Raw genomic sequence first — 288,358 nt, 5'->3', positions numbered from 1 at the left:
AGAAAATATTTCCCATGTAAAAAACTGTCAAGGGATTAATAACAACCAGCGCTGTTCCATGCAGTTTGTACAGTGATACCCAGTCCAATGCAGTAGCCAATATCCACATGGAGCTAATGTGACTGAAGAACTGCATATTTAAATTTGATTTAATTTAAACTGATTTGAATTTAAAGAGTTGCATGTAACATATTGGATATTGGACAGTGCAGACATGGAAGTTTCTCAGGCTTCAATATACATTTGAATCACTTTGGGTGCTTATTTTAAAAATGCAGATCTGATTCAATCTGTTTGGATTAGGGCCTGAGTGAAACTCTGCATTTCTAACCATACTTTGAGTAGCAAGGATCTGTCCTAGACTACACAAAGACCTTTTGGTGGGGAAAAAAACGACAGCAACCTGAAAAGGAATAGACAGAAGATATGAGCGGACTGTTTGCAAAAAGAGAAACCCAAAAGGCTAGTAAGCATATAAAGATGTTCAAACTCTTTAGTGATCAGATGAAGGCAAAATTAAACAATGATCTACCTTTTGACATACTCTAAGATTGACAACAATTAGAAGGCTGGATATCACCAAGTGTAATGGGAATGGAGGAATATAGGGACCCCATGCCCTACTGGTGAGTGGTAGGGTGGCATAGCCATTCTGGAAAGCATTCTGGCACTATTGATTTAAATTTAGTAGCTGCAGACCCATTACTTCCCTGGGTATATATCCCAAAGAAGTTCTCACACAAGTCATGTAAAAAGGATGCGGTGGGAAAGTGGAGCCAATCCGTCACTGGGAGAGTGGCTAAGCAACATGCATGGATGCATGGCATGGAGTATTGTGCAAGAATTGAAAGCAAGTTTTTTGATGTGTGGGTAGCAAGATGGATGGATCTTCAAGATAAAGCACTGTGTGAAAAAAAGTTCCAATTAGTATGAAACATGATACAATACCATGTTCAGAAACTAAAAGGCGTGCCACAAAACAATTCATATTTTACAAAAACACGTACAAATAAAAAAACTACAAAATAAACACTTTCGACGGATTGCTTATATAAGGAGTGAGGTGGCGGAATGGGAGTAGGGAACGGTGACAGTAGAGAAGAAATAACACAAGACAGGGTCTCACATGGACTGTGATGATATAATATGTGGCAAAGGAAAATAAATTTAAAATGCCAGCTTGGAATGTCCCCAAGGTCCTGAACCCCACTACATCCACCTGAACCCCGCTGCGGGCCACCTGAAACTACTGCACCCACTCAATCTCTGCTGCATCCACCTGAACCCGCTGCATCCACCTTAATCCTGCTACATCTACCTGGGATGACTGCATCCACCTGAACCTGCTGCATCTACCCAAACCCTGCTGCATCCACCTGAACCTGTTGCATCCGCTTGAATCCTACTACATCCACCTGGGCCGACTGCATCCACCTGAAACTCTTGCATCCATCCAAACCCTGCTGCATCCACCTGAACCTGCTGCATCCACCTGAACCCACTGCATCCACTTGAATACTGCTGCATCCACCTGACCCTGCTGCATCCACTCAAGCCCTGCTGCATCCGCTCAAGCCCTGCTACATCCACCTGAATCCTGCTGCATCCACCTTGACCCACTGAATCCACCTGGACCCCCCGCATTATTCACCTGAGCCCTGAGCTGCCTCCTTTGGGAAACCTTGCCTGATGATCAAGACCAAAATGATCACATCTTTTCTCTGACATCCTGCAGAGATTCCCAGTAACTACTCCCTGTAACTGTCCTTTGGCACCAATTACACATTGCCTGAGTGATCGACTGAAATTTTGTGAAGAAATAAAGCAAAACAGAAGAACAAGCTGAGTGTGTGCACCAACATAAACCAACCCCCCCCCCCCCCCCCCCCCCAGTGTATCAGCTTCTTCAGCACAAGCTCAGTGTCTCAGTCTTCTCTGACGACCTTAAGATCTATCGCAGTGATTTGCAAATACCTACTTTAAAAGAGGCACCTGATTGCTTCTCGGCCTTTTGGCTAAGATCAAGTGTAGTATCTGTTCTCATCAGTTTAATATCTGATACGTCCTCTATCCGAGGACAATACATTAAATGGGTTTTTGGAGCAGGGAGATAGAATAGGAGCTTGCACCGTCCACTCCACGCATCGACCTGGTATTGCAGTACTTCCAGGAATGGCGCACCCCTCCCTCAATTGCGATGTGAACCGACAGACTTGACTTTTCTTTGCTATCCGGGCTTGCTCCTTTTCTTTACCACACCAGGATGTCCAGAGCTCCCTTCATGTCTTTCCCCCTGAGCTGCTTGTGCTGTTTTTTCTCCTTCTTCTCCTTCTTTCTTTGCTTTCTGCTGTCACATCCTTTATTCGTGGGGATGGCCAACCTAGGTTTTGCGCAAGTAGTAAATGCTAGGCAGTAAGTCATGTGTGAGCACTTCGCTTGTGCTGCACGCAGTCCCTTTGCTCGCTTCCTTCTCCAACCTGCGAGAGACCTTCTCCTTCTCGCCATCATGTGCGTCAGCTGCACCTGGCTCTCTCTCTCTGTTCTATCCTAGGTCTTATGCTTCTCAGTGGTTGTAGCCCCCTTTAAAAAAAAAAAAAAGAGGCACCTGATTTGGCTAACGCTCATCTTAAAAGCTATTTGCTGACACAAAGAAAATGCGGTATTAACTACTCAAGTGAATGATACTCTATTTGAAAGAAGAATTCAGAGTTTAGGAGGTCAGGAGCATATGGGAAATAGCTTGCAGACCAATGTCACTTATAAATAGTTTTATATCTAGTAAACTAAAACAATAAAGATAACATGCTCAATAAAGATAATATCAACCGTATTTTATATATCCTAAAATAATGAACACTGTTCAGTTACTTACAATTTGCCACTGCTTTATTGCCGAAAATCTCTTCGGGATATATCCTTTCAGCAGTTTTAATACAATACTTTCAAATTTGGTATTCTTTGTTTATAAATATTGAGCATGATAACTACCATTTGTTGACTATTCTCTTTCTAGCTGTACACACGTTAGCTCACTTTTTCTCCTCGCGACAGCCTTGTAGGCTATACTATGAAATCTCCATTTTATTGATGAGGAAATAGTGGGTCAAAAGCAATAAAGTGGGGCGGGCCTTGGTGGCTCAGTGGCAGAATTCTCGCCTGCCCTGTCGGAGACCTGGGTTCGATTCCCAGTTCCTGACCATGCACAAAAAAAACAGAATAAAATGTCTTCCCCAACGTCATATATCTGGGAAGAAACAAAGCCATGTGTCAATCCAGGCTCACCTAACTTTTCCAAACTCAAGTCCTTTCCACTCTCCACTTCTGCCAGAGTTTGCTGGTGCAACAGATTCTCAAGTAAATGTGTATTTGATGTTATGACTCTGGATACTTAAATCATAAATATAAGCAAACTGCAACTGGAATAAATCAATGGTCTTTGAATGTGTCTGCACCTTGATAACCATTGGCAACTATAATTTAACTGGTATTGGTGGGATCTGGGCATCATAAAGTTTTAACAGCTCTCCAGGTGTGCCAGTTTGAAACTGTTGTGTACTCTAGAAAAGTCATATTTTAATCCTGATACAATCTTGTGGGGTCAGCTATGTTTCTTTTAATCCTGATTCAGTATTGTGGGGTGGAAACCTTTGATTAGATTGTTTTCATGGAGATTGACTCACTCAATTATGGGGTATGGTCTTTTGATTAGATAGAGATGTGACTCTGCCCATTGAAGGTGGGTCTTTATTAGTTTACTGGAGTCCTTTAAAAGAAAAAAACATTTTGGAGAAAGCTAAGATGCAGTTGCAGACACAGAAGTCTGGAGATGCCGAGCTGAGTAGATGTCGCCATGTACCTTCTCATAAGATACTGAGCAAGACAGAACTCAGAGTTATGTCCAGAGGAGTTAAGTGAATGCACAAATGCTTAGAGAGGAAACCACTGGCATCAGAAGCTGGAAGCAATGGAACCAGAACCAAGGACCAGCAGACACCAGCCATGTGTCTTCTTCCCATGTGACAGATATTGGCCTTTCTGGAGTCAAGGTATCTGTCTCTGAGTGCCTTAGTTTGGACATTTTTCTGGCCTTAGAGTTATAAACTTGTAACTTAATAAATTCCATTTTTAAAAGTTGTTCCATTTCTGGTATATTACATTCTGACAGCCACTAACAAACCAAAATACCAGGTGATTCTAATATGAAGCCTGGTTGAGAAGCAGTGGCAGAGGCTCAGCAATGGAACCCAAATGTGATACGCATTTATCATACGGAAAGGGATAGTATAATAAAGTTGCTTCACCCCCTACTTTTCTAAATTAGTCTCTGTAGGGACAAGTTTTCTATTTTTTCCCCCAATATGTTGACTAATTTTTTCTCAACACTCTCCATCTTCTTCTCTCTGTTTTTGGAGAACAAACACCAAAATTGGAAATAAAGAGTCTGTTAAGGGTCTGACTAGTATAGAGCATCACAGCAGAAATATTTTCAAGGCTACACTGGTTTAGGTAGACTAACTGCTGTAGTCAGTTGCCCCAAGTCTCAGTGGTTTAACACAATTCATGTTTGTGTTTCTCTCGTAGCAGTTCAGCAGACAACCTTCCATGCAGTGACTCAAGGATTCAGGTCCTTCTTCTTTTGACTTTGCCTCCCTCTAAAGCTTCTGGCTTCTCTGCTGGATCCTTTACATCTGGCTGGCAGCAGAGGAAGAGTGATTTGGTGGAGAATCCTGCCTATCATGGGAAGATTTTACAGGTCAAGACTGGAGAGGTGCTTGTCCTGTTTGCCTGCATTGTATCGGCCAGAATTTGGTGCTAAGGCCACACTTCCCTGTGGAGCAACATAGTCTTGTTGCATGTCCGGGCGAGATAGGAAGGAGGCTTTGGCAGTCTCCGCCACAAGGGCCTTTTTATTTTTTAAAGAAAAACTTATTCATTTTTAGTTGTGGTTAAAAAGGAATACATAGCATAAAAATCACTTCAACCATTTTTAGTAGACAATTCTGTGATCTTGAGTACACTGACAACATTGTATAACTTTCACCACTTTCTATTTACATCATCCCAAACCAAAACTCATCCATTTGGCAATAACTCCCCAAACCCCTCTTTCTTGACTCCTGGTAACCACTGTTCTGCTCTCTCTGTCTCTATGAATTTGCTTACTCTAAGTGTTTCGTATAAGAGTAGGCAGAAAAAGTACCTTGAAGGATGGGAGAAAAATTATGGAACTATTTAGCTTTACTTTAACCTTTCCTGTATAGGGAAGCCCCTGATACCGTCTCAAACATTAGGGACTTCCAAGTCAATAGGCCAAGCCCTTGAGGCTTGCTCTTGTGAAGCTCATTTACGTAACTGAGAAGCTTAGCCTACTTATAGTTATTGCTAAAAGTTACTTCCAGAGAATGTCTTTTGTTGCTCAGATGTGGCCTCTTTCTCCAAGCCCAACTCTGCAAGGAAAATCATTACTGTCCCTGCTCTGTGGGACATGACATCCAGGGATGTAAGCCTCCCTGGCAACGTGGGACATGGTTTCAGGGATGAGCTTGGCTCTGGCACTGTGGGATCGATAACACCTTCCTGACCAAAAGGAGGAAAAGAAATGTAACAAAAAAAAAGATATCAGTGGCTGAGAGGGTTTAAAAAGAGTTGAGAGGCTATTCTGGAGGCTTGTCTTATGCAAGTTTCAGCTAGATATTGCTAATTACCATGGTTTGCCAAACACCAATCCAAACCATTCCTGTTAACCCTAAAGAATACCTAGGGCTTTCTTTACCTGAGATTCTACAGAAGTTTCATGCTCTAAGATTACTTTCCAGAAACCTACAGCATCCAGATGGACCCTAGGCCGGATAAATCCTGAAACCCAGAGTAGACAGCTTCTCTAAGAATTTCAACTAGTTCCATCCCCTGTCCCATATTATCAACAGCCCTTTCCAACTTTAAAATTTAGAATGGGCGTAATTCAAATACCCCTAAAAATTGGGAAAAGAATCAAACCAGAAGGAGACATTATAACAGAGGAGAGATTTAACAAATGAGTATGATTGCTGAATCATTATATTGATATTTCTTTAATCTCTAGTGTCTTGGAGGCCCTAGAAGGAAAAACCTGAAATTGTGGAACTGTAACCTATACTAAACTCTGAAATTTGTAACTACTTGTTACAAAGTACTTTGAAATGGATTGCTTTTCTGTATATATGCTATATTTTATAATAAAAAAATGTTTTTAAAAATTCAGACATTGAATCCAGTTTACAGGTCACCCCAGGTTTGCTTTTGAACCTCCTACTGAAAGAACAGAAGGAGTAGAGAGAAAAGATAAGAAGCCAGGTATGGCCTTTTTTTTTTTTAAATGTGAAAATTGCCTGAAGTTAAAATTTCTGTGCCTATAAACAAAACTTTATTAGGACACAGTCACACTTATTCATTTACATATTGTCTGTGCGGTTTCTGCACTGCAAGGATAGAGTTGAGTAGCTGTGACAAGTTTCATTTGGTATCATCTTCCTTCTGAATGCAGAACTTCCTTTAACATTTCTTGTAGAGCAGGTCTGCTGTGTGTATCTGAGCACGTCTGAGTGTGTCTGAGATTGTCTGCTGTATGTTTCTGTATTACAGATATACACATCTGTGTGTGTGTGTGATTGAATCATGTCCCCCAGAAATGACATGTTCATGTCCTAACCCCAGGTCCTGTGGGCTGTGACCCCATTTGTAAATAGAACCTTTGAAGATGTTATCAGTCAGCTGCGACCGAATATCTACATATACTCTAACTTTAATTTTATAACAAAGTCTAAAGTTAATAAATATCTCTATCCTACTCCTGAGCAAGACAATGGCTATTGAATGCTTTAATTTCCCTCTTAATTTTGCTTATCCTCTGGATGTTGTTATGTATTCTTCTATCCCATCTTTGTTCAATATTTCAAGATAAGTGGCTATTTTTATTTCTGAGTTACGTATTTACATAGTCTTTTTTTCAAGCATGTCTTATTTTGTTATTCATCTACCTATACATTGGATAAAGGGAGTGTCAATCAGACAGTTTTTATAGTCAGTCACGTGATAAAAGCTATAAGATTAAGGCTACTGGATTACTGTTCAAAATTTTCAAGTATTTCCTTCTGGCTATTCTAATACATTAGAAACTAAAAAGAAATATTTATATAATGAGCCAGTAGTCACAATCATTTGTTGAATCCTAATTTCTCAGTTACACCTCCTCCATCTCATTAGATCATTTTCTCAATCTTCAGGCTTATCTGAGCAATGAGCATTCTAACTTCTTCCTGCTGAAAAGAGGTGCTGATCTTATGGGGTAGTGGAATGAAACTGGTTGATGTTCTTAAAGAGACTGGTACCTCTGGGTGTCAGGGCTCATCTAGCATAAGAACAATCTGGAGACCTTAATTTTCTAGAAAAGAGAAAACTTCCAAAGCCAAACTTTTATAGAGTCTCAGAGCCCAGTGTATTCTTTAGGGTTTTCAGGAATACTGTTGGTTGAGGTTTGGCATACTAAGGCAATATGAAACATCTGGCTGAAGCTTGCATACTAGTAACCTCCAGAATGACCTCTCAACTCTAGGCATTGTCTTTTGGCTTTCCATTCAACAAATTTAGTCCAATGCTTACTTGCGCCAGGCACAGAGCTAAATGCTAGGAGGCATGCAGTAATGAAAAAGGCCTCAAAGCTTGCCTTTGATAGCTTCACAATGTATTGTTGGGGAGAGAAATAAGCTCATCATGCTTTCCATGATATTCTCTCAAGTGTAGAGGTATGCCAAGAGTTCTGGAGACATAGGAAAGGAGAAACTAATTCTGCTAGAGAGGAAAGAAATGAAGCGGCATGTGGTGTGGCATTTCCAGGCAAAGAGAACATTGTAATCAAAGGCTCAGAAGCATCTTGCCTCAAATGGTGAGTAACAAGGTGAGTCTCAGACGTGACACTCAGGAAGGAGAGTATTAGACAGATTTGCCAATGAAAGGTTTGGGTTTTGTAATGTAGACACTGGGAAGTCATTAGAGCTTGCCACTGCAGCTATTATTTTCTTATTGCTATTGTTGATGTTTAAAGATTAGGTAGAGAGAAAGCATCTGGAGCTTAGCATACCCATGAGTAAATGGCTATTAACAGTCCTGAAAAAGAAATGATGGAGGACTCAACCAGATCTGTGGAGTCAGGAAGGAATAACAAGACATAGAGGATATTTTAGAAATAGAACTGAGACTCGGTGTCTCTGAGGGATGACAGAAAGGGGGAAACAATGGGCAGTTCCCAAGTCCCAGGGGGCTGGGACTAGAAGTGTGTTGGTACTGTTAACCATCAGAGACAACTCAGGCGGAATTCAGGGTAGCAAGAGGAATGAAATCAGTGAAGACAGGATTGGAAGTGCTGCAAAAGAGAGTGCCAGAAATGACTAGCCTGATTTGGTGTGCAATCCATGCACTAGTACTCAATTGCAACAGGTATTTGAATTCTGATTGTTCCACCTTATGAGATTGCAGAGATGAGACAGGCAGTAGCACATGGTTCTAAGATTAAGATTCTGATATTGGCCCTAGTTCTGATCTGCCATTAACTGTGCAGCTGAAAGTGACTCGTCTCTGAACTTCTGTGTTTCAGGTTGTCCATCTCTAAAAGGAACCCATTGTGATAACTTCCAGGGCATGGTTCTAAAGTCCTGTTCTAAAGACCAGTGCAAGTTCATAATAAAAGTTTCACAGTCCCATAAAAAACTGAGAAAAATTTCTATAGAGTCATACAGATAAATATTTAGGTAGGCATATAATAACTAGATTACCAGCGAGATGGATGGTAGATGGATGATGAAGAGAGACATCCGTAAATTTGCTATCTCAATTTCCATTTTCTGGAAAGGGCTGTTCTCTATTCCAAGAATATATCCTTACTTTGCCTTTTGTTTGTTTGTTTTGTTTTTTTGGGTGCATGGTCCGGAAATCGAACCTGGGTCTCCCACATGACCTTGCTTTGTTTTTAATGTTAAAATAGTCTTTCTTTTGTAAAATGACGGTGAGAGTAGATAACAATTGTAGTGAAATGTAGAAATTAGGGGGTTTGCTTCTGAGAACCTACAAAGAGAGCCCAAATTTCTTTTTCTGTCTTTTCTTTTATTCTGAGAATTCTCTCACAGATACACAAAAGAAAAGAAAAGAAAGAAGGAAAGTGTGTGGAGGAGAGTAAGCAGTGGGAGGAGAGAAAATTTGTTCTCCAGATGATATTTCTGTTCATTCTGAGATCTTTTAAGTCCACGACATTCCAGACAACCCTCCTTTGCCCTCCCCCTGGAGCTAAACTGGGGTCTTCCATTATGCAGCCATGGAACCATTGGCTGTGATGATTTCTTTCTTCTCAGCAGAAAGGTAAAGGGATTGGTTATGCTAAAGCTTCAGTACATGATCAGATTACACAGATTAAGCTGACGTGTGACAGGGCCTCAACCTATGGGGCAATTAAGGCCTACTTCAACCAAAACTTCTAAAGAAATAGCCATCATCCTCTCACCCCAGGAAAACTAGAGGTACTGTCATAGGGTTATGCATTTGTCCTAACCCTACACCTATTAGACATAACAGACATAATAGTTAACAATAGCTATTATTTTTTCAGGCATTTGCTCTGGACCGAATACCCTTACTATAACTTTAAAAATGAGAATCATTCCTCTCTCAATTTACAGATGCAAATACTGAGACTCAGGGAAATTAGTCACCTGCCTCAGATTATACAATTAACAAATAATGGAGTTGGGATCTGAATCCAGATTTGTCTGATGACAAACCCCAGTGACTGTGCAAGTACTGAGGAAGCAAAATTCATAAACCAGTCCTAACACCTGGAACCATTACCAGAGCATGAAAAAAACAAAGGCTGTGCTGACATGTTGTTACTTGCAGTCTGGAGGAGGAGCCAAGCTTGTAAACAATTACATTACAGGGCAAATTCAGAGGAGGGCCATGATGCTGTGAGCAAATTAACCTTTTCTCAACTGAGAGTAATCGTTCAGTTGGTGTGGGCTCAGGAGAGACTCAGTGTTCCTCAGAACAATAACACCAGTGGTATTATTTCACAAGAAAGATGGTGCAAGTTATATTAGAAGGCAGGGTTCATGCTTTCCTCTTATGATAGGAGGTCATTAGTGTTTGGGGGGAAATTAAGTCATTTTTTCCCAGGTGAACTTACTCCTGGAATAGCTAATGAAGAAACCGCCTATAGCTCTCAATGTTGGTGACTGAACTAAAATTGGGGCAATGCCATTAACCCCAAGAATCAAATTGGGGGCCACCTTGCACCTTCAGGATTGCAAAACATGGTCATTAGTGGAATTACCTTTGAAAGAAGGAAAAGGAAACTGAAAAGGGTCAGGGTGAGAATTGGTAGTGAAAGGGGTGGTTGACTGAGGGGCCATGGTTTCTGACTAGGGTAAGCAGTAGGATGTAGCTGCCACACTTAAAACCTGGAGAAAGAATCTAGCATGATATGAAAATTTGGCTATGAAGGTGAAGGAAGATTTCCAGGTGGAGGTAAATGAGATTAAAGGAGCATTTCTTTATTTTCAAATCAGAGATTTGTATAGGTTCTATATAAATTGGCAGTAGAGAGGAAGATGTTGAAGGTGTAGGAGAGAAAAGAGAACCTGGTGATATAATTGTTCTTAAGAAGGTGGAAGGTAATGGGTGGAGAGGACAAGTGAATGGACTGTAGCAGAAGGAGAGACAGGGACATTATAAGCACAAATGCAGGTGAGTTTTTCAACTTACTGTGGAAAAACTGACTATGCTTGGCTAGTGTTTTTTATTTTTCTTTGAAGAAAAAGTTGAGGGTCTCTCTTAGGAAGTAAGATTTGAAGGTTGTACAGAAAGTTTGAAATAACTACTACATATGAGGCAGGTTAGTTAGAGAAGGAAGGAGGGGGAAGTGGCCCTAAGGCCCATACAAACTTCCTCATCTAGGTCAACACACAAAAAGAACCAATAAAAAGTCCAACCCATCAATCCCTTATTAACATAACCAGAGGGGGAAGGGCCCTTCTAAGTCCTTCTGTACATACTAACTTGTCCTTGGTTTCCTGGGCTGTACACACTGACTAGTCCTCAAATTCTTTCCTGCACCTGAGTCAAGAACCTTCACAGCACCAGCCACCGGTTGAGGTCTTGACCTCTCTGAGAACTCCCAGGCTTCCTGACATTACAGAAAGTGGGAGAGCACTGTGACCCAAGTAGTGCTGAGGCCCTGTTTTGGTTTGTTAATGCTGCTGGATTGCAATATACCAGAAATGGATTGGCTTTTATAAAGGCAGTTTTTTAAGCTGCAATTTACAGTTCTACTGCTGAAAAGATGTCCAAACTAAAGCATCCAGAGAAAGATACACTGACTCGAGAAAGGCCAATGGGTCCCGAACCCCTTTGTCAACTGAGAACTCATGTGGCTGGCATCTGCTGGTCCTTTGGCTTCTGGTTTCAAACAGCCTCCCTGGTGGCATTTTCTTTCTGCATCTCCAAATGCCTGGTTCTCCTATTGGCTCTGAACTCTTTCCAAAATGTTTCCTCCTTTAAAGGACTCCAGTAAGTGACCCACCTTGAATGGGTGCAATCACGTCTCTATGGAAACCACATAATGAAAAGTTCCCAACCCCAACGAGGTGGGTCAAATTTCCATGGAAACAACTTAATCAAAAAGATCCCACCCACAATTGGATGGGTCACTTCTTCATGGAAACAACCTAATCATAAGGTCCCACCCTAAACAATATTGAATCTGGGTTAAGTGACATGGCTTTTCTGGGGTACACAACAGTTTTAAACCAGCATTATTGTGGAGACAGTATGTCCTGCAGCTTGATCTCCTCCAGCAGGTGTCCACTTCCAGGACCAGGGGTCTGGAAACAGAGGGTGGGGTGCAACAGAGTTGGAGCCTCACTAAATCAACCTGAGAGATTAGGAAATTTAGGTCTGTCCTCATTTGCCAGTGCCACTATGACAAATACCACAGAATGGGTTGGCTTAAACTATAGGAATGTATTGTCTTATGGTTATGGAGGCCAGAATTTGAACACTGAAATATTGACAGGGCTTGTATCCTCCCAGAGTAAAAGCATTCCACCAATCCTCCATCATATTGTCCTCTCTCTCCTTGTGCCTGCCCCTCTGGTTTCAGTTGACTTCTGGCTTCTACTTCATTGTACTTCAGTCCTTTGGATTAAGGATCACCCTGATTCAGTCTGTCTTCATCTAAATAGCATCTCTGAAGATCCTATTCACAAATGGGTCCACACCTTAACTAATAATATCATCTTCAAAGGTCCTATTTACAAATGGACTCACATCAACAGGACCAGGATTTGAGATTTGAAACTATCTTTATGGGGAGATGTGATTCAATCCCAAGATGGGTTGAGCAAGAATGCAGCTAAAATAATGGGCTTTTGTATCTGAGCAGTGTAGGGAGGGAAATGAAGTCACTGGCATCCCAAGTTACAAGAATAGAGCCTTGCAACCTCTAGACTTTTGCAAACTTCTGATATTCTACTAGAACACTGTGCTCAGTCATTGGGACCTAGTGCCTTCATATACCTTCAGGGACACTAATTGACACAGAAAATAAAGACTTCCTTATATACCTGCAAAGAAGCCAAGCCTACTGATAATTATGCCTGAGTCACCCCAGAGAAACTCTTTCGTTACTCAAATATAGCCTCTCTCTCTGTAAGCCACATCTGAGCAACAACTCAGCAGGTGAATTCACTGCCCTGCCCCCCTGTGTGGGACGTGACTCCTAGGGGTGTAAATCTCCCTCACAGCGTGAGACATGACTCCTGGGGATGAACCAGGACATGGCATCATAGGAATGAGAAAGCCTTCTTGATCAAAAGGGGCAAGAAAAATGAGACAAAATAAAGTTTCAGTGTCTGAGAGATTTCAGAGTCAAGAATCCTGTAGTTCATTATTATGCATTATATAGACATCCCTTTTTGAATTTATGGTACATTGGAGGGACTAGAGGGAAGTACCTGAAACTGTTGAACTGTGGTCCAGTAGCCTTGATTCTTATAGACGATTGTACAACTATACAGCTTTTACAATGTGACTGTGTGTGCTGGTTTGAAAGGATGTATGTACCCTAGAAAAGGCATGTGTTAATCCTAATCCCATTTTGTAAAGGCAGCCATTTTCTTATGTGATTTAATCAAGAGTGGTTATTAAACTGGATTAGATGGAGGTGTGTCTCCACCCATTTGAGTGGGTCTTGACTGGTTTACTGGATCCTATAAAAGAGGAAACATTTTGGAGAAGTAAAGAGATTCAGAGAGAGCAGAGAGTGCTGCAGCACCACAAAGCAGAGAATTCATGAGCCAGTGATCTTTGGGAGCTTCATGAAACCAGAAGCCAGGAGAGAAAGCTAGCAGATGATGTCATGTTCACCATATGCCCTTCCAGCTGAGAGAGGAACCCTGACTATGTTTACCATGTGCCTTCTCATTTGAGAGAGAAATCCTGAACTTCATTGGCCTTCTTGAACCAAGGTATCTTTTCCTGGATGCCTGTGATTGGACATTTCTATAGACTTGTTTTAATTGGGACATTTTCTTGGCCTTAGAACTATAAACTAGCAACTTATTAAATTCCCCTTTTAAAAAACTATTCCATTTCTGGTATACTGCATTCCAGCAGCTAGCAAACTAGAACACTGTGTGACTGTGAAAACCATGTGGCGGATGCTCCCTTTATCCAGGTTAGGGACAGATGAGTAAAAAAGTAAGAACAAATAAATAAATAATGGGGGCTGGGATAAGGAGTTAAGATAATTGGGTGGATTACAATACTAGTGGTGAATGAGAGAGAGGGGTAAGGAGTATGGGATATATGAGTTTTTATTTTTTCTTTTAATTTCTTTTTTCTAGAATGATGCAAACGTTCTAAAAATGATCATGGTGATGAATACACAATTATGTGATGATATTGTGAGCTATTGATTGTATATTTTGGTGCATGAAGATATCTCAACAAAAATTTTTTTAAATTTTTGTTTTAGTGAAGGTACTCTTTATACATATCCCTCACCCAATTCTATTCTCTTACCATTAGGGAACTACATGTAAGAACTTGGTATATAACCATATAGACGTTATTCTATGCATTCATAACTTTTTATTTGTATATATACTTCTATATTCAAATTTTTCATAAATTTTATGACAATACATATTTTTTCTATGATTCACTTTTTCCCCTTAACAATATATCTTATAGAACATTCCACATCTCGGAATATAAATTTATTTTTTTTCACAAATTGTATTATGAAATATTGCAAATATGTAAAAGTAATGAAACATAACAACCTAGATTTTTATAAATACTGATATTTTCTATACATTCAGGTTTTTTAAAGAAATTAAACTTTGTAGATAGAGTTGGACTGCTGTTTTTAGCCTACCCCAGTCCTCTTACTTCCCTAGTTTCCTGAAAGAAGTCATAATCCAGAATATTGTTAGGTATACTTTTTAATAAATGTTTTTGTTCTTTAACCACATATGTGTATTTCCAGTAGCTATGGATATCATTTAGGGAGTTTTAAAAACATAGAAAGGTCTCACAGTTATATGTCTTTCTGTGACTTCCTTTTCTTGCCCAACATGTTGATACATGGGAGTCAATTGTCTTAATTGCTGCTTTTCATTGTCTGAATATATGGAAACTGCTTTATCCATCTTTCTATCAGTGAATATTTATGTTGTTTACAATGATGTTGTAACAAACTATGCTGCAATGAACACTGCACGTCCACTTGTATAGACATGAGAGTTTCTCTAAGTCATTTACTTTGAACACATGCCTGTCATTTGCAGGACTTTTCAGAATTTGTACTAATATTGAATATCAGTTAGTTGTTAATTTCATTTAAAAAGTTGCATGTAGATATATGCATTTGAAGAGTACAAGATATCTCTAACTTAAATTTGCAGATTTAATACTTTGCAAGTGTTGAGATGAGCCCCTGATTGCCGAAAGAAAGGAAGATGAGAATATAAAATCATCCTTTGAGATTAAAACTGTCATCTCACACATAATGGATCACAGCAAAGATATTCACAGTCACTTGAAAGAACAGCCTCCAAAGCGGAAAGATATAACTGTAAACTAAATGAAACATTAATGCTCTGAAGAACGTGTCAATCAAAAGTCTTCTGGGAAAACAGAAAATAGGGAGTCCTTGGGCAAAAATTCAGCAATACCATTCTAAGAATTGTACAAAGAAAGGGGATCCTGAACCACAGATTTTTTAAAAATGCTGTATAAGATGATTGGGTAAGTCAAGTAATTCCATATATATTCTTGAGATTCCATTTTCTTTCTTGATAGTCCAGTGGAAGAGTGCACTGGCTATTAGGCTTTGAGTGCTTGCAGTTATATGAGTTATATACCATATTTTCCTAACGTAAAGTAATAAGCAGGAATTCTGCTGTTATAAATCCATCTTGTGAATGTCGTTCTTTTAAGTCCATCAGTGCAAGCTGGGACACTTCTAAGTATGTAGGGAAAATCATGTTTGGAGCCTGAGACCATGAGTTCCACACCTGGCCCGTTGTGAAACCCAACCCATAAGGGTGGTGAGTCTCACCCAGGAAGGACCTTGACCACAGAACTCTGGCTCTCTTTTCCTGGAATCACAACACAAGTAACTTACGTTGTGGCCATGTGTACATGGCTGTGACAATTTGCATGTTCTGGGTTCTGGAAACCCTGAAGTATATTGACATCACGTACACTTATTTTTCTACAAACAGAATTCATGATGAAATCAAATCCCAATAACCCTAAAGAGGCAACATGTCAGCCGCATCAGTAAACCTAAGCCCACATGCCTCACCTAAAAGAAGACAATGCACTCGGGAAATCTTAGTGACCTAACCTTTTCACTGAAGGAGAGGGTGTGGTAGGTTGGGAAAACTCTAAAACCTGTGTTATATTTTTCATGACACCTTTATTCAGCTTTTTCATTCAACACACATTGTACCATCTTAATGATGGAAAAAAAAGATGATGAGAAATAACATAACCTTGATATTTTGGGTTTTTCTGTGCATGGTTTAATTGGTGTTCCAAACATTAAGAAGGAGAATGCTTCACTGAATTTAAGGAAATGCCACATTGTTGTATATAATGCTTACAATATTAAATGGCCTGTCTTGCAGAATACTGAAGTGGGATGGTGATTAGAGCGAAGAAAGAGGAATTGTGGTTATTTTCTACCCTCTGACCACTTTCCCAACAAATAATAATACTTGTGATAATTACTGGTTTGCTCAAGTTAGAATTTGTATCTTTAAATATACAAAAATCACCAGCAAACCCTTTCTGTTATTTCTGATGTTTTGGCATCACATTAAAAAGTTCCAGATTTTTAATGAAGGTTAGATTCTTTCAAAACAGGAAAACATCTGTCATAAACGCTGTTCAAATATTTATAGGGCTAAGCTGGCAGTATGCAGCCTCCCCACTCCCCTCCTTAATCAGAACTGAATGTACAAGGGCAAAATACAACAGGAAAACAGCAAACAAAACAGGTCACAGAATGCTGATAGGAGGAGTTTTCACACATCATCAACTCAGAAATTTTCCAACTCAGGCAAAGAAAACATATTACGGGAAGTTCCCAGTTATTTGAGGTTCTTTGCAAACTCTTTGGTGTGTGATATTTAATGACACTCTTTTCCTTTCTTCTCTTCACTGCAGATTTCCTTCATTTCTCCATTTGGAATACCCAAGAACCAAATGCATTATTTTCCCTGTATAAACTCCCCCCCCCCCCCACCTCTATTCTGTCTGATTTGTCAACATAGTATTTTCATTTTAACTCATGTTGAAATAATATATATATATGGCCAGGAATATCTAGATGCACAATGTCAAAACAAAAAAAAAAACCACAGAGGGACTGGAAAGATTCAATCAATTTCTTGGTAGAAAAACTAGCAATACAAGAGGATATTTGTATTGATAGAACCTTAGTTAAAAGAAACATAACCTGTCTTCCGACTTCTGCCCCTCTGCCCCACACTAAAAGTTATTTCCAGATATGTAGGTAACTACATGTGTAGAGTTTTTTACTAATCAGTGGATAGGAGTTGGGATTTTGCTTTCAATATTATATTCAATCATACTGACTTATAAAATGTCTAAATAAATTGTGATTTCCATCTGCCTTGACTTTAAGCTTTGTGAATCCATTAAAAAGTGGACTCTAGGTCTCATCTATCTTTACTCAAGAATCAGTACCAAAGTTCACTCTAGGAGAAATTATGAGGCAAGATCACATGCTTTACATGCTCTCCCAGTCTTCTGATTTGGTTCCTCTTGTCCCTATCATGGGAAGGGGTAGAAAATGTATGACTTTTGGAGACAGGCAGTCATGTGTTCCAATCCTAAATGTGGAACTCAATTGAAACATGAATCTGTTAATAAATATCTTTTGGCATTAATTTTCCACATTGAAAAAAGAGAGTTATTGAGGGAGCTCAGTCAGTGTTATAAAAGTACTTAGCACTGTGCTTTTAAGCCAGTAGGGACCCAATAAAGGGTATTTCCTTTCTGCAATTTCCTCCTTTTCCCTTCCACTTGTATCCAAATGTTAATCCAAACTTGTATATAATTCATGGATTAAAAAAGAAATGACAAGGAAAATTAGAAAATATTTTGAACTGAATGAAAATGAAAACACAGCAAATCAAAATTTGTAGGACACAGAGAAAACAGTGTTTAGAGAGAAAGGTATAGCACTTGTGGTAGTCAGATTCAGTTGTCAACTTGGCCGAGTGAAGGCACCTAGTTCTGTTGCTGTGGACTTGAGCCAATGGTACGTGAACCTCATCTGTTCCCGATTACATCTGCAGTCGGCTAGGAGGCGTGCCTGCTGCAATGAATAATGTTTGACTTAATTGGCTGGTTCTTAAATGAGAGAGCACAACGTAGCACAGCCTAAGCAGCTCGGCATTCCTCATCTCAGCACTTGCAGCTCAGCCCAGGCCTTTGGAGATGCAGAAAGAAGTCACCCTGGAGAAAGTTGTTGGAACCCAGAGGCCTGGAGAGCAGGCCAGCAGAGATTACCCATGCCTTCCCATGTAAGAAAGAACCTCAGTTGAAAGTTAGCTGCCTTTCCTCTGAAGAACTAACAAAATAAATCCCCTTTTATTAAAAGCCAATCTGTCTCTGGTGTGTTGCATTCCGGCAGCTAGCAAACCACAACAGCACTAAAATGCCTATATTAGAAAAGAATATAGGTCTTAAATTAATGACCTCAGTTTCCACCTTAAGTTTCTAGAAAAACAAAAAGAGCAAATTAAACCGAAAGTAAGCATAAAAAAGAAATAAAGACAAAGTGAAAATCAGTGAAATAGAAAACAGAAAAATAATCGAGAATATGAATGAAACCAAAAACTGGTTCTTTGAGATCAACTGATAAACCTCTAGCCAGTCTGATCAGGAAAAAAAAAAAAGAGAGAGAAAGAAGAGACACAAATTACCAATATCAGGACTCAAAGGAGGCAACATCAGTATAAATTCTATAGATGTTAAATGATAATAATGAAACATAATGGATAGCTTTATGCTAATAAATTCAAGAAGTGAGATGAAATTTAATTCCTTGAAAGGCACAAATTATGAAAGTTCAATCAAAAAGAAAATGACAACCTGAAGACCTGATACATATTAAAGAAATTGAGTTTTTAGTTAAAAGCTTTTCAAAAAGAAAAATCCAGGCCTGAAGACTTCATTAACAAATTCTCTCAAACATTTAAGAAGGATGTAATACCAATTCAACACAAACTTTTCAGAAAAGTGGGAAAGAGTAAACATGTCACAATTCATTCTATCAGGTCACCATTACAGTGATAGCAAAACCAACAAAAGCATTGCAAGAGAAGAAAACTACATTACAGTGTTACTAATTCACACAACAACTCAACGGAGCTTGGGGAGGTGAAGGACCTTGCCTAAGGTCACACAGCTGGTAAGCAGCAGTGTGGGGCTCTGAAGCCAGCTGCCTGAACACAGCATCTGCTCCTGCCCAGGATGCAGCAGCATCTCTGGGATGCTGGGTGAGATGCTCTGAAAACACCCCTACTCTCTGTACCGGTTTGAAATTGTCATGTATCCCAGAAAAGTCATGCTCTCTGAATTCTCATTCAGTATTGCTGGGTGGGATCTTTTTGATAGTTTCCAAGGAGATGGGACCCACCCAGTCGAGGGTGGTAACTGTTGATTAGATGGTTTCCATGGAGATGTTTTTCCACCCATTCAAAGTAGGGATGCTTACTGGAGCCTTTTAAGAAGGAGCCATTTTGGAAAAAGCTTTAGTGCCGATAGAGCCCACACAGCCAGAGACCTTTGGAGATGTCGAAGGTAAACATCCCCAGGGAAGCCTTATGAAATGAGGAGAGAAAAATAGCAGACATCACCATGTGCCCTCCCAGCTGAGAGAGAAACCCAAAAATTCATTGGCCTTTTCTTTGGAATTAAGGTATCCTTCTCTGGATTTTCACAGCCTTAGAACTGTAAACTTGCAACTTAACAAATCCCCTTTTTAAAAGCCATTCCATTTCTGGTATATTGCATTCTGGCATCCTGACAAATTAAGGCAGTCTCGAATTCACTTGGCTTTTCTATCAGGTACTTAACACTGTAAAATGCTTTAGGAAACACCAAGGCATGATTAAGAAGCTATCCCTACCTTCAGAAGAACTCTAGGGGGACAAACTTTATGAATTATGGATGAAGCTATCTTGAGAAGTTGCCCTTGTCTTCAGAAGAATACTAGAGGGTCAAGCTGTATGAATTATGGGTGAGCTCAGGAAGGAAAGCTTTAGCTTTTGGAGTGCTGAAACTTATGTTAGAGACAGCGTGAGGCACCTTATCTGAACATCTGCAATGAAATCTTCCTCAAGGGAGCCATTTTTTTTCAGGGCTCACAAGTTAAGGTTTAAGCATCATCAAATTTCATAACCTGGTAAATTGAATTTGCCATCCATTTTTGGCATTTGGCTTTGCAAACTTTCAGAAACAGGTTTTGCACTGTCACAGGATCCATGAGGTATCCCTGAACTCTTAAATTCTCATGGTTTGGTCTGAAGCTAGACACAGAATTTAGCAATTCTGAAATAACCATTGGACACCAAATTCTATTCTCAACCTCTCCTGGGGCAAGGGGAGAATGATGCAATTTGCTGAGTTTCAAATCCATCCCACACAGCCAATCTGAAACTGGGTTCCAGTTCAGTCTTTTTCTTGTTTTAATTTGTTTACTTGTGATGGGACTTACTGCTTCTAGGAGGGTCCCATTAAAAAAAAAAATCTCAGAAGACATCAAAAAGTTCTGACAAAACAACATCTTGATGGCTTAAGTGCAAATATGTCAGGGACATATGGTTTCTATTATTCCTGAAATAACACATGGGTTTAAAAATCAAGGGGAAAAGTGTTTGGTAAAACACATTGAGGACTTGGCTAAGTGTTTTTAAAGACCAGTTCTGAAGCCTGAAGGGGAAAACACACTAAGGGGAGCACATCCGGGCACACTCAGCCTTCCCTTGTTTGTTTCTTCTCTTGCTCATGGATGGCCCATGTCTTGCCACCAGTGCCCCATTTGATCTGCCACCACAAAGAAATGCAGCCGCAAGTTGCATTTTGATAGACAAGTCTAGGTCTTGATCTTCTCCCTGCCTAGTTTTAGGCAAGTTAATGCATCTGAAAATGGAAAAATAATGCATTTCCTATTTTTGTGATGATTCAAAGAAACAGCATTTTCTAGTGCAAGATAATGCTAAGTTACCCTATGAAATACTTTATAAAAATATAGAACTGGGTGGTGCAGTGGTGGCTCAGTGGTAGAATTCTCGTCTGCCATGCCAGAGACCCAGGTCCAATTCCTGATGCCTGCCCATGCTAAAAAAAATCCATAAAAAAATATAGAATTATTAAAGTTGAAAGCTGGCATCATCGAGCAGTGTCACAGCCTTTCTATGCAATGATTTCATAGATACTTCTTGGTTTACAGTCAATCAAGTATCTGCTTAGTGGACAAGGTGATGTCTTCCTTCTCCAATATGTGGGAAGATATCTATATCTATGTATTTTGAAAATCTATGGTTTCTTAAGAATTTTAGAGCTGGAATGTATTCCAATGCCCCATTTTATAGATGAAGATAAAACTGAGGCCATGGAGGTTGAAGGACTTGTCTGAGGTCACAGTGGTATCTGGGATGAAAGGCTCAGGTCTCTCATCCCAGGCAATGTTCTTGTCACCGTTCCAGTTTCCAGTATGTGGTACCTTTTTATGTGCTCGTCTCTTATTTCGTCTTTTGAACCATATTACTCTTCTTAAAACATAATGCAGAATCAATTTTCTGTATTAACAAAATAATACTGTTGTGTTATTTGACAACTGTATCTGCCCCTCTTGGTCCTGGGTCTTGGCCAAAGCATAACAGAATGCTTCATCTCCAAGGAGTCCTCAAATTTGGAGAGATGGTTGAATGTTACCAAACACACCATCGGGTTGACACATGGGGAGGCCTGCTCATGATTACTAGAAAACCCTGGGGAACTGATGGGTTTGGGAAACATTTTTGTAGGGTTTTGCTGAAGGAATAAAGAAGGGGAATCTGGTGTATGTTAATTGACAGATTATTCCAGAGCAGTGTTCAAAAATATAAAATATAAATTGGCCAAGACAAGAACATCTCAAACCTGGGAGTTTGCTGGGATGCTTACGTGCTTGAATTCTGTTCAAACTCTGTAGAGTTCCAAGGCATGATTTCCACCCCTACCCCATCCTGATCTGTTTTCCTAACATGGGTCTCCTAGACTGGGTTATGGAGGACAGGGAGGTCCAGATTAACTTGATTGCTGTTTCTCTGATTACATTTGCCTGAACTTGTGCCTTCACCAATTCCCTGAGCCTATGTGGACTGAGTCTCCAAGACATGCCTCTCTCTGTGTAGTGGAAGAAATTGGAGCAAAATAAGAACATCCTGATCTAGCCTGGAACCTGAATTCACAGATGTTTCCAAATGAAGGAAAGTTCATCAACATGCAGTGCGCAAGGGTAGAAGTGGCTTCTCTTTCAGTGGATGGAAAAAGACGAACAACTCCCTTGGAGGAAGACGGCTGCTTAGAGTAGGGGGAGGGATCACCGCGGTGCTGGGGGAGCTGAAGCTGAAGCCACAACAGCTGGAAGACAGCCAGTCCACCTCACCCAAGACGTGCCTCAGCCATGTCACAGCTTCCTGGACAGCTTAGCCTGGGAGGCAGCCCAGCTGTCCCCAGCTGTGAGAGCCAGGAATAGGGTGAGAAAATGCCAGAGGCATTTAAGGACATAAACCACCTACCCCTCAAATGTCAGCTGGGCCCTCGCCATGGAGAAAATCAAGTAAAAACCAGCAAAATGAGCAAACATCTTTAAACCTGGCACCTTTCCCCTTTTTTCTCTGTATCTTGGCTGCGAGTTACAGTTGTCTAGGTTTTAATATCTGTGGCTATTTAATTACTAACTTACAAGTTAGGTGGGGCAGACGGACTATTGGTGCTCCACCCATAACCCATTGACACGCACGGGTCAATGGCTTGGTTTATTGGTTTCTCACTGTGGCCACCTCTGACCTTGCCCGAGGGTTTTCTTCAGCCATATGAACATGCTCAGCTTATGTGTTGTAGAGTTAGCTGGCAACTCATATCCAGTGACAAATGGACAAATGAACCCATGGAGCAACTTTTGAGATGCATCTATACAATGTACCAGCAAGACTGATAACCCATCGTGGTAAACAGCTCTTTAGCACATAGTGCATCGGTCACTTTCCTTTCTTTCTTCTCCTTCCCTGCTCCCCTCCCAATGCTTCCTAGGATCACTGCCCAAATGGATGACAAGCTCTGGAATCTGTTTTAAGGTCTGGCTCTGTGAGAAGCTAACCTAAAACATCAGGTTTCTGTTATGGCCAGGCGCCATGCTAGATGTTAGGAATATAGAGGAGGGAAGAGTCCTATTAGAATAAGTAAGAGACATCACTCCATCTCGGTTCATGGGATTTTTGCAGGATAACAAATCATATGCACAAAAAACATATCGAGTTGTTCAATATGAAAAGTTTTATTAAAGAAAAAGGAAAAAACACTTAAGAAAGTCAGGGGATAAAATAATAACATGGCTGGGAGTTAGAAGGGAAGTCCTGAAGGTTTAAAGGTTGGACAGATTTAGAGCTCAGCCTGAAAGAATGGGAGTTGTTTAGACAAGTAGATATAGGTGAATAATTTGTCTTCTGTGGAGAGGTGACCATGTGAAGCCACAGCTGATAGTTCCTGGTGAGGCCATAATTCCAAGCTGGCCAGATGGTAACAGGGTGGGAGGGGTGGATGGCTGTTAGTAGAGCTCAGGTCAGTAAGGAAAACAGGTTTTTGTAGACAGTGCAGCTCCTTTGAGGAGAGTCTCTTGAATGTTAAGTTAAATAAAGGGAATTTGCAGATCTCAGAAGGGAAAGAATCAAGAAACTCACAGTTGGAGGGCAGTAAAAGGAAGACATGAAGTGGAGAAAGAAGGAAGGTACTAAAAAGATGGCTGTGGTGGGAACCAGAGAAACAGCAAGCAAGAAGGGCAGAGTCACAACAGTGAAGTGCGATAGATTTGGAGCAAAGGAGGTTGGCCGTGGGGGTGGCTCCAAGATCATCCAGCTTCTACGGCAGTATTGTATCCGGACAGATGCTCCAGCTTCTCAAAATGTTCCAAGTTCTCCAATGCCTGGTTGCATGATAGTTTGGAGCATTTTTCCCCCTAAGTTCCCCATGTCCCAACATGTAATCATTTCTGCAACTGGGTAGCTTATGTGTGTCTTTTTGCTCCTTTGAGAAAGAAAGAGCATACAGGTAGAGTTTGAGTGGAAGGAACACATGGAAAAGTTAAGGGAGAGTCATTAATCACAGAATTTTGGCATTGGAAGAAACGTTACAAATCTTCTAGCCTAGGGACACAAAAAGCACTGCGATTCAGGAACAGATTGACAAATTGGTCAACATTAAATTAAGAACATCTGTCCATCAAAAGATATGATTAAGACAGGTTAGAGGCATGCCACAGATTGGGAGGATATATGCTTGTAATACATAGCCCTATGTGATATAACTTGCATCCACAGTATATAAATAATTCCCATAAATCAGTAGGAAAAAGATAGATTATCCAATTAAAATTTGTGCAAATGAATTGAACAGCCACATTGCAAAAGAGAACATCAAAATGGTAAATAAGCATTCAAAAAGGTTCTGACAATACCAACAGTTAGTCAGGTTGTAGAAGAATTACACTGCTCTTGGGAATACAAATTAATTTAACTTTGGAAAAGTGTTTGTGTCCACAAAAGCTGAATATATGCATATATTATAACCCAATAGATCTTCTCCTAGTTGTATCTTCAAAGTCATTTAAGCAAATGTTTTCATATTTTCACCAAAACGTGTGTACTGAAATGTAAAAGCCCCAAACTCAAAACAACTCAAATGTTCACCAGCAGTAGAATAGATAAATCGCAGTAGGTTCCCATTGGGCAATATTGTACAACAAGAACAAAGGGCTGCCACTATACACTGTGTAGGAACAAATCTCACAAACAATGTGGAGCAGAAGAAGCCAATCCTAAGGAAGTCATATGTAAGAGTCTATTTATACAAAGTTAAAAAGTATTCATGAAGGCAGAACTGATCTAGTGACAGAAGTCAAGAGAATGGTTACTTTGGGAGAGGTCACACAGTGCCTGGGAAAAACAAGAAGATTTCTAGAAAGGGTGGTAATGTTTTATTTCCCTGTTTGAGTATAAGTTGCATTTCACGGCACATTTAAGATGTTTACTTTTTTGTAAGTATTTGATGTTTCAATATGACTAGCTACTAAAAAATAGTCATCCAGCCTGACATTTCATCAACATACATCTACATCTTTCCTAACAATTCGTCATGCACTCTCTTTCTGTCTAAACTCCTTTGTTTGTTTTTTTAATATAGTTTATTCACCCTTTTTTTTTCATGGGCAGACACAGGTGAAACGAACCTGGAGCTCCAGCATGGCAGGCGAGAACTCTGCCACTGCACCACCATTGCCCTGTCTAAACTCCTCTTAAGTAATGGACAGGAAAATAGAGAATCTTTCATAAAACATGAGACAATATAGAGTGAATTCTTCTAAGGATCATTTCATCAAATAACCGATTTGCAAGATTCATCCATACTCTTGTTAAGAAAAGTATGCATGAATATATATAATCAACAAATATAAATGTATGCTTCTTCTGAATGTGTTCATGAATGAATCAACCTTTCATTTCTTACCTTTGAGGAAATCCTTTCTCTTTCTAGTTTTTTCATATCATTTTGTATAACATCTTTGTTGTTCCCAGTCTTTTTTCTTTTTTTTTCCCATTCTTTCACCATGGCCGTTTCTTAAATTTGTTATCATAACAATAGCCAATTTTTGACATATTTAATCATTGTGTGACTTCAGATCGTTTTCCAGTGATTTATATTTAAGGCAAATGAAGTGTCAGTCTTCCATGGAAATCTTAAAATATCCTTTTACTGGGCAGTAGATATTCATAAAAAAGATAAATCACCCTTAGCAATTCCTTGAATTGCTACTTTGAATAGAATTAAAAATCAGACAAATGTAGCTTAGCAGAAATCACCAAAAGCCATTCAAATAATGCCATCCCAGTGTTGGAGATTCATAATGGATGGAGGTGGCCTAAGGGTACAATGACTGAGGAATGGAAGGGGGGACTATGGTGAATACATACAGTGGACTACTGACCAGCCACAAGAAGGAATGAAGTTGTGAAGCTTGCAACTAGGTGAACGAACCTTAAGAGCAGTATGTTGAATGAAATGTCAGGAAAAAAATACAAATATTATCATGCCTCAATCATATGCACAAACTATAATATAAAGCTCGGTGAACTAAAGTCAAAAGCTTGGGTATTCAGGTTGGGGCTTATTGTAAAGGTCCTAGATAAGCCCTTACAGTAGTCACATATATTCAGGAGTTGTAACTGTTATTTCTAAATTCTAAGATACTGATCAGTACCTGGTCGTTCCCAGAAACTTGGGGTATTTATATGACATCTGAGAGTTAGAGCTCTGAAGCTATGAAAGTCAGCAGTACCCCATACGGGAGCTGTTTAAAAACTTGGAAAAGGGATCAGACTTCAAGTAGAGATATGAATGAAACTGATCTAGGTAGGACTAAGGTAGAGCAGAACATGGGTTTAAGGCTAATAACGTCCATATCTTAAAACTTCAACTTCTGTGTGAGACCAAAGGGAGAGATGTTTATTTGATGCTAAATTTATATTTTGAGTAGTGCATTATCTAATTTAACTTGTATGGTCAATTTAGTTAACACCATAAATACATGGAATCTTAAATAGGGCAAGAGATTTTGTTGGTTTGTCCAGATTAGTGTGATGCCTTGATATATCCCAGAGTAATTTGGGCAGTGAATAAAGAAATGTTTGCAAAGTCCCCTTGGGGGACTGGGGGGAAAGGAAGAAATATTCTGCTAATCCACTTGGAGAATTTCTGATATTCTCACAAGCAGCAGGGACAATCTAATCAATTGGCTAAGCCCTCGATCTTGGGGTTCACCCCTATGAAACTTATTCTTGCAAAGGATAGACTAAACCTGCTTAAAATTAGGCCTAAGAGTCACCCGCCCCCCCAAATGTGGCCTTTCTCTCTCTAAGCCAACTCGGCACGTTAACTCAAAGCCCTCCCCACTACATGGGACATGACTCCTAGGGGTGTAAATCTCCCTGGAAAAGTGGGACAGGACTGGGATATAGCAGGACCCAGCATCATGGGATTGAGAAAGGCTCCTTGACCAAAAGGGGGAAGAGAGAAATGAGACAAAATAAAGTTTCAGTGGCTGAGAGATTTCAAACAGAGTCAAGAGGTTATCCTGGAGGTTATTCTTATGCATAATATAGCTGTTCCTTTTTAGTACATGGTGTATCAGAGTGGCTAAAGGCAACTATTGAGCTGTGTTCCAGTAACCTTGATTCTATTTTTTAAATTTTTATTAATAAAATCGATCAACATACAGCATGAACATTCTTAACATATGAACATTCCATACTTGGTATGCAATCAATGGCTCACAGTATCATCACATACCTATATATTCATCACCATGATCATTTCTCAGAACATTTACATCACTCCAGAAAAAGAAATAAAAATAAAAAAGAACAAACTCATACATACCATACCCCTTATCCCTCCCTCCCATTGACCACTAGTATTTCCCTCTACCCAATTTATTTTAACATTTGTTCACCCTGTTATTTATTTATTTTTAATCCATATTTTTTACTCATATGTCCATACCATAGAGAAAAGGAGCATCAGAACAAGGTATTCACAATCACACAGTCACTTGTGAAAGCCATATCATTATACAATCATCTTAAAGAAACATGGCTCCATTAACCTTGATTCTTGAAGACAATTGTATAAAGATATAACTTTTACACTGTGACCATGTGATTGTGAAAACCTTGTGACTGGTGCTCTTTTTATCCACAGTATGGATAGATGAGTTAAAAAAATGAATAGAAAATAAATAAATAATGGGGGTAAGGGGTAAAATAAATTCGGTCGCTGGAAATACTAGCGGTCAATGAGAGGGAGGGGTGAGGGGTTTGGTATGCATGAGTTTGTCCTTTTTTCTGTTTATTTCTTTTTCTACAGTGATGCAAATGTTCTAAAAAATGATCATGGTGATGAACACACAACTATGTCTTGATGATGATGTTGTGAGTCATTGACTATACAATGTGTAGAATATATGTATGTGAAGATTTGTCAGTAAAAATATTTAAAGCAATAAGAAAGTATGCCATCCAATATGAATTCCTACAAATTACGTCAGTAATTAAAATTTGCAACAAATAAACATAATATCCTCCTGGAGAAGTTAGTAAAGGAATTCTAGATATGGCAGATTTTGGTAAATCTGAAAATGGTTTTTAAAAAATTCAGAAAGTGTTCTTTCATGAATTGTAACAACCGTACCACACTGATACAAGGTGTTAATAATAAGGCAGTATATGGAAACTGTATTTTATGCATGACTTTTCTATAAATCTGCACCTTCTTCTATTAAGAAAAAAAGAATTGAGAACTTATCATCAACCGAAAAATTCACATATTAATAACTGAAATTTGAAAGAATGAAACAGCATTATAGAAAATATGAATATAAATGCTGAAAGCATGACAGGAACCTCCAAAGCCTCGGGAAGGAATTAATACACAAACTTTATAGATGTTTGGGGTTTTTTGCAGCCACCCAAGATGAGCTGATTATTCAGAAAAACGAAACCCAAGGGTGTGCCACCCAGCCGGACTGACTGCTTTAGAACAGCGGTAGTGGGGCAGAATCCATTGATAAAAAGATTCCTCAATTGGATGCTGATCTAGTGAAGTATAAGAATCAGATCAAGAAGATGAGAGAGGGTCCTGCAAAGAATATGGTCAAACAGAAAGCCTTGCGGGCTTTAAAGCAAAAGGAAATGTATGAATAGCAGTGGAACAGTCTTGCTCAACAATCCTTTAACATGGAACAAGTCATCATCATCCAGTCATTGAAAGACACAAAGATCATGGTTGATACTATGAAAGTGGGAGGAAAAGAAGTGAAGAAAGCATGCAAGCAATTGAAAATCGATCAAATCAAGGACATACAAGACCAACTGGAGGATATGATGGAAGATACAAATGAAATCCAAGAATCTCTGAGTCATCGTGATGGCGCCATACCCCAGACTTAGATGAAGATCTAGAAGCAGAATGGGATGTACTGGGTGATGCGTTTCTGGCTGTTGAAGCAGCATCTGCACCCGCAATTCCAGAAGACGTTCCTCCTGACACAAAGAATAAGGATGGAGTGCTTGTGGGTGAATTTGGATTGCCACAGATCCCTGCTTCATACACTTGCATCGTTCAAGTTCATCAAGTAAAATAAATACGTATTCTGAAAACTGGGAAATATTTAACTTTCCAAATTTACCATAACCGGTTTAGATTTCTTTCCTTTCTTCGAAGGAAATGATAATTATATGATTATTTTTTTTCTTCGCTTAAAGAGACTCAATGCTTGAAGGTGCTTCTTTGTACTAAATTTGTATTCTTTTTCTCTTATGAAAGACTAACTTAAAAATATCAATGACTATGTAAGAATTGTTTTCTTTCATTAATAATAATTTGAAATAAAACCAAGGAAATGGGAATCTTTAGATTCTATGACTGTGTAACTGTATAACTCTACAATTTCAAAATGACCTGATGTATTGATAAGACAAAGATGAAATCATTAGGACTGCTCATATTATGATTGGAAATCATTTTCTAATGTAGCATTATAGGTTGAGTAAAAGATGGTCTTTTTCATGGATTTTGTTGTGTCTTGTGAGCAAACTGTTACTGTGTACAGTATTAGAATGGATATCTCATTACTTTATTATAAGTGGATATCTTGATTCTCGGGTTCTTTCAGATTACCACCCGACTTATAATCAATAATGAGTATTTCTTGATATTTAATGTATAAGACATTTATTTATACTCAATAAATATTTTTCAAAAGGTAAAAAAAAAAAAGAAACTTTATAGAGCCCCCACCATCTTCCTTTCTAACTCATTGGAATCCCGTGCTAATGGGTCTTAACCAAGTTTCACATTCGCTTGAGGACAAAGGTAAAAATGGAATCTGCATTTGTGAAGAGATGGGGCAAAGAGAAAGGAGGGGGAGACAGAGAATGCAATGAAGGAACATTTGTTGAATACCTAGTCTATGCAATACAACATAAAAATGGACAAAGATAGTCAAGAAAACTTTCAAGGCATTAATAACAAACACGTATATGGTGCTTATGCACCCAGCACTGGCCTCAACATTGACATATATGAACTTATTTGAATTATCACCAGAACTTTACAGGCAGATGCTAGTATCATTATTGCCATTTGATGGATGTAGTAACTGAGGTATTGGGAGTTCGGGAGTTTACATAACCTGCCTGAGGTCATACAGCTAGTAAGCAGCAAAGCTGGGTTTGGACCTCCTTGGTTTATGCTGCAGAATCTTTGTGCATTAGCACAATGCTCAATCATTGCTCAGGGCAGAAAGTGATCAGCTTCATAAGATGGTATGGCTGCTTAGTAAGCACTCCATTGACCAACCAACTGAGAACTAAAAGGGGACAGAAAAAGCTATTTAGCTGCCTGGCAAGAAAAATTATGTAAAAGGAAAGCTTCACAATAGTGTTGAGCCCTCCCCTTTTTATTATCTTTTATTGGCAACCTCATTACCATATCAAATTAACAGATGACATAGGGTCTCCCAATCTGCCACTTTCTCAGTATGCCTGGAGCCCTGCTGTTGTGCAGCCAGGTTAAACTGTCTTCCTTAATTACCAATGAGAGCTCAGTCTTGCATAAGGAGCACTTGGATGATAAATTAACACAAGGGACCTTTGTTTGGTGTGTGCACTTGGGCATCGTAGTCACCTTAATTATGCAATGATGTCACCTGTGGCTGAGGGGGCAAGTTCGAAGGGCTTAATCACTGCCAGCCCTGGGAGGCCCGTGAGTAATGAGTCACGAGCATCATGGCATTGGTGCAATATGCATGGACACAGCCGGCTACAAATAGGACGGAGGGATAGGGAGTCAGAGGAAGAGATGCTTACCTTCCTCTGGGGAGGCAGTACAGAGTGTGGACCAGAGCGTGGACTCCCAAGTCAAATAGAGTTGTGCTTGAATCCTGGCTCTGGCATTAACTTGCTGCATGTCTTGGAGAAGTTCCCTCAGTTTGATTCAGACAATGGGTAATGAGAGCTAATTTGCAGTGTTGCGAGGAGCAAATGAGGTAGCGCATTGCAAGTGCCTGTTACAGATCCTGGACAAAATCAGCGTTTGGTGTTTGTGCTATAGGGGAGGCAAACCACCCCTTCACCTTAAGAATCTCTCCATTATTATTCAAGAAGAGCACATTTGGAGACATTTTGTTATTTCCCAGGCATGTCACCAAAGACGTGGGTGGATGCCCTTACTTTATAATCTTGGGTAAGTTCCTCCACCTTAGTAGCCTGTTTCCCTTGTTTCAAAATGAACCTACCATTTGTGAGGTTTGACTGAGATAAAGTTAGAGAACCCCACACAGTGCCTTTGTTTATTTCTAAGTTGGGATGGGAAACAAATGTTTGGGGAGCACAGCAAATGAGACTCATGGTTTCTTTCCAACTATATGAAAGTTTTATTATAACCAGCTTCCAGATGAAGATTTTCAAAAGTGCTCTGCTAAACTAGTTTTCTGTCACAGGGAAGTGGCGTTTTCCTATCTGTTTTGTTTCCTCTTGCCAGTGTATTGGTTGTCAGGGCTGAATAATTTCTTTGGCTTCTTGCCTTCTCTCTCTAGCAGCACACTTGCATGTCCCTTGTTGGCCCTGCATTGACTTACAACCAGGATATAATCAATGAACCATGTCCTTCCTTCTTCTTTTGCAACTTCTTCTATTGCTCCCAGCTCACCTCTGTCTTTATTGGGTACTTTGACACCAACCAGATAAATCCCCATCTCCCATATCTTTGTCTTTATTAATCCCCAACATACCAAGTCACCAAGTCTTCAATCTTTCCCAAGAGGGGCAAGAACCTTCCTCTCTTTGGAAGACAAGTGAGAATGCCCATAGCACTTCCGATGTAGCTTTTACCCAATGATGACAGCAAACCTCCAACAGGCTGGGAGTTTCTGCACACATACTCATACTCATACATACTCATACTCCCACCTTACACCGTTCAGAGAGGAGATGGGGTCTCACATGCATGGCACACCACAAATAAATGAAAGCCTCTAACCTGTCATGGAAGCTTCTGGAAATAATGCAGATGGCATTTGAATAGTGAGGGAAAGGGCTTGGCATCGGGGAAGGCAATGCTTCCTCTGGGCGGTTCTGATGGATCCGGAGTCAGCCCCCATGTCTGTGCTCCTGGGAAATATTTCTGCCATGAAGACAAGGCCACCCAGGCAAACTGTTGTCTTCTTACTGATCCATATCCTATTTATAGTGTCAGTCCTGTGAAACAAATGTTCTCAACCATACATCTGCAAGCATTTCTGGCATGCAAGCTCATCCTTTTTTGGTCTTGTTATGCAACAGCAGAAGTTCCCCCAGTTCGGTATTTCTAAGGGTGTCAAGGAGAAGGCACACTCAACAGCAGCAAATGTGCAGCTGAACAGGTGGCAGAATCCATGTGGTGGGAAGCTGAAGTCCACCTATGGTGTCTGCTACCTCCCAGTCCTCCAGAAGACCCTCTCCAGAAGAGCTGCTGGCTGGTGGAGACTTGTTTCTCACTGAGGATGGAGCAGATGGGATAAGACAGAACACGCCCTGGTTGGGCCAGTTGTTCCTTAAGAGCCACATGCTTTATCATGTCAAATGGTGAAAATATTTTGTTTTCTCCCTAGCTTGGGGGCTTCCCATTCTGGCAGGGATTACATGGATGCCAAAGCAAGCTGTCTGCCTTGGAATGTGAGCAAACTGGCTGAGAACGGAGACCTCAAGACTCAACAGGCTGTCAGATTTGGAATATGAGCAATAACTACTTCTTTTCTCTTTTTCTTTGGGCTTTCCAGGGCTGCAATTCCCCCCATGGGGCTATGATACCGAAGGTGGATTTTATCAGATTTCTATCTCTGACATGAATTTGCTCAGTCCTCTTAGAAATATCCTAAATTATCTGTGAATGAGTTTCTCAGGCCATAGATTTACCAGAAAATAGGATGCTTCGCCTTCTACCTCTTCCCCATCCCACAGCCTCCATGAAAAACCCTCACACTCTAGCTAGATTGAATCAAACACTGCAGCCTTAGGCCTCTGTGCCTTTGCTCATTCTATTCCCCCTGCACAGAGGGGTCTTCCCACCGTTTTTTATCCAGAGAAATGTCACATTTCTAGTGAACCCTCCCTCAACTGTCACAGAAAAAAATAAATTATCCCCCTGTATTAGTTTCCTGTGGCTTTTTTAACAAAGGACTACAAATGAGGTGGCTTAAAAGAACAGATCCTTACACTGTCATGGCTCTTTGGGTCAGAAGTCCAAAATCAAGGTGTCAGCCTGGTTGTGCTCCCTACAGAGGATTTAGGAGAGAACTCTTCCTTGGTTCTCCAGCCTCTGGTGGTTATCAGCTTCCTTGGCTTGCAGGCCCAACACTCCAATCTCTGCCTCCATCTTTCCATTGTAAATAGGAGTTTGTGATGAGTTACTTCAGTTAAGGTGTGGCCCGGGATGAGTCTTAATCCTATTACTGGGGTCCTTTATAAATGGAATGAAATTCAGACACAGAGAAAGTCATTGCTTGAGGAAAGCAAGGATCTGAGGCTCTACAGAACCCAGAAGAGAACAGAGAGGCCAGCAAAGGCTGTCATGTGCATTGCCATGTAACAGGAGCCCAGGATCAAGAATTGCTGGCAGCCAGCCCCAGAATGCCAGTCTTCAGGAAGAAAATATTACCTTAATGATGCCTGAGTTTGAACTTTCTCTTAGCCTCAAAACTGGGAGCTAATAAAATCCCATTGCATGGTATTTGCTCGAGAAGCCCAGGAAACTGAAACAGCGGTATCTAATAGGTAGAAGAAAAGATGCGGGCAGGCCATGGTGACTCACTGGCAGAGTTCCTGCCTGCCATGCCCGAGACCTGGGTTCAATTCCTGGTGCCTGCCCAAGTGAAAAAAAAAAAAAAAAAGATGCTCCTGAACATCCTTTAATGCACAGGCCATCTCTCCACAACTGAGAATTATCCAGCCCATGTTAAGAAGCCCTAGTCTAAAATGTAGCATTATGAAGTAGGGCAAGGAAGAAGTATGCCTATGCTTTCTATTTTTTTGCATGGGCAGACACCAGGAATTGAACCCAGGTCTCCGACATAGCAGGTGAGAACTCTGCCTGCTGAGTCACTGTGGCCGGCCCCTATGTTTTCTTTTATATGGATTAATAATTATGTCCATAGCAGTTATTTAGAAATCATCCTTTTCCCACTGATACAAAATGCCATTTAATCTCATATACAATTCATGTACTTCTATATGTTTTAGTTTGCTAAGGCTGTGGGAATGCAATACACCAGAAACAGGCTGACTTTTATAAAGGAGATTTATTTAGTAATAAATTTACTAATTTGGGAAGGCATACAGCAATGTCTGCTGGGCTTCTCTCCAGCTTCTGGGTTCAAATGGCTTTTGCCAGGACCATTCCTTCCTACATTTACAAATAGCTGGGTCTCAGCTGCTCTGAGCTCCTCTCTTCTGAATTCTCCTTTAAAGATGCACTCATTGCAGAAGGCGCTCCCCTTAGCCAACAGCAGATGTAATCAGCTATAGATGAAATTCACATGATGATGATTTAAGTCCATAGCAACAGAACTAGGCACCATCACCTGGCCAAGTTGACATCTGAACCTAACAATAACATCTATATTTCTAGACTCTTTCTCCGGCACCTCTGATCTTTCCACTAACCTGTTTTTCTAGCCTTGTGCCAATGCCATATATGTGTGTGTGTGTTTACTTAAGATATTTTTTATTACAATATACAAACATAGGCTAAGTACAAATTCCTTATTCTTATAGCTCTACATCTATAAATCTAAACCACTTTTACAAATTAAATATGGATGAAACTACAAAACTTGTAAACTTCAAATCAACCTAATGTATTGCTCTAGCAGTAGCCAGTCAGAAGGTAAACTTGTACTTGGTGCTATGGGCAGGTCCTTTTGAGATGGGTTTGTCTGGTATATTATTTGTCATGTGAAGACAATATTTGCATTTTGTTGGAACTGATGTCAACTTGGATGGTTGCTGTGCCACATGGTCATTTGCCATTCAACACAAACTACAAACACATCAGCTATATTTTCAGTCTACCTCTGTCCATATATTGCAGGAATATGAAATCAGTGCTACTTTGATACAAGGAAACCATCAGTGCCTACCGTTAATTATACGTGGAAAAATGCCACGGAAATTTCGTGGCAGTCCTTGGCTACCGATGGCCATCAGAAGAAGCAGAATGAGCTTAGGTATATTTGTTGGCATTATCATTTAAAATAAAACATGTTTAAAATTTGCAGAGAGAGTTGTCAGGTTCCCAAAACATCCGCAGACCCCAGTTTGAAAAACCTCCTCTAACGTCCTTCTTTGGTCACTGAAGTTTTCCTTGGAAGCTACCTCCTCCAAGGAGCACGTAGGCTGACTTTGTTTTTCCCTACCATAATTTCGGTGCCATGCTATTTTCATCCCCGAAATTTTATAAGATGTTTTCACATCTGGCTTGGCAAGTTCCCTCTGCCACTCCTCAGTGTTCTCCTTTTTGAACTTTTTATTAGAAATTCATGTGCATTTACACTTTCACATAAACATTCAAATAAAAAAGTATGATTCCTAAACCTCCAGAGTGAAAGAGAAGGGATGCATTTTACATGTGCAGTGCTCTGATGAAGCATGACACTTGAGATATTTAATCCATCTAGGACCATCACATGTTGCTCAGCTTCTACTTTGTTCTAAGTCCCTCAATAAGGTTTTATAGAATTGTTCATTCCTATTAAATTTATTCTTGGATATTTTAGAGTTTTTGTTTTTATTATAAACAGGATTTGTTTTCCCGTTTCTTTTTCTAACCATTTATTGCTGAATCAGAATAAAAGGCCATTGATGTTTTGTATTTATGTACATACGACTGCATCTACCTTGTCAAATTATCTTATGCATTCTCAAAGTTTTTTTATAACGTTTCAAATTTTCTAGAAACACATTACTGTTTTCTAACAATGTAAATTATTTTGAGGCCTTTAAATTTTAACATATATTCTACTTATTTAATTTTCTAGACTCTTCACACAATGTTAAACACTAGTGATGAGTGGACTTCCTTCTCATCCTTGCTTTGATGAAAATGGCTTTAGTATTTTATCACTAAATATATTTTCTCGTAGTCTTTAGGATATTTTGGCAATTTCTTTCTGTCAATGCTGAGGCCCAATTTTTAATGAAGAATGTCTTCCAAAGTTTATCAAGTGCTTTTTAGAATCTATTGATAAAATTATTTGGGTTTTATCTTTTAATTTAATGAAGAATTCTGTTTTAGTTTTCTTGATGGTGAACACTCTAAATTATAACTCTACTGGGTTGTACTGTAATAGTCTTTTAGTACATTGCCTGACTTTATTTGCTGATTTCCTATTTAAAGTTTCTCAATTTCTCATCTTATTCATGTTTATTGTTCTGTAATTTTCGTTTCAATGCTATTTTTCTCCAATTTTGATATTAAGGTTATGATGGATTTTAAAGGAATTGGGGAGATTTACATAATTTTATAAATACCAGAATAATCTTAATTTTACCAGAATTATCTATGCCTTGAATGTAAGATGGATCTCAGCTGTGAAAATCAATCAAGCTGGGTAGATTTCTGGTATGTTTATTTTTCTACCATTATTGGGCCAGTTTTGCTGTTTTACTATAAAATCATTTATTTCTAGTAGATTTCCAAATTTATTATGATTGAGTCACATGAAGTATCCACATACAGTTTTTTAATTTTAGTATCTCTAGTTAAATTTCATTTTTCATTCTTAGTGTTGTATATTTTTGTTTTCTCTTTTCCCTACCATTCTATGGTTTTATCTAATTCATCTTTAAAGGAACTAAATTTTGCTTTATTTTTCTGTTTTTCTTTTTAGTTCAATAATTTCCTGTTTTATTTTAGCTGACTACCTTCTCCTAATTTCTTTTGCTTCACTATGTGGTTGTTTATCCAGAACATTTTTGAAAATATAATAGAGCCTACATCTTACCAACTTTCCTCCCAGCATAGCTTTGGGTGTGTTACCTAAGGTTTGAATTTTTCTAGATAATTTGTAATTCTAATTTTTATTTACTCTTCCACGCGGGTGGTGTGAGCCCTGTGCAGCGGCACACGCAGAGCTCGGGGGCAAATCAGCACCAGCAGCCGGCTGGCATGCTCCCCTCCCACGGCCACCTGTCACCATGGGTGGGCTCTCAGGCCACCCTGGGATGTGGGGTCACTCCTCCTGGCCCCATGAAACTTCTAGCTCTCCCCCCACACACCACAGACAGCAAAAGACCCAACTGGGCTCCCTTTGACAGCCCCTGGCTACCGTTTTTCTTCTTTTCCAACTCACCCTCCCAGGGAGTGAGAAAGACCGGCAGGAGAGGAGAGCTTTGCCAAGCACTAGCATTAGCTTCCACGCTCTTGAAGGCCCAGGTTTTCTCTCACCTTTGTAGAAAAGAGCCAGGATTGGGTAGAAGGATTTGGGTAGAATGGTAGTAAAAGTTAATTCCTATTTTCTTGGCCCCAAAACACAGGGAATTTATTCCCCCAGAAACACTGGTGAGAGTGAGAGCCTATCAATTGGTATAGGCATTCTAGAAAACAATTTGGTAATACCATGCCAAAGTCCTAAAATACAAACTGGCTTTAATCAAGCAATTGTCTATTTAGATGTTTAACCTGAGGAAGTAATTAAGGATGTGTGTGTAAAGATTTAACTATAAGAATGGAGGTTAAGCACTGATGAAAATAAGAAAAATATATATCAGTGAATGAATGAATGAGTAAACAAATACATAAATAAATCAGCCTAAATATCCAATAATTGCAGGTTGGCTGTAATAAATGCACCACTAGACTGTGACATATGCACCGATGTAAAACTCTGCAGCCATTTAAAATGACATTGTAAAAGATTCTTATGATAGAACCTTAACTAAAAAAGCACCTGCAAACCAGCATGAGCAGAGTAGTTCCATTTTATGCTGTAGGTAGCTCTATGCATCTGTATCTATGTTTATATTTAGGGGTCCCCTGGCTGTCCCCTCTCCCTCCAATGTCAGTCCATGAGAGTGGGAGCCCCTGGGAATCTTCTTCTCTCTCTGTAGCCAGAGAGCTGTCATGGGGTCACACACACAGCTGGTGATCGAAAGATGTCCTGAAGGCATGGGTAAGAGGCTCAATGCACAGATAAAGCCAGAGGCTCCTCCTGGCCCTGTGTCCTTGAGCATGGGCCCTTTCGTCCACAGGAGTGTAGTAGAGGAGGAAGCAGAGGGAACACATTTGAATCTTTAGCAGAGAGTTCCGGGAACCCACGTGGCAATCTCCCCACTGCTGAGAGCTGGCCAGGAGGCTGGTTTCTCTTCAAATAAAGTGGCATTCTTAGGGGCATGAAAGGGACCTTGATTATTAAAAAATAAAATAAAATCTTCATGATTTGCTGTCTTTAGATGGGTGCTTCTCAAATTCTATTGTGCTCACTGATCACCCTGAGATCTTGTTAGGATGCAGATTCCGATGAGTCTGGGGTGGGGGGCTAAGATTTGGCATCTTTAACAAATGCAGCAGGTGGTGCTGCTAACAGCCGCTGAGCATGGCTCTCATTCTGAGTAGCAAAGCTTTAAGGACCAGGGATAATACGGATGCTTGTTCTTTCTGCAATTCGAGTGGCCTTTATCAGACCATGGTTAGATGTTCTGCCTACAGTGGCCTGGGGAAAGCAAGGGAAGATGCTAAGAATAATAAGATGGATAAATGAATCTGTTTACCAGCAGTCCCAAGATATACACTACCTCTTTCAAGTTCACCAGGCTTCAGCAAAGATACTCTTTATATTCTCCAACCCTAAGAAGTTCATTCTGGGCATTTAAGGGGTTAAAGAGGCCAGAAACAGTGAGAGAAAGCTCCCTTTTCATGCATTTCTAACAAGCTGAACCTGATCCAAACCTCGTTTAATGAGCACTTATTTTATACAAATAAGCTCACAGGCATGTACTCATCTCTAATTAAACCAGAAAGGAAAAAATTTGTTCTAATTGGATGGCATAGCTCAAGGATTAATTGTGAGATTGTTTAGAATTGCAATCTTGTGACCTGTTCACCAAATGGGGGTGGGGGGGTGGAAAACTTCTTTTTAGGAGTCTCACTCTATGTAATTTTTTCTGGATTTTTTTTTTCTTTTTAATTCCTGGAAACCTTAATGCAAGTTGAACCAATGATCTGCGAACAAAAGCAGAAACTCCAAAGGGCAGCTTACTGTGCAGTCTTACAAAAGCCTTGGCAAAGGTGACGGTGACAACTCAATTTAGCATAATATTCTAATGTGTGCCTGAGAAAGTGCCCTCATAATTAAGGATCTGCGCCATTTCTATGGGGGGAATTGTGCGTCACATTATTTATCAATATCAAAAGCGACCCTTTTGTGTTCTACAGTCTGGTGTGCCCAAAGACAACAGATATTCCCACCAAAGTCTAATCTCAAGTCACACTCAGCCAACGGCGCAGCGAGTTTTCACTGGCACATCTGGTGCCCTTGGGTGGCAGTGATTATACCATCAAGTTTCTAAAGGGTTGCTTGACAGGCTTGGCATGATCCCCCATGAACTTCTCTTCTCGGCCTCAGCTCTCTCTTTTGCATCGGGTTGTCACAGCCCGCTGGCAAATGCCAGGTTTTTTTTGTTTCATTTTGTTTTGGTTTTTGATTTTTTTTTTTTTTTTTTTGCCTGTTACCCGTTCAGCTCTTTTAGCTGCAGAGAGAACAACCTAGCATTTAGCCCTGCAAAAATTAAAAGAATAATAAAGGACAATAACTGCGTTATTCTGGTCTGCACAATCTGAACCTTTCAGAAACTGGATGATCCTCCCCCAGGACGGGGGGCAGATGTACTTCTAAGGTTGGGGCGGGCTGTGACCAAGGTGCTTTCACCCCTGGGACAGCCCCAGAACATCGGGACAGCTAGCTGCGCTTTGGTTGCTAATACTCTGCCGGGAGCTAGAGGAAAGGCAGTTCGACCGCCAAGGATTAGCTTGGGCTTGTGATGCTGACACTTGGAAAAGTCATGCTTTGACTTGCCTATGGAAGGGAGAGCATTTCAAGTTGAGTGTCAGTGATGGAGAAGAGGGGGTCGTTTGAGATGGTCTCCCTGGGAGATGCTGCATTTCATGCAATGACACTTTGCAAGAGCATGCTCGTTCTGATTTCTGCTGGACGATTGTGCACTTCATGGTCTTTATACCCACCAGATATACATGTTTACACAGTTATCTCCTCAGAAATGCAAAACCTGGCTGTCCTTGAGTAAGTTTTAGGGATGGAAAATGAAGATGACTATGCACAGTTACATCGTGGGAAGCAAGCCAAGGATGGTTAACAGCATCTAAACTAAAGTTAGGGGCACTATTTTACTTGGGAATGGATTTTAATGCAGAGCCATAGAAAGGCACCAGCTGGTCAGTGTGTCTCTCAGAAACTCAGCATCAACCATTTATTGAGCAGCTTCTACACTGTCAACGGTATGCCACGGCCTGTGGATTTTAAAGGAAATGATAGGCATAATTTCCTTCCCCAAGGAGAGAACAATAAGGAGCAAATGTAACAACTGCAAAACTCTGAGTAGACTGGAAGTCAATCTCTAACTAGATTGTGAGGTTCAAGGGCTGGCTCCTATTTCTGTGCTCCCATCACCTAACATGGGATCCTAACCCAGGCGCTTAGGAAATATTTGCAGTATGAATGGAGGAACAATATGAGGCAGAATATAACTAAAGGAAAATGCAGATAACCACTGTCATAGGATTTCATAATGGGACGGACCAACCTGGGATTGAGAAGGGATCCTGGAGGATGAATTAAACCTGGCTTCAAAAAGTAATCCTGAGCATCTGGAATAAGAATCCCTAAATCTGATTCTTATTCCAAGGCTTTTCCACACTGCTGAGCTTCCTGAGACCACAGCCTGTTTCAGGCTCCACTCACAACAGAGAAAATTTGAATTACAGACTTCTGCCTCCCCCTCCCACATTGGGTAACTATCTTAGCATCCTGTGCTGAATATATGCAAAAACAAGAAGATATCTGAGATTCCAGTTTCTGTTTTAATTTGTTTGCTATGCACAAAGAATTCATAAGCCAAAGTTTTAAAATCTTATATTTTGCATATATGCAGGTATGCATATAAAAACACACATATTAATTTACAATTTTGTTTTAATATTAATCAATAATATTAACATAATTAGTAGGATTATATATTCAAATATAATAACAATGCTTTAAATATTTTCAAATTCAATTGTTTATAATGCACTTTGAACAATGTTGTATCAGTCAGGACACTTAGGTCATGCAGTGGTAACAAATGAACTCCGAAACACAAGTACTTATTTTGAACTCTCTCATACATTCAAGTGCATATGGGGAAGGAGTTTCTGCCCCATGGGCCCGGGATCTACCACCAAGCACATCACCAGTCCCCACAGGAAGAGAAGAGACAGTTGAGAAGGCCAGCACCCGCCCTCCTATACCCTAACCCAGAAATGACACAAACCATGTCCCCTTGCAGCCCATTGGCCAGAACTAGTCAGGTGACCTGCCTAACCACAGAGGGGCTGGGCCATGCAGGAGAGCAGGTGGCAGGTGCATTGAGCACCATTGTCTCTACCATTCCCATCTGTTCCTTTCTAGAACCATTTTCTGCAAGGAAAACCCAGTCTGATCAAAGTGGTGGCTTCATCACTCCAAGGAGAGGTGGTCCCCAAAGAGAAGACATTTTGCACTTCCCTGGAGCCCTGAGAGCACCTGCAGTGGTGGGTAGAAGAGTGTGGAAAGTAAAATCCCTGAGATGAGGCTGGCATCCCTGTCCCCCCCAGCAGATATGAGTCTCAAAGGCAAAGAAAAGAGGGAATGGCAGTCACCACTGGCTGGAAAACCTTCTAGGAAAATCATCAGCCTCTAACAGCAAAGCCCAAACTATTGGCCATGTTGGTCCTTCAGGCTACCTGTGAAGGTAGCTCTCAGCTGGGGGAAACCAACATGCCCAGCATATGCCACCATGAAGAGCTCAGACCAGGAACCAGTGCTAGTAGGGAGACGGCAGAACTGGGACTGGTGGGGAGATGCACTTGGAACAAGTTCTACATTCAAAGTCTCTCATTTTGTTTTGTTGTTTTTCTAACTGGAGATATCATACAATTCCTGAAAGATCCAAGTTGATCGAACATTTGAAATATATCCTACGGTTTTGTTTCATTCTACTTTTTTTTTTTTAAGATGTGTTTAGGTTATTTTTCCATTTTTTTTTAAAGTCCAAAGACCTTCAAAAATTGCAAGTACCTCTACCCTCCCTGAACTCTGGAGAGACCCTAACCATGGATAATCTGGTGAGCTCATTGACAAAATCAATTGCAAAATATTGGTGGATGTTAGCCTTCCAGACAGCAGCAGTCCTAATCCGAGACCATGGCATGTCCATGAGCACATGCCAACCAGTCACAAGAGACAAAAGCCAGGCTAGGAGACCCCTCTGTGGTGGGAACTTTTCAAATGCAAGTTTCCGAGCCCACGGGGTATGGCTTGTACCTGCACCTCTGTGGGAGGTCGTTCTTGCTGCCAAAACCTCAACATTGGTCAGAGTTTGGGGCTGAGAGGACACAGGATTAAGCCAGGATGGAGATTTGACTGCCTTTCAGAGCTGCAAGGACATCCCCAGGGATGGGATGCTGCTGAGCCACGAGGCCTACTCCAACCCCGTCACCTGAACAAAAACCTCTCTGTCACACTCAAATCACTGGAGAAAACAGCTGCAGTTGGGCAAAGCATCTGCTATTGAATAGTTCACCTGGAGTCTGCTCTCCCACTGGGGAACCTGAGTCTGTACTCAGACACTATTTTCCTTAAGTGAAAAAAGAAAGAGAACCCAGGAAGGTGTTTATCCAGACTAAGTCAGCACAGTTGGCTCCATTGGCTTAAAGAGACCTTACTGATCAGTAGCTCCAAATTATCTCAAAAGAGGGCTCCATAATCCTTTTACTTTGAAGGACAGATTCAAATCGAGGTCTGTCTTCTGGGTACCAGAACCACAGTTCCCGTAGTGACGGGAAGATGGGAGGATGGGCTATCCTCTGAATGCTCAGAACCTGGAGTGATGCCCCGAAGACAAAAGCAGAGGAAGCTCCGCCTCTCTTCGGAGAATGGTGGGGCCGGTTTACTGCGGATGGAAATTCACTGAGGCACCGCAGCCCAGGTTGCACGTGGGGACATGCTGAGCCAGGACAAACCTCGGCAAAGTTGGAGTTGAAATTAGATTGCACGGGCCATTGCTTTGCTCTCTCCTGACAGTGGTGACTTGTGTTCAAAACTGCAATTGACATTGAAAAGGGGGTTGAGTTTATCGGATAAGGCAGCAAAAAGAGCCAGATTTAGATGTCAGTTTCAATGCTGTTGACTGATTTATTTTACTTTAGAAAGTGTGCAGATGCATGGTAAACTGCAAAGACTCAGAGACACACGTGTGTTTAAAAGGCACATATGTCTTTTAAAAATAGCCAACCATCCCTTCAGGTCTCTTTCTACATTCATTGCTTTGGAGAATTCCAATTCAAACAGCTAAATTAGAATCATCATTTCCAGCACTCTCATAGATGTAATCTGCTAAATTCTTTGGAATGGAATAATGCAAGAGAAAGAAGGATTTGAAGAATCCCCTTGGAAGGGACCTTCTGCCAATCAGCAATAAATTATTGAGGAAAGGTGGCTCACTCATAGCATGGAAGATGCTACCATCGAGGCTAGGAGTTTGCAGAAGAGTCTGACCCTGCACCAACCTTGTCATGTGCTTGGGCATATTCTATTCTGACTTTGCTTTATATATTTCAAATCCGTCCTGCTAGAGGTGATGTTGAACCCAAGACACCCAAATCAAATGAACCTCAAACAAACAGGTCCCCAAAGTGTGGTTCTTTGGCTCTTCTGAATATAGAAGCAGAGCCTCAATAGCATTTCTTGAAGGTTTTCCTTGCTATGTGACTCTCTGAAGTCTTTTTACCACAGGGTCTAAAAAGGAGAGGACCAGCTACATCAGTGTGAAAGAACTCTTCTAGGGTTGAAGGGATTGTCCAGCCCAGCTTTGCCATCAAATGTATTCTTGATTTTTTCACATTCGCAAAACATACGACTTATATAGTTGTCAGTCGCAGATAACCAAGTTCATAAGCCTGTATCTGGAAACCTGCTCTGTTACAAACACTGCCCGGCGCCATGTGTAATCAGGCACTGCCTTTAATCAGCACATCTTAAAAAGTTGGAAAACAAAGTTTCAAAAGCCCAAATAAGTCTTTTCTTAGCTCAGGAGTACTTATAAGGTGATGGTAAAGGAGTAAAAGGACAGAAAGAATTATAGGTCTAATCAGTGCCTTGGAGGAAATAAACAAAAGGCTGGCTTAGAGAACAGGAGGAGGGAGAAACCTGTTTTACACTGAGTGGCCAGGAAAGGCCCCTCTGAGGATGTGATGCTTAAGGTGGAGAATAAGAAAGAATTGAGGAAGAAAGGGAAGAATGTTTCCGAGAAGAAAAATAGCAGAGCCTGAGACAGGCAATAATTTTGAACATTTGAGAAATGGAAAGGAAGCCAGTATGGCTAAGCTTTAGCGACTGTGGTGAGAGTGAGATGCAGTGCATTTCAGAGCCGAGCTGTGTCTGCATTCAGAGAACTTCACGGCCACGGAGGGTGGGGGTGGGAGCTTTTTTATTTTTCTCTGTGTACACCTGAAAGGGGTTATCATGGTATGATGACATGATGTGGTTTACAGAATTAAAAGATCATTCTGGAGTCTGGGTAGAGAATGGGTTGGAAGGGAAAAATAAAGGGACGAAAAAACATTTGCGAGCCATTGGGGTGTTCTGTGTGAGAGATTATTGTGGCCTGAGTAAGAGAGAGACTGCTGGAGAGCCCTCCTGGTATGGAACCAACAGGTTTGGAAGAAGAGGTGTGTTTTAGTTTGCTAAAGTTGCCAGAAAGTAATATACGAGAAACGGAATGGCTTTTAAAAAGGGGAATTTATTAAGCTACAAGTGTACAGTTTTAAGGCCATGAAAATGTCCAAACTAAGGCATCAGGGAAAGATAACTTGATTCAAGAAAGGCCAATGGGTCCAGAACACCTCTGTCAGCTGGGGAGGCACATGGTGACATTTGCTAGCTTTCTTTCCTGGCTTCTCGTTTCATAAGGATTCCCTGGGGGTGTTTTTCTTCTGCAGCTCCAAAGTTCTCTGGCTGTGTGGGCTCTCTGGACTCTGAGCTTTTTCTAAAATGGCTCCTTCTTAAAGGTCTCCAATAAGCATCCCCACCTTGAATGGGTGGAGACACATCTCCATAGAAACCATCTAAGCAAAAATTTCCATGACAGTTGGATGGGTCACATCTCCATGGAAACAATTAAAAAGCTGCACCCAGCAATACTGAATGAGGATTTTTAAAACTTGGCTTTTCTGGGGTACACAACAGATTCCAACTGGCACAAGATGGAAAAAGAGAGGACTCAGTTCTAGGCTCTGACTTCAACAACCAGGTGGGAGATGGTGGCATTTACTAAGATGGGGGAGGCCATGAGGAATGAAATGTTGGGTGGGCGATCCAGAGTTTTATTTTGGATGTGTTAATTTAGATATATCCACAAGAACTCCAAGAAAAGGTACTGAGTAGGCAGTTAGATTCGTGCATTTGGAACTTGGAGAAGAGCGCTGGCTTACAAATAGAAAATTGGAAGTTGTATGCATAAAACAGTATTTACTTGTCTTGGGATGAATGAGCTCACCAGGTGTGAAAGCGCAGAGTGAGAAGGGGGGGCCAAGACTCAGCATTATGAACTCCGAGTACATCCGTATTAAATGATTGACACGTAGCCAGTGAAGGAAATCGCTTTATGTGATTAAACCCAGCTCTGTCACTAAGACCCCATGTCCTTGAGCAAAGAGACTGAATTATGTGAACCCAAAGGGCACTTAGGCTTTACCATTCTATTATTTTATCAACAGGCATTTTCATAACCTTTCAAATAGGAGCTGGAACCAAGCATTGAGAAGACGAACCCTCCATTGCAGGTATGTGCCTGTTTCCTGGCTGGGTAGAGTTCAAGCACAGTGATCCTTGGAAGTTGTAGAATGGACAGGGAAATGTGACCATTAGTTACAACTCAATCCTGCCCCCTGTCCCCAGACCCCACACTCCAACGTGACCTCGGTTGTGGGTTAGGTCCTGCCTTCCCTTTGTTTTTGCCCATTTTCTAAGCATCATTTTTCAGCCTTCTTGTCAATTTCATGAGCTACCTGTTACCCTAACAATCAACTCTTCTGCTTAAATTAGTTTCTTCTGCTTGCAGCTGGGAACTTTAACTAGTACAGACCCTAATAGAGAAATGTGCAAAGGGTCTGAACAGACAACTCACAGAAGGCAAAATAAATCAATGGGGAAGACATCACCGCACTGTAATCAGAGATTTGCATATAAATACAATGCTGGTGCTGTTTCTATATTGAAACTGACAGGAATAAAAGATGATTAAGAACACCTTGCATTGGGGAGGATGTGGAGAAAAGGCACTGCCTAATGTTGTTTCTGAAAATGTGTCTTCTATACTTTTTGGTCAGAGCAATTTGACATTACGTACTGAAATATAAAATTTCACGTTCAGTGATTTTTCTTCTCAGACTTTCACCTAAGGGCACAATTAGAAAATTATGTGAAAGGATACATGGGTCTGGAGGACCACTTCACCAAACTATATGGTAGCACACACATAAAAAGGGAAGATTGAAATCATGATATGTCCATAAAATGGAATAATATGATGTAACTGAAAAAAAAATGAATGCAGGCTTGCATTATTTGACCTGGCAAGAGATTTTCAAAGTCTTGCCACACACTAGAAGCAGGGGCCGAGCCTCTGTAACTGGTGGGATTCTGGTTATGTTCACAAACACATGCTTCTGGATATATCCATTAATTCATTTATTACATCCTTGACAAACATAGTACTTACTCTAAGCCAGCCACTATTTTAAGCACTCTACAAATACTAACTCATTTATTCGTTGGCGTGGCCTTCTGAGAGAGGTCCTTCTATTATTGCCACTTTACAGATGAGAAAACTGAGGCAAGGAACTTGAACAGGGTCACAAGGTAATACGTGGTGGAGCTAGGATCCAAATCCAGGTGTCCATGCACTTAGCACTACTACATATACCTTTCAAAACAGTGACCAAAAGGTTTAGGAGGGGTCTGCCTGTCTCTAGTTGGAATGGAACATTTTCTCTTTCTTTGTTATGTTTTCCTCTATTTTTTTGTTTCATTTAATGTTAAAATTCATATGCACTTGTTATATAATTAGAAAGATCTTTAAGTAGCCTTGTCGATGCAGTGAGCAGCCCTTTGCTCACACCTGTCCTTCACACTCCCCAATGGTGTCCAGCAGAGCACCTGGCTTGGAGGTGTCCTGAACTGGAAACAGAGACATCGAAGTTGATCAGAAATCCTTCCTCCTTGACAGTGTCAGAGAACACTCAAAGCCAGAGGACAGAGCATCGAGAGAACTTGAACAGAAGTGCCTACTGATTTGGAGAGGACCATTACACAAAGGAGAGAGAGGGAGTCGTAACCCCAGGACTCTTATTGTAGGGTCAGCAAGAAAGAAAAGGAGGAGGAAGGGGGGTGCGGGAGCAACAAAGGTTGAGTAGCAATATTTTATTTACTTGAATTTACAGATGATTTGCTTTTAGAGAATACAAGTGTTCGGTTTCACTCTTTGCTGTTGATGATGATGATGGTGATGATGATGATGATGGTGATGATGATGATGATGATGAATGTTCTAGTTTGCTAGCTGCTGGAATGCAACACACCAGAGATGGATTGGCTTTTAATAAAAGGGGATTTATTTCATTAGTTCTTCAGAGGAAAGGCAGCTAACTTTCAACTGAGGTTCTTTCTTATGTGGGAAGGCTCAGGGTGATCTCTGCTGGTCTTCTCTCCAGGCCTCTGGGTTCCAGCAACTTTCCCCGGGGTGTTTTCTTTCTGCACCTCCAAAGGCCTGGGCTGAGCTGTGAGTGCTGAGATGAGGTATGCTGAGCTGCTTGGGCTGTTCTATGTTCCACTCTCTCACTTAAGCACCAGCCAGTTAAGTCAAACATCATTCATTGCAGCAGGCACACCTCCTAGCTGACTGCAGATGTAATCAGCAACGGATGAGGTTCACCTACCATTGGCTCATGTCCACAGCAACAGAACCAGGCACCTTCACCTGGCCAAGTTGACATCTGAACCTAACTACCACAATGATGGTGATGATGATGATGATGATGGTGATGATGATGATGATGATGGTGATGATGATGATGGTGATGATGAAGCTATAACTGTAGATAAATTTAAGAGGTCATTTGTAATGCAATACCAAAAAAAGCATCAATTTCATTAAAAAAATCTATTTGGGTTCATCAGCAGATTTATAATTTCCAAGCCCCACTTATCTACCAAGACTTTGTTAGACTAGTGACAGTGAAGCAAAACTGTCATGGTGGAGATAGGCCAACACAACATCAAAACAATGGGTGAAGCTTGTCAAACAGATCAGTCCTGTACTGTGGTGAAGGTATATGTAGAGGGGGATGGGATTTATCCTCATTGATTTGTCTCGTTAGCCCAAACAGCGAATGGGGAAGCTCAGTGAAGTCCATTTGTGGTGGTCATGGAGCTGCAGCCCAGATTCCCCTCCAAGGGAGGAGCTACATTGGTGTGATCAGCACACCTCCTCCAGCCCCTGCAGAGAACTGCCTCACCCAAGGCCATGCCCTCCCACGTCGTGCACCCCATGAATGACAGAGACAGAGATGTAAAGGACAATTCTACTGGGGGCCATATACATTTGAGATCTTCCCACTGGGTTTGCCAAGGTTTTGTTGGACCTGCATCATAGTTTAACGTCTGGCTCTGCCCAATCCTACTTCTGCTCCCTTCTTTCCATAAATGTCACCTAACAAATACCCTACTTGCCAAACTCTGCCTCAGCTTCTAATTCCAGAAAGCCCAGACTGCAATATCATTCTGACCTCATTTCCTCATCTACTGCCTGCCATTTCTCTTGCCTTTTGCTCATTGGTGATAACGATAAGCAATGCTAAAAAATAAATTAGGAAAGTTTTGGTAATGAATGGTGGTGGTGGTAGCACCACATTGTGAACAATTAACAGCACCGAATTATATATTTAAATGTAACTAAAAGGGGAAATTTTAGGTTGTATATATACAACTAGAATAAGAATAAAAAATTAAAAAAACAGGATGCTACAGCACAAACAAGGAGCCCTAATGTAAACCACAGACTATAGTTAATAGTACAATTATAACAATGTTCTTTCATGAATTGTAACAAATGCACCACACCCATGAAAAGTGTGCATTATAATGGGGGGAGGGGCTATGGGAACTCTATTTTCTGCCTGATTTTTCTGTAAACTTAAACTTGTCTAATGAAAAAAGAGAAACTAGAAAATGAAAAAGTAAAGGAAGTTGAGTATGAAAATTCCTGGATCGTCCACTCCTCCCAAAGAAGCAACCTTTAGTTTCCATGGCTCTCTCCTCATTGCCAAAGACAGAAGGGCAGAGGACAAAGAAATAGCCACGTGGAGATCCACAGCAAGTAGAGCAAATTCAGAGACATGGTGGTAGAAGGCTGTCAAAATACATATAAAAAATGTAAGTTACCTCTTGCTCTATATTTACATTTGTCAAAAACACAGCCATGGGGAAGAGATGACACGTTCCAGGCTCTCCAATGTGCTCCATGGAAAAGAGCAGAGTAAAAACAAATACCACTGTTTGTGCATGAATGTGCATCTGTACAAATGGCTACATGGTTGGATGGGGGAAACGGGAAAGTGGAACAAACCCAACCATTCATAAAACCCTGCAACCCAATCATATTAATGGATAATAAACAATGTCCCAGGGACAGGCAAGTCTCAATGTGCAGTCCACCTTGTCTGACTCCCATTCTCATGCCATGTGAATACAAAACAAATCTCCTGCCAAACTTGGGTATGCCTGTCTGCAAAATGGTAGAGCAAATCTACCTAAACGCCAGCTGGTCCCCAAACTGTCCCAGACAGCAATTCACTTCTGTTCATGACAAAGCAAAACTGTTTGAAAGAAGAAAACATGTCTGCTTTTGCTCATTCGCCGATAGTAGGGTTTTAGTTGACAAGGTGGTATGGGCCCAATTTGCCACATGTTAGAGCTGCCAGGGGGGACTGGCTCACAGGAAGTTAGCAAAGCGTCCCCACCCCACCACCCACATCTCAACCAGCACATTTGTGCGTGTGGCCCCCTCTTCCATCCTGCCAGCTATCCTACACTTTAGGGTCTTTTTGTGCCCAACACTAGCTAAGCAAGTGGAAGCCACCTCTGTCTCTCCCCCCTTGATGACAAGCATGCAGGTTCTTTACCAAAAAGTGCACGTTTATTCCTTATGACAAAAAGCAGTTAGTGTCCACTGTAGAATAAAGTAGAAAATACGTACAAGTATAAAGAAAAAGAAAAAGAAAATATGCATAGTCCCACCAAAGACCATGACTGTTAATTCCTCAGAATAGATCCCTCCAGATCTTTCTGCCATATGTGTGCTTCATTTAATTGTTTTTTTCACTTCCTGTTCCCTTCCCCCAACTCCACCCCCCCCACACACACACACCCCCCCCGCCACTAACTCTGTGGCTGGATCCTGGTCACACCTGATGGGCAACTCAAGGCAGGAGAGGAAAGAAAGCCATTTAGCACCAAGCTGGAGAGCGTGAGGAAAAGAAGGACGGGGTCAGCAGGTGGTGGAAGTGCCAGATTGTCTCACTTGTGCCCCCCTGAGGTGAACCATGCAGGGGGCACTCCCCTACCTTCTGGCTCCTGCACCCCCAAGATAAGCTGACTAGCCAAAAACTAGCATCCAAATTGGTCTTAAAGGGAGAGTGAAAAATAATTAAGTGGCTTATAACTAAACCTTACTGGGTGTATGAGCACTGCCCAGTGAGAATTGCATGTGTGCTTTATCCCATTTAATTTCCACAGCTGTAGGAGGCCGGTTCTATTGCTATTCCTATTACACTGATGAAAATATCTGAGGCTCAGAGAGGTTCCGTGTTCTGCCCATGGTCACACAGCTAATGAGTGACAGAGCCAGAATTTAAGCATAGGCTTATTCCACGCTTCTCAGGCTCAAGGTTCCAAAAGGGTTAAAGAGATCAGGAAGTCTCAAAGAAGGAGAAAAACAAAATGAAGTTCAAAGAGTTCAAGTTTCCCTACTCCTAGAGAGGAAGTGGCCCCTGTGGAGGAATTGTGATCCAGTTTAAAAATCTCTGAGGACAACTCCCTAATCTCTGTGCTCTTGGATGACTTATTTCAATTCTCCAAAAGCTCAGTTTCTCATTGACAAATCCAACTAATAATATACCGTTTTGTTGCCTGACCTTATCAAAATATGTTTGTGCAGTGCTGTGCCCACAGAAGGCACTCAAGAAACAGCAGCTTTCAAAACAAATAAAAATAGTGAGAAGAGTAGGGGAAAAAAACAATATGACAGCTGTCATATTATTATACCAATGCTTTTCAGTTATTTTTCTAAAATATTTTAATAGATGCAGAGCATTACATTGGACAGATTCACTTATTTATAGAACCCTTTTATGAAACATTGAGGCAGCCCACAATCCTCTACTCTTTCATACCTTTTAATTAGCATGAGGGAAGAAGGCAGGAGCTATCAAAAATACAAACATGGGTTCCTGCATCACATTAATACTAAGGTCCAGGCTCTTTCCTAGAGAGTTCCCTGTGCTTGGATGCCTGCGTGAATCTCACCATGCCCTTCATTCCAAGCCTGTATAAATGCAGAGGGAAAAGGTACATCACACTCTTAAGCAGGCTTGCCCCTGCGTTTGCAGGCTCGGGAAAAAGTCCAAATGGGCACCAGTATAAATATTTAGAAGTTATAAGTCAAGCTCATTCATGGTTCAGTCCAGTATCTTCTGTCCTCTTACTGTCATCTTGTCCTTGGAACAGGTTCAAGTTAGAAGTCTCAGATGCTCCTTGGAGCTCCAAGCTGAAACATGGCAATGGGGGAGAGACCCCTCTACTCGCCACTTGCCCCTCTTCTCTTCCAACCCTGGCTCCATCCCACAGTGCAAGGAGCCTTTTGCACAGGAGGGTGGCCCCTCCAGCCTGCATCCACATGCTCTGTCCGCATGCCCCCACACAGCTGCTCCTAGCATCCATCAAGCCCTGGGGGTGCACATGCTGTTCTGCCCCAAGGAGACAAGGGCAGGAAAGGCCCCCAGATGGGCCCTGGAAGGGGGATTCAAGGTCATTGAGCAGGTAACCCAGGACTAGAAGGGAGGCTGGAAAATGGAAGAGAGGCGGATATGGAATATTCAGTGAGTATAATTATCTCTGCCACAGTGGGCCTATGCAAAACTAAAAGCAGGAGCCAAATCTTTGGGCTTTTCCTGGTTGGCAACTGGTACCCTCTTTCGCTTTCACCTTTTCTCTAACCCAAGCTCCATTCCCTTAGAACTTGGCTCTCCGACAGTCAAAGATTAATAAACTTAGGAAGGAGACCGTTCGTTTTTGAAAATCTGCTTTTACCCATCAAGATGCAAAAGGAAGTCTCTGTAACAATGGCTTTTCTGGCATCGTAACAGGAAGAGAAAAGTGTTAACATGCCCATTAAGCATTTATTTAATTTGGACAATGGTAGTGGCTTCTTTTGGGGGTGCTTACTATGAATTGCTGCTGTTGTTTTCATTATTACTATTATTTTGAGAAGAAATGTGCTAGTTTGAAATGACATATGGACCCTAGAAAAGCCATGTTTTAATCCTAATCCCATTCTGTAAAGGCAGTTGCTTCTTCTAATCCCTATTCAGCACTGTATGTTTGAAACTGTAATTAGATCATCTTTCTGGAGATGAGATTTAATCAAGAGTGGTTGTTAAGCTGGATTAGCTGGAGGCGTGTCTCCATGCATTTGGGTGGGTCTTGATTAGTTTCTGAAGTCCTATAAAAGAGGAAACATTTTGGAGAATGAGAGAGATTCAGAGAGAGCAGAGCAGAATGACATAGCCAGGAGAAGCAGAGAGCCCATAAGCCAGCGACCTTTGAAAATGAAGAAGGAAAACCCCTCCCGGGGAGCTTCATGAAACAGGAAGCCAGGAGAGAAAGCTAGCAGATGACACTGTACTCACCGTGTGCCCTTCCAGATGAGAGAGGAACCTTGACTGTGTTTGCCACGTGCCTTCTCACTTGAGAGAGAAACCCTGAACTTCACTGGCCTTCTTGAACCAAGGTATGTTTCCCTGGATGCCTTTGATTGGACATTTCTATAGACTTGTTCTAATTGGGACATTTTCTCAGCCTTAGAACTGTAAACTAGCAACTTATTAAGTTCCCCCTTTTAAAAGCCATTTCATTTCTGGTATTGCATTCTGGCAGCTAGTAAACTAGAACAAGCAGCATCGATGAGTCAATGTTGACAACGTTATAGTCTTCCCAAGTCTCACACTGAGCAAGTTACCCAACCTCTCAACTCCTCCATTTGCTCGACCATAAATGGTGATGCCCACCTTCCCATGTCCTTGAAGGATGAGAAGTGACAGATGTAAAGCAAGTCCAAAGGCAGATGTTTAATAGAACAACAGCGAAGAGAACAGTGCAGTTATAAAGAGCTGCTTGGACAGAAGAAGGACTAGGAAATACGGTTATGGGAAACCAGGGTGGCAAACCCTAACTTGTCCACTTGACATTCTTCCCCAAGGAGAAGAGAGAAGCTGGTAGGGGAGGAAAAGGAAGTGAAGTAATTCAGACGAAGGCCTTTGAAGCAGGGTCTTATCCTGTTCTGGAGCGCAGCTGTGTATGGGAGGCTGACACTCACACAGACCTGTGAAGCAACCACAAGGCTGACACTCACACAGACGTGTCAGCAACCACGAAGCAGCCAGAAACCCTGTCCCAGAGGGCCCTTCCTGGGGAGCAATTATTGGTGCCTCTTGATGCATTCCTCCATTGAGCTCCACTTTTACCTTCTGAATCCAAGATTGGAGACCAGGGAACGTTTCCATCCCAGGGAAGAGACTGGTGGCATGCTAAGCATATTGACACAGCAGTGGTTTAATTAAATGTTTAGTGGAAAAACATAGCTAAGAGGTGGGGCCTTTCCCAGTGCCCTTCTCTTGAACAGCCAGCTTGCTGGGAGTCTGAACTCCTGCCAAGCCCTGGTACTAACACTTGAGTTACTACCGTCACTCTTGCCATGATGTCACTCTTCAGAGGTGCTGAAATGCTGTTTGAAAACACAGCCCAGACCCTGAGACCAGATGTCTTTGGTGGAGAAACCCTCAGGGTAGAAATCGGGGTGTGACAGGAGGCAAAGCCGAGACCCAGCTGGGTGAAGTAATCTACAGCGTGGTGACAGACGTGGGTCCCACAGGCTCTGGGACACGGAAGTGACGCACGAACCTCAGGAGACGAGGGATCACATTCCCGCCTCTTCAAGTCACTGGCAGGCTGGCCCTAGATCTTTTGTGTTAGTACTGATCCCAATAGGAGCTTCCAGCTGGGCAATTCTAGGACTCTACTATGAGACGGCCATGCAAGCAATAGCATTGGGCAAGGAAAGAAACCAGCAGACAAGAACATCAAATCATTATTGGCTGTAAGCCTCGAAAACTTCTATTTTCTCCTCCCTCAAAACCAGGGTAAGGGCCAGCTGTCTTGTCACCATGGTTTCCTGCCTCCACAGTGCTTGAGCCAGCCGTCTGCCACCCCTCCACACTCCCTCAGACTGCCCCAAGGCCCCCTACCCCTGCCTCTACTCATCCGCCTGCCAGGACCACCACGTCCAGTTGCAGGTGTGCCAGAGTGACCGCCAAGATTAGGAGGCCATCTCAGCCACAAGGCCAGCCTGGAGTTCTAAGCCTCTTACGTCTGCCCGTCCATGTCTTATTACTTGGACTGTGATGTCATGGCTTTGAAGAACTTTGCCAACTATTTTCTTCTCTAATCTCACAAGCAGAGGGAATGTGCTGAGAAACTTACGAAGCTGCACCACCAACCGGATGGCCAAATCTTGATATTCTTTGATATTCCTTTGGGATATCAAGAAACCAAAATGCGGGGAATGGGTAAGAAGGCCAAATGCATTGAAGTGTGCATTATGCTGGAGGGAGAAAAACGGTGAATCAGTCACTACCGGAATTGTGCAAACTGGCCACTGAAAAAACAATAATGCTCATTTGTTTGACTTTATCAAGCTCCTTACCTGCATGAGCAAGCGAAATCCATCAAAGAATTGAACAACCGCAGAACCTCAGCAGTGAGTTGAGGAGCAAATGGAAAGTGAGAAAACATGAAGACTACAGCTGGCTTCAGCATTGCAGGGCAAACCAGAGTAGCTTGAGAAGGCAGAGTTAGGGTCTTTTCTTAGTATATCAGCACTTGCTTCTGTGTGTGGCATGAATGTAAGAGGCGCGTAATGAGGAGAAGACAGATGATTGAAGAGAGATGAGGAAAAGTTAAAAGAGCGAGGTCTAGGTAGGTGCAAAAAGTACACAATAAAGTCTTGCAAGTTTTCTAAGAAGCTGCAACAGAAGATAACTTGACAATTTGAGGAGAGCAAAATCATCATTTCTACTTGACAAAAGAAGAAGCCAGCTCGCAGAGTTAAGAACCCTTTTCCAGAAGCCCCCCGTGCACTTCCTCTCGTTTCTCATTGTCTAGAACTGGTCTCTTGCCCATGTGTAAGCCAACCCTTGACAAGAGTAATGGAGTATCATGACTGTCTTAGACGAATCTGAATTACCCTTAGGTGGACATAGGGTATTTGACTGAAAATGTTGGGGTTCACCAGGCAGTCAGCAATGTCTGCTACAGGGAATAACTCTTTTAGTATGGGATTCAGTGTGATCTAACATCAGACGTGAATTCTACTTGAAATCGCCTTGAGTATCACCAGTGGAGTGCATCCCACACTTTGGGAAATTAGCACACCACTTTGATGGTCCCTAAATGGAGGAGGATTTGTGATCAGAAAGGAGATATACATAAAGGTGGTCCTGGGCCTGCACCAGGGGCCGAGTGGGGCAGGAGGTAGTTCAGAATCAGAATACCCGGATTCGATTCCCAGTCCATGCCCTTCCCAAAACACAAGCAAACAAACAAAACACATAAAGAAAAATTCAACAAATGGTGCTGCAATAATGGGATACTCACATAGAAAAATAATGAAATGTGATCCAGCCATACAGCCTACAAAGTCAAAAAAATCTTTCTTAAGGGCATTCTTTTGATTTACTAAAGCTGCCAGAGTACAATATGCCAAAATGGCTTGGCTTTTAGAATGGGGATTTATTAACTTACAATTTACAGTTCTTAGGCCATGAGAATGTTTCAGTTCAAGGTATCAACAGGACATTACCTGGACTCTGAAGACAAGTTGCCGGCCTCTGGGACACCTCTGCCACATGGGAAGGCGCGTGGCTTGTGTCTGCTCGCCCTTATCTCCCAGGTTTCACTGTTTTCAGCTTCTGGCTTCAGTGGCTTCCTCTGTATTTTGTGGGTCCTTTCTTGGCTTCTCCAAGGTTTTTCACTGTGAGCTTCTCTTAATTTCATCTCTTTGCTTCTGTAGGTATTTTATTCTCTTATAAAGGACTCCAGCAAGAGCATTGAGACCCATCCTGAATGAGGTAGGTCGCATCTCAATTGAAATAACCTAATCAGAAGGTCCCACCCACAATAGGTCTATACCCACAGGAATGGAGCAAAAGAGCATGGTCTTTTCCGGGTTTCAAAACAGCTTCAAACTATCACCAGCATCTACATTTGTAGGGGAGAAAATACTTTAATCTAGAGGAATGAGCTGCTGCTGCTGGAACTTGAGGCACCAGGGGCAGGTCAATTGTGGTGATTATTCCAGACAGGACACTAACGGCTTCTAACTTGCATCTTTTAAAAATGTACTTCACAGGCAATTACCTATTATCTGAGAGGAACGTTTGCCGTGCATGCCGAACGTACATGAATATACTCAAGTGATTATAAAGTTACACGACAGATTCATTTGCAACTTACAAAAAACATTTTGTTACCTTTTAGTCATAGGCCTCAGTTTACCTGGAACAGCACCAGTTTGCCTGTTAACCAGAGTAGTTAGTAATAGCAACCCCCCTTGCTCTCAAATTTAAATTCAATGGTCATCCTAATTATATTAAGTCATTTGTAGGTGTTTTTAGATATATGTATATATGTACACACAAAGCATATAGGTTCATGAGGGAAAGACAATCTGAACATTACAAAAAGGCAATGTTCTGATAAGTTGTTTGGAACCTGGAATGTATTTTCCTGGAACAATGTTACACCTGGTGCTTGGGTTCTAGAGACTTTTTAGAAAACCATGTTAGGATTCCAGATGTGCTAACTGCCTTCCTCCACCCTGCTTTACCCCAGGAAGCTGAGCTGAATGGTCTGTACCAACTGACTGCCTTGTTCTTTGACCTCTGGTTGGGTTCAGCAAATGAGGGTAGGGAGATGGCAGGTTGTGGTGGAGGATATTGACTCCCTGGCTCCATGCTGTGTCCCCTGCCTGTCTGGTAGCCCTCTCCCATGTCTCAGTTTTGAGAACTGCTCTTCCCATTGTCTTCTCAGGCCAAGGGGAGTTTCCTAAGACATCTCATTGCCATCCTCCAGGCTACTAGACTTTTCCTTGTGATTTACCTACACACATCTTTGTGTGTAGGTAATAAAGGGATTTTATTAAAATCCCTTTATTAAATTCTCCCAAATTACCCAACTTGAGTGTGCCATGTTTCCTCCCTGACTCATACAATAGATTTTTGTACAAGGGTTGGTCCAAGAAACCAAGCAGCATGTGTAACAACGTCCCAAGCAGCATGTGTAACACCGTCCCACAGGAAAACTCATTTAAGGAGCAAATCAGAATGCCAGGAAATCATCTGCTCCCGATGTTGCCCTAACTGCAGGAGGGGCTCACACCTTCCTGACTTGAGTAGATAGGGGTGAGCTGTCCCACCTTCCAGTCCCAGAATTCCAGCATTTCCATGGAACCAGATGGGAGGACTGCAAGGTCTCTGGCATCACAGGTGGCCACCATGTCAAGAGAAGGACCCCTTCAGTTACTATGTTCATTTGCAAGGACTGTTCTCAACTGAGGGTTACACGTCAGGCATGGCTTGAGAATATGTGTGCTATGAGTATAAAAATATTAACTCACTCATCAAATATTTATTGAGTACCTCCTAGGCACCAGGTGTTATGCTTGGAGGATTTTGTATCCATATCTCTTTAATCCTCATGACAACCAAGAAACACACATTTTGTTTATAGTTGAGAAAGCTATGCACACACACATACTCATGTTATATCAAATAATCATCACTTAAATTTGAGCTAAAAAAGTACATCTGAGACAAAGCCTCAACTGCCTCCAGAAACTGAGATCAGAAGTTAACTGGAGCCGTGGTGGACATCCGTGTCTCTCATGCCAGACTCTCAGGATGTCTATCTGACTGGTTGTCTGTCCTTCTACAGGGCATAAACTATTTGATATTTTCTGGTTCACAATTAAACACGGCTGCACAAGCACAGTAGCTATGTGTACTCCCACAAAGAAATGACCCTCAAATTCAAAAATGAACTCATCTCATTCATGATCACCAAGGGTATGTCACACAAAGAACAGTGACCCAGGGAATTCTGCCACACCTGCTGTGGGAATAGGCACACTGATGAGGGTGCACTGGGAGCCCCAGTGACAAAGGACACCACTTCGGGTAGGCTGAACGGCACTGGGTTTGGTTTCAGCTCAGTCTATAGGGAAACTCCGTGTGATTTCAGCCGCCACAGATAAGAGGTTGTCATAGACTTCCACCAGGTACCACGGAGGGGATGCCAGGGGTGAGCACACTTCAGGGTTCTGGCCCCAGGCTTACTTCTATTGTCTAGTTCATACCCCACTGTCCTCTCCTAGAAGACCTGCAAAGATTTCTCCATTTCCTTCCCTTTCCCCATGACCCACGCTTCTCTCCCAAGAAGCAGGGAGAAATCACCACCTGCCACCTTGTCCACTCACTCCACCTCATTCAACACCAAAAGCTGATCAGTACGGTGTCCTCCCAAGCTCCGAAGCCCTGAGAATATCAGAAAGAAGTAAGCCAGGATACACGATCCCCTCACGTGCTCACTCGCCTGCATCGCATGGTTTGTGTACTTTGGGCAGAGCACACAGTCCTAAGATGGCTGCCAGAGCACACGCCGGTCCTGTCATTACTCCCTGGAGGCTCCCTCCTGTGCGAGCCAAAGAAATGACTCATGGATGATCAGTTTCATGGTGCTAAGCCCCGGTGCCATGACAGCGTCATATCTCATCAGCTTTGACGTTCTCCTTTGTAACCGAAACTTTTACAGAATTAGGATTCTTTTACAACCACTCTTTTAAAACAAAGCTGACTGCTTTGGGTAATTCTCCGATCAAGGTCAGAGGCTAGAAGAGGAGGCCATTAATTTATGATCTGGGTGTTGTGCTGAGGCCGAGAGACAAATGTTTTGAAGGATCTTGACATGCTATAGTGGAAAAGCCTAGCAAGGTCTCACTGGGAATTCACTTGTTTTTGCCATATTAGATTCCTTTTATAAGCAGGAAATTGGCTGGATGCCTTCTCCATAGATGTTCATATTCCTTTTAAAGATAAAAGGAAAAAATAAAATCAGTAGTTGAGGGAGAAAGGTATCGTGACTGTTGTCGGTTCCTTGACAATTATTTGGTTTCAAGTCCAATTGGCATTAAGAAGGGACTAATAACAATAGTAAAATTATAATTACTTAGCATTTGGCATCTTCGTATTTAAAAGTTCCTGTTCTAAGCATTGTGCATGCTATCTCATTGATTCCTCATGATCATCTTATATAACAGAGCAACTATTATCTTTTATTAATTAATTATTAATTAATTTATTAATGAGGCAACAGAACCATCAAGAGGTAAAGCTTGAATGTTCAAGGTCATGCAGTTAAGTGTGGCAAAGTCAGGATTCGAGCCAGATCTGTCTGAAACCAGAATCCTTTAAAAGCTAAACAAAATTGGAGGAGAGAGAAATAAGATTTAATCTACTTCTGTGCCATATATATATATTTTTTTGCCTTGAGCTTGTTTTTCCATTTTTCATCTTTCTGCAATATTTGGAAGGCCGAAGAGGACAACAAAAGACTCAAAGCAATTTTTTATTTGCCTGAGTCAGACGCAGTTGACCTTAAAAGAACTGGGCAGGTTTTTATACGAAGCTTTATTTGGTGAATCACAGTTTATCTCTGAAGAGAATGATTTTGGTGCCAAAAAAAAAAAAGAGAAAGATAATACCTAATATTCAGCCCAACACAAGCACTGTTAAAGTCTCTGGAATTATATATGGGCCTCCCACATGAAGGATTTACGTAAGTTTGGGGAAAAGGTGGTGTGTGTGTGTGTATGCACACATGCACACATATATGTGTGCACATGTATATTTGTATGTGAAAGAGAGATGGAGCCTCATTATTTGCATTTTTGAGAGTTGAGTCTATAGAACCAAAATTGCTATTCTAGGCAAGTTCACAGTGAGATAAACTAGAGTTAGTATTAAAATAATGTATGCATATGTGTGTGTCTGTGTGTGCGTGTTTGAGGGATGGTGTCAAGATAAAGTGGAATATCATTCCATTGTGACAAAGTTGGTTGCAATCTCTCAGATTTCCTCTCATGTAAAATTTTCAGAAGGTGTTTAAGTCTTTCCCTACCAAGTAGGAAATTAACTTGCTCATGCATTTGCTCATTTATTAACATATGAGTTCATTCATTCACTCATCTACCAAATACTCATATTATTCACTTTTGAGACTGAAATATATACCATATGAAATCAAGTGGAAAATTTAAGTTACAATGTAGTGTATATATATTATTTCCAATTTTACAGGGAAAAAAGTATTTATTTTAATAAATACCATCCTTATTCTTCCAGATCAAATAAATCTGCGTCCAAGTTCCCACCTCTCTGACCAGCAGGACATCTGATACCAGCACTGATGAAGAGTTGTCTCTCCTCTATCACATCATAGCAGCATTCTGAGGTCCTGGCCCTTAGCCTGACATGGGTTCTCTTGTCCCTTCTGCTGTTCAGCCTGCCTTCATCACGAGCCAGTCTGCTAGAGCACAGGACACGACAAGTCATGCAAGCCCTCTGAAAGTGTCACACTCAGCCCCATCCTGGGCAACAGGAGACCCTCCCCTTCCCTGTCAAGGCCGCCATTCCCAGGCAGCCAGTTAACATTCCTGGAGGCCCTGCTCCCTCTGGGGATTTGTGTGTGTGTGTGTGTGTGTGTGTGGTGGGGCGGGGTGTACATCTTTCCAATACACGCCAATCACCTTTCACTCCTCCTCATCTCAGTTTTTCTCTTTTATGATCATGAGAAGACAAAAATGAGTCTCTTGGTAGATTTTTCCCAAATATTTATGGATATATGATACAGGATGAAAGCACCTCCCTGAGCACAATATCTTATCTAAAAGGACAAATGATTTCCCTACACAGTGTCAGAGTGAACTGAATGGAATTAACCAGTAGCTTTTCCCAGGGTCTCCCTGAGACAACCCTAGCTATATCAAATACTGAACTGGAAAGCCCGGGCTGACCTGGACGGCAGTCAGAGTGCTTTGAACATCTTGGCCAACATGAAAAGCCTCTTGGTCACTGAGACCCTTTTGCATGCCAGGCCGAACAGCTTCCGCTTGCAGACATTCCCTCTGCATCTCTCTCCAACTCTACTCCTTCATTTTAATGACCTTCCTTGGCAGGACCCTTCTAATGAAAGGGATTGAGTAACAGTATGCTTCTAGGCATCTCAAAAATTCCCTACAACGCTAAATTCTCTGATTCTTTCCTCCAAGTCCTGATCAAAGACATAGTCTAACCAGCAGAAGGCCTTTTGTGCAAATGTTCTTGGGAAATAGGGTGGAGGTGTTGAGTGTAGTTTGAGACAGACCAGCAACTGAACTTAAGATCTACTTCCATTATTTAAAAGCTGCAAGATGGTGGACAATTTCTTAACCTCTCAGAAGCCCCGTTTCCCCAGCCGTGTGGATGTTAGTCCTTCCCTCTGAGTGTGGCTATGACCTTGAAAGAGGTATTGGAGAAGCACATTCAACACAGCGCCGGCCACACATGCCCCTTCCCTGATGGTGAAGGGATTTCTTTTAATACCTGGTCATGTTCTTTTTGAAGGCAATGACCAGGAAATTCCCTGAACTTACCTATCCTTATTAAAAACTATTGTTTTGGAGAAATCGCTCAACTTTCTATGGATGACAGAGTCTCCTCTTTCTCATCTCTGAATTCCTCTCCGGCAAGTTCAGCATTTCGGAAATACAGTTTTATGATGATGTTATTCTAGTTGCTTCACACTCTTAGGCTTATAGATGCACCCTTTGTGACGTTATCACCACTTGCAAGAAGTCAGTCAGCAATTTTGGGAGCATCTTACCCTACTTAAAGGGAAGTAGCTGTGTTTCCTGAAATAGATGGTTGTCAGTCAAGATAGAACTGTTCCCTGCACGCAGCTGGTCAGAGAAGTCGTCAAGGGTGACGTATTGGTGGTCCTCCTACCTCTGTCCATCTGAGAGCAGAATAGGTACAAAGACCTCCGAGACGTGCCCAGGAATCAACTCAGTTAATAGGTTCTGAATCATGGAGATGCTGCATTGGAAATTCTTGCAGCTCTTCCCATCAAGGCCTAGGGAATGCAAAAGAAAGGACGTTCTTTCAGTCCTGGGGACTTGGCCTTTGAAACTCTGTGAAACACTGCTTGGAGATGACCATGTAAGGAAATTGGCCCAAGTTCCTAGAGGCTGACACCATGGGGAGGAGAAATCGAGGCAATAGTTTGCACTGATTACCAATCATGTGAATGAGCTGGGAGATTCTGGCCAAGCTGATGGGTGAACGCTGGGTGAAACCAGTGGAGCAATCACCCAGCCACCCATGGTACTTGAGAAAATAATGTCATTGGTGCTTTAAACCATGAAGTTTTGGGGTGGTTTGTTACACAGAAATGTGCCCCTACTGGGGCATGTTGTCTAATGTTTCTCTAATGATTAGAGTGAGGTTGTTTTTTTTTAAAATTTTTTATTAATTAAAAAAAAAATACGAGAAAGAAACACAAACATTCCCAACACATGCACTCAGCAGTTCACAATATCATCACACAGTTGCATATTCATCATCATGATCATTTCCCAGAACATTTGCATCAATTCAGAAAAAGAAATAAAAAGACAACAGAAAAATAAAACAAAAACAGAAAAAAAATTTTACATACCATACCCCTTACCCCTCCCTTTCACTGATCACTAGCATTTCAATCTAAATTTATTTTAATATTTGTTCTCCCTATTATTTATTTTTATTCCATATGTTCTACTCCTTTGTTGACAAGGTAGATAAAAGGAGCATCAGACACAAGGTTTTCACAATCACACAGTCACATTGTGAAAGCTGTATCATTCTACAATCATCTTTTTCAGGCAGTTCCCTCCAGCCTCCATTACACCTTGGTTAACAAGGTGATATCTACTTAATGTGTAAGAATAACCTCCAGGATAACCTCTCAACTCTGGAATCTCTCAGCCATTGAAACTTTGTCTCATTTCACTCTTCCCCCTTTTGGTCAAGAAGGTTTTCTCAATCCCTTGATGCTGGGTCTCAGCTCATTCTAAGATTTCTGTCCCACATTGCCAGGAAGATCCACACCCCTGGGAGTCATGTCCCATGTAGACAGGGGGAGGGTGGTGAGTTTGCTTGTTGTATTGGCTGGAGAGAGAAGCCACATCTGAGCAACAAAAGAGATTCTCTTGGGGTTTGACTCTTAGGCCTAATTTTAAGTAGGCTTGGAGGTTATTGTATTTTGGGAGAAAGATCACAGAGGTAAAGTTCCATTGTCATCACATCACATCAAGGATGCATACTACCAATATGACTCATTGCTGATATTGACCCTGATCATCTGGCTGCAATGTTGTCGTGTTCCTGCCCCCACTCCCTTCCATACCTACTCTCTGAAAGGGAGTCACAATGCACAGTCCACAACTTAAGGAGTGGGGAGTTATGTTCCACTTCCTTGAGAACAAGATAACCATAAAAATTATTTGGAATTCTTCTGCACTGAAGATTTGTCTCTTCTCTCCCATTTATTCATTTATTCACTTTTTAAATAATAGTATGGACTCACAGATATTTATTTTATACTGTGGGTTACAATTCAATACCGCTTTATTTTGTTGCTCAGATTGCCCCATTTTTTTTGGCTCTTTCAGTTGACACTCATGTCCTTTTGAGATATACACATCAGTGTAGAGTTTTTTGCTTGGTTTTTTGAGCATTCCATATCATTCTGACACTATGAGATGCTCCAGGCTTGTCTTGTTTATTTACTGCCCTGGTCCTAGAATGAACTATTTCTCTAAGGAATCCTGGTTCCTTTTATTGGAAAATGGTATTAGAAACTGAGATCTGGGTGCCAAGTGTACTTATTGCTACTGGGTCTGTGTTTACTTTCCATAAAAAAAAAATACCCTACATATATTTGTGCCTTGAGATATTAGCTCATAGTAGTAATGCACATAGTTATCATGCATGTTATATTCTATAAATAAATAATTGGGGAATATATATACCATCTTTTTTAACCCATGAGTAATGAAAAAGTGCTTGGCGATGACTAATGTAGAACACTGTTATTAGTAGGATTCACCTCTAACACATCTTAGTCTCTGTGATTCCCCCTTATTAGTTCATGTTCCTGAGAGAGAGAAAATCTATTGCTTTGGTGTTTGTGCCTGCATATCAATCAAAGGCCATAAGACATGGCTTCTACAGGCCCACCCCTTTGAGTAGGGGCAGTCCCAAGAGGGAATTGCTGTACTGAACTGAGCAGCCTCCCCGAGAGATGTCCACCAGAGAAGGACATGAGGGAAATAGTGGATAGGGGGAAAGGGGCGAATGGGAGCAAGGGATACTGGGCAGGTGGCACTGAGTAACTCACCTCAAAAGTGCAGACTCTCTGATTCCTCCTTGGCTGTGAACCTGGTTCTACCATCACCTTGGGCAGCCATTTCCTGTTTTTTGGGGGGATTTTTTGCCAGAGACAACAAGTAAGAGAATAGGGATAGATCAGTGCCTCTGTAGTATAAGAACAAGAAAGAAAACTTTAAACACCCAAAGCATTCTCTGGTGCTGGAAAGAGTAACTCGTACAAATATCAACATTACAGACACATCAAGAGGGCTGAGGGGATGAATCCATTTAGCTCTGGACCCAACCCCGAGTCCTCTTAATGAGCTTTGTATATGATCTCATTCATCCTCAAAGCAGTCAGATTTCATAGTTGGAGACAGGTAAGTGCTGGGCTTGTTTCTCCTCTTAAAAATTATATGGAAAAATGAACTGCTCTAAGCTGGAGAATAACATTGAAGAAAATGTTTTCAGAAACACCGCTGCAACTGCAGGTTGCAAATAGGACAAAATACAGACGATGACTGTGCAGCACTTGATCCTGGTTTTCAGGTCAGCTGTGGCCATATTGGGAGAATGGCAGTGGCCGTCTGGGAGGCAGCAATATAAATTAATGGTTTGGGTGGGAGAGGGCCAGAAGATTTTGTTCTTGGTGGGACAGGACTGGGTTGCTTGGACAGCCCAGGATAGGCCTGGAGTGGGGGGGAGCTATTCTTTTTACACTTCATAAAGAGAAGAAGCAGCATTACTTATAATGCCTGGAAAGTGTGAAACGCCACAACCTGAAGACCTCACCTGAGGTCTGCAAAGATTTGTTAATGAGTACTTGACCATCTAGACCCTAAAATTGGAGTTGCCAGATGGGAGCTAGAACCTGCCGTCCACTGCTTCCTCTCATTTCTGTTGCCTGACTAAAAAGCCTGGGGTCTCCCAGGCTTACTTGTTCTTAGCAGCTGGAATTCCAGCTGAGAAGACTCCCTGAGGCAGCTGCCTCAGCCCCCAGCCCTCGCTTTTCCTCATCTGGTGTCGTCCTCATAGAACGTTCACTCACCACAGCCTGGCCAGGGAAACAAATGCGTTTCTGTCAGGGAATCCACAAAACTTCAGTTTGGGGTTAAAAGCCTAGAAAAATCATAGTATCAGTTCTCAGAGTTTGCAGCTCTAATGTTACCCAAGTCAAATCACGGCTGATTAAAACCAGCCCTGTTAATAAACCACAGGCTTTATTTCCCCTCTAATGTCTATAACCACTTTCTTCAACCCCTATTAAAAGGCAAAACCCAAAGCAAAACACAGCTTTGGAGTCCAAGTGTAGCTTATTCCCCAAAGAGGGGAAAAAGTGAGAAAGAAATGGTTCTCTTTTTTTTTTTCCCTCACCTTTCCCCCACTTTGTGGAGTCAAAACTTTGTAATAACTAAAGGGAGACAGGAGTGAGAGGCAGGCAGATATTATCTGTGGTCATCAGCAATAGATCAGCTGAAAACAGTCCTCCTTCTCCTCCTTAACATATGCATTTGCCAGCAATTCCCTGCATCTGACTCATATCCTTATGACTTCCTCCTCTTGCTTTCCCCTTTAGGGACTGATCTTTCCTTCCATCTAAGCCAAAAAGAATTTCTCTGGATTAAGAAGACTGGTGAAAGCGTTTTTAATATTGAGTTCAGGTTGGCAAGCTCTGTCAAATCAACTTTTCCCATTGCCTGCTTCATGTCCCTAACTCCCCACGCCAGCCCCACTCCTCCTTGCCGATAGTGTTTCTCCTTCATTTGCTCTACAGAAGCCAGTAAGGTCCTTCTTGGGATGGGTTCCCTTGGCAACTTCCCTAGGGCCGCCTGCTCTTGGCAGCTTTCACTGCGCTGGTCCCAGAAGCAGGATGGAACATCTTTCCAAACATCCTTGGAAAAGTGCGTGTGTGTGTGTGTGTGTGTGTGTGTGTGTGTGTGTGTGTGTGTGTGTGTTGGGAGCGGCGGGGGAGGGCCTTTATGATATCCCTCATGTTGACTCCGTGTATCTTTCAAGTAAAAACTGGTTTGACAACGCACTGAACAGCTCAGAGGGGAACATGTTTTGAGCCTGGAGGGCAAAGTTTTGACAGTTCATACCAGGGAAAACTGGAGCCCTTCCCCAGCCACCCCACCCTTGAGTAATAAGGAGGTGGAAACGAGGGGAGACCAGGTCTTCCCAGGGCAAGAAGATAATGGTCTTTGTTCTTTGTTCTTCTCACATTTGCATCACTGTTACAACACTACTTTCCCTTGCTCCTCAAGTTATAGCTTTGCCAACTTCACCTTGAATTCCAGGAACCTTGAAATTACCATGTATGAACAGGCCTTTGCTGGAATAATCTCACCAGGAACTGCTCAAATCCAGTTAAGTTAACTGGTTCCTGGGAGAGGATGGGTCTATTGAAAAAAAGAAAGAAAGAAAGAAAAATCAGTGCTGATTGGCCTGCTTTGCTACTCTTCTAAGTTTGGGTTCTGAGATCTGAATACTCCAGCTAGTAATTGTTTCACTTGTCACAGCAAAAGCACCTTCAGATTTCTAGGCAAAGCTTCATTTTGAAACAGTAGAAACCATCTGCTACCAAATACCTCGCTCTGTGACATTTTTCCACCCCCCTCTGGATGAAAGCAGTATATTTAACAGCATATATATATATAACAGCATATATATATAACAGCATATATATATATATATATAAACAGATTGGCGTGTGCGTATGTGTGTATTTTATGACCGCTCTAGACTGTTCTTTGTAAGGGAGGAGGATAAATGTCATTGCCAGGTACGATGCCCAGAAGAAACTGGCTGACACAGAACTACCAATCAATGCAATGGATCACGTGAGGAATCCTTTTCTCTAGAAGAGTACATTTTAACATATGGGTCCTCCACTTTTTTCAGTGGGGGTGCTCTAACAATGTCAGTATTTATGACATTAAGGGTAGCTAGTACTTTCATTTTAAACATGATATTTTTAGAAAGAAGAACAATTGAAATATAATTTCATTGGTGTCTCTCCAGAGCACTGGAAAACTAATGTCCTTTGTGCCAGGAACTTTCTCATAAACTACAGTGTTTAATATTGACAGTAGTCCTGTGAAGGAGTTATTTTAACTCAAAGAGTCTTGTCCACTTGCCCAAGAAAATCATCATTTTCATTTTCATCAAATCTACTCTTTCTTTAGCACCAACAAAATAGGAACTGTTTGAGGTACTTTGCAAGCATAATTTTTAATCCTATCAAAACACTGCAAAGAGTTTTTTTTTAATCACTTAAATGAGTAAACTGAAGCTCAGAGATTCTTGCCCTTGAACGGAATTAAGTAACCGTAGATGAGGAGATTCACATCCATGTCAATGTATTTCTAAGACACATGGTGTGTTGGTTTTAGAATATGTCTGCAAATTATTTGACACTCCTCCCAGCAGCAGGCGGACACTCATTCTCCCCCCTTGAAAGTAGGCTGCCCTTAGTGACTCACTTCTAAGGAAGAGATTATGGTGGAAGTGACAGTTTGTGACTTCCAAGAAGATGTCAAGACATTGTGATTTCCTGCTTGCTTGGCTTCTCTTGGATTGTTTGCTCTGGGAGAAGCCATCTGCCACATCATAAGGACACCCATATGGCCGTATGGAGGGTCCCCTGTGGCAAGGAACTGAGGCCTGAGGCCAACAGTCTCATGAGGAGCTCGTGAAAGACCCTCAGCCAGAACCACTCCGCTAAGCCTCTCCTGCGTTCCTGAACTACAGAAGTTGGAAGATATAACAAAAAGTTGTTTTAATCTGCTAAATTCTGAGTTAATTTATCATCAATAGATAACTAATACATGTTTTTTCTCTCCAAAATCCTATTACCTCAGAAGCAGCAGCTTTTGTCCTTCTATGTCCAATGGCATATGTGATTAAGTGGGACAAGCAAGATAAAATTCCCTTTCCATTCTCTAGACTGGGCACATCTGAAAACCTATACTGGGGGGGTGCAAGGGTACTTCAGTGGTAGAATTCTCGCCTGCCATGCAGGACACCCGGGTTTGATTCCCAGTCCATACACTCCCCCAAAACAAACAAACAAGCAAAAACAAACAAACAAAAAACAACCAAACAAACAAAAATTCAACAAATGGTGCAGCAAAAACAGGATATTCACATGGAAAAATAAATGTGGTCCTGCCATATAGCATACAAAAAAAAAAAATCCTATACTGAGTACTCTGAAGCTTCGTGACTGGTTCCTCTGCCTGTAAAGAGAATCACAAAAAACTAAAGGGGACTATATGTAATTGGACCCAGTCTTCCCCGGTCCAAACCAAGGAAGATTATAGTGTTGGCTTCTTCAGTCAATGTTTCAACATTCTGAAGTCTCTAAACAGGGAAGTGGAAGGGTTCATTCCAACAGACCCTTTGTCTTGGGCCAACAATTCCTTTGGTTTCCCACAACTTGACTGAGAGGCTTGAAGACTGACCCCTGAAATCCCTCAAAGACATTTTTGATTGGTAGAAAGTTTCAAGCCTGACTCTCAAACTCCCACTGAAGCCTGAAGAAATTTGGGGATTGTCAGACAACCCCACGCTCAAGATTGAGTGTCTTGATGTTACCTTCGTTCCTCTAGTATCTGGCCAACCACTTGAGAGAAACATCAAAAATAACCTAAGAAAGGAATACCTGTCATCACAGACACGGGATCCAACATGACACAGCCAAAAAAGTTCAGAGCCTGGGTGAGTTTCCAAACTTTATCAGGGTTTCAAAACATCCAAATTCATTCTTTCTATCACTGGTTTTCCAGTTCGTACACAGAAGATTTAAAAATGTGGAGGATTTGCCTCTTCATAGAACTGTAAAATGAAGTACTCCCAAGAGAAATTCTCCTTGATGAACAAACCGATGACTTTCATTTGCCTGACTCTGCAAAAGTGCTTTTAAAGTAATCCAGACAAAATCTCCCATGGACCACAACTCACAGGCTGCCTGATCCCCAATCCTAGCACAAGAGTGATATGCATCATGTTTTTCCTTCTCTTTTTTAATCAAGTGTTAGGGCATGCTATTATTCTTGGGGATATATTTCCCCAGGGGGATTTCCAGCACACTGTGGACTCCATTCAGAAGGAAGTGGAACAATATTTCCCAGTGTAGTATCTTAAATAAGCTTGCTTTCCCCAGGTCTCTGTACATGTGGACCTCACTTTTCACTGAGGACCGTCAGTCTAGTAGACCAGGCTAGATTGTGTGTACCTGGGATTATATACTGCAACAAGAAGAGAAGTAGCTTTCTCTCCCCCATTATTGGGAGTGTTTTGAATAACCTAAAGTTGGAAGATATCTCCAATTTTTTTTTGTGTCACTTACATAGTGGCCATTCGATAAGTTAACTCAAACACATGTCTTTTTAAAATCACACACCTACATGACTTTTGATGATTCTGTCCAGTTGGTATCCATCTTGGTTTTAAAACTCTATGTTAAGGGGTGGGCCATGGTGGCTCTTCAGGCAGAGCTCTTGCTTGCCATACGGGAGACCTGAGTTCATTTCCCAGTGCCTGCTCGTGCAAAAAAAAAAAAATCCTTTGTTGGGGGGTAGGGGAGTGGGGGCTGCAAGGGTAGTTCAGTGGTAGAGTTCTCGCCTGCCATGTGGGAGACATGAGTTTGATTCCCAGCCCATGAACCTCCCTCCCTCTCCCCCCCAAAAATCAGCAAATGGTGCTGCAATAATGGGATAGTCACACGGAAAAAGAATTAAATGTGACGCCCTACCATATAGCATACAAAAAAATCCTATTGGCACAACTAAAATAACTGTCTGATCATTTTCCATGCATCCCACCTCCACCCCAGGAGCCCACACTTGTGCCCAGTCAGAGCTCACATCTGCCTTCTTTCAGAGATGACCAAGGATGACCACTGCTCCCTAAGGGAAAATTTCCCTCAGCAGCAGATGCCAACAGTGGACTTGCACCCGTCCCCTGCTCCTCTAAGCCTGCTATTACAGCCAGAGCACAGAAGATCCCTTTCCTTCTGATGTCATTGCCAAGCCCAGAATCGTTCCAGAAGACAGTTCTTATGTATATTGACAGTCATGCTAATAGATCATAATAACAGATGATACTGTTTACTTAGTAGTTAAATGTACCAGACATTGTGTTTTACTTCACTTAACCTCTACAACAACCCAAAAAGTGGATCTTATTAGCCCCTTTATACTGAAAATGATGTGTAGAGGGGTTTTGTCACCTTTCCAAGATCATGTAATTAAGGAATAGAGTGTGAAGGTCAGGAAACCAAATCTGAACACAACATGGGCAAAGAACAAAAGTCAATCCATAGATAATTCCAGTGCCGTGTGATAACTTTTAAAATAGAGTCAAGCGGGAACTGTGGTCCCAGAAGAGGGGTGGCTAGCTGGGTGAGGCGAGTGGGTGGGAATACCTGGAAGAGAATGTCGTAGGAGTGAGAATGGCTGAGCTGGATCTTAAAGGAGGTGTAGACGTTGCCAAAGCTTACATGGGGGAAGGAGCGGTGAGAGTTGAGAAGCCTATCTGAGGAGTCGGACATCATGTCATGGAGCCCCAAAGAGCATGGCATGGCTAAGAGTCCCAAGTAGTTTGACCTAAAAGGAGCAGAAAAGAAAGAAAATCAAGGAGAATGGGAGGAAAAGGACATTCAGGTGGCCTGGGGTCAAATCTCCAGGCTTCTTGTACACTCCTATTGCCCTGCATTCTATACTGTGGGTGGCAGCATGCCAAAAAGGACAGTCATTATCAATTTGTATTTCAAAACTACAAAAAATACTGTGGACAGCAAAGGCTGGAGGCAGGGTGACCGCTTGTCCATTCTAAGTAACTGGTAATGAGATTAAGAGGCATGAGAGACTTGAAATATATTTATGACATTGACTAAGTAAGACATACAAGCTTGGAAGGAGGCAGGTAGTGGTGGAGAGAAAGCTGGATTCTAGGACAGTAATGATGTTTCTAGGTAGTTGGTAGTGACCTAGAGAATGCAAGAAAACATGCTTTTTGTTAAGGGGAATGTAGAGTTAAGTTTGTATTACAGTGTGTTTTCCCTGAAACACTCGTGTCATCTCTCAGGCTATGTTGGAGGTTCCTCAGAGATTATTTGGAAGGTGCTAGCTGAGATGTAGCCTGATAATTAGTCTGATTATGACACCCTTCAGGAATAAAGTTGACACTCAAATCCCTCATACCCCTGGAGAGCCTGGTAGAAAGGAATTCCTTTAGAAGGAGCAGAATGCTCGGAACGAAAGCTTTATACCACACTCAAGCATCTGCCTTATCTTTCAGCCCCTGTCTAAGCCCCTCAGCCAGACAGTTTAGCCAGACGCAGTGATAAAGGATGCTCTTTGCAAGGTCTATGTGGAGAATAATGCCCAAAGGGGCCCCACAGCTTGCTCTGTCCAGCTGAGACTCTTCTTGGAAGTAGAGAAGCAGTAGGACACTCTGCAGTTCAATTGAACTAACATTTATTTGACATCGTCTATTGTTTCAGTTTGCTAAAGCTCCCGGAATGCAATATACCAGAAATGGACTGGCTTTTAACAACGGGGATTTATTAGCTAAAAGTTACTATTCTAAGGCCATGAAAATGTACAAATTAAGGCATCAGTAGGAGGATACCTTCTCTGAAGAAAGGCTGCTGGCATCTAGGATACCTCTGTCACATGGGAAGGCGCATGGCTGGTATCTGCTCGTCCTTCTTTCCCCAGGTTTTGTTGCTTTCAGCTTCCGGCTTCAGTGGCCCTCTCAGCTTCTGTGGGTGTGTCCTTGTCTCTCAGCTTCTCTGCAGCTTCTCTGGGGGCTTTTGTCTCTAAGCTGTCTCAGCCCTTTCTATCCTTTATACTCTCATAAAGGACTCCAGTAAAAGGATCAAGTGCCAGCTTGAATGGAGTGGGGCATATCTCAAATTGAAGTAACCTGAAAGGTCTGCACCTTCAGGAATGGATTACAAGGACATAGCCTTTTCTAGGGTACAGAAACCAGCACCACTATGTACCAGTTGCAGCATGGGGCATCAATATTCAAAGCTAGGACTGTGGTCCTTGCCCTACAAGAGCTCAAGGTCCATGCACGACTAGGTATAAGAAGGGTAAGAGCAACTGAGAAGGATGGGAACAGAGAAGAGCACAGATTCAGAGGAACATCAGGGGATGGGGTCTTCCTTGCCCAAGTTTCACCTGATCAAATCCTGCTTTCAGTCAACAAAGACAAACTCAAGTCTGGAGCCTGAGACCCAATCACAGAGGCTTCCATCTTCATCTCAACTGGAAAATATTTGCTGCCATGTGCTTCCCCTTCATGACATTCATAGCCTCCATCATAAGTGAAATCAGAGCATTATTTGAGAATTATTTGCTTCATGTTTGTCTCTCCAGCAGAACTGTGAACTCCAGGAATTCAGGTATGGACACATCTTGCTCATCACATATCCCCATTGGCTAATATTACAGAAAAGATTTGCTGAAAGAAAAACTTCAGGGGGAATTGGAGGAGGAGGAGACCATAACTTTCAGCAAATATAGGAATGTCATCCCCACCCGGGCCCCTTCACCAGCATGTGAACACCAGGGATATAGCATTTCACAAGCTGAACTTATTCCACAAGCCCTTTCTTCAAGCCTGAAATTGCTCCCAGAGCTGACCACTATAAGCAGAAAAAAAACATAGGAATCTGCCTTGAAACAAACATATTCTAGTAAATATTATTCTTCTTCCTGGGATACATTCCGCACTCATGTCTCCTTGTGGATTTTCATTCCTGAGACATTATCCCCTAAGTGCTTTCTATCCATTAATAATCCATGTCTATTTCAAAGTCTCCAGCTACTCACGAGTGCTTGAGATTTATAATAAAACCCAGCTCTTGAGTCTGGCCTCCTCCACATTCTACATGCTCTCCAGGTGACACAACCCACTGACAGCAAGGTTGAGTTTGTCTGGATTAGGTAATGAGTCTGGATTGCACAAGAATGAGCTTTATGTACAACTGGACTTTTACGAAGGCAAAGGACCAGGAGTAAAATATGATGTCAAGTTGTAATGACACAGAATAAGCTCAAATGGGAAACTTAATTTTGCATGGTACTTTATTGTTACAGATGTGCTCCTTGAAGGCAAGGCATATAATTTTCCTATCTTTGTTGAGACACTGCCTCACTCAGCAGTTGGCCTTTGGAAAGCCTTCATGAATGTCGGATGAACTGAACTGAACATGTATTACTCTTATGATTCTAGGGGTATTTGTCTATAGGACCAACAGAGCAGACATTTAAGATCAAATGGAGATGTTTATTTGGTGCAAAATTTATGGGACATTTATTTGGTCAAAATTTATGAGATGTTTATTTGGTGAAAAATTTATATTCTTGGTACTGCATTACATAATTTAACTTGTATGGTCAGTTTAGTTGAACACCATGAGTACATGGAATCTTGAATATGGCATGAGATCTTGTTGGTGTGCACAATTTAGTGTGATGCCTCAATATATCCCAGAGTAATTTGGACAGTGACTAAAAAAGTATTTGTGGGGTCCCCTTGAGGGACTGGGAAGAAAGGAGAAAATATTAACTTTCCCCATCTGGGGAATTCTTAATATTCTCAGAAGCAGTGGGACAACCAGTTCAGTAGGCTGAACACTTGATCTTGGGGTTCACCCCTATGAAACTTATTCCTGCAAAGGTGAAGTTAAACCTACTTATAATTATGCCTAAGAGTTACTCCCATAGAACCTCTTTTGTTTCTCAGTTGTGGCCTCTCTCTCTAAGCCAACTTGACAGTTGAATTCACTGCCTTCCCCCTTACGTGGGACATGACTCCCAGGGCTATAAATCTGCCTGGCAACGTGGGACAGGATGTTCCTAGGATGAGCCAGAACCCATCATCATGGAAGTGAAAAAGCCTTCTTGAACAAAAGGGGCAAGAGAGAAATGAGACAAAACAAAGTTTTGGTGGCTGAGACATTTCCAAAAGAGTTGAGAAGTTATCCTGGAGGTTATTCTTATGCATTATATAGATATCCCTTTTTAGTTTATGGTGTATTAGAGTGGCTACAGGGAAGTACCTGAAACTGTTGAGCTGTGTTCCAGTAGCCTTGATTCTTGAAATAATTGTATAAAGATATAGCTTTTATAGTGTGACTGTGTGATTGTGAAAACCTTGTGTCTGATACTCCTTTTATGCAAGATATAGACAGATGAGTAAAAAAATAATGATAAAAAAGCAATAAATAATGGGGAGATAAAGAGTAAAAACTGGGTAGATTGAAATAATGGTGTCAATAAGAGGGAGGAGTAAGGGGTATGGTATGCATGAGATTTTTCTTTTTTATTTTTATTTCTCTTTCTGGAATGATGCAAATTTTGTAAAAATGATAATGGTGGTGAATACACAACTATGTGATGATAATGTGTGCCATTGATTATACACCATATATGGACTGTATGTGTGAAGATTTCACAATAAAAAACATATTTTTAAAAAAGATTAAATGGGGGCAGGCCACAGTAGCTCAACAGGCAAAGTTCTCACCGGCCACGCCAGAGACCCGGGCTTGAGTCCCAGTGCCTGCCCATGTGAAAAAAAAAAGATCAAATGGAAACATTCTTCTCCAAAGACCTTATGCTATTTTACAAGAGCTTCCCAACAAATCTCTTTTGGTTCCAAAAGGTATAGAGTCCCTTAACACACACATACACGCAACACAACATATACATGCACACTCACATATGGGCATGCAAACACACTTGAGATGCATGAGAGACCCAGATGAATTAAGTACCCTCAAGCAAAGGTGAGGAAACATAAGATAACTTCTTATTCTTGAAGTATAGCATGACGTGATGACTCATTAAAGAAACTGAGACAGCACTAAGGGCAGCCAGCCTTAACCTGTGGGGCTCTTTTTCTCAACTCTTTCTTTCTCGCATGGCCAGCAGCATGGGGGGGGCTAGCTTCCCCCCACAGAGATTCTATTGACCATTCTTCCCCTTAGGAACTGCTCCTTTCTTAGAATCACTGCAAATGCTTAGGCTTATGAAGGACCAAGTAAGTATACTCTAGAATGGTAACGTCAGTTTCCCCTAAGACTGAGACACGGGGTAAGTCTTATGCATCTTTTCATTTTCAGAGCCTTCCAGTAATAAGCACTTTTCATCACTCATGAATAGCATCCACATTTCATGGGCACATGTGGCATTCTTCCCACCCAACTGAGTTCACGTTTAACTCTCTCCCTTTTGCTCACTGTGCCTCAGAGATCCCTCAAACAAACCCTTCAATCCCTAGAACAAGTCAAGTTTGGTCCACCCCAGGACCTTTGCACATGCCATACCCTTTACCTGATATTCTCTGTCCACTGATCTTTGTGTTGCTGACTCCTCATCATTCAAAGGATAGATTGAGTGTTCCCTCCTCAGAGAAGTGTTTCTTGACCACCCTATCAAAAGCTGTTCAGCCACACCCCTGTTACTCTCTATCATACTATTTTTATAGTAAATAGAGCTTTTCATCATCTAAAATAATGTTATGTATATATTATTTATTCTGTGGGGTTTTTCCCCCATGAAGATATAAACTCTGGCAGAACAGCAACTTTAGCTGTCTTCTTAATCTCTGTAATTCTAGCCCTAGAAAAGTGCCTGGAATATAATGGGGGCTCAGCAAAGATCTGTTGAGTGAATGACTAATTCAAGAACAGATATTTATACGATGATATTGACAATTAACAGAACTCTATATGATTTAATATATGTAAAATTCTCAGAAGAGTGTCAGCATATAGAAGCCTTATAGTGTTATATTTTATTATTATCACTACTCATTTTTATTGTCACAGGCTCCTATTTTTGCACCCAGTTTTGATCCTAATTAGTTGTCATCTCATCCCAGTTGCAGCTCGGTCTCCCCACCCTATCAACCCTGTTTTTCCATTTTTCCCTCTGTACATGTGAGTTGTATATTTGAGAGCAAATGATCATAATATCAAAATAATACGTTTTCCAGAGATATTTGCCTTTTAGAACTTATATGTGCCAAAGAGAACACAATGAGTGAATAATTGCAGACGTTAACCGGTAGGTTGATGAGGGTATTTGGGCTCACTACTCTTTTTTCAGTATCCCTAATAACATACTGTGAGTATGTTTATCTCCTCACAGATCAGATCTTCCTTTCAAAGCAAGTGCTGAGGGCCACAGTGGCTCAGCAGGCAGGGATGCTTGCCTGCAGTGCCAGAGGACCTGGGTTCAAATCCTGGTGCCTGCCCATGTAAAAAAAAAAAAAAAATAGTAAGTGCTGAAAACCTGGCTTTTGGTATTAGTTTAATGATTGGCTAAATTCCCATATCAGCTAAAACTGATTTTATATTTATGTAAAGAAATGAAGTGAGTAAAATTTGTCATTCTCCAGCCCAGTCAACCTTCCAGACTGCTCTTATGTTCTACTTCCTGCACTCTCCTGGGTAGCCTGTTCCCTCTGCCTTAGATGTCCCACTGAAATTCATTCTCAGAGAACAACTTTACTATCGGTCATTTACACTTTAGTAAGAACTTTAGCCAAGGGGTTACATCTGGAGAAGTATTTGTCTTTCTTATATCTCATTTTTTTATTATAAAATGAAAAGAAGTAACTGGTAAAGAAATTTCAAAAATCTGTGAATGGGGGAGAAAAGATCTTGAGGATAAAATGGAAATTTCTGATTTCTGAAATACTTGTCACTGATGCATCTTACAGATTCGAAAAGCCAACCTTGGTCTACCTTTCTAGACTGTACTTAGGCTCCTAATATCTTTCTCAGAGACAATGTCCTTGTATAGAATTCTTTATAAGAATAGCTGAATTTGTTAATTAAAACAATGTTAGGTATTTTAGTCAGATGGGAGACCATCCAGTTGTTTATGGCTCTTTTATCTATGTGTGAGAGGACTGACTATGAACTAAAAAGATCCTAAGACATTTTTGGCTTACTCCAAACAGAATGCATTTGTTCCTGCTTATATTCAGAGATAATAATATTTAACAAGCCTAGTTTGGAACAGTTTTCCCCTTTCTGTTAGCTGTGGGCCCATCTGTTTTTCGTATACATTTGGCTTCAATCACCACATTGTTAACTTGTGAAACAATGCTATTTGTGACTGCACTTGAGCATGTGAGAAGTTTAATTGTGAAATTCTCTGTTAGGTGGGGTAGTCCATTTTAACTTTCTAACATATTCTCTGACTATAGGTTGACCGTGGAGTCCAGGAGTTAGAGAAAGCTTCCTGCAAGCTTGGTTTACTCTTACAAGTACATATACACAGACTCTCCTCATATTTTTATGGCATGGACGAAACATTGTTAAACAGTCTTAGCCCTCCCTAGGGCTGTGGGACAGATGGGTTGGAGAACAATAACCACTTATTTTCACTAGTTAGCCTCTGTCTCCTTTAAATTATAGGAGAAAAGGACATGGGCATAAATTCCTGGGTTCATAAAGAATACAGGATCTTATTCCCAGACTTTGGAGACCATGGAAACCAAAGCTTTCATTTTCAATCTCAGAGGGCCAGTCACCATTTCCAAGGCAACTGACAGGTCTGGTCCCCAAACCAAGCTTCTGACTCCTTGAGTTTAGATCTTTTTAAAAGACAAATACTGGGGTGGGTGATGGTGGCGCAATGGCAGAGTTTTTGCCTGCCATCCCGGAGACCCAGATTTGATTCCTGGTGCCTGTCCATGCAAAAAAAAAAAAAAAAATCCAAAAAGACGAATGCTTTTGGAATTTTTACTGCAGGGAAGTGCATGTGTACACACAGACACACACACACTTCACCAAGGCCACAGCTCTAGAGCATGAAATGAGCATGACAGTTGGAAGGAAAGTTAGACTAGAAGATTGTTCCTCTACTTCATCAAGAAAATTCAGTTACTGTGAACCTAAACTAAGAAAATACCAAATTTAATGCTGGTGCCTTTATACATTACTCATTTCACTATTTATAAGAAAACTAATAAACACAGGGCGAAGTACTAGACACTTTGAAATTTTTTAAATATAATTCAGTCCTCTCATCTGCATTGGGGAAATCTTTCCAGAAGGAATCTCTTCCTTTCTTTCCCTCATCTCCCTTTTTCCTTGATTTACATCTACCAAAAGGGAAATGCTACACTTCCCACTGGCAGCACAAATGCCTTCCTCAAAGGTTAGCATTTTAAAGTCTCTGCCTTGGGGTTAAAGATTCAAGACTCAGCCATTGTTGTTGAAACTATGATGAAAAGACAATATGCTGAGACCCACAGAGAAGGCTCCCACCGGCCCCAGCACTCCCACCTCTCCCTCTGATCTCAAGAGAGGGAAAGAAAAAAAGAGGAGATCATTGTAGTACAAATGTGACCTCTGTGATGTGGACTGGAGCACCTAAACTGGAAAGTTGGGTGGAGATCAGAGATTAGGACCTTTACAAATGCAAATAGCATAGGTAGGATTTAAGTGATGAGTAAAACTTAACTCTTAGAGTCTATAAATCCAGCAGACCCTTATATATAAAAAAAAAAGCAGACTGGAATTAGACCAGGGACTTACACCTGTTGAACTGCTCTGTGGTTATTTCCCTTGAGAAAGCCAAATATAATTATCTTCATCAAAGCAGAAACTGACTCCCTCCTTCCTGGGGCATCAGAACCAGCGAAACTCAGCATTCATCACAAATTCTGTTGATTTAAAGAAACAGGTTTGTAGGGAACAGCCTCTGAGTTTTTCGGTTCTCCAGAGAAATGTTTCAAATGTGGAACATGTTGAAGAAGGAAAAAAGACTAGAGTATGTTGAAACATGCCATAAAGAAAATCATTGTACTGAGGCAACAAAGGTTGAGGAAGTTAGAAAAACTTACAAAATTAAAAAACTACAGAAATCAAAGATAATAGTAAGGGGTTGACATGCACCTCACTGGGTCCTTTGGCAACAGTGTTAGACACAATTGTGGATGCTGATTCTGGACCTGGCTTGTCCCAGGGATTTCCTCAGTGGTGGCCCTGATTATACTCTGGTTTCATCAAAGTATTTTCAGAAATTACTGACAAATAATTCCAGAAACTCTGCATTGCTAATTCATCTTGGGCAATCCTGGTTTCAAAATTATATTGGGTTCTCCCTTCAGCTAATCATTTCATGTCTTTGAACCCCACTTGTCTCCTTTACAAAATGAAAGTATTAGCTAAGGTATTTCAAATACACTATTTGCCTTTTAATAATCAGTTGAAGAGTCAACAACAGCCAGCTCATCTCAGAAGTTTCACCTTCATGTTTGTATCAAGCAAAAATAATACACGAATTCATTTTCTTTGTGAGAGAATTAAAACACTATCAATTAAATTCAACTTTGATTGTCACTCACTTGGTGGCTTAGAGGTATGTATCCCAGGAAAACATGTTCTTAATTTTAATCCATTCTTGTGGACATGAACCCATTGTCAACAGGACCTTTTTAAATGCTATTCTTAGTTAAGGTGTGGCCAACTGATTCAGGTTGGGCTTCCATCTAGATTACTGGAGTCCTTTACAGGAATGAAATTCAGATATAGAGAAAGGCATAGGGAGGAGTAGAAGCTAGAGGTCAACGGAAGAGAAAGGAGAGACATCATCATGGGCATTGCCTGATGGAATGCAACCAGTCCCAGAACATCACAGTGTTCAGAAAGCGTTGCCTTGCTGACACCTTGATTTTGGACTTCTGTGAGCCTCCAAACCATGCACCAATAAATTCCCATCATTGAAGCCAGCTCATTGCATAGCAGCCTCGGAATTGAAACAACTCCCAATTCCAGTTTCCTACCCCTCTCGTCCAGTCCCCGTTATTAACTTGTCTTATTATTTTTAATACTTTTGCTTGCATACATTTGCTCATGGAAAATACATAGCCCTGTTTTATTTGTGTGTCTTCACATGAATCGTATTGCTAAACATATCATTCATATCTTGCTCATTCCACAATACTCATGAAGGTCTTCCCACATTAGTGCATATAGATCAACCTCATTGAGTAGAATGGACAGAGACGCCATCATATTTTTACCTCTGGCCATATTAATGAATATCCATTGTGTTCTACTGAGCATCCATGTAAATGTTTCCTTGTGTGCACATGGAAATATATGCTGGGGAAGACAGTATGAAATGCACTAGCTGTGTCATAAATGTGAATCCTTTAAACTTTAGCAGATGTTACCAAATTGAGCTTCAAAATGGCTGAGCCAAGTGATGCCAGCAGTTCATGAGAGGTCCCTCTTCTCAAAAAGAAGATTCTTACTCATATCAAAATTTAAATTGAACACCTTTTCACATGATACCTCCTTTGATGTCAAATTGCATATGGTGGGGCCACGATGGCTCAGCAGGCAAGAATGCTTGCTTGCCATGCCAGAGGACCCAGGTTCGATTCCCGGTGCCTGCCCATGTAAAAAAAAAAGGAATGAAAAAAAAAATTGCGTATGTTAGCCACTCAGGGTTTTCTGAGTATGGTCTCAGACAGTCTTGGTTCAAATCCTATCTCTGGTATTCACTTGCTATAAAACAGAATAAAGAAAGCTGTTTTGTTTGCCTCAGTAACAAGTATTTATTGAATATTTACTGGGCACTGTGCAAGGGCTAGATTGCTACAGGTTGTGCAAATGTATCAAGCAGAGTATAATCAGAGATAAAAATCACTAGGCATGATATAAAATAAAGGATTTATTATGAGGATTTGACCATACACAAATATAAAAGGTGACGTAAAATTTCATCAAGGCTCTAGTACTTGCTTCTTGTGCTGGTCCGAAAGTCATCATGGCAGGCAATTGAGAAGGAAAGTTGGATGTGAAGTGATGGGGGGCTGGGAGGGGGAACAAGGATAAAATGGAGCCCATGATATTGAGCTGGAACCCACAAGGCCATCCTGAAATCCATGTTGATCTCTCCAAACACCCAAATTTGATGACGTGACTCTGGCACCTCTCACTGAGTGAAATTCACACTTGGCCCAGGAATTGGAGAATTTGGAGGATAATCCTGCAGATTAGGAGCAGCTGACAGATAATCCAGTGGAATGGAAGAATCTGACAGATGATCCACAAGAGCTGGAGAAATTGACAGATAATGCAGGCAGAGCCCAAGGAGGTGCCAACGGGGTGAGCCCATAGATAAGCAAGCACTTGTAAGAAATGTACCAGCACTGGGGCAGGTGACAAGCTTCTGAGGGAAAAAGAACACTGCTACCAGTCATCTCTGCCTCTCACACTTCATTACGCTACTAATCTGGAGCTATGCAGTAGGAAATACTGGGAAACGTGGTTCCACTTCACCCACAGCAACTCCAGGAAATAAGCACAAACATAAAACATGCTAGTTGCAGACCCACCATCAAAAAGTATGTCTTGTCTGTGCCCATCCTCATAATTACATTTGTATACGTTATGAGTCTAAAACCATTGATTCATCCATTTGACAGGCTGTGTCTTTCTGCACTTGTCCTTGAGGAATGAGAACAGTGGGGAAAAGGCGGTCCATTTTCTCTGCATTAGCAAGTCGAAGAAGAACAAAATCTCATGAAGGGAACAGATTGATAATATAGGTTAAAATTAGAATCTGGGGATCTGTATGCTACTTCAAGGTGAGACTGATGAAAACCAAACCTACTTCCCTTCTCTACAGACCCCAGCCAGTATAACTGCCTGGGGAATCCAACGCCATGGGTTTCCCCTGTTGCCAAGTGAAGTGCATCTTTGTCTTTTGGAATAGTCTTGTTTTACAGGAAAAGAATAAAAAAATGAGGACCATATTAGTACTATACTAATTACAAGCCAGAATGTGTCAGCCAGGAATGAGTTACAAGCTGGCCAGGGCTTGCAAACTATAGTTAGATATTTAATAAAGTTCAGGCATGCAACTGCAGCTCCCCTGGATCCCTGCCACCTTTTGTTATAGTGGTGCCAAGCAACACACTTGTAGTTAAGGGTCTGTCAGCCTTTCCATTAGAAACTCCATCTTTTTAGGACTCTCTGACCCTCCCCTTCTAAGACACATAAAGCAGAAACTTGTAAAATGGATGAAGTTCTGTTGTGATTGTTATTGTTATTGTTTTGTTTTGTTTTGTTTTGTTTTAGATATGGAGAAGCTCAATCTCGTTCTATTTACTGTAGTATATATGGGAAAGTGCCTTAGAAAAAGGAAATAGGGCATATAACTTTAGCATTTAAAAGCACTTTCAACCAACTTTTGCCAAATCATTCTTTTCTGCCCAAGATGAAATAGCAGGCAGAGTCCAGAACTTTTCTAGTTATTTTTCCAGGTATCAAAAAGCCAGTTGAATGTAAAGTCAAAGTGTCAAAGTCTAACCCAGTTTTAAATTTTTCCTCTCCCTTAGCATAGAAGTTTGCAGGAATGGAAAGGATACGATGAGCTTTTTTTTAAAAAAAAAGTTTCACGTTGATTTTCCCTCCCTGTGTTGTCTCTAGCATCTCCAAATTTGGAGTAAAGTGGAGATTTGGAGATAATGAGTGTCAGAAAGGTCTTATGTAGAGTGACTTCCAGCCAGTTTAACCAAGACAGTCCTGACGTACCTGGGAAGTTTCCAAACACACCTGCTGTCTAGAATATATATTTTTTTAACTTTTAATTTTAAAATAATTTCAAATTTACAGGATAGTTGCAAAATAATACAAACCCCACATGGAAAGCACAAACCCAGACCCATCTGACCTCCAGACATCTACTTTGCCAGCTTTGCAGTATCATTCTATCTATTTGTCTATCCATCATCTACCTATTTTCTGAACATTTGAGAGCAGGTCATAGATATATACTCCTTGAAAACATAATACTTCCATGTATTTTTCCTACAAACAAGGATATTCACTTATGGAATCACCTTCAGTGCAGTTATCAAGTTCAAGAAATTTAATGGTAATATAAAGCTCACATTCCATATCCTTATTTTCTCTTATGTGCCGACAATGTCCCTGTGAGCCTCTTCTCTTCTCCTCCATTCTTAGATCCCATTCTAGATCATGTGTCATGGTAAATTGTCACTGCCTCCTTAGTTTCTCTTTCTTTTTTTAAAAATCATGGAAACATATACAATGTAAACCTTTCCATCTCAACCCTTCCCAAGCATGGCATTTAGACGGGCTCATCACATACACTGCAACTCACTGTTATAGTACCCTCACCACTATCCATTGCTAGAACCTTCCCTTTTCCCCAAATAGGAAGTCTGCACTCACTTCGCTTTAACTCTCTGCCCATTGCCCTGTCTCCATCCCTTGGTAACTCCACTTTCTGTCTCTGTGAATTTGCATATTCTCTGATATTTTCTTTGTGGGTTCCATAGGGCTTAAATTTAACATCCCGAATCTATAACAATCTCGTTTGCATGAATGCCAACATAACTTCAATAGCATGCAAAAACTATGCTCCTTTACCCCTCTGTCCTTACTCTTTTATGTAGTTCTTGTTACAAGTTACATGTTTATACATTATGAGTCCAAAACCACTGATTGATCATTGCATTTTACACATTTGCTTTTTAGATCCTGTTAGAGATAGAAAGCTGAGTCACAAATAAAAATACAAAAGGAATAGTATTTATATTTACTCATGTTATTATCTAAACGTGAGGTCTTTAATTTTTCATGTGGCTTCAGTTAACTAAATGTCCCTTCCTTTCAACCTGCAATACTCCCCTTAGCACTGCTTATAGGGCCTGTCTAGTGGTGACAATCTCCCTCAGCTTTGCTTATTTGGAAATGTCTTAATTTCCTCCTCATTTTTCCCTTCATTTTTTGAAAGACAGGTTTACCAGATATAGAATTCTTGGTTAACAATTTTTTGCCTACAGTACTTTAAATGTGTCTTCCCACTGCCTCATTGCGACTATAGTTTCCAATGAGAAATTGGTTTTAATCTTATTGAGGTTCCCTTGTATGTGACATGTTGCTTCTCTTTTGTAGCTTTCAGAACTCTCTCTTCATCTTTGTAACCCAGCAGTTTGATTATAACATGCCACGGTCTGGGTCTCTTTGGGCTTATCTTCTTTGAAGATAGAGACAGCTAAAATCTTGTTAAATATTTACTAAGATTAGTAGAATACTAAGATTACGTATTCTACTAATTTTTTAAGCATAGATAGATATTACTTTTAATTTTTTAGGAAGATATTTTATGTTTAGAATTATTTTTCTTTTTTTCTGCAAAAAAATTTTACCATTTACACTTACTTCTCAACTTACTGGATGGCTACAAGGTGGTTGGTTAAAAGATACCTCCTGGCTGGAGGGAGGGGTTCAGGAGAAGCCTGGTTACCAGATGCATGCAGAGATGCCCCCCCCCAAAGGCCTCTAGGTTCCTAGTCATACTTGAAAGCAAGCCTTTCGAAGAGACAGTCACCCAGGCCAGCCTGCAGGCTGAGGTTGATGGGGTGGTTGCCATCTTCTTGATAAATTTCAACTCCATGTTTAGGAAATGGCTCTCCAAGAAGTCACAGAGATGTCTGTGTTGGCAGAACCTATGGTATGCAGATCCAAAAGGACCTGGTTCAAGTTCTTCTCTTGGGCCATAATGGTTTCCGGGGCATCCAGGGTTTTACCTCACTCATTTTGGGAAGGTCTCTGCATGTACAATACACTGGGTTTGCACCTTCAAGAAAGAATCATGCCCTCATGCTTCTCCTCTATCAACTCATGGAAGAAATAGTTCATGCCTTTCAAAACAGAAGCCCAGAGAAATGTAGTTATAGGAGGCCCATTGATGCAAGTGACAGAGCCTTCCACTTTGGTAGAATAATTCTGACAGATCTGGGAGCTCATGCTTGGTGGACAATGAGGAGTTATCCAACAAAAACTGGCTAGCTGGTCATGGAAACAGGAGGTAGATAAGAAGATGGTACCAGAGTTTGCAATGAGAAGGAAGTTGGAGGGTGGTCCAAGGCTGAAAGGGGGACATAGTGCTCAGGTCTGTTTCATCCGAGCACTGTTGAAGCAAGAGACATATCCATGAAACCAGGGGATGCACTATTAAAATAATTTTTAATGGAACTAATTTTAGGTCCACCAATATAATAAAACCAATTCATATCATTGATTAGTAAATACATACATAAAAATATTATGCAGTTTCAGATCTTTTTACTATTAGTTTTCACTTGCAGAGGTAGCTTGTTTTGGATGATGCGATGATCCATTTTATGCATAAATGTATTTTGTAGACATGATTGAAGTTCCTAATCAGTTAACTTTAAGCAAGGGAGATTATCCTAGATACACAATGGGCATGGCCAAGCAGTTGAAAGAACTGAAGATTCTTTTGCCCTGGAGAAGAAGAAATTCCACTTGAGGACAGAAATTTTAGCCCATGCTCTTGGGGTTCCAGCCTGCCCTAAAAATTTCAAATTTGCCTAGTCTACCCCTACAAGTACATAAACCAATTCCTAACAATAAATCTCTTAACACATATCCTTACTGGGTCTGTTTCTCTGGTGGAACCCTGATTAGCACAGACGATAAGGTCATCCTCATCTTGCTTCACTGGGACATTTGGTCTTCTAGAGTGATCCATGTCCAAATGCTGACATCTCTTGATGAGAAAATGTCTCATCAAGAGATCTCTCTGGGAACCTCCCTCTGCAATTTTTGGCCTTGAGATGCCTGCAATGAGTGGCCACTTATGCCTAGGGGACCTGTTAAATCCATCATCCAGAAAGGGACATCTTTCATGAGGTAGAGTACCAGAATACAAATCAAGGAATTGGCAGTGCTATATTCTTTTCTGGACACTCTAAAGGAAAATCTCTGCCTTGCCTTTTCCAGCTTCTAGAGGCTTCTCGCATTCCTTGGCTGTGGCTTCATCTTCAAAGCCGGCCATGATGGGACCTCACATCATTTCATTCTGACCTCTCAGTCATTGTCACAGCTCCTTTGCTGACTCTCTTCTGCCTCCTCTTCCACTTTTAGGGATCCTTGTGATTACATTGGGCCCATATGGGTAATCCAGGATAATCTCTCCATTTTTAAGGCCAACTGGATTAGTAACATAATTCCATCTGCAAATGTAATTCTCTTTTGCTAATCTCCTGACATATCCACAGGTTCTGGGGATTAGGATGTGGACCTCTTTGGGGCCTGGTGGCATTATTCTGCTACTGCAACTAATAAAAAAAGAAGAGTCACTAGCAAGGAGTGGTAGACTTCACTGAAGGAGCCAAAGGGAAGAAATGCATCCTTGGCAATTACATGTGGAAAAAGCATAATGTCCTGGTTAATGATAGAATATATTCCATGCTGCTATCTTACATCAGTGAGCCTTTTGAAAGGAAGACTTGATCCACCAGAATTTTGAGTTTTGTCTCCACCTACGAATTGTCTTAAAGTCAGCAAATTCTATGCCCTTTCTGGGGCTTAGTTTCCTTACCTGTCAATTGGTGATGATCTAATCATAGGATGATTATGTGGATCAAATAAGACAACCCATCATTTCCTAAGGTAGGGACATTAACAGCCAAAGCAGGTATCTGTGGCATCCTTAATTCCACACAGTATACCAAAGGCTTTATTGTGATCTCTTTAAACCTAACAGCAACCTAATGAGGTAGTATTTATTATTTTACCCATTCTATAGAAGAGGTAACTGAGGCTCAGAAAGAGTAAGCAAACTCATCCAGCTTGCGAATAGTAGAGCCAGGACTGGAACAGTTTCATGTCACTCTGAAAGTATCTACTCTTTATGTAGAATAGTTTAATGTAGAATATTAATCTAAGCTATGAAAACTAGTTTAGGGGTAATTTAACTCTCTTACTATAAAAGACTGAAGCCTTAAAATGAACATGTACCCATGACACAACTCCCGTAAACCCACTGTGCTGGTTTGAGTCTATGGTGGACCCCGGAAAAGCCATGTCCTTTAATCCTCATTCAATATTGCTGGGTGGGAGCATTTGATTGTTCCCATGGAGATGTGACCCACCCAATTGTGAGTGGTAACTTTTGATTAGATGATTTCCATGAAGGTGTGTCTACACCCATTGAAGGTGGAGTTGCTTACTGGAATCCTTTAAAAGAGGAAACATTTTGGAGGAATCCCTTTTGTAGAGACACGAGAAAGCCAACAGATGCCGCCATGTTCGCCACGTGTCCTTCCAGCTGAGAGAGAAACATTGAACTTCATCAGTCTTCTTGAACCAAGGTATCTTTCTCTAGATGCCTTAAATTGAACATTTCTATAGACGTGTTTTAATTGGGACATTTTCTCAGCCATAGAATTGTAAACAAGCAATTTATTAAATTCCCCTTTTTAAAAGCCATTCCTTTTCTGGCATATTGCATTCCGGTAGTTAGCAAACTAGAACACCACTTTTCCAACATACCACCACGGTATGTGGTGCTTCCTTCCTAAGCCTAATTTACTGTCCTGCATACAATAAGACAGCATGCTGCTGGAGCACAAGTTTGCATCTGAAAGAGCTATGGACTGAGACTGTGAGGTTCCATCCCAAAACTCTTGGCTCAGTTATCTTGCTCTGCAGCCTCAGGCCCTACTCCTACTCCCACAGAATTTTCTACCCAACTCAGACTCTTGCTTTCCACATAAGAGTGAATGTGAATTCCAAAGAAAGCCCACTATCTTCCAGAGTATTCTTTGCAAACAATAAAGCAGCTAAATCTTGTTCCTGTTCTTCCACTTAAAAATAAAATTCAGAAGTTTTCCCTGCATACCCAATGTCTTTATGGTGTCAGTAGACAATTATTTTCACGTGTTGTCTACCAGGCTCACAGAGAGCTGACAGCCTGCCCCTCCCCAAGCCTGGGGTGACGTCTCACCCAAGAAGTTAGTACCCAAAAGGAAGTGTGGGGTGGTGTGACAGTGGCTCAGTGGCAGAATTCTGGCCTGCCATAAAGGAGACCCGGGTTTGATTCCCGGTGACTGCCCATGCAAAAAACAAAAGCAGTGTGGGCCAACTGTGCCATGTGCTCCATTACCGAAGAGATTATGAGTAATTGCGGGTATTGTTGAGGCAAATGAATTATAGCTAATTACTAGTGTGGTTTGAATTCCAGCAACAAATGAAAGCAAAAATGCTCACTGACACTTCTCTTTAATATAATGGATACAACTTTATTGTAACACAACGGCTATGACTTTCAGTTTTAGTTGATGCCAAAGCATTCATGACTATGAACAGAGTCTGAAATCCCAAAGGAATTAGATAACTGAGTGTTGGAATGTATAGGATTATTCTTTCCCCACTTTTAATTTGCTGCCAGGTATTTTGAAGGGCAACTTCCTTTTTATCCTAGGCAACTTCATGGGCTTTTGGCTAGAGTTTGCAGACATTATTTAGAGACACCTAACTTGACAACCTGCGAAAAGTATAACATCGTAAGAATGTAAGGCATCATTTGTGAGGCTATAATGAAATAATAGACTTTACAATTGTTTGGAAAAATAAAAGCATAATATGAGTGTAAGGTGTCATTATTATCGCCTTCCTATTATTGTTTATAATATTTCCTAGTATAAAATAAATTTATTAACTATTGCATGCAATGTTGTCAGTACATACCTGAGTAATTACAAAACATAGCCTTCTCAAGAGTATTTCTTCTCATCCCCTGAATACACATTTTAAAAAATATTTTTATTGATAAATCTTCATATACAAACATACAAACATTCTTAACATGCAAATGTTCCATACATGGTGCACAAACAACAGCCCACAATATCCATCGCATAGCTGATCATTCCTTAGAACATTTGCATTACTTCAGAAAAAGAAATAAAAAGAAAAAAGAAAAAACTCATACCATACCCCTCACCCCTCACCTCCACCCACCACCACCATTTCCATCTACCCAATTTAACTTAACCTCTGTCCCCCTATTATTCATCCATTTTTTATCTAGTTTTTCACTCATCTGTCCACACCCTAGGCAAAAGGAGCACCAGACTCAAGGTTTCCACAATCACACAATCACACTGCAAAAGCCATTTACCATGCAATCATGTCCAAGAATCAAGGCTACTGGGGCACAGCTCCACAGCCTCAGGCACTTCCCTCCAGCCTCTCCACTGCACCGTAAACTAAAAAAAAAATGTATCTGTGTAATGCACAAGAATAACCTCCAGGATGACCTCCCGACTCCACCTGAAATCTCCCAGCCACTGACACTCCATTTCTGAATACACATTTTAATTGCTCGGATCTGGGGATGCTTCCAACTTCTTAAGAGAGAGTTAGCTGGCTTCACTTTGAGAAGACTTGTGATTGATAGTATAAACAGAGAAAGGAATATCGCACATTACAACTAAAACTAAAATCCGGATCTTCTTGTAAGTGGCTAAATATCATGGGCAAATGTAATCATTTTGAGTCACAGCTCCATATCCTCTAAAATGGAGCTGGTAAGTTATATTTAAAAATGTTTCAAGGATAAAGTGAAACAAAAAAAATCATCTTGGAATGTCAACATGAAATCAAGTCTTTATATGGTCAGTAAAATATGCTATTCGTAATACCATTCCTGACATCAAGAAATGAAGGCATTTTGCTTCTTTTCCTATTGAACAAAACTGTGTATGTTCAAAACAGCCATGTTTCTGCATTTAGGGGTTTTGGCAAGGATGAAAATTTTGTTCGAGCTGCAAAACCCTAAGGGGAGAAAGGAAGTTGTATCCAATTCTCCTCTGATTTGAGCACAAAGAAAGGATTGCTTAATGAGGATTTGCACATCTCAAGATTTTGTCGAATCTGGTCTGCAGTCAGCACCTCCTGACATCACCTAGAAATCTCCCTGCATTCTGAAACGAGTAGAGTTTCCCAGGGAGACAGTGGCCTCATTCCAAAAGGAACTTCCAATAAGAGCCCCTCCATCTTCATATTTTCCCAAAGGAAGACCCGTTCAAGACCGCAAGACCTTGGTGAGTAAAGAGAAGAGAGAGGAGTTGTAAATGCAATTGCTTTAACCTTCCCTACGAGCATCTTCAGTTTTTCCAGGATTCAGACATCTGTGGGTTCTCTTTACCTAATGTGCATAAGTAAGAGCCAAGCTGGACTTAAGCAAATTTACAAAATATGCACACATTCGGTCAACTAATATTTGTGGAGCACAGTTTCCAGAGACTCAACCTTGCATTACAGAAGAGTGTGAATGATAAGAACAAATAAATGAGAAGATATCAGATCATAACAAATAATTACAATAAGGCTGTGCAATGCAAGTAACTGGGTGGCTCAGGATGTCTTTTCTGAGAGGGTATTATAAACTGCAATTTCAATGACAAGAAGGACTGGAAATCTTATATCCCATCTTAGTGTGCCTTCGCTTCTTTTCAGTACTCCTTTTCCTTTCACTCTTCCTCTGCTCTACATCTAGGGTTCACAGATGGACTCTTCATTAAATAGGTATACTCTTTTCTTGTGGTGGCTCTTCTTCATCCTCTAGGGGTAAAGGGGATAGAGGCAATCAGACCCAATTTTGAACCACAATGGGTTAGAAAAAAAAAATGAAGAAGCAAGAATGCCCAGTTTCTGAAAATGATCCTTAAACTATGTCCCATATTTGAAGTTGCCATGGTTTCTTGGAAGGAAGCAGATGAAATTTTAAATGTAAATCATTTAAAAAGAGAATAATCTAGGATTCCACCAAGTTGCCCACCCCCTTGGCTTCTTGATTCATTTATTACAGACTAAATAAAAAAGAACCCTAGCCTTTGTTTACCAACTCTTTCCTGAGTGTGGGCACATCCTCAGAACAACATTGCAATGTTGGTATCGTTAAATCGATTTTACAGATGGGCCTCAGAAACAGCAACAACAACTAATATTTATTAGGGCTTATTGTATGTCAAGAGGCAAGAAGAGCACTGGCCAAGGCCAAGGAGCAATCACAGGGGCTGAGGACCAGCGAACTCCTGCATTTTCCTGGGAAAGACTGCAGGGACTCTGTGCAATCCATGGGACAGGGATGAAACCCCATGACCAACTGATGTGTGCCTCACGCCAACCCCCAAAGTGAAGGTTGAGCCAGATTCATTTTTCAAATAAAAATAAAAATAAGTGCTGACATCTTTGGGTCCCCATCTCCATATGATATCATCAGCTGGAATGGAATTGAATAGCAGCTGTCTACAAAAGTCCATAAATCAATGTTCATTAAATGTCAGTTTGACAGATATTATTGTTTCCATTTTTATTTTTTTCTTTGATCCACAGGAAATTTAGGAGTGTTTTTTTTTTTTTTTTAATTTCCAAACCTCTAGGGTGTTTTGCAATGGATTTCTAACTTCATTGCATTCTGTTTACATAATGTGGTATATAATGTGGTCTGTATGACATTTATTCTTAATTTTTGTTGACAATTGCCTTATGTCAAAGAACATGGTCAGTTTTCATAAATCATCTCTGTGTTCTCCACTATCGGGGGCAATGTTTTATATATGTCCATCAGATCTAGTCCAGATAATTTTTATCTATCTGGTCTGAGGGAGTGCTGTGAAAATCTCCCGCTGTGATAGTCGATTTCTTCTGTAATATGGTCAAATCTTCCTTGATATATTTTGAAGCGCTTTCATTAGACAGAATGTGCTCATTTCCAATTAAGTTTTTTTTTTACCTAATATTAATATGGCTATGCCAGCTCTCTTGAATTAATATTTGTCTATATAATCTTTCCATTCACTTACTTTTAACCTCTGTATTCTTTTAATCTTTTGTAAATAGCCCATATCTGGATTTGTTACATAGTTTTTTATTTGTTGGCTTGTTCATCCTATCTGGCATGATAGGATGGCATGATAGGATATCTTTGTTTTTTAACTAGAAATTTTATTCTATTAACGTTCATTTTGATTAATATATATTTGAATTCATTTTTACTTGTTTATTTTGCGATTTCTCTTTGTCCCATTTTAAACTACCAACTCCTTGGCTTGTCTTCTTTTAGCTTGGTAGCATTGATTTTTCCTTCTGCCTTCCACTTTTTCCCCCCTCCTTCCACTTTTTTCCTCTTCTGGTTTGAAAACCATACATTGTATCTCCATTCTGTTAGCAGCATCCTGGAAGTGATCAATATGCATATTTAACTTTAAAAAGTCAGAGCTTAATCAAATTTACCCCATTTTGAATAATGCCTAAATCTTAAAACAGTTCTACATTGATCTCATCTTCTGATTTATATTTTTGAGGATTTTATCCCATATTTCTGTTATATTCTTGTATCTTAGACTTTTTATTGTTTTATGTAGTCCATATTTTACTATATTTACCCACAAGTACAAAATTATTTATTCACTGTTCCTTCCACTATCCCAGGTGTTCCTTCTGGGCTCATTTTTCTTCTCCCTGATATATATTCTTTAGACATTCATTAATGAGGAACTATAGGTAATAAACTTCTTCAGTGTTTTTTTTGTGTATGTTTTTTATGTTTGCTTTTTTGTTGAGAATTGTCTTTATTTTGGCCTTATTCTTAAAAAATTGACTTCACTAAATATTCAATTCTGTATTCAAATCATTTATGCTGACAATTGTTTTTCCTTCAGCACATTGAAGAGTATCATCACAGTTTCTTCTTTTACTGTTGCTATTGAGAAGCGAGCTGTCAAACTACTTAACACACCTTTGTGGATAACTTATCTTCTTTTCTCTCTTGTTGCTTCTCTTTTTCTGTTGCTTTCTCAAATCATCCCTTTGTCTTTGGTGGTCTTCAGTTACATTAAGATGGCTTTAGACAAGATTTCTTTTTCAATCCTATTTGAGATTCCTTGAGCTTCCTCAATCTGATGATTGTTGTTATTTATCAGTTGTGGAAACATCTTAACAACAGTATCTTCAAAAATTATCTGTCTCCCATTCTTTCTATTTTATCCTCCTGGATTTTCAATTAGGCGTTTATTAGGCTTTCTTACCATTTCCTCCATGACTCTATATTTGTCTTTTGCGTTTTCTCTCTTTTTATTTCTCTATGCTGCTTTCTGGATAATTTAAGATCCACTTTCCATTTCATTGATTTTCTTGTTGGTGATTTTTCAATCTGCTGTTCATTCATCCTGTATCTTAGTTTGCCAAGGCTCCTGTAACAAAATACCGCAGCCTGGTTGGCTTAAAAACAGGAATTTGTTGTCTTACAGTTTGGAAGTTAGAAGTCCAAAATCGAGGTGATTACATTGGATTTTGCCAGAAAGCCACAAATCAATCTGTCTCCATCATCTGTCTCCTACTATTATCTGTGTCCAAGTTTCCTCTGCTGATAAGGAGCCCAGAAATATTGGATTAAGGCCCACCTTGACTCAGTTTGACCTTAATGTCTTCAAAGATCCTACTTACAAATGAGGTCTCACCCAGAGGACCACGCATTAGAACTTGTCTTTGCGGGGAACATGATTCAATCTAACAACACCTGGTTTTTAATTTTCATTGTTATGTTTTTTATTTATAGAAATTATATTTCATTTTGTTGTAAAAATATGTTTTACAAATATTGATCGTTTCTTGTCCTTTACCATACTTTCAATACTCTCATTTATTTATTTAAATGCATGAAATATACTTATTTTATAGCCCATAATCTAGGGATTCTGCTGTTCTTACAAATCTGATATGGACTGTCAGTTGTTTTCTCCACTGACTCTCTCTGATGTGGCCACATTTTCATGTGTGTTTCGTGATTTGTGTGTGTGTGATCCTTAAACTTTATGGAAATTCTCTGAAACCGATGTGTGCTGATTTGAAAGGATGTATGCCCCCTAGAAAAGCCATGTTTTAATCAAAATCCTATTTCATAAAGGTAGAATAATCCCTATTCAATACTGTATGTTTGAAACTCTAATCTGATCATCTCCCTGGATGATGTGATTTAGTCAAGAGTGGTTGTTGAACTGGATTAGGTGACGACATGTCTCCACCCATTTGGGTGGGTCTTGGTTGGTTTATTGGAGTCCTATAAAAGAGGAAGCATTTCGGAGAATGGGAGATTCATAGAGAGCAGAGCAGAACGACATAGCCACAAGAAGCAGAGTCCACCAGCCAGAGACCTTTGGAGATGAAGAAGGAAAATGCCTCCTGGGGAGCTTAATGAAACCAGAAGCCAGGAAAGAAAGCTAGCAGATGATGCCATGTTCACCATGTGCTCTTCCGGATGAGAGAGGAACCCTGACTGTGTTTGCCACGTGCCTTCTTATTTGAGAGAGAAACCCTGAACTTCATCGGCCTTCTTGAACCAAGGTATCTCTCCCTGGATACTTTTGATTGGACATTTCTGTAGACTTGTTTTAATTGGGACATTTTCTCAGTCTTAGAACTGGTAAACTAGCAACTTATTAAATTCCCCTTTTTAAAAGCCATTCCATTTCTGGTATATTGCATTCTAGCAGCTAGCAAACTAGAACACCATATCTTAAGTCAATTCCTTGAGAAAGGAGCTGTCTGCTTCCACCATTTTCCTACATGCACTCTAAAACCAGAACCACTGTTTATTAAGTTTTTGTCTTGGAATTTTCTTTAGTTGGCTTAGATCTGGTGAATTATCCTCAAATTCAAGTGAATTCAGGATTCTGAAAAGGAATCCTGAGATGAGGGATTTTTTTTTCTTTCAATTTTTCAAACATTCATAGAAAAGTCTGGTGGTGGTGGGCTTTCTAGTTTGCCCATTGTGAGTGTCACCCTTCAGGACCCTGCAATCAGACCCCTTGCTGACCTAGGCTCTGGTCATGACCTTTTTTTCTTATATGCTAAACCCATTAAAACCAAGCTTCTAGACCACCATGCCTTGACAGATGTACCCAGGAAGAACAAAAAGTGCTTTCTCGCCATTTCTTGCCTTGAGTTATTTCCCTTTCTGCCAGCTCAGCTATGGATTTTAAATATTTTACTTTAAAATGTTTTATCCAGTTTTTAATATTTTATCTTGGAGGTGTGCATATGGAGTCCACCATGTTTTGCGCCAACTCAATTATTTATTTATGGGGCCAGCCTTCTTTCCCAACCAGACTGAAAACTCCTCAAGCTACTCCAGCCTTTCAACTAGTCATTCTTGGCACAATTTAGGCATTTAATAAATGTTTTTATTTGAAATAACGTCTGTTCCCTATTATTTGAACAAAATTCTGAAGAGGCTTACAAAAATAACAATTTCCTTCTCTCTGCTTCCCACTTTTACTCCTTTTGTCACACATGGGAATATTTTCCTTTTGTTTAAAAGATAGTCTTTGTCTATAATATGTTAGTTTAATAAGGGTAACTTAAACCAAGAAATTCACTTTTACCTGACAAATCAGTTAACAAGGCTCAATCCAACTTCAGCTATTTGAAATAAGATGACTAAAGTACAGGAAGACGACGTGGCAATGCAATTTATCTATATATTTGTTAGAAAATTCATTACCACATGGTGTCAAACTTCTGTACCTAAATGGCCCTTACATCAAGATGAGTGAATACATAATTGGGGCTTTGATATGTAGCTATAATATTTTGTTTTAAAAAAATCATCCAAATGCTGATTTAGACTCCAATTTAAACCAATGTTTGTTTTTTAACAACAATGTTTTCAATTATTTACCAGTTAAATTGCATACCACCATCTCCACCATTGATTTTTTTTAAACATGGGCAGGCTCCTGGAAACAAACTCGACCCCCATCAATTTTAAAGTCAAACTGTGCTTCAGGAAGATGCATTATGTCTGTTCCATGGCTTTGCCCCCTTCCAGGACAGGGTACATAACCTAATTGAGGAAGCATCATATTATAATGGAGGGAAATGCAAAAACTTACATAAAACAGACTGCTTGCTAAAGAGAGCATTATTCTTTGATCATTTCAAGCCTTCCACCCCTAGCCTCACACAAGGTTCTAACTTAGGAGCAGCAAGCTTAATTTCCCATCAGTCAAGGAAGAAAGTAACAGGGTCAGCTGCACCTCTCCCACTAGAAAACGGATTGCAAGATAAGTCTTCTTTTAGGTGAAAAAGAAATCAACACATTACTTAGCCCTTGAATACATGTTTCAGTAACTTAACACTTGTGGGCCTCCTCTATCCAGACTTTATTGGCATTATACATATATTTTCACTCTTATAAAAACATCTTCAGGTTAGTAGTTTTACTCTTGTTTTTAGAAATGTAAATATCCGGAAACACTAAGCAACTTGATCAGCTTTACATAGATGCAAATGATTGAGGTGAAGTTCACCCCCAAACTTCAGTGTTCTTTCTTCTGATAACACCCCAGGCTTCTTGAAGAAGTAAATTCACTAATGTATTTCTACCTGTTTTCTAATGTTCTTCATGCATGCATCTTATGTACAAACAAAGGGCATTTACACAATTACTAATTCCTCCTGTTCACCCAATAATATGTATGGACTTAGATTTGAAGTGTCTAGTATGGTAGGCAAAAAAAAGTGGTGGTAAAGACAAAAAGTAAGATATACCACTTACTAGCTGTGTGACCTTTTGGCCAGTTCTTTAGCTCTGTGGGTCTTAGTTTTTTCATCTAAAAAAGGTAGGGATAATAGTCATAGGGTCGTTGAGAGGCTTAAATGAATGCAAGTCATGGAGAGAAATTAAAGCTTTCCTGAAGTGGTAGATTATATTTTCCCAAGATGGCTGCAACCAAGATGGCGCCTGTTCTGGTTTGCTAGCTGGTGGATCGCAGTATGTCAGAAACAGAATGGCTTTTAAAAAGGTGAATTGAATTAAACTACTTGTTTAACGAAATTAAGTAGTCCTGTTTAAGTGTTAGCCAGTGTGTTATCTAGGATTTCTGTACAACAAGAGGAGAGTGCCAAGATGGTGGCTTAGAGAGGTGTGAGATTTAGTTCATCCTTCAGAACAGCTACCAAACAGCCAGGAACAGTACAGAACAACTGCTTGGCCACATCAGTGACCAGACACACAGCATACCCAAGTCTGGACCAGGTGGACCAGCTGTGCGCCTCCCCAGAACCCAGATGGAGTCTGCCAAAGTTAAAGGTACCATATCACCTTATGCTGGTGGGACCCGCAGGCAGACAAGCACCACATACTGGGCAGGACAGGAAAAACACAGAGTCCAGAGACTTCACAGGAAAGTCTTTTAACCTGCTGGGTCTCACCCTCAGGAAAAACTGATGCAGGTGACTCTTTCCTCCTGACAAGAGACCAGTTTGGTCTAGGAAAATCTGGTTAGGGTCTATAACACCTAAGTAGACCCTCCTAAGAGTGGGAGTGGGGAAAGCACCATACAGGCAGGGCAAAAAAACAAGAACCAAAAAATTCTGCTCTGTTAAACAAAATCTAAGCTAGTGGACCAGAATAAGCTGAACTGAATGTCAAAGAACAGATGGACAACAAAGTCATCCAGCAAAAAAATTCTAGGTAAAAGAAATGAAAACAATCTCCAGAATAAACTAATTAAGGTCATTAAATGCCTAGAAACCAGCAAAAAATAATGAATCACACTAGGAAAATTGAAGATACAGCCCAGTCAAAGGAACAAACCAACAATTCAATGAGATACAGGAGTTAAAATGATTAACTCAGAATATACAAACAGAAATGGAAAACCTCATCAAAAATCAAATCAATGAATTAAGGGAGGATATAAAGAAGGCAAGGAATGAACAAAAAGAAGAAGGCGAAAGTCTGAAAGAACAAATCACAGAACTTCTGGGAATGAAAGGCACAGTAGAAGAGATGAAAAATAACAATGGAAACCTACAATGTCAGATTTCAAGAGGCAGAAATAGGATTAGTGAACTGGAGGATGGAACATCTGAAATTCAACAAGCAAAAGAAAATACAAGGAAAAGAATGGGAAAATGTGAGCAGGGACTCAGATTTGAATTGAATGACAATATGAAGTGCATGAATATATGTGTTGTGGGTGTCCCAGAAGGAGAAGAGAAGAGAAAAGGAGGAGAAAAACTAATGGAGGAAGTTATCATGGAAAATTTCCCAAATCTTATGAAAGACTTAAAATTACAGATCCAAGAAGTGCAGCATACCCCAAACAGAATAGATCCAAATAGACATATTCCAAGACACTTACTAATCAGAATGTCAGATGTCAAAGAGAAAGAGAGAATCTTGAAAACAGCAAGAGAAAAGCAATCTATTACATAAAAGGGAAGCCCATTAAGACTATACATAGATTTCTCATTTGAAATCATGGCAGCAAGAAGACAGTGGGATGATATATTTAAATTACTAAAAGAGAAGAGCTGCCAACCAAGAATTCTATATCCAGCAAAATTGTCCTTCAAAAATGAGGGAGAAATTAAAACATTTTCAGACAAAAAAATCATTGAAAGAATTTGTGACCAAGAGACTGGCTCTGCAAGAAATACTACAGGGATCATTAGAGGCAGATACAAAAAGACAGGAGAGAGAGGTGTGGAGAACAGTGTAGAAAGGAAGACTATCAGTAAAGGAGAAATATTAGAAACGACATATAAAATCCAAAAGGCAAAATGGGAGAGGAAAGTACTACCCATACAGTAATAACACTAAATGTTAATGGATTAAACTCCCCAATCAAAAGACATAGACTGGCAGAATAGATTAAAGAACAGGACCCATCTATATGCTGTCTACAAGAAACACATCTTAGACCCAAGGATAAACACAGGTTGAAAGTGAAAGGTTGGGAAAAGATATTTCATGCAAATAACAATCAGAAAAAAGCAGGAGTAGATATACTAATATGCAACAAATTAGACTCCAAATGTAAAACAGTTGAAAGAGACAAAGAAGGACACTATGTATTAATAAAAGGAACAATTCAACAAGAAGTCATAACAATCATAAACATTTATGCATGGAGCCAGAATACATGGCTCCTATTTCTCTTTTAGAGAACATGAGGCAAACACTGAAAAGAGAAATAGATACATCTACCATAATAGCTGGAGACTTCAATTCCCCACTCTCATCAATGGACAGAATAACTAGACAGAGGATCAATAAAGAAACATAGATTTTGAATAATACAAAAATGAGCTAGACTTAACTGACATTTATAAAGTATTACACCCCACAACAGCAGGATACACCTTTTTCTCAAGTGCTCATGGATCATTCTCAAGGATAGACCATATGTTGGGACACAAAGCAAGTCCCAATAAATTCAAAAAGATTGAAATCATACAAAACACTTTCTCAGATCATAAAGGAATGAAGTTGAAAATCAATAACAGGCAGAGTGCCAGAAAATTCACAAATATGTGGATGCTCAACAACACACTCTTAAACAACCAGTGGGTCAAGGAAGAAATTACAAGAGAAATCAGTAAATATCTTGAGGCAAATGAAAATTAAAACACAACACATCAAAACTTATGGGACGCAGCAAAGGCAGTGCTAAGAGGGAAATTTATTGCCCTAAATGCCTATATCAAGAGAGAAGAAAGGGCAAAAATCGAGGAATTAACTGTCCACTTGGAAGAACTAGAGAAAGAACAGCAAACTAACAAAAGGAAAGCAAAAGGAAAGAAATAATAATTTGAGTATAAATAAATGAAATTGAGAACATGAAAACAATTGAGAAAATCATCAAAACCAGAAGTTGGTTCTGTGGGAAAATCAATAAGATTGATGGACCCTTAGCAAGGTTGACAAAAAGAAGGAGAGGATGCAGATAAATAAAATCAGAAATGGAAGAGGAGACATAACCACTGACCCCACAGAAATAAAGGATGTAATGACAGGATACTATGAACAACTTTATGCTAATAAATACAACAATGCAGATGAAATGGACAACTTTCTAGAAAGGCATGAACAACCAACATTGACTCAAGAAGAAATAGACTACCTCAACAAACCAATCACAAGTAAAGAAATTGAATCAGTCATTAAGAAGCTCCCCAAAAAGAAAAGTCCAGGACCAGAATGGCTTCACATGTGAATTCTACCAAACATTCCAGAAAGAATTAGTATCAATCCTGCTCAAACTCATCAAAAAAAATTGAAGAGAAGGGAAAGCTACTTAACTCATTCTATGAAGTCAACCTCACCCTCATTCCAAAGCTAGACAAAGATATTACAAAAACAGAAAACTACAGACCAATCTCTCTAATGAATATAGTTGCAAAAATCCTCAACAAAATTCTAGCAAATCCAATCCAGCAACACATTAAAATAATTATACACCATGACCAAGTACGATTCATCCCAGGTATGCAGGAATGGTTCAACATAAGAAAATCAATTAATGTAATACACCATATCAACAAATCAAAGCAGAAAACCACATGATCATCTTGATTGATGCAGAAAAGACATTTGACAAAATTCAACATCCTTTCCTGTTGAAAACACTTTAAAGGATAGGAATAGAAGGGAACTTCCTCAAAATGATAAAGGGAATATATGAAAAACCCACAGCTAACATAATCCTCAATGGGGAAAACTGAAAACTTTCCCCCTAAGATCAAGAACAAGACAAGGATGTCCACTATCACCACTGTTATTCAACATTGTGTTGGAAGTTCTAGCCAGAGCAATTAGACAAGAAAAGGAAATACAAGGCATAAAAATTGGAAAGGAAGAAGTAAAACTCTCACTGTTTGCAGATGATATGATACTACATGTCGAAAATCCTGAAAAACTCACAGCAAAAACTATTAGAGCTAGTAAACGAATACAGCAAAGTGGCAGGTTACAAGATCAACACTCAAAAATCTGTAGTGTTTCTATACACTTGTAATGAACAATCTGAGGGGGAAATCAAGAAAAGAATTCCATTTACAATTGTAACCAAAAGAATAAAATATTTAGGAATAAATTTAACTAAAGAGACAAAAGACCTATACAAAGAAAACTACAAGAAATTGTTAAAAGAAATCACAGAAAACCTAAATAGATGGAAGGGCATACCATGTTCATGGATTGGAAGCCTAAATATACTTAAGACGTCAATTCTACCTAAATTGATTTACAGATTCAGCACAATACCAATTAAAATCCCAAAACCTTACTTTTCAGAAATAGAAAAAGCAATAACCAAATTTATCTGGAAGGGCAGGGTGCTCTGAATAACTAAAAGTATCCTGAGAAAAGAAATGAAGTCAAAGGTCTCACCCTACCTGACTTTAAGGTATATTATGAAGCTACAGTGGTCAAAACAGGCATAAAGATAGATATACTAACCAATGGAATCAAATAGAGTGTTCAGATATAGACCCTTTCATCTATAGGCAATTGATCTTTGATAAGGCAGTCAAGTCAACTTACCTGGGACAGAACAGTCTCTTCAGTAAATGGTGCATAGAGAACTGGATATTCACATGCAAAAGAATGAAAAAGGATTCATATTTCACACCCTATATAAAAATTAACTCAAAATGGATCAAAGACCGAAACATTAGATCTAAGACCATAAAACTGTTGGAAGAAAATGTAGGGAAACATCTTATAAATCTTATAATAGGAGGCGGTTTACTAGACCTTACACCCAAAGTACGAGCACTGAAGAAAGAAAGAAAGAAATGGGAACTCTTCAAAATTAAACACTTTTGTGCATCAAAAAATTTCGTCAAGAAAGTAAAAAGATAGCCTACACAATGGGAGACAATATTTGGAAGCAATATATCAGCTAAAAGTCTAGTATCCAGAATATATAAAGAGATTGTTCAACTTAACAACAAAAAGACAGACAACCCAATTACAAAATGGCAAAAAGACTTGAACAGACACTTCTCAGAAGAGGAGATACAAATGGCCAAAAGGCACATGAAAAGATGCTCAGCTTCCCTGGCTATTAGGGAAATGTAAATCAAAACCACAATGAGATATCATCTCACACCCACCAGAATGGCCATTACCAATAAAACAAAAAACAATAAGTTCTGGAGAGAATGTGGAGAAAGAGGCACACTGTTGGTGGGAATGTCAAATGGTGCAACCGCTGTGGAAGGCAGTTTGGCAGGTCCTCAGGAAGCTAAGTTTAGAATTGCCATATGACCTGGCAATACCATTGTTAGGTATCTACTCAGAGCACATGAGGGCAAGGACACAAATAGACATTTGCACATCAATGTTTATAGCAGCAGTATTTACAATTGTGAAGAGATGGAAACAGCCAAGATGTCTGTCAACAGAGGAGTGGTTAAACAAACTGTGGTATATAGATACGATGGAATATTATGCAGCTGTAAGACAGAATAAAGTTATGAAGTATGTAACAACATGGATGGACCTTAAGGACATTATGCTGAGTGAGATTAGCCAGAAACAAAAGGACAAATACTGTATGGTCTCACTCATATGAACTGACATTAGGGAATAAACTTGGAGAATTTCAGTTGGTAAATGAGACCATCGGGAGACAAAAATAGAGTGAGACATTGAGTAATTGGACCTAAAGAGATATAGATTGTGCAACAGGACTGACTGTAAAAACTTAGAAATGGATAGCACAATACAACCTAACTGTAATACAATTATGTTAAAACACTGAATGAAGCTGAATGTGAGAATGATAGAGGGAGGAGGCCTGTGGGCACAAATGAAATCAGAAAGAACGATAGATGATAAAGACTGAGTTGGTATAATCTAGGAATGCCTAGAGTGTATAATGATAGTGACTAAATGTACAAATTTTAAAAATGTTTCTGCATGAGGAAGAGCAAAGGAATGTCATTACTGCAGGGTGCTGAAAATAGATGATAATTAATATTTTAAAATTTTATTTTGTGTGAGACTAAAGCAAAAAATGTTTATTTGGTACAAAATTTATATTTTGACTAGTGCTTTTCCTAATATAACTTATGTAGACAGCTTAATTGAACACCATAAGTGCATGGAACCTTAAGTAGGGCATGAGATTTTGTTGGTTTGTCCAGAGTGATTCCCCCAATAAATCCCAGAGTGATTTGAACAACAAATAAAAAGTATTTGCATAGTCCCCTTTGGGGAATGGTGAGAAAAGGGGAAAATTCAACTTCACTAAGTTGAATTCATGATATTCTCACAAGCAGTGGGGACAACCAAAGCAATAGGCTGAACCCCCAATCTTAGGTTTCATATGAAACTTAACCCCACAAAGGATAGGTCAAGCCTACTTAAAATTAGGCCTAAGAGTCACTCCCAAGAGAATCTTTTGTTGCTCAGATGTGGCCTCTCTCTCCAGCCAACACAACAAGCAAACTCACTTCCTGTCTATGTGGGACATGACTCCCAGGTGTGTGGACCTTCCTGGCAACGTAGGACAGAAATCCTAGAATGAGCTGAGACTCAGCATCAAGGGATTGAGAAAACCTTCTCAACCAAAAGGGGGAAGGGTAAAATGAGACAAAATAAAGTGCCAATGGCTGAGAGATTCCAAACAGAGTCAAAAGGTTTTCCTGGAGGTTATTCTTATGCATTAAATAGATATCACCTTGTTAGTCAAGATGTAAGGGAGAGGCTGGAGGGAACTGCCTGAAAATGTAAAGCTGTGTTCCAGTCACCATGTTTCTTGAATATGATTGTATAATGATACAGCTTTCGCAACGTGTCTGTGTGATTGTGAAAACTTTGTATCTGGTGCTCCTTTTATATACCTTATCAACAGATGAGTAAAACATATGGAATAAAAATAAATAATACGGCGGAACAAATGTTAAATTTAGATTGAAATGCTAGTGATCAGTGAAAGGGGGGATAAGGGGTACGGTATGTGTGAATTTTTTTCTATTGTCTTTTTATTTCTTTTTCTGAATTGATGCAAACATTCTAAGAAATGACCATGATGATGAATATGCAACTATGTGATGATATTGTGAATTACTGATTATATATGTAGAAAGGAATGATCATAAGTTAAGAATGTTTGCATTAGGTTGTTGTTATATTTTTTAATTAAAAAATTAATAAAAATGAAAAAAGGTGAATTATTAACTTGAAAATTTACAGTGCTGACTGTGAAATCGTCCAACTTAAAGAAAACCAGCAGAAATGTTCAAATTAAGGCACCAACAAGGGGTTACCTTCTTAAGAAAGGCCAATGAAGTTCAAGATTTCTCTTTCAGCTGAAAAGGCACATGACAGACAGGGTGATGTCTGTTAGCTTTCTCTCCAGGCTTCTTGTTTCATGAAGCTCCCCCAGAGGCGTTTTCCTTCTTGATCTCCAAAAGTCTCTGATTGCGAGGACTCTGGTAGTTCTCATGGTTCTCATGGATCTGCTCTCTCCAAAATGCTTCCTTTTTTAAAGAATTTCAGGAAACTAATCAAGACTCACCTGGAATGGGTGGAGTCACATCTCCATCTAATCAAGGTTAATATGCATATTGGGTGAGTCATATCTCCATGGATATAACCTAATCAAAAGATTCTAACCTACATTATTGAATAGGGATTAAAAGAAATGATTGCTCCTGATTAAATCAGGATAACATGAAGCCTAGAAACACGACTTTTCTAGGGTGTATAATCCTTTCAAACCAGCACAGTGCCCATCCCATATTCTCTTCTGCAATTTGACCTTGTAGCTACTCAATCAAGAAGTAGAGTCTATTTCTTCACACTCTTCAATCTGGGCAAGTCCTGGTCTATTTTAGCCAAGGTAATGTGGAGGCAATGATGCTATATCAGTCCTGGGCATAGCCCGTAAGTGGCTTAGTAGTTTTCATGTCTGCCTTTTAGAATCAGCTCCCATGTGAGTATTACAACTACACTGAGACCACTGTCCTGTGAGACACCCAAACCACATCAGGAGGCCTTGGAGGATGAAATATCACGTGGAAAGAAAGAAGCCGAGGATCATTGAGGAGTCAGATATGTGTGTGAAGAAGCCATCTTGGAAATGGAATCCCCAGCCCTGCTGCCAAATGGCACCACCTAGAGCAGAGACAAATGACCCAGCCAAACCCTTCCCATAGTCCTGACACACAAAAGCAAGAGCAACACAAAGTGGTTGTCTTAAGCTACTAAGTTTTGGTGTAATTTGTCACACAGGAATAGATGACCAAAACACCTGCATAAGGTGCTTTAAAAAATATTATTATTGTATACTACAAAGGCACAAATTCCCTCACATAACATGATAAAAAAAAATAGCTGTAATAATTTCACTGGTAAAAAATTTTATTTTTTAATTTTAATATTTTTATTGTAAAACTGAACATACAAGCATTCTTGACATACAAACATTCCATACATGGTGTACAATCAATGGCTCACAATATCATCTCATAGTTATGTATTCATCACCCTGATCATTTTTTTTAACATTTGCAGCACTCCAGCAAAAGAAATAAAAAAGAAAAAAGAAAAAACTCATACATACTATACTCCTTACCCCTCCCTCTCATTGATCACTAGTATTTCAATCTACTCAATTTTTTAAACCTTTGTTTCCTTTATTATTTATTTTTTCTCAAAAAATTTTATTATTTTAAAAATAGTATTTTAACTGATGCTGTCACAAAAGAGAGTCTTCAGTAATTTCCCAAAGATAAAAGGCTACAAAAGGAGAAAAAATTTAAGTCCGTTCCACACAGTATTGTGGGGAAATACTAGACTCATGCAGAGTAAGATTAATTTTTTAGTACAAAGATAAACCAAGTGCTCTCTCACAATTCACATTTTTAGTGCTAATGTCCTTGGGAATGCATATGAGTGAATATGAGGGAAAAGCCTATTTCTGTTTTTCTATTGGTATATATGTTTACCACTAAATTTATTCTTATTACCTAAAGTGCTTCATAGCATGAGACTGAGGTCAAAACTCCTGAGACATGTGAAATCTCTGTTGTAAACCAAGGGATACTGTTTATGTGCAAATTGTGTAGAATGACATCTGATCTTGTACCTTTTTTTTTTACCCGCAATCTGGTGAATACACTTAAGCTTCATTGGTAAAACACAGTTAAACTGCTTTATGTCAACAGATGCCATATAATACCATTTTCTCAATAATATATTCAGATAGAACCACAAGACATTATTGTAATCTGTATAATGTTTAACCAGTCTTTGCAGCCCAGGAATCCCCCAGAACCAGCTGCCTTCCAATACTCTCTTCTCCCACATTTTGTAATGTTAGTGTGAGGTCTTGACTCGCGCTAATGAAGAATTCCCTTTGTATACCTCTATTTTAATTTTCTGGCCACTGAAACAAATACCACGTGTACTGGCTTGAATCTGTTATACATCCCGAGAAAAGCCAGGTTCTTGTAATCCAGTCTTGTGGGGGCAGACCAGTTGCTGGGTGGGACACTTTGATTAGGTTGTGTCCATGGAGATGTGACCCACCCATTCAATGTGGATCTTAATCCGCTTACTGGAGTCCTTTAAGAGAGAGATTATTTTGGAGAAAGCTCAGTCAGAAATGCCCCTGGAGATGCTAAGGACTCAGAACCTGGAGAGAGCTGAGAGAAGCTAAGAGATGAAATTCAGAGTTCATCCTGGAGAAGCTAAGAGAGGACCCACAGACACTTAGAAACACTAAGAGATGTTAAGAGAAGACTTGCAGGACACAGAGAGAAAGCTGCTGAAATCAGAAGCTGAAAGCAAGAATTCATACATGCACGGATGGATTAAGTTTATGAACATGTTTTTCTGGCATACATAGCTCCAAACCCCTACCATTAAGTTTTGCCTATGATATCTGCTCAATAAATATTAATTGAAATGAGCATTAAAAATAAATAAACAACTGACTAACTAAACAAAGACAATCTAGCCTTACCCTAAGGGGTATTTCAATCTAACAGATAAATAGGCCAGAAAAACAGCTATTGACTAATGACCTGGTTATACAGACTGCCCTGAGTGCAATCTAAATAATTTATTTAAAATATAATGAATTATTTCATTGACCCAATCTCTTTCTCCATGAGTGCAGTTTTGGCCATGGTTTATGGCTGGAAACAGGAATGGGAGTCCAGATTATCGATAGGGGGTTCGGAGAGCACAGCTTTTGATGGGGAATGTTGTCATGTCAGGGAATTTGTGCAGAGAATAAATAATGAGACTATTTACCAGCCACTGCATGCCACTATACGCCAAGCATTGTATAGACTACTTTCCATATATTTCACTTAATCATGACAACAACAGCACAAAATAAGTATTATTTGGATCTTGTAGTTTAGGAAAGTGAAGTTTAGGAACATTTGAGCAATAGGCCCCTTTCTCCCCTCCTCCAACCCATCTTTCACCACCACCACCCAAAAACTAAAGATCCAAGTGCAGCTTGCCATTTCTTATATTAGACCACTTGACTTTCTACCTCGCCCCCTCAATATGAGTCCAGAGGGATTTCAAGGGCAGGACCCTCCTTCCTAACCCCATGGGTAGCCCATCAGAGTCAATCTCCCACATACTACAGCCACCTGCTAAGTTGTAGGAATGAAAAGTGATAAGAGGTGAGACCCAAAAGCAGCATCTTAAAGAAACCACCCATGAGTTCTGAATTTTTAAATTCCCACAACTACCCAAGTTCCTTTTTTGAGGCCTTGTATGCTGCTCTTTATGTCTCCCTTCAATTTTGTAACTATCCAGTGTCCTCCCAACAAATTCTTTCTTTTATCAGACTAGATTTCTGCTGTATACAAGCAAACAAGTGCAACCTGTAACTTAGGACCAGACAGTGTGTTGAAGGAAATGTGGCTTAGCAGGCTGAGATGGAGGCAAAAGTAAGTGAGATTCTGACTGTGATCTGAAAAGATTAAGAAGCAGCCCATAATAAGCACTGATGAACTTGCTAATCACATCCCTGCCTGTGGACGCCTGAGGCAGCATGCCTATTGAAGAGCTCAGGGCCCGAGGAGCCGCTGCCAAGGGACAAAGAGTGCCAGGACCACACGGTGAGAGGGTTGCTTCTGAGCATATAGCATGAACTAAAGCAAGGAAATGCAGCTCAATTCTTGAAATTCTCACCTCCAGGCATAGAAGAAAACTTGTGGCTTTTCAAAAGGGATTCTGACTACTTATCTTTGAGTTGAGCTGGTGGAAAACCAGCCCCCAAAGGTTAATACTGCCATTTCCTGAATCCCAATTCCAGTTAAATTCACAACCTTGCAAAGTCTTTTATTTGAAAATCTGGGCCTTGGTCCGAAAAATGTAGAATTCTCACAACTGGAGCAATGGCAACTGGAGGAAACGGACAACCTGGAGAAGTTCAAACTTGATGTCATTTAATTCTCATAGGAAAGCAATGGAGTGGACCATATTTTGCACATAGTTTACAGACAAGGAAACAGACACAGAGAAGTTTTATGGTGTTAAGCGGCAGAGTCAGAATTCAACCCAAAAGGTCTGACCCAAGGCCCAGGGTCTTAAGCAGGGTTTTGCAAACTCGTTTGGCAAAGGGTTTTGCAGATCATATGGTCTCTGTCTCCAGGACTAGACTCTGCCACTGTAGCTCAGAAGGAGCCATAACAAATATGTAAATAAGTGGGAGCATTAGTCAGCATTCTCCAGGGGAAAAAAACAACAGAAGATATATATATATATATATCATGACATTTATAATAGGAATTGGCTCATACAACACGGAGATGGGCAAGTCCAAATTCCATAGGGCAGGCCATAAGCTGGTGAAGGTTGACGATGATTCCCCAGGAGCAGCTGGCTAGCCAAAGTAGAGAAGAAATTCCTCCTTCGGATTGCTGAAATCATCCGTTCTCCCTCAATAGCCTTCAGCTGATTGGCTGAGACTTTTCTCCCTGGGGAAGGCAATCTCCTTTGTTGATTGTAGACGTAATTAGTGATAAGTACAATAAACTTACTGATGATTTAAATTCACAAAATACCCTCACAGCAACAATCAGAGCAGTGCTTCCTTGACCAAACAACCAGGCACCATAACCTGGCCAAGTTAACACATAAACGTAACCATCACAATCGGTGTGATTGTGTTCTAATAAAACTATTGATGGACAATGAAATTTGAATTTCATATCATTTCTACATATCATGAAACATTATTCTTTTGATTTTTTTATGTAAAAAGCATTCTTAGCTTTGAGCCATACAAAAATAAGCATCGTCTATATATTGTCTGACAACCTCTATCTTTATATTAAGTCACATCAGCAGTATGGAAATCTATCTTTGAAAACAAGTTCATGATTTCTTGAAAAATGTAGCCATGAAAGGTTCTTTCTAAGTAAATATAACACGTATGTATTCTCTGGCTTATGAGCACTAGGACATCAGGTTGCCAGTGATGGCAAAGCATATTTCTAAATCACCCATTTGGAACCACACATTTAGCTGTACAGAAGACAGAGAGCTAGTTATTCATTTTTCAAAAAAGAATCACACTAGAAGGAGGAACTTGACTGTTTGGGAATAACACTCGTGCTGACGTGAGGCCAGCTGAAAAGAAGCTTTCTGCCAAGCAACTAAAATACAAAAAGCCGGGCATGTTTACTTTGCATCCTATAAATGATTTATGAGAACTTTAATACGGCTACTGAGTATACTTATAGACTTGTTAGAATTTTTTTTTTAACCAGGGAAACCTCTGTAAGTTGAAGAACCCAATATGTCAGCTTAGATTCCAGAGTCAATGGTATATTTAAGCATTTTGGAAGAAATCTCGCTTTGACGCTCTCCTTTCTACTGCCATTTAAACAATGTGTATTTCTCTGTGGTTGCTAAAATTCCTACATTACCATTGAAGAGAAAGACAGCATCTGTAAGAATTCCACATCTGCTTTCAAGAAAAGCAGAGAAGGCAGGAATGGAATGGGGTGGAGGTCAAAAGCAACTTTAGACTCAGTTACGGAGGCAAGATACACTCAACCAAATGGCAGGCAGAATCTTATTGCCATCTTCTATTAAGTGTTCTTGCACAAATCAACCTATTATCACAGGACAGCTGGTAAAAAGATTTGCAACTTCCATCCCCAGTGAGAGAATCGTGCCTCGTGATTCCAGAAAAGAAATAAAACCATTTCTAGGGAGACAAATTTCTCTTACCCCAATCCTATCCCAATTTTATTTGATTTCCAAGGTAGTCTATGCTTTGCATTTTGAAGACAATGTCCCTGTTGTTTTCTATTTGCTAACTTATAAGAGGAATAGCAGAAAGGAGTAGAAATAGGTAGAATGGGGGAAAGGGGCATTGGTTGAGAAACACCAGTTTGATGGAAATCATCTAGAACAATTCAATTCGAAAAGATTTTGATCACTGAATTTGTACCAAGCACACAAACCGGACCTTCTCTCCACCTCTTCTCATCAGCTCCTACTCTTCCTTCAGGTGGAAGTACAAATGTTGCTTCCTGAGAGTGGCTTTCCTTGGCCTACCTGTCCTCCCTGACAAGGTTAGCTGTTTCCTTCATGCTCCCACTCTCCAGCCTTTATCACATTACGTATTTTTGGCCCAATAATTGCCTACCTTCTTGGCTGCAATAGCAGCCATGGGAGAACAGGAATTGTGTCTAAAATCCAGCCTTTGTCACTGGGTGTCACCTGAGGAAATTAAGCCCTATACAAAAGCAGGTGACTATTTTCTCGATTCTCCCAAGAATGCTACATAGCCAGTGACATTCTAGACACACAGGAAAGAAAGTGAGTCATGACATACCACAGAAGCCTTGGGTATTAGGGTTCAACTCAGGGAACCCCCACTGGGAAGGGCTGGCTAGCCTAGCACATCATCTCTCAAATATTTGCTTAAATTAAACTATTAAAGCTCTGTGGTTTGGGGGCAAAGCTAAGGATTCTCAGTGACCCCAATCAAGGTCACGTAATATCAGTCTAAATAATACCACTTCTGTGCTCGCTTCGGCAACACATATACTAAAATTGGAATGGTACAGAGAAGATTGGCATAGCCCCTGCACCAGGATGACATGCAAATTTGTGCAGCATTCCATATTAAAATAATAATAATAATAATAATACCACTTCCCCAGCTTACAGGCATCAGAACTCACAATGAAAGTAAAAGTGAAACATGAAGATGCTTCATAGCTCAAATGAGCTGTGATACATATATATTTTTCCCCATGCAGGAAGACACATTTTTCCTGCAGATGCCAAGAATTTTCCTGCAGACTTCTCACCTTGCTGACTCTCCTTAGTGACAGGCTGGAAGCTTTTATTACTTTCCCTTACAGATGCCCCTGTTTCTAATTACAGCCAGGGGCCCCGACCCCTTGAGAGCTGATAACAATTTTGCCCCTAGACATGCCTTATGGGCTAACTGGAAAAGGCAGGTTAATGGTGTCTGCACGGAAGGCATATTATTAGAAGTGAGTCTGTGAAGCAAACTCCCCGTGACTCTAATCTTCGGAATGCTGACTCCTGAGGTCAGTAATTGGGCACCCAGAATGCACCAGAGCTGCAGGTCTAAGCTTGCCTTTGAAATGTGGTTCCTAAGGTCAGTGAAATAATTGCTTCATTTGAAGGGGGTGGAGCGAGGTGAGGGGAGAAGAAACAATCTTCATTATTTCTCCTCTCTATCAATGCACCATGTTCTCACTATCCGGGTCTAATTAAAATAACACAGGCTGCTTGAGAAACTCAATCATTTCCACGGTGATTCTTGCCACTTGGCTCCTTCTGCCAGCTCAGAGACGCCTAAATGGCAGAGAAGTCCCAAGTCCTGTACGTCTTGGCTTCGTCACTTATGCAGAAACCAGAAGGCCACAGCGCTCATTAAATTTCTTTTCCACCGTTATGTTAAAACTCTTCATTAACAAGGAGGATATTTTAATGTTAGTGCTTTGCAACTTTCCAAAGAAAAATATCAAGGCAATTAACGTAGACTCTTGATCACCCCCCAAAGGGCAAATTTGCTCTTCTCCACCCCGTGGCTAGCTCTGGACTCCACACATTCCAGATTCTCTGGCAGTTGATAACTGGGATGAGTGTGATTGGTTCTTTGGGAAGTAATTGAAATTGGAATCATTCAGAGCTTTCCTCTGAAGTTCAGCCATCGTACAGCATTCCTAGTCATCTGAGAAAAGTTCCAGCCGAGGCCATGAGATTCACTTATGATGTTCAAATGCCACTAAAAAGGCAAGAAGTGGTTAAGGGAAAAGGGTGATCTTGTTCCTGTTTTTTGACCACGTCTGCATAGTTTCTGTGGGCCAGACTTGATTCAGGCTCACAGATAAAAAGAAATAAACAAGAAGTGTAAAAGAGACGCGAAAGGAATAAACCAAAGTACACATACAAGGCAAAAAAAGAAGTATGGGGAAAAGTTACAAAAAATAAACAATAAAACAAACAGACTCAATCCCACAATCCTGCCATCAGTATTAAGTTACCGGGACCCACAGAAGGAGCAAACATTAAAGGGAGACCTGCCAGGTATCCCGGTCACTTAGTATAAATCATCAAGGATCCACTGCAAAGGCAAAGAAGCAGCAGCTGGCCTGGTTACCCCGGGATGGGAGGCATTGATCTTTAAGCCACATGGCTTTGGGGTCTGACCCTTGATTAGTTTAGCTTCAATACCCACAGCCCCCACCTATGCCTCAAAATTTCAAATGCATCCGGTGGTACTCCCAGGCTTTGACTCAGAGCCAGAAGCTAAGTGGGTTCTGGGACAACTAGGTCCTTCAAAGTCCTGCTTCTTTTGAATTTGACCCAGCCAGAACCTGCCAGCCCAGCCACAGCCACTGAAATGGCCTTTTTTTTTTTTACCTGCCTTGTTGGTGAACCATCAGCTCTGGTTAGAACATAAGCCCTTCTTTGCTTTCAGCACCAGTCAATATGCTTAAGTAGTGGAATTAATTTAAAGGCAAAATGATAAGAAGGGCGTTAGCTATAAAGCACCAGCATTTGACATACGTACACATTTTAAAACAAATTATTATCTCTCCCTGAGCCCTAAGATGCTAACATTATAAATGTCATTAAAATATATTTTTAGTTTTTTTTTTTAAATTTTCCTCTTCTATTAATCTTAAGGCAGATGCAAGTTTTCCTCTTACACCTCAGGCCACAGCAGAAAAGTGTTAGAAAGGAAGATGTCAAAGCTCAGAGGCTGGAATTTTAAAAATGAGGTTCAGATGTGCCTATAAATCTGACAGAGATGCAAGGAGACTCTTCAAGCTGTTGTGGGCAAAACATGCCTGGAATTTGGTCTGTGACCTCACCTGGCCATTTGCTTCATTAAATCTCTGCTTTGGGGCACACGTGGCTCTGGGGGTCAGCCAGGACTTTTTCATCCCACTCACAATACACAATATTGTTTGCACGCCTTAGGGACTGTGGAGTGTTTTGCCTCCCGCTCAAGTGTCATGACTCAGGCAAACTCAAGGGGCAGGAAACTGAGCTGGATAAATGACTGGTTTGATCTCAAGTGACAAATCCCTTGTTGTGACTTCTTTCAGAGGCAGGGGATTGTGGGGGATGGGAAAAGGAAGGGAGGCAGATTCAGAGGAAAAGGGCAGGAGATGAACATTCGCCATAATGGCTTTGGACCTTGCCTCCTGCTCTGGGTGCTACCTGCACATCTGCATATCTGCCCTCCTGCCCCGTTTGCCACCTGCACATTTATATAGCCATTTTGCTCCTTGGGCCACCTGCGTATCTGCATCTCTATTCAGAGGGAATGTGAAGTGCCCATGAGTGAAGCACAGGGAGGGACCGTAAAGAAAAAGCAGGGATTCTGGAATCAGGATAATCCTGGGTTGATGTCTGGGTCTGTCTCTCATCAGCTAGATGAGCTTAGCCTTTTTAAGCCTTGGTTTTCTCATCTATATAAAGGGGTAATGATATCCATGTGTCAGAAATGCTAAAAGGACTGAAAACAAGAACATATGCCTTTACTAAATCAATTCTCCTTGTCTAGATCGTTTGGCTTTCCTTTTCCAGAATATTTACTATAGAATCATTTGTCAACTTAGCAGGGCAAGTAAGAGGAAGACTTGGAAATATAACTCAGTTCTCTTAGCGATGGGAGGAGGAGGGGAGGCAGAAGTACAATCACAGGCAAGATGACAGATGATAAAAACCAGGCTCTTGAACCTTAGAATTAGGAGAAGTGATGTTCATGGTGGGAAAGGAGACTCATATGGTGGTGCTTATTTATTTCAAAACTCATCGAGCTCTTTTCCCAACCCAACCACCCAGCTGAATGACTGAGCCACTGGATTTATTTTCCAAAAAAAAAGCTGCCCAGATAGTCATGGAGTACCTGATGGGAGGTACCTCTGAATGACTTTGATCAGTAGGTAAACTCACTTAAGGGTCCGTCTAGCCCAGAGACCCATACTGATGCCAGCACTTTCCCTCACTGTATCCTGTTTTGCCCTCAAATGTATCTTGACATTTCTTGGAGTCCAGAGCTTTACCATGAGACCCCTGAGGGAGAAAGAGGTGAGCCCACCTCACCCAGTCGATGGTCCAGCTTTCCCACCATCCGATGCCACTAAGCACTCTCCCCAGGAGAATGGATGCTGGTCGTCTCCATTCCCTCACTGCTCCACCTGGCCCAGTGACACTTAGTGACAACATTAACCCACCTGCAGCATGTTTGGGGATTATCAGATTTGCAAACACCCACATGAATACTGGTTCCTTTTTAGGAATTCTTCTCTTCCACAAAGTGAAGGACACACTTCATAAACTTCCTGAAGTTTTCTTCCATCTGAGATCTGGAGCTCCTGGACACAACCTCTCCAAAAACAACTCACCCAGTTTCACAGGAACAGGCATCAGTCTGCAGTGCTTACACACCACACAAAATTCTTTGAAAGATACCCAGCTCAAACATGTATTATATGCTACCAAAAGCAAACCAAACAAATAAAAAAACTTTCTTCTAGTAACTGCTCAGTTTTTCCCAGCAGCAGTTGGGTGGGTGCTTTGTTTATTTGTTCATTGCTTGTTTACTCATTCGTTCAATGAATTTTCAGATGTGACAAGCACTCTTCTAGGAACTGGGCATACTGCCAGTCTCATGGAGCTTAAAAGCAATAGCCCGTTGTGATACATCTCCCAGAATTAAACACATGTGTACATGCACACCTATATTAAGAAAAAAAAAAAGCAAACTTGTCTCAAAGGCTTGATTTCAAGTCTGCCCCTATGGTAAAACATAACATTTCTAACCTTTGAAATGTTTCTTCTTTTCCATTTCTGCCTAATTAAGCTTAAGAAAAAAAATGTGAGGGACTGGACACTGGATAAATAACACCTTAAGGAACACTTGCTGATTCTAATACTGCTTCTTCTTCTAGATACCCACTGACCCCCGATTTGATGATCCATTGTATTCTTGCCCAGAATTTACTTTTACAGGACAATTTTGAAAATAAAATCATTTTCCATTTCTAATCTTCTAGCACAAGAATAGTCCGGTGGGTATATTTAAATGTATATAGACAGCAATTATATGCTCCATATGGTATCCAAGGTTTGCATTCCCCTTTACCAGTGAATGTTCCTAAAAACATAGGAGCTAGCATGCTCAGCCCTTATTTAGAGTCTGTGCACAGATCTTTACACATACCCTCTTCAATTCCCACAGCGGTCCAGGCTGATCATTCCTTTCCAGAGGCTCCTTCAGTGACTTGCACCCAGCTTGTCAATGGCAGAGACAAAAGTTGGCATCAGATTTGCAGTTTTTGAGCTGAAACCCCAACAGAGACTCTCTTCTTACAGAGAGAAACAAGATTTTAAGAGTCTCACCTCACCATCACTCTTCCCAGGCCCTCCAGCCTGGTGTGAAACACTGATTTTACTCAGCAAAGTCTTTGTTCAAGGACAGTAACTTCTCACACCCCATCAAGTGAGATGGCATTGGCATTTGTGTCCTTGTCCTTTCTTTCCTTTCGTTTTGATTACGTAGAAATGACCTTTTCTAGGTAGCACTTCATTGGTTTATAGGACAGAGTGTGGGGGGTAGGGACAGGTCTTGGTAGAATCTTCAACATGCTTCCCTCAAACTACCTAATTTTCCCCATTTAAAGAAGAAAAGTGAAGGTAAAAAAATTTTGATTGAAGCTAAAGTTATCCAGCTTTATGATCTTTATTAAAAGTGACAGACACAAACTTACAGGTAGAGAATTAGGAAATGAAAAACCCCTAAAATGAGCATTGAGAAGTCCCCTTTCTCTGTTGTACGCTGCACTCTGAAGATCCACTATTTCAACCAAGAACCACCATTTCCATAAAGGAAGCCAGCATGGCCCAACTGTCTCCCCGAGTCTGACCTTTTCTGCTTTATGAGATCCACAACTGCTATGCATCAGGGAGCCAGACAAGGTCAGCAAAAGCCGCAAGTGCATTTAAGCTCTTCAGGTCTGGACCATCTTCCCGTGACCCTGGTTTCACGGGCAGGCCATTGGACTGCAGGCATGTTTAGAGTTTTAGAGGCTTTTTCAAGATGTGTCAGGATTTTCCTTGGGTTTCCTTTTCAAATAAATCCTCCAGCCCTGACTCCTCCATGTCTGAGTCGGCTCAACTAAAAGCATATTCATTTCTGTGGGAATGTTAGAACGCAGGATGAGTAGGCGGCATGTTCCTTTCTGCCCACAGCTGTCTCTAATCTTAGAAATCCAAATCTCCAAAGCTGATGGATCACCGTCCAAGGTAGTGAGTCCAGGGCACCTTGGCTGATAGCGACCTTTCTATTCTTTTGGTGGGTGAGAGTCCCCAAGCTCTCTCATGGTCATTCTATGTTGTACCATTACATAAATCTGATAGATGAAAATAAACTATAACAGAATCTTTCTGTGGGTTAAAAAAAAAAAGAAAAAGAAAAAGAAAAAGAAAAAGAGATTGCACTGACATCTCTTTCTTCATACTTGGATCCAGCAATGGAACTTCTCTTGCATACTTGCGTGAAATAGTTCTTTTGGGAACCCTTTAAGCAAAGTCATCCAGTTTATTCTCAAAACAGATTCTGCAAAGACCTTGCATCCTATATTGTATATTAAAATGAAAATTACTTGGAAACCCCAACTGATTAAAAATGCATGACATCATCCTTCTTGATGATATTTGAAGAGAGTGTATACTGTTTTTCTGGAAATAAAAATGCTTTCAGAAATACTAGTTTTTTTCTCAAGCTTTTATTTCCCTATCCCAAAACACTTAAGGAATAAAACAAACTCCCTTCTGTCATGCAGCTGATTCTGGGCATGGTTTAGGAATAGAGGGAGTGGCAAGTGTCCCAACTGGCTCTGTAATATCATGTGCTGTCAGGAAGTGAATGTAGATTTTCAAAGGCCCACAGGGGATTAAGATGTGCTCTCCCAAGCCTCTCCAGCAACTCCCTCCTGCCTTCATGCTCTGTCTGAATGCTCTTATACTTTAATTTCCAAATACCGGAAAAGCAAACTTTCATTTAGAACGTCAGATTGAAAATCTTCTTTCAAACAAATGCTTCCCTTTTTAAAATATCATCTGATGTATTTTCTGACTCACTGACGCATGTTTGTTGTAGAAAATTTGAAATATATAGACATACAGAAGGAAATGAAATAAGGACTCCACCCTTAAAAGGTTTCCCCTGCTCTTTGATAAAACCCTGGGTCCTTCTAGCTTCATCTGGTCCACTTGCCTTCTTCTCTTTGCTCCATTGGTGTGGACTTCTTTTGACTCATCCACCCCCCATACGCTTGCCGTCTCTGGACTTACCCATGTCCCCTCTGACTGGAATACTCTTCTCCAGCGTTTGCTTGGCTAACTCTTACCTTTCAGGCTTGAAGTCAATGTCACTTCCTCAGGGAGTTCTTTTCACACCACTTAGACTAGGACAGGCATTCTAGCTCCAGGTTCCCAAAACACCCCCTACCTTCCCCATCATAATTCTCCTTGTAATTAACTCTGAGTACCACGGTAATGTCTGTTAATCCGCATTTTCAGCACAAACATAATGGATACGATCCTTTCAAGAGCAATTTGAATGTGCATCATAAGGCTTCAAAATGCATACACCCATCTGCCCAATCATCCAATACCTTGGGATTGAACCAAAGGAAACAGATTTTTTTTTTAAGTTTTGGTATACAAATATTTTTATTACAGAATTAGTTACAGTAGCACAAAAGGAAAAAAAAATAAAGAGAAAAACACAAAACAACCTAAATGCTGAATGTACCAGAACAAGGGAAATGGTTAAATGCATTTTGATAAACCCTTAGCTACCATTCAAAATTATGTTAAATCCTTTGTCATAGTATAAGATAATACTCATAAGTTAAATTTTAAAAATCAGGAACAGAATAGATATACATAGTATGACCTCAAACAGACATATATTATGCTTGTAAGCATGTACTAACCCAGAATAAGATGCACCAAAATAGAAAGGGTGATTATCTCTAGTTGGAAGGACTATGCAGAATTTTAATTTTTTTCTTCACTTTTCAAATTTTTCCACAAATATAAAAGTGTTTTTAAAATACAAAAGTGAAAATATTTTCTTCTCCTCAAAACAACAAAACATCAAAGAGCTTTTGCAGCATCTATTAACCCAGAACAGACTCTTGAAGTGATCAGCTATCCAACCAGGCTATGTTTCATGGGAAGACCTGCAAAAAATCTTTAGCATGGTAATACAACAAATATATCTAATATCTTATGGTCCTACATGTGCTACCAAATTTAAAAATTTACCATTTCTATTAATGGTTACAGATTACATTTATAAAGCCAGTTTAGCAGATTTTACTAAGAATATACACAATTTTTTCTTCTTTTCACTACTGGTTTTAAATTATTTTAAATTATTTCTCACTTACATGCATCTTCTATCATTTTAGCCAAATATGCATGTAAAACATGGAAGAGTGAAATGTTTCACTCATACTATTTTCTTAGACTATCCCTAAAACACAATAAATATAAATGGACTAGAATTTTAAAAATAATCTAAAATATGGACATAAAATGACTCATCAGTTGCCTACGGGCTTTCATTTTAAAAAACTTCAAATAAATTTACTCTGCCCCTATGTTTTCTCCAGATAGGAAAATAGAAAGCAAATAATTTTCATTTCAGGTGAAATCCTAAACTTTGTTGTATTTGTGGCTGCTAAGAGTACAACACACAGTAGAACCCCCTTGGATATGGACCACTGAATCTAAGTCAACTAATTAAGTTGACACAAGTTTTCTCAAATTAAATGTTTGATGTAGACCTTCCATTTCTGAAGATCCTTACTTCTTATCTTCTTAATTCTTAGGAATTAATTTTAGTTCTGAAGCCATCACTGAAAAAGAAGTAAAGAAGTTGGAGGAGTCTGTGAAAGAATTTCTATTCTAAGCCAAGTAGTGCAGCTTTGGGCCTGTCTCAATGTCTTTGTATTGAGAGCCACATAACCACGGAGGAAGCATGGGATCCACTCATGTGTTTGTCATTGAGAAAGGAAACTGGTTCCATATGTATGCATGTGCACACACACACACACACACACACTCATTTTGTGTCTGGCCTTCAGACAAGCAGCATCACATAGTGATGTTAAGGAAACAGGGAAAGAGAAATAGCAATCTGTTTTCACTTAAACCAACTTCCAAGAGAAATGTCTTTAGATGACTTATTCAAAAGGTGTTTTAATTTTATTCCAAGTTGCAGACAGTTGAACTTAAATGGAATGAACCAATTATCTACCTCTTTTTTTTAATGTGAACTCATTAATATTTTAACTATAGAATTTGTTTAATCAGGAGTCCAAGTAGATCTTTAAAGAGATTTTCCCTTTGTTTCCTGGATTTAAGAAAAACCATCATATACCCAAGAAAAGCAAAAGATTCAAACTGAAATCACTATTGACAATTAGGAATAAGAATTAATGAGTGGTGTGCTGCAGGGCTGAGAATGCCATTGGAATAGATAGGGAAAGAGATTTTGATACAACTATGGAAGTCACAATGGAGTTTCAGAAAAGGGTTCCTAAAAATATGCATCAACACACACATCATTGTTTCAAAAAACCCATCACAGTATTTCTCCCTGACAGTCTCACTCCCTACAGCGATCAGGCTGAGCCAATTTATATAAATGAAACCGATTTCATCTACTTCAAACCTATTAATCTGATTTGCACAAGTTCAAAATTATTTTGCAAAATTTCCGATGAAATTCCTGAGTCAGTTACCCTGCAAGAGCTCGACAGCCCAACACCCTGAGCCCAGTGGCATCTTGAAGGACATTGAGAGCCTTCAATCCACCCCCAAAGTACCCCAACCCTGCCATCAATCATCATACAAATGTATAACCTTGATGTCAACCAGCAGGGCCACCACTGAAATACTGGGGAGAGCTGAGGACGCCCCATTGCTCAGTATCTATGCAAATGTCCCTGGATTCAGTCCACTGAGCTTCAGTCTTTCCAAGGTTACCTATGGCTTTATTACCAGAAGTACACAGTGTTAAAAGGAACCAGGCTGCATTCACACTGAGGCCACTCTAACATCCCAAATGACCTGTGGCAGGGTCAGCAATAGGCCAAAACACACACAAGAATAAAGATGTTTTACTTCCCCAGATTTCCCCATTCTGTTTGTAAATTTGAAAGCATAGTTGCTTGCTCAGCATGAAAAAGCAGCAGTTGTCCTGTCTACTTGTGTCCACAACTCATACATGGGTGACGACCCCTTTACGCTTCCATGGACACAATTTTCCATCTGTCAAGTCTCTCTCTTCCAGCAATACTTGTGTTGAAAGCTGAAATCAGGAACCAGACACTGGCTTCAGGAATGCAACATTTTCTTTCAAGATGTTTCCAAAACAAGGCACAATAATAGTTACTAATCTAAGAACATGGATCCAACAATTCTGTTCAAAAAGACAAAATAATTTTCAGCCCAGGAAGAACATATGACTTCAGTTAAAGTGATTTATGAAGATGCACTGCTATTATAAACAGGAAAAATAAACATTATCTTTAAAGATCAAGTACACTGAGTTACCTGCTAGCAACTCACTTACAGCTCCCTGTATAAGATCATTGTCATGGATTTACATTATAAGGCTACGATTAAATAGTATATTTATTGCTATTAATTTTAATCATGTTTAAGAGGCTCTTCAAAGGCACAATGTTATGATCAATGATTAATCTCACCACTGGTCTCCAACTATGGCCTTACTAAATACCAAATGCTGACATGGCAATGATAAAATTAAAGCATGCTACTTAGAAGCCACAAAGTAAATGTGCCATGTGTGTACCCATTTTTATTCTTTTTCTATATAAATCACTTTAATTTGGGATGTCAGATGTTGATTGTATATGCCCTGTTATTAAATTTTATATAATGAATATTGTACTGGTAAAATGTTTTAGTCTCAGCTCTAGATTGATTTGATAAACTGAAAGGGAAGCTGAGAAGTAAATCAGGAGTAAATGGTCTAAATAAGTATGAAATATGTAGGCTCAACCACTCACTGGCTGTGTGACTTCAGACCAGTTACTAAACTTCTCTGTCACTCAGTTTCTTAATCTATAAAGTGGGAATAATAACGGTATCTCTGTCATAGGATTACATTGAGGGTTTAATGAATTAGATATGTAAAGTACAAGTCAGTAAACACAGAGCAAGTACAAAGTAAAGATTCATTGCTGGTGCCATTTAATGGAATTTACAACTATTTATTTACTACACATTTCCACTTGATGTCACCTCAAAATCAACCCATCTAAAAAGACATTGCTCCTCTTCTCTTCAGGGCAGTTCCTTCTCCCAACGTCTTTGGAAATGAAACTCCATCACAACAGGGCCACAATTGGATAACCACATAGGTATTGCCAACACATATGATTTCTCTGCATCCCTTTCCCTCACCCCCCAAATCTCTTGATAGTTCCTTCAAAACCTCACATTTGTCATTTCCTTTCCATTCCAGCCTCCATTCCAATGGGAACCCTTGTTTCTTCAAACCTCGGTAAAGTGACAGGCTTCTGGTCGGTGTCCCCTCCCTAGGAATGCTGACTTCTGGTTTGTCAAATATCAGTGTCAACCGAATTTTCCCAAAACGCTGTTGCCATCATGTCACCTTCCATCTCAGATTCGCAAGGTGATGTCCAGGGCCCTCCACCATCTGCCTCAAACAACCTGTCAACTCCCCAGTCCTCTGAGTAAGACCACTCCGGATGGGCTACTCACTGACGCCTGTGCTAGGCCAGTGTGGCACTTGCATTGCAAAAAGCAGCACCTCAGTCAAGGTTAACTCGGTCATTGTTACAATTTTACATTAGTTTGTGACTGTTTGATAAGGGCAGGAACTGTGACCATCTTTGCTCATTAATATCTTAGTTTGTAGCAGAGAGCCTGTGACTTTGGAGCATTTAATAACTATTTGTTGATTGAATGATTGAAAGAACAAAATTCCAGTCAAGAAGCAGCAGGCAGAGTGGTCACTGAACTGCTTCAATGACTGAAATGCTTAATGTTGGTGTTGTGAAAATTTGATAAGGAGTTTTTAATGGGGGAGTAACAGAAAGCTTAGTTTCAATGTCAGAGTTCTCAAGCAGAAGAACTAGTTTTACTTGACAGCCATAGAATGCACATTTTGGCACCTGCAGACCAGGTGTCTGGGGAAAGGAGGGACTGAAAGGGAAAAGAAAGACTTAATACAATAGGTTTCTCCCCTTCCCCTCCTTTATGGATGTCCTTAATACCCAGAACAAACTCCCTACAATTGATAAAATCATCAATAAGAGGAACCACCCACCAAGATTTGGTGGAGCAACCGCCCAGAAGGCAAGAATGAATACCTTCTTCCAGCTTGGAATGCTTAGTGTGAGGTAAAGGTTTTATTTGGGAAGCAGCCTGGGGTAAAGAAAAGAACAGGGAGTCAGAAAACTGGCTTCCATTCCAGCTTCGCCACCCTTTAAGGAATAATCCTGAGTGAGTCACCCCTCCTTACGTTAGATTGCTCTCCAACATCTGTTGAGGGCTCAGCTAACTTCAAATCGCAGCCATTCCCAGACTGACCACTCCTGACCCAGTTAACTAAGTCCTTCTCTGCCTTGTTACAGGAGATGACAATCTCACCCATCCAGTCCTCTTGTCCTCATAAATCATGATCCATCTTCCTGCTGAGCTAGCCTTGAAAATCTGAGACTCATCACTGACTGAGCCAACTCTTGTATCTGCTAGGTCCTCTTGCTCACCAGCGGTTTTAATGTTTGCTTCGAAGTCTCCTATCTCTGATCTGTATTCCACCCCCATCGCCCCTCCCTCGCCTGGGTTCCCCCTGGAACATTGCCACGGCTTGGTTCTGTCATCTCCCATTCCAGGCTGCCCTCACTTCAACGGCTCCTGAGGATTCCCCACTTTCATCACATCATGGGAGCAGACCCGAATGGTTCTCCGCCTAAAAGTCAGAAGCAGACCTAACACGACACAACCGAAGTTTGAGCTTCTAGGTCACTCACTTGCATTCGCAAACTTCCAAGACCCAAGGAGGGCCGGCTTACAAAATCATATTTTTAACCACAATTGGTTGTGTCGTCTGCCTTTGTGCACCGTATTTTCCACTCCCTCGCACATCCCCTAGTGGTGGATGGCAGTGGATGTCTGTGGATACTTATTGGTATGCTGCTAAGGGGAAGCTGAGTTACATTTCGTCTAGATTTATTGGAATATTTTTATGTGGTTCACTTTAAGGTAAACCTTCATCTCCTAAAATAGCAAATAGTGAGGTTTAGGAACTGTTTGGATTATACCCAGAACATTCCAAGTCAAGTAGCAAGGCACTAAAAAGAAGACGAAAATTGTGAATAAAAGCGATGAACAGGCTCTTGAATGACCTGATAATTTGATTAATAATTTGAATCGTGATCATATTGGAAACAATCTTAATTTCTTGCTGATATTAAAATTGTTTTAATTTATTAAACTTACGAGTGTCATAAGTAAAACGAGTATTTACATGTAATCAACCCAGAAGACACTTTGAAATCCCCTAAAATCTTACAACACTTACAACTCATATGAAAGTAACTGGTTAGAGTTTTAACAACCTAAATGTTTACATGACGTGACCAATAGGTAGTTATCAAACTGTAAGAATTTTTTCAAAACTAGCAATTAAACATTTTTCTTTTGATCCACCATATTGAAGACTGAATTCCCTTTCTGTTGTCATTATAGAAAATGATATATAAAATCATTGTCATGTGAAGAACATTTCAAAGAGTAGATAGCTTTAAATGCTATAGGGGTATGCTAGGTGGTTACTTAAAATGTTTTAGCTTTTGGATTTTGTTATGTTTATGGCATTTGAATTTTTTTTTATTTTGTAATTACTTGTGGTTTCTTTTCTCATTGTATGTAATGAGACTTTTCATTTCCAATTTTGTATTTCCAATTTTGTATGATATGCCTTTTCTTAAAGAGGGGTCTCAAAGTGTATAAGCTTCAAGCCACATAAAATACAGTCCACTTTGCCAATTGCCAATCACCTTTCCTTGCTCTACAGAGAACACAAATTTTGCTCAGGAACCCACCATCCTCTGTATAATGCTGAGTTGTAAGAGAGAGCAGTTCCAGCACCGATTTTATTTAATCCCACTCCTTCTGCCCCGTAATTGCTTTAGGCATGGAAATGAGATGCAATTCTGGCAAATGGATGGAAAGAAAAGCCTATTGTGGGATTTTAGGAAAGGTTCTACTTCTTTGATTAAAAACAAAAGCCACACAATGAGATGTCCTTTCTTTCTCAGCTGGACTTTGCTGTGTTTAGACGTGACCTTTGGTACATTGGCAGCCCTCTTGTGATCATGTGTCCAGCCAGCCTTAGAACAAGCTAATCAACTGAAAATAGCAAATGGAACGGATCTTTGAGGATATTGATGACTGAATTACTCAAACTAGACCCTACCTTCAGACTTCTGGGTGAACTCATGATATATTTTTCTTTGTTGAAGCCACTTGATGTGGGTTTTCTGTTACTTGCAACTCAGAGTATCTTGAATAACGTACTCACTCTCATAGCTTTCCATTGTCTTCAAAAAGTCTATAATAGATGATTTTCTAGATTCTCTGTAATCTTGCCTCACCCTACCCACCCTACCATATTCCCCAAGACTCCTACATACTTATCCTCTAATCCTTTTGGGATGCATATTTATTTCTCCATTCGTCTTTCCAACATTATTCTACCACAATCCTTTGTCTGATTTTCCCTTCCCTTTACTCTATGAGTACCACATCCAATTCAAGATTCAAGGCCCACATTAACAATCACTGGGGTGGGCCACGGTGGCTCAGCAGGCAAGAATGCTTGCCTGCCATGCCAGAGGACACAGGTTCGATTCCTGGTGCCTGCCCATGTAAAAAAAAAAAAAAAAAAACAGTCACTGTTTCCATGAAGCCTTCTCTGATTAATTCTCCTTACTCATATTTCCTTTCCATATATTTCTATAGCATGTGTATTTCTTTATCACATAGTTTGGCGTATTATACAGAATCATACAAAAAAGGACAAAATTATTAATCTCTGTTAGCTTTGTCTCACTAATTCCTATAAAGGTAGAAACCAATTCTTATATATCTTTTCTCTTTCCTAAAGACCACAATAGTATTTTTAAAATAGTAAGGATTCCATAAATACTTGTCTAAATTTCTTCAATGTCTGAGAAATACTTTCTCAGTTAAAGTGACTATGAGTATCATCAAAATTTCTCAATTATTTACCTGTTAAATATGCCACACAGTGTGGCTTGAAGAAAGCCTTAAATCATTTAAAGTATCACTTTATACCATGATCTAAAGATGGCAGATGCCACAAAACCATTCGTATTCCCAAAGATTTAAAAATGAATAAAAACTAAGAGTGGTATTAGATCTGCAAGGCCATTCATATATACCATACACACACATATATACTAATGCATAATGTGAGTGGGTATATGAGATTTTCATGATGAAGAATGATTCATACTTGCTTTAGGAGCTACTTAGTGGTTTTAAAATAATCACTTTTATCTCATTTTCTGTTAGGTGATTGGCTAAATTAGCATTGACATCTTTGAAAATATATATATGTATTTTACGTAGTCTAAAACTAAAACAAGACACACAGTTTTATTTTTTTTAGATGGCATCTAGCCTTGAGTCGTGGCCAATATGTGAACATATATGCATTACTTTTTATGTCACTTAGTTGTGCTTTTGTGTTGGACTCTGTGGTGGTATACCTGTAAGCATTGTTCACAGATTTCAAGTGTGCAGATTTCTCCTCAATTCTGAGTCAGGAAATCTGCTTTCTGAGGCTTATGGACTGTAACACAAGATCCTCCCCCACATTTGCCCCAGGTTATTTGACATGGAAAACTGACCTACGTACTATGCATTCAAGAAATGTTCATTGATACACATCTGCATATATTTATTCATACATAAATAGTTATTTAGGGATACAATGATGAACAAATTGATTCAGTTCCCACCATCAAGGATTTTACAGTCTAGTTCAGGAAGCAAGTATTTTCAAATAATCACAAAAATAAATATATGTATATATAACACAGACTTTATAATCAAATGTAAGATATGCCTTATGCTTTACACAGCTTCTCAGTGCTAATGCATAATTGCCATTGTCTCTATCTTATTTTTTGCAGTAGATATCCATGATCCATGTATCTGGGGCACAGTGGAGTCCTCTGGAGAAGAGAGCAGATCTAACTGTAAAAAGTCCATCTTCAGGAAACCTGTTATCAGCATTGGAGGAAATGTCAAATATGTTCCTATTATATAATGGGGAAATTGAGGTTCCTTTACAATGAGAAAGTTGAGATTTGGATGAACTAAGTAATTTGCTCAAAACTGAACAGCTATTAAGAAGGAGAATCTATTAAGAAGGAGAAAAGCCCAGAACTTGGGCTAAGAAGACACTTACAGCTATAAGCTTTGTCTCTTCATAGTGGAACACCTTAAGTGGCATGCCGGGGTCCTTGCTGGTGTGACTGAGGCAGAGAATACACTGTAGAAGTGCCATCAGTATAACCATCTATGAGATACCCACATGGGACTTGGGATCCCAGGAATTTCAGGTAAGGGAGCCAGCAACAGGCACCACAATCGGACGCCAGTTCTCCGATTCTTGGTGGGCAACTTGCCTGGAAAAGAAGAAAGATCAAAAAATTGTGCACAGTTAAGGGCAGTGACAACAGCTTATTAGATCTTAGTTTCCTTATCTAGAAAACAGAAATGGAAACCACTCTACTGCACACAGTTTCGGGTATTTTATGGAGGATTATTTAAAAAAAAAGAAGAAACTATTGGATCATGGACTTTATGAGCCTCTAAGGGCTATGTGTTTGTTTAACCTTCATCATAAAACAGAAAGTTAAACTGGATGTTTGCTTATATTATTAAATAGAAGATAGCTCAATATACTTTGTCCGTTTATTTCATATGGAACTAGGTGATAAGTCAGTGTTATTTGTTATGCCCCCACACCTTGATATGATGAAGGACTGACTGGTTTTAACTTGGATAAGAAAGGTGCTGGAACCAAGAAGTAAGCTATAAATAAAACTACGACAGTTTTTGTTTTGCTTTTTTTAAAACTTGAATTAGGGACTATATTTCAAATTGCATCTTATTTTATCTGAACAGGATCGCTTTCTGTAAGCAAGCATCTGTCTGGGTTAGTTTTATGACCCCCTCGGGGCCAAGATATGCCTTTGCCTGTCTTTTCAGAGTAACAGTCGGTGCTTCACATTTGAAAACACTATTACATTATTGAGAATGTTGAGTAAAGAGATTGAATGACAGTGTAAAGTAGAAAAAAACAAAGAAAAACACAGAACTAGGGAGAGAGAAAAAGAACTAGCGTTTCCACTGTCCATAACCCTTATGGAACCATTGAAAATTAAAATGTCAAGGGCTATATTCAGACGAGGCCCAGATTAAATTAAATGGAGCCTCCCAGACTTTCCAAGTCAGTCAGCTTGCTTCTGCTTCAGAGAGCTTTCATTTTTACTACCTGATTCTCTGCTGGTTTGCTTCGTGATTTAATTGTTTGTGATCTCCAGTGAAGACATAACTAAAATGAGGAACGTTTCTAGCCTCCACAATTGGGAGCCCAGTGGCCATCAACCACTGCAGGGAGCTTGAGCCAGAGTGTAGGAGCCAAGGATGTAAGGCATCTCCCTGAGAAGAAAAGAGTTCCAAAGCCAAATTTTGCCCTAGTAAGATGCTGCTTTAACTATCCTCCCAATATAGTTACTCAAATCTGAGAAATGTATCACTGCTGGTCAATCATGGCCATATTATATTAGAAAATTATGTAAGGATAGACTTTTTTAGTGGAAGAACTTTAGAAACCATTACAAACACTAAATCTCCAAACACTCAAAAACTAAATAATGCATTTCTAAATCACCCATAGGTCAAAGAGGATGTCTCAAAAGAAACAGAGATACATAGAAGATAGAGAATTTCAATGACACAAAAGCTGGTTGTTCTAGTTTGCTAGCTACCAGAATGCAATATACTCAGAATGGAATAGCTTTTTAAATAGGGAATTTAATAAGTTGCTAGTTTACAGTTCTAAGGCCAAGAAAATGCCCCCAATTAAAACAAGTCTATAGAAATGTCCAATCAAAGGCATCCAGAGAAAGATACCTTGGTTCAAGAAGGCCAATGAAATTCAGGGTTTCTCTCTCAAGTGAGAAGGCACATGGTGAACACAGTCAGGGCTTCTCTCTCAGCTGGAAGAGCACATGGCAAACATGGCATCATCAGCTAGCTTTCTCTCCTGGCTTTCTATTTCACGAAGCTCCCCAGGAGGCATTTTCCTTCTTCATCTCCAAAGGCCACTGGCTGGTGGATTCTCTGCTCTCTCTGAATCTTTTTCATTCTCCAAACTGTTTCCTCTTTTATAGGATTCCAGTAAATCAATCAAGACCCACCCAAATGGGTGGAGACATGCCCCCATCTAATCCAGTTTAATAACCACTCTTGATTAAATCACATAAGAAATGGCTGCCTTTACAGAATGGGATTAGGATTAAAACATGGCTTTTCTAAGGTATATACATCCTTTCAAACCAGCACACTGGTTTTTCAAGAAAATGATAAAATTTATAAACCTCTAACAAGACTGACAAAGGAAAATGAAAGAAGACACAAATCCTAATATCAGGAATTTTTCAGGAGATATCACTATAGACCCTGCCGCTATCAAAAGGATGATAAGGTATTATGACCAACTTTACATACATATTTTTAAAGCAATTTTATTGAGATGTTGTCACATATCCTATATACAATCAATGACTTACAGTATCATCATGGAATTGTGCATTCATCACCACAATCAATTTTAGAACATTTTTAATACTCCAAAATAAAATTAAAGTAAAAAAGGACTGGGTAAAGGGAATGTCAGTCACAAGATTTTCACAATCACATGGTTACACCATAAAATCCATATAGTCATACAATCATCATCAAAAATCAAAACTACTGGATTACATTTCAACATTTTCAGTATTTCCTTCTAGTTATTCCAATACACTAGAAATTAAAAGGAATATCTATATAATGAATAAGAATAATCTTCCGAATGATCTCTTGACTCTATTTGAACTCTCTTAGCCACTAAAACTTTATTTTATTTCATTTCTTTTCCCACTTTTGGTCAGGAAAGCTTGCTCAAGCCTGTGATGCCAGGGCCAGACTCATCCCTGGGAGTCATGTCCCACATTGCCAGGGAGATTTACACCTCTGGGAGTCATATCCCACATTGGGGAAGGGTAATAAGTTATTTGCAGAGTTGGCTTAGAAAGAGACGCCACACTGAACAGCAAGAGAGGTTCTCTAGGGGTGGCTCTTAGGCATAATTATAAGTAGGCTTAGCTTATCCTTTGCAGGAATAAACTTCATAAGGGAAAACTCCAAGATTGAAGGCTTGGCTATTGAAATTGGTAGCCCCTAAAGCTTGCAAAAAAAAATCAGGAATTCCACAGGTGAGGAGGTTTAATATTTCCATATTTTTCCAAAGTCCTTTAAGAAGACTTTGCAAATACTTTTTTATTTTCTGTCCAAATTACTTCTGGGACATATCTGGGTATTACATTAACCTCTACAAAGTTACAAGAGTTTATTTCCTATTCAATATTTTTTATGTTGTTTGAATCAACTGACCATACAGGTTAAATTAGAAGATGTGCTGCAGAAAATATAAATTTTGCACCAAATAAACTTCTCTTCCTTTGCTCTTACAGAGAAGTTGGAGTTTTAAAATCCAGCCAGTATCATCCTTTACTCTGTATTCTGATTTACCTTAGTCCTAACCAGATCTGCTTCATTCATATCTCTAATTGAAGTCTGATTTCTTTTCAGCTTCTTTAACAGTTGCTGTATACGGTAATGTTGGCTTTCATAGCTACAGAACTCTCTGAGTCTCAGGTGTCAGATACCCAAAGTTCCAGGGAATGACCAAGGTATACACAAAGAATTCAGCATCTCAGAATTTAGAAATAAAAGTTAAAACTCAAGAATAGATGCTACTGCTGTAAGAGCTTACATTCTAGAAACCTTTACAATAAGGCTTACTGAACATTCTGTACTCCTTAGTCATCAATTGCCCAATTTCTACCCACGTTCTACCACCTGAGAACCCATGCTCTCGAATGCAATTCTCAGACTTTGCACATTTAACTTAGTCCATATGAGTGAGACCTTACAAGATTTGTTTTTTCGCTTCTGGTTTATTACACTCATCATAATGTTCTCAAGGCTCATTCACCTAGTTGCATGCGTTGCATGCCTCACAACTTCATTCCTTCCTACAACTGCTCAATATTCCATTGTATGCCTTCCATTCCTCAGTCTATGTGCCCTTAGGCCACCTCCATCCATTGCAGAGCAGCAATATTACTGCCATAAACACCAGTGTGCAAATGTCCATTCAAATCCCTGCTTTCAGTTCCTCCAAGTATGTACCTAACAATGAGGTTGGAGAGTCATACAGCAACCCTATACTTAGCTTCCTGTTTAGTCAACACACTGCACTCCCGGGGGTGGGGGTGGGGGGTGCTGCACTATTCTATTTCCCTGCCAACAGTGAATAGATACATCTCTCTCCACACTTTCTCCAGCAATTGTGTCTTTCTTTTTATTTTAAAACAGTTTTATTCACACACCATACAATCCATCCTAAGTGAGAAATCAATGGCTCCCAGTATAGTCACATAGTTATGCGTTCACCACCACAATCTATATGAGAACATTTCTATTTCTCCCACGAAGAAGTAAGAGGGAAAAGAAAGAAGGATAAAAAATAAAAAGGAGAAAACAACAACAAGAATCCTGTACCCCTCCCTTATATCCCCCCCATCACTGACATTCAGCTTTGGTATACTACCTCTGTCACAATTAATGGAACCATTACAACGTTACTGTTAACTATAGACCCTAGTTTGCATTGATTGTACTCTTTCCCATATACCATCCCACATTCAACACTTTCAATGCTGACATTCACTTTTCTCCCTCATGTAAAAGCTTTCTTATATTTGTACATTTAATCACCATGATTGTCTACTCTAGGTTTTGCTAAGTTATACAATCCTAGTTTTTATCCTCTGTCTTTTCTTCTTGTGTCATACATGCCCCTAGCCTTCCTCTTTCAACCATACTCACACTCATTTTTGTTTATTATACTTACAATATTGTGCTCTCCTTTTACCATAGTGATAGTCTTCATTTCTACACTTTTCTCCAAACCTCTCTCCCTTGTCTTTTCCTACCTGTCTGTAGCGCTCACTTTAGTATTTCTTGTAGAGCAGGTCTCTTGTTCACAAATGCTCTCAGTGTCTGTTTGCCTGAAAATATTTTAAACTCTCCAGAGTTTAAATTTTTTGAAGGATAGTTTTGCCAGATATGGAATTCTTGGTTGGCAATCTTTCTCTTTCAGTATCTTAAGTATACCATACCACTGTCTTCTTGTCTCCATGGTTTCTGCTGAGAAATCTCCACATAGTCTTATTGAGCTTCCCTTGTATGCAGTGGATTGTTTTCCTCTTGTTCCTTTCAAAATTCTCTATCTTTGACATTTAACAGTCTAATTAGTAAGTGTCTTGGAGTGGGTCTATTCAGATCTATTCTGTTTGGGGTATGCTGTGTTTCTTGGATCTGTAATTTTATGTCTTTCATAAGAGCTGGGAAATTTTCAGTGATTATTTCCTCCATTATTCTTTCTGCCCCTTTTCCCCTTCTCTTCTCCTAGTGGGACACCCAAAACACGTATATTCATGCACTTCATGTTGTCATTCAATTCCTTGAAACCTTGCTCATATATTCCATTCTTTTCCCTATATGTTTTTTTGTGTGTGTAGGATTTCAGATGGTCTGTCTTATAGTTTACTAATCCTTTCTTCTGCATGTTCAAATTTGCTGCTGTATGTCTCCAATGTGTTTTTCATTTTTTCTACTGTGCCTTTCATTTCCATAAGTACTGCCATTTGTTTTTTCAGGTCTTCAAGTTCTTCCTTATGGTTGCCCAATGTCTTTTTTATATCTTTCATCTTTTTTGCCATCTCTTCCTTTGACTCATTGATTTGCTTTTTTATTTGATTTAGAAAATTTGCTTGAATATCTTTAATTAGTTCTTTCAACTCTAGCGTCTCATTTGAAATGTTAGTTTGTTCCTTTGACTGGGCTATATCTTCATTCTTCCTAGTAAAACTTGTGATTTTCTGCTGCTGTCTAGGCATCTTCTTTTCTTGATTAGTTTATTCTGGAGGTTATTTTCTCTCTTTTAACTAGGATTCTCTTGTTGGTTGGCTTTGTTCGCTATCTGTTCTTTAACATTCAGTTCAACTTATTCTAGACCTCTAGAATAGCTTCTATTTAACTAATCAGAATTTGTCTACTCTTGTTTTTCTAGTTCTTGCCCTGCCAGATAGGATCAACCTGGATTAGATTTTCCCAGACAAGGCAGGTCCAAGACTCAGAATGAGGGTGTGTTCTAGTTTACTAGCTGCCGGAATGCAATATATACCAGAATCAGAATGGCTTTTAAAATGGGGAATTTAATAAATTGCTAGTTTACAGTTCTAAGGCCAAGAAAATGCCCCCAATTAAAACAAGTCTATAGAAATATCCAATCAAAGGCACCCAAAAAATATACCTTGGTTCAAGAGGGCCAATCATATTCAGGGTTTCTCTCTCATCTGGAAAGGCACATGATAAATACAGTCACAGTTTCTCTCTTGGCTGGAAGGGCACATGGTGAGCAAGGCATCATCTGCTACTTTCTCTCTTGGCTTCCTGTTTCATGAAGCTCCCCAGGAGGCATTTTTCTTCTTCATCTCCAAAGGTCACTGGCTTGCGGGGTCTCCATTTCTCATGGCTATGTCATTCTTCTCTGCTCTCTCTGAACCTCCTTCTTTCTCCAAAATCTTTCTTCTTTTATAGGACTCCAGAAGCTTATTAAGACCCACCCAAATGGGTGGAGACATGTCATCACCTAATCCAGCTTAACAACCACTCTTGACTAAATCACATCATCCAGGGAGATGATGTGATTACAATTTCAAACATACAATATTGAATAGGGATTATTCTGCCTTTACAAAATGGGATTTAGATTAAAACATGGCTTTTTAGGGGACATACATCCTTTCAAACCAGCACAGGGTGCAATCAGTATCAAGTCTCTCTGGGGATGAGACCCAGTAGGTTGCCAGTCTGTCCTATGAAGCCTCTTGAATCTGTGTTTTTCCTATCCTGCCCAGCAGGTGGTACCTGTCAGCCTGCAACTCCCCACCAGCATAAAGTGGTGTGGTGCTTCTAATTCTCATCTGATTCTGTCCTTGCCATGGACATGGTTGAGATAGAGGCTGAGGTAGGAGGTGTGCCTAAACTTTCTGTTTTCCAGCCCCTGGGGTCTGAATTCTCTGAATGAGAGCCACCACTTGTGCTAGGCCCTGTCCCCTTTTTCTTGGGGAAGATATGCCTTTTAGGGAATTATCTCCTTCACCTGCCTAGTTACTTTGTCTCTCAGACACACCCCAACTCCAACCTTGGCTGGGGCAGTGCTGAAACCTGAGAATGCCTGCAACTTTGTTTAATGGCAGCTAAAGCATAAAAAAAAAAAAACAGATACAGAAAAAGATCCTTTTCTGAACCACTCCCCACCCCCCTGAATTTGCCAATCAAAAGCCAGAATTGGTACCCTGCTCAATGTGTCCCTTTTTCTTGGGGCACAACTTTTTTCCAGTATTCTGAGCTTCACCAACTCCAAAAGCCTCTCTTTTTTCTGTCAACCCTGCCTCCTTTCTGCCAGGGAGAAATTTTCCAGTTCCTTTCATGCTTGTTCCAAGTTTTTCTGTGCTCTGAGCTTATATTCAGCAGTCCAAATTTGTTAATAATTCTTCAATTGGTGCTTAGTTTAACTGCCTTCCCTTCCTCCTAGTAGAAACTGCTTCTTTTCCCATGGGGAGATAATTCCAAAACAGCATGCTGTGTCAATGGAGAAGGGGATGCAGTCTCCATGGCTTGGGAGACTTACAACTCAGCACTATGATCTCAGACCTTCCACCCACTCCAGACTGTTATACAATGTGTAAACAGTCACAGGAATCCCACAAACAGTTGTTCTAGACAGTTCCTAGCTATTCACTAGCTGCTCTAGAGGACCAACTAAATTCCACACCTCCCTATACTACCATCTTGCCCTGCCTCCTCTACACACATAATTTCAACAACTTAGAGGAAATACACCAATTTCTTGAAAAGTGAAAACTACCACAACTCACCCAAAAGGAAACTGATAATGTGAAAATTTGAATAGCCTTATAACTTTAAAGGAAATTTAATTTGTAATTTGAAAACTCCCCAGAAAGAAATCTCCAGGACCAGATGGTTTCACTGGAGAATCTCCCAAACATTTAAGGAAGAATTAACACTAATTCTACACAAATTCTTCCAGAAAATAGAAGAGGAGGGAACATATCCCCATTCATTTTATGAACCTAGTGATGTCCTGATACCAATATATACAGACCTCCTGAATATAGATGTAAACCTTCTGTTCTGGTTTGCTAGCTACTAGAATGCAATATACAAGAAGCAGAATGACTTTTTAAAAGGGGAATTTAGTAAGTTGCTAGTTTACAGTTCCAAGGCCAAGAAAATGTCCCAATTAAAGCAACTCTATAAAAATGCCCAACTTAAGACCAACAAGAGGTTACCATCATTCAAGAAAGGCCAGTGAAGTTCAGGTCCTCTCTCTCAACTGGAAAGACACATGGCGAACATGGTTCATGAAGCTCCCTGGGGACATTCTCCTTCTATAGTCCAAATGTTGTTGGCTGGTAGATTCTGTGGTTCTCTCATCGTTCTGGCAGCCCTCTCAGATCTCAAACCTTTTCTAAAATGCTTTTTTAAAGGATTGCAGTAAATTCATCAAGACCCACCCAGAAAGGGTGGAGTCATATTTACCTCTACTCAAAAGTTCATACACAGGGTGGGCCATGGTGGCTCAGCAGGCAGAGTTCTCACCTGGAGAACCAGGTTCGATTTCTGGTGCCTGTGCATGCAAAATAAATAAATAAACAAACAAACAAATAAATAAATGAAATTCATACACACAATCGGGTGAGTCACATCTCTGTGGAGACAACCTACACCATTGAATAGGGATTAAGAGAAACGGTTGCTCCCACAAGATTGATTAGGATTAAAACATTGCTTTTCTAAGGTGCATAAATCCTTTCAAACCAGCACACCTTATTAAAACACTAGCAACTAGAATTCAACTTTAATAAAAAGAATTACACACCATGACAGGTGGGATTTATTCCAGCTATGTAAGAGTGGTTCAAAATTTGAAGTCAACCAATGTAATCCACCATATTAACAAGTTAAAGAAGAAAAACATCATATGATCATATCAGTTGAAATTGTTAAGCAAAATCCAACACGTATTCATGATAAACTTAGAAACATAGGAATAGATAGGAACTTCCTCTACTTGATAAAAGGCATCTACAAAAAAACTTACAATTAACATTATACTCAATAGTGAAAGACTGACTACTTCCCCTTAAGATTGAGAGCAGGCAAGGGTGTTCACTCCTACTACTCATTCAACATAACACAAAAAGTCCTAGCCAGCACAGTAAGGTATGTAAAGGAAACAAAAGTCATATAGATCGGAAAAGAAAAGGAATGTTCTTATTGCTGATCAAACAATTGCCTACATAGAAAATCCCAAGGAGTCTACAAAATAAATAAATAAATAAAACCTCCTAGAACTACTAAGTGAGTTTAGCAAGGACATAGGATACAAGAAACACAAACAAAAATCAACTATATTTCTTAAAAAAAATACTACTATATTTCTATATATGGTCAATTATTAACAAAATATTTAAATTACTGTTTAGCAATTAGGATTGAAATTTAGAATACATCAGCAAAATATTTAAATTACTAATTAGCAATTAGGATAGCAACTGAAATTTAGAATACAATACCATTAATGCTAGCTCCAGGAAAAAGTGAAATACTTAGGTGTAAATCTAACACATACAGCCCTTGTGTGCAGTAAACTCCAAAACACTGATGAAAGATATGGTATGTCTTCTATGGTTGTAACAGGAAGAGTCACCATAGAAAGATTTAAATTTTCCCCAAATTGGCATACTCAACTCCTATAAAATTTATTTCTTCTGCCTCTTCAAATCTGCTGTTGTGTATCTCTAGTATGTTTTTTATTTGATCTATAGCATGTTTAATCTCTGTGATATCTGCTATTTTTCTATTCTTTCAAATTCCTCTTTATGCTGTTCTAGTGTCTTCTTGATCTCCTTTATATCATCAGCCATCCCATTTATTTTATTTAGTAGAGTTATATGAACCTGTTTGATTAGTTGTTCCAAAGTCTGTGTCTCCTCTGTGTTTTAATTTGGTCATTAGCCTGGGTATATCTGTCTGCATCTTGATATGCTTAATGATCCTCTGTCTTCGTGGCATGTAAATATCCTGATTAGTTTACTTTGGAAGTTGATATCCTTCAGTAGCCTAAAGCCTTGTATTTGCGGGATGGATGTGGAGCAGGATGCAGGGTGGGGGGCAGGGCACAACAGTGCAGTGATGTGTTGCAGCACACGTATAGGCAGTGGTTGGGGATGCTATGCTGGTGCCTGAGCTTGGGTACCCAGCGGCAGGAGAGGTTGTGGCTGCTACACGGATGTGGGGACCAGGGCCCCGGTGTGTGTTGGTTTTGAACTCAGGGCCCTTTTTGCACATGCACAGAGTTCAAGGCAGTGGGTCAGCATTGTGCCTGGGTGGCCCAGCTGCACAGGTCAGTGCTTGCCCAAGGGGGGCATGACTGGGAGCCATGTGCATGAGCAGATCTGGGAGGGCCCTAAACTGATGTACATGTGCGCAGAGCTCAGGGGTGGGGCTGCACAACTGTAGGGGCTGGGGGCAGGTGTAGCCTGGGTATGGAGGTCAGCACCCACAGCCTTTATGCATTGGCAACTGCCTGCAGGGGCCAGGGAGGGGAGGTGGATCTCAGGAGGGGTGGGAAAGACTGTACTTTTGTAGGAGAGGTAGGTTGGGCTGGGCAGGAGCACACACTTGGGGTGGGGAGGTGGGGTGGGTACACACATGAGGGGTTGGCAGGGCAGAGCATGGGGAAGGAGGGCGGGTGACGGGGTTCAGGTGTGTGGGGTGTGGGGTGAGTCACGGGTCGCAGCGCGGCATCAGGGAGGGTAACATGTTCAAGGAACGTGGCTTGGCTTACTTCCTAGTCCCTGTCTCTCCATCCGTGCACTCTTGAGGGCTCTGGGTTTCCACCAGCCAGATGGTCTCTCGTTCTCTGCTTCTCAGTTCCTCAGCTTCTGAGACCAGGGCCTCCCTCTGTGGTATAGAAGACTCTCCCAGGTCACTTACACCCTGGAGTTGCCATCTCAGTCACCTTCCTGTCCCTCCTCTAGCTGTTCCGTGGAGCAGGGATAAACTCGACCCATCCTATGCCACCATCTTCCCGGAATCCCCAATTCCTATAAAATTCCTATCAAAATCCCCGTGAGATTCTTTTAAATAGATAGGCAAGGTTGTTCTAAAATGTACATAGAAACAAAATGAAGTAGAATAGCTAAAAAAAATTTTGAAAAAGAATATAATGGGAAGAATGAAGACATAGTTTCAAGACTCATAGCTTGATGAGTATATGCTACAATATATCTCTCGGCAAATAGATAACTACATAATCAAGACTGTGTGGTACTGCACAAAGACAGATGCTTAAATCAATGGCATAGAGTAAAGAATCCAGAGGTAGACTCACAAATATACCCAACCTTTTGACAAAGACACAAAAGCAATTCATTGGAGGAACTGACAATAAATGATGCTGGAGCAATTGAGCATCCATAGACAAAAAAAAAAAAAAAGAAAAACCATTGACCCAAGTGTCATACCTTATACAAAAATTAACTCAAAATGCATCACTGACTTGAGTGTAAAATGAAAACTTATACAACCTTTGGAAAAACTTAGGCAAAAATCATCAAAGATTTCTTAGACTTGACACCAAAAGTACAATCCATAAAAGGAAAAATGGGTAAGTTGAACCTCATCAAACTTTAAAATGTGTGCTCTATGAAAAGACCCAGCTAGGAAGATGAAAAGATAAGCTACAGACTGGGGGGATTAATATTTGCAAACCACAAATTGGCAAAGGACTAGTATCTAGAATATATAAAGAACTTTCAAAACTCAATAGTAAAATAGCTGAAATTGTTGAATCATTATCAAAGATCAAGATACAGTTTTTCTCAAGCGATCATGTGATTGTAAAAACCACGTGACTGACACTCTCTTTATCCAATGTATGGGTAGATGAGTAATAAAATAAAGATATGCATGAAAAATACAAGCAATAGTTTGGGAATATGGGGGGGGAAATATCCCTATGTATTTTTATACATACTACAGACAATAGTTATGGTACTACTTTAATAATCTTTCATCAATTGTAACAAATGTAACTGCCATTTAAAAAAAATAGAATTACAAGAAAAAAGTGTTATCATTAATTGTAACAAATTGTCCGCACCAATGCAAGGTTGGTGGGGGGTGGTGTATGGGAATCCTTTATTAAATGCAGGATTGTTTTTTAAACCCACAGCTTCCTTAATAAAAAAGTTTAAAAACTCAACAGTAATAAAACAAATCCAATTAGAAAATGGACAAAAGACATGAACAGATATTTAACAGAAGAGGATATACAGATAGCAAATAAGAACATGAGAAGATATCCAACATCATTAGCCACTAGGCAAAAGCACATTAAAACCACAATGAGATATCTGCATACTTAGAATGGCTAAAATAAAAAAAGAGTGACCTCACCAAACGCTGGGGAGGATGCAGAGAGGCTGGATCTCATCCAGTGCCGGCGGGAATGTAAAATCTTACTGCGACTCTGGAAAACAGTTTGGAAGTTTCATAAGAAACTATACGTGACACTATCAGATGATCCAGCAGTTGAATTCCTGGGCATTAATCCCTGAGAGATGAAAACTTCGCACAAAACCTGCACAGATATGTTCGAAACAGTTTTATTGGTAATAGGTAAAAACTGGAAACAACCCAAATGTCCTTCGACAGGTAAATGATTACACAAACTGTGGTGTATTGGAAGACCACTTACCAAAAAAGGAACGAACCTCTGATACCTGCAACAACTTGAATGAATCTCCAGAGGATTATGTTGAGTGAAAAAGTCAATCCCAAAAAATTACATATTGAATTATTCCATTCATATAACATTCTTGAAGTGACAAACTTATAGAAATGGGGAACAGATGAGTGGTTGCCAGGGTCTACAGACAGGGAGAGGGGAGCAGAAGGAAGATGGGAGTGTCTGTAGAAAAAGGATCCTTGTGGTAACAGAAATGTTCTGTATTTGTTGACTGACTCGGTGTCAATATCCTGGTTATGATACTACACAATAACTTTGCAAGATCTTATCGTGAAGGAAACTGGGTAAAGTCACACATGATCTCTCTGTATCCTGTCTTACAACTGCATGTAAGTCTTCAATGATCTCAATAGTAAAAGTTCACTTAAAATAAATGTTTTGCCCATTAATTGGTCCATATATTTCATTGAGCATCTACTGTAAGCCACTCACTGTGCATTAAAACCAAACGGGTCTGCACAGAGTATATCCAACATTTCAACAGTGGGGCTGTAAAATAAGATCTAGGAGCTCGTCTGTGGGCTGTAGGCTTTTCTTCAAGGGTAAATTCAAACTGTGTGGCAGAAAAACACATTCAGTCAGTTCTCTAGCAAATGAAAGAGTAGAATGGTGACAAATTTCTCTCTAGATACATCCGGGTATTCAACAACAATGGGTTGGCTGAGTTTTAAAGTGCTCAGAAGAGCAACTTTCCCACCGATGGTCAACCTACAGCCTGCACTTGACAGTTCTGCTCTCTGCCCTTCAGAGCCCTGTGTGGTGCTGGGTGCCAGGATTCCTGTGCCCACACCAGCCTCAGAGCATGCTGGGAGGAAAAGAGTGTGGCAGGAGGCTGGAAGCGCAGACTTTGGAGCCATGTATACCTGGATCCCCATCTTTCTCTGCCACCTATTTGCTGTTTTATCTTGGTCAAGGTACCTATCCTGCCTGAACCTTGAGTTTTCATTGGCAAAGGGGAGTGTCTCCTTCCTGGGGTTGTTTTTTCTTTCATTTAATAATTTTAATTGAGCACCTACAATGTGCCAGGCATTGCTGTGGGCACTAGAGAAGCCATACTCAACAAAACAAAGAAAGAGGGTGAGAGAGAGAAGAACAAAGAGAAAGAAAGAAACTCTTTATGACGAAATCCCTCTCTGTGAAGCTTATGTAATATTGGAGGTACCATATGACAAATAAAATTAATAATCATTTTATTCAATATCCAATAGTGATAAGTATTTCTGGAGGAAAAAAAAAAGCAGAGAAGGATACTACAGAGGGGTCAGGTAGGCCTCACTGAAAAGTTAATTATGAACCGAGTGAACAAGGCATGTGGCTGTCAGGGAGTTTGGATGAGAAAATGAGGAGACTAAATGAGATAATGCCTGTAAGGCGCTTAGAACAATACCTGGACATTGAAAGTGTTCTCTGAATGTTAGTAAGAGAGGCACTGAAAGAAAAAGACATCTGCAGCTAGCAAGCCACTGTCAGTTTAGGAGAGTAAATTCCACAGTAGAATAAATGCTTCATGTATAAATGGCTTCAGATATAAGAAAACTACCTAGACCTTGGTACTCCCAGAACCCTGTCTGTTCCTGCTGTCATCTAAAGCAGTGTCCTCAAAGTGTGGTTCCCAATTCGGCAGCAGCTCCATCACCTGGGAGCTTTTTAGAAATGCACTTTTCAGGCCCCACCCGAGACCAACGGAATCAGAGCCTCTGGGGCTGGAGCCCAGGGATTTGCAGGCTGGCTAGCTCTTTAGGGGGTTCAGAGGCTCAGGAAACTTTGAGAACCACTGGTCTAGAAAGAACAAGGTCCACCTTAGGGGACGAGGCACAAGAGAATGTTCACCTTTATCGGGACATCCTTCATACCTTGCATTAATTATTATTCTGTCTTTCAGAGGAGAAACTGAGCCTCAGAGAATTCAGGGGGAGTTGGAACTCAAACCCAAGTCTGTCAGCCTCCAACTCCCCCCCGCTCCCCCTCGGTTCTTTCCACTCCCCCTAGACATTCTCAAACATGCAGCAAAGAGAGGTGTCCCTTTTACCCTGGGGCTCCCTGAACCCCAGGAATCGTACCCCAGTGCTCCAAGGTAGGTCAAAACGCTCCAGCGTCCCCATGGAGACAACACACACTTCAATCCCTTCTCCTTGGAGATTATAGGATAACGACTCGAAACAAGCAAAAAAAAAAAAAAGGCCGTAGCCTTGCTCACCTCAAGTGCAATTTTCTGCTCACCATAAACATATTCTTAAAAAAGGAATACACATTAAAAACAAACCAGTCCTTCCTCTCGAACCTTCTCAGGTCGGTTCCCTGGCAGACCCTGGCGTCGGCGCCCCCTATTTAGGAACGCTGCCTGCTGCTCAGCATGCCGCACTGCCCCCCCTCCCTCCCCGTCCCCAAACCTCCTGCCTCGGAAGCGCGGCCCGCGGTCCCACGGGCTATTGAGTTTGTGCAGCGGAGGGGACACGGTCGTCGGGGTTAAGGGCTGGCAGTGGGGCGCGCCGAAGTCACCACCGCCAGGGACGGGCATTCAGAGCCGCATGGGGGGCTTCTTTTGTGGGAGTGGTTGAGGTTTCCCACCGTCGGTTCCGGTGACTTGGAATGCCAAGGGCCTAAACTTCATTCACTTCTCCGGGGCCGGGGACTTTTCCATCTCAGCCCGCAGCCTGCTTGGCCGGGCGGCGGCGGGGCGCGAGCGCTCCCGGCACTCACAGAACGCCAGAGACGTGAGCGGGAGCGTCGGCAAATACAACGAGCCAGTGGTGTCCTCATTAAACTCTGATTAGCAAGTGGACTTGATCCAGACCAAATCAGAGCTGAATGAGATTTCTTTCTTTCGTCTTTTTTTTTTTTTTTTGCTGCCAGTTGATCAGATGTAGGCAATTAAGAACCCACACACCTCCAGCCCTTGTATTTTTTTGAAGCGGGGAGCTCATACCAGTCAAGCCATAAAGACACTATTGTCCTAAGAACAATATTCCCCACTAATCTCACTTCTGGCAATTTACTTTTTCTTCCCAAGCAGATTTAGAAACTTAAAAAAAAAAAAAATCCTTGAAAGAGTTAGGGGGAGGAATACTCCATGGTATCTAATCCTATCGCAAAGTGGGAGTTTTCTTGTTCCATTCAGCTTTTCTTTGAATGAGCGCTGGATAAATAAACTTCTCCGGCATCTCCACATTGGTGCTGGAGACCGGGAGGATCGAATTATGCATCTGGGGGCGTGCTCATTCTCGTTTGCAAATCAAACACAAAGAGGAAAGCACAAGCGCTCCCTTGTAATCATTGCCTCACTCCAAATTTACAAACCTTAGAGGTGAGATTCGCTTTTGTGGAGTGTTTAAAAGCAATTATTACTTTTCTTTTAATTTTCTGGTGGTAATTAGGCTCCTCAAATCCAGTTCAACCTGGGCTGTGACTGAAATAGCTTCCTTACCTCTCAGTGGCATGGGGTAGCCTCACAGCCAACTTAGGGGTGGGGGAGAGAACTCCTGAAGACTGGGAGAACTTTTCAGCGGATAGGCTGAGAAGTCTGACAGGTGTACACTGAAAAATGGCATCCCTTTTGCTTTAAAGAAAGAAAATAAAAAAGATAGAGGGAGATGCTAAGAAAAGAAAAGGGAGAGCAAAGGAAAGAAATAAATTCAGGATGCTGGGAGAATAAGTCAACAGAAATCTTAAGACAGCAAGGATTATCTATAACTAAGTTTAGAAAGAGAGTGAGTCACTGAACCGTCATTACTATATTAGTAACTTTTATATTTATTTACAGGATTTCTGTTTATGAGTCCAGGGCCTCTAGGCACTCAGGCCTCAGTGCATTTTGGTTATTGCAATGAATGAAGAAGCTAAGAGTCTCTCTGAAAAAGAAAAACTAAGAAGGAGAGAAAGCAAGAGGATCTTAAAGCCCTGGAAAATAGGTAATCAAAAGGCCATGGTGGCTCAGCAGGCAAGAGTTCTCGCCTGCCATCCGGAGACCCGGGTTCGATTCCTGGTGCCTGCCCATTCCAAAAATAAAAAAGAGCTACATTTTTTTCATCATGGGCCAAAGATCAACCGACTTGGCGGGCAACAGAAGCCCAGGAGAGAAGTGCCAGCAGCTTCGGCTGGCCCAGACCAGGCACAGAGGCTGGGCCAGGGATTCTGCTGCCCGTCAGATATTCTGGGATCCACAGGTCCCAGTCCTAGCCATAAGACCCATCTGGCGGCAGGCAAAGTTTGCTGTCATCTGGGTCCCTTGTAAGGAGCGAACTATCTTTTAATTGTCAAGCTATTAAGAGTTAAGATGATTGTACCTCCTTGAGGCGGGGGAGGTTAATTGTTAGGGAGCTGCCACAGGAGCTGGAATGGAAGTCTAGGGTAGAGGCCTGCAGTCTGAGTTACAGAACGAGTCATAATAGAAACAAAACAAGGTGAGACGTGCCACTAGTATACAGGGTGATGGAAGACAGAGGAGAAGTCCCAAGGCCATCAGAAAAGGCAAGGTGGATATTTTCATCTGCTCCAGGGATGCATCTCATCAGATGCAGCATCCTCTCCCAAACTGAAGGGGATGAACCTTTCTCCCTTCTATCATGTAAGCTTTGGAGCCACTGAGACCTGAGGATCCTGACCTGGCCACTTAATAGCTGTGTGATAGTAGTAAAATTCCTTAATCTTTATGAGCCTTGGTTTTCCTCTTCTGTTAAATGGAGACAATCTCTCTATGAGAGGATTACGTAGAATAAGGTATGTAAATCTCTGAATACTTACCTGTTGCTTACCGGCACTCAATAAATAATCTGTGTAGAAAATAAATCATCTAATAAATCATGAAGATATGTTGACTGTATTTAGAAGACTGAGTCAGCAAAGGGAAACCAGTGCAATTTTCAAGACAAATAGCCACGTAATTGGTTGAGAAAAGATTTTAAATACCTGTAAACACAGTCGACTATGATAAGCATTGACTGAGGAATGGTAACTTGGCTTCAATCCAATCTCCACGAAAAAATGACAATTTGATATGAGCTGTAAATATGAACAAGCATCTTCGTGCAAAGAATTTACCATTTGGGGGTGACGTAGGTGCTCTGCAAGGAAGAATGCGGTAAGAGAGAAAGAAGGAGTTGAACAAAGAGACGCAGGAGCACATTGAAGAAGGAGAGATTAGTTCCAGATAGGAGGATTAGGAAAGGCTTTAGGTTGGAGCTGGCATTAAACCAAGCCTTGAAGATAGGTAGAAAGAAGCAGAAAGGGACTTCCGAGAGGACGGCCCATCCTGAGTGCAGGAATTACAGGGTGTTTAAGAAGTGGCGAGCGGGACCCCCAGCTGCGAGCGAGGCTGCCTGGATGAGTTAGATGCGAGGAACGCCTGTGCCCTGATGGGTTGGCCCTTTGTTTGGACGGTGGAAGATGGGACAGGATTGTGCTTAACTAATGTCGATTCTGTGTGGATTGGGAGGGGGGAGCTCGCAAAGGCCTTTGTGACGTGACAGGGTGACAGCCTGAAGCCTGTGGGCATGCACATGAGGGCTAGGAGATGGCACATCACCGAACCGTCACCGAGAGGCTTGGCCAAATATGGAATGGCAAGACAGAGGGAGGAGTATCGAGAACATGGAGACTCTCAGCCCGAGTAACTGGAAGACCTGTTTCTTCTGAGACAGGAGGAGAACCGGAAAGGAGATGCGATTCCTTTGGGGTCATGCTCAGTAGGAGATGACAGTATTTGTCAGATGGTGTCATCATATATCTTGGAAGGGAGATGGAGTCTGGGGCCCTGGACCTTGAGAACTGTCTTATCCAGGGTCAAGTTAGGAAAACAGAAACTCATCCAGGTCTCTTACACAAGGGGGAACAAGAGATGATGGAATTGCTGAGAAGCCACATGGGAGATGTTGAAGCCATCCAGAGACGAGAGCAGCAGGAATCAGATACCATTGCTAAGGCTGGAGGGCAGTGGGAGCAGGAGTTACTAGAACCCCAAAACTTGAGCCATCTAGCAGGAGCTGGTAGGGAGCTGAGTCCACAGAGGGAGGGGCTGCTCAGCAGGGAATGGCACCACAGAGGAGAAAGAGCCATTGCAGAAGCGCTGCACATGCTGCAAAGAGAACCCATCTCATTTTGCTCCCAAGCCTGAGGGGTGGGTTGCTAAGTAAGGACAATTTCTTGCAGTGGGAGGAAAGCTAGGGGGTATAGTTCCTTGTAGAGGAGACAGGAAGGAGAGCTCTATGGGCAAGAGCAGGAGGAACTGGGGGTAGCAGCAGGGCTTGGAGAAGAAAAGTGGGAAGGGGTGGAGAACCAGTGCCTGTAAGTTCCTGACTTCCCTGCTGCACGAGGGCCAGAGAAAGCCAGGGAGAGAAATGGCCTGCAGGTCGCCTTCCCGGCCTTATCTTCTGGAAGCCATGCCTAGTGGCATCCAAGGCACCAAAGCTTGGCAGATGGCTTCTGACCCCATGCTCACACCAGCGTGAGCTCTCCACTGTCCTCGGAGCCTGACACAAAGGAACAGCCTTGTCTGAGCTTCACTGCTGTGCTGTTTACCTCTGAGGGACTCTGCCCCCATTACATTGCTGCTGTGCCATTACGAGAAGAGAAGAAAAAGGGTTTTTCAGTGAGCTACAGTGCATCGTGGTTATGAACTATTTGCATTTGGCCATTCTTTGACGCTTTTCTCTTTGTTTTGTTTGGAAGGTCTGTAGCTCATCAGTGCTCTCAATAAAGCTCTTCCCGCAGATATCCATGGAAGGCAGGGCTGGTCTCCTGGAAACCTATAGATATTAAAGTATCATACCAGAGGGGATCTCAAAGAACATCTAATCCAATGTTTCCAGAACGTTCGAGAGCTCAACCATCACCTTGGGCCTGTTTTCAAATTATAGGCCTTATTCCCAACCTACTGAATCAGATTCTCCAGGTGATTCTTAAGATCATGCAAGTTTAGGGGACACAGATATTAATTCAACCTCTTCATCTCAAAAATGAGAACCAGAAAGGTGCAAAAGTCATCCAAAAATTCACAGACACTCTCCAGGAGAAATGGAATGAGAATTTTCATTTGTTTGCTTGTTTTTTTCCTTCCAGCTTGATTTTCACTATAGACTTATTCATTAAAATGTATATATAGCGATATTTTTCAAATACTTTTCCGAGTATATTTCAGAGAGCAGGTTGGCCTGTAAACTTCATGGGTGCACCCAGGGCCTAAAAGGGCACCCGGGAATTACTAGAGTGAGACAGTGTTGGCCGAGCTGTAGGTTTTCTCATCTCATATATTTTCTACCCTGAAGCCTGAGTTTCACTCTAAAGATCCCAATCTACAACTGTATGAGTGCTGATTTGCTGAGCTTTCCAAAACCAAGTCATGTTAAGCGAAGGACTTTTGTGCAAGCATATATGCCTTTTCAAAAGTATGAATGGTTCTTTTTTACCGGCATTTCCCCAAGTATGGAAGTGTTAGCAAAGAGATTCTCAAGTTAATGAACCACCCTGGCCTCCCTCCCTCTTGTTTGCCCTGCTCATTCAAACACATAAATACCACTACAAACAACCCCTAAGTCTACTGAGGCTTGTTCTGGCTGTCAAACACAGCCGTAAAAATAATATGCCCTCTGGCAGGGGAGGAAAAAGCAAAGATGGCAAAGCACTCACTAATTTTCAACAATCCCTCCTTAGAGACCTAATCTTCGAATAAATATTTAACCTTGCTCTGTCTTCAGCCTTAGATTATTTACAAATCAGGCTTTAAAAGTGATTTAAAATGATCCTCCCCTAAGCTATTTGCACACCTCAGATTGCCTGGTGGTAGGAAACCTGGAAGGCTCCCGGCTGGTCTCCCTGCATTACCAAATGAGGTCTGCAAACAGAGCAGGAGGGCACCCACGACCGTGGGCAGCCCAGGTGGTCCCTGGCAGCTTTCATCACCCGTCTGCTAATGGGAAGCAGGGGCAGAACTCTGGTCGGTCACAGCAAGTTACCACGAGGGCAGGTTCTGGCAGAGGAACGGGAGGCAGGTGCTATAGCCATTCACAACACTGTCTTAGTTTCCTACAGCTGCTGTAACAAACTTCCAGCTGGAAAGAATAGAAATTGATTCTCTCATAGTTCTGGAGTCCAGGAGTTTGAAATCAAGGTGTTGCCAGGACCATGCTCCCTCTGAACCTGTACTAAGGCCTTCCTGACCTCTTCCTGGATTCTAGTGGTTTGCTGGTGATCTGTGGCATTCCTTGGCTTGCAGCGGTGGCGCTCCAATCTCTGCCTCCATCGAGGCTATCTTCTCTCTGTGTCTGTGTCTCTTCTCCTGATATAAGGACTCCAGTCCTGTTGGATTAATTGCTCACCCTACTCCAGTGTGACATCATCGTAACTAATTCCATCTGCAGCGACCCTACTTCCAAATACAGTCCATTCTGAAGTACTCGGAGTTAGGACTTGTTGGGGGCTGAATCACGCCCTTTCAAAAGGCATGTTCAGGAACCAAACCCTGATGACATAAATGAATGAGCATGGCTGTGTTACAATAAAGTTTTATTTACAAAAACAGGTGGCACCCGTATGAACTAATTATAACATGTAAACTCCTAGACATATGATACAGAATATAGGTTATCAGGATATCGAATGTGGCTAGAGTATAGGGAGCAGTTGCTTAATATGTGCAAAATGTTTAACTAGGCTGAACTTAAACATTTGGAAATGGACAGAAGTGACATTATTGTTACAATAATTGACAGTGCTGACCAGTGGGTGAATGTGGTAGAAGGAAAGCTGGAAATTAAAACATGGAAAAGTATAGCAGTGAATCTTGTGGTAGACAATGTGTGTGATTAACTGTAATTAATATTTTATAAATATTATTAAATATTAAAAAGTTCTTTCATGAACTAGAACAAACGAGTGACACTATTACAAGAAGTTTAAATTAGAGAGGTATATGGGGAAAAATATACCTATTGCAAACTGTGGACTAGAGTTAACAGTGATTTTAATATTCTTTCATCAATAATATCAAATGTACCTCACCAATACGATGGGTCAATAATAGAGGGGATGCAGCCCCCTGGAGGACAGTGTGGTGGTTCCACAGGAGACTAAGGGTGGGTTGCCATATGATCCTGAAACCCCATTGCTCAGTACATATCTGGAGGAACTGAGTGTGGGGATACAAATGGCACACTGGTGTTTATGGCCACAGTGGTCACAATCCACAATGGATGGAGGTGATCTAAGGGTACAACGACTGAGGACTGGAAGGGGGAACTATGCTGTGTGCATACAATGGACTACTGAGCTGCCGCGAGAGGGAATGGAGTTGTGAGGCATGCAACTACATGAATGAAACTTAAGAAATGTATGCTGAATGAAATGTCAGAAATAAAGACAAATATTATCATGCCTCACTCATATATATTGATTGACTGTACTGTAAAAACTTGGTGAACTGAAGTTGAAAGCATGGGTTATCAGGTTGGGGCCTATTGTAAAGGTCCTAGATTGTGAGCTCTTACAGCAGTCACATATATTAGGAGTTGTAACTATTATTCCTAGATTCTGAGATACTGAGCTATTTGTATATAACCTGGTTGTTCCCAGAAACTTTGGGTATTTATGTGACACCTGAGAGTCAGAGTTAGAGCTCTGAAGCTATGAAAGTCAGCATTACCCCATCCAGGAACTGCTTAAAAAATTGAAAAAGGGATCAGACTTTGACTAGAGATATGAATGAAGCTGATCTGGGTAGGACTGGGGTAGATCAGAATACAAGGCAAAGGATGATTATCAACCATATTTCAAAACTTCAACTTCTGGGTGAGATGAAAGGGAAAGATGTTTAGTTGGTGCAGATATTATATTTGGGGTAGTGCATTACTTAATTTACCTTGTGTGGTCAGTTTAATTGAATACCATATATACATGGAATCTTGAATAGGGCATGAGTTCTTGTTGGTTTGTCCGGGTTAGTGTGATGCCCCGATATACTCCAGAGTAGTTTGGTCAGTGAATAAAGAAGTGTTTGCAAAGTCTCCTTCTGGGACTGGGGAGAAAGGAGGAAATATTCAACTTCCCCATTTGGAGAATTTCTGATATTCTCACAAGATGTGGGGACAACCAAATTGATAGGCTGGGCCTCAATCTTGGGGTTTGCCCCTATGAAACATATTCCTGCAAAGGATAGGCTAAGCCTACTTAAAATTAGGTCTGTCACCCCCCCTCCCCCCACCCCCAGAGAACCTCTTTGTTCCTCAGATGTGGCCTCTTTAACTGAGCAGCTGGGTGGTGGTGGGGTGGGGTGGAGGGGGCAGGGAGGGTTAGTGAGGAGAGAGATTTCAGGCAGAGCCAGGAGGTGATCCTGGAGGTTGTTCCTGTGCGTTATATAGATATCCCTTTTTGTTTTGTGGTGTCCTGGAGTGGATGGAGGGAAAGACCTGAGGCTGTTGAGCTGTGTTCCAGTGCTCTCGATTCTTAGGGGCGATTGTATAACATTGTAAGCTTCTGCGGTGTGGCTGTGTGGCTATAAAACCCTTGTGTCCAGTGGGCCTTTTGTCCAGGGTGTGGACAGATGAGAAAAGGATACGGATAAAAAATAAGTGAATATTCCTGGACCATGCACCCCTCAAAAAAGTGGATAATGGGCAGTGGAGTAGACTGGGTGGATTGGGGTACTAGTGGTCAGTGAGAGGGAAGAGCGGGGGGTGGGAATGTATTAATTTTTAATTTTTTCTTTTTGATTTTCTTTTCTGCAGCGATGAAGGTGTCCCAAGGTGGTCGTGGTGGTGAGTGCACGGCTGTGTTGTGGGCCATTGGCTGTGAGTGCACCACGTGTGGACTGGATGTGTGTGAGGATTTGTCAGTGGAAATATTTTTTTAATATTTTTTTAAATTAAAAATAATAGAGGGGATAAGGGGTATGGGAGGATTTGGATTCTTTTTAAATTTTTATTTCTTTTCTGGGTTAATGAAAATGTTCTAAAATTGATCATGGGGATGTATGTGCCACATGTGATGATAGTGTGAGCCAGTGACTGTATACTTTGGATGGTTTGTATGGTGTGTGAATATATCTCAATAAAACCAAATTAAAATTTTCAATAAAAAAAATTAGGTGGCAAGTTGTATCTGGCCTGTAGATAAGTTTGCTGACCCCTTCACTACAGTGTTAAGGCTCTGAGAAAGCCTGTGTTAAAGAAGTGTTTTGACTTTATATTAGAGAAATGTTTAACATTCATTCAAATGTCTAATCTCCCATGTATGTACTAACATCTTGCATCAAAACAGTGTTCCACAGAACAATTTGGGAAACAAAGTTCTGGGGAGTGTGTCGGGAAAGGAACAAGCTACCTATGGGAGTGTCTCCAAACATTGCAAAGCCTTGGTGATCTGAATATCTAATCCTAGAGCAAAAGCTCTGGGAACTTGAGGAAAAGTCATTCTCCCCTTCTAAATAGGCAGGAAATAATCAGCTGCAGAAAAGAGTGTGAGCCAGAGAGCAAGGGAAACTAGCAACAGAATCGGAATTCTAAAACGGTTCTAAGGAGGCCTGCGGGACTACCTGGGACTGTCTGTTCCAAGGGAAGATCCAAAATCCCAAGATCAAGCAGCCAACATAATTCTGATCATCTTTCAAACTCTCAAAGGTCCTCCAGGCTGCTCAGAGTCTAAGGGAGAGTATATTCATCAGATAGACTAACTGCCTCAACAAACAATTCCAAACACAGCAGAAGTTTATTTCTCATGCACATAAAGTTTCAACAGGTGTTCCTTATTAGTGGGTAGCACTTTTCCATGCAGTAATTCAGGGATCCAGTCCCTTTCATCTTGTGGCTCTACCATGCCCTAAACTCTCAGGGTCCCTCACTGTGTCCTCTCCATTATCCACCCAACAGTCAGGGGAAAGAGAGTGTGGAGGATGGCCCACCAGGCATCATGGGCCAAGCAGCCACATGAATACCCAAAGGGCAGAGCTTGTGCCTCTTCAAAGAACCAAAGAAAACCCCAAGCCAAACATCTGAGCTGTGAGGACTGCACACTGAGTCTTCACTTCACCTTCATTTCACTTTCCACTCCCCATGAGTTCCCTTTCTCTTTACGCTTTCCCTTCTGAAAGTCTCGGTATGCTACTTCAAATCCATTTTGTGTCATGGGAGGAAATTATTAGATAAAATGTAATATTAAATCATGTTTCAAGGGGGGAAAGGCAAAGAAAGAATTGCCCATCGAGGGGTTATCATCTAAGAAAACAAAACCCTAGTTGGTCAGTGGAGTAGTGTTTGCAGAAATTCTTGGGAGCCCTTTATTCTCTTCTGAGACAACACTCCAGTTTGGACAGTTCTCCGTGGATTGGACTGCTCAGTGCCAACCCACCCCCGCAGGTCCAGCCTCAAGTCTGTGTTGGTTCCCACAGAAAAGAACTGAGAACTTTGTCCTCTCTTCCAGTAATCTCACAGAAGATATCACCAACCTCATTCCCCAATAGTGTGACCTCCTCCCAGGGGTCTTGGGCTGTGACCCACAGTCAAGGCAAGATGGAACCCACCTCAGGGTAGGTCAGACCCACTCTCCCCACCCCCACCCCCACCCCGAGGGCTTGAGCACCCCCTTGTGGTCGCTGACTCCCAACTGCTCACAGATGGCCCAAGCCAGACAGCGGAAGTTCCATCCTAATCAGGGAACAAAGATGGGGAGGGAGAGAGAAATACATTTTACTTAGGGGAGGAAAAAATGAATGCTTATTTTGCTATTTCTGGAATACTAACTGCTATATTTTGAGGTTTAGGAAGCAGGAAAGATGGCAGGACTCTTGAAGTCGCATTGGAGGTGACATGCTCCTTTTCATATTTCTAACTGTCAATAGCATTGTTTTAATCAGGGAACCAGTTTTTCTTTTAAAACCTGCATTTGGGGGGTGCAAGGGCAGTTCAGTGGGGGGATTCTCACCTGCCACACAAGAGACCCCGGTTCAATTCCCGGTCCGTACACTTCCCCAAAAACCAAACAAACAAGTAAAACAAACAAAACAAAACAGAAATTCAACAAATAGTGCTGCGATAACGGGATACTCACATGGAAAAAGAATGAAATGTGACCCTGCCATTCAGCATACCAGAAAAAGAAGCTTTTAAAATGGTACGCATTATGGAAAGCAAACTAGGGACAGATTTTGGTGGCACATACTTAAGACCATGCATCCTCTCACCACAAATGACGTTACATATCTATTGTCCTCCACCACCCCCAAAATATAGAATTCTTTGGCATTTGAATCATAAAATCAAATTTTTCTCCCCTATATTATTCTCCCATTCTTGCCATATTTCACATAAAATAATGACCAGGGGATGATCAGAATAAATCATACATGTACAAAAAAATTCTATACATATACATATATTTACATATATACAGATGCATATACACGTATTATACTGCTCCCCAAGTACAAATATATTCTCATTTAATCTTCGCATCAACCCAGAGAGATAGGCATGGTATGAATCGCTCCCGTTTCACAGATGAGTCACAGCACGAAAAGACACAGATCTGCTGAATCTGCTCCCGGTACTTGCTGCCTCTGATAACAAAGGTGCAAGCTGCATCACCTTTTGTATGTAACCCATGTCCACACCTACATGCACCTCCACACTTGAAGTGTGGGTGATTCTTATCTCCTCCTGCCCATGCTTTACGGGAGTAGGGAGAAAGAAACCAGAACACCGAGATGGCTGAGTCATGCACTTCCCTGCAGCCCAGGGGAGGCAGTCGGCTGGTTCCTCACAAGCAGAGTGAGGGCAGTCAGAACAGAAGAAATCTATCAAGTAGCCATCCTGTGCTTCTGATGTGTTTAATTTCCCCTCCTGACATCAGATCTAACCACCCACAACTGTGAAGTGAGGGAGCTGAGACAATAACTTTAAATAAAACTCAAACATGCATCCTTTAAAAGCTGTAAGAGAACTGAGGCAATGGTTTACTTACTCAGATGCAATATTTTTGGCTTCAAGAGTATCTGCCTTGCTTCAGACATCTTTGAGCTCCTTACGATATACAGACCCTCATTCCTTTCCTTCTGGTTTGATGGAGTCCCGACAGGCCCCCGCTGAGCCAAGCTGCATGCAGTGCAGCAGGATCCAGGGAAGCTTCCAGCACTTGCCCAGAGACTGATCCTTGCATCCGTTTATGACAAAGTAACCTGACCCTGTGCTTCTGTCACCTCACTGTCAAATATGCTGCATTCCGAAGCCTTGAAAAGTGAGAAGGTCAGTAAGTGTTCTTCACAGACATCTGAAAGCATCTGTAACATCAGGGTCGTCTGATACATCGAAGTCCTATTTTTTTTCCAAAAGTATTGCTGCTGTGCCCTTCTCCTAGGAGTATTCTTTTTTTAAGGAACCATTTTCCACTCTGTATAGTATTCAGAGCACAACTGGGCAGTGACAGCTGAGATGTCAAAGCTAAAGATGATTCTACTCCAGGTATCCATATATAGGGTTGTCCACTCCATGATCCTAAATTGTCCTTTGAACACTCAACAGTCTCACAGGCTTTGTAATGACAGCTCCTCTTCAGGGGTCTAGGAGGTTGTCATAAATACAGAGAGAAATTATAATGTTTGCAATGTCAAGGAAAGGGCATCACTTAAAACTGTTACTCTTGCTCAAATGCATGCTCAAACCCAATTTATCTAAAGGAAAGAAATACAAACTACAGACATTAGAATTCCTCGTTGAAGCAGCCCAGAGAATTTTAAAGCCTGCCATGCCTTCCAGATTCTCATTCTAGAACTCCCCCAGGCATTTCTGAAGTGCTACAGCCAACCCTGAGAGCCAAAAGTATTCCCCTCGTAGACTTTGGGTAGTGTCTTGGTTTGCCTGTGTTAAGTACCACATGGTGGGCTGGTTAAAACAATGGGAATTTACTGTCTCATGGTTTTGGAGGGTAGAAGGCTTGCTTCTTTCCGGGCTCACTAGCGTTGCAGAGTTGGCTTGCAGCAATCTTTGGAGTGCTCTGCCTCCCTTCACATGGAGATGCCCTCTCCTTTCCAGCTTCCATGATTCCTGGGTTGCCTTTATAAGGACTCTAGTAATCTGAGCTAAGGCCCATCCCAGTTCAGTTGGCCAAGTTTTAACTAAAAAAAAACATCGGGGAAGGCAATGGTGGCGCACTGGCAGAGTTCTCCCCTGCCATGCCGGAGACCCAGGTTCATTTCCCAGTGCCTGTTCATGCAAAAAAAAAAAAAAAAAAAAGCATCATCAAAAGGCCCTGTGGACAATGGGTCACACCCACAGGGGCTGTGGATAAGATCAAGAACAGGTGTGTGTTGGTGTAATCCAATCCATCACAGGTGCCCTTTTAATGCTTAATTACTGATAATTAAGTCTTAAGTGGCCTTAATACTTAAGTGCTTAAGACCACTTCCAAAACAAAGACAATGAAACAAGGCTGGAAATGCTGAATGGCTGTGTATTCACCGAGTCAGGACACGGAAGCCACAGAAGGACCGCCTCTGACTCTCCGTCCCATGTGTTTTAAGTCCCTTGTCACACCCTGCTAACACTTGGAGCCTGCGAGGGAAGGCATTTGGCCTTGGAAACAGGCAGCTTGAGGTACAAGTGGGGCTCCGCCTCTCCATCAGTTGTGTTCTCAGGGAAGTGGGTACTTCTGGGCCTCACAATCCACTGTCCAAGCTAGTTTGGCTTGGACTGTGAAAGTTCTTCTAACTCTCACATGGTCTGGCTCGACCACTTTTTTTGTCGTTTGCTGTACGGTGGGGGCCACATTTCATTCTTTTTCCATATAATTGCAGCCCCATTTGTTGAATTTATTTTGGGGGGTGTGGGAGGGAGAGTGCACAGGCCAGGAATCAAACCCGGGTGTCCCACATGGCAGGCGAGAATCCTACCACTGATCTACCCTTGCACCCTCTACTAGGCCACTTTGACAATGCAAAGCTGACCCCCCACTCATCCCTCAGCAGCGTGCCCTCCCCCGAGCAGCAAGGCATTCATTCACTCAATGACACCACAAGCTACAAGCACGCTGCTGCCTGCGACTTAAGATAGGCAGAAATCTGCATTCTCTAGTGGCAGGAATTAATGAGGTGGGAAGCAGTGACACGGGTTTTGTCACTCTCCCTAATTGGTTCTTGTCGAGGGCAGGATGCTTTTGCCTGGAGACCTTTGTGATTCTCAGGTATTCAGCCCACCCCACACCCCTTCTTCTCACACACACCTCTCCCCTGGGGGTGGCTCTGGCTTGGATTGCCGCCAAACTCCCACCCGACTCCCAATTAAATATATTGTACAAGTTCTGCGCCTGATGGAGAAGGCCCTTACTTGCCAAGGGGCTTAGATCACTTGACAGTGCATGCCAATTCCCCCCCTCCATATTACTTTTACTGATTAGCCTTTTTTTTTCCCTTCAGAAAATGACTGCAACTCATTATTTTTAAAGAAGCTTTGACAGGAGTTGGCTCATATACAAAACAATATTTCAAGCAAAGGCAAAGAATGCACATTGCTCCAAAGACTAAAAGGCAGAGAGGCACCTAAGACCACCTGAGGGAAGTTCAACTGTCATAGCTCATCCCAGCTCGTCTCCACGCAAGGGCAGAAAAGCAGGCACGTGGATGCAAAGAAGTCTGATCGTCAAGGAAAATACGGCCTTTCTCTTTTCTTTTTTTGCTATTTGACATCTGCAACACAAGTAAGTGCGACCTATGTGTAGAAGGGCAGAAAACTGACAGACTGCTGAGAGCTAGGGTTATGTCTCTTTTCTTAATCCCCACCTTCTTCAACCAAAAGCCCTTTAAGAAGAAAAGGAGCAGGCGGCCCAGGGTGGCTCAGTGGCAGAATTCTCGCCTGCCATGCCAGAGACCTGGGTTCGATCCCTGATGGCTGCCCATGCAAAAATAAATAAATAAAAGCAGCTTAGAAGCAACTGGAAGGAAAAAGGAGCTTTGAGACAATGGGAAAAATTCCAAGTAGCATTTATTCTACAAGTTATTTCTGTTTCACCCTGAGACCGAGTAATTGAGTTTAAACCTCTCACAGATCAGTAGGAAAGGGCTTCTTTCAAGCTTATACATAAGTAGAAAGGCTTCTCACTTGGAGGAGTGGTGCAGAAAACTGCTTGGAATTGCATATGCACAAACAGTAACTAGTAGAAAATGAAATAGAGCAGAAGATGTTCAAGAAACACCGAGCCCTAGAAGTAAAAAATCTGTGTTTGAAAAAACTGAACATAGGAAAATGTAGGGAAATATCTTATAAATCTTATAATTGGAGGTGGTTTTATAGACCTTACACCCAAAGCAAGAGCACTGAAGAAAGAAAGAAAGAAATGGGAACTCCTCAAAATTAAACACTTTTGAGCATTAAAGAACCTTGTCAAGAAAGTAAAAAGAGAGCCTACACAATGGGAGACAATATTTGGAAACGACATATCAGATAAAGGTCTAGTATCCAGAATTTATAAAGAGATTGTTCAACTCAACAACAAAAAGACAGCCAATCCAATTACAAAAATGGGAAAAAGGCTTGAACAGACACTTCTCAGAAGAGGAAATACAAATGGCCAAAAGGCACATGAAGAGATGCTCAACATCCCCGGCCATTAGAGAAATGCAAATCAAAACCACAATGAGATATCATCTCACACCCACCAGAATGGCCATTATCAACAAAACAGAAAATGACAGGTGCTGGAGAGGATGTGGAGAAAGAGGCACACATATTCACTGTTGGTGGGAATGTCAAACGGTACAACTACTGTGGAAGGCAGTTTGGCGGTTCCTCAAAAAGCTGAATATAGAATTGCCATATGACCCGGCAATACCATTGCTAGGTATCTACTCAAAGAAACAAACAGACATTTGTACACCAATGTTTATAGCAGCATTATTTACAATTGCAAAGAGATGGAAATAGCCAAAATGTCCATCAACAGACAACTGGCTAAACAAACTGTGGTATATACATACGATGGAATATTATGCAGCTTTAAGACAGAATAAAGTTATAAAGTATGTAACAACATGGATGGACCTTGAGAACATTATGCTGAGTGAGACTAGCCAGAAACAAAAGGACAAATACTGTATGGTCTCACTGATATGAACTGACATTAGTGAATAAACTTGGAATATGTCGTTGGTAACAGAGACCATCAGGAGATAGAAATAGGGTAAAGATATTGGGTAATTGGAGCTGAAGGGATACAGACTGTGCAACAGGACTAAATACAAAAACTCAGAAATGGACAGCACAATACTACCTAACTGTAATACAATTATGTTAAAACACTGAATGAAGCTGCATGCGAGAATGTAGATGGAGGAAGGCTGGGGGCATAAATGAAATCAGAAAGAAAGATAGACGATAAAGATTGAGATGGTATAAGCTAGGAATTGCATACAGTGTATAATAAAAGTGACTAAATGTACAAATTTTAAAAATATCTGTGCATGAGGAAGAACAAAGGAATGTCATTACTGCAGGGTGCTGAAAATAGGTGGTAATTAATATTTTAGAATTTCACCTTATGTGTGAGACTAAAGCAAAAAATGTTTGTTGGTGCAAGGTTTATATTTTGACTAGTGCATTTCCTAATATAACTCATGTAGATAGCTTGATTGAACATCATAAGTACTTGGAATCTTGGGTAGGACATGAGATTTTGTTGATTTGTCCAGAGTGGTGCCCCAATGAATCCCAGAGTGATTTGATCAGTGAGTGGAAAAGTATTTGCAAAGTCCCCTTTAGGGAATGGTGAGAACAGGGAGAAATTCAACTTCCCCAAGTTGAATTCTTGATATTCTCACAAGCAGTGTGGATAACCAAAGCTATAGGCTGAGCCCCCAGTCTTGGGGTTTGTTCATATGAAACTTAACCCCACAAAGGATAGGTCAAGTCTACTTAAAATTAGGCCTAAGAGTCACCCCCGAAGAGAACCTCTTTCATTGCTCAGATGTGGCCTCTCTCTCCAGTCAACACAACAAGTAAACTCACAACCCTCCCCCTGTCTACGTGGGACATGACTCCCAGGAGTGTGGACCTTCCTGGCAACATGGGACAGAAATCCTAGAATGAGCTGAGACTCAGCATCAAGGGATTGAGAAAACCTTCTTGACCAAAAGGGAGAAGAGTGAAATGAGACAAAGTGTCAATGGCTGAGAGATTCCAAACAGAGTCAAGAGGTTATCCTGGAGGTTATTATTATGCATTAAGTAAATATCACCTTGTTATTCAAGATGTAGTGGAGAGGCTGGAAGGAAGTGCCTGAAAATGTAAAGCTGTGTTCCAGTAGCCATGTTTCTTGATGACGATTGAATAATGATATAGCTTTCACAATGTGAGTGCGTGATTGTGAAAACCTTGTATCTGATGCTTCTTTTATGTACCTTGTCAAAAGATGAGTAGAACATATGGAATAAAAATAAATAATAGGGGGAACAAATGTGAAAATAAATTTAGTTTGAAATGGTAGTAATCAATGAAAGGGAGGGGTAAGGGGTATGGTATGTATAATCGTTTTTATTTTTCTGTTATCATTTTATTTCTTTTTCTGTTGTCTTTTTATTTCTTTTTCTGAATTAATGCAAATGTTCTAAGAGATGATGAATATACAACTATGTGATGATATTGAGAATTACTGATTATATATGTAGAATGGAATGATATGTTAATGTTTTTGTTTGTTCTTAATTTTTGTTTAATTAATAAATAAATTAGGACTTCCTGGAAGATGGCAGCTTAGTAAGACGCGCGGATCTTAGTTTCTTCTCCAGGACAGCTACTAGGGGAGTAGAAACGATACAGAAAGCGCCCAAAGCCACAACAGAGATAAAAAAGACAGCGTACCCCATCCTGGAACGGCTGGCTGGCTGAGAGAAGCAGCTCGGGTGAGATCGCCGACGCGCGCGGGTGGCGCTCCCTTCCCCCTTCCCGGGCCGGAGTAACTCCCTTCCCCCTTCCCGGGCCGGCTGGGAGAATTGGAGAGGCGGTCCCCTGAAACCAAGGCGGCTGGCGCCCACACCACGCGCAGCCCCCCGGACCAACTGAGAGAATTGGATCGGAAAACCCCAGGCCGCGGAGAACGGTGACGGGTGGGGGAGGCCCCTTCCAAACCCGTGACTCCCGGGGAACGTGCACTCTCTCGGGTGGGCCGCTGCTGCTGGCGCCCTCCCGCCACACTTGTCGCCCAGGGCCGACTAGGAAATTCGGACGGGCTCTTTCCCGGGCTGTGGTGACCAGCAACCCTCCCTGCTTTCGGACCCCGGGCCAGCTCAAGCCGCTTCGGCTAGCGAACCCCCTGGACGGCGAGAGTTTTCCAAAGTTTAAGGTCCCACAGCACCTTTTACTGGTGGGACCCGCTGACAAACGTGTGCCACGAGCGCCACCTACTGGGCAGGATAAGAAAAACAGAACCCAGAGATTTCACAGAAAAATCTTCCAAACTTTTGGATCCAATATCCAGGGAAATCTGTCTAAATGCGCAGACGCCAACAGAAGATAACGGATCACGCTCAAATAATTGAAAATATGGCCCAGTCAAAGGAACAAACCAATAGTTCAAATGAGATACAGGAGCTGAGACAACTAATGCTAAATATACGAACAGAAATGGAAAAACCTCTTCAAAAACGAAATCGATAAATTGAGGGAGGACATGAAGAAGACATGGGCTGAACATAAAGAAGAAATAGAAAAACTGAAAAAACAAATCACAGAACTTATGGAAGTGAAGGACAAAGTAGAAAAGATAGAAAAAACAATGGATACCTACAATGATAGATTCAAAGAGACAGAAGATAGAATTAGTGATTTGGAGGACGGAACATCTGAATTTCAAAAACAAACAGAAACTATCAGGAAAAGAATGGAAAAATTTGAACAGGGTATCAGGGAACTCAAGGACAATATGAACCGCACAAATATACGTGTTGTGGGTGTCCCAGAAGGAGAAGAGAAGGGAAAAGGAGGAGAAAAACTAATGGAAGAAATTTTCACTGAAAATTTCCCAACTCTTATGAAAGACCTAAAATTACAGATCCAAGAAGTGCAGCGCGCCCCAAAGAGATTAGACCCAAATAGGCGTTCTCCAAGACACTTACTAGTTAGAATGTCAGAGGTCAAAGAGAAAGAGAGGATCTTGAAAGCAGCAAGAGAAAAACAATCCATCACATACAAGGGAAACCCAATAAGACTATGTGTAGATTTCTCAGCAGAAACCATGGAAGCTAGAAGACAGTGGGATGATATATTTAAATTACTAAAAGAGAAAAACTGCCAACCAAGACTCCTATATCCAGCAAAATTATCTTTCAAAAATGAGGGAGAAATTAAAACATTTTCAGACAAAAAGTCACTGAGAGAATTTGTGACCAAGAGACCAGCTCTGCAAGAAATACTAAAGGGAGCACTAGAGTCAGAACCGAAAAGACAGAAGAGAGAGGTATGGAGAAGAGTGTAGAAAGAAGGAAAGTCAGATATGATATATATAATACAAAAGGCAAAATGGCAGAGGAAAATATTATCCAAACAGTAATAACACTAAATGTTAATGGACTGAATTCCCCAATCAAAAGACATAGATTGGCAGAATGGATTAAAAAACAGGATCCTTCGATATGCTGTCTACAGGAAACACATCTTAGACCCAAAGATAAACATAATTAATAAATAAATTAATTTTAAAAAAAGGAAAGAAAAAACTGAACATTCAGAGACTGAAGACTCTAGTGATTCTAAGAGCTCTGAGGCCAGTCAAGTGAGCCTTGGGAGTGAGCGGCAAAGGGCAGGGGAATGCCTGGTTTCAGAACAGAAGACAAGGGTCTCGAGACCCAGGGCAGCCAATGTCCAGGCCACTCTGGAGGAGGTGGCCCAGTATCCTAGGGAGCCACCAGGAGTTACTCACATGTCCTACAAGCCATTTTTTCTCTCGTTTGTGCTTCAGCCCACTGCAATAGGTCATTCTGGAGCTTTCCAGGCCTCTCTGAAGCTTTCTGCTCTGGCTGAAAGCAACGTGTAAAGCTAAGGAGTGGTCTTCATCCCTCTCCTTTATTAATCAAGACAGTCAGGGAGCAAGTCGCAGACCCTCCAAAGATCTGTGACCTCTATCTAAGCTGACTTTTCCAAAGAGAGATAATCTTCCATCCAGCTCTGAACACTTGTAAGATTACAATGAATCATAATTATCTTCATTATGTATGGAACTTTCCTAGGCTCCTTTATATAGTATAATCCAGTTCTACAACTGAACCCAGGAAGCCCCCTTCCTGGTTACAACTCATTTCACATCACCGAACTGTGCATTTTCTGCAGGGACCTAGAACTAATTTTTTTTAATTCCGATGAAGCACACTAAAGGACTTGAGAGAGACCAAGAAAAATATTGCCTAAAGTATCAGTGACAGAGAGAATTCAAATAGAGTCAAGAGGCAACTCTGGAGGTTGCTGTTATGCAAGCTTCAGGTAGACCTTGCTACCTATCATAAACTGTCAACCCCCAACCAGGACCATTCAGGCGAATCCTAAAGAACATTTGTGGTAGTTAGATTCAGTTGTCAACTCGGTCAGGTGAAGGCACCTAGTTCTGTTGCTCTGGACAGGAGCCAACGGTAAGTGATCTCATCTGTTGCTGATTTACATCTGCAGGCAGCTAGGAGGCGAGCCTGCTGCAATGGATGACATTTGACTTAATTGGCTGGTGCTTAAATGAGAGAGCGCAACATAGCACAGCCAAAGCAGCTCAGCATTCCTCATCTCAGCACTCGCAGCTCAGCCCAGGCGTTTGGAGATGCAGAAAGAAGTCACCCTAGGGAAAGTTGTTGGAACCCAGAGGCCTGGAGAGAAGGCCAGCAGAGACCATCCTGTGCCTTCCCATGTAAGAAAGAACCTCAGCTGAAAGTTGACTGCCTTTCCTCTGAAGAACTAACGAAATAAATCCCCTTTTATTAAAAGCCAATCTGTCTCTGGTGTGTTGCATTCCAGCAGCTAGCAAACTAAAACAACACCTAAGGGAATATAAAAGATTCCACAAGGATTCCATGCACTAGAGTAACTTTCCAGAAACCTACAATCTCCAGATAGGTCCCTGGTCCAGATAAGCCCTGAAACTTAGAGGGCCCAGCCTCTCCAGAATACCAGATAGTTCCATCTCCCTACTTCATATTAGTGACAGACCCTTCCACCATGAAAAAGTTAGAATGGCCACAGCCCAAATATCCCTAAAGAGAGGGATGGAAAGATCTAAGGTGATGATGGAGTTATACAGAGAAGGTAGGATTTTAAAAATGAATATGAATGCTGAATCATTAAATTGATATCTCTTTTAGTCTCCAGTATTTTAGAGCAGCTAGAAGTAAAAACTTAAAATTGTGAAATTGTAACCCATGTCAAACTCTGAAATATGTTCTACAACTAATTGTGGTGCTTTTTTGTATATACGTTATTTTCACACAAAAAAAGAATGGAAAAAAGTCAATTGTGATGATAGAAAAATATTTAAGTCCTCTAGCCTCCTATATTCTGGAGCAGCTAGAAGGAAAAATATAACAGGATCGTATGGTAGCCCATGACAAACTCTGGGACTTATCCTGTAACTACTTGTTGAAGAGTGCTTCGAAAACTATTGCTTTTTTATTTCTTTGCTTTGTATATATGTTTTACTATATAATAAAAAAAGTCAAAAATAATATTGCCTAGAGACAAACCAGTTTGAGGAGTGGAGGTTACCATAAGCAAAGAGCACATCTCCTGTGCCAGTTTGAAAGGATTTATGTACCCGAGAAAAGCAATGTTTCAATCCTAATCAGTCTTGTGTGAGCAACCATTTCTTCTAATCCCTATTCAGTACTATACATTGAAACTTGATTAGATTATCTCCACAGAGATGTGATTCGATCAATTGTGGGTATTAAACTTGGTTACATGGAGACGTGTCTCCACCCATCCTACATGAGTCTTGATTAGTTTACTGGGATCCTATAAAAAAAGGAGACATTTTTGGAGAGGACGCCTTTTGAGAACAACAAGAAAGCTGCACCAAAGCCGAACAGAGCCATGAGACCGAGAGAACCACAGAGCCCACCAGCCAGTGACCTTTGGAGATGAGGAGAAGCCTGGGGGAGCTTCACGAGGCCTGGAGAGGAGGCTAGCAGACAACGCCATGTTCGCCATGGGCCTTTCCACTTGAGAGAGAAACCCTGAACTTCACTGGCCTTCTGGAACCAAGGTATCTCTCCCTGGATGCTTTAGATTGGACATTTCTATAGACTTGCTTTAACTGGCACATTTTCATGGCCTTAGAACTGTAAACTTGTAACTTATTAAATCCCCCCTTTTAAAAAGCCATTCCATTTCTACTATATTGCATTTGGGACGACCTGTGAGCACCCTCCCTGGAGATCCTGGAAAGAACTGACTTCTGTTTACTTGTGTTTCCTGGAGTCCATGCATCCAAACTAGAGGTGAGGACACACTAAATGTTTTCTTTTGATCTTTCCTAGTTTCCTCCTTGGTGTCTTGAACACTTTTCTGAGTTTGCCTCTATTTTCCCCCCACTCCTTTCTCACAGACTTGCTTCCATGATGTTTATTGCCACTTTCTTATAAATAAGACGCTCTCAATAGCAGCTCCTTTGACTAATTGATTCTTCCTCTCAGGCTTCTTGACATTTTATGGTCTATAAATTATGCAATAGAAATATAAAGTTACCAAATGCTTTAAGGAATGTTGAAGGCCTAGAATTCTCTGAATATATGGATGTATAATAGCTTCCTACTTAGTAACATGCTTTTTATATCCCTTCTATATCCCTGAAATAAAGAAGTGAAGCTCCAAATCTGTTGGCAGGCACCTGAAAGGAGAGGAATAAAATGTGCTGCATTTCCCACTAAGAGGAAACTCAGAGGGTAAAAACAAAAGCTAGTTTGTGAACCTTATTCTGTGGCAATTTATGTGTCTTGAAAACGTATAGAACTCTTAAATAATGATTTAGAAATGAGTCTGTCCCTTGACTTCATCATATTATAAACCATAAATAAATCTAACTCTGCCAACTTAGATAAACAGGAAACATCACAGGTCTATTTTTTTCAAATCCTATTAAATTAGCTGAAACGCAGAATTCAATCTCAGTCATTATTCGGGTGCGTATCCCCTTTTATGGGAACAATTGGAAAATGGGGAGGGGATCTGTTCTAGTTATCCATTGCAACTTAACAAACTGTCCCCCAAAAAATCGTGGCATAAGACAAAAAATACTGCATATTATATGATTCCATTTTATGTGAAATGTTTAGGAAAGGAAGATAGATCTGAGGTTGCCTGAGACTAGAGATGGGAGCACAAATTGACCACAGAAGACACAAGGGAACATTTTGGGTGGTGGAAATTGTTCTAAAACTGATTGTGATGATGTTTATACAACTTTCTATGTTTACTTAAAATCATTGTACTGTATACTTTCAATGGGTGGATTTTATGGCATGTAAATTATACCTCAAAAAAGGTATTTTTTAAAATACTCAGTGCCATAAAATGACTACCATTTTCTTACACTCATGAATTCTGTGGGTCAGCATTCCAAAGAGGGCACCTGGTATGGCTCGTGTCTGCTCCACCATGTCTGGTGCCTGCAATGGAAGGCTTGAATGGCTGGGGGCTGGAACCATGTGGAGGCTCCTTGGCTCAGATGTCTGAGTCCTGTCTTCCAGGACTGAAAGACAGGACTCAGCAGGAACACTGACAGGAGCACCTACGTGTGGCCTTTCCATGAGAACCCACTTCCTTCTCAGAGATGGAGCAACCTGGGAGTGTCCAGAGAGCTAGCTTTCCAAGAGGCCAAAGCAGAAGCTTCTAGACGTAAGGTTGCAAGCAAATCTCTAAGGCCAGCCCAGACCCAAGTGGGTAGGGAGGTGGGGGCACGTGACAAGGCACGGAAGACGAGAAATTTTGTAAAGTCCATTTTTGGGAAAGTAAAGTCTACCATTGGACTCTGTTTTCCAGAACATCATGGTCCCTTTATCCTTGCAGTTTTCTCACTGTGCCAGCCTCCTTGGCTTCCCTGTGTGTAGGTAGGCTTTTCTTTTTCAAGAGGTAGCAGATCATTTACAAAAAGAAATTCTAAGGCTAGGTCCTGCCCTCCCTAAAGGCACCATAAAGGTTTTTACCTTCTAAGGTCTTGTTGGGACCTTCTACTTTATAAACTCAAGGGCCCTCACTTCAGAAACCCCCTGACCATGTTTCTGACTTAGAAGCCACTCCTTGTGTCTGCCGTCACCATTCTGTTGTCCAAGGGACTTCCCCTCTTCCCATCCCTCTAAGACATCTCAGAAAACAGCTTCCATTTTCACAAGGTACAAAAAGAGGTTGCCCTCAAGTCGTATCTGTAAAATCACTAAATGGGGGGAATAAAAGCAAATGAGCCCATTACAATCTTTTAATCGGGGAAGGCAAAAGATAGAGCAAAACACACACCATTTTCTTCTGCCTCAGTTGCCAAATAGACACGTGTGTGTGAGAGACAGAGGCACAGAGAGGGGGCATGGCTGTACACAGCTGTGCAGCGACTTGCATGCATTTTTCAAATAACAGAAGCAGAGAGCTGCTTAACGGCAGAATGTAACAAATAAGGGGAAGAAAAGCTGGTTTCATGGCGAGGCAGGAAGTTTAATTTTTTTCTTTTTTTCTCTTTTTTGGAATGTCATATATCATTTAGGAGATGAGAAACTATCTTTAATCCAGAAATACTTTTAACACACCCATCAGTAACAGTCTAGAGAATAATCTGTAAACAAATTCACTGACTTTTTTGTGGGGTATCTGGGGGTGTGCATGGTCCAGGAATCGAACCCAGGTCTCCCACATGGAAGGCGAGCATTCTACAACTGAACCACCCATGCACCCTGACTTATATTTTTATATATTAAAGAATCCTTTATGTGACCAGAATGAAGTTTGCTGTACTTTAGGCAAAGTTAAAAGGGAGGCAGCAAAGCAAAATTTTGTTGAGTATTTGCTATATGGTAGGCACTGTACAGGGAGATCTACATTTGTAATATAGTTTAATCTTTCCAATTATTTGAGGCAACTATTAGTATAGAATCTCTTTTTACGGATTAGGAAACCAGGACTTAAAGAGGTTAAGTGACAAGCAAGTCAGTCCAATACTGGCTAGACTGTGAGTAAAATGCAGATTTGTGGTTTAGCCAAGGGTCCCTGGAGCTCCAGTAATGGGGCACCAGGGCCTCAGATGTGCCTTGGTGTCTCTTACTCTGATCAAAGGAGATGATGTGGCATGACGGGTACTTCCTTTCTGAAAGCCCAACATCTTTCTCTCCAGCTTTAGTTCATCCCTCTGCTCTCTGTTTAGAATTTAGCTCATTTAAGAACTCTACAGTGAGGGCTGAGCTACGAGCACCTTCTAAGTCTCTCCATAACAGCATTCTATGTTTATTCCCAGGATACCCCTAGCCTTCTAGGCTGCAAACGGCTTCCCACAATAGACTATAAACTCCCTGTGGGGACTGCATCTTACTCAACATTTATCCCAGTGCTTGGCATATAGTAGCGGCTCAAATGTTCCTTGAATAAATGAATTAGTTACTAAGGGTCCCTCGAGCACAATTGGAGACAGAACTCCTCCCATGGAGCTCACTAAGCATGGCCTAAAAAGCCACGGAGGGAAAAAAAAGGGTCATGAAGAACTCTTTTTAATGAGAAAAGATGGATAAGAATGACTATGTAAACCCTTAAATTTCTAAATGACAAGAGATACACAAAGAGGGAAGTGACAGATTGAAAGAAAATATTTGCAAAGTAAACAAAAGATTAAGTCCTTAATAAAGACAAAATTTCTGCAAATCAGTATTAAAGGATGCATTTACCCAGCTGGTAAATGACATGATCACAAATGGCAGTGCACAGAAGAACTACTGCAAATGACTGAAAATGCAAAAAGATATTTTGCATCACTAATAACTAAAGAAATACAAATTTAAATGCCTATCAATTGTGGACAGCTAGTGCTATTGTAAAGAAATGGACCCCTTTACACAGTATTAATAGAAGTACAAACCAGTATGACCTTCCTGAAAGGTAATTTGTTAATATTCATCGAAATTACAAATGTTCACTCCCTGAAGTTCTGTTATTCTACTCATAGGAACACATATTACAGAACTACGACTAGCATGTGTACATAAAGATATATGCTCAAAGATATTCTATGCAGCATTATTTATAATGGCAAATGATAAGAAAGAAATATTAATCAAAATTGAATAGTAAAATAAATTTTAAAACACTGCACACATGGATCAGTTAAATTCGATGAAGGCATTCTAAATAAATTAGGATAGCTGTGCCTTATAATAAAAAAAGTCAGTTTGCCAAACAATATAAGGGCCAATTAAATGTTTTGGAAAAAAATGCAAATGTACATGTGGATATTTACAAAAGCACACTAAAAGATTCCAGAATGATATACCCCAAGTTGTTAGCAGTATTTATTTCTTGGGCTGGAAATGGAGTAGCTACAAAAGAACTTTTTCTTTTAACCCATAAATGCCTGTGCTGTTTAAATTTGTTGTGATCAGCTTGCTTTGAAACATAAAAAAACAAGGAAACTTTTTTCCTGACATATTTTTCCTTAGCTACCTTCCTTTTCTTTGCAGAGTTAGGCCAAGTGTATTAAAAAGGGATTGGAGCTGGGCAGAGGGAACTCTGGTTTGAGAAAGATGCATTCCTAGAAGCTTAATGACGATCAACTATCCGTAAAATGGATAAAGTTTGCTTCTGAAAATCATTGTAGATGGCACAGAAGGAAATTGACATTTTATGACTTACAAAAGCAGAAGTATCTGCAACACCCATACAGAACACTAAAGATGCCCATAGACTGTATATTTAAAGGTTCAGAGCGTTCACTTTCCTGCCTCTGATTAGTCTGAATTATATTCCACTTATTTTTTAATATATTATGAGAAAAAAAAATTCCCCCAAATCTTAGAGAATATCAGAGGTGAGTTTTCAGGACAAATGAAAGTATGGGTAACAACATAAGCTAGGACTCTGGAATAGGCAGTGGGGAATATGAACTGGGGGAGGTTGAGGGAAGGGAGGGAAAAAACAGCTCTTGTTAAGTTTACGGCCAATTAACAATTGCCATACTTTAGACTCCAATGTTTAGCAAGGGCTTCTCTATATTAAACGCAGCTCTTTGAACAATAGAATCCTTTTTTTCCCTCAGCACACAGCTGTCAGAGATCATTTAACTCCCTATATATTTCCAAAAAGTGATGCCTTTAATAGACAGCATAAACACTAGAGTTAGAGTACATTGCAGTTCGACTTAGACACGTGATGTTACAGGGCAGCGCTTGCCTCTGTCCGAATTGGGAAAGAAAGCCTAAGTAAATAATGCATAAGGTACATTTAGGAAAATGGAAGGAAGAAAAGAAAGAGAGAGGGTGGGTGGGAAAAAAGAAGAATGAGGAAAAGAGAGAGAAAGAGCGTGTGTGTGTGAGAGAGAGAGAGAGAGAGAGAAGAAATATTACAAGGATGTGAAAGAAGAAAAAAGAGAGACAAACTTTTCCACACAGGATGAAGTGCATTAACTAAAACTGCAACTGCCTTCTTAAAATAGTCCATTCTCATTCAAATGCCAGCCTCTTCATAAAGGAATATGTTAAATCTCACATATTAGACCTAAATAAATTTCCTAGTTAACTAGACATTTGAGCCGAGTGCCTATTATCTCAACACAATTTATATTTAATTTCAATTTTTTTAGGCTTTTACAATAGATCCGGGTATCATATGTAGCCTGTGCTGATTTTTCTGTTTCCAGATTCTTTCAATAGCCTTACTGTTCTCCTACACCAATAAAACCCGGGCACAACGCTTCTCCTTTTGTGAAATGCATATACAAATCCAATAGTTATTACAGGAAGACTGTGAAACTTAAGGCCCACACGTCTAATTTAACAAATACAATCTGCAAGATTAAATGTTTTGGGAACTCAACAGTGTTTGTAAAATAAAAGATCTTCCCTTCAAGTGAGAAATGGTTAAGTAGTAAAATGGTCTTCATAATATGATGATGGGCAAAATTTTCAGTGTATTCAGGAATTTTACACAGACTCTTAAAAGTAGCTAACTTCTAAAAAATACATTCACCGAAGGTCATATAACTCTATCTTCTTAAGAAATACCTATTTTCTAATAAAAGCTTTAAAAGCTCAGCAATATGGAAAAGATACCAGAAGTAAACAACTCATCTAAATTTCACTCCAGATCTCACCAACTGCCCAGAAATAGCAATGTTAAGAATTGAAAAATATTATTCAGATAGAAGAATGGGGAAAAAATGGATAGATAGGTGGATAGGTAGATGATAAAATCCAAAAACAATTTTATTAGAACGAAATCATACAATGCATGCCATTTAAAAATATTTCATTTGCATTTAAAAAATGAAAAAGAAACTGATGTAAAACTGAGGGAGTTGCAGAATTTTAATCAAATATCTCTTCACCAACTAAGATTAAGAAAGTTTACATTTTAAGTCTTTAGAAACTTTGGGTTATTATTTGTTACTATGAGTTTTAAGTACATTTTATTTAAAGTTCAGATTGATTTCCTGAAAGAAAAAAATGAAACTTTCTCTCCCTTCCTCCCATCTCCCTCCGCCCCACCCCTCTAAAATTTTGTGGCTTTATATTATTTTTATTCCGTCTGGGTTTAAAACATCTACATACAATACTTCCCTCGTTAGCTTATTCTGAGATACGTGTTAATGGATTCCATGTTTGCAACTAGTCTCTATACCTGTTTCTCCATTTTTGAGTTCTTTATTTTGATTCAACCTTTGGTTGGCTGGATTTCATTTTCAAGAAAAGTTTTCAAAAGTTTCTCATGAGTGCTATATTCTCTGAGGTCTATTTTTTTTTATGAAAATGACTCCTGGTTTGTATTCTTGAACCAATTGGCTGAGAATAATAATCTTGAGTCATGTTTTCTTTTTCTCCAAATTTTCTACCCATTTTCCCTTTGACTTCTGATACTAAATGTTACTGCAGAGACATCTGAGGCCAGACTGATACTTACTCCCTGATTTTTGAGTAGTTTGTTCTCTTTGAGGATGTGTTCTTTCTTCACCATTAGAGTTCAATAATTAGCTTAGGATATGTCTCAAAGTTGATCATTCTCTAGGAATTTTTCCTGCCATATAGTGTGAACTTTTAATCTGCAAATTCAGTTTATCATTCACTTCAGGGAAATGTCCTTCTATTTTATCTGTGTACAACTTCCCAATATAATTTATTGAGTTTGGGGGACACTAGAGACCCCAATTATCCTGGGCTTTGTTTGGGGGATTGGAAATTTTGTGGGTTTTTTCCTATCTATCGCCTTCTAATCATGTTCATCTCTTTGTCTTTTTCTTCTTTGTTCAATGTAATTGGCTCAATTGTTTCTTCCCTGTGATTGATCAATTTTTAGTCTTATGCATCATGAGCCTTGTAATGGGGTTCCTTTTATTTTAGTTTATTTCCTAAATCCTGAAGTCTTTTCATGCTGTCCTGCTGTTTTATCACCACATCTTTGGACTCTTATTTAGATCAATTTCTTCTTAAGATCTTCTACAGGACAAAACACCAGTAGAAAATCGATTATTGTATTTGGCTTATGTCCTCTACCACAACTAGTACTTTCTCTTTTGTATACTTTTTGTTTTCCTCTTGTGGGGAGCAACTATGGATGGGCATAAAAAGTGGTGGGGGACACTTTGGTACATAGGCCCCATATCACGCTTTCCACCTTGCTCATGCTAAGTGTGGGCAGCTCTTTCCAGACTCAATGTGGAAGAATTCTCCGGATGAGGGTCCTTCAAGCTACAGTTCCAGGGAGGATGTGGCAGCTTTTCCATTTGAGGGGCGTGTAGAGAATGTAAGGGTATGAGGTGGGAAGAGAGAGTTCTCAGAGAAGACCTTTGCTGGAGGCCCTGGGTTTGCTTTATCTTCTGAGAAGTTCCATTAAATATCCTAGCAGAGTCCATTCTACCCACCTGAGGAGATGCCCACCCCAGAACTTCAGCCATTTCCCCATCTCAAGGCCATGTCATGGAGCATGGCAAGCCTGGGTCTTCCTGCCTCTCCCAAGTCCTGCCATGGTCTCTGAGGTCTTCCACTTCGTGGGGAACAATTCCTCAGTTTTCACCAGGGCTTACCACGCAGCCTCGGTGAGATTCTCTCCAAGTATGAGGAGGGTAAGAGTTGAGTTTTCTCTGGATTTGTCAATTCACATTTTCCCCCTCAATGTTGCTTCTGGGAGGTAGGACAGTGCCATAGGCCTCTCACTCAGTATTATACCACAAAATACCCTCTGTTTCTTTCCTTGAGCTCCTCTTTTCAAAAGAGGTCACACAAGTGGTTCTCCTTTGTTTGGATGCTGCTGTTGAAGTTTTGCATTTAGTTGTAGCAGTAGCTCATTTCCTTAAGTATTCAGTAACCTGCTTTGTTCTACCATCTTCACCAGAAGATTCTCTAGTTATAAGAGATAATCACGTCGATGTGTTAGGTCTATGTATTATATATATATGATATACAATATATACATATAATTTTTGCCCTTAGTTTCTTTAAAAATGCAAAAAGTTACTTCTTAGAAAATAGTTTGGAAGTTTTGCAGTTTAATGCAAATGCTTGGAATTGGGTAACCTAATTGTGCATCTAGTAAGAGTCAAGGAGAGTATCATCTGCTTTGGCCCATCAGACTTAAAAACATCCCAGGTGCACTAGAGATGCAATTTGTGGGAAGACTTGATATGCCTCCTGAGAGAAATCACGCAGGAGACTGAGGGCTGACAGAGGAGACCCAGCAAGATAGGATTAAGATTCCAGATCAGGGGGAGGGAGACATCCTCTAAATCCATCACCTTAAGAAGTGTCCAATTAGGCAGCAAATACCTCTTGGGAAAAGAGGGATCCAAGGGTGTTCCTTGGTACCTTAGTTATTTAGAAGTAAAGTGGGCTACTTTTTACAGATGACATGTCTACTCTTCTTTGCTTATATGATTAAAAGTTACCTCAAACTCAGCCTGTCAAAAACTGAACACACTGCCTGTTCTAGTTTGCTAGCAGCTGGAATGCAATACACCAGAAACGGAATGGCTTTCAAAAAGGGAATTTAATATATTGCTAGTTTACAATTCTAAGGCCATGAAAATGTCCCAATTAAAACAAATCTGTAGAAATGTCCAATATAAGGCATCCAGGGAAAGATACTTTGGTTCAAGAAGGCCAATGAAGTTCAGCATTTCTCTCTCAAGTGAGAAGGTGATGGCAAACACAGTCAGGGTTCCTCTCTCAAGTGGAAAGGCACATGGTGAACACAGTCAAGGCTTCTCTCTCAGCTGGAAGGGCACATGGTGGACATGGCATCATCTGCTAGCTTTTTCTCCTGGCTTCCTGTTTCATGAAGCTCCCTGGGAAGCATTTTCCTTCTTCATCTCCAAAGATCGCTGACTGGTGGACTCTGCGTCGTGGTGCTGCAGCATTCCCTGCTCTCTCTGAATTTTCCACTTTCTCCAAAATGTTTCCTCTTTTATAGGATTCCAGTAAACTAATCAAGACCCACCCAAATGGATGGAGACATGCCTCCACCTAATCCAGTTTAATGACCACTTTTGATTAAATCACATCAAGATAACATCAAGGTGTGACTCCCTAAATCACATCCCCAGGGAGATGATCTAATTAGTTTCAAACATACAGTACTGAATAGGGATTAGAAGAAACAGCTGCCTTTACATAATGGGATTAGGATTAAAACATGGATTTTCCAGGGTACATACACCCTTTCAAATCAGCACACCTTCTTCCCCTATAAATTTGAACCTCCTCTTATCTTCCCCCAGCTCAGTGAGGCGTCATCACCTTCCCTTCATCTGGTCAAGTCAGAAAGTTGCTCTTCCTTACTCCACACCCTGCACCCAATTTACTTCTATCTTTTTCCACTGTTCCCATACTAACTACCATGATTTCTAACGGCTATAAATTGTAAACTGTCTTCATTCCATTTTCCCAAATGCAGAAATGTACCTATGAAATAGGACTTGCATGATGAAATAACATAGTAAAAATTTAAAATTATCTGGAATATTTTATCCTGAAAAGGCAGATTTCTCAGTTTTCCATAGAGATGAGGTCCTATGAAGAATATGAAGAATAGAGTCTAGACCAAGAATCAGCAAACTTTTTTGTAAAGGGACAGATAGTAATTATTTTCAGCTTGGCAAGTCATACAGTCTTTGTCACAATTACTAGATTTTGTCATTGCAGCACAAAAGTGCCACAGATAATAGGTAAACAACCTAATGCAACTGTGCTGGTTTGAAAGTGTTGTGTATCCCATAAAAGCCATGTCCTTTAATCCTGATTCAATATTGCAGGGTGGGAACTTTTGATTAGGTTGTTTCCATGGAGACTGACCCACTCAATTGTGGGTGTGGCTTTTTGATTAGATGGAAATGTGAATCCACCCATTCAGGGTGGGTTTTGATTAGTTTACTGGAGTCCTTTAAAAGGGGAGACATTTTGGATAAAATACAGTTTCTTCAGAGCTGACAGGGAAGCAGACATTTGGAGATGCTTGTTGCGCCAACAGAGAGCAAACACCTAGACACAGATGTTTAGAGATGCAGAGTCCAGCAGACATTGCCATGTGCCTTTCCATGAGATGCTAAGCAAGCCAGAATCCAGAGTTGTGTCTCAGAGGCTCTAAGTGAAGGCCCACAGATGCTTAGGGAGGAAACCACTGGCATCAGAAACTGGAAGCAATGGAACCAGGAACAAGGACCAGAATATGCCAGCCACGTGCCTTCCCATGTGACAGACATTGGTCTTTCTTGAATCAAGGTACTTTCTCTGGATGCCTTAGTTTGGACATTTTATGGCCTTAGAACTGTAACCTTGTAACTTAATAAATTCCATAAAAGTTTTTCCATTTCTAGTATATTGTATTCAAGCAGTTTTAACAAACTAAAACAGGAGCTGAGTTCCAAAAAAACTTTATTTATTTAAAAAGGGGTGGACATTTGAAAAGGAATTAACAATCCTTCCAAGCTCTTCCAGAGCATAGAAGAGGAGGGAACACTACCTAACTCATTTTATGATGCCGGTGAGAGTCGAGTATCTAGAATATATGGAGAACTCTTACAATTCAACAACAAAAAAATAAATAACCTCATAAACAAAAAAAAAGAGCAAACAACTACAATAGACTCTTCTCCAAAGAGGATATACAAATTCCCAACACATGAAAAGACGTTCAGTATCGTAAGTCATTGGGGAAATGCAAATCAAAACCACAATGAGGTAATACTTCACACCCATTAGGGTGACTATAATAAAAAAAAGTTAAAAATAACAAGTATTAGTGAGGATGTGGAGAAATCAGGACCCTCGTGCTTTACTGGTGGAAATGTAAGAGATATAGCTGAATTAAAAAAAAAACCATATAACCACTTTTGGGGGTTTCACAAAAAGTTAAACATAGAACCACCATATGACCCAACAATTCCATTCCTAGGTATATACCCCAAATAATTGAAAACAGGTACTCGAAAAATTTATGTACACAAATGTGCATAGCGTCATTATTCACAATAGCCAAAGGGTGGAATCAACCCAAGTACACATCAACAGATGAATGGATAAACAAATTGTGGTATGATCATACAATGGAATATTATTCAATCACAAAAAGGAATGAAGTACTAATAATGCTACAATGTGGATGAATCTTTAAAACATTGTTCTATGTAAAAGAAGCCAGACACAATAGGTCACATATTGTATAATTCTATTTATATGAATTGCCCAGAATAGGTAAATCCAGAGACAGTAAACAGATAGGTGGTTACAAGGGGATGGGATGGAGGAAGAGGAATAACTCTTAATGGGTACAGGGTTTCCTTTCAGGATGATGGAAATGTTTTTGAACTAGACAGAGGTGATGGTTACACAAAAATGCTATATAGTTCTCTCAACTCAAGCAAACTTCTTCTATCAGGCCAAATGGCCCAAAGAGTCGCCATTGCAATGTCTTCTGGGGCACCTTTTATGATAATGTTCTTTGAAGATAGGACCCCAGTAAAAAAGGATGCTGTCATTATTAAACTTAATCCATAGCAAAATCGCTTTACCTTTATAAATTACATTTATAAATTCAAATGTAATTCCAGGTGACCACTGAGCAGATGGTACACGTAGCATTCACACAGACACACACACACACACACACACACACTCACCTGGAGAGTTCTGGAATTTTGTCACTGTTGGAACACAGAGCATGGATCACACAGAAAAAACAGTCCAGGAATCCAGAAAGTTAATATTTAACTAAAAAGAGGAGAAAGTGTAAATTTCAAGAAAGCTTTAAGCCTTTCTGGAAGGGGGAGAGAGGTGTATTTTGGGGGGTGTGGGTCAGCTGAGTTTTTTTCATGAAGCTCTGCAAAGACTGCAGATGCAGAGAGTTGCCTGTGGCTACAGTGCCAGTTTTCTCCCTTCCTACTAAACAGTGCTCCCATTTGCCCAGTTGTCCATGCTGGAATCTAGGGGATACAGTCTCTCCTCTTTTTTCTCCTTCATCCCTTCATGCATCTCTCCTGCAGTTAGCAATGTGGGGCAAACCCCTTGCAAAGGCATGTTCAGTGTTATTACCTCTCAGTCAGATGGTTGCAAAAGCCATCTCACTGGTCCTCCTTACTTCAACTCTGTCCCTTCCAACATACCTCCCATGCAAGCTCCAGCATGCTTTCTAAGGCACACATCTGAGATTTGCAAGAAAAATGATGAGGAGCTCAGACTCAAAGGTGCAAATATCTGGGTTCGATTCCACACCCCAACGCTTCTCAGCTGTGTGACTTTGAAAGAGTTCCTTCTCTCTAAAAGCCATCTTTAGTGCATTGACAAAATGGAAATAACAGTTATCTATCTTATCAAGTTATAGAGAGCATCAAATGAAATAATATGTATATGTTACCCCAGTTCACTGCCTGACACTTCAGAAGTCATGCGAAGTAACAATCAAGGAAATGGTGATGATGGTCATGATGATGATGATGATGGTGATGATGATGATGCCCTCACCACTGTCTTGCTTAAAATTCTTCAACAGCTCTTCATGGCTCAAAGGAGAAGCATCCAAACTCCTCAGCATGTCATACAAGTTACCCCACTGTCCAGATATCATGCTTCTCTCTGCCCATGCCTTGTATGTCTTGCAGCTATTTTAAATGGCTTCGAGACCCCCAGAGCACCAGGTGGTCCCCTCAGTTCCAGGCTCTTCTTTCTAATGGCCTTCCCCTCTATCATTGCTTACCCTCCTGCCCCAAATTATAGCCCAACTGTTCAGTTCAGACTTCACTTCCTTGAGGGATCTTTCAAAGGAAATCGATGTCAACCTCATTTGCCTCCACACCACCCTATATTTAATTCTGTTATAATACCTATAACACTATAATTGCTCATGTCCTGATTTTCCCAGTAGATCCTATATTTTTTGATAGATTGTGTCTGATTCACTATTGAGTCCCTAGCACAGATCCTGAGGAGTACCATGAACTAACTCATTAAATATCTGTTTGAGTGAGTGGATGTATGAATGTATAAATGAATGTTAGTGACCCTGAACTTTCAGTTGCATTTTTAACGGGAGCCTTGTCTGCTCTTTTCCACTGCACACTCAATAAGAACTTGCCAAAGCATGATAATGTACAGGCAGGGGCCCACATTCGAGTCTAAATCTCAAATGGATAAGTGTATGTTTCAAAATTATTGCAAGAAAACAATGTTATCATTGACAGAAAAAACCTGGTATACAAACAATACATTCAGGTAATCTTCAAGGGGTGATTGAACATTTCTTTGAAAAAGAGGATGAGATATATTCAGTAACCCTAAGGAGTTTGTTTACAAGCACCTTCCTGACATTTTGACTATCAGGCATTTTTCTCAAATGGAATGCCAAGAATGTGCCTTGAGCAGTGAATACTTCTGTGTTTGGGGGCCCCAAGGTGCACCCTCCCTGCCCCTTGCCCTTGAGACCAAAGGACACTTGCTGTCCTTTCATCTTTTTTTTCATAGATGGAAAAGCTAATAATTGATGATGTTAAAAAAAATCATTATCAAAAATGGAGTTGGTTTGCTAAATGTTGCCAGAATGTACTAGAAACAGCTTTTAAAAAGAGAATGTATTAAGTTACAAGTTACAGTTCTAAGACCATAAAAATGTCCAAACTAAGGTATCCAGTGACAGATACCTTGACTTAAGAAAGGCCAATGGGTTCACAGCACCTCTGTCAGCTGGGAAGGCACGTAGCTGTGTCTGCTGGTCCTTTCGCTTTGGTTTCAAACAGCTTCCCCGGGAACATTTTTTTTCTGCATCTCCAAACATCTCTGTCTGTGTCAGATCTGAAGCTTTTTCCAAAATGGTTCCCTCTTAAAAGACTCCAATAAGCAGAGTAAGACCCACCTTGAAAGGGCAGAGACACATCTCCCATCTAATCAAAAGGTCACACCCACAGTTGAATGTGTCACACCTCCATGGCTTTTCTGGGTTACACGACAATTTTAGACCAGCACAGGAATCAATACACAAACTACTAAAACACTGTAGCTTCTTTGGAACAGAAGTTCATACCTAACATGATGCTTTAAGATAAAGCTATAGTGCTTTTTTTAAAAAACATTTTTATTGTGAAATATATATACATAAAGTAGTAAATTTCAAAGTACATTTTAACAAGTAACTATAGAACAAATTTCAGAGTTTCATATGTGACAGAGTTCCACAATTTCACTTTTTACCTTTTAGCTATTCCACTATGCTGGAGACTAAAAAGAAATGTCAATATAATGATTCAGTAGTCATATTCATTTGTTAAATCTTAACTTCTCTGTTATAACTCTTCCTTCTTCTTTGATCCTTCTCCCAGACTTTAGGGATATTTGGGTTATGCCCATTCTAACTTTTTTCATGTTGAAAGGAGTGTGTCAACAATATAGAATAATGGGATGGAACTGGTTGATGTTCTTGGAGAGACTGAGTTTCAGAACTTATCTGGCCTAGGAACTATCTGAAGGTTTTAGTTCTGGAAAGTAAACCTAGTATATGCAACTTTTGTAGGAACTCAGACAGAGCCTTGGGTGATCTTTAGGTTTAACATGAATAACATTGATTGGGGGTTGGCAAACCTTGGCAATTAACAATATCTATTTTGCATAAGAGTAACCTCCACAATAGCCTCTCAACTCCATTTGAACTCTCGTAACCACTGATGCCTTATTTTGCTACATTTCTTTCTCCCCTTTTGTTCAGGATGGCATTGTTGATCCCACAGTGCCAGGGCCAGGCTCATCCCTGGGAGTCATCTCCCACATTGCCAGGCAGAGTGGCATCCCTGGATGTCATGTCCATATAGAAGGGAGGGTAATGATTTTACTTGCAGAGTTGAGCTTAGAGAGAGGCCACATCTGAGCAACGAAAGAGGCCCTCTGGAAGTAACTCAGGCATAATTTTAGGTAGGCTTAGCTTCTCTGCTACAGAAATAAGTTTCATAAGAGCAAGTCTCAAGATCAGGGGTTTGGCCTATTAACTTGGGAGTCCCTATGATTGAGAGAGTATCAGGGGTTTCCCAGTCCAGAAGGTTTAATAGTTCTATAATTTTTCTCCAGTCCCTCAAGGCACTTTGCCAATACTTTTTAATTATCTACCCAACATACTCTAAGATGTATCTGGGTATTACGTTAAGCTATACACAGAATTACAAGCCCTCATTCCCATTTTGGGCTCCATTTGGACTGGATTAAATGAACTATCCAGACAGGTTGAGTTGGGAAATTAAGGTTTTGGATAAAATAAAGCTTTCTTCCTTTGGTCTCATAAAATAGGTGAAATTCTAAAATAAGACACTGTCATCTTTTATCCTGTATCATTTTACCTTAGTCTCAAACCAGATCGGCTTTGTTCTTTTCTCTAATTGAAGCCTCATCTCTTTTTCGGTTTCTTTAAGAGTTGTTACATGTAGTACTGCAGAATTACAGAGCTGTAGAACTCCAACTCTGAGTCTTAGATGTCACAGAGTTACCCAAATCCAGGGATATACCACATTATACATGTACAGCACAGCATCTCAGAATCTAGAAATAACAAAAGTTCAGGAACAAATGTGACCGCCCTAAAAGCTTACAATCCAGGACCCAATTTTCTTATAAGTATTCTCTAAAAGAAACCAAACAATATTTTTCCCCTTATTTCTGACTTATTTTGTAAAATATAATGTCCTCAAGGCTCATTCAGCTCCTTGCATGCCTCACCACTTCGCTGCTTTCTAAAGCCGAACAATTTTCCATCATATGTTTACATCACAGTTCACATTGCTGCTTCTCGGTCATTGACCCTTTTGGCCACCTCCATTCATTGGGCATAATGGATAATGTCCAAAATAAATGATCCATGACTCACAATATCCTCACTTAGTTGCACAATCATCATCATCACTATTAATTTTAGATAATTTCATTACTCCAAAGAGGAAAACAACAGATAAACATACCCTCACCAAAGAAAAAATGCAAAACTCCTCTTGACACTTATCCCTCCCCGCCACCACAATTACTTATCCCTAGTATTGCTGTGGTGCTTGTGATGTCTTCCTGTTAAATATAGGCATAGCATGCAATTGCAGTTTTCCCTCAAACCCCTCTATTATTGACTCTTTGTACAAGATTCATACCTTTGAAGTGGTTTGTGCAAAAACTTATATTTGTAATGTTAATGAGCAAGATACATGGCTCTGTACAACCCCTTTCAATCATACTCACCTTCACTATGGCGATATGGCTTATAAACCCACTAATGAATTATCATCACTTCTTTCCATTCCCATACATTGAAGTTCAACCTCAATAGGTAACCATTCACCTATCTCTAGCTCCTGGCTATTTCTAGGTCCTCTATATTATACATTATAAGACTCTGAGTTTACCTTTACCAGGGTCATGGTAGTGAAACCATACAGTATCTACCCTTTTGTGTCTGGCTTATTTCACTCAGCATTATGTCCTCAATGCTCATTCATCTTGTCATGTGCTTCAGGATATCTGCACAATATTCCATCATGTGTATATACCACATTTTGTTTATCCACTCGTCTGTTGATGGGCACTTGAATTGTTTCCATCTTTTGGCAATTGTGAATAATACCACTATGAATATCAGTTCCTAAATGTCTGTTCGTATCACTGCTTTCAGCTCTTCTGGGTATACACCGAACAGTGATATTGCTGGGTCATAGGGCAACTTGATATTTCGATTTCTGAGAAACTGTCAAACTGTCTTCCATAGTGGCTGTACTATTATACATTCCCACCAGCAGTGCACAAGAGTTCCAATTTCTCCACATCTTCTCCAGTAGTTGTAGTCCTCTGTTTAATAGCAGCCATTCTTACAAGTGTGAGATGATATCTCATTGTGGTTTTGATTTGCATTTCCCTTATAGCTAAGGAAGATGACTATCTCTTCATGTGTTTTTTAACCATTTGTATTTGCTCTTTGGAAAACTGTCTATTCATATCTTTTGCCCATTTTATAATTGGGTTGTGGTTTAGTTTTCAGTTGTATGATTTATTTATATATACTGGATAGCAAACCCTTTTCCAATATGTGGTTGCTTCTTCACTATTTTTGACAAGGTCCTTTGAGGCAAAGAAGCATTTGATTTTGAGGAGTTTTCACCTATTTATTTTTTCTTTCATTACTTGTGCTTTGGGTGTAAGGTTGAAGAAGCTACTTCCTATTATTAAATGTTGAAGATGTTTCCCTATATTTTCTTTAGAAGTTTTATGGTACTGGCTCATACTTTAGGTCTCTGATCCACTATGAGTTAATTTTTGCATAGGATGTAAGGTAGGGGTCCTCTTTCATTCTTTTGGCTATTGATATCCAGTTTTCTCAGGCCCATATATTGAAAAGACTATTCTGTCCCAGGTCTGTGGATTTGGCGAAGATCAACTGACCATAGATTTGGTAGTCTGTCTCCACAATCTCAATTCAATTCCATTGGTCACTACTTCTGCCTTTGTACCAGTACCATGCTATTTTGACCACAGTGGCACAATAATAATCTTTAAAATCAAGAAGTGTTAGTCCTCCCTCTTTGTTCTTCTTTTTAAGAATATTTTTGGCTATTTGAGGTCTCTTTCCCTTCCAAATAAATTTGATAACCAGCTTTTCCAAATCTTCAAACTAGGTTGTTGAAATTTTTATTGGTATTGTGTTGAATCTATAGACCAATTTGGGTAAAATTGACATCTTAACATTTAAACTTTATATCCATGAGCATAGAATGTCTTTCCAGCTATTTTAAAAATATGGAACACTCACGAATTTGCATGTCATCCTTGTGCAGAGGCCATGCTAATCTTCTCTGTATTGTTCCAATTTTAGTTTGCCGAAGCCAGCACTGATTGTCTCTTTCTCTTTACTTCTGTGGCATGTACCATCCTTTGGGAACTGAACTCGGAATTCAGTCTAAACTTAGCCATTTCCCCAAATAAATGCTGATAAGCTTTTCTGGTAGCAGAAGTTTTCTATTCCTCCCAAACACTCATATGATGTCACTGTTTTAATTCAGTGTCAATGTCAGGAACTGGTATGTTTCACTTCACCAGATATGTCTCCACTTTTCCCTTGGCTACCAAAAAGATGAGCATTATTTTGAAGATTCAGTGACAATAACTATGCCAGCCAGTGTTGTCATCCCATTCTTCCTCTCCCTTCTATATTATAATGAATTGTTCATTTTTATTCTAATATTCAGCGTGGGCTCTGAGGTCAAACTACCTGGGAATGGATCCTTACCAAGTCTGTGACTTAGAGGTAGTTAATTAATCTCTCTATGTCTGTTTCCTCATTCCTAAACAGGAATAATTAAATGACTTAATACACATGAAATACTTTAAACATTACCTGACACAAAGTCATTGCTATGTCAGAGTTATATATACTTATTAATATCAGTTGCTTCATATGTATTTGGGAAGCATTTGAGGGATAAATTGTAAATATATAACATTAATAAAATACATTTGCTGTATAATTTATGGTCTTTGATTTTTCTTTTTGATATAGCACTGGTCTTGACAAATTTGATCCAGTATCTTACAGCAACCCCTCCACCTCCAAAAAAAATCTAAATTTACCTTGGAAGCTGGAATCAAAATTGTAATATGTTTCTATTCCAAAGTGTGAGTTTCTCTATTGCAAGTTCCATGATTTGCATTGCTGAGAAATCTGTGTTAGCCAGACAGCTACCAATCCTCTCATTTTGCTATGTTTGAATAATTTGTGTGTCAAAGGGAAATTGTGATTTAACAATCAAAATAAAGAGAATCACAGGTCTCAATCCTAACATCATTTGAGGCATAGCGCTTTATGCTCAGACATCAGACCGTGTTGGTACAAAGCTATGGATGCATAAATCTGTTTCAAAAACCACTTTCCAACATCTCTCTGGCAATGAACTATCAAAATAGTTCAAGAGCAAAAAAAAAATAGAAACTTTTTGGTGGATCAGACTTCAGACCTTCTTTGCTCTGTAAGCATTTGACTCATGATTCGAAATTCATGTCAGGGACTCAAGCTTTTCATCTGGCCGTTAGGCCTTAACTAGGGAAGCGATGGTGAGGGACACAAGTCCTGGCTCTATTCATGGAATCACGCCACCCAGAGGTCGACCTGAACAACCAAAGAGGCAATTAGGACATTATGTGGAGTTCTTCCTTCCTGGGCTGGGAGCAAGTCATAAAAGCTGTGGGAGCTCAGGAATGATACTTAACCTCAAGCCAGGACCCTCACTTTCAGTATTAGCTGCAGTTTGCAGAGCACTCACATTTCATGCTCTGCCAGTCATAGAATTCAAAGTGGAAAGTGAAAATTAACCTATTAGCCACTTTTAAATGGCTGAGTTCAAATTCTTAGTGAAAGCACTTGGGTTCTCATGATCGACTAAGTCACCTGTTGCTCCACTTTTCCCCTCTTTCAAAATATTTTCAGACTCTTGGAGCTTACCCCTCTGTTACATTATTTTCATTATGACTATCAATCAAGTACATAATATTCATTAAGCTCCAACTCTTTGTGATAGAAGCTACAGCCCACTTAGAAGCCTCATTAAACTTACCTCTCACAAAACTTAAAACACTAAACATTTCACTTAAAGTGTAGGATGATACAAACTGCAGCACTCAATTCTATGATGCCAACTCACCCAGTATGGGATGGAGGGAAGTGTGTAGAGATCTGAAGTCAGACATGAGCTTGGCATATGTGCAGGTTTGAAAGTATGATGTACCCCAGAAAAGGCATGTTTTAATTCTGACCCAATCTTGTGGGAGTAGCTGTTTCTTTTAATCCTAATTCAAAATTTGTAGGGCAGAAACTTTGATTAAATTATCTCCACAGAGAGGGCTTGTGAGGGTAGTTTACTAGTAGAATTCTCACCTGCTATGCAGGAGACCTGGGTTCGATTCCTGGCCCATGCACTTCCCCAAAAAACAAACAAGCAAACAAACAAACAAAAAACCAAAGAAGCAAAAACCTTTAACAAATGGTGCTACAATAACGGGATACTCACATGGAAAAAGAATGAAATATGACGCCACCTGTGCTGGTTTGAAAAGAAGTATGCCCCCTAAGAAAAGCCATGTTTTAATCAAAATATCATTTCGTAAAAGTAGAATAATCTCTATTCAATACTGTATGTTTGAAACTGTGATTGGATCATCTCCCTGGATGATGTGCTATAGTCAAGAGTGGTTGTTAAATGGGATTAGGTGATGACATGTCTCCACCCACTTGGGTGGTTCTTAATTGGTTTATTGGAGCCCTATAAAAGGGGAATAAGAGATTCAGAGAGAGCAGCACCACAAAGCAGAGTCCACCAGCCAGCGACCTTTGGAGATGAAGAAGGAAAACGCTTCCCGGGGAGCTTCATTAAACAGGAAGCCAAGAGAGAAAGGTAGCAGATGATGCCATGTTCGCCATGTGCCCTTCCAACTGAGAGAGAAGCCCTGACCGTGTTCGCCATATGCCTTCTCACTTGAGAGAGAAACCCTGAACTTCATTGGCCTTCTTGAACCAAGGTATCTTACCCTGGATGGGTGCCTTAAATTGCACATTTCTATAGACTTGTTTTAATTGGGACATTTTCTCAGCCTTAGAACTGTAAACTAGCAACTCGTTAAACTCCCCCTTTTAAAAGCCATTCCATTTCTGGTATATTGCATTCCGGCAGCTAGCAAACTAGAACACCGCCATACAGCATACAATATATATATTGTATATCTATAGATAGATATATAGATATATATCTATATATCTATCTATAGATATATATATCAATATATATATCTATGTATCTATATATATATATCTCCACGGAGACATGACACACCCAATTGTGGGTGTGACTTTGGATTAGAGGGAGATGTGACTCCACCCATTCCAGGTGGGTCTTGACTAGATTACTGGAATCCTTTTAAAGAGGAAACAGTTTGGAGAAACGGCAGAGCAGATCAAGAGAGAGCAGCAGAAACTTCAAGGCTGACAGAGAAAGCAGAGACACACATGTTTGGGGATGCTTGGAGCCCAGCAGACGTTGCCATGTACCTTCCCATGAGATGTTAAGCAAGTCAGAACCTGAGGAGAGCCAAGGGAAGCCAAGAGATGAAAGCTGGCCCCAGAGTAACAAAGTGAGGCAGCCCCACATAGACAGAGACTGAAAGCAACGAAGCCCAGGAGCAAGGGACCAGCAGATGTCACCCATGTGACTTCCCAACTGACAGAGGTGTTCCAGATGGCATCAGCCTTTCTAGAGTGGAGGTAACCTCTTGTTGGTGCCTTAATTTGATACTTTCACTTCCTTAGAAGCATACGCTTGTAACTTATTAAATTCCCTTTTATAAAAGCCATTCCATCTCTGGTATATTGCATTCTGGCAGCTTACAAACTAGCATAGCATGTTTGGAAGATCTGAAGTCAGACATGAGCTTGGCATGTTTGGAAAAAGTCAGGAAATCAGGAAAGAACTGAGGGCCAATATAAAGGAGGGAGGTGGAAAAGGCAGAACCCCGCTCTCTTTGATGTGTCTGTGCTCTTTTTACACATGCTGGAATGTCTTCCCCACAGCCCTATATGCAATCAACTAAGTCTTCAAATAATGGTAATCTTTGCTCTACATGTAATGGTTGGGAAGTGATTTTCATTACAATGATCTTACATTGCTGATTTTGTATCATCAAAGAGAAATAAGTATGTATGTATTGATACCCTACAATTTTCTGAAGTTTGTTTAAGACGGTTTGCAAGGAAAATGTAAAGTACAGCACAAGAGTATGAAACAGAATTAGATAAGAAAATAAACAAAGATATGCATTAAGTGGAGCCAGAAATAAGCTTTATACTGATTATTTGTCACAAGGTTGGTCTATAAATTTGGTTTCTAGCAGCATGGAGAGAAGCCTGATGGTTACTGGAAAGTGACCATTTTAACCCTCATAGTCACACATATTTTTAAAGCCAACAGAAGAATCAGGAATCATCTACTCCAACTCTGACATTTCAAGATAACGCAGGTGAAGTGGATGAGCACATCCACAGAGCTAGTTGGGTCAGAAGAGACATCAACTTTCAGAAGAATCATTCTGCCTCCCAAGGAGGCAACTAAGAATCAGAAGCAAACCAGAGGATAGAAGTCACCTTCCAATGAGTTTGGAGCTTCCTTTGAGAGCAGACAGGTTTATTCTGCAAAAGCCTCCTCTGAGATGTGAATTGAAGAGTATTGTTAGCTTCCACTTAGATAACCTTAATTGTTGTTGCACTCAACTAAAAAACCTGAAAGAATGTTTGAAACCCAATGAAGCCTTTAGGAGATGGCACATTTCTTACCTGTCATTTGGCATCAGTAACAGACTATACCTGTGGTTTCACCACCAGCTCCAATGACCTCCTGTGCAGATTCAGTTTCTGGGACTTTGGCACAGGCATTTTCCATTTATTTGGGGTTTTATTCGTTCTAGGGAGTGGTAATCATGTATCCTCACCCTAGTGAAGAAATTCTTTTCAATGAAACTGTAACTTACTAGTTTGCGTCTCCCCATTCACAACCAAATGGTAACTGTACAGGAAAGACCTCATTATGCAACATTTCTATTGTAATGGGAGAAGAAAGGAGTAATTTTTAAGCATTGTTCATTTGGTGCTGAGACAATGATGTAGCTTAACCTCTTAATTGAAATAATAATAAGAAAAAATGTGGCATCACACCCATGTGATTAAGAGAAAGACTAAACAAAGAATTCTCTAACAGAAAATTCCTAGAAGAATGTTCACATTTCTATTCCTATGATAGTCACTAGTGAAAACTTACCCAAATTCTCCAAATAACTGTCATACCAAATACCTGTATAATTTTCAGGGGAAAGAACAAGGTGATGCATAAGAACAGCTACATAAAAAATATCCAACAATATTCTATATATCATATGACTTTTATATCAAAACAATCAGAGATAAAAAGAAAAAAGATCAGAAGAAAATGCCTCAACACATCAAGAATGTGAATGAAGCAGATCTGGTTAGGACTAAATTAAATCAGACTAAAAGGTACAGGATGATACGGAATATGTATTAAAAAGTATGCATCTGTGTGAGACCAAAGGAAAAGATGTCTACTTGGTGCAAGATTTATATTATCTGTAGCCCACTATCTAATTAATTTGTGTGGTCAGTTTATTCAAATACCAAAATTACATGAACCTAGAATAAGGAGTGAGATCTTGTTGGTTTGTATGGATTAGAGTGACGCCTTGATACACCCCAGAGTAATTTAGGCAGAAAATAAAAAAGTATTTGCAAAACCTCTTTGAGGGACTGAGAAAAAAACTGGCAATATTAAACTTCCCCAGGTGAGGATTCCAGACATTCTCACAAGCGTTAGGAACTACCAACTTAATTGGCCAAGCCCTTGATCTTGGGTCTTGCCCTGATGAAACATTCCTGTGAAGGAAAAGCAAACCCTTGCCTAAGAGTCACCTCCAGAGAGACATTTTTGTTGCTCAGCATGGCCTCTATCTTGAAGCCAATTCAGCAGGTAAGCCCACTGCCCTCCTCCATACATGGGATATGACTCCCAGGGGTGTAAATCTCCCTTACAACATGAGACATGACTCCTGGAGATGAGTCTGCCCCTGGCATTGTTGGATTGAGAAAGACTTCTTGACCAAAAGAGAAATGAAACTAAATAGAGCTTCAGTGGCTGACAGATTTCAAACAGAATCAAGAAGTCATTCTGGAGGTTATTATTATGCATTATATAGATACCACTTTTTTGTTTTTTAGGATTAAAATAGCTGGAAATATCTGAAACTGTTGAATTGTATTCCAGTAGCCTTGACTCTTGAAGACGATTATATAACTATATAGCTTTTTCACAATCACATAATTATGAAAACCTTGTGGTTGGCACTTTAACCCGTATGTGAGCAGATGAGTAAAAAAATAAGAATGAAAAATAAATAAATATTAAGGGGGGATGAGGGCTATGGGATGTTTTGGGTGTTATTTTTCATTTTTATTTTTATTCTTATATATATACTTTTTTTGAGTAATGAAATGCTCAAGAATTGATTGTGGTGATGAATGCACAACTATATTATGATACTATGAACTACTAATTGCACACTCTGGATGATTATAGGGTATGTGAATATATCTCAATAAAATTGCATTTAAAAAACGTTAAGAATAGTTGTTTTACTGATGAAACTGTAAGAAATGTTTCTTTTCTTTCAGTAGTTTCCTAATTTCTACAGTTAAAGTAATTGGATTTAAAAACCCACTTAATACACCGAATGAAGTTGAATGTGAGAAGGATAGGGAAGGAGGGCTGGGGGCACATATGAAACCAGAAGGAAAGACAGACTATAAAGACTGAGATGGCATAATCTAGGAATGCCTAGAGTGTACACTAACAGTGACTAAATGTACAAATTAAAAAGTGTTTTGCATGGGGAAGAACAAAGGAATGTCATATTGCAGGGTGTTGAAAATAGATGGTCATTCATATTTTAAAACTTTAACTTCTGTGTGAGACTAAAGCAAAAAATGTTTATTTGGTACAAAATTTGTGTTTTGACTAGTACATTTCCTAATATAACTTATATGGACAGGTTAATTGAACACTTTAAGTACATGGAACCTTGAATAGGGCATGAGATTTTATAGATTTGTCCAGTGTGATGCCCCAATAAATCCCAGAGTGATTTGAATAGTGAATAAAGAAGTATTTGCGAAGTCCCCTTGGAGGAAGGGTGAGAAAGGGAGAAAATTCAACTTCCCCATTTGGAGAGTTTCTGATATTCTCGCAAGTAGTGGGGACAATCAATCAATAGGCCAAGCCCTCAATCTTAGGGTTTGTTCATGTGAAACTTAACCCCACAAAGGATAGGCTAAGCTTACTTAAAATTAGGCCTAAGAGTCACCCTGAGAGAACCTCTTTTATTGCTCAGGTATGGCCTATCTTTCAGCCAACATGGCAAGCAAACTCACTACCCTCCCCTTCTCTATGTGGGACATGACTACCAGGGGTGTAAACCTCCCTAGCAATGTGGGACAGAAATCCTAGAATGAGCTGGGACTCAGCATGAAGGGGATGAGAAAATCTTCTCAACTGTAAGGAGAAGAAAGAAATGAGGCAAAATAAAGTGTCAGTGACTTAGAAATTTCAAACAGAGTCAAGAGGTTACCCTGGAGGTTATTCTTATGCATTATATAGACATCCCCTTTTTAGTTTAAGGTGTATTAGAGAGGCTAGAAGAAGTGCCTGAAACTGTAGAGCTGTGTTCCAGTAGCCATGTTTCTTTAAGATGATTGTGTAATGATAGAGCTTTTGTAGTGTGACTGTGTGATTGTGAAAACCTTGTGTCTGATACTCCTTTTATCTACAGTATGGATTAAAAATAAATAAATAATGGGGGAACAAATGTTAAATTGAGTACATAAACATAGTAGTGATCAATGAAAGGGAGTGGTAAGGAGTATAGAAAAAAAATAGGGAAAACAAAGGTTAAAGTATATTGGGTAGATGGAAATACTAGTGGTCAATGAGAGGGAGGGGTAAGGGGGTATAGTATATATGAGTTTTTTATTTTTTCTTCTTTTTCTGGAGTGATGCAAATGTTCTAAGAAATGATCATGGTGATGGACATACAACTGTGTGATAACATTACGAGTCACTGATAATAATACCAAGAATGGAATGTTCATATGTCAAGAATGTTCATGTTTGTATGTTGTTATGTTCTATCAATTAAAAAAAAAAGATGCACTGAAATCCTAAAAAAAAAACAACCCACTTAATTAAATATGCTATTTCTTAATTTTCAGATATCAAAAAAACATAAAGAATATATTTTTATTTTATAATAGCACAATCATCTTTTTGGTCTATTTCGCAGACTGTGGTGGTTTTAAATATGTCCACAAATTCTTTGACACTCCCTCTCTTTAAAAGATGAACACTAACTTCCCTTTCTTTGAAGGTGGATTAGACTTAATGACTTGCTTCTAACAAATAGACTGTAGTGGATGGAGCTGTGTAACTTCAGAGGTTACATCATTTTAAAAAGTATAGCTTCCAATTGGCTCTGTCTCGTAGACTGTTGACTCTATGGGAAGTGGTTGCCATGTGGTGAGAACACTCAAGCATCCCTGGAAGAGGCCCATGTGGAAAGGAACTGAGGTCTCCCTTCAGCAGCCAGCACCAACTTCCAGGCATTCAAGTCAACCGTCTTGGAAGCAGATCTTCCTGTTCTGGGCAAGACTTTCAATAATTATATTACATCCATCTTCTCTTCCTGACCACCTGCCCTGTGGACCCCAAGCTCCAACATCAGACAAAAGAGTAAACCAGTGCCCACAATTACATAAGGTCAAGTCCCTCTAAGACCCTAGGTGTTCTCCTTCTCTGATGGAAGCCTGACTGATAAGGCTGACCTAAGATTCACGTTTAAAATATTTTTTATGATGGACCCATCCTTCTCAGAGGTCCTCCCTGAACTGCGGAAACTTATTCTGTGGTCTATAAAAACAGCAAATTTTTTTTAACACAATGGTATCTGAAGTAGTGGAAAACACATCAAATTCCAAATAGTTCCAGATCAGAGCATTCTTCTGGACACCAGTCCAGGGTGGGTCAACGAGTCATGGCTAAAGCAATGGAAAAGCCATGGTCCTGAATTCAAGAGCTAATGTCAAGTGACAAAAAAGTATTTGCCCCACTTTACACCAGAGAACACTATTCTTAATGGGACTGTTCTCCAACACTCGGAGTTTTCTGTTATCATAGAGTTCCTTTCATTGCGTGATTTTTTAAAACAAAAAGAGAGTGTTATAACATTATAAAGGAATATTTTGAACAACGAAAAAAAAATTCTTAACCCACAACCCTGTAATCCTTCCTCTCTAATACAACAAATGTTTTGCATATTATAATCTAAAAGTTCATGATGCAATTTAGGGCTTATAAGTTTTAATAAAGACGTTCTTGCAGAAAGTTATTCTTCATTGCTACCCATGAGAAAAAGTGTGCAGTATACCTATGGGACCCCAGCATGCACAAGGTGTTGATAAGTTAATAAGACATTTTCATGCATGCTTTACAAAATAGGGGTCAACCTTTTCAGCCATATTTTATTAGCTTTATTAGCCTATAGAGGAAGTGCTGATTTTTCAAATGCTTCCATGATACCAAATGCCAAATTGCTCTTTGATTAGTAAAATTATGTATACAGCATTTATTTGAAGATTTTGTATATGCTCTGTTCTGAACAAGTTGCCCATATGACCGAATCAAGCTTTATTAAATATGTTTGCTGTGCCCAGTTTGTGGTTTCCAAAATACATTTCCCACTAATAGGAACCAGGGCTGCATGGAGAAACGGCTCCATACCAGGTCTGGCCCAAGAAACGTTACAAGAGAAGGCTAGAACCTCTTGTCTCACCACAGTTCCAGGAAGCTATCAAAACTACTAGATTGTTTCAAAGGAAACAGGAACCAACTAGAAGCAGCTCCCATTGCCAAAGATAAAATAATTTGAACATCAGAAAGAATGACTGCAGCTCTTTTCCTGGTGCCTCGGAGGTGGTCGGTTGCTTCAGCATAAAGCTGAACGTCTCCTTCCCAGCCCCTGGCTGCCAGAAGCTCATTGAAATGGATGATGAACGCAAACTTTGTACCTTTTACGAGAAGTAAATGACCAGAGAAGTTGCTGCTGACACTCCGGGCAAAGAGTGGAAGGGTTGTGTTGTTGGAATCAATGGTGGAAACAGCAGACAAGGTTTCCCCATGAAGCAGATGTCTTGACCCATGGCCATGTCCACCTTTTACTGAGTAAGGGGCCTGCCTGTTATAGACCAACAAGGACTAGAGAGAGAAAGAGCAGATCTGCTTGGGGTTGCACTATGGATGCCAATCTGAGCATTCTCAACTTGGTTATTGTAAAAAAAAAAGGAGAGCAGGACATTCCTGGACTGACGGATACTGCCAGGCCAAAAGATCTATCAGAATCCCCAAACTTTTCTGTCTCTCTAAAAAAGATGATGTGTGTGAGTATGTTGTGAAAAAACCCCAGAATCAAAGAAGGTAGAAACCCAGGACCAAAGCACCCAAGATTCAGCCTCTTGTTACTCTACGTGTCCCACAAGTCAGTGTCGGAGTACTGCCCTGAAGAAATGGCGTACTAAAAAGAATAAAGAAGAGGCCACACAATGTGCTAGACTTCTGCCCAGGAGAATGAAGCAGGTCAAAGAAAAATGCCAGGAACAGAATGCCAAGAGTTGGAGGCTGTTCTCTCTGACAGCTTCTACCTCTTAAGCCTGAGTCTAGTCAAAAATAAGATTTTCTACAAGTCACAAATAAATAAGACCAGACATTAAAAAAAAAAAAAAAAAGACTGCAGTGGATTGAAACATCAATTTTGCTAAAAACTCATACATTCACGATGACACTAAGAACAATAAACAAAACGCATTGGTCACCTCTAGAGGATGTGAGTGAACCAACACACCGTTCTGAAAACTCGTAAATAAAGAGAAAGGACCAAAGCATGTATCCTGCCTTCCTTGTTCAAACTGTTTTTCAAGACAACCACCAGGCTGATGAGAGAATTCTAGCCAATAAACACAACAGGAATCATAGAACTAGCAAATCACCAATTGGTAACCCTCAGCGGTCCTCAGTGACTGCTAAAACCATTAGCTGCAAGACTGCTGGGAACTCTGTAATGGATGATTCAGGCTGAAACACCTAAAGAAAGCCACACCAACATTATCAGCGCTAAATGAGAGGCAAAAATTTCACTGTGCTGTCCAGAGCAGCAGACCCCAAAGGACGGCGAGACTACCCCAGGGCCGTGCACAGTAACGGATAGCAGGAAAATATTGGAATTTTTATTTATTTATTTATTTATTTCCATTTTTGCTTCATCCTTTTAAATTTTTGGTTTCTGCATATGTTTCAGTATATCTTAAACATTGGTACTTCTGCATGTGTTTCAGTATATCTTAAACATTGGTACAGTAGGACATTTAGGTAATGCATAAAGGAAACATGTATAGAGGTGCATGTCTTTTCCATATATACATATATATATTTTTTTCTTTTAACGGAGAGGTTTTTTTTCAAGTTGATAGCATCTGCCTCTAGGCCACCAAGCAAACTCCTGAGCCTCAAGTAACCCCAAAATATAAACCCGGTGCCTATTATTAGCAGAAGAACTGTTGTGCCATTTTGAAAGAGACCTCTCTTCCCTGCTCCCTCTTTTGAAATGCCTATGTTTTAAAGCCTTTCAGTAAACCCGGAGGCTTCAGGCCATCTCAATCTGTTCAAATTCCTAAGGGCACTTAGAGGCAATAACTTCATTTAGCGAAGTCTTTCTTGAGCATTGTAGAAAGGATAAGTGAGAGAGAAAGCTAAAGATCACAGCCTCTCACTGGCTGCAGCACCTGGGCAATATTTCCCTATGAGCTCATTGATTGAGAGTTTATTTGGGTAACATTCTAGAGATGAATCTAGTTCTAATTGAAAAGCAAGCATTTGGGTTTTGGGAAAGAGGAAAGAAAACAGCTGCTAGAATAAGCCACAGGGCGGCATTATGACAAGTTCTCTGCTAAAACCAAACTCATTTGGTTCGCTCTGAGCTGTCATTCAACTTCAACACTTGTAATTTCTTACTGGGTCAAAAAGACACCATAAAACCACTAAAGAGAGGATTGAACTCAAGGTTTGCTCCTTTTGCATAACAGATATGAAAGAAAACCGCTACAATTAAAATGCATTTTATTCTGTTCATTAGGAGCATATTTGACCTAAAACAACTTAGCAGTTGGCAATTTCCAAAAAAAAAAAAAAAAATACGAAAAGAAGATTAAACTGAAATGCAATTCATTGATTTATTTGTTGTTCTCGTCAAGTTTCAGGGATACTGACTATAAAGTTGTACTTTTCATGGACAGTCTATTTAAGAAAATTACTGTTTTCTTCTCCAATGTTTTGATCACCTAGAGAATAAAAAGAATAAACTTTACCACCTTACACTTAAACAAGAATTTTCAAAAGCATATTTAAGTTTTTTCCTTAAAACTTAAGACAAATATGATAATTATCTAACTGCTTGGTAAGTTGCTAATTCTATAAGTATTCCTCGATTGGAAAGCTTTCTGATTGCAGAACTCATCAAAAGTGATCAGTTGCTTTGAGTAGTTTATTCTGCAATCTGATTCTATTTCATCAATACAGTCAAGTCACTTGGAAATGGAATTAATTCTGTTTATAAAGCACTTTCAGGAAGACACTGCTGGACGGCTACAGATGTTACCACACCTGTTGACTACATCCCAAATTTAGTCATCATCCGCTGTACAGGAAATTATTATTATTCCTCCCTGGTTTCCTTCCTGCCATCAGAAATATGTTGAACAATGACATAATAGAGTAGGCAGCGGCATTTGCTCATCTAGAATTACAATATGTGGAGAGTGCATTCCCAGAGGCTCAGTCTTGCTTATGATCTCACAAACATCTGCAGGGCGATTTAGGGACCAGGACAACCAAAACGCTTTCCCTGAGGGAAAGTGAGTCATAGAGAACTGGGCTTCAAGGCAGAAAAGAAAGAACGGAACACATTTTAATATCCAATAATTATCCTCATCCATGGCTTGTTTAAAGTTGTGTGGTTGACTTGAATAGGGCGGATACTTTTACATTCGAAATTCGACTATTTTCAAGCCTAAAAATATGTCTGAAACAAAAATCAACCCTGTGTGTAACATGCAAGCTTAGTTTTTAAGATTATAAAAACCTAGATGAAAGCTTTAAAATCCATCAATTATCAAGGCATTTGCCTCTATCAGCGAAGCATGCATCAATGACAGATGCAAAGAAACCAGTTCTGGGAGCACCTTAGAAGTCAATTGAATAGAATTGCACAGTTAAGTTCTCTGCCAAAACTGATGGGCAAAGTGTAGTTTTGAGGACCTGTGTTATTTGGGAAAAAGTAGTATTTGAGTTCTCAAGCCATAAAATGAGAAATAGGATTTGGCAGATGAAACCCATACTAGCTGGAAGCGAAAAATGGTTTGCTTTTCTGTTTTGCAAATAAACGATCCTTCGCTGGCCAGTTTACTCAGCCATTTGGAGTTTAGTTCTTAACAAGGTAAAGATCCATGATTCAGATTCAACAGGGGCTGGTTAGCAATAAACATCCCAAGGACAAAGCTCTCTTTCATGGCCAAAAATTGACCTACATCCCTAAGCATCTTCTCCTGAAAGTATGACCATTTTCAGCAAATGGAAGAGTTTAATTTTGGATGAACTTCTAAGCATCATTGGAAAATTGAAGTTTCCATGTGACCTTAGGCAAGTTACTTTACTTTCTCCAAGTCTTGATATCATCATTTTAAAATTGGAGCTTTATTTAAATGCTAGGGCCATTGTAAAGATTAAATGAGTTACAATATGGAAAATTCTAGAAGAGTGTGAGGCATGCAGTGAGTGCTCAATAAACATTAGTTATAATTAGTACTATTATCTTATAAATTATTAATGATAGGTCATAAAATTGGCTTCTTTTGTGAAAATGTTACCTGCTAAGAACCAAGAGACCTTCAACAACAAAAAAGATAAATGGTCAAATTAAAAAGTGGGCAAAATAGTCATATTGAATAGTTATTTGAATAGTCATTTCTCCAAAGAAGATATAAATATGGCCAAAAGGCACAGGAAAAGACGTTCAACATCATTATCCATTTGGGAAATGCAAATTAAAACCCCAGTGATATACCATTTCATCTCCACTAGAATGGCAACTATTAGAAAAATGGAAAATAGCAAGTGCTGGAGAGGTTGTGATGAAATAGGAGCATTGGTTTATTGTTCGTGGGAATGTAAAATGGAACAGCTGCTGTGGAAGACAATTTGGTGGTTCCCCAGAAAGTCGGGTACAGAATTACACATAATTGGCAATTCCACCTCTAAGTATATTAAAAGCAGGGACTCGGACAGATATTTACATGCTGATGTTCGTAGGACATTATTCACCATTGCCAGAGATGGAAGCAACCAGGTGTTTACCAGCAGATGAATGGATAAACACAATATGATATAGATACAATAGATACAATAGAAAATTATTCAGCCATAAAAAGGAATGGAGTTCTGGGTGGTACAAAGGTGCTCAGTGGCAGAATTCTCACCCGCCATGTCAGAGACCTGAGTTCGAGTCCTGATGCCTGCCCATGCAAGAAAAGGAATGGAGTTCTAATGCACGTGACAGCATGGATGAACCATGAAGATATCATGCGGACTGAAATAAATCAGAAACAAAAGAACAAATACTGTATAAGTGTATGAGCTCACTAATATGAAATAATTCAAATAAGCACATTTCACAGAGTCAGAAACTACACTACAGTTTACCAAGGGCCAGGGTGGGTTGAGGAATGGGGAAATTAATGCTTAGTTAGTACAGAGCTTCCATTTGGGGTGATGGAAAACTTTTAGTAATGGATTGCGGTGATGGTGGCACAACATAGCGAACCTAATTAACACCACTGAGTTGTGCATTTGAATTGGGTAAAGGGGAAATTTTATGTTGTATGCATGTTGCTTAGAATTTTTTTAAAAAACATGATTGGACTGTACAACACAAACAGTGAACCCTGGTGTAACCTGTAGACCAGAGTGAATAGTACAATTTCATTCATTGTAACCGAGGTGCATACTAACGCAAGGTGTACGTAATAAGGAGAACTGTGTGCATGAGGAGGTGTCAACGGGGTCCCTGCCTTTTCTGCATGATTTTTCTGTAGATCTACAACATCTCTAATGAAAAAACAAAAACTAAAAAGAATCAGTGGACCCGACATGGAAATTGAGGAAGAGGTGGCTAAGAGTAAGAAATAATAAGGTGATAGGTTTCTGTGGATCTTCACCTGACCAAAATGAAAAATTTTGTGTGATTTATCATTATTTTAGATGTGGACATGGGAAGGTCTTGTCTTGTCTGCAAATTAAAACCACATAATATCCTTGCAGAAAGATGTCTGGTTCTATAGCTTAAGCTGAAAACAGTTCCCGTTTGTAAGCCAATGAAATTGCAAGGGGAACGGCAAAACCCACAAGCCTGAAGAGAAAAACCTCTGCCTAAAAATACAAATCTGAAACAGCATTTTTTTTCCCCCACATTTGGCTACTTCTCAGGAGTGTGGCCCTGTCCATGCGGAGGTGCTGGGTCAGGGTTGGGGTGTTTGGGTGGGATCAGAAGCTAAGTAAACTTCCTCAGTGACAATAAAGCCCTGCTAAACAAAGTATTATCCCCAAGGGGGAACAAAAGGATGTCTTTTGCTGTCACTCATCATTCCCTTCAGGGAAAAACCTCGTGAAAGCCAAGCCTCAGACACTTACAAATAGAGCAGCTTTCCCAAATCTGATGATGAGCCCTTTGGGCTTTGAAAATTATGGCAGATTATGCAAAGTAACCACAGAGTCTTCTGTGGGTGTGGAGGAGAGCCCTGGGGTAGTCTCTGGGGAAGGGAATAAATTCAAGTTTAGGACCTCCAGGTCTAGTTGCCAAATAAAAATAGTGAGCTTTCCATCAACGCAGAGCTATCTGCAGTTTTGGCTTTTTTTTTTTTTTTTTTTAAGAAAAAGAAATAGTAAGTTCTTCCTGCTAGGTTTGGTCTTGCTTTGTTTTACTCATGCACATAATTGTACTAGATACAAAATATGACTGTCCTAAAATCAGAGGTTGCAAACAATATAAAATAGTATAAACCAAGGACAATTTAAGTGTTTCCCTTCTTAACATAAGCATAAAGAAAATGTGAAGTGTGTGATGTTTTCCTTTTTATCATGAACTTCCCCAAGCTAAAGACTAAGGTAAAACAGATAAACAGAGGGCAGCACTGCCCACCCCCCTGCCAGGACAGACGTCACTAATCAATCAAGGTACTGTTTCTACTAAACAAAACATTCCAGGCATTTATCCATCCATCAAAGATGGAGTGGAAGCTGAGACCAAGTTATGAGATAACTGGGAATCTTGGAATGAACTGTGCATGGAAATATTTATTGAAGAATAACCTCAGGCAGGCCACCTTAGTGCTGAGAGAAGAACATTAGATTAGATGCAGGCTATCAAACTTCATTGGGGATTAGAAGCTCTTGAAGGGCTGATTAAAACAGATGGCTTGACCCCATCCCTAGAGTTTCTGATTCGGTGGGTCTGGGTTGGCAGAGGATTTGCATCCCTGACAAGCTCTCAGGTGGTATTTCTGCCGCTGGTTCAGGGACCACACTTTGAGAACCACTGGGCAATGTCTTAAGGTCACTGTGATTGGCTAGTAGTTTTTCCCGAAGTTATGTCCATGTCTAATCCCTGGAACCTGAGAATGTCATTTTGTAAGATAACATTTTTGCAGATGTGATTAAATTAAGGATTCTGAGATGGGGAGATTATCCTGGATGAACTGTTATCACAAGTGTCTTTATAAGAGAACGGCAGAAGGAAATTAAAGACACAGAATGGGTGAAGGCAATGTGACCCAAGAGGCAGACCTTGGAGAGAGATGCAGCCGCAAGCCAAGGAAGCCACCAGAAGCTGGAAGAGACAAGGGATGGATTCTCCCCAAACAGCTTCTGGAGGGAGCATGACCCTGATGACATCTTGATTTCAGCCCAGTGAAACAGATTTTGGACTCCTGACCTCTAGAACTAAAAGGAAATAAATGTGTGTTATTTTTATTTTAAGCCATCATCTTTGCAGTAATTTGTTACAGCAACCATAGAAATCAAATGCACCATGTGAAACCTAAGAGACTGAACATACAAACCAGTGTTGGCCAGACCATATATGACAATAGAACTCTGATGCACAAGCCTCTGCAGCAACCACGTGGGAAGTCAAACTAACACCTCTGCAACAATCCACCCCAAACTGTCAAGACTTGGTCAGTGGCTGCCAACTTCCCTAATTTTCGCCTCTGCTTTCAAATTCAAACCATCCCAAGAAAGCCAAATATGCTACCCGAACCAGTCACATACATAGGATGCCCCACTTGCTGTTAGCCCACCTCCAGCTTCCCCACACAAACAGCCTCTATCAGGGCACACATAGAAATGTTCCCTTTTTTCCACAATAATGTTTTCTCACTCCTCTGCCTGACTGAGTCTCTGTCAAATGCAAATAATGGTGGTTGATTCCTTTGCTAATAGAAAGCTGTGAACAAATTGTCCCTGTTTGTTCTCACTTAGATAGTCTTTGTGTATTTCCACCAGTCCCTAGTCCTAAATAATAAATTTATAATCATCTTTTTATTTCCTCATACCAATGGTACCTGGCTCATAGCAGATATTCAATGATCATTTTCAAGACTACTCCAACCTCATATATTATAGGTGAGGAGACTGAGACTGAGATATGTCAAAGGTTGAGTGCAAGAGGGAGTTTCTGGTTCCCCAGTCCAGTGCTTTTTTCAGTAGGAGACTGACTTATTAGTCTCAGTTTTTCCCCAATGCACCCTCCCCTCCATCAGTATTATGCATTGGCACCCATGTCATGGCCATCTGTTGGCTTTGGGCTTGGCGGCGGAAATTGTTTTGGCCAATGAAATGTTAACACCCTGACTCAGACAAAGTTGGAAGTGTCCCTCTTAGTTGGGCTTGCCCTCCTGCACTCTTGGCTGTCATCATGGCAAAAGGAGAATGAGGACTCATAGAGTATACCTGGATCCAACATGGAGCTTGGGGCCAAGTGCAATAGGACCCAACCTAGAGTAACCAACCTTGGCTGACCTTTGCATGAGCAAAAAAAAAATAATGGTTACTGCACGCTACTGAGGTTTACTGACAACTTTTATGCAGCAGAAGCTGACTAGTACAACAATCAATCATTTGAAATGAGTGATTTATAGAGACAAATGGCAATGAAAAGATGTTTATTAATAATGAAAAAGAAAATCTCAGTGGAACCATGTCTATGTGCTACCTATTCCCACATAACAAATTACCACAAAATGAACAGCTTGAAAGAACACAAATTTATTGTCTGTGTTTCTGTGGGTCCAGAGTCAGGGAATGGCTTAGCTGGGTCTATTGCTTAGAGTTTCACCAAGCTGCCATCATTGTGTCAGCCAGGACTGGGTTCTCATAAGGACTGCATCTTCTTGCCTGCACAGATAGTTTGTGGCAACATTCAATTCCTTTCTATTTGAATCAATTCAATTCCTGAAGGATTCATGGCGTTTTGCTTCTTCACCCCACATTCATTGCTATTGAAACATCTCCCACGCATCTAGTTGCCTGGAACTGGCAGTGTGGATCCCTCAGCACAGCATTCAACGTCTTCAGCATCTATTCCTTTACAAAACTTACCTTTCTTAAAATAGCTCCATAACTCACCCACAATTCCATCCAACTAACAAATATTTATTGAATACCTACTATGCCCAGATACTATACTTAGTTCTGGATAACAGACATAAAGAGCTTATAGTCTAGTAGAGGAACAGACAGTAGATAATTACATAGAGAGGGCTAAGTGCTCTTACTGATGGATGCACAGGGGAGGGAAGGAGTGAGCTCAAGGAGCAAAAGAAAAAAGAATCTAGCAAGGGGAGGGAGAGAGACTAGAGCAAATCTTGCTAGCAAGACAATGTCTCACCTAATATAACAGAATTGTGGGAGTGATTTCCCATCCCCTTTGCCATATTCTATTAGTTAGAAGAAAGTCACAGGTCTCACCCACACTCCAGGGGAGGGGATTATTCAAAGGCATGAACTCCAGGAGGTGGGAATCACGGGGTAGGGGTGGACACCTAAAAAGTATGTTCATGACCTCCATCTTCTAGCCCTCAATGACTCATATTTCCCCCACTCACTCTTTCCCAAGGTTCCCAAAAGTATCTCCCATGATGGTATCAATGCAAAGTCCACCATCTCATCATCTAAGTCACGTCCAGGTGTGAATGTGGCCCCTGGAGTAGAGTGCTGAGTAAGGCTCCTGGGTTACAGCTTCTGTCAATCTGTGAACCTGAGACACGAGAAGGACAAGTTCTCTACATCCAGCTCACCCAACCTACAATGGTGGGACAGACATATCGGATAAAAGCTTTAGAGATTCCCATTCAGAAAGGGAGAAAGTGGGAGGTATAAAGACGTCACGCGTCTCTAGAAGTTCTGAAATCCGGCTGGGTAGACGCTGGACATTCCTTGGCAACAATAATGGAAACAGTAGCATCCACCTTGCTGAAACACGTTCCTCAGTTTCACCCAACATAGACTCTATCTTTTGTCTTCAGAACACATTTTTCCAAGCTCTACTCCATGAACCACAACAGCGATTTGAAGACAGCACAATACTTGCATACATGTATACATCAGGTTCTCAGTTTTATAAAGTGTGTACACCAATATGCTAACATTGGTTATGATCACCCATGGGTGTTTGGATGACAAGTGTTAAATTTCTCCATTGTATTCTCCTTTCCAAAGTTTCTATAGTAAATATGGATAAATTTCAAAAGCTTCCACATAAATCAAGTAAAAAAATACGCTCTTGTTTCTGTTGATATTCAGAATCTGTTTGTCCTGAGCCCCCAACTCGCCACCACAATATTACATAGCCCCAAACTTTTCTCACCCGTACTTGGGTAAACCCTGTGATTGTTCATGTCCTAGAAGAAAAAAGAAAAAGCTCATTACCTGACAAAAAAAAAATTGCCTTTGTTTTGAGATCTTTCTGGGGCTCCTGTTTTAGGTCCTTTGCCCTGACCATCACATTTCTAAGGCTCAGATCTGGAAACAGAAGTCAGGTTGGACCTGTAAAACCTCAGGCTTCTAGAAGCTTGCCCAGCCTCTGGCTTCTGCCCACATGTTGGAAGCAAGATTCCAAGTACCTTTGAGAATCTATTCTGCTCTGGGCCTGGTGTCCAAGATTTGTTTCAAGTCTTGCCCTGGCTATTGTATTCTAACTTACAGTTTAATGAAAAGCAAGGGACAATTTGAGTCTTCTCTCAACTCATAAATATTTCCTTCATCCCATTTCTCATCCTGAATCTTCTTGTTTGCCCCTTCCCATTGTCAACCAAGCCTTTGTCACCTGAAGGTTGGATTAGTTCAGGAAATTCCTCATTGTCCTCATGGCCTCTGCTTTCCCCTCACTCCAATCTGCCAGCTCAGCAGCACTGGCTGTACACCCCATATTCATCATGTTGCTTCCTATTGAAACATCTCCCATGCATCCAGTTTACCTAGAACTAGCAGTGTAGATCCTTCAACACAACATTCAATGTCTTCAGTGCCTATTCCTTTACAAAATGCATCTCAGAACTGCTTTACAATTCACCCACAATTCCACCCAACTGACAAATGTTAATATATTGAATCCCTACTATGCCCAGGTACTATACTTACTTAGTGATGGATAATAGACATAAAGAGTTTATGATCTAGTAAAGGAGAGAGACAATTAATACACAATTATATAGAGTAGGCTACATGCTCTTATTGAGGGATGCACAGGGGAGGGAATGGGACATACATGCTCAAGGAGCAAAAGAAAAGAGAACCTAACCCAAACTGGAAAAGAAGGAGGAGAACTTGGAAGGATTCCTAAAGAAGGTGATGCTGAATCTAGAACTAGAAGTAAAGTGAAGCTGAAGAGGTAAAGAAATGGAGGAAGGGTTTCCAGGCAGGGGGAACAGCAGAGGAAAAGACTTGAAGGCATGAGAGTGTGTCAAATACAGGAGGAATCAGAAAGTGTTTCATGTGAGACTGAGCCAGTGGCAAAGGAGGGAAAAGCTCACTCTGTCAGTGCAAATTAGAAATGATAGAGCATGCCTGGACTTTGCAGGCAGCCACAGTGGTGCCCAGAGGCTTGGTTTCTCCATCTCTGAAATGGGATTTAAAGTACCACCCTTGTAGTATTATTTTGAAGATTACAAAATAAAATGTACTTCGTCACCAAGTACCAAGCTCACTGTGTAAGTTTTTAAAATATATGTTTCCCGGGTTCGAGTGTTAAGGCGTATGTGCAGATTTCCAATCGCGAGTTTCCACAGCAAAGACTTTAGCAAGTTACGTGAGTGTGCTAATATTTTTGTATACAGGATTTCGTGAAGACAAAAAGTACAGCTTGCTGCTTTAGGGCCTTCTGGAAAACCCCAAAGACAGCTTGCAATTAAGACATCATGGAGGACTTCCGGAGAAGATGGCGGCTTAGTAAGACACGCGGATCTTAGTTCTTCCTCCAGAACAGCTACTAGGGGAGTAGAAACGATACAGAACAGCTCCCAGAGCCACAACAGAGATAAAAAAGACAGCGTATCCCATCCTGGAATGACTGACTGGCTGAGAGAACCCGCTCCGGTGAGATCACCGAGGGGCGCGGGCTTCCCCCAGGCTGGGGCAGTAAGCGGCCGGAGTCCCTCCCTTCCTCCTTCCCGGGCCAGCTGGGACAATTGGACAGGAGGTATCCTCAAGCCACGGCGGCTGGTGCCCCCCCCCCCATGCGTGGCCCCCCGGACCAACTGGGAGAATTGGATCGGAGATCCCCAGGCTGCGGAGAATGGTGACCGGGGTCCCTTCCAAACACGTGACTTCCCGGTCTGGCTGGGAACGGTGCACTCTTCTGGGCCACGGCGGCTGGCGCCCTCCCGCCATGCTTGGCGCCCCGGGCCGACTAGGATTTCGGACGGGTGCTCTCCCGGGCTGCGGCGGCCGGCGACCCTCCCTGCATTCGGATCCCCGGGCCAGCTGGCACTCTTCCAAGCTGCTTCGGCTGGCGAACCTACCCCAGGGCGAGAGTTTTCCAAAGTTAAAGGACCCACAGCACCTTTTACTGGTGGGACCCGCAGACAAATGTGTGCCACGAGCGCCACCTACTGGGCAGGTTAAGAAAAACAGAACCCAGAGATTTCACAGAAAAATCTTTCAACCTGTTGGGTCCAACACCCAGGGAAATCTGACTAAATGTCCAGAGGCCAGCAGAAGATAAGGGATCACGCTCAGAAAATTGAAAATATGGCCCAGTCAAACGAACAAACCAATAGTTCAAATGAGATACAGGAGCTGAGACAACTAATGCTGAATATACGAACAGAAATGGAAAACCTCTTCAAAAACGAAATCGATAAATTGAGGGAGGACATGAAGAGGACATTGGCTGAACAAAAAGAAGAAATAGAAAAACTGAAAAAACAAATCACAGAACTTATGGGAGTGAAGGATAAAGAAGAAAAAATGGAAAAAACAATGGATACCTACAATGATAGATCTAAAGAGACAGAAGCTACAATTAGTGATCTGGAGGATGGAACATCTGAATTCCAAAAAGAAACAGAAACTATAGGGAAAAGAATGGAAAAACTTGAACAGGGGATCAGGGAACTGAATGACAATATGAAGCGCACAAATATACGTGCTGTGGGTGTCCCAGAAGGAGAAGAGAAGGGAAAAGGAGGAGAAAATTAATGGAAGAAATTATCACTGAAAATTTCCCAACTCTTATGAAAGACCTAAATTTGCAGATCCAAGAAGTGCAGCGCACCCCAAAGAGAATAGACCCAAATAGGCGTTCTCCAAGACACTTACTAGTTAGAATGTCAGAGGTCAAAGAGAAAGAGAGGATCTTGAAAGCAGCAAGAGAAAAACAATCTGTCACATACAAGGGAAACCCAATAAGACTATGTGTAGATTTCTCAGCAGAAACCATGGAAGCTAGAAGACAGTGGGATGATATATTTAAATTACTAAAAGAGAAAAACTGCCAACCAAGACTCCTATATCCAGCAAAATTGTCCTTCAAAAATGAGAGAGAAATTAAAACATTCTCAGACAAAATGTCACTGAGAGAATTTGTGACCAGGAGACCACCTCTGCAAGATATACTAAAGGGAGCACTAGAGTCAGATACGAAAAGACAGAAGAGAGAGGTATGGAGAAGAGTGTAGAAAGAAGGAAAGTCAGATATGATATATATAATACAAAAGGCAAAATGGTAGAGGAAAATATTATCCAAACAGTAATAACACTAAATGTTAATGGACTGAATTCCCCAATCAAAAGACATAGACTGGCAGAATGGATTAAAAAACAGAATCCTTCTATATGCTGTCTACAGGAAACACATCTTAGACCCAAAGATAAACATAGGTTGAAAGTGAAAGGTTGGGAAAAGATATTTCATGCAAATAACAACCAGAAAAGAGCAGGAGTAGCTATACTAATATCCAACAAATTAGACATCAAATGTAAAACAGTTAAAAGAGACAAAGAAGGACACTATCTACTAATAAAAGGAACAATTAAACAAGAAGACATAACAATCATAAATATTTACGCACCGAACCAGAATGCCCCAAAATATGTGAGGAATACACTGCAAACACTGAAAAGGGAAATGGACTCATATACCATAATAGTTGGAGACTTCAATTCACCACTCTCATCAACGGACAGAACATCTAGACAGAGGATCAATAAAGAAATAGAGAATCTGAATATTACTATAAAGGAGCTAGACTTAACAGACATTTATAGGACATTACATCCCACAACAGCAGGATACACCTTTTTCTCAAGTGCTCATGGATCATTCTCAAAGATAGACCATATTCTGGGTCACAAAGCAAGTCTTAACAAATTTAAAAAGATTGAAATCATACACAACACTTTCTCAGATCATAAAGGGATGAAATTGGAAATCAATAATAGGCGGAGTGCCAGAAAATTCACAAATATGTGGAGGCTCAACAACACACTCTTAAACAACGAGTGGGTCAAAGAAGAAATTGCAAGAGAAATTAGTAAATACCTTGAGGCAAATGAAAACGAAAACACAACATATCAAAACTTATGGGATGCAGCAAAGGCAGTGCTAAGAGGGAAATTTATTGCCCTAAATGCCTATATCAGAAAAGAAGAAAAGGCAAAAATGCAGGAATTAACTGTCCACTTGGAAGAACTGGAGAAAGAACAGCAAATGAATCCCAAAGCAAGCAAAAGGAAAGAAATAACAAAGATTAGAGCAGAAATAAATGAAATTGAAAACATGAAAACAATAGAGAAAATCAATAAGACCAGAAGTTGGTTCTATGAGAAAATCAATAAGATTGATGGGCCCTTAGCAAGATTGACAAAAAGAAGAAGAGAGAGGATGCAAATAAATAAGATCAGAAATGGAAGAGGAGACATAACTACTGACTTCACAGAAATAAAGGAGGTAATAACAGGATACTATGAACAACTTTTACGCTAATAAATACAACAATTTAGATGAAATGGACGGGTTCCTGGAAAGACATGAACAACCAACTTTGACTCAAGAAGACATAGATGACCTCAACAAACCAATCACAAGTAAAGAAATTGAATCAGTTATTCAAAAGCTTCTTAAAAAGAAAAGTCCAGGACCAGACGGCTTCACATGTGAATTCTATCAAACATTCCAGAAAGAATTAGTACCAACTCTCCTCAAACTCTTCAAAAAATCGAAGTGGAGGGAAAACTACCTAATTCATTCTATGAAGCCAACATCACCCTCATACCAAAACCAGGCAAAGATATTACAAAAAAAGAAAGCTAAAGGCCAATCTCTCTAATGAATATAGATGCAAAAATCCTAAATAAAATTCTAGCAAATCGTATCCAACAACACATTAAAAGAATTATACATTATGACCAAGTAGGATTTATCCCAGGTATGCAAGGATGGTTCAACATAAGAAAATCAATTAATGTAATACACCATATCAACAAATCAAAGCAGAAAAATCACATGATCATCTCAATTGATGCAGAGAAGGCATTTGACAAGATTCAACATTCTTTCCTGTTGAAAACACTTCGAAAGATAGGAATACAAGGGAACTTCCTTAAAATGACAGAGGGAATATATGAAAAACCCACAGCTAATATCATCCTCAATGGGGAAAAATTGAAAACTTTCCCCCTAAGATCAGGAACAAGACAAGGATGTCCACTATCACCACTATTATTCAACATTGTGTTGGAGGTTCTAGCCAGAGCAATTAGACAAGAAAAAGAAATACAAGGCATCAAAATTGGAAAGGAAGAAGTAAAACTATCACTGTTTGCAGACGATATGATACTATACGTCGAAAACCCGGAAAAATCCACAACAAAACTACTAGAGCTAATAAATGAGTACAGCAAAGTAGCAGGTTACAAGATCAACATTCAAAAATCTGTAGCATTTCTATACACTAGTAATGAACAAGCTGAGTGAGAAATCAAGAAACGAATCCCATTTACAATTGCAACTAAAAGAATAAAATACCTAGGAATAAATTTAACTAAAGAGACAAAAAACCTATATAAATAAAACTACAAAAAACTGCTAAAAGAAATCACAGAAGACCTAAATAGATGGAACAACATACCGTGTTCATGGATTAGAAGACTAAATATAGTTAAGATGTCAATCCTACCTAAATTGATCTACAGATTCAATGCAATACCAATCAAAATCCCAACAACTTATTTTCCAGAAATAGAAAAACCAATAAGCAAATTTATCTGGAAGGGCAGGGTGCCCCAAATTGCTAAAAACATCTTGAGGAAAAAAAACGAAACTGGAGGTCTCGCGCTGCCTGACTTTAAGGCATATTATGAAGCCACAGTGGTCAAAACAGCATGGTACTGGCATAAAGATAGATATATCGACCAATGGAATCGAATAGAGTGCTCAGATATAGACCCTCTCATCTATGGACATTTGATCTTTGATAAGGCAGTCAAGCCAACTCACCTGGGACAGAACAGTCTCTTCAATAAATGGTGCCTAGAGAACTGGATATCCATATGCAAAAGAATGAAAGAAGACCTGTATCTCACACCCTATACAAAAGTTAACTCAAAATGAATCAAAGATCTAAACATTAGGTCTAAGACCATAAAACAGTTAGAGGAAAATGTAGGGAGATATCTTATGAATCTTACAATTGGAGGCGGTTTTATGGACCTTAAACCTAAAGCAAGAGCACTGAAGAAGGAAATAAATAAATGGGAGCTCCTCAAAATTAAACACTTTTGTGCATCAAAGAACTTCATCAAGAAAGTAGAAAGACAACCTACACAATGGGAGACAATATTTGGAAATGACATATCAGATAAAGGTCTAGTATCCAGAATTTATAAAGAGATTGTTCAACTCAACAATAACAAAAAGACAGCCAACCCAATTACAAAATGGGAAAAAGACTTGAACAGACACCTCTCAGAAGAGGAAATACAAATGGCCAAAAGGCACATGAAGAGATGCTCAATGTCCCTGGCCATTAGAGAAATGCAAATCAAAACCACAATGAGATATCATCTCACACCCACCAGAATGGCCATTATCAACAAAACAGAAAATGACAAGTGCTGGAGAGGATGCGGAGAAAGGCACACTTATCCACTGTTGGTGGGAATGTTAAATGGTGCAACCACTGTGGAAGGCAGTTTGGCGGTTCCTCAAAAAACTGAATATAGAATTGCCATACGACCCAGCAATACCATTGCTGGGTATCTACTCAAAGGACTTAAGGGCAAAGGCACAAACGGACATTTGCACACCAATGTTTATAGCAGCGTTATTTACAATTGTAAAGAGATGGAAACAGCCAAAATGTCCATCAACAGACGAGTGGCTAAACAAACTGTGGTATATACATACGATGGAATATTATGCAGCTTTAAGACAGAATAAACTTATGAAGCATGTAATAACATGGATGGACCTAGAGAACATTATGCTGAGTGAGTCTAGCCAAAAATTAAAGGACAAATACTGTATGGTCCCACTGATGTGAAACGACATTCGAGAATAAACTTGAAATATGTCATTGGTAACAGAGTCCAGCAGGAGTTAGAAACAGGGTAAGATAATGGGTGATTGGAGCTGAAGGGAAACAGACTGCGCAACAGGACTAGATACAAAAACTCAAAAATGGACAGCACAATAATACCTAATTGTAAAGTAATCATGTTAAAACACTGAATGAAGCTGCATCTGAGCTATAGGTTTTTTTTTTTGTCTGTCTATTTGTTTGTCTTTTTTTTTGTACTATTACTACTATTATTTTTATTTTTTTCTCTATATTAACATTCTATATCTTTTTCTGTTGGTTTGCTATTTCTTCTTCTAAATCAATGCAAATGTACTAAGAAATGATGATCATGCATCTATGTGATGATATTAAGAATTACTGATTGCATATGTAGAATGGAATAATTTCTAAATGTTGGGTTAATTTCTTTTTTTTCTTTAATTAATAAAATATATATATATATATGTGTGTGTGTTTCCCTTCCCCTTCCGTTACTTAATAAAAGTAATTAAGCAAACAATTATGTAGCACTTGCTCTGTGCCAGGCTCTTGACTGGGATTTACTCATTTAATCGTGAGAGCAACCATGGGAGGTTGTACTATTTTTATACACAGTTTAATCGCTGAGGAAATTGAAGTAGAGAGAGGTTGGGTAATTTCCCACGGTCACACAGCTAATGAGTGAAGGAGCTGGACTTGAACTCAGGCAGTCTGGCGAGAGTTTGTACTATTATCCACCACACTTACAGCAGCCAATCAGACTGGCTAGACCAAGAAGTCCTGGCTGATGCTTGTTTTCTTAGCGTAATTGATAATTGAGTCTCTGTTCAACCTCAAAAGTGGGCAGTAAATTAAATGATAGCCCAAATGTACTGGAAAGGAAATCCTAGGGACCTCCTAGAGTCTCCCTTGCTTAGTGAAGGTTTTCTTCCAGGCTATGTCCTGCAGGCACTCAGCCTGCCAGGTAGTAATTAATTACTGCAAATCTTTCAGGAGGGAGGCCCTGTCCAGTCCTAGAGGTTTCCAGGGTGCACTACCAACTGCAATGCTAATGATTTGGGTTTTGATATTAATTCCTTCCAAGCTGAGGTCAGTAAGGATGGGGAAGCAGTAGCTGTGAAGTCAGCACCTCCTTCCAGCTCTAGGCAGAGTAGATATTCCACTGGTCAGAACCAGCAAGTGGTTACACTGTGTTTTTCTCTCATTGAGAAGAAAACCCTCCTAGAACCCTGGGGCTCTTCCCGGTGAGTTGAGTCCACAGGGCTTTTGGACATGGGTAAAAAGGTCATGGTGTGTTTTACTGAAAACAAGGCTACTCCCGTCAGCTCTCATTTAAAAAGGGCAAGAGGAGGGCAAGGCTTTGCATCTGTTCCCCTTGGATCTGTTTCCATCTTGCAAACACATTCTAGGCTAACAGCACAAGCCTGGTGCTCTGTTTTTTAAGAGTGTTCTCCATTATCGCTGATGCTGAGAAGGGGAGAGACCACAGAGTCCCCTTTCCTGACAAAATGTGGTTAATAAGATATCACAGCAATTGCAATCCAAGTTCAGCACACTGATGGTTGAGAGAGAAAGGGAAGTCACATTTATTTACCTAGCCACAAAGTCCCGTAGGACTCACCTCAACATAATTAGTTTCACACTGAAAAAGGCACAACTGTGGGAATGGAGGTATCATGTAGTTATAAATTTCTCAACAATTTTTCGCACAACAGAGTGAAGCTCTGAGCTGAAATAGCCCACCCAGTTATTTACCAGCACTACACCATCCCACCTCTGTCCCTACCTCGTCAATGATTATCAAAATGACTTTGGACAAGTCACCTTTTCCCGAAGAGGATGAACCAAATAATCTCTAAGGGGCCCTTCTGTTTCAAAGGTCCCTGACATTGGAAATTATCATCCTGTTCCCACATTAATGAAAACTGCCATTCAGCTGGCACTGAATAACTAGTTATTTTCAGCTTGTTCCTTGTCTTTGGCCATGGGGGGTGAAAATGGTGAGTCCAGATGGGATTTATGGCTCAGGAATGGGACTGACCCCAAGTTGTTAGACTGTGAACTAAGCCCTTGGACTAAGTCTCAGGATGGATTTCCCACAAATTTCAAACAGACATTTTAAAAACCACTGGGACCATTTTTCGATTCATAGAAGAAAAATGCCCGAAGAACACAAAGAAAATGCTCACTGTGGTCTCTCCCCTTCTCAGCATCAGCGATAAGGGAGAACACTCTTAAAAAACAGAGCACCAGGCTTGTGCTGTTAGCCTAGAATGTGTTTGCAAGATGGAAACAGATCCAAGGGGAACAGATGCAAAGGTATAAACAGATAGAAAGGTATAAAGAAAGATTTTAACACCCTCAGGGGGGTGAACAGAGATTAAAGATGAAAGAGTTACGTAAATTAGCATAAAGCCATATGCAAGAGAAAGGCAGAGACCTTAAAAAGTGGCAGACTACTAGACTCTCCTAGAAATCAAGTTTTTGGACTGCACTTAAAACCCCGGGGTTTTGGACCTCAGGAGGCCTCCAGTGCATTTCTATATCAGTATGCCACCAGGTTTCCTTATCAATACTTCATTCACTGCACAATCAAAGCCCTTCCTGAATGAACTGCTCCCTTCTCTCAGCTCACATCACTCTGCATTTGTTATAGATGGAAAAAATTCTATCTTGTGTTATAGTCTGTTGGTTCATTCATTCACTCCCCTTGTATTTAATGAGTGCCTAGAATGTGCCATTTTGAGGCTGAGAACACCATAATCAAAATAGTCCTGGCCCCTTTCATCCTGGAGCTTACAAACAAATGAGGGAACAAGTCACTAAGCTAATAATTACAGAAGCAAGTGTCTAAATATGTATTTTTTAATGTGCAATGATGGAAAGATGGGAGGTTATGAGCGTGTTTGCCAGACCAGTGTATTGTAGGGTGTTAGAAGACTGGTTGCAGCTACGTGTCCCCAACTATTTTGCAAACTCCTAGTGGGTACAACCAATCATATTTTTCTTTGTCTTCTCTTCAGTCCTTAGCCAGCAACATCGAACAGCAGCTTGCCGCAATAAAGGAAGTTACCAAACCAAGTCAGTAGGAATTCTCACTCCCACAGGAGTCATTAAAAATTTCTGGTTAGGTGCCTCTAAAAGACATAACTTGGAATGTTTGCTTTTTCTCATTTTCAGGGAAGAGGTTTTAGAGTGCCAAACATTCTTGGAAGAAAGTTTGTGTAGCGAACGATCCAGCTTAGGATGGTTTATCTCAAAGCCAGGGGGAGTTTTTGCTGCCTTCACCCTGTCAGCAGGGAACCGGCTCTTAAGATACAGGAGATTACAGAAGCTTTCAAGACGAAAGAACATAAATCAAAAAGAATTAAAAGAAAACAAAATCCTTTACCCTCCTCCTGTTAACATTCTTTTTAACATATTTTGCAAGAGAGTGGGATGGAAGAAGGTAAACAAATTTTAAAAAGGGAATTAATTAAGCCAGAAATTAAATAAATGGCTGAAGACAGTGTCCGAGGTGCGTGGACAGGTGTCTCTTCCTGCCCTCCTTTTTCTGTCTTACCATTAACAACTCAAAATGATTAACTAACAAATGGAAAAAGATGTCAACGAGATAAGCTGTTTCCTCCCTCTATTTCCCCACTCTCATTTCAGTTGCTGTTTGGTACAGAACTCTGAGATATAGAGATATTGATAGCCTCTAATGATGAAATGGTTTGGGCTACACTTAATAAATCAGGAAGAGTGGGAGGTGGTGAGGAGGTGGGTCAGTGTAAGGGACAGAGACGCTCTGAAAAGAACAAAAGTATTCTGATAGAACAAAAGTAGATCTGATTTGGATTTGAGTATTGACTTCAGAAAAGGTGTCTGAGAGCTCTGCAGTCCCATCCCCTCTGTAAATAAGGAGCTCGAACCCCTCCCCAAAGCCCGAGAGGAAACCATTCCCCACCAGGGCCTCTGCAGGCTTCCAGTTTTCTCTGGGATGCATAATCAAAACTTGAGACAGAAGCCTTACCACACCCAGTATTGCATGTCCCTTGAAACTTCCACAGGTAATCTGCTCCGATAGGCAGTGAACTGCTTCCTCAAGAATTAGGGTTGCCATATAAAATTCAGGATACCCAGTAAAATTTCATAAGCAACAAATAAACTTTTAGCATAAACATGACCAAAATATTGCCTAGCTGGGTGTCTTGTATTTTTATTTGCTAACTCTTGCATCCCTACTCACATCTCTTTCTCCTTCCAACAATTTCATGCAAGTAAAGCTAAGATAAGATGAAGAGATCCCAGAAATAGCAAGTAGTTGGGCAGTGGTTGTGGAGAAGGAGGCAGGAGTGTGTCACTAATATTCCTGTGCTTTAATATCTACGTTTTCAAAACGATGGTCTTAGAGACAATTCTATTTTCTTATGCTTTTTTTAAAACCTTCATTATATCTGAATTATTTCACCTTTTCCATCACTAATAATGTTTGAGTGCTGGCTCTCTTGCCTCTATCCCTCTCCCTCATAAATTTTATAAGAGGTAGTCTTTTCCAAGAACAAACTTTCAGTTCTGAAGACTGCCTATTTCATTAATCTGTGCTTTTATCTTTTTTGTCTCCTTCTATTTTCTTTGAATTTATGCTGTCGGGTTTTTATCTTACTTTCTAGACTTGAAAAACTTAGTGCATGTATTTTGCCTTTGCCATTAAGCTTTCTTCTTTTATCCATTAATTATTTGGCAGTGGGTATTTTCCTTTATAAACCTGAGAAGTTTTTTTCTTTTCTTTTCTTTTCTTTTAAGAACTAGTTTTTCCTCATCTGCCATACTTATATGATGGTGCTTTTACTTTCAGGCTTTATGATTTGAGGGAGTGTGCTCATTTTCAGCAAAAAGAGTTTTTGCTGCACTCCCAGTTCATAGAGGTACCTTGAGATGGTTTTGAGTTACTCTGCAGAGCCCTAAAGTCTTCACCAGATTGTGGCCTCCACATAGTTTCTGTACTACCAAGATCAAGTTCACCCGTCCTGTGGTGAACTTGGTTCTGGCTTATCACACATGCCGTATGTCTGTCTGTGAGCTGAGGACACACCAGACGTGGCATTGGGACAATGTGTAATATGTAAGAGGAGAGCGGAGTAGATGGCATAAGTTCCGGTTGCAGAGCTTCCACTTTCTAACTGGGTAACTTTGAGCAAGTTACTTAATCTGTATGAGCATCAGGTAGCGCTTATTATTAAATGGCTGCTGATCATTTCAAATAACAAGATGTTTCTATTAGATGAGCTAATTTAGGCTTTCAACATGAATAACAACTATGTGCAAGGCATTAGGCTAAAGCCAGCATGGGGTAGTGTGTAGCCTTTGTGAGAATGTGCCGGTAAAGATGAAGATTGAAGAGATATCCTTCCTCATTAATGATTTATATTTGTATTTGTTCTTGGGACTTCTTTCTTCTGCCTAAAATGAGCAACAACAATAATTCAGTTTGTCAGCACTGTTATCATTGTATGTACAAGCGTGCGCAAACACACACACACACACAAGCCCTGTGGGGTGTTGATGCAATCTTCATCTTTATCAGTGCATTCTCACAAAAGCTGTATATTACCCTGTGTTGGCTTTAGCCTGATGCCTTCTTTGTATAAGGTCATTATTCATACTGAAAATCTAAATTAAATAAAATTCAAAAGAATGAAAAATTCTGTCTTCAGGTTACTACTTGCCACATTTCAAGTGATCGGTATTAGACAGGTCAAAAGCACAGGTCCAAACTTCCAGTCCCCACTTCTCAGCCCAACTTTCGTGCAATGTTTCCCGTTCGTTCAATAGCCTGGGTGTCACGGAACCCACTCTATTTGCAGCAAGGTCAGCTCAGCCTTCTGGGAGATAAAGATGCAGATTGAGAAGACATGGGCTTGACAACCAACTCAATCCAAAGAGCAAAGGAAACTCATCCCCTGAGCTCTACCAGCATTTTCTTGACCATTGCATTCAGGTCTATAAATACTAGAAAAGATGGAGACATCATCTTCATAAATCTGATTTTTCATATTAGTTAATAAATACATGTTGAATGAACAAATAATAAGTGAGCATTCAAGCAATATTTTTCTCAGTTAATTATTTTCATGGAAAGCCTAAGGGATATCCTTTAAGGAAAATGTCTCCTTCTTCTCCCTTGGGCAAAGTTTTTTATCATAATCCTTTCTTTACAAGATGCCTGACACTAGTGAGAGAATGACAAAAAGAGAAGGAGGATGCGGAAAACTAATGAGAAACCAGAATTCTGACTCTTGCTCCATCCCTCCTGCCCCTAATTGGTGGTGGCACAGAACTGGCACAGCCAGGACATGGCCTGAAGAGTCGGCATCGGGGAACAGGTTTGAGGGGATGAAGCAGAGCAGAGTATCCATCCCAGCAGCGGCATTCCAAAGACAGAGGGCCAGGTCCAAGCCACAGCCCCTTGGAATTGTTAAGAACACTTTAAGAAGGTTGAGAAGCACTCATGAACAATTAGATATGATAAAATTATGGACGGTGCAAATGCAAATGATCCAGATGAGGAAGCAAAGGGGGAGACTCCTTTTTTAAAAAGCCCCTAAAGGTTGCACAAAGAGCTGCCAGATTAAGTCTTTTTTGAGGACGTCATGAACAAAAGGTGGAAGAGAGGATGAATGAATAGTATCCATCTGTAGGAACAATGGCAGAAAAGATATTCAAATAAAGGTTAGGGTTGGAAAAAAATGCTCAAAACTTAAAGAAATTATTGACTGTATAAGTTTGCTTTTGCTGCTGTAACAAATCATCACAAATTTAGTGGCTTAAAGCAACACAAATGTATTATCTTAAAGTTCTGGAGGTCAGAAGTCCAAAATCAGGGTCAAAGTCAAGGAGTCAGCAGTGCCACATTCCTTCTGGATGCTCTAGGGGAGGATCCATTTCCTTGCTTTTTCCAGCTTCTGGAAGTTTCCCACACTTTTTAGATTGTGATCCAACTTCACTTAGACTTCTGCTTCTGTCATCACTTTACCTTCTTTTTCTCTGATCCTCTCGCCTCCCTCTTATAAGGACACTTGTTACACTGACTCACCCAGATAATCTGGGATAATCTCCTCATGGAAAGATGCTTAATTTAATCATATCTGCAGACTTCCTTTTACCAGGGTTCAAGGGATTAGGAGATAGACTTCTTGGAGGGCCATTATTCAGCCTGCCACAGATATGCAAAACCATTTTCAGAGAAAAATAAATAAATATTGCTTTGTGCCAATGGTGTAATGCAATGACAAAGAGCTTGTGGATCTTCTTAATTCCCTTATGTTTCCAACTTATTTGACAGGGAAATTGATCCATGGTTTAATACATTCCAGACTCATGCCCCTCTCCTACTCCTGTAGGCCAATATATCATAATTTCCCACTAGGTGCCCACAGTACATAGAGCCTTTCTCTGCCATTGCACTTCATCACTCAACAGAATTTACTGATCACTTACTATATGGAGGCAATGTTCTAGGCAGCCAGGATGCCTCGATGAACAGAACAATTGAAAGTTCCCACCTTAAAAGCATCACCACACCAGCAGGGGAGGTACACAATAAAAAAATAATAGTAAGGAAAGTATAAAGTAAGTGCAATAAATAAAAATAAGTAGGGAAGAGAGGTAGGGGTACCACATTGGGGGTTTGTCATAATACGAAATGGGGTGGTGGTTAGGAAAGGCTTGGCGGAAAGGATGGCACTTGAGCAAAGACTTGAAGGATGCAAGGGAGGGAACCACCCAGAATCCTGGACAGGAAACAACAAGTGCAAAGGCCCTGGGGAGGTGCAGCTGGTAGGAGCCAGAACAGATGGAGGTTAGCATGGGTACAGGAAAAGGAGCAGGGAGGAAATTGCAGGAGATGAGGGCAGAGCCACAACTGGAGGGCCAGCTCGCAGAAGGCTTTGTCAGCTCCAGATGGACAGGACTGCGAACTCCCAGAGCAGGGACACTGCCGCTTTTGCTTTGGTGGCTCCTTGCACAGCACGGAGCACTTGAGAAATGTGGCTGATAGGGTTAACCTCCGTGCAGTTTTCCACTCGTCAAGGAAATGAGACATGGTTTTCTCTCTACAAGTTCACAGTATGCTTCTCCTCTCCTGCAATCTAGGACAGAGACCTAAGATGTGTGTCACTCAGTTGAGTGGAGACCCAGGCGCACTTACCCTCAGGCCAAGCAGCCAGAGTTGGAATTGCCAGAATTGTGCTCCCCTCCTCCTCTGTTTACCTGCTCTGCGGCTGACAGCCCATCCCTCCCTCTTAACGTTACTCCGCCAAGCCCCTTCCACCTCCTCGAGCCAAAAAGCCTTGCCAGGCCTTTCTCTTTGCACCGCCTGGCCAGTGCCCGAGCCTCAGTTGAAATCCGGAGAGAATGGAAGGATGCGGGGTAGGGAAGGGAGGTGGGGGCCGGGGAGGGTGAGGGGGGTGGGGCGGGGGGTGGTAGATGAGAAACAGACCAAGACTGTTCTGGGGGGAAAGGAAGAGGGCAGAGAGAGAGAGAGGACGTTTTGAAGCCGGTGTGTTCCAGCATGCTGCGGAGTAACAAAGGGTTAAGCCACTGGCGTTACAGTATTTGTGTTCAGGCCTTCGAGAGCCGCCCAGCGCCGCGCCTGGGTGGTCTGGTACAGTCCCGGGCAGCAACCTATTAGTGGTATCTCGGGGTGATTTATGCAGCTGTCAAGCTGCCTTCACCGGGACAAGTGAATTGCGGGCACCGTCGGCCGGCCCGCGCGCCTTCCAAGAGGAGAAGTAAATGGAAGCCAAAGAGAAAAGAAAACAGCTCGAGGTGCCACCCACTCATCTTCTGGGCTCTCCGCTATCGAGTTCCCCCTATAGACAAACACGCAAGGGTAGGCAGGGGACGGCGCGGACAGAGCCGCACTGTCTGACGCAGACACCGGCGGGCGCCCCGAGGGCCCGGGCTCAGGCCGGGAGGAAAGGCGGGCTGGCCGGGAGCCACCAAGCCCGGAGGGAACCGTACAGCAAGACAGAAAGACAGAGCAGACACTCAGCCGGCCGCTTCGCCGGGTTTTGTGCACCGGGACCCGCTGCGTCCGGGCCTGAGAGGGGTGGGGACGCTGCACGCTGGGGACCCTGCCCTTGTCGCTCACGGAGCCCGCCCCCGGGCCCACGGTCCTGCGGCCGCTCCTCTCAGGAAGCGTAAAGCTTCGGGGTGCCCAGCCTGCCGCCTCCATTCGGCGACAGCCGCCCCTCGCCTCCCACCGAAAGGGGTTTTGGAAATGCATGCGGTGGAGACGGCGTTGTTTCAAAGTGGAGTGTGAGAGCCTCATCTGCGTGTTGGATGCTCCCGAGATGTCATGGCCCACTCCAGAGACGGGTTCCCCTCCCATGATTTGTCCATTCCTAACCTCCAGAGGCCCCCAGTACCCACACCCCTAGGCAGGCATAGTGTTATCCCAAAGGAGGGTCAGGCTGCCACTTTTTTCCATGTTTGATGATAGCAAAGCAGCCGGGGGTGTGGGCAAAATTTTGGAGCCCTGTGGGAGTGTGTGTGTGTGTGCATGTGTGAGTGTGTGTGTGTGCGTGTGAGAGAGACAGTCAGACACACAGAGAGGGACAAACAGCAAGACAGAGACAAAGATAGAGAGGAAGAAGGAGGAGGAAGAGGAGGAGGGGGAGGACAGCCATGGGCAGGACTTGACTTTTTAATAATGTCAGGGCCTTTTCTTTAATGGGCCTCCTTTCCCTCCACTGCCAACTGGCATGGGTTGATTGTGTTTGTGGTACAGCAGTGGAGGGCAGGTGTTTCATATTGGATTTGATTTCCAGCCAGGACATTTCAGAGGTCGGGGGCGGGAGGCTGAGACGAATTCCTGATTGTTGCCGAAAAAAGGAAGAAGAAGAAAGAGCTGCCTGCTTTCAGCAAGTAACTGTGAGCTTTCCCTCCTTTCTTTCCCTCCTTTCTTTCCCTCCTTTCTCCTTCAAAACTTTTGCATACTCTTTACCCAATGATGGGTGCCCTGAAGAGGGGCTCTCTTAGCTGGACTCAGACAGACACAGGTGGTACTAGCAGCTGCATGCTCCATGAGTTTCTTGTCTTGGCAGGAGCCCCCTTGGACTTGGTCTTTTAACAGTTCTTTTAGCACAGGCAGGAAGGGACAATGGGCATGTTTAATGGGCTTCCTGTTTGTTCAGATAGGAAGCTGTTAATGCCTCCCTTCAAAATGGTGCCTGGAGGTACATGTGCCAACTCAACACTCCAAGCACCTGATCTGCCTCCCCTTTGCAAGGAACCTTGAGTGCCCATTCAGCCGGAAGTTTAAAAGTTTGACAGTTTTGCTCAGGGCATGGCAGGGCTTGTGTTTCCCATTGCCAGGGGCCTTTGGAGGGCCCTTGTGCCCTTCTGTTTTTCAGGGCACCACTCTTCTGCTCCAGTTCTGGGTATAAAGAGAACAGCTGCACTGGAAGTCGGGACTGCAGCAGGCTTGGCCAACATTCCTTTTTCTAATTCCTCTCTCGGCCCTCTCACCCACGCCCCCACGTCCGGTCATTATATACGGCCCCGAGTCCTTGAGCTGGCTTCCAATTTCAAATCTAAAGCACTGAACTTCCGAGCTGTCCCCAAAAGACCTGTGATGGCCTCATGGAATTCCTGATGCCAATATCACAGCTTTCAGTGTGCACACAACACAAGGAGCCCTTTTGGATCTGTTTTCTGGACAGTTCCCAGGACAGAGGAAGACAAAAAGAGAGGGAAAAAAGCCTTCCCCTTCTTTGGTTGCTCTTCAGAAAGGAAAAGACTGGTGACAGAAGGCATAAACTGTTGTTTGGTGCTTTTCTAACACAGTCTGGGGAGAAGGTCATGCTTGGAAATAACAGTGGGCCCAGAGTGATTTTTTTCCACTAATGCTCTATATTTAGGGTCTTTTCTAACAAATTTACATAAGGGTTAGCTTCTTTTCCATAAAATTGAGAGGATGCAACATTTTGACCCAGTGCCATATGCACTGTTGTGCACAGGCTGTTAAATCAACTGGCCGCTTCCATGGTTCCTACTTCACTCCATCAAATCTGATCTGGACCACTGCAGTGCTTCCCAAAAATCCGCCCTTTCTGCTTTCGCCACAGTCATCTTCCAAACATCTAAAATCTTCACGGACACCCCCAGTGCCTGATCCCAACCTTCAGTGTGGCACTCAAGACCCTCAATAATATGGATGTAGCCACTTTAATTTTTCTATATTCTCCCAAAAGAAGATACAGATTGTGTTCACCTGGGTCCACCAAGAAGCAAATAACAAGATGGGGTTAAAGGTGCAAGGATTTGATTCGAGACCACTCCAGTATGAGAGGATGGGGAGGGAGCGGGAGATGGTTGGGAGAACTGTCAGGCCGTGATGCCAGTTTGGCTCTCATTGAAAGGGAGCAGGGGACGATTGGGTAGACGCATACTAGGCTGCTCTAGAGTCTGGAAGCTGCAGCAAGGCTAGTAGGGAGTCCTGGAGCAAAAGTCAACCAACAAAGTTCTACATCTCCTAAGAACAAGCATCCTTCGTATTCCTGTCACACTCAGTCATAGGCTGGGAGCAGCAAGTGGGAAGCAGGGTCTTAGAGCAAACTCTGTGGTGGATTTCAGAGCCCACCCGCTGGGGCCCTCAGTCACTTGCCCTCTCCATGGCTGAAGATCTGCAAAGGGCACTTCATAGGCATTCTCATGCCCGTCACATGATACAAGCCAGTAAAGAGGTGGCTTTCAGGTTCCATTACACCACCAAAGGAAAGTCATCCTTCATTGCTCGACTCAAGCACCACTTTTTCCAAGAAGGCTTTTATCTACACTCTAATGATACTTTGTCTGGTCCATGACTACAACAGTCCCTTTGGATTAAAACAAGTTGTTTTGCAAATCTCTCTCCTCTCTTACCTTGAGGGCAGGGACTGTTGCATTTATCTTTGTATGAATGAGTCTGGCACCATGTCTTATGTATATTCATTCACTAATTGGTTCAGCAAAAATTTACGCTTTATTACTCTGTACCAGGTACTCTACTAGGACCTGGCGATCCAGACATAAATGACAGAGAAGGAGCGTACGTTCCACTTTTGCTTGATGAATGAGGAATAAATATAAAATGAATGAAGAAATGGGAGGGAGGTGACATCCTGGTGCAAGCAAGGATGTCTAAGATGCACTGCTCTAGGAAAGATGAAGGGCGGTAGAAATTTACCTTCCACATAGAAACGTTAAAGTCAAGTTTGGAGTGAGAGCAAGGCTCCTATGTATTTTATCAGTTTACAAAATAGATTAAACTTCTAGGATTCCCTGTAAAAAGTTTGGTCAAATCCTTATGCAGTAAGTAACACAAAGTCAATTTATAATTTTTAAAAGTTAAAAAGGCATGGCTCTCATACAAATATGTTATAAGCACATATTAAAGATATTTAACTAGTGAGTTAACTAGCAAGATGACAATGTTGATTCCAAGAAAGATAGGAGTGACTTATTTTATACGCACATGCATGCATACAGTAAGAGAGATATGAATATAGAGAGAGGGAGAGGGAGAGAGATGAAAAAAAGATTGTTGGAATAAAATTGAAAAGTTAGAAAACTGTTAATGCCCTTCTTTACAGCTGTAACACTGTACCCTCTGGGCTTATCCCTTCCACAATGACACTTTTCCCATCACACTTTTGATATATCATGGGATGGCACAAGAAACTAAAAATGGAAAATTGGGGGGAGTTTTGCAGAAGCCACAGACAACATGCAAAGTCCAGCAGATGACACAGGAAACATTGAGAAATTCAGAAATGCATAAAATATGTATATAGTAAAAAATTTTACATGGATTTTCCAGATCGTGGGGGTGCCACACCCTCAAAAAGAAGGGATAACTGAAATTTGTATCTTTATTAGGCAAAAATCACTTGCAAGTTATTAATTCTCTACAAGTTAACATCTACCTGACAGTGTCTGGGCCCCTAATCAATAGTAAATGGGAAGTCGAGTTACAGTTCCCAAGAGCATTAAATGACTCCTAGGTGAGCTGGTTCAATCTCTAGTATGACATTAAAGCAAGGCAGTAAACCCCATGCTCTTCATATTGGCTTCCTAGGGCTGCTGTAACAAAGAACCACAAGCAAGGTGACTTAAAACAACAAAACTGTAATCTCTCATAGTTCCAAGGGGTAGAAGTCTTAAATCAAGGTGTTAGCGAGGTTAAAATTCCTCTGAAGGCTCTAGGGAAGCATTCTTCCTTGTCTCATCCTGTGCTGGTTTGAAAGGATGTAAGGACCCTAGAAAAGCCATTTTTTAATCAAAATCCCATTTCATAAAGGTAGAATAATCCCTATTCAATACTGTATATTTGAAATTGTAATCAGATCATCTCCCTGGATGATGTGATTTAGTCAAGAGTAGTTGTTAAACTGGATTAGGTGACGATATGTCTCCACCCATTTGGGTGGGTCTTGATTAAGTTTCTGGAGTCCTATAAAAGAGGAAACATTTTGGAGAATGAAAGAGAGAGAGCAGACCAGAACGGCATAGCCACAAGAAGCAAAGTCCACCAGCCAGTGACTTTTGGATATGAAGAAGGAAAATCCCTCCCAGGGAGCTTCATGAAACAGGAAGCCAGGAGAAGAAGCTAGCAGATGACGCCGTGCTTGCCATGTGCCCTTCCAAATGAAAGAGGAACCCTGACCGTGTTCACCATGTGCCTTTCGAGATGAGAGAGAAACTGTGTTCGTCATGTGCCCTTCCACTTGAGAAAGAAGCCCTGAATTTCATCAGCCTTCTTAAACCAAGGTATCTTCCCCTGGATACCTTAGATTGGACATTTCTATATACTTGCTTTAATTGGGACATTTTCTTGGCCTTAGAACTGTACACTAGCAATTTATTAAATTCCCCTTTTTAAAAGTGTTTCTGGTATATTGCATTCCAGCAGCTAGCAAACTAGAACACACCCTATCCTCTGGTGGTTGCTGGTAATCCTTAGCATTCCTTTGCTTATAAATCCATCACTCCAATCTCTTCCTCTGTCATCACATGGCATTCTCTCTCTCTCTCTCTCTCTCTCTCTCTCTCTCTCTCTCTGTGGCCGCTTCTCTATGTCTCTTTTCATAAAGACACCAGTGATCATATCTGGAGCCTCTTCATCCAGCATGACCTCATCTTTTTCTTTTATTAACCTCATCTTAACTTTAACTCAACTAATTACATCTGCAAAGACCCTATTTCCAAAAACTAGGATCAAATGCTAAGGTTCTGGGTAGATATGAATTTTGAGGGCAAATTATTCAACCTAGCACACCCTACCCCTAAGTTTTGACTATTTTTCTTTATGATAAAGATCAAAAACCTTAAAGAAAACTACAGAGAACACAGGAAGAAGTATGCAGAACAGCAGCAACTATAATTTATCTTTCTCATGTCAGATAAAGTAGTAAACAATAAGTACATATAGAGAGAAACTAAATAACCTCAGCATTGAATTAATTAATTTATTAATCCTTTTGTATAGTATTATAAATATCTCATCAAACGAATATTTGCATGAGAACTTCTGAATACGTTTTCGATTGTGATAAATTTTCCTTTTATTATTGTTATATTATAGATAGCTACAATTTTTATTTTTTATTTCCTCTTGAACCCAAGTGTTGCTTAAGAGGCAGTATGAAAATATCCTGGTGTTAGATTTTGGTCTTGTTTTCTGTTATTTCGTTTTTTGAAGCAAAGGAGCAGGTTAAAAAGTAGATTGCCTAAGATGGATTTGAGAAAATTATCCAGAATATGGAGAAATAATGAAATAGAAAATATGAAATTGGGGTTAAGAAACATGGAGAATATAATAATATGCTCCAACATATATCTAAAAAGCATTCCAACAGCGAAAATGGAGATATTAGAGTTGAGGCAATATTCAAAGAGGTAATGTCTGAGAATTTTAGCAAATAAATAAATGACGACAAATCCGCAAATTTAGTAAGTATGAATCCCAAGCAAGGCAAAACTCATTTTCTCCTCTGAGGTCAACTTTCCTCATAAAACCAAATGAAGCCTCATAAAAGAACTTCCTTCAGTGACTCAAAAGTAGCATCATTATAACATACGAAGAAATCTGGCTAGCTTTCCTATTTTAATCACCTCATATGATATGGCAAGCAATATAATTTTTTAAACTGTTCAGGTCTCTCCAATGTATTTACAGTCTGTGCCACTTTACCCAGTGGTATATATGGCAATAAAATATTTAATAATAAGAAGAAATAGAAGAAGGCTTCTCAGTCTCCTGGGTGTTTTCCTCTGAAAAGCTTATTTCCATCCATAGTTAGGATAGCCGCACCCCCATGAAGCTACCGCCTGTTTACAAGCCTATGATGGGGGAACACAGACAAAGTCTAGACTTTTAAGTCATTTAACAGCTTCAACTATTTTTGAAATATTTTCCTATTTGCTAGACCCTGTTTTTGATCCCTTTTCTCCTAATTATGCCAGTCTGCAAGTTAGGGCTGGACAAAATGACTCCGGGGATCCTGTCATCTTTATATATGTGAAACAAAGGAGTGTTGTTTGTTTGTTTTCATTTTTTCTGCCCTTCCACCTTTCTTCCCCCATCCCACCAGATTTGGATCTGCTGAAGTAGCGCTTCATATTCCACTAAGCAGAATTATTTCGTATGTTACTCTTGTCCAATTTTTTTCTGCATTTTAAAAGTATGCTAAAAGAACTCATACTTTTTGAGAGCAAAGCTATTTTAAAAATTGAATAGAAACAACAGGGGGATGAAATCAATGCAATCTAGAAGTAGGAAAGTCTCTGCTGTAGCAACGTCTGTCGTTCTCTAATGGCCCCTCTTTTTCTACCTTACAGACACTGTTTGCCTGGGTTGACTATGCACACCATAAGCCCCCAGAGAGGAAGTATTCCTCTTTGAGAAGAATTCCCAGAGAATTGGGGCCTGAATTCTGTCACTTGAATGTCAATTCACATTCATGGAGAGGGATGTTTCCAATTGGAGGAAAAGTCATGGGTTTTAAAATTAAATCTGGATTCAAACCCTAGTTCTGATACTTATTAACTGGAATCCTGTGCAGGTTACAAACTTCCTTGAACCTCAGTGTAGTAGTCAGATTCAGGTGTCAACTTGGCCAGATGACGGTGGCCATTTGTTCTGTTGCTGTGGACTTAAATCATCAGCATGTGAATTTCATCTATCACTGATTGCATCCGCAGTCAGCTATGGGGCATGCCTTTCGCAATGAGTGATGCTTAAAAGGAGGAGTCAGAAGAGAGTTGCTCAGAACAACTCAGACCCAGACATTTGGAGATGCAGGAAGGACACACCCTGGGGAAAACCATTTGAACCCAGAAGCCAGGAGAAAGAGCCAGCAGACATCAACATGTGCCTTCTCAAATGAGTAAATTTGTAATCAAATAAATCCCCTTTATAAAAGCCATTCCATCTGTGGTATATTGCATTCTGGCAGCCTTAGCAAACTAAAACACTCAGTTCCCTCATCTGTGAAATGGAAATAATATTATTCATCCCCCAGCACTTTAGAAGAATACATGAGCTTGTGCATATCTCATCTTCTGAGGATCACACTCTCTGGTTCCTAATATGATTCAATGGCAAATATTCATTTCTACCTCTTTCTGAACGTTCTACCTTTTTTTAAGCTATGGCATGAGCTAACTTCTGCTGTAGACACTTTGAACTATCTTTCACAATAAACAAACATATTTCTAATCTAATTTTTGTACCTGCTTAAGGACAGGCATCACTAGTCCCAGTGCCCCTTCCCAGGTTGGCCATAACAAAAGGATGGTCATTTTTCTTGCTCTCTCTTAGGTCATACCCTGTACTTCTGCACCTTATCAAGGAGAGCATCCTAGGTCAATTCAGTAGGCAGTGATTGGGCCTGGACCCATGCCAGGTATGGTGCTGGGTGCTTGACGATGCAGAAAGAAGGAAAGACATTTTGATGAGAGAAGCTCATATTCTGATATGACATCAAACCATCCCTTCTTTCCTCACCGAGTGAATAACACTCCATTCTCCTCAGTATGTCCTTCGGAGTACAAAATTTGAAGCCATAAAAAGAATGTCCTTTACTGGGCTGTTGTTTGATAGGGAAGTAGAAGTAGGTGGAAAGGTGGCAATACAATTGTTTTATTTAATTCCTATTGACAAGGGCAGGCCATGGGGGCTCAGTGGCAGAGTTCTTGCCTACTATGCTGGAGACCCTGGTTCAATTTCCAGTGCCTATCCATGCAAAAAAAAAAAAAATTCCTATTGACAACCTAAAGTCTCTTAAAGTGTTTAAGAAGGTAAAATATAGTATGTGCAGCAGGACATAATTATTACCATGTAAATTGTAACCACTTTTCTTCACTTCCTGCTGCAGAATCAAAAAGAAGAGAAGGAGGGGTGGAGACAATAAAAACTTCATCAGACTGATTCACGGGAGAAAAAAACAATGAGAACAGAGAAAGGAGGATGCATTATCTGGTTTGCTCCTAAAATAATCCTGTCCTGCATATTAACTTCTAAGGTAAAATATGTGCTAATTTAATACAAAGATGTATTATATACTAATGAACTTAAAAAAAATCAAACCTGACACAACCTAAGGTTTACCAGTTTTTTGTTAAATTGACGAAAGTATGAAAACAGAAGAAACAACCACATTGAGATTAAAAAAGGAATACTGTGTTTTCTGTAGCCTCATACATGGTATTGAGAAGATAAGCCCCTTATTTCTCACTTGGGGAGGCTGTTCTGTTAAAAAGCAACCTTTCTTATCCTACTGAAGCAAGCAAGAAGCAAGTGATGCTGCTTGTCCTGTGACCGTAGCATCCCAGAGAGCACGCCTAGGTCAGAAGCCTGAGGCTAAATAGCTACTGCTCTTAAATGTGACTTTTCAACACTGGCAGAATGAATCACATCCCCAACAAAGACATGTTCAAGTCTTAATCAAAGACCCTACGGGTGTGAATCCAATTGTAAATAGGATGTTTTGAAGAAGTTTTATCTGTTAAGGTGTGGACTCATTTGAAGCAGGAGCTTCTAAAGTTCTACTTAAGTGTGGCCAGACTGAATCAGGCAAGGACTTAGTGCATATGACTGGAAGCCTTACAAGGAGAAGCCAGACGCAGAGAAAGTCAAAGGAGGAAACCAAGGACATCACCGTGTGATAAAAGACTGCCATCACCAAAATGCCACCAACCACAGGGAAAAGCTTTGGGACTTCTGGCCTCTAAAACCATGAGCCCATTAATTCTTTTTTTTTTTTATTAATTAATGGAACAAAAGAAATTAACCCAACATTTAGAAATCATACCATTCTACATATGCAATCAGTAATTCTTAACATCATCACATAGATGCATGATCATCATTTCTTAGTACATTTGCATCGGTTTAGAAGAACTAGCAACACAACCGAAGAAGATATAGAATGTTAATATAGAGAAAAAATAAAAGTAATAATAGTAAAAACAAAACAAAACAAAACAAAAACCTATAGCTCGGATGCAGCTTCATTCAGTGTTTTAACATGATTACTTTACAATTAGGTATTATTGTGCTGTCCATTTTTGAGTTTTTGTATCTAGTCCTGTTGCACAGTCTGTATCCCTTCAGCTTGAATCACCCATTATCTTACCCTGTTTCTAACTCCTGCTGGACTCTGTTACCAGTGACATATTCCAAGTTTATTCTCGAATGTCGATTCACATCATTGGGACCATGCAGTATTTGTCTTTTAGTTTTTGGCTGGACTCACTCAGCATAATGTTCTCTAGGTCCGTCCATGTTATTACATGCTTCATTAGTTTATTCTGTCTTAAAGCTGCATAATATTCCATCGTATGTATATACCACAGTTTGTTTAGCCACTCTTCTGTTGATGGACATTTTGGCTGTTTCCATCTCTTTGCAATTGTAAATAACGCTGCTATAAACATTGGTGTGCAAATGTCCGTTTGAGTTTTTGCCCTTAATTCCTTTGAGTAGATTCCCAGCAATGGTATTGCTGGATCATATGGCAATTCTATATTCAGCTTTTTGAGGAACCGCCAAACTGCCTTCCACAGTGGTTGCACCATTTGACATTCCCTCCAACAGTGGATAAAGTGTGCCTCTTTCACCGCATCCTCTCCAGCACTTGTCATTTTCTGTTTTGTTGATAATGGCCATTCTGGTGGGTGTGAGATGATATCTCATTGTGGTTTTGATTTGCATTTCTCTAATGGCCAGGGACATTGAGCATCTCTTCATGTGCCTTTTGGCCATTTGTATTTCCTCTTCTGAGAGGTGTCTGTTCAAGTCTTTTTCCCATTTTGTAATTGGGTTGGCTGTCTTTTTGTTGTTGAGTTGAACAATCTCTTTATAAATTCTGGATACTAGACCTTTATCTGATATGTCATTTCCAAATATTGTCTCCCATTGTGTAGGCTGTCTTTCTACTTTCTTGATGAAGTTCTTTGATGCACAAAAGTGTTTAATTTTGAGGAGTTCCCATTTATTTATTTCCTTCTTCAGTGCTCTTGCTTTAGGTGTAAGGTCCATAAAACCGCCTCCAATTGTAAGTTTCATAAGATATCTCCCTACATTTTCCTCTAACTGTTTTATGGTCTTAGACCTAATGTTTAGATCTTTGATCCATTTTGAGTTAACTTTTGTATAGGGTGTGAGATATGGGTCTTCTTTCATTCTTTTGCATATGGATATCCAGTTCTCTAGGCACCATTTATTGAAGAGACTCTTCTGTCCCAGGTGAGTTGGCTTGACTGCCTTATCAAAGATCAAATGTCCATAGATGAGAGGGTCTATATCTGAGCACTCTATTCGATTCCATTGGTCGATATATCTATCTTTATGCCAATACCATGCTGTTTTGACCACTGTGGCTTCATAATATGCCTTAAAGTCAGGCAGCGCGAGACCTCCAGCTTCATTTTTTTTCCTCAATGTTTTTAGCAATTCGGGGCACCCTGTCCTTCCAGATAAATTTGCTTATTGGTTTTTCTATTTCTGGAAAATAAGTTGTTGGGATTTTGATTGGTATTGCATTGAATCTGTAAATCAATTTAGGTAGGATTGACATCTTAACTATATTTAGTCTTCCAATCCATGAACACGGTATGTCGTTCCATCTATTTAGGTCTTCTGTGATTTCTTTTAACAGTTTTTTGTAGTTTTCTTTATATAGGTTTTTTGTCTCTTTAGTTAAATTTATTCCTAGGTATTTCATTCTTTTAGTTGCAATCGTAAATGGGATTCGTTTCTTGATTTCCCCCTCAGCTTGTTCATTACTAGTGTATAGAAAAGCTACAGATTTTTGAATGTTGATCTTGTAGCCTGCTACTTTGCTGTACTCATTTATTAGCTCTAGTAGTTTTGTTGTGGATTTTTCCGGGTTTTCTACGTATAGTATCATATCGTCTGCAAACAGTGATAGTTTTACTTCTTCCTTTCCAATTTTGATGCCTTGTATTTCTTTTTCTTGTCTAATTGCTCTGGCTAGAACCTCCAACACAATGTTGAATAATAGTGGTGATAGTGGACATCCTTGTCTTGTTCCTGATCTTAGGGGGAAAGTTTTCAATTTTTCCCCATTGAGGATGATATTAGCTGTGGGTTTTTCATATATTCCCTCTATCATTTTAAGGAAGTTCCCTTGTATTCCTATCTTTTGAAGTGTTTTCAACAGGAAAGGATGTTGAATCTTGTCAAATGCCTTCTCTGCATCAATTGAGATGATCATGTGATTTTTCTGCTTTGATTTGTTGATATGGTGTATTACATTAATTGATTTTCTTATGTTGAACCATCCTTGCATACCTGGGATGAATCCTACTTGGTCATGATGTATAATTCTTTTAATGTGTTGTTGGATACGATTTGCTAGAATTTTATTTAGGATTTTTGCATCTATATTCATTAGAGAGATTGGCCTTTAGCTTTCTTTTTTTGTAATATCTTTGCCTGGTTTTGGTATGAGGGTGATGTTGGCTTCATAGAATGAATTAGGTAGTTTTCCCTCCACTTCGATTTTTTTGAAGAGTCTGAGGAGAGTTGGTACTAATTCTTTCTGGAATGTTTGATAGAATTCACATGTGAAGCCGTCTGGTCCTGGACTTTTCATTTTAGGAAGCTTTTGAATGACTAATTCAATTTCTTTACTTGTGATTGGTTTGTTGAGGTCATCTATGTCTTCTTGAGTCAAAGTTGGTTGTTATGTCTTTCCAGGAAGCCATCCATTTCATCTAAATTGTTGTATTTATACTATTGTTCATAGTATCCTGTTATTACCTCCTTTATTTCTGTGAGGTCAGTAGTTATGTCTCCTCTTCCATTTCTGATCTTATTTATTTGCATCCTCTCTCTTCTTCTTTTTGTCAATCTTGCTAAGGGCCCATCAATCTTATTGATTTTCTCATAGAACCAACTTCTGGTTTATTGATTTTCTCTATTGTTTTCATATTTTCAATTTCATTTATTTCTGCTCTAATCTTTGTTATTTCTTTCCTTTTGCTTGCTTTGGGATTAGTTTGCTGTTCTTTCTCCAGTTCTTCCAAATGGACAGTTAATTCCTACATTTTTGCCTTTTCTTCTTTTCTTATATAGGCATTTAGGGCAATAAATTTCCCTCTTAGCACTGCCTTTGCTGCGTCCCATAAGTTTTGATATGTTGTGTTTTCATTTTCATTCGCCTCGAGGTATTTACTAATTTCTCTTGCAATTTCTTCTTTGACCCACTCGTTGTTTAAGAGTGTGTTGTTGAGCCTCCACGTATTTGTGAATTTTCTGGCACTCTGCCTATTATTGATTTCCAACTTCATTCCTTTATGATCCGAGAAAGTGTTGTGTATGATTTCAATCTTTTTAAATTTGTTAAGACTTGCTTTGTGACCCAGCATATGGTCTATCTTTGAGAATGATCCATGAGCACTTGAGAAAAAGGTGTATCCTGCTGATGTGGGATGTAATGTCCTATAAATGTCTGTTAAGTCTAGCTCATTTATAGTAATATTCAGATTCTCTATTTCTTTATTGATCCTCTGTCTAGATGTTCTGTCCGTGGATGAGAGTGGTGAATTGAAGTCTCCAACTATTATGGTATTTGTGTCTATTTCCCTTTTCAGTGTTTGCAGTGTATTCCTCACGTATTTTGGGGCATTCTGGTTCGGTGCGTAAATATTTATGATTGTTATGTCTTCTTGTTTAATTGTTCCTTTTATTAGTAGATAGTGTCCTTCTTTGTCTCTTTTAACTGTTTTACATTTGAAGTCTAATTTGTTGGATAGTAGTATAGCCACTCCTGCTCTTTTCTGGTTGTTATTTGCATGAAATATCTTTTCCCAACCTTTCACTTTCAACCTATGTTTATCTTTGGGTCTAAGATGTGTTTCCTGTAGACAGCATATAGAAGGATCCTGCTTTTTAATCCATTCTGCCAGTCTATGTCTTTTGATTGGGGAATTCAATCCATTAACATTTAGTGTTATTACTGTTTGGATAATATTTTCCTCTACCATTTTGCCTTTTGTATTATATATATCATATCTGATTTTCCTTCTTTCTACACTCTTCTCCATACCTCTCTCTTCTGTCCTTTTGTATTTGACTCTAGTGCTCCCTTTAGTATTTCTTGCAGAGCTGGTCTCTTGGTCACAAATTCTCTCAGTGACATTTTGTCTGAGAATGTTTTAATTTCTCCCTCATTTTTGAAGGACAATTTTGCTGGATATAGGAGTCTTGGTTGGCAGTTTTTCTCTTTTAGTAATTTAAATATATCATCCCACTGTCTTCTAGCTTCCATGGTTTCTGCTGAGAAATCTACACATAGTCTTATTGGGTTTCCCTTGTATGTGATGTATTGTTTTTCTCTTGCTGCTTTCAAGATCCTCTCTTTCTCTTTGACCTCTGACATTCTAACTAGTAAGTGTCTTGGAGAACGCCTATTTGGGTCTAATCTCTTTGGGGTGCGCTGCACTTCTTGGATCTGTAATTTTAGGTCTTTCATAAGAGTTGGGAAATTTTCAGTGATAATTTCTTCCATTATTTTTTCTCCTCCTTTTCCCTTCTCTTCTCCTTCTGGGACACCCACAACATGTAATTTGTGCGCTTCATATTGTCATTCAGTTCCCTCATCCCCTGTTCAAATTTTTCCATTCTTGTCCCGATAGTCTGTTTCTTTTTGGAATTCAGATGTTCCATCCTCCAAATCACTAATTCTATCTTCTATCTCTTTAAATCTATCATTGTAGGTATCCACAGTTTTTTCCATCTTTTCTACTTTATCCTTCACTTCCATAAGTTCTGTGATTTGTTTTTTCAGTTTTTCTATTTCTTCTTTTTGTTCAGCCCATGTCCTCTTCATGTCCTCCCTCAATTTATCGATTTCATTTTTGAAGAGGTTTTCCATTTCTGTTCGTATATTCAGCATTAGTTGTCTCAGCTCTTGTATCTCATTTGAACTATTGGTTTGTTCCTTTGACTGGGCCATATTCTCAATCTTCTGAGCGTGGACAGTTATCTTCTGCTGCTGGCGTCTGGGCATTTAGTCAGATTTCCCTGGGTGTCGGACCCAACAAAGTTGTAAGATTTTTCTGTGAAATCTCTGGGTTCTGTTTTTCTTATCCTGCCCAGTAGGTGGCGCTCGTGACACACGTTTGTCTCACGTGCTTGGAAGGGATCCCCCGGTCACCGTTCTCCGCAGCCTGGGGATTTCCGATCCAATTCTCTCAGTTGGTCCAGGGGGCCGTGCGTGGTGGGGGCGTCAGCTGCCGCGGCTTGAGGGGACCCTGTGGCTCCTTTATTAATTCCCCTATTGGTGTTTGGTTGGACCCAGTCCCTGCCATTGTTGGAAATTCCCTCCTCTCCCTGGAGGGGTGTCGGTCGCTGGCCGCAGCGGCCCAGGGACTTCGCCACTGGACCAGGAAGCCGCCCACGGGGGAGGGGCGTAGGTCACCGGCCGCAGCGGCCCGGGGAATTCGCCGCCGGTCCAGGAAGCCGCCCGCAAAAGAGGGGCGCCGGCCGCCGCGGCTTGGGAAACTTGCCTCTCCGAGACTCTCAGCCGGCCCCGGAAGGAGGGAGGGAGGTGCTCCAGCCACCAAAGCTGCCGCGGCTCGGGGAATCGCGCGCCGCTCGGGGATCTCACCGCAGCAGAGTCTCTCAGTCAGTCTAGCCAGTCCAGAGTCGCCCATTAATTCTTAATGCTTAGTGCTTAAGCCAACCCTCTGTGTGGTATTTGCTATAGCAGTTTGGCAAGGAGAAAGCATTTGCTTTATATTGTCAAGAAATATAGTAACAGTGTCATCTTATTATGACACACCTTCTTTCTTCATACCAACTCTCAAACACCCCAGCTTTAATTGTGGAGTCTAAAAGATTCTAGAAGTACAAATAACTTGCAAAATTCTTCCAGTGATCCAATAGGGACATTTGTTTTCCCTTCTTTGTACTTTAAGAAAATCCTCTGAGATTGTCATTGAACTTGAGACACTTAAAGAGGGATTTTGACAGAACGAACTAACTGATTTGGAGACAATGTCAACTAAGAAAGTAGGCAGCCCAGGGAAGTATCAGTAAATGTGACCATCACCCTAACTAGCAAAAAATGCTTCATATTATACCTCTGGGCATTTAAAAAATTCTTTACCGCAACTCTGTATTGTGAAGTTTCCTTGTATTTTACTCAAAAAATAACATCAGGTTTTATTCTTCCTTGCCTTTTGAAAATAAACTAAAACAAGAGGGCTTGCTTTTTGCCCCACTGTAGACTTGATGACAGGCCACAGCCTTGTCATCTTGTGTAAGTCTGGGCTGTGGGAAAACTCATCACACTGCATAGCTTACCTCGGCAGCAAAACCCACACTTTCCATCTTCCTATATTTAATGCATTTAAAAACGGATTATACTCTGTCCGCAGCCGTCTCGTTCGGCTTCTGATCCCCGGCCGGCGAAGGGAACAGGAGGGGAGAAAGAGACAGGCGCAGGCAAACCGACTCGAGTGACAAACACGGGTTCGAGGCACGCAACGGTTGTGAGCACAGACCTTTACTGGAGTTAAGCTTGCATTCTCTGTTACAGGTTCCACGCGGGACAAGATACCCCGCGGGGGAACAACCTCTATGCGGCCGTCAGGTACGGCTCCCTGTGGGTCGTCTCCCCCCGCTCCTTCCGGGTAACATCTTATATACATGATTCAAGCCCAATAGGCTATCGCCACGTCTACAAGGGTGATTGGAGGATTGGGTTGGCGGGTGTATGTGTCATAAGCGGAAGCAGGATGCGGGCGCCATCTTGACTCACTCGATGGGCGGGGGGAACTCTAGAGCAGGCTGCAGCGCGACCACTAGGCCTGACCCGGGAGGCGGCTCTCCACAATACTCCATGAGTTATTTTAATTCATCTTGCTTTTGAGGTGCCTGATTCTTCCTGACACAGACAATTGAGGTCCCTGTTGGGAAGACATGAAGTAAGGGATTACTTAAGAGCTCTGTGACTGGAATCATATGGAAGCTCCTTCAATCACATGTGGCTCCTGGGCCTGGGGATTCACAGACAGGACTGGCCACCAGAGGCCGCCCCATGGCCTGTCCATGAGCTTGGCTTCCTCACAGCATGACCGCCACAGGCTAGTTGGGGCTCTTACCAGGCAACTCAGGGCTCCCAGCACCAGTGTTAGGAAATGGCAAAAGCACCATCCCTTTGTATGATCAAGCCCCAGAAGTGTCAGCCCCACTGTCCTCTATTGGTACAAGCAATCACAGCCTACCCAGAGGCAAGGGGAAGGGACATGGACTTTGGCAATCCCCAGACAACTTCCCAATAATCTCTTATGGGCTTTTACCCAAACTCATGTACACATACACACACATACACATACAGAAGGCTTGAGGTGTTCAAATTTTAAATGTTTCCCATTTTAGCCTAAAAATTTTCAAGTTCTCTTTGCATGACAGACATCGATGACAAATAAATGCTTTCCTTCTCTCCATTCCAGCACAGAAAATTTCATCAAACTGTGTTGAACATGAACACGATTATCTGTGTGTGTTTATGTATGTATGTGTATATGTGGGTGTTCTAAATATTACCTACCCATAGCAAACAAGAATATTTTCTATCACTGTAAGTAAGAGAGAATATTTATCTTTCTGACTTTGGCTGACCCACTATCACAAAGGACTTTAAAGGATTTTTCCATTTCCTTACTTTGGAAGATAAAACCCTCTCCAGAGGGTAAAGTCAGAAGCAGCCCGTCCTGTCCTGTGTGCATTTCCAAACACGTGCACTCCCCAGAGTCACAATCGAGAGGATTTTGCCTTCTCCCTTGGCAGAATCAACTGCCAGTGAGCACTCATCAGGGGCTCATCGAAGGAGACAAAATCTGATGAGATGCATCATTGTCACTGTTGTGCCCAGAGGCCGTGGCAACGAGGCATGTCTGCACATTGCAAAATAAATCTAATAAGCAGCATTCTGAGTCAGCAGATGGCTTGGTCCACCCAAGATGAATGCTGTCATCCCTGCCCATCCTTAATTTCCCAGGGGTTCACAGCTTGCACTTAGAGCTGTGGGAATGAGCCAAGCTTCCTTCTCTTTTTCCTCCCACTATTGCCTGAGCCTTTGCTTGACTCGGGTAGTTTGTCCCTGCATCCCCAGGAACGTGAAAAGGCTGGCAAAGAAACTCCAACTGGCCCAGTTGCTGCTTGTTAAGACATCTTCCAATTCACTTAGCTTACTCTTCCCTTTCTTCCTTCCCACAGTATTTATCCATCTTTTTTCCCACAGGCATTTGCAGTTGGTCCCTTTTTGCTTAGTAGGTGATGTCTGGTTTATATGACAATAATGAGCACAGATAGGAAAAGGTTTGATATATGTTATCTCAATTGGTAAGCAAAATGCCCACCTGAGAGAGGTTAGAACTACACCGATTTTATCAGTGTGTACTTTTCAGAATAGAGATAAATGATTTGTCCAAACTCCAAATCCATATCTGTTTCCAAATCCAGTGTACTTTTTATTATGGAGTGCTCTACCTCTTCTTTACTCACAATACCCAAATTAGTGGAAAGTCAAGGAATGTTTGTCAGATGGGATACTTAATCTAATAGGCTGAAAAGGATGATCTGTAGCTGCCAATTCCACTGAAACATTCTTGGATTCTAAGGCTGTTTTTTATCCTTTTTCAGATTATATCATATTGTTTCTCATTAGATTCTTGGAAAATATCATAAAGATTTAAATTAGTCTTGATATACACTCCTTTTCCATTCCAAGAAAGAAAAGGCAAATTGCTAATCTTCCCCTTGAAAATCTTAGCTGTCTTTTTTGCTTTTCTTGGCTACCCGACAGCTCTGGCATCCTTTTAAAAATATAGACCTTTAAGTATACTTTTCTCAGGCATAAATCATGAGTGGGAGGGGAGTGACTGGGACGCTTAATTGTGTTATAATTGCTCCTGGACTGTCACATCACCTCTGGTTTGTAATTCCCAAGGACATGATAGCATCTCAATCTTTCTGCCATGATTTATGGTTTCACTTTGCAGGAAAGTAATTTATCTGGCTAATAAATCCAAGACAAATGTCCCAGGTACATGGCAGAGAGGCTGGCCATCATTTGCTTTGCCTTTTGCTATTTCCCATCCTGTTGTGGTTAGCATGGACCATTGCTGGTATAGCCAAGAGCAAACTCTTTAGTCCACAGCACAATTACACTCATCACCTTTAACAAAGCTTCGTAAGACTTTCTAGCAAATACTTTTACAGATGACTGTTAAACACATAGTTTGGATCCAGTAACTTCTAATCCAGAGCCCAGTTTGAAATGCTCCCATTCTTATCTACGAATTCCTTTTTTTGTTTGTTTGTTCTTTGTTTTTATTTTTACCTTGTTTCCCTTTTGAATTTTGTTTATTCAGAACAAAATTGAGAACTCTTTATTGAGAACTCTTCACATACATACATACAGTCCAACCACATTACATAATCACAGCTCACAAAATCATCACCTAGTTGGGTATTCACCAGCATGATCATTTTTACAACATTTGTATCACTCCAGAAAAAGAAATATAAAGAAAAAGAAAAAACTCATGCATCCTATACCCCTTGCCCCTCCCTCTCATTGACCACCAATATTTCAATCTACCCAATTTTTAAAATTTTTAAAAATTTATTTATTAATAAAAAATAAACAAAATAAAACAACATACATAATCAGTAATTCACAATATCATCACTTAGTTGCATATTCATCATTTCTTAGAACATTTGCATCGATTTAGAAAAAGAAATAAAAAGATAACAAAAAGAAATAAAATGATAACAGAGAAAAAAAAGTTACACATACCATACCCCTTACCCCTTGCTGTCATTGATCACTAGCATTTAAACTAAATTTATTTTAGCATTTGTTCCCCCTATTATTTATTTTTATTGCATATGTTCTACTCGTCTGTTGACAAGGTAGATAAAAGGAGCATCAGACACAAGGTTTTCACAATCACACAGTCACATTGTGAAAGTTATATCATTATACAATCATCATCAAGAAACATGGTTACTGGAACACAGCTCTACATTTTCAGGCAGTTTCCTCCAGCCTCTCCATTACATCTTGAATAACAAGATGATAGCTACTTGATGCATAAGAGTAACCTCCAGGATAACCTCTCGACTCTGTTTGGACTCTCTCAGCCATTGACACTGTCTCATTTCCCTCTTCCCCCTTTTGGTCGAGAAGGTTTTCTCAATCCCTTGATGCTAAGTCTCAGCTCATTCTGGGGTTTTTCTCAATCCCTTGATACTGAGTCTCCGTTCATTCCAAGATCTCTGTCCCACATTGCCAAGAAGGTCCACACCCCTGGGAATCATGTCCCACGTAGAGAAGGGTAGGGTGATAAGACTGCTTGTTGTGTTGGCTGGAGTCTACCCAATTTTTTACCATTTATCCCTCCCTATTATTTATTTGTTTTTTATCCTTGTATTTTTTACTCATCTGTCCATACCGTGGCTAAAAGGAACATCGGACACAAGGTTTTCACAATCCCATCGTCACATTATAAAAGCTATATAGTTATACAGTCATCTTCAAGAATCAAGGCTACTGGAACACAGTTTGACAGTTCCAGGTACTTCCTTCTAGCACTCCAATACACCATAAACTAAAAAGGGATATCTATATAATGCATAAGAATAACCTCCAGGATAACCTCTCAACTCTGTTTAAAATCTCTCAGCCACTAGGACACTTCATTTTACCTCATTTCTCTCTTCCCCTTTTCGGTCAAGACTTTCTCAATCCCATGATGCCGGGTCACAGCTCATCTCCAGGAGTCAGGTCCCACATTGTCAGGGAGATTTACATATCCCATGTATTGGGAAGGACAGTGACTTCACCTGCTGAGTTGGCTTAGAGAGAGGGGCCACATATGAGCAATAAAAGGACTCTCCACGGGTGACTGTTAGGCATAATTATAAGTAGGCTTAGCTTCTTCTCTGCAGGAATGAGCTTCAGAGGGGCGAGCTCAAGATTGAAAGTTCAGCCTGTCGAATGAGTTGTCCCCACTGCTTGTGAGAATATCAGGAATTCCCCAGATGAGGAAGCTGAATATTTCCTCCTTTCTCCCCAGTCCACCAAGGGGACTTTGCAAATACTTTTTTATTCTCTGCCCAAATTTCTCTGGGATATATCAGGGCATCACACTAACCTGTACAAACCAACAAGATCTCATGCCCTATTCAAGATTCCATGTAATTACAATGTCTACAAGTTCTTAAAATGATGTACTGGTTTGAATTTGCGGACCCCGGAAAAGCCATGTCCTTTAATCCTCATTCAGTATTGCTCGATGGGAATTTTTTTAATTATCCATGGAAATGTGTCTCACCCAATTGTGGGTGGTAACTTTTGATCAGATGATTTCCATGGAGATGTGTCTCCACCCATTCAAGGTGGGTAGAGCTTACTGGAGCCCTTTAAGAAGGAACCATTTTGGAAAGCGCTACAGAGCCCACACAGCCAGAGACCTTTGGAGATGAAGAAGGAAAATGTCCCTGGGGGAGTTTCATGAAATAAGAAGGCAGTAGAGAAAGCTGACAGATGTCGCCACATTCGCCATGTGCCCTTCCAGCTGAGAGAGAAACCCGGAACTTCATCAGCTTTCTTGAACCAAGGTATCTTTCCCTGGATGCCTTAGATTGGACATTTCTATAGTTTTGCTTTAGTTGGGTCATTTTCATGGCTTATAATTGTGATCTTGCAACTTAATAAATTCCCCCTTTTAAAAGCCATTCTGTTTCTGGTATATCACATTCTGGCAGTTAGCAAGAACAAGTGATTTCTCAAATATATGTGCAAGTCAAATAATATCCTGACCTGGCTTCCAGGGGAAAAAGTAACTATTGGCACCCCCTAAAATAAAGAGGAAAAAACTACTCAGTTTGATCTGGAAAAAAAATATGAGAAATTGGTTCATTGTTCTGATGTAAAACATTGCATTTGAGATATGCAAAGCCAAATATAGAGAAACAGGTAATGTAATTATCAGTTCTTTAGGAAATACAGGCTCTCACAGAATACTAACTGTTTCTTATACCTGAATCATGACATTGGAGGAATTTATAATATAAAAAAATACATAAACAAAATGTGACACATACATACAGAGGAATATTATTTAACCATGAAAGGGAATGGAGTCTTGATATACATAAAACATGGATGAACCTTGAAGACATCAAGTTGAGTGAAATAAACCAGACACAAATGGACAAATACTGAATTATTCCACTTATATGAAGTATCTGGAAAAGGTACATTCCTAAAGAAAGAAAGTATGTTAGAGGTTCCCAGGACATGGCAGGGAGGGGGTCAGGGAGTTATTGCTAAAGGAGGGCAATTTCTGTTTGGTTTGATGGAAAGTTTCGGAAATCATGTTGATGGCTACGTAACGTTGTGAATGTGCTGAATTCCACTGGATTATGCAGTTAAAAATGATTAAAATGGTAAATTTTAAGTTATGTACATTTTGCCACAATCAAAAAGGAAAAAATATATGAAAGCCTTAAAATGTACAAGCAAAAGTCCTCTCTGTGGCTAAGTTTCCTCCTCTATAATATGAGGATAATGATAGTATATATTGCTAAGGGCTGTTTCGGAGATTAAACAAAGGAATGTGTGTAATGAATTTAAAACAAATCACTGGCATATAAAAAGCCCTTGATAAAAGTTTTGCTACCTTCTTTAATCCTTTATCTAAGTAACATTGAGAGAGAAATAAAAATGGAGAAAGATGTTTCTTTTTAACTGCAGCTCTTCTTTCTTTCTTTCTATCCTCTCTTCTGCACTCTTAACTTCTTTTTCATTCTTCTGACAACTTTTGTTCAAGTGTGAGTGTGTGTGTATGCATGTGAGCATACAACACACATGGGGCCATGCAAATGGCAGAAAGTGACGTGATTCTGACTGCTATACCTGGCAATATGGCCCCATAGTGTCCAACACCAGAATCTGTTGTCAGGCCAGTAAGCATCGATTAGAAAAACAATGCCCCTAAAAATTGATCGCATATGTTGTATTTCATCATACTCTGCCCTTGTTTCCGCCCAGCACTTGCCACTGTGTGCAACCTCTTCATTGTGACTGCCTCCTCCTCATCCAGACCCTACCCTAGTAGGCCGAGACAAAGGCCTTGTCTTATTTCTCCTGAGATCTCAAACACATATTCTTACCAAGCAAAAGCAGTGGATTGTCTGCCCAATGTGCTCAAATGACCAATTCCTGAGACACCAAGATTTCAGAGAAAGAGGTTACTGCTAGGCACAAAGCAGGAGATCACATGGCCTATTGGCCCAAAATTCTGTCTCCCTGAACTTCAGTTATTCTGATGGTTTTATAGTATCAAAAGATGAGCAAGATTTTAGGATAATGAGCATTGTGGCTCCAGAAGTGATATAATTATTGAGCATGTTCAGACACATGCTTAGTGTGTCGAAACTGTGACATCCCAGAAAAGCCATGTCCTTTAATCCTGATTCAATATTGTAGGGTGGAACTTTAGTTAGATCATCTCCAGGGAGCTCCCAATTGTGGTGTGTGACCTTTTGATTAGATGAAGATGAGACTCCATCCATTCGAGATGGGTCTGAATTAGTGTTCTAGTTTGCTAGCTGCCAGAATGCAATATCCCAGAAACGGAATGGCTTTTAACAAGGGGAATTTAATGAGTTGCTAGTTTACAGTTCTGAGGCTGAGAAAATATCCAAATTAAAACAAGTCTATAGAAATGTCCAATTTAAGGCATCCGGGGAAAGATACCTTGGTTCAAGAAGGCCGACGATATTCAACGTTTCTCTCTCAGCTGGAAGGGCACATGGCGAACATGGCATCTGCTGGCTTCCACGTGGCTCTACCAAAAGGGACTCTCTCCAAAATGTTTCCTCTTTTAAAGGATTCCAACAAGCAACTCCACCTTTGGTGGGTGGAGACACACCTCCATGGAAATCATCTAATCAAAAGTTACCACCCACAATTGGGTGGGTCACATCTTCAGAGAAACAAGCAAAATGCTCCCATCCAGCAATATTGAATGAGGATCAAAGGGCATGGCTTTTCTGGGGTCCACCACAGATTCAGACCAGCACAATTAGTTTACTGGACTCTTTAAGAGAGCTCACAGAGAGAGAAAAAGTTCAGATCTAACATAGATGCAGGCATTTGGAGATGCAGAGGAAAACGCCAGAAGGACCCACAGGATTTGCAAAAGCCATCTGAAACCAGAAGCCAGGAGAGGAGCTGAGCAAACATTACCATGTGCCTTCCCCCAAGAGGCTAAACAAGCCAAAAACCAGAGTTTTTCCATGAAGAAACTAAATAGAGGGCTCACAGATACTTAGAGAGGAAGCCACAGAAATCAGAAGTACAAAGCAATGAATCAGAGCAAGGACCTCAGACATCAGTCTGTGCCTTCCCAGCTGACAGAGAAATCCAAGACACCATTTTGCCTTTCTTTGGAGTTAAAGTATCTTTTTCTGGATGCCTTAGTTTGGACATTTTAAAGCCTTAGAATTGTAAACTTATAACTTAATAAATCCCCTTTATGAAAGCCATTCCATTTCTGGTATATTGCATTCCAGCAGCATTAGCAAACTAAAACACTTAGTCACAGAACCTGTACAAGAAAATGGCAGCCTTAGTATGATGATGGGTGTGATTTTTAGTATTATAATTAGTTACAGGACTTATAGGTTAAAGTCTAAGCTATTAGTGTAAGTCTAAGCTACTGTGCATGTCGGGTGGGCATATTTGGGTTAGATCTAGTTTTGGTTATCAAGATCACTTTGGAATTGGAGTTGGTTAGTTCTGGGATGACCCAAGGCCCCTCATTAATAAACATTAGGAGCTGTCTTTAGTGATCACAAGACTTTTAAGTTGAAAAAACAGATAAAATAGGTTCAAGTGAGGTTCATTCACAAGGTTTTTACATTCCCAGGGGCACAAGATAAAGGCTATGCAATCATTATCAGAGATCAAGGCAGTTGGATTACAGTTCAGAGATTTCAGGCATTTCCCTTTGTCTAATATACCAGAAAGTTAAAAAGTAATTTATATATAATGATTCAGTAATCATAATCATCACTTAAATCCTAACTTCTCTGTTACAATATGACCTCATAAAAGTTGGCTGGATGAACAAATTACTAGACAATATGGACGATATGCTCCTGAAATGAGCTGCTTTGCTGAAATGACCAAACAACTGTGATTCCTATTTATTGGGGGAATCCCTTTATGCCTGAAAAGTACTTTCCCCTAACTTCCCACAAGATCATACTCCCAAGTTACTAAACCAGAAATGGTACAGCACCGGGACATTGGGAAAGTGAAAGATTTTTAGAGAAACAAAAGTGTCAAAATGTCCCTTAGAAGTCATCTGATCCAGCCAACACATTTTATAAAAAGAGACAATAAGATCCAGAGATACCAAGTACATTACATAAGGTCACCCAGCTAGTTATCCTCAAAGCTGGAAACAGACCTGTAGAATTACCACATATTCAAAAGAACTTCTTCTGTCCTATTATGTACTTTAATAAACCTCCCTTTATTTTTGTAACTTGCCTCCCCAAGGCACAATCCTAGTCTTTTCCCTAATCTATAAAAACCCTCAAATAGCCAATTTGGTAAATACTACAGCATTTACATTGTGTATAACCAAGAAAATGTGAATAATAACTCAAAATTGGGAAGGTATACTGGCCACCCAATTGTCTTTTTTTTTTAAGCAGAAATAATGAAACCTACTTTCATTTTGATGAGGAAATGAGAGCAGTGAAAATCCAGGCATGGGCAGACCATGGTGGCTCAGCAGGCAGAGTTCTCACCTGCCGTGCCTGAGACCCAGGTGTGATTCCCAGTGCCTGCCCATGCAGGAAAAAAAAAAAAAAAAAAAAAAATCCAGGCATATCTGTGGATTTAATGACATCAAAAACTGCAATGACAACAACAGCAGCAAAAAAACCGAGACATCAATAAGTGTTAGCTCACTTTCAATCAGAGGAAGAATTGCTCTTTGCAGGTAGGTATATTAGTTTGCTAAAGCTGCCAGAATGCAATATACCAGAAATGGGTTGATTTTTATAACGGGGATTTATTAAGTTACAAGTTCACAGTTCTAAGACCCTAAAAAGTTCTAAACTAAAGCTTCCAGAGAAAGATAACTTGACTCAAGAAAGGCCAATGTCTGTCATGTGGCACATGGCAATGTCTACTGGGTTCTGCATCTCCAAACACCCATGTCTGGGCGTCTGTTCTCCCTGTCACTACTCCAAGCATCTCCAAATGTCTGCTATCAGCTCTGAAGCAGCTCCAAAATGTTTTCCCTTTGAAAGGACCCTAGTAAACGAATCAAGACCCACCTTGAATGGGTGGAGTCACATCTCCATCTAATCAAAAGGCCACATTCACAATTGGGTGTGCTGCATCTCAATAGAAGTAATCTAATTAAAAGGTCATGCCCACAATTGAGTATGTCACAACCTAATCAAGAGAGTCCACCCTACAATACTGAATCAGGATTAACAGAACATGGCTGCCCCACAAGACTGGATCAAGATTTAAAAATCTGGCTTTTTCTGGGGTACGTAACAGTTTCAAACTAGCACAGTAGGGTAGCCAGATTTAGCAAATAAAAATACAGGACACCCAGTTAAATTTTAATTTCAGATAAGCAATGAATAACTTTTAATCCCCAATAATGTATGGTATATACTTATCCTAAAAAAAAAAAATCCATTGTTTATCTAGTTTAATTTATGCCCTGTATTTTATCTGGCAATATTATTTGGAGAGAAATTGGCACTTTATGTAGTTGGACTATGGACTCCTTTTAATTTCCTGTGCCTGGCAACATGTTCCTCTACTGAGAAAGTTCCATGAAACAAGCACATAGTTTCAGGAAGGAAAACTCTAGAACGATTAAGGAAGAAGAACAAGTAGAATAGGATACAGCCTTGTTAACCAGGTCAATTTTCTCATCCCAGGCAGTCAGTGGGGTGACGGCCAGACCCTCCCTCCATCCACCTAACCATTTGTGAAAGCTAGCTACATATAACATGTGCACTGCTATAAGCCACAGAGGAGTTCCTGAATGGAGTGTAAACACATTCACATTTATAAGGAATAAGATGTTTATTTGAAGCAACCCTTGGAGTAAACTCACATACATAGATGCACACACATGCACACACACAAACAAAATCCCACCCAAAAGGCCACTCTCTAATTAAAAGTATATTTTATATATATCTTAATCACGGCCTGGCACAAAAGACCACAAATATTCTTTAACTGTTTTCAATAAAAAAAAATCTACATTCTCTCTTCACATTTCACTTTCACTAAGCATTCCAGTACCACCTGCTTCTGTTTAAGCAAAGAACTGTCCAATTTTTTTTTCTCCAAAACTGGTTCAATTTAATTAAGGCTTTTGTTTTAACCCACACCACTTGGTGATTAAGACAACAACAAAAACCAAAAAAAAACTCGAGAAGCTTGCACAAAGCTTTGTTACAAGCAATTTGAGAAGTGTCTTCATTTTCATATATTCTTCATCCCTGCAATAAAGTCAACTGTGACATTAACAACTCTCTAGGGAAAAAATCCCCGTTATGCCATGTATAGACAAATTAACATAGTGCCTTCCCTTTGGGAACTTGAACAGACCCTCAAAGGCCTCTCAGAACTTCAAATCAAGGTCTGGTTCTTCCTGATTCCTTATGAATTACATCATAAAATACATCTAAAATTCCGTGGCGAAGAGACACAGTGGAAATGCCCTCATGCATGCAGCTGGTTAATGTTCATGGATTATTCATGAAGCACCAGCGTCCCAAATTGGTCTAAAGGAAACAATGGGACAAAGGGTTCAGCAACCAGCCTGCCTAACTGGAAATGGAGTTAGTGCAGTCATCAGAACTAAGGTCCCCATCAGATCTGATTTCCGATGAGTTTCAACTGAAGTTGAGCAGCAAATGCAAAGCAGCTGTCATTGCCGATGCTGCGGTGGTAGAAGCCAAGGCCACTCTACCACAGATTCATTCCTCCCAGGTCCACACATCTTGCTACTAAAGGACACTCAGTGATAGGCCTAGAAAAAGTTCATGGTCACGAACACAGCCCCACACTGGCCCTTAATGGATGGTCAGCTCAGTTTTTGCAGAACCAAAGACTGGGAGCAAGGCAGATAAGCATAGAAGAGGACAGAATTTAAGGCAACCCTGATGGTTTTGAGAGTTTTCCCCAGGGGAATGGTAAGGCTAAGCATTGAGGACAGATGTGGCATCAGGGTCACTGCTTTATTTCAAATCCAAATTCTGTAAGGGGGAGTCCAGAGATACACAGAAAGGGTGATGGTCTTTGTCAGAGGAAGGTGTAGATGCAGCATAACCTCCTGAGGCCAAAAACAAGAACATGGAGGCTTGGATCAGGACCTGGTTTGACCAACTCTCAAACCAGGATCCAATGTAGATGGAGCTGCTGAAAACAATCACCAGCATTAACGGTTCTGTGTTCACCTAGCTAGAATCTTGGAAGGTAGCAGAGAGAATAAGACAAAAAACTAGAAAGGATAAGAAGAAGAGGGAGAGTAAGAGGGGGATTCCTGGTGCAAACTGGGGAAGGATGTAAAATAATTCTTATGTGTTTCTGGAAGGAGTGTTATTGGTGCACGAGAGCCATCTGTGGTAGGCTCAATTATCTGCCAGACAGGACCTCTTCAGTGAAATTTGTTGTCACACTCTCTGGGAGTGCTATTGGCATACAGGCATCCATTATCGTCCTCTTTGGAGACTGTCTTGGCTGTAGAAAGCCTTCTAGTTAGAAGTGTAACAAATAATACATGAGTGGCTGAGAGAGTTCAAATCGAGTTGAGCGGCTACTCTGGAGATCACTCTTATGCAAACTTAGTTAGACATTGCTCCTTATCATAACTTGCCAAACCCCAACCAAAACCAAACTTGCCAATCTAAAAGAATACCTAGGTCATTATATAAGATTCTACAAAGGTTCCCTGCACTAGGGTAACTTTCCAGAAACCTGCAACCTTCAGATAGGTCCCTGGACCTGATAAGTCCTGAAATGCAGAGGGGCCAGCCTCTCCAGAACATCAGCTAGTTCCATCTCCCTAACCCATAGTATTGGCAGCCTCTTCCAATATGAAATAGGTAGAATGCACACAGCCCAAATACCCCTAAAGAGTAGGAGAAAGATCAAAGTTGATGGTGGAATTACACAGAGAAGGTAGGTTTTAACAAATGAGTATGAGTGCTGAATCATTATACGGATATTTCTTTTAGTCTCCAGTACCTTAAAACAGCTAGAAGTAAAAACCTGAAATTGTGGAATTGTAACTCATGCCAAATTCTGAAATCTTTTCTACAACTAATTGTTGCAATATACTTTGAAGTTTATTGCTTTTCAGTATATATGTTATTTTTCACAAAAAAAAAAAAGAGAAGGAGTATAACAGAGAAGATAGGATTTAATAAATGAGTATGACTGCTGAATCATTATATTGATATTTCTGTTGGTCTCCAATGTCTTGGAGCAACTAGAAGAAAAAACGAAAAATCATGGAACTGCAACCCATACCAAACTTTAAAATCTGCTCTGTAACTACTTGTTCATACTTAGGAATTTATTGCTTTTTTGTATATATGTCATATTTCACAATAAAAAAAGTTTAAAAAAAAAAAAAAGAAAGAAAGCCTTGTAGTTAGAGATCATGCCCTTTGTGGGGTGGTCCATATTCAATCACTGACCATGCATAGGGGTATAAAGACTTGGCCATCTCAGCCTAACCTAGAACAACTCTGAAGGGCCATTCCAGCTCTACAGCACCTTGTGGAGTCAACTGAGGCTACCTGGGCTTGCCCTTTCCCCACTCCTGATTCCTTTTCCTCCCTTCTGGCATTTCCTCTTCCCAAGGACTCTCTTCAATAAACATCCTGCACACCAAACTCCACTGCCAGATTTGCCCCCCAGGGAACCCAACCTGCAATAACATCCATATCTAGGATTTCCTTAACAGTTTGCTAAATCGTCAGTTGAACCATAGGATTATGCTTGGACAATTAATTTCTCATGCCTGAGAAATAATCCACAGGAAACTGAGATCATCAGTTTGTGGAGACATTTGACTCAAGAACTAATGTTTCTTGGATACAAGAGTTATGAACCTTAAGATAAACTATTATAAAATAAAGAAGAGCAGCATCCAGAGCCAGCATGGATAAATTTGGTTGGGTAGATTGTTTTGGCCATGGAGATCTGACTTCCTAATGGTGGTCAGTCATAGATCCATTAAGTTAAAAGCCAAGATGGGGAATAGTGTTCACATTTTGTGCACCTTTGTCCCCATTGAGAGAGGGCAGGGAAGGAGATACCTATAAGTACATATGAGGGCAGAAACCCCCTTGCCCTTTCGTCTCCTTATGCTTTCTTGGAAGTGCACACCTGAGCATTAACTTCAGAGTCAGACCTGGGTTCTGAGAAGCTCAGTCCATTATTGACCTGGATCTTTCTCAGCAAGCTCCAGGTGGGAGCTTCCTTGACTACTGACCAATACACATAGCACAGAAGAGGCAAAGCTCTATCTCTGGCCTTGAATGTGCTCTCACCTCTTAGCTGTTGACCAAAATCCAGGCAAAGGAGACTGTTTTCAAAGTAATAAGGACTCCTGAAGACCATCAGCAGACAAGCTGAGCCCATGTGAAATCTGAGAATCTGAGGCATCCCAGTGTTCAGACACAGAGATTGTCACTGGAAATCAAGAGGCTAGGAGGGACCAAAGTCTGGCACTTGTGTTTAGAATATTCAGGCATCTATGGGGCTGAGCCCAATCACCACCTGTCAATCTGAGAAGCAGCCCTTCGGACATTCTGTACTTCCAGCGTTTTGTTTTAAGGGATCATGTGTCTATAGATGCCTTTTCAACAAAGGTGGTCCTGGCCAACACTCCCAGAAGGACCAATGTCAGCCAGAAGTGGTACAACAGTTGTATACAATCACAGCCCTCGCTGCCAGGAGGGGGTGGAGGAAGACCACAAAAGGAGGGTTATGGAGACCAGGAGGCCTAGCAGGAAATAATAGATCAAATTTCTTTTCCATTCCAGCTGGAAGACTGCTTCTCCTTAACATCCAAGGGTGGGAGCACCATTGACTAAGAGCAATAAAACCAGGATATCAGAATATTGTCTGTGAGGAAAGAGTCTGAGGAATGAGTCAGGTTAGAGGGGAGAAATTTAGATGTCAGCAGCTAATTCTGGGGTCTTTTTGGAGGGAGGTCCTTCTAAATGTTGAACACCCATCCTCTGTGCCTCTCAACTTTGGGATAATAGAAGAATTATTAGTAGTAATGGTTACTGGCCCTACTCTTAGATTTCTGATTTGATGAGTATGGATGGAATGAGAGCCAGGAATATTTTTCTTTTTCTTTTTAAGAGAGCCTGTTCTAGTTTGCTAGCTGCCAGAATGCAATATACCAGGGACGGGATGGCTTTTAAAAAGGGGGAATTAAATAAATTGCTAGTTTACAATTCTAAGGCCAAGAAAATGTCCCAATGAAAACAAGTCTACAGAAATGTCCAATCAAAGGCATCCAGGGAAAGATTCCTTGATTCAAGAAGGCCAATGAAGTTCACGGTTTCTTTCTCAAGTGGAAGAGTATGTGGCGAACACAGTCAGAGTTTCTCTCTCAGCTGGAAGGACACATGGCGAACACGGCATCATCTGCTTGTTTTCTCTCCTGGCTTCTGGTTTCATGATGCTCCCCCGGAGGCATTTTCCTTCTTCATCTCCAAAGGTCGCTGGCTCATGGACTCTCTGCTTTGTGGTGCTGCTCTCTCTGAATCTCCCATTCTCCAAAATGTTTCCTCTTTTATAGGACTCCAATAAACCAATCAAGATCCACCCAAATGGGTAGAGATATGTTGTCACTTAATCCAGCTTAACAACCACTCTTGACTAAATCACATCATCCAAGGAGATGATCCAATCACAGTTTCAAACATACAGTATTGAATAGGGATTATGCAACCTTTATGAAATGGGATTTTGATTAGAACATGGCTTTTCTAGGGGGACTTACATCATTTCAAACCAGCACAGAGCCCTAGGCGATTCAGATCCATGGGTCACCGTTTTGAGAAACTGAGCTCAAAACTACAGGGAAGAATTTCCTCTCTTATTTTTGCCATGTGCTTCCTTTCCAGCAAACCTGTCTGGATTATTTGCATAATGAGCAATCATAAATTCCTAAAAAGCTTGACCGGATTTGTTCTAACAGGGGTAAGATTGACGATAACAATCATTTATGTTCTGACTCCATGTTGAGAACTGTGCTAGCAGCTTAACCTACTACTAATTTGTTGAATTCTTGGAAGACCCCTGAGTAAAGAAGCAGCTCAGTTTCGCAAATGGAGACCTTGAGAATTCAGAAAGTCAAATAATTTGCCAAGGTGACAGAACAAGGACTTAAACTCAGGTGTATCTGATTCCAAAAGCAAACTTGCCTGAGAAAAAGAATCATCCAGGGCATTTGTTTAAAATCCAGATTCTCAGTAGACCTCTCTGGAGATTCTGATTCTGTCTTTGCAGAAGAGCCCTGAGACCTGTGTCTTTAATAGTTACCCTCGGTGACTCTTGGGTGAGTTAAGAAAAGATGCTGCTACCCATACTGACCCTCATAAAGTGCTCATATTTGTGGGTCCCTTTCAGTGAAATTAGATGACTGGGAAGCTCAGAGTTTTCTACCCTTTGCTTTTAGGGCAAAAGTGTTGTCTCTGAAAATACCTAACAACGTCCTCCTAAACTTGTCTTGAAAAATGAACATGTGTTGCTAGTCAGATGTTTTCCTTCCCTACATTGTTTCTTTTAATAGAGGAAAGTCATTGGATTGGGATGAAGGGGGTTCTAAAACTGTATAATAACATTGAGGGTGGGCAACATTTTTTGCATTATTCCCAGTAATAACAAACAGTAAGTGGTTGAAGAAATGGCAACAGAGTTAGAGCAGCCACAGTGCTCAACACAGAGATTAATTAACGTCATTGGAGATCAGTTTTCTACACTGCAACACCTCAGTATTCTCCAGTGGTTCTCAAACTTTAAGATGCACCAGAATGGGCAGACTGCTAAAAATACAGGTGCCCACCCTCCCCCTGTCTATGTGGGTCATGACTCCCAGGGGTGTGGACCTTCCTGGCAATGTGGGACAGAAATCCTAGAATGAGCTGGGACTCAGCATCAAGGGATTGAGAAAACTTTCTCGACCAAAAGGGGGAAGAACGAAATGAGACAAAATAAAGTGTCAATAGCTGAGAGATTCCAAGCAGAGTCCAGAGATTACCCTGGAGGTTATTCTTATGCATTAAATAGATATCATCTGTTTAGTTAAGGTGTAGTGGAGGGGCTGGGGGGAACTGCTTGAAAACGTAGAGCTGTGTTCCAGTAGCCATGTTTCTTGATGATGATTGTATAATGATATAACTTTCACAATGTGACTGTGTGATTGTGAAAACCTTGTGTCTGATGCTCCTTTTATCTTCTTTATCAACAAACGAGTAAAACTTATGGCATAAAAATAAATAATAGGGGGAACAAATGTTAAAATAAATTTAGTTTGAAATGTTAGTGATCAATGAAAGTGAGGAGTAAGAGGTACGTATGTATAAATTTTTTTCTGTTTTCGTTTTATTTCTTTTTCTGAATAGATGCAAATGTTCCAAGAAATGATCATGATGATGAATATGCACCTATGTGATGATTTTGTGAACTACTGGTTATATATGTAGAACAGAATGATTGAAATAAGAATGTTTGCGTTTGTTTGGTGTTTTTTGGTATTTAAAAAAAAAGATATTACCTAAAAAGTGCAGGTCCCAGACATCACCACCTAGATATTCTAGTTTAGTGAGTTCTTGCTGGAGCTCAGAAATTTGCATGTTAAAAGGGCCTTTTAGGTGATTCAAATGCAAATTCCTACAAAACACAATTTGAAAAAACATAGCAAAACATCAAGGCTGCCTCCAGTTATTTTTGGAAATGGGTGGAATGAAAGGATGGATGAATAGAAGGATGAATGGAGGGACAGATGGATGGATGGACTGTAGATGGATGGGTAACAGATTATCAATAAACACAAAAGGACCCTCACACCTAGTGGAAAACATTACTGTATTATCATTACTAATTGATAATCCTACCAGTTAATAAAAATAATGTATTATTTGCATTGGTTGATTCGGGAGCAATACTGAATTTATAAGAGATATTATTACCAGACAAGGGCCATGGATTCTTTCTTTTGCCTGACATGCTCAATAACCAGTTCCTAAGACACTGGGGTTTCAAAGAGAGAAAGAGTTTATTTCTAGGTGCATAGTAGGAGAGCAGATGGACCAAAATCTGTATCCCCAAATTTAGCGGGTTCAAGGTTTTTAAGGATTTTTAGCAAGGAGAGATGGTCATTTCAAATAGCAAGGGCAAAGCAGAAGAGGAGACAGTGTTATCATTATCATTTCAGCAGAAGAACTTAAGCTGAAAGGAGGGGAGGCAGAGCTATCATTTCAGTACTAAAGGTTTGAGCCAAAAGGAAGGGGGACAAGTTATCTTTCAATAGCAGAGTCTAGCTGATAGGATTTACAAATGTCAGGGGCCGGGGCTAATTAATGGCTGAATTCGTTAGCATGAGGGCCTTTGCCCAACAAGAAAATGACCAGATGACGGGAGTAACTGCTCTTACAGTCACAAAGGCACAAGATAGGGGCTTTACACTTATTTCAGTACCAGGGCAGCTGAACTATAGTTTAGGGCTTTCAGGTATTCCCCTCTGTCTACTCCAATATCCCAGAAAGAAAAAAGGAATATGATTCAGTAATCAAAATCATCCCTTAAATCCTAATTTCTCAGTTACGATATGGCAGCATATATCCTCAGGAAAAAATGTGTGCCACACAATGAAGGTATGGGTACCTTCCTCTTATGCAATGTCACCCCCCAAAAAAATTCTCTTGAAACATTTATCTAACGTAAATCCTATTTTATCATCATCATCCATAGAAAATTTAAGCTGTGCTCTGAAAAGAATAATAATATCCTTGAACTATCATGAAATAACTATCATGAATAAAACAAACAGTTGCCATTTGAAACTTCTGGCATTTGAGTGAAACAACTGTGCCATTTAACAATTTAACAGTAACACTGTTTGTGTTATTGCCTGCTAAAAGCAAAAGTAGGGTAATTTTCTCCCTAAAATGTGTGATAAAGTACATATCACAAATCAGTGGGGGATGAAAGAAATATTTAATAAATATTATGTAACAATTGGCTAGCAATTCGGGGAAAATATCTATTTTTTTTTATTAGAGGCACTGCAGGTTTACAGAAAAAATGATGCAGAAAATACAGAGTTCCCATATACCACCCTATTATTAACACCTTGCATTAGTGTGGTATATTTGTTACAATTGATGAAAGAACTTTTCTATAAATGTTCTATAACTATAGTCCATGGTTTCCATTAGGGTTTACTGTGTTGCACAGCCCTATTGGTTTTTTTGTTTGCTTGCTTGCTTGTTTGTTTTTTAAATTCTTATTCTAGTAATATATAAAACCTAAAATTTCCCCTTTTAACCACATTCAAATTTATAACTCAGTGCTGGAAAACATCAATTTGACGTGTCTTTTTATACCAGATACCATAATAAATTCTAGAAGATGAGATTTAAAAATAGAAAAAGTGCAAATAGAAAGATTTGAGATTTATTAAAGCAGATAGTCTAGTTATTTCACTAAAATATGAGCTTGTTGAGGTGGAGAATTTTTTTTTTTCACTGTTGTATTTTCAGAGCCTAGACCTACACTTGCCATTTGTTGGTGTCCAACAAATAAGTGTCTAATAAATGGATCAATCAATGAACCAGATTTCTTGAAGTGAGACTTAATAATTTAAAAACAATAGAATTTTTTTTAAATCAACAGATTTTACAAACTTCAAACTTGAAAAAGTCAAAAGTGTTAAAAGTCAGAAAACAAATTAATGAAATATTTGTAGCACATAAGACAGATTTAATAACTTCAGAATTTAATAAGATTATTGTATAAAAAGTTCATATAAAAAAAAACCAGTATGTAAATCAATAACTAGTACACTCTCTGCGCCAGTCCAAGTTCTTTAATCCTCATTCGATGCTGCTGGGTGGGATTCCTTTTATTTCATGTAGATGTGACACACCCAATTGTGCGTGGTAACTTTTGATTAGATGATTTCCATGGAGATGTATTTCCATCCATTCAAGGTGGGGTTGCTTACCGGAGCCCTTTAAGAGGGAACCATTTTGGAAAAAGCTTTAGAGCCGCAAGACCCACCAGAACCGACAGCCAACAAAACGGGCAGAGCCCCTGAGAAGCTGTTGAGGATTCCTGGAGAGTAAACTAGCAGACATTGCCATGTGCCTTTCCAGCTGAGAGAGAGAAATCCCAACCTTCATCGGCCTTTCTTGAGTGAAGGTAACCTCTTGCTGGCACCTTAATTTGGACATTTTCATGGCCTTTGAACTATAAACTTGCAATTTAATAAAGTCCCCTTTTTTAAAAGCCACGCTGTTTCTGGTATATTGCATTCCAGCAGCTTTCAGACTAGAACACTCTCATTTACGGCTGGTAGGCGTGCGATCGGTGTGACATTTCTGGAAGACAGGCACATAATATACATCAATGCATCATAAATGTGCATACTGTAATTCCATCCGTTCGCCTTCTAGAAATTCATCAGAAAGTAAATAGAAGGTGGGCGAGAATGTATGTATAAGGAAATAGAATGTTCACTGCAACTTAGTTTTTAATGACTAAAAACATCCACTGGAAACAACCCAATATTCGTCAGGAAGAAAACCAAGCCCAGACCACAGTGAAACCCAAGAGAACCTTTAAAAGTTTGTGCCTGTATTTTTTATGTGCAAAGCTATCGATGTAAGTGAAACAATTCAGACTAAAAACAACAAGTTTGGCATGATTTAATTTCTGCAAGCATTAAGGAAAATATTTATAACAACTAATTATTACTTAAGGAAAATATTTATTCTGCAAGTGGTAGAATAATGAATGATTTTCACTTCCTCCTTTATCCTTCCATGAATGTCCAAATATTTTACAGTACATGTATACTTTTTAAATACTTTATTTATTATCGCAAAAGACAATAAAGCTACTTTCATTCTGGAAATTTATGCACACAAAGTAAAATGTTCCTTTGGCCATTTTCCTCTGCCACATTTTTTTCCTGAAGATAAGTGCAGTCGTATCTCTTGTAAATTCAGTATTGCTCCTGAATAGCAACTTATTCTTAAAGAGGTTATTGAATGCTCATTAACTGTGCCATGAATAACTTGTGCCACTCGCACATATTCAGCGCACAGTTATCAGTTAATATTTATCTAGTCCTACCCATTATCTTTACTCCACTGGAGTGGTTCGTTTTATGTCTCCACTTGGTTAGGTTATGGTGTCCAATTGTTTGGCCAAACACTGGCCTAGATGTTGCTATGAAGATATTTTGTAGAACAGATTAGCATCTTCAATCAGTTGACTTTAAACAAAGTCCTCCATAATGGGGGTGGGCCTCATCCAATCAATTGGAGACTTTAGACAACTGAGGATTTCCAGAAAAGAAGGAATTCTGCCTCAAGACTACACCCTTCACTCCTTCCTGAGTGTTCAGCTTAAGGAACTTGGACTCAAGATATCAGCATCCCTCTTACAAGAATTTCCATCTTCCATCTGCCCTATGGAGTTTGGACATGCCAGCCCCCACAATGTATGAGTCAATTCCTTATAATAAGTCTCTTAATCTATATTCTGTTAGTTCTGCTTTTCTGAAGAACCCTGACTGATATACCTATCAGGCCTAATTCTGCACCACATAGGAAGAGCCTAGACCCTAGTATCTATACCAAGTATCTATTGATCCCTAGACCCTAGCACTTGGACCCTAGCACCCTAGACCCTAGCACCTGGACCCTAGCACCTAGACCCTAGCACCTGGACCCTAGCACCTAGACCCTAGCACATAGACCCTAGCACCTGGACCCTAGCACCTAGACCCTAGCACCTAGACCCTAGCACCTGGACCCTAGCACCTGGACCCTAGCACCTAGACCCTAGCACCCTAGACTCTGAAACCATTCCATAGCCATTGTCCCTACTCCATCTAGAACCAGTTCTCCCTTTCTGCCTTATACTCTATCCTCCATTCAAGCCCTGTTTTCCCTCTCTTTTGACCTCCTGTTTCTTTTCCCTATTTATGGCCTCACCTCATTTCTCAAACTGAACAAACTGTCTATCCATTACCCTCTTCCCTTCCCATGAGGTATAACAAGCCCCAATTAACAAATTCCAAGAGACGATTGGAATTTGATCTCTTAAAGAACTGAGGGTTCTCAGAAAAGAAGGAATTCAATGATCTCATTGTAACTCTAATTTTCTTTCTTTCTTTCTTTCTTTCTTTTTTTTTGGCATGGGCATTCTCCAGGAATTGAACCCAGGTCCCTGGCATGACAGGCAAAAACTCCCACTGAGCCACTGTTGCCTGCCCACACTTAATTTTCTTTTAATATATTGTTTTCTACTACATCACAGATTCTTAATCTTCTGTACATTTCAGAACTTACTTTGATGTAAAAGCTAGACATTTGCGAACATCTTAAAACTATCATTCCCTAAAACATAGGCCATTTTCATTAACCTGTTAAATTCATGTGATCATTCATATTTTTTTAATTATTGGTTTGTTTCCAAATTAATTCCATTCACATTAGTCTTTATGCACCTCAAGCCATGAACTTTCTTTCATCTACACAGACACATACAGAATCACACTTTATCTCCAGACATGTCACAATGGGGCTGGAATTAAGGAAGGAAATGAATTAATCTCCGTGTCCTGCCTGAGATCTAGCAAAGACCAGAGAGTTCCCGAGGCCAACACAGACACTTGAGCCATTCTATCAAAATGTTGCCAGTTTTCCTTGGTCATGCATCTACTAAACACAATGAAAATGCAAGGACAATTAGCAATTAAGCAAGAGTTTGCATTGTTAATATAGTTGATTCTTTTGTATGTTTTGGAGAATCCATGTATTTGACATGGGAAAGTAGAAAATGTATCCAGCTTGTAACACAGTTTTCCCTGTCCACTTTCCATCCTGTAAGCAAAAAAAAACATTCAAGTGGACAAAACATTATACTGAAATTCTTGGATGCTTATTTAGTTCCCTCAGAGAAGATGCCTGAAAAGGCAATTGTACCAGCTGCAGTTCTGCCTGTAGTTATCTTTATAATCGCGAAAATATACTTTTTTTAAAAAACATACTTTTTGAAATTAAAAATGATCAGTGTATGATCTCATCCTCTTGGCAACTGAGAGCTTCAGAGCTAGATAAAAGGGTTGTTTATATAAGCAGCACATCCTGCCAAAGGATTTACCTTATTAACAAACCCAAGTTCAATTTGAAAACTATGTGTGGGAGTTTGGAGCTGTTATGTAGCCCAGAAAAGGCCATCTCCTTTTAGTGAATTCCCGTGGGTGCAGACCTATTGTGGGTGGGACCTTTTGGTTAGATGATTTCAATTCGAGATGTGACCCACCCCATTGAAGAGGGGTCTTAATCCTTTTACTGGAGTGCTTTAAGAGTGATGAATTTAAGAGAAGCTCATGGAGAAAAAGTGCCCCAGAGAAAGTGAGAGGAAAAGCCACTGAAGCCAGAAGCCAAAAGCAATGAAACCCAAGAGAGAAAGACCACTGGATGCCTGCCATGTGCCTTCCCACATGTGACAGAGGTGTCCGAGATGCCAGCAGCCTTTCTTCAGTGAAAGTATCATCCTTTTAATGCCTTAATTTGTACAGCCTTAGAATTGTAAATCTGTAAGCCGATCTATTTCTTATATATTGCATTCCAGCAGCTTAAGTAGACCAAAGCACTATGAGAGTTTGGCTCAAACAAAAACTGGTCAGACCAACTTGGCTGTCTCAAGTGTATCAAAATCATTTGGTTTAGGAAACCAATTGTGTTCCTTCATTCATCCACAAACATCTATTGAACCACTCACTTGGGCTAATCACTGGTATATGAGTGGACTGTGCCTTGTGGCCAACTGGGAACTAACAACTCCAATTTTCTTTCCCATATTAAAAAATTTCAAGGCTAATTTATACTCATAATCTTAAGAATCATGAGGAAAAACTTCTTAAGCCTTTTAAGCCTATAATCTTTAAATCTCCTTTCCAGCAGTACCCAACACAACTAAGTGCTCTCACTCTCTAGAAACCTCTTTCTTTCCTAGTTTCCAGAATACCTCGCCCTCCTGGGTTTTGGCCTGCTCACTGGAAGCTCCAATCTCAATTTGCTTGACTAGTTCATCTTCCTCTAACTCATCTCTAAACATTGGAGTTCCTGTAATGTGTTTGGTCCCAAGTACCTCTTCTCTTCTTTCTACACGTTCTCCTTAGGTGACTTTTTCCTTATGGTTTTAAATACCAAAAGGATGTCTTTAAGCTGCTATCACAAATACCTCACAATGTACTGACTTGAACAACAGTAATTTATTAACTCTTAGTTTTAAAACTAAAAGAAATCTAAAATCAAGTTATCAGCAGGTCTTGCTTTTTCCTGGAGTACTGGTGCTGGCTGGCAGCAACAATGCTTGGCTTGCATCTCTTCTTCCAATCACTTGGTAATGTCTTCTTTCTCTTCTGAGTTCCTGCTGTCTTTCAACTTCCATCACTTTATAAGACCTCCAGTAAATCAGATTAAGACACACCCTCACTCAAGTGGGTCACCACTTAACTAAAAACAACATCTACAAGAGCTTCTATTTACAATGGGTTCACACCCACAGGATTGTGGATTAAGATTGGGAACATGTCTAAATCTGGTTACCTAATTCACCCTACCACACCATCTATAGGGTGACAATCCCCCAATGTTTATTATCAGCTCAAATTGTCCTCTCACTTCCAGATTCATATATCCAACAGCCTTTTATGTTGCTATCTAGAAGTCTCATAGTATCTAAAAGTTGACATGTCCCAACTGAACTGATTTCTCCCTCTCCCGACCAAGCCTACTCTTTCCTCAGGGTTTGCCAACTTACAAAACAGCTCCACCATCTGCTAAGTTTCAAGCCAAACCTGAAAGTCATTACTGATTTCTTCCTTTGACTCACTCCCTACATTCAATCAATTACTTGTTGCTGCTACCTCAAAAATGTATCTTAACTAGTGCCATTCCCCTATCCTATACTGTCAACACCCTTTATCAACATGAAAAAGTTAGGAGGGGCGGAGAAGGAGAAGGTAGAGTTATTACAGAGAAGATAGGATTTAACAAATGAGTATAACTGCTGAATCATTATATTGATATTTCTTTTAGTCTCCAGTATCTTGAAACAGTTAGAAGGAAAAATCTGAAATTGTGGAACTGTAACCCATTGTGGAGCAGTTTGAAATATGTTCCATAACTACTTCTTACAATGAACTTTGAAATGTATTGCTTTATATATATTTTAAATTTCATATTTAAAAAATACACACACACATATATCTTAATGCCAAGTATGATAATTCAAAACATTTAACAATCACTAGTGATGGTCATTACTCATTGGTACTGCATGGATACTGTAAGCTACGCTTACTTATAATTATGCCTAAGAGTCTCCCCCAGAGAACCTCTTTTGTTGCTCAGATATGGCCTCTCTCTCACCTGCCAATTAGGCAGGTGAACTCACTGCCCTCCCCTCTATGTGGGACATGACTCCCAGGGGTGTAAATCTCCCTGGCAACATGGGACATGACTTCAGGATGAGCCAGGACCTGTCATCACAGAATTGAGAAAGCCTTCTTGACCAAAAGGGGGAAGAGAGAAATGAGACAAAATAAGTTTCAGTGGCTGAGAGATTTCAGAGTAGAGAAGTCATCCTGTAGGTTATTCTTATGCATTACATAGATATCCCTTTTTAGTTTATGATGTATTGGAGTGGCTGGAGGGAAGTACCTGAAGCTGTTAAACTGTTTCAGTAGCCTTGATTCTTGAAGACGATTGTATAACTGTATAGCTTTTACAATGTGACCATGTGATTGAGAAAATTTTGTGTCTGATACTCCTTTTAGCCAGGGTATGGACAGATGAGTAAAAAATTAAGGACAAAGAATAAACAAATAAAAGGGGGGATTAACAGGTAAAAAAAAAATGGGTAGTAATCAATGAGAGGGAAAGTAAGGGACATGGAGTGTATGAGCCTTTTTCTTTTTTCATTCTTTTCCTGGAGTGATGCAAGTGTTCTAAAAATGATCACGGTGATGAATACACTACTATGTGAAGATATTGTGAGCCACTGATTGTGTACTTTGGATAGACTATATGTGTATGAAGATATCTCAATAAAAATATATTTTTAATAAAAGACTAGGCTTGGCCTATTGACTTGAGAGTCGCTAATGTCTGAGACAGCATCAGGGGTAAAGTTTAACAGTTGCATATTTTTTCTCCCATCCCTCAAGGGACTTTGCCAATACTTCTTAATTATCTGCAAAGCATACACTGAGAGGTATCCAGGCATTACATTAAGCTATGCAGAATTAGAAGTCCTCATTTCCCTGTGTTTGGGTTGGTTAAATGATCTATTCAGACAGGTTGAGTTTGATTATGTACCACAGAAAATGTATGTTCTGAACAAAATAAATCTCTCTTCCTTTGGTCTCGTGGAAGTTCTAAAATACAGACAATGTCCTCCTTACTCTTGTATTCTGATTTACCTTAATCCTGACCTGATCAGCTTCGTTATTATCTCTAACGGAAGCCTGATCTCTTTTTCAATTTCTTTAGCAGTGGTTGTATGTGGCACCCTATCATTTTTACACGTTTCCCCCAGTAGAACCTCACGGTGTTCTTCAATATTCAGCGTCTCCAGGACCTGGCTACGGTTTTGTTAGATAGTCTGTTGTTTGATAGTCTGTTGTTTCTCTTGAGGGCATAATGCTGCTTTGGGTGGAGTTCCAGTTTGACAGACACTCCAATGGTCCATCATGGAGTCCTGGTTTTATAAGACAGAGCGTTGCGTTTGGCCAACTCCACAGCTCCCTAGTCATTGCCATCTTCATTCAGGCCCTCAACATGCTTGTTAATTCCAGAATCATGCATATCATTCATAAATCCCCTGTGGGGCAAGTAGTATATACTCATTTTACAGATGAATAAATGGAGGCTGAAAAGAACATATGCAAGAGCAATAGGTTGCCTTGGCTGAGCTCAAACACTGCCTACAATACATCTCAGGAATAACAAGTAGCCACACTAGATTCTCAGACTTTCTTAATCTGGATAAATTTTGTTCTTTCATATGTATGTAAATGCCTATAACCAGAATCTCAGGGAGAGCAGAAAAGGGTCAGAGAGTAAAGAGGAAAGGAATAGCTGACAGCAGCTGTTCTGGTTTGCTAGCTGCTGGAATGCAAGTATACCAGATCCTGAATGGCTTTTTAAAAGGGGAATTAAATAAGTTACAAGTTTACAGTTCTAAGGCTGTGAAAATCTCCAAATTAAAGCAAGTCTATAAAAATGTCCGAAGCAAGGCACCGTCAATAGGTTATCTTCACTCAAGAAAGGACGGTGAGTTCAGCGTTTCTCTCTCAGCTGGGAAGGCACATGGTAAACCTGGTGACTGTCTGCCACTTTTCTCTCCAGGCTTCTTGTTTCACGAAGCTCCCCCGGGGGCGTTTTCCTTCTTCATCTCCAAAGGTCTCTGGCTGTGTGGACTTTCAGCCTTGTGGTTCTGCCATGGCTCTGCAGCTCTCTCCTCATTCCCAAAAGGAACTCTCTCCAAAATGTCTCCTTTTATAGGATTCCAGTTAATTAATCAAGACCCACATAGAACGGGTGGAGACACATCTCCATCTAATCAAGTTTAATACCCACAATTGATTGAGCCACATCTCTATGGAGATAACCTAATCAAGTTTCCAACCTATAGTTCTGAATAGGATTAGAAGAAACCGTTGCTCACACAAGATTGAATAGGATTAGAGCATTGCTTTTCTAGGGTGCAGAAATCCTTTCAAACTGGCACAGCATCTCTCCCAGGAACCTCTTGCCAGTTTCTGAGGCTCAGGCCATTTGTGGTATGTAGGACATTTTTTCCTACTTAATGTTTTTAATTTCTGCCTTTGCTTTTGCCTTATCTCCTGTGGGGACTCGTAATGCAAACATTTCATTTCTGAATCTGCTACATCAAACACCCTTAGGGGAGAAAAAAAGTGTGTGTGTGTGTGTGTGTGTGTGTGTGTGTGTGTGCCTGTGTGCACGTGTGTGTATAATATATTTATGTGGAAAACCACATAAAGTTAGCCTGCAAAGTGCATGTAATTGTCACATGGTATTGATTACACATATCAAGGATAAAACTGAGAAAGATGTGGCCATAAAAAAAAGTTAAAAGAAAAGACACACAAGAATGAGATAAGAACAGAAATTATTTAAATGCTCATTCAGACAGGATTTCAGGTCAGCTCCAGACCCACTGACAAGAAGAGAGACAGGTGTGGAATTAGGGGGATCGACATTCATTGACTGGTTGCCATAATCGTCAGCTAAGACTTTTCCTCCTGGCCAATCATACAGTGGATTTAGGAGCGCTGTTGGGCTTGTCCCCAATCAAAATGATCAAGCGGGTACATTTTGTCTTTAGGGAAAATTTTTTCGCTTAACATTTCTGATGTTGTCTCATTCACTCAAGAAACATTTATTGAGAACCTGTTCTGAGCCAGATAGGTACTGAGCAGCTATAAAGGTAAAACTGATAGAAAGCTAATCTACTAGGAGAAACTGAACTTCACCAGTGGTAATGGAAGCAACAACTCCCATTTGGTAAGTGCTTCCATGGGCCATTAATTAGCCCATATATGTGCATAAATAGACCCCCAGGGCAGTCGGTATCAACCCTAGTATAGAGATGAGGCGGTAACCAAGAAATCAGGATTTAAGGGATGATTTTGATTGCTGAAAGGTTATATAGACATTCCTTTTGCTTTCTGGGCATGTTGGAGTAGACAGAGGGAAATACCGGAAATCTCTACATTGTATTCCAGCTGCCTTGATCTCTGACAATGGTTTTTCAGACCTTATCCTCTGCCCCTGTGATTGTAAAAGCCTTGTGACTAACCTTCATTTGTGCCCAGTAATCCAGTTTTTCAACTTTAGAGTCTTGTAAACACTAAAGATAGACCCTAATGTTTAATGATGAAGGGTCCTGGCTCAGCCCAGAACTAACCCACCCCAAGTCCGAAGTTACCTTGATAACCAAGACTGGATCTAACCAAAATGGACCCACCTGACATGTGCAGTAGCTTAGACTTTAACCTACAAGTCACCTATACTCATTCTGCCATTTTCTTACATTCTGTGACTAAGCATGGAATCAATCCGCACATGCTCAATAATCAGATCACCTCTAATTATATCACCTGGGGCCACTATTCTCATATCCTAAACCCTGCCCATCCTTTCCTCTAATAAATCTATCAGAATTATTGTAGTCAGGGAGACAGATTTTGGGCTGCTAGGCCATCTGTTCCCCTACTATGTGTCTAGAAATAAACTCTGTCTCTCTTTGAGACCCCAGTGTCTCAGAAACCCCAGTGTCTCAGAAATTGGTTATTGAGTACATTGGGCAAAGAATCCACAGCCTTTGTCTGGGAACAAGGACACCCAGAAATTTGCACCCCTAATTCTCCATCTCCATGGCCCAGCCCTTGCCTGCTATGCTTGACCCCAGCATTGTCTATAGAAATATAATACAAGCCACATATATCATTTTAAATTTTCAAGTGGCCACATGTGAAATGAAGTAAAAAGAAACAGGGGAAACTAATTTTAATGATCTCTTTTCTTTAATTCACTCTATCCAAAAATTCTATCATTTCAACATACAATAAATCTAAAAATTATAGATGGGCTATTTTACCCATTTTTTCATCTTCAAAACCCAGTGTGTATTTTACATTTATAGAACATCTCAAGATGGATCTGCCACTTTTCAGCTGTTCAATAGCCACAGGAGGCTAATAGGGACCCTACTGGGCAGTGCAGCTCTGCACCTTTCCTGGGCGTGCATGTGAGGGACTCTACCAGGTCCTCAGTGCCTAAGAGCCAGGTAGGGAACAGCCTCTCTAAGCTCCTCGAAGAGCGCAGACAGGAGCCTGTTCAGCATGTTTGAGTATCAACGAGAGACGCCTTCATGGAGAAAGTGGCATTTGAGCCAGACTTTGAGGACAAGGAGGAGTGAATGAGAGCAGGGGAGAGAAGTGTGGATCAGTCGGGGTTTCCAGAGAAACAGAACCAATAGGACATGTGTGTGTATATGTTTAAAGAGATTTATTTTGAGGAATTGGCTCATACAGTTGTGGGGGCTGGTAAATCTGAAATCCCCAGGGGTGGCTAGCAAGTTGGAAGCTCAGGCAGGAATTGATGTTGCCGCTTGAGATAGAATTTCTTTCTTTTCCGGGAAACGTCAGTTTTTTGTTTTTATGGCCTTCAACTGATTGTATGAGCACTGCCCACATTACCGAAGGTGATCTCCTTTACTTAAAGCCAACTGACACAGATGTTAATCACATCTACAAAATGCCTTCACAGCCATATCTAGATTTGTGAACAGGAAGGGCAACCACAGTCAGAGTTAATTCCACAATTTTTGCTGCAGCTATTGGGACGAGGGAGAATCTTTTGTACCACATTTGGGAGATGACAGCAGCACCTGTGAGCACAGATCCTGCTGAGAGGAAGAAAGGAAAGCCAGTCCGAGGGCAAAGACCATGTTTCGAAAGGACTGTTTGAACCTCTGGATCAACCCGTGCCTGAAATCCCTCCCCAGAACCACCATGGAATTTTTAAATTATGTAACCCATTGGACTCCCCTTTTTTTCCCTTCAGCCCAGTTGAACTGTCACTTGAAACCAAACAATCTGATTGATAAAAATCCCCAAAAGTGACAGTGCAGTCAGTACATATTGTTGCCAGCTTTGACAATGTTCCAAATAATTTCTTCAGAGAATTCTAGGAATTCTCTCCCATTCACAATGTTCCTTTCCTCTTCTTTCCAATTCAGAATTTCTTTCTCTATGCATTCTTTTCACTATAGTGTGAATGTCTCATAACTGTCTTAACTGGGCTACTTCTCTTAGGCATGTTTGCATTTTGAACTCACAAACCAAAGGAGATACCATTCAGAGGATAGAATTTCAGCAGGTAGGTAGGAGAGATATTTGGGAACAAAGATTTATCTGGCACCTACTCAAAAGGTCCAGTACTATATAGGTTTTTTAAAATTCATTTAAAAGTCGCATTTTTTTAAAAACTAAGTAATGGGTTTTTCCCTGAAACCCCATTCCCTTTGAGTTTGTGACTCAAAAAATCTCTACCTTAATTTGAATCAAGGTACCCAAAGAAGTATCCTGCGAGTCTTGGTTACTTAAAGGAAAGTATGAAAGCTTCAAAAATAAATGCACTGCCAACTTTTCATAGCTGCAAAAGGTTTGTGCCTAGAACTGTCAAATGTCAAAAATAATTACCATGCACTCTGTTACTCACACATCTAGCGGGCATGATCAAAATTAATCCTTCCTGCCTTCATCTGTCTGAACAAAGTTTGGAGAGAAAACTGCTGAGCCTGGCGCCTTCAGGCCTCATGGATTTGGAAGATGTAAACCCTCACTTAAATCTGGAAAATTCTCTTTAGTTGTTGGAGGTAACTTTATATATTCACTGGTCAAATGCTGCTTTTGTTTGCACACACATAAACACACACATAAACACACATATAATTTTTCATATATGCACAAATGGATCAGATCATACCTACCAGGATGCTTTAACCTTTTTATTATGAAATATAATATAATGTAGAACACTGCACGAATCAAATATAAGCCTTCGTGAATTATTATAACTACCACCCAGATCAAGAAACAGAATTTTGCAGGAATTCCCTAGACACTTCAGCTTGATCTTGCCCATTTTTGAAAAATTTGAAATGTTGTCCTCTCTTTTCAGCAACTGAGCAATTTTCTTTCTTTACAAAGTATTTATTGAAGGAACTAGCATACTGTGTTTTTTTAAGTTTCTTTTTCCTTTTTATCTTATGCCTGCTACCCCTCATCCATTCTTTCCCTACCTTTACCCATATTCTCCAAATGCCATCCTCCCCTCCACAACAAGTAACTCAAGCTAACAGCCAGCCATATATACCCTTCAGCATTTTTCTCTTTGCTCACAAATCATATGCAATTATAGAAATTTATACATTTACACAAGCAATAGTAATAACAGCTGGACTTACGGATCACATATTATAGTGCAGGCATCGTTCTAAGCCTCTGCATACAATAGCTGATTTAATCTTCATGACCAATGCCTCTAAGTTGGTACTGTATCGTCTCCGATTAATATATGAAGATCACATTTGTGAAAATCGAGCTTGGACATGGACTCAAGCTTGTGAAATCCAAGAAGACATCCTTCTGAAGAGGCACAATTGATCCTCTCTACAGTGAATCCTTCAGCCTCGAAGTGCCCCAAGAAGAACTGGAAAATGCCAGCCCAGTGTTTGCAGTGTTTCCGCCACAATGTAAAGAGCAGCAATGAGTTCATGGGGCGGATTGTCATGGGGGGAGGGGATTGTCATGGGGGATTGTCATCGGGCGGATTGTCGTCGGGTGGATTGTCACAGGGAATTGTCATCGCAGGGATTGTCATCGGGCGGATTGTCGTCGGGGGATTGTCATCGCTGGGACTGTCATCGGGCAGATTGTCGTCGGGTGGATTGTCACCGGCCAGCACACTTCGGGGCCCTCGGAATTCAACCACCGGCAGCGGATGCTTAACACCCACCGCGCAGCCACGGAGCAGTGGCGCAACCTGCGGTCCCGCGTGGAGTGTGACCTCAGGGCCGCAGGGGAGGCGGCTTTCGTTCAAAAAAAAAGAAGAAGAAGAACATTTAAGACAGAAAAAAAAAAACGCACCCACGACATCCCCACCTGTACACACACACAAAACAGACACACACACGCACGTCGCGTCTGCTCACAACTGAGGCTGACAGCCGATCCCTTCCAGAACCCCAGTCCATAAGTCCTGTGCTGAGCGGGCCCCTCTAGGAGACTTATCCGCGGCCCTGCCCCTGTTGACTCCCCTTTACAGCTGCCCCCAAATGCACTTTCAGTCCTTGCGCCAGAGAAAGGGCCCCCCAACCGGCACCGCCTTCCATCAAGACTAAATTGACCAAGAGTCTGGCCACTGCTTGGGAGGCCCGACACCCACGCCGGGGAGTGAGCTCTTTCCTTGCCATACCTTGAAGGTCTTTTTTGTGTTTGTGTGTGAACTAAAGTCATTTCTCTTCTGCTGAGGAATTAGAATTCCTTCGTGGTTAGAATAGATTTCTCTCTCTCTGTTGGATGCTTCTGTATGTATTTTTTTTTCCCCACAGCATATTGTCTGGTATGATGGGGAGATAGTCATCAAAATTAAACATTTATTTATTTGTGCCCTAAATATACATATATATGAAGATCAGAGGCACAGAGATACAACACGAGTTCCCAGAGTCACACAACCAGTAAGGATTGGAGCCAGGACCAAAACCAGATGCACTAACTCCAGAAGCAAATAAACACAAATACACACACACCCTTTTTTGTTTTTAGTACAAAATAGTATTAGCTTACCGATTATTTATACAATACTTTGTGGAAATCTTTCCAAGTCATCCAGCTCAAATTCATTCTTTTTTGTATGTGTGTGTGTGTGTGTTTATTATACCTTTTTTCTTTAAACCTTTCATTTTGAAAAAATTTCAAACTTACAGGAGAGTTGTAAAAATAATGCAAACCTTATAAAAATAACTCCAAAATTCCCCCACCCCCACCCAGATACACAGATCCACCATTTTTAACATTTTGCTATAAATGCCATATCATTCTGTCCGTCCTTTTACCAATTCATCTATCAATTCATCTGTCTAGCCCCAATCCACCTATACATCTATCCATTTACCTATTTTCTGAACATTTGAGAGTATGTTACTCCTTGAAAACTTAATACTCCCATCTATTTCCTATGAGCAAAGATATTCATTTATGCCACCACCTTAAGTACAGTTATCAAGTTCAAGAAATTTAACATTGACATAAAATTTACAGTCTATATTCCAATTTTTTCATATTTCCAATAACATCCTTCTGAGCCTTTTCTCCTTCATTATTTGATCCCATCCAGGATCATTTATTGCATTTAAATTCCATTGTAGCCTCCAGAATGACTTTTCAACTTTACTTGAACTGTCTCGGCCACTGATACTTTATTTTGTTACATTTCTTTTCCCCCTTTTGGACCGTCTGAGATTTTGTTATGACAGCTTTTCTGATACAGAGTTGTCAGATATCGCCTTAGAAAGAACTGCAGTTACTCAACTCCTGTTTATCCAGCAAAGTTCTGTTTTGGGTGTTTGAATTGTTTCCTACTCAGTAAAGTCCACGTTTCCAGGTAAATCTTTCAAAGTCCCTGTCTTAGGCAGGTTTCCCAAAAAAGCAGACTCTGAGGCGAGGACTTGGGTGCAGCTAACATAATTGGTAGGTAACACCTGCCGATTGGGAGTGAGACAGAGAAAATGGGAAGATGGGAAGATGGCATTAACCAGCCCTTCACCACTGTGGGAACTGAGCCTTCAGAGCACTTTGTAGAAATTACCTCAGAATCACCCTCTGAAGGATAGGCTAGAGCATTTGGCCACCAACTCTCATTCCCATTGGTTAGGGGCTGCCCTCTGGGCTCAGAACTCCCCTATATTTAGAGACACTCCTGCACACAGGTGAGGTGGCCTTCCTGGACTCTGGAGGAAGCTCTGAGATGGAAACCAGAGACACACCGCGGCAGGCACATGAGGAGGGGTGAAGACTTTGCAGCATCTGTCAAGAGAAAGTGACCCAATACCCAGAGGATACCTGCCACTCTGGTGTAAGCGCTGGTCTGCCTTCCTGCAGTATCTTCCTCTCCTTCCCTAAAAAGTCTCTAGATTTCCTACTTGCACCACCTTGCTAATGCTTTTTCTCCCCTCAAATGCCCTCCCCCAGCCCCTCACACACACCTTTAATCTGACTCTAAAAAAAACACTACCCTCTTTCAAAGCCCAAGTTCAAATTCCACCTTTGGGAGGCAGCAGAGTAAGGAGGAAAGAATTTGGACTTTGGGATCCAACAGACAGCGATGTGAAGTCCTAAATCAGTCCCTTACTAGCTTCACCAGTCTTGAAAAACTACTCTAGGGCCTCAGAGAAGTGAAGACCGTCCCACAGTACCGACAGGGGGGAAGCTACTTGGCCAGAGACAAGCATCTCCTGCCCCCTATGCAGCAGCAGTCTCGATTAAGCAAATGCTTAGCTCCTCAGAATGTTCCAGATGACCTCTGCCTCCATGGAAGCAAGTGAAGCGGGGCATGAAAGCAAGCTGCATAATTGGAAGGAGCTCTGATAAGTAGGTGGCGCTGGTCTCTTGCACGATTCTCTAGCTGGCTCCTCCAGTCCAATGTTCAATCACCTGGCTAGGGTCACAGCCACAGATTTAATCAGCATCCAGTAAAAGCAGCCATCCAGTCTGCCAGAAACTCTAGCTGCTTCCAGAACACAATGGAAGATGAAAACTTTTTCCCTCCCCAGAAAGCGAAGAATTCCCCTTCACTCAGGAAAGGGAAAATGCCTGGGTTTGACAGGCTGGGAGACAACTCAGGTATGTGCCACTGTTCACAGCACGTAAATGCCATTTCTCACTCACCTCTGAGGCTAAAATATCAAAATTGACACTGCCTTACGGCTTGGCAGTTACTCCCCGCAAAATGACGACAAATATTTTATCATAAACAAGTTAGTACAGAAGTCCTCCCCTCCTAATTTAATTTCAGGAGAAGCAATGCTAATCCTTTAATGATGCAGTATGTTTATCTGTCAAACTGACTTTCTCTCTGCTGAAAAGCACATTGCTATCACGGAAGGCTGTAGATAAATATCTACTCAAAGAGTTGATAGTGTCTCAGAAAATGCTCTTTGTAAAAAAAAAAATTTTTTAAAAAGCAGCAGCGAGTGGGAACCTTAATCCTTTTAAGAAAGAAAGCACAATATAGCTTCATTGTCAATGGCTTCCTGCTACAGGAGCCACAGACAAAGTCACTTGGAGTGGGGCCCGGGTACTGGGCAGCCCTACAGGCAGTGACTAAGGGACTATTTCCCAAAGGGTGTTTGAGGATTTAAACTAACAGGAACCACAAATAGCCTCAGAGTCATCTGAGGCGACATCTATTTAGGAGCCTGCAGAAGAAAAACCTCGAGATGGGGCTGATGCAGAGTGAAGGGATAAGCATTAGTCCAGGTGGAACAGAACAGTTGCGGTCTGAGGAGAAGAAGGCTGAACTTCTTCTTCTTCCCCCAGAGAGAAACTCTGGGGCTTGAGGACTGACTGTGCAGTTTGGGAATTGTATAAGGTTGGCCAAATCCCAGACCCTCTGTGTATGTCTATTTCCAAAAACAGGAATAACAGCCCCTAGCTTACAAGGCTTTTGTTAGGATTAGTGAGGTCACACCCATATGAAAGCACTTCATAAAATGTAACATAAATGTAGGTTAGTAGTAGAATATTAGCTGGTTGCCCCAATGGGTTGTGTTTAGAGTGATATAGAGCCCTAGGCAGTAACTTTAGCTCATTTATTCTACCCCGCTTTCCACACTACCAGATACCCCAAATTCCCAAGAGACTCCAAGCATAGGCAAATAGCTTTACTTACAGTCCTTGCACATGGTCAGATATATTCTAAAACTAATAGTAGGGGCAGGGATGGAAAGACATGTCAATGGAATAAACTAAAATGTCCAGGAAAAACAAAAAAAGATGAAGGTGGCATTTCAAATCAGTGAGTGAAAGATGGTATTGGGAAAATTGGCAAGTCAAAAAAAACCAAACCCTTCAATTCAACCTCACTTCTTGAATCAAAATTAATACCAAATGGACCAAAGACATGAGCAAAAAAAAAAAAAAAAAAAAAAAAAAATTAAACTATAGAAAGTACCAGAAAAAATTTATTCAGGATATCTCAGCATGATTAAAGAAGACATAAAAGAAATTCAGTATGGGGGAAAAAAGATATATATGTATGTATATATCTATCTGTATACATACATGTGTGCATGTATACACGTGTGTGTATATATATGGATCTCAAAAGAAACAAAGCCAAAAGCAAAGAATCAACTGAGATTAAAATAAAATTACAACATACCATCACAAACATAAAATTAATATAAAGAAAACTTTTTATAATGAAGTACTAAACGATGATAAACAAAAGACCTTAAGGTATAGTACAAAGAAAAAGAAATCCAAAGAGGTAGTTAATAGATAAAGGTGCCCAAACTTACTCATAATTAAATTCATATTAAAACAGACACAAAATATGTTTTCCACCTTTCATATGGGGGAGAAAAGTTGATTATATCCAGTCTGTGTGAAACAATCAGGAGATAGTAATAAGCTTTTTTAGAACAACCATTTTGGGGGGCCATTTGTCAGTTTAAACTTTTAAAATACATACCCAGCATGTATCTTTCCAAAAATGCATCTCTCATACATTTTATGCAAAAATCATATGTACAAGGGCATTCATTCCAGCAATACTTACTTGCAAAAAGAAAGTGGGGGGGGATCCTAAATTGTGGCAGATTCAGTTGTCAACTTGGCCAGGTGAAGGCACCTAGTTCTGTTGCTGTGGCCATGAGCCAATGGTACATAAACCTCATCTGTGCTGATTCCACCTGCAGTCAGCTAGGAGGCGTGCCTGCTGCAGTGAATGATATTTGACTTAACTGGCTGGTGCTTAAATGAGAGAGCACAACGTAGCACAGCCCAAGCAGCTCAGCATACCTCATCTCAGCATTCGCAGCTCAGCTCAGGCCTTTGGAGATGTAGAAAGAAATCACCCCGGGGAAAGGTGCTGGAACCCAGAGGCCTGGAGAGAAGGCCAGCAGAGACCACCCTGTGCCTTCCCATGTAAGAAAGAACCTCAGTGGAAAGTTAACTGCCTTTCCTCTGAAGAATTAATGAAATAAATACCCTTTTATTAAAAGCCAATCCATCTCAGGCGTGTTGCATTCCGGCAGCTAGCAAACTAGAACATAAATGTTCACCAGGAAGTCCATTAAATAAGGTATGAAATATTCATACAATGGAACAATAAACCACTGCAAAAAAAGAATAAAAGGGAGCTATTTACACTGATATGGAAGAAAATGCCTACAGATTGTCAAGTTAAAAAACTTACGTCACCAAAGAGCATGATCCACTCAGATAGCACCAAAAACTACACACTCTTACCCATTTTTAAACATGAGCAGAAAAATGTTCTACAATTATGAGAGAGGTTTACAGGACTGGGGAGAGAAAAGGACGTTAACTGAGTACTTAATTTTATTTTATATGCAGTGTGAAAAATTTTTAATATTACTTATATAATATAAAATGGGGAAAAATACTGTCTTATTTTATACACATGAACCCAGACAAGAGTAAATGAAGAATATTCTCAAAAATAAACTAGACATCTCTATCATCTATGTCAAACGTAAAATTCTCTGAAAACATATGACTTCTTTTCTTGGGAACCTGGAGGACAATAAAATTGTCAAGATAAATTCTTCAAACGTTCAGAAAATTTCTAGGATAAATATATTTGGCCTGCATTTTTTCCTTAGGTACAATTGTTTCCTATATTGCTAATGTACTTATGAATATGTTTGCCTCATTCCAAAAAGAATTTGAGATTTATTTAAGTGTGTATAAATCTTTGTATGAGATTAAAATAAGTGAGAAAATAAAACAGAAGAGATATAGAAGTAGGAAAAATAAATGAAGTCAGAAGTACGATTAGTAGGGAAAAAAGTGTATGTAACGAAATCCTGATCTCTCGCTTACAGTGAACTAAAATTTGGAGCTTTGAGCATTGTAACATCCACTGCAAAGAGGGAAACACAATAATTTTGGACTTTAGAATGCTCATAAAATCAGAGCAAATTGGGTGGGCCATGGTGGCTCAGCAGGCAAGAATGCTTGCCTGCCATGCCAGAGGACCCGGGTTCAATTCCCGGTGCCTGCCCATGTAAAAAAGAAAAAAAAAAAAATCAAAGCAAATCAATTACTTGGGAGAAATCCAGTTATCCAGGGTGGAGATCCCTTCTTTCATAAGTCCTCATAAGAAAATATATAGACATATCAACAAGGTCCTCAAAAAATTCTTACAGAAATGAATTTCATAGAACAATATCTATTGGGTTATGGAAAATAGAAGATATTACTGTATAGGACCTTTTACAAAGCAAAAAATAAAAGAGACATTAGCCTACCTTCTTCATGTTTCACCAATTTCAAGGGATGCAATCTAGGTCACTAAAGTCATTAGCACTCAGAATGCTAATAACAAAACAGTCTTGCTTATCTGCTGTCCCCAGGACAAAAACATAGGGCCTGGCACACGGTAAGAATTTAGCAAATATTTTCTAGAAGTATTAAACCATGGTTAACTTGATACAAAAAATAAAAAGTCATGGTTAACTTGGACTTTATGTAGATATTTATAAAACAACCTGCTCTTCTGCTGTTTTCCACAGTGCTTTTTAATCCATGACACACTGAACTCCTAAAGTGGGAAAATACACAACAGAAGCTTGGAATTTCTTTCAAAAACACACTCCTTTGTCTGCTTGCCTTAGGTATTGGGAGGTGGGTGCAAAATAGTTAAATGATAAGTTTTCTGGCGTGAGACCGGGAACAGTTCAAAAGGTGCTATTGTACAGCTGTCAGCTCAAGGAACTATGCTGCGAAAGTAATAAGAAAGATATGGGAAACCTGTGATTTCATCAGCTGCCATCTCATTCCCCACAAGACCTACATGAGGCGTCCATAAAAAAAGAGAGAGAGGCATCCATCAGGGGTGGCAGGTGTACATTTCAGAAAAGAAGGGGAAATTTGAGATTGAAGGTGGAAAATGTAGTTTACCCAAGCACTTCTTTCTGGTAGAGAACTTCATTGTGGTGGCAAAAACCCGGACTCACTACCTGTAAACATTAAGAAGTAGGTCCTTTCACACCCTTTGGTGAAACCACTACAGCAGCCTGGCATACTTAAACTGGCTTGACATTCCTTTTCACTTCCTGGCCACAAACCTTGTATGACAATTAGATGTCCTACCCTCTGTCTCAGTTTCCTAGGGCCGCTGTAACAAGGACCACAAACTGGGGGGCCTGAGTGAACAGAAACTTATTCCTTCACAGTTCTGGAGGCCAGAAGTCTGAAATTCAGGTGTCTTCAGGGACATGCTCCCTCTGAGGGTCTAGGGAAGAATCCTCCTGTAAAGGTAGCAAACATCCCTATCAACTTCCACAACAGCTTCTTATACCAACTGCCAATATTGGAGGAACTCAATGGATTGAATTCTGCTAGAGGTCAGATCCCACAGTGTTGCTAGGCAAAGGATGTGGATTGTTTTGCCTGATGCACTCAATACCAAGTGTGACACCGGGGTTTCAAAGAGAGAAACCCTGTTCTCCTACTACGAGGGATGTAATAGGAGAGCAGATGGCCCAAGCATCCAAAATCTGTATCCCTAAATTTAGGGGGTTCAAGGTTTTTGAGGATTTTAGCCAGGGGAGATGAGATCATTTCAAATAGCAAGTTCAAAGCAGAAGAGGAGACAGTGTTATCATAATCATTTCAACAGAAGAACTTAAGCTGAAAGGAGGGGAGGCAGAGCTATCATTTCAGTTATAAAGGTGTGAGCCAAAAGGAAGGAAGTCAAGTTATCTTTCAATAGCACAGTCCAGCTGATAGGATTTACAAATGTCAGGGGCCGGGGCTAATTAATGGCTGACTTCATTAGCATGAGGGCCTTTGCCCAACAAGAAAATGACCAGATGACGGGAGTAACAGCTCTTACAGTCACAAAGGCACAAGATAAGGGCTTTACACTCATTTCAGTACCAGGGCAGCTGAACTATAGTTTAGGGCTTTCAGGTATTCCCCTCTGTCTACTCCAATATCCCAGAAAGAAAAAAGGAATATGATTCAGTAATTAAAAATCATCCCTTAAATCCTGATTTCTCAGTTACAACAGGATAAGGCAATTCGCTATAAGGTTGTGCTCCCAGCCACAGGGCCCAAGTCCAGGGTCCCAGGTCACCCGCATTTCTGACCCACCGGCTTCAAATTCAGGGGGTGCCACCACCCACTTGGGCTTGATAATTCACTAGAAGAACTCACAGAACTCACTAAAAGTGCCATCCTTTCAATTATAGCTATTATTGCTGTATTATAATAAAAGGACACAAATAAGAAGAAGCCAAAAATAGAGACCTGGCATAAGGCGAGGTCTGTGAGAATCTCAAATGCCTATTTTCCGTGTCCTCTCCCAGGTGGAGACATTCTGCCTCCCTGGCCATGATCAATCATGTCATTATCAATCCCAGAACCTCTCTTGCACCCCAAGTGTCCCAAATTTCTATGGGGTCTCATCACGTAGGCATGATTGATAGAATCAATGTCCGTGTGTTTGAACTCAGTCTGCAGCCCCCTCCCTTCCAGAGGTCAGAGAGGTGGGTTGATGTGAGCTGAGGCTCCAAGACACCCCCACCCCGCCAATCACCCGGTTGGTCTTCCAGGTATGGCCACCCCCACCCTAAGATTGCATGTGTGGCTGGCCCCACCCTAGAACTTCCAGGTGTGGTCCTGAGCCCAACATAAGGAACAAAAGACACTCCTATAAATTGAAAGATTCAGAGGTTGCTCTCCCAGGAACTGAGGACAAAGACTAGCCAAGCTTTTCATTACACTACACCTTCCTTGCTTCTTCTAGCTTCTGTTGGTTGCTAACACTCATTGGCATTTCTTGGCTTGCAACTGCATCACTCAATCCCCAACTCCATCATCGCATGGCATTCTCCCTGTGTGTCTCTGTGTCCTAATTTCTCTTATAAGAACATCAGTCGTTGCAGGAGGGTCCACCTTCCCCCAGTATGACCATCTCTTAACTTCATTGTATCTGCTTGATTATATCCAAATGAGGTCAGATTCACAGGACGTCAACAGATCTTTTGGGAGAATGAAACCCACAGCACCTCTAGAGAACTAATTTTGCATTCACATATGCAAGCTAGCAGCCCTTCCAAATGGAGGCAGGAAACACAGAAGAGCAAATGCCTCAGGAGAGGGTTGCACACAGAGCTATAAGATGGAGAAGCAACTGAGACCAGGAAACCACCCTCTACCAAGCAAACGGAGTAGGGCAAATGCCTCAGGAGAGGGTTGCACACAGAGCTATAAGATGGAGAAGCAACTGAGACCAGGAAACCACCCTCTACCAAGCAAACGGAGTAGGGCAAATGCCTCAGGAGAGGGTTGCACACAGAGCTATAAGATGGAGAAGCAACTGAGACCAGGAAACCACCTTCTACCAAGGAAACGGAGTAGGGCAAATGCCTCAGGAGAGGGTTGCACACAGAGCTATAAGATGGAGAAGCAACTGAGACCAGGAAACCACCTTCTACCAAGGAAATGGAGTAGGGCAAATGCCTCAGGAGAGGGTTGCACACAGAGCTATAAGATGGAGAAGCAACTGAGACCAGGAAAACACCCTCTACCAAGCAAATGGAGTAGGGCAAATACCTCAGGAGAAGGTTGCACACAGAGCTATAAGATGGAGAAGCACCTGAGACCAGGAAAACACCCTCTACCAAGCAAATGGATTGGGCAAATGCCTCAGGAGAGGGTTGCACACAGAGCTATAAGATGGAGAAGCAACTGAGACCAGGAAACCACCCTCTACCAAGCAAACGGAGTAGGGCAAATGCCTCAGGAGAGGGTTGCACACAGAGCTATAAGATGGAGAAGCACCTGAGACCAGGAAACCACCTTCTACCAAGGAAATGGAGTGGCAATGATGATGGGAAAGGTGAGAAAACCAAACCAGCTTCTGTTACGTTCTTGTTCTTGGAAAGAAGTAAACTAAAGTAGTGTAAAAGTTGGAGCCCTGGCAGCCAGTTGGTGAAGCCAAGCTGCACACCTCATTTTCCAGTCGTCCCACTCTGAAGACCAGACCAGTTCTTGGAGGCTGTGGGAAGGAAGAAGGAGTACTGTACACTGACCAACCACAGGCTTGCTTATTTGTTTTCCATACTCACAATTATTTTCTTCCCAGCTAGATTGCAAATCATGTCTTCTCTTTCTTTTTTATCTCCATTATCAACAATGCATCCAGAATCAGCTAAAGATCATTCATAAATGCTTGCCATTCTGATCCTCCATCTTGTCTGAACCGCCAATTTAACATCTCAGGCCAGACCATACATACCAACTTACCCTATTTTAAAACCCCCAAAGAACAAAATTTCACAGTTTTTATTTTGTAATCAAACCCAAGGTCTTGGACTGAAAACTCAAAGTTCCAAAATTCTATCTCCTATGTAAGGTAGTATGCAAGTGGGGAGGAAGGAGGCATGAAGAACACAACGAATATTAATTCCCGTTTCCCCAGAAGCCTGAAGATGGCATTGCTATCCTTTTAAGGAAGTAGAAAACTACAAAAGACAGAGCAGAAAAAGTAACAGGACGTCAGGAGCAGGACTGGGGTTAGAATTAGAGGATCCGATTGGACAGCCCCAGAGCTCAAATGGCTCTCACCTCCTTTTCCCTGAGACCTGAGGTCAATTCTCCTGCCTGATACTCCTACTCCATCCACTGGAGTATCACTGCCACCAAAGAAATTACAGATGCCCTAAGAAAGTTCCATCTGCCAACAGTATCTCTTCCTAGACATAAACATGTACTTTGAAAGCTTAAAATTTATTAGTACCCAAACGATGTTTATTACTTAGTGGCTTGGATCTTGTCGTGGATTCTTTCAACCAAGGAAACTGGATTAGCTCACATACCTAGGCATTTATAACTCTGAAGTGAGCCACTATATACATATATATATATATAAAATACTCTTCTGAAACAGATGGAACTGATCTGCCTACAGGTGGATGAACTCCGCTGGAACAGGAAAGAGCCAAGTGCAGGCTGAAAACACCCAGGCACAACAGAGAATGCAAAACAAGAATGTGGAATCTGCAGCCAACCAGAAGTCATAACTGAAAGAAGTGAGCCAAACAGAGAGGGAAAGCAGACAGATTCCAAGTTGAGTATCAAAACCAGCAAGAAAAAGCAGCAAGACTTTTCACAGAAATTTTTAAAAAGGATAAACTTCAAAGAAAAGTCCCTGAAGGAACTTTCCAAAGTCTCTTTATACAAGGGCAAGAGAAATTACTATTAAAATTTGTTTCTTTAATTTTTTAAGAGGAAGAGGGATCTGTGTGTTTTTTTGAAAGGCACACAATTTCAACATCTGCAGACATGACATAACCAGAACACTTCAAGGGGAAATGAAAATTTGGGTAAACACTGTGGGTTATTCACTGAGTTAGGAGTTCAGGCAAAAAGAAAAAAGAAAAAAGCCTACCGAAATTTATTGACATTCTAAATCGCCAAAAAATACAGGTGGGATTAAGAATATTGATGATTTTATTGTTTTGTTTTCACTTTCTTCAATAGTTCCCGAGTTTGTGTGAACTATGGTTCATTGCTATAAAGAAAATGCAATATGACAATGACAACATTTAGATTATAAACTTTGGCCTTTAGCTTTTGAACAGGAGTAATTATATTTGGTATCTTTTAGAAAACCATTTGGGTAGTAGGCTCCAAAAGATCAAGCCCACTCTGAACAATTTCAGAGATTTAAGTTTCTTGAGAACTAAGACAATGCTTTTATTTACACTTTATTTGGATGCCATTTGACAAATGTTTTGGGTGTCAAGTTAACACAAGAGACTGTGGTAAGTCTTCAGTAGAATGAAAAAGATGGAAAGATGAAAGTCCCTCCACTTTTAAGGAACCTGCCATCTAATGAGGAGATAAGAAGTTTGCACAAATAACTAAAAAATTCACACACACACACACATACACATATATGAGAGGTATAATGGTGTAAATGTACTCTGTATTTACGTGCTTATATACACAGAGATTTGTACCACTCACATATATATGTATAATTGCCCCAGATACATCCAGTTGCATTGTCTAAAATAGTCCTGTCTGCCCATTACTCCTATTAGTTTTCTCATTTAGAGTCCCCATTGTCATAGCTTCAAAGAAGTGAGTTTGAGGTGGCTCATCAATGCCTGAGCTATGTAATCGAGTCCTGTTTTCTTAAAATCTACTCACTCTGCAATTGTTAGCCTTCCCAAAACTTATGCAATGAATAGCCTAAAGCAAACAATAGCAAATGAGTGAATGAATCTTATTTATTCATAATTTTCTCTTTCTACTTTCCCTTAAAGACTTTTTCATCTTCAGAATTCCATCGATATTAACAGGTATTATCTCTGAGTGTAATTGGATTAGGACAAGTATTTTTAAGATATACCCAATTACTTATCCTCTGGATCAGTATAATCCAAGTTACAGTCTATATGACATTTTATACTTGTCCCATCATTTTCTCAACCTTCTGGAAAGCAATGAAAGCCACCAGTAGGAGAGAGAACCTTTGGTTTAGTTTGAACTCTGGATCCTCCTAAGTCTTCGGAAAAGTCATACGGGACAATTACCTAAACTGTTAAGGGGAGAGACCTTGTTTTTATGGTCTAAGTAACTCCTCCAGATGACCAGGAGTTAGTTTCTTGTGGATACCACTGGGACTATATCCTTACCCCTAGACAGAGGATGAGATACTTCCGTGGAGTCATTGGAATTACCTCGCCTGTGGCCCTCGGTCTCTATATCTCTGTCCCAGTAGAGATCTGGCCTTGGTTTTCTCAGTCCAGTGTTGGTGTCTGCAAGGTGGGGACAGATGCCTCCAAAAGGAGAGGAGGGTCAACCAGGGTTCATGTCTGAGCAGGGCTTTGTGAAGCCAGACGCCACTGCTGTCCCAACCAGGGAGGAGCGGCAGAAGCACTGCCAGAAGCACTCAGCCTGTGAGTGTCTCCCTCTCCCATTTGTAAACAAGGGTAATTATAACTTCCCTGCCTTATATGGCTCTTGGGGAGTTTCACTGATGTTTGTAAATCACTTTGAAGTTGGGAGTGACTGCTCATTGCTCTGGCAGGTGGAAGGACTCAGGTTTCCTGCCAGTTTGCTTCATCATAGAAGAGGAGGGAAAGTAGCCCTCTTTCCATTCCCCTTTCCTACTCCCCCTGAATATCCCAAGGCAAACACTTTGATCCTTTTTCCTAAGTCTCTATGTTCTCAGTTCTACACCCTTTCATCAGAAAGTATCAGTATTTTTGGATCCAATGACTTGTTAGCATCTTTGTAAAATTCCACAAGGTTTGTGAAGTCATCATTAATAATTATTTCTGTACATCAATTTATACCTATATTATGTCCAAGGGTATATTTTTATGAATTCAAAAACAAATGAAACTTGAATTCAATCCCCTAGTGAATCTTAACACCTAAGTGTTCTTTTAGAAAGAAGAAAAACCTTTTTAAAGTTGTTCATAAAACACATACCTACAGAAGCTGAATGACTTCCTAGATACATTTTTATGCATTAAAAAAAAATTCAAAACAGTGCGCTTTTTTTAAAATAACCCATTTGGGTATTAAAACATGTTAAAAATGCATTTTAGGGATGCATTAGCTTACTTTGGTTGCATTTTAAAAATTCAATATAAAGTTTCAAAAAAGCACACTTCCTTAAAAATCATTTTGACTTAAATGATCACCATTAGAGTGGTACTATGTCAATCATGGTATATCCAAAGAGTGTGTGTATATGCATTCTAGATATGCTTTTACTTTTTTTCTAAAAATGTGCAAATTGGTACGTATAGAAGATGATCATTTGTGTGCATATAGATATAGATATAGATATCCAGACTATTTCTGGAAGAATTCAGAATGGAATTGGAATGAGTAGTTACTTCTAGAAAGAGTGACTAGGGTCCATTAAAAGACAGAGTCAAGAGTCTTAAAATGTATGTATATTTGAGATTGTTTAATATTTTTTGCCATAGGTATACACCGCTATTTTAAATTAAAAAGACTTGAGTCATATCAGTATATTGCATTATTAGATTGGCATTCTCCAGTATTTTATCTTTAAAATACAATTGTTTTGTAATGTATGCTACTAAAGAAAATTGCCAACTACAAAGAAAGTAAACTGTCATTATTACATTAAAAGTTGTCCCCTGTGGTATGGATATACTATGAAATAACTACCCAAATACTCACAGGTGAATGAGGTACAGACACCATTTGATGAATAGGTAAAATACCTGTCCCTATTATAATTTGAACACTCACACAGATTTTGGTTTTCTAATTTTGGAAAATTTGGTTTTCTACTCCTCCTCCGGGGTTATGATTCTTGCGAATGAGAAAACACCTTATTTGTCTCATTTCCCCCCAAAGTCCAGTTCAGTACATGGCAACTGTTCAAAAAACATCTACTATTTTTAAAAATTTAGAAATTATAAAATAAAATCTAATTATTTTATCATTTGGATAATAAAAAATTGAACTTGATAATGATTTCTTGCCTTTTCTAATTAAATAGACTGCTTTAACGTGAGACTTATCAGAACCTTTAACCAATAATTGTACAACATTAACTCATTGAGGGAAATACAGTGCAAAGCATTATTCAAATTTGTTTCACCATGGGAGAAAAAAACCATTTTCCTCACAAAGTTCTTTGCAGTGCTTTGGTAGTGAAGAATAAATTTATAAATTTAGAACAAATAAAAATGGAAACATTGCATTGGCGCTTTTTTTGAGGGGGAGGGTGGGGAGTGCATAGAATTGAACCCAGGTCTTGAAGGCAAGCATTCTACCACTGATCCACCTGTTCATGCTTGCACCGGCTTTTAATTTGATTTATACCTCCCTGTTTTCTAAAAGCCAAGGACAGCAGAGATTATCAATGCCACTGAAAATTCAGGGACTTACTACATTTTCCATCATCCCCTGTTGTTGGAGCAAGACCCTGTTGATTGCATTGTGGAAAGTGATGTCCTAGTTTGCTAGCTGCTGGAATACAACATTCCAGAAACTAATGGCTTTTAAAAGGGGGAATTTAATAAATTGCTAGTGTACAGTTCTAAGGCCAAAAAAATGTCCCAATTAAACAAGTCTATAGACATGTCCAATCACAGGCATCCAGGGAAAGACACCTTGGTTCAAGAAGGCCGATGAAGTTCAGGGTTTCTATCTCAAGTGAGAAGGCACACGGCGAGCACGGTCAGGGCTTCTCTCTCAGCTGAAAGGGCACATGGCGAGCATGGCATGCTAGCTTTCTCTCCTGGCTTCCTGTTTCATGAAGCTCCCCAGGAGGCGTTTTCCTTCTTCATCTCCAAAGGTCACTGGCTGGTGGACTCTCTGCTTCTCGTGGCTACCTCATTCTCTGCTCTCTCAGAAATCTCTCTGCTCTCTCTCTTGTCATTCTCTTTTATAGGATTCCAGTAAACTATTCAAGACCCACCCAAATCCAGCTAACAACCACTCTTGATTGAGTCACATCTCCAGGGAGACGATCTAATTACAGTTTCAAACATACAGTACTGAATAGGGATTAGAAGAAACAGCTGCCTTTATAAAATGGGATTAAGATTAAAACATGGAAAAAAAAGTGACTCAGAAAAAAAAAAAAAGATTAAAACATGGCTTTTCTAGGGTACATACATCCTTTCAAACCAGTACATTTGAGAAGTGATCTGACTTTGCCATTTCAAGGTACTGGGAGAAGGTGTGTCTCCTTTATTTTTCCCTCCCTTTGCTGGGACAACTCTGGAAGTTACATGTTGAAATGATGCCCTCACAAGTTGAAGGGACTCTCTGGGTTTCCAGATGTAGAAGATGCCCTGCCAGTTCACGTCAGAATTTGTTTGATAAGAATCCTCTTTTGTTGTGCTGAGCCACAGAGCTCTTTGTTGTGGCAGCATAACATAACCCACCCTGACTAAATGTAAGGCATTCCTTCACATAACATACAGTAAACGCCAACTACGTGGCAGGAATGATTTTTGATGCATTTTGTAATAAGTATGTTACAAGATTGTCAAAAGAGAAATTAAACAAACAAAACATCTAAGTGAGAAAGTTGAGGGATAAACAACCTAGGTCATTTGAAGGAAACGTATTTTTTCATCTTTGCAAGCCTCATGACTATTTCAGAAGAATTTTGTCCAAAACTGAGTTTAAATATTTGCCCAAAATTTGTGTTTTTCTGATATCTGAATTACTCTATATTTTCTTAAAGGCCAGGTGTTCTTTATATCAATTATGAATCAATATATTCAGGGATATCTCTGCTTTCCCATGATATCTATATAGATATCTTAGTTTAAAAAAAAAAACACTGTAAATCCAAAGGGATAATCTGCAAGTCACCTAATAAATATCACAAATTGTCACCTTCTCAATCAACACTCTTTTGGCTTTGTCATCATCAGGCAGTGTTTGTATGAATTTTCTGGACTGGATTAGATTAGGTTTTGTTAGATTAGATTAGATTAATAGAACAAGGTCCTTAAGATATTCATAATCTCCAATGAAAGAAATATTCACAGAAAATGGAATTCCATTGCAGTGATAGCCCTTGATTCAACATCTGTAATTGCCTTGTGTTCTGATGGTAAACTGGGGAGGAAGAAAAAATGTTAGGGTATATTGAGGTAGAGAGCATAGGGGTCCTACCACCTCACTGTTTATCACTTTGATCTGTGCAAAAATCTGAATAATAGGAGCTATGCGGTGTCCCTCCTCTCAGAATCCCTAGGATCTCGTTTTAAAGATCAGCAGTATTTAAACAAGCACAATCATCCAAGAGTCTGGAATTTCAACACACGCTGTCAGACAATCCCCAAGCTGTGGGAAAACAAAATCTCTTATTACTTTTCTGTCAAATGCTCTAATCCGCTTCATGACCTTGTTTGATCAAATATCCACAATCACGAACGGCTGTGTGTTTCCCCCTTTCTCCTCCTCCTCATTCCGCTGAAGCAGAAAGCATTTTTAAAAGGTCGTTTTGGAAAGGTTGTTCTCAGGTCTCTGTGTACTGGCCAGGATTTAACCTCCTAATTTATGGAACTCCTGGGACTCTTCGTGGAAGCTGCAGTGACAGTCCAATTTGAAATCTGGTGTGCTGGGCTAGCAATCCACAAACACCATCCAGACACTTTATCAACGAGATCCCGCCTTGGAAAGATAAGCTCCTCTGAGACAGAGGTCACGATCAGAATGAGCTATTGCAGCTTAGCTCTTTCTGGCTGAAACCCTCTTGAAGTAACATGGGCTGTGGCCCAACACGAGCTCCGATATACATCTTCCCTCTTACAATTTTCGTCTGTAGCTCAATAGTGACATTAAATCTTTGTTAAGCCCACTGAGATAGCGAAGCAGATTCTCTTCTATCAGAATCACAAGCTGCCTCTGAGCCCTTGATAACGTTGGCTTGTCTCTGATTTTTTTGTTGAAAAATTTTCCGATTGTTTTGAAATGTTTTTCTTTATTAAATATGTTCTCACATTACAAAACTAAAAAAAGCATAACACCACACGTATGAATATAAGGCAATTCAACACCTCCCTGTGCGTCTTATATTGGCATTCACTGTTCATAGGCATATATACCAGCACATACAAAAGCAAAATTACACATGCTGATATACAGGGTGGTAGGCTGATGGGCTTATTATGAGTTGATCAAATATTTTGGTTTTAGAAACTAAAATGATACTGTCTCCATTACTTTGATACTTTCTTTTTCACTAGATAAAAATTGTCCCTACAACTCAATAGATTAAGTTCTAACTCTATCTTTCTTCCTATTTCTTTGTAGATATCTGCATACACATGTTAGTTTTACATAAATGAAATTATATATTTGATGAACATCTGCTTTGTGTAGTTTTTCCCTTTTTTTGTTGCCTCCCCCACATCATTCTATCCCCACAACTCCTCAGTATCCCATGACAATAGTCTAAAACATATTATCTTTATTTCTCTGTAGGCTCACATAATTATAAAAATACACACACAGGGCAGGCCAGCAGGCAAGAATGCTCCCCCTGTCATGCCAGAGGACCTGGGTTCAATTCCCGGTGCCTGTCCATGTTTAAAAAAAAAATACACACACACATATATACACAGAGAGATTTGTTGGTCCAGATTGAGGTTGCAAAAATAGGACCATGTTGGGTGGGCCACGGTGGCTCAGCAGGTAGAGATCTCACCTGCCATGCCAGAGGATCCGGGTTCAATTCCCGGTGCCTGCCCATGTTAAAAAAAAAAGGACCATTCTATCCATATTTCTCTTTTTTTTAATTTTTCAATGATACTTTGTCAACTGTGAAAACTCTAACTTTTTTTTTTGACACGACACTGCCGACAAGTCCCAGATGGAAGCAAAGCACCCATCTCCAGAACTGTGCACGTGTGCTTGGGTGCTCTCGATGGCGAGTCACGGGGGCGTGTCTCATTGTAAGCTGCTGTACGGCTAGAAGGAAACAAAGAGCTAACAGAACTGAGTAAGAAGGAAATTAACTCAACCCCCTCTAAGACTTTCAGAAACCTCCTTGACTTTACTTCCTTTTACCGTTACTTCCTCCCCTTTACTCCTCTACTAACTCACTTATGGCTCCCCTTCTGAAGTAGCAAGAATGTTTTTACTTCCACTTCCAAAATGTACTCAAATACCATCCACTCAGGTCCTCAAGGAAAGAGGGGGCTGTTCCCTTCAATGAAACATCAGCCAGAGTCCCCAAGGATCCTAAATGAATGTCCTCCATGATTGCTAATTCCTCTGATCGCATGAAACTCTCAGTCTGTTTTATAATGTGTTGATTGAGGTCTGATAATACAAGCACAAAACTTTAAATTAGGTATTGGTGATTTTTTTGAGTGTGGCTGGTAATTTTTAAAAGAAATGGCATGTGAAGATAATGACCAAAAGCCACCCATCCTCTAATCCCTCCTGACTAAGATGCGAGTCCCTTCCACTTTAAAGCCAATGCTTATCCTGATGGCTTCAATCCCGTATCCCTCACTCCATCCAGAACCTTCTGCATCCTCCATACACCTCCTTATAGTATCTTTATTCTTTTCCTCTCCTACAGGTTCTTTTTTCCCTCTGTCAGCCAAATCATTGGTGGATACGCAAACTGTGTTTACAGACTTAAGTAGGCAAAAAATATATAGATCTTTTTCTGTAACTAAACTCAACTTAAATCTGGACCCCTGTGGAGTCCAATAGCAGAAGAACCTGACCCAATCCAAGTAAATTCAGTCACTGGATGGTTCTCAAATTCTTCTGGTTAAATAGTCAAAGAATTCCCCCTCCCTCCAGAGGGAGATTTCAATTGTGGGGGGAGGTTGGGGTGCAGAGTTGTCATCCAGCAAAGGCAAAGGCATCCGGCCCAACACAGGCAGGGGCTATCCCTGTCCCCTGCCTCTCTCCTGCCTCCCCCTGCCTTACTCCCAAGTCCAAGCTCTTCCCCAGCTGACGTGAAAATGGCAGTGGTGAGATAAGAAATGCACCACAGCATGCACAGAAGAGCCAAATTCAGGGCACGGCTCCGTCACAACCATCCATTGGGGCCTGTTTAAGTTTTGGGGCCCTTCTCCCCAAAATCACCATTCTCATATTCAGTGCCACCCTCCTATGATATATCAACTCTAATTCGCCATTTCAAAACAAGCTGGTTCTTTGGCCTTCAACAATCATTAATACTCTCTTGTGAATCAGTTCTCCCTAGGCTGGGTCGTTTTAAAATGACCAAGAGCAACAAATTAAAAGCAAATGTTCATATTGCAACAGATATCTCAGATTCTGAATGTCTGATGATTGCAATCAAATTTGTCATGTACCGATTACTATTACACAATATGTCGTAATGAAAGACAGCTTATGTAACTAGAACAAATGTCAGACATCTATCCAAAGGAATGCTCTGGGAGGAAAAGCCTCAGTACACATTTAGATGCAAGATGCTTATTTATGATTTCAAGGAAATATTGGGAGGGTTTTCTGCATAGTGGTTGTTTTCTCCATTTGTGACTTAATTACCCCCCACTAATCAGCCCCATCAGTTTTGTCTCCTTTTGCTAACTAACTCAGACTTTTCCCATCATAGAAATCCACTAAAACCTTATTCTGGAATGAAATCCAACTGCTCAAGACTAACTCTCCAATTATGGCTTTGGAATGCAACCTTAATATATAAAACCTCCTCAGAGTTTTCCATGAAATGATTAATTGAGCAAAACACCAATTATTGCACATAACATGGAAGTTACCAGCCCCGATTTAGAGAAGGCACAAAGCAGCCTGTCCAGCCCTTCTGAAAGGTTCCAAGGGGCGGACACCCAGTTGAAACATTTGCTTTG

At 40.5% G+C, this 288,358-nt stretch overlaps 2 long non-coding RNA genes, 2 other non-coding genes and 2 pseudogenes across 4 annotated transcripts; 3 read left to right on the top strand and 3 right to left on the bottom strand.

The window, feature by feature from the left end:
• Nucleotides 1–1,995: 1,995 nt before the first annotated feature.
• Nucleotides 1,996–2,186, top strand: LOC143675418 (U2 spliceosomal RNA). The gene has a single exon (XR_013171642.1). It is a non-coding gene; the product is annotated as a U2 spliceosomal RNA (small nuclear RNA).
• Nucleotides 2,187–28,416: 26,230 nt separating this feature from the next.
• LOC143657198 (charged multivesicular body protein 5 pseudogene) lies at nucleotides 28,417–29,086 on the top strand (annotated as a pseudogene).
• A 33,628-nt stretch (nucleotides 29,087–62,714) lies between these two features.
• On the bottom strand, nucleotides 62,715–67,519 carry LOC143661896 (uncharacterized). Its single transcript, XR_013164922.1, has 4 exons — nucleotides 67,413–67,519; nucleotides 66,176–66,246; nucleotides 65,156–65,228; nucleotides 62,715–62,848 (listed from the first exon to the last, which is right to left on the bottom strand). It is a non-coding gene; the product is annotated as an uncharacterized LOC143661896 (long non-coding RNA).
• Nucleotides 67,520–111,842: 44,323 nt separating this feature from the next.
• Nucleotides 111,843–111,949, top strand: LOC143675258 (U6 spliceosomal RNA). The gene has a single exon (XR_013171498.1). It is a non-coding gene; the product is annotated as a U6 spliceosomal RNA (small nuclear RNA).
• Nucleotides 111,950–127,089: 15,140 nt separating this feature from the next.
• LOC143673751 (uncharacterized) lies at nucleotides 127,090–280,932 on the bottom strand. Its single transcript, XR_013170586.1, has 4 exons — nucleotides 280,679–280,932; nucleotides 154,666–155,260; nucleotides 140,373–140,445; nucleotides 127,090–128,107 (listed from the first exon to the last, which is right to left on the bottom strand). It is a non-coding gene; the product is annotated as an uncharacterized LOC143673751 (long non-coding RNA).
• Nucleotides 183,125–183,221, bottom strand: LOC143675239 (U6 spliceosomal RNA; annotated as a pseudogene).
• Nucleotides 280,933–288,358: the final 7,426 nt, after the last annotated feature.

The sequence above is a fragment of the Tamandua tetradactyla genome, chromosome 2 (genome assembly GCF_023851605.1).
Source record: "Tamandua tetradactyla isolate mTamTet1 chromosome 2, mTamTet1.pri, whole genome shotgun sequence".
Lineage (NCBI taxonomy): Eukaryota > Metazoa > Chordata > Mammalia > Pilosa > Myrmecophagidae > Tamandua > Tamandua tetradactyla.
The sequence above is the reverse complement of the archived record's forward strand: the minus strand, read 5'-3'. Positions and strand labels throughout refer to the sequence as shown.